This window comes from Bacillus rossius, chromosome 16, assembly GCF_032445375.1.
Source record: "Bacillus rossius redtenbacheri isolate Brsri chromosome 16, Brsri_v3, whole genome shotgun sequence".
Classification (NCBI taxonomy): domain Eukaryota; kingdom Metazoa; phylum Arthropoda; class Insecta; order Phasmatodea; family Bacillidae; genus Bacillus; species Bacillus rossius.
The window spans coordinates 37093946-37382303 of NC_086343.1; the positions used below are offsets into that span (position 1 = coordinate 37093946).

General features: G+C 39.0%; 1 protein-coding gene and 2 long non-coding RNA genes across 3 annotated transcripts; 1 reads left to right on the top strand and 2 right to left on the bottom strand.

The window, feature by feature from the left end:
• Positions 1–15231: 15231 nt before the first annotated feature.
• LOC134540132 (protein misato homolog 1) lies at positions 15232–154189 on the bottom strand. Its single transcript, XM_063382658.1, has 8 exons — positions 153925–154189; positions 108145–108225; positions 105670–105898; positions 104565–104791; positions 101526–101804; positions 98889–99205; positions 49936–50153; positions 15232–18266 (listed from the first exon to the last, which is right to left on the bottom strand). Exons 1-8 carry the CDS (start codon positions 154003–154005, stop codon positions 18058–18060), a joined length of 1641 nt encoding a protein of 546 aa, XP_063238728.1. The 5' UTR covers positions 154006–154189; the 3' UTR covers positions 15232–18057.
• A 10852-nt stretch (positions 154190–165041) lies between these two features.
• LOC134539905 (uncharacterized) lies at positions 165042–170480 on the top strand. Its single transcript, XR_010076361.1, has 2 exons — positions 165042–165505; positions 165598–170480. It is a non-coding gene; the product is annotated as an uncharacterized LOC134539905 (long non-coding RNA).
• A 112933-nt stretch (positions 170481–283413) lies between these two features.
• Positions 283414–285856, bottom strand: LOC134539985 (uncharacterized). Its single transcript, XR_010076378.1, has 2 exons — positions 285685–285856; positions 283414–285046 (listed from the first exon to the last, which is right to left on the bottom strand). It is a non-coding gene; the product is annotated as an uncharacterized LOC134539985 (long non-coding RNA).
• Positions 285857–288358: the final 2502 nt, after the last annotated feature.

The following is a 288358-nucleotide window of genomic DNA, read 5'->3' on the forward strand; positions in this document are numbered from 1 at the left end:
ACTTTGTGCAGATGAGTTTCAACAATCTCAGATGGAAAGAACCTTCCTAACACTACAACCTGCCTAGTGACTGTCAGTTAATTCATCAATCATCAGTGTGAAAAATTGTGTTTTCATTGCATAGGTAACATAATCTGCAGCTGATGTACCCAAAGATTGAATAATTATCTGGCTAGTTTTATTGCGAGAACAATGAAAGTTTCTTGCGATTTCACTATCTGGAAACATTTGCGGGACAAGTTTCGTGAAATTATCACTGAGTTTCACAGATAAATTGTTTTCACAAACGAAGTTCGCCCATAACAGTTCCGCATCAATTATTTTGTTTGGTTTGGTTACAAAACTCGTCAAAGAACAACTCTGATCAGCAGCTAATTGGTTTTTCGCATGAACGTACGTCTTCAAGCCGCCCTTTGTCACGTTCAGTTCCGAGTTGCAAGTCGAACAATCGGCGGAAAATTCCGTTTTGCCACGCCTAAACCATTTCAATTCTTGCTCCCATTTTTTACGATAACGCTGTTTATAAAGTGACCTGTCCGGCGAAGCCTTTCATTTTTTCTCCATCACAATCAGCTAAGACCAAAACTACTACTTAAATCACGTATGAAGTTTGTAAACAAATGCTGCACCTAATACATTGTAATGGCAAAAAAAAACAATGTTTACTGACGCCATGACACTTCTTAGCGTTCAACTCAACAAACAAAAAACATTTCCCCCGAAACCATAGATATTGTACTTCATGAAACGATATGTGGGAGTAAATGTTTTTGGTTTGTGGTTAAACGATTAGAAGTTTCATGGCGCTACACCTAATGTGAATGTTTGCTTTACTGTTGGATGCTTGTATGGCTTGAAAACTTCAAATAGGTAGTTGAATGTAAATATTTACACGAACGAAATTCAAATATGAAAATATCGGTGAAGTGTCGTAAATATCCGTGAATGTCGCCGTTTATCCGTTAGTCCGTTTTAAGCTTCAAATATCCGTGAAAACGGATAAAATCCGTGAAAACGGCAGGCCTGCCTTAAGGTTTAACCCGAAAAAACAAACAATGCAAGTCAAATAAGGCTCACTAAAACGGTTAACCTAACCTACAAAAGTACTGAAATGTGCATTATTTTCCGTTTTATAAAAATGATTAAAAACAACAGTAGGTACCTAATAAGAAACCTAGCAGATTTACAATGTGACGAAAATAAAGTAAAATTAGTAATCCGCAATTAGTTAGTTGTGTGGCATACCTAAACCAAACAAATAGATAATATTTATTTTACTTACCTACGTAGTATTTATATCTGGAGTAGTTATTTACTATAACTACCTTCGTTCACTAAGGAAATTTGCTTTTTGCTGACGAACTTTAAAAATTAAACCAAGTACTGTAGTAGGTAGGTACTCGTCACTCTCTCAAGGCCACGTTACAAATCCCTACCGTTCATTACATCGTCGACGCTACAAGTGACGATCGGCAACCCGCGCCGATAAAACAAAGAAAGAATGGAACGAAACCGCCACCCCCCGCCCTCTTGCACCGCATTTCGCCTTCGGACTCGTGCCACGCGCGGCTCGCGTTGTTTCGACTCTACTCATTACGTCACATATTATTAGGATGGCTTCGCGGACCACTTGGAATGCCTCCAGGGACCACCGGTGGTCCGCGGACCACCGGTTAAGAACCACTGATCTAGACGATGTCGTCGTATATTCAGAAACATTTGAAGAACACATAAAAATTTAGAGGAAGTCCTAAGTAGATTTCGTAAAGCAGGGTTGACAGTGAACACAAAAAAAGTTAAGTTTGCAGTCCAAGAACTGTCTTTTCTAGGACACCTGGTTTCTAGCAAGGGAGTCACCATTGATCCTTCACGTACACAAGCTATTCGTGATTTTCCGCCTCCCACGAACCCTAAGGGTATTTCATGTTTTATTGGTATGGCAAATTTTTACTCAAAATATATTCCCAATTTCGCTGGGCACGCAGCACCACTAAATACGTTGCGTAAGAAAAACACACCTTTCACATGGGGTCCGGAACAAGAAAAAGCTTTTAATTTCCTGAAACAGGCGATTCCTTCCCCGCCTGTACTCCGCATGGCAGACTTCACCAAACCTTTCATTTTACAGACTGATGCGTCCAGTGTGGCTATTGGCGCAGTACTGTCACAGGAAGTCGAAGGCTGCAGACAGCCCATTGCGTTTGCGTCCCGGACACTGACCCACGCCAAGAGGAAAGCCTCCTCGATCTACGAATTAGAATGCCTCGCGGTGGTATTTGGCATTGACAAATTCCGCCAATTTATAGAACACAGGGAATTCCTGTTAGAGACAGATAATCAGGCATTAGCCTGGCTTTTAGCACACCCGAAACAATTAGGGAAACTTGGGCGGTGGATTACAAAAATTTCCTCCTTGAAATTCAAAATCCAACACATTCGTGGTACACAGAACATAGTAGAGGACACACTGTCTCGCATGTTCGAAAACCCAACTCAGACTCCGCCCGAAGAAACACCACTCTTATGTCAAGCCCTATTGACAGATTTTCCGTTGGCATTTCAGGATTTACAGAGCCGGCAGGAAGCTGACCCCCACATTTCCAGCATTATTAACCTTTTTAGTTCAGGAAAAGGGCCAAAATATTTTAGGATGTCTAAGGGGCTGTTGCAAAAATGCACCCCCCAATCAAAAACATACAAAATTGTGCTCCCACAAAATCTGTGTAATATTATATTCCATTACTATCATACCTCGCCGGTGGGCGCACACCTTGGTATATATAAGACCATTCAGGCTATCCGAAGTCATTTCGTGTGGGACGGCATGCACAAGGACATCACCGAGCAGGTGAAACTATGCAAAATCTGTCCGCTGAGTAAGCCAGCGCAGAACACTCGTTTCGGTTATTTAACTTCAGATATGGCCGAGCGCCCCATGCAAAAGATGTTTATAGACTTTGTCGGGCCTTTCCCGCGCTCAAGGACAGGAAACACTATGCTGCTGGTGTGTATCGACGCCTTCACAAAATTTGTCTGGCTCATCCCGATGCGAAAAGCCACCGCAGAAAACACTGTATCTGCGCTACGTAATCAGATCTTCAAGACGTCGGGAGTCCCGTCGATAGTAGTTTCAGACAATGCAACCCAGTTCACGGCTAGGATTTTCAAGAACATGTGCTTCTCACATGGCATCCTGCACGTCACCTCGCCTTATTATCCACAGCCCTCGCATGCTGAGAGAATCAACCGCTATCTCCAGTCTGCTCTAATAGCTTACCATGCACAGGAGCAGGATAAATGGGATTCGAATTTGGTGTGGCTGCAAATGGCCTTTAATTATGCACATCACGAAGGACCCAAAAGTACTCCTTTAGAATTCATGTTCACTTACCGACCTAATACCCCTCTTTCAAATCTTTGGTCTTTGAATGACCTATTGCTCGATGATTCGAGAGACATCAGGGAGATTTGGAGAAGAGCTTGTAAAAATCTTAATCTGGCTCATGAGAGCAGAAAAAGAAAATACAACGAAAATCGATCTCCTAACCCTTACAGGGTAGGCGATTTTGTGCTTTGTAAGGCACACCCACTCAGCAAGGCAGTGGATAAGTTTTCCGCCAAGCTGGCGTACCGCTGGAGAGGTCCCTTTCAAATACAGCGATTTTTAACGCCAGTTACGGTTAGCCTAGCTGACCCCAGTTCGGGAGAATTTGTGACCAGAGCGCACATCTCCCATCTAAAGAAAACACAGGCTAACATGAAATAAATGTGTTTACTTTCCTTCCCCTAACATAGGGGACTCTCTAATATTAGGCATGCCAAAAACGTCGAGGTCTTAAAAATCCATGGTACTAGAAATAAGAATGCTAGTGTTAAGTTGTATTAGTTTTAAGTGGCCACTTAGTTAATAAGTTTGTTTAAGGTTTATCGATATGTTGTGCCTGAGAGGCGGACGCGTCTCAAAGGTGTTAGAATATAAGTAGTAGGATACAGGCGAACCTGGTACTAGTTTTACTGAGGAGTGTAAGTGTTGTTTTTTATTTTCCCTGTATGCTCCGCATTCAAGCGGGGGAGTATGTCCCGGAAATTAGGCATTTCGTCACTTATTTTTAATTTTTCTATAATTTTAAAAATTTTATTGGAAATCTTATTTTTTAATTTATATGGTTGTTAAGGGGCTGATTTACTCTTTGTTAGGCCGGTGTACGCCACGTGTTTAAACTTGGTGCCAGTGGACCGAAGCCCCTTTCTCAGGGGGCCAATCTGATATTTTGCTGTCTAATGTGAACGTGGGCAGCCCGGTTGAAATTTCTCTCGCCTGCAGTCACGTCCCGAGTTTGTAATTTTATTTCTCTCCATGACCAAAATTGCATAGAGCAGCTTCTGGGCTGCAAGCTGCTACTTCTGAGAGGCCTGCTGAGAATAGCAAGTCTCGTTACGAATGGGTTTCCAGTGGACATGCGTTCCCACCTTAGTGGCATTTTCTGCCCACCCTCCCCTCTCTCTTCACCCTACCTTAGTTCTGAGAATCAAGCCAGGAGCAGTGACCTGACGGGAACTTAGCCAAGACGATGGCCTAATTCAAGGACTTTCTCCCTGGCCTTACAGAGACGTCCACGACATCTAGCAGCAGAAAAAGTAACCGCAGACCTGATCGCCAGCGTGCAGAGTACACCCTCGTGACACCTGGTGGCAAGTCAGCTCACTGCCTCAGTTAGATCCCCTTTACGCCGCTAGAGAGCAGCGCCGCGGCGCATTATGGCCCTACGCTTTCTTCTCGCGGCCTGTAGAAGTTGATTGTTTGTTGCCTTCCTGTTACCGCCGGTAGAGAGTGCGCATGTCGTGTTGTTGTCACGCCCGCCTCGGGCACCTCCGCATGTTTTCGGCCCTGAGCCGAACCTTCCCCTCCTTTTTTCCTACGGCTGAGCGCCCGATTTAATTAGAAGCTTTGACCGCCATCGCCGGCACTTAGTTCTCCGACCTCGGCTACTGACCACGTCTACTCAGCGTCCTCTGTGCTAAGAGGCTATTTGTGGCAACGGCGAATTTGTGTGCACAAGAATGTAGTCAGCGTGCTTTGGGATGTGATCCCAGTGGTACAGTAGTCAGTCAGATGTAGTATTTAGAAAAAGTCATGTGTAGTTAAATTTTATTATTATTTTTATTTTCCTAAATATTTAGTTTCTTCCACGCATCCGCGAATTCTCGGTACGCGCCATCCTGATGTCGGCGCGAGACACCTCGCGAGCCCTGATTCCAGACCCTGTTTGGTGAGTAATCCAGCCTTTTTTTTTCCCCAAATTCACGTTTGTTGGCCTTTCGCGCCGACGGTGTATGACTGTCTGGACGCAGGTCTAATTCGTTTTGAATTTGACTGGTGTTTCAGACAGGGTCTGAGTTTCTGGGGAGAGAAATTGCTCCCCGCATTGATCTTCGGGACCTCCAGCTGATTTCCCCCTTTAGAAGAGTTTTCCTCTCGGTTCGACGTCATCCTGGGAAGACCCGGGTGATATGAGCTATATATTATTGCTTGCATAGAAGGAACTAAATTCATTAAAAAGATACCAGTGAGCAGTGCTTTAAGAACGTAATCCTCAAGAACATGTAAAATCAAGGAAACTAATATATACGTAATCGTTGGGAGAATCAAATTTTGGTGCAATACTTGAAATTTTTGGGTAATGTAATCATTTGTTTGTTAAGGTGTAATGTGTATTGTTTTAAATAATGTAGGGGCGCTCCCGTAACTTTGTTAATTACTAAGATCTTTATTATCATGTCGAAATAATGCTAAAACAAAACCTCTTAATAATAAACCAGGAAAACCTATAGACCAAATTATTTATACAGTGTATTTATTTATCATTCCTTCTTCTACATAATGATCCACGAACACCCAAGTTACTAGGGTGCAGGGAGTGTAAATTTTGTCTTGTTCACCTCCTCGTGTCCCCTTTGGAAATTAACTTTAATTTTCTTAATATTTTGGCCAGCAGTTTCCAAGGTGTTTTTAATTAATTAAAAATAATATAGTTTTTGGGCATGAGTGGCATTACACCGGCTGAGGAAATAACTTGTGCTTCGAAACATTTGATGGATATTTTGCCTTTAGAAATTCAATGTACTGGTGTTTGAGCTTTCTTGTGTTGAGGAAAGCATTTTTCACTTTCACCACAACATTATTAAGTTTCTCCATGTTAGTCTGTCACACAACTCCAACCAAATGCAGTTGGTGTGCCCAACACTGGACATGGAGTAAATGATCCCCAAAAGACCCTGCAGTGTTGCAGTGTTGTTGTACATTTTCTCATGTACCGTGCCGAATCAGATACAAATCGTACAACCTATTTATACTGCACCTCATACTTTTGAATAACATCAATAACTACCTGGGCACAAGATGATGAGTCTGCACAGTACAGCACAACAGATGCAGCGAGAAGTACTGTCTGTGCTGTGGATTGTTGAAGTGTTTTAAATATGATGTTGAACACAGAACGCCCCCCCCCCCCCCTCCATCTGTCAGTGGTCTCGTCACACAAAATTACAGTAGGTTTATCCTTTACTGCCGTTTTAATGTCTTCTTGTTTTCTATCTGCTTCTACTGGTATGTATCTTTTGCGAAGCCAGTCGGCGGTTGGGAGATCACCACTACCCTTCACAAACTCCTTGAACCACTCCCGTAGTTTTGGATGATCCAGCTTCTCCACTGGCACGTTGGCAGACACAAAAGCTTCTGTTGTTTTTAATAAAAACTCTTCTTTGTCATCCTTTACCTTTTTCGCTAAGTTTTTGCATTCTACCATGGCAACTTGTCGTTTAACAGATGAGTTTTGCCTCAAACGCTTATGTTTCTCACTCACGACATGTTTCACAAGTGTATCGCGTCTCTCGTAGTCTAGCCTGCAGTTACAGAATTTGCACATTAAAATTTTATCACTGACATAAAATCCTTCGCTGGAAAATTCTTTCGATTGGTCACTGGCAGAAACCTTCGTTTTAGGCATTATAAAAATTTTTTAATCACATAGGAAGAATTTAACCTCTTAATATGCAAAAACTTGCCGTGCTGGAAAGATAAAAACAATGAAGAATATATACGAATACAAACGCATACAGAATACCGACATACGTACGTGAAAATTAATACCAACATAAACATGTACTATTTAATATTTACAATCATTACGTTAAGCAGGGTTAATTTTATTTTCGTACCCTACGTACTTTATTTTAAATAAACAGTAAAAGCAATGCACTTTAGTGTGTAATATTTTAATGATTCAAAACGTAATCTTAGAAAAACATATTTTGGACATTTGTTATTTTTGTATTTACAGAAAGTGAACGGCGGCCATTGTATCATAGTTATCAACATCTTAAAATTATTACGGTACACAAGAATACAGTTTATTGAAAATATTATGTTAATTCCAAGACTTCATTTTAAAATCTTTAATGAATCACCGTCGCATATAATTAGGGAAGGGAATGTTTCGCGGTCGCGAATTATTCGCGAATTCCGAGGCAAAATGTGAATTATAGCTTAGTCACAAAATATAGCAAAACTTGCACATTATTGTTAATAAAAAAGTTTTAAACATAGTGGAACCTCGCTACTACGAGAGCTTACAATGGCGAGAAAAATCCTCGTAACGAGTACTCGTAATAACCGAACATAGAAAATTCAAGTCTAGTTTAAAATCCTGAACCTTACCAAAATGTCTAAAAGTCACTCCATAACTCCAAAACGGTGCACTGTAGTGAAAAAACGCATAGAATAAAAGTTGAAGATTAAATTTCGAATAGAAAAGGCCTGTATATTTTTTTGTATCTTCAACGGTTTTTGTTTTAATCGTGAATGAAATGGTCTGACTCCTGACCGAGCTACGCGACGCAAAGTAACCGCTGGCACCGTCGCCGCGCCGTGCTAGACGAAGGAAAGGTTTGTGGTGGGGAGGGGAGAGTAGATAAGTGGAGTGGAGAAAGGAAAATGTAGGAGGGAGGGAAGAGGGGAAGGACATCTGCCCTCCTCCCTCCTTTAGCTGTTGCCGTTTCTGATGGGAAATATCCGGTGTCGCATGCCGAATATAAGTTATTGTGAGGGGTTTATTAATTAAAGTGAATTCTTTGTGTGGCGCATTTCAACATAGCGCCGGTACCCCTGGTTCCACCACACTACAACAAGACACAGGAAATTTTGTGGGAAAGCTCAGACGCTATCGTAATATTGCATCATTAAATCCTGTAAAGCTAGACAGGAAGAGTGCTTTTTTTTTTTTTTTTTTTTGCTGCCGAGCCTCCATTAAAACGCTAACGTACGCAACGTGGTCTCTCGTATACACACATGCACACACGCACAGGGGACACGGCTCTAGTACACCGTACACAGGGGCTGGGTTATTTTTAGAATTACCCCTCTTCGAAAGCCAGCTTAGCGGCAGTAAATGAACAGGATGAAGGGGGAGGGGATGGGCTTCTTGAAACGGCCGAGCGAGAAAGAGACAGGGAGAAAGGGAGCATATTGTCCGCCACCAGACCCCCCCTCCCTCTCCCCCCTCATCCTGTCATTCTTTCTGGACAGCTATCTGTGAGTCATTGTTTGCCGGCGCCAGCGGCCAGCATAACGGCCCTCTCCCGCTTAGCAGCAGAGAGGGGGTGAAGAAGGAAGTGGAAAAGAGGGGGATGACGCAGACTGGCTTGGCGCGTGAAATTGTAGAGAAGAGGGCAGTAAATAGTGACAAAGAGAGAGGCGGGTGGTTGGAATGCACGCAGGAAGACGTCACTGTTGTTAGGCGACTATCTTTCGGGCTGCTCTACTCTAAAAATAGCTTTGCCTCCCTCGTCTTCAACACATTTTATTTTGAAAGTTAAACTTCGCTGTTTCCTCAGACATACACATTATGTTAAAAAGAAAATATTATTCTCCAAGTGTTTCAGTGTATTACATTGTTTTTACAAGTATTTTCTAAGGGTTGTCTGTGTATTTTTGAAACTTTTTTTTTAGTAATTATTTGCAATAAATTGTTACCGTATTTTGACGGTCTGTGTTGCGGTGTTGATGCTGATTGATCCCGTCTCCTCTCTTCTCTCACCGATGTCTCTCAGGTGAGAGCCAGGTATCGGGTGGAGAAGGTCCAAGCTGCTGGTCTTGCGGCAGGAGTCACAGTTGGCTGGTGAAGGCGAATAGCTAATGGGGTGAGGGATAGGGGGCTAAGCTATACATTGAAGAATACTGTCGGTATTTTTCACGGAACTTTTATTGACCTGAATTGTAGAAACAGTTCAATTTGTTGCCTGCATCGGCTTTTACAACATACACTGAATTGAAACACACGGTACACCCTATCGTCCAGAAAGGGGAGGGGGAAGGGAGACAAATTCCCTAGGCCGAGATAGGTCCTCGGCTGGCCTAACCGCGAAGGAGGGGTGCGAGCAGCAGAAAACGGATAGCCAGTAGTTCTGCTGCTCCCCCTATGATCGTCCTATGGTCAGTGGGCGGAATCCAGCCACACTGGCCGTCGGGCCGATCAACTGACTCTCAGGTGGATGACCTCGCCTTTATATAGGGAGAAATGCGCGGGAACGAAGAAATGAAGGGAGGGGCGAACTAACTCCTCTTTGGAAGGGATGAGATGCGTGCGCATGCATCTCGCCGAAATTTCCCTGCCCTGGTGGTGGAAGTATAAACTAGATATTAATAATTAAAAAGAAAAGATAAACTTGACATAAATAATTATATGTTCCTACATTAATATTCAATCCTATGTATTAAAAAGTATTTAAACTTTCTTTCACAACTTAATTAGTTAAATTTATACTATTATAAAATATAAATACAGTTGGTAGATCGCCGTTCACAAGATGGCGTCACAATGTACATGTTTAGCAGGAGAAAAAATATACATTTGTTTACACAACTTGTCCATATTTACTATTATATTCTGAAGTACATTAATATGTGTGGTTATAGTGACATGAAAAATAAAGGGCGAAGATGGTTCGTTGCTTTAATGAATTATTCTATTATTCGTCGCTTTGTTTATAACCTACGACGTTGCACAGATTCGTTGCCGCATATTACGTGAGTAGGCCTATTGCTGAAATACATTTTTCCCTGAATTGCTTCTGAACTTATTAAAACTATTTTTGGGTTTAATTATCACGTAAAGTAACGTGATATTTAATATAGGGAGGGCGGGCACGCGTCAATTTCCCCCCTAGTGGCGAGCGTTACTTTACGGGAGAAGAAACTGGGACATCTTGGAGGAACACTTTACACATAGATAACTGTCATTCTCTGTAATGTACGAGTCTCTGGGTTATCACTTCGGATATGGCTTCTTCAGCTTTCTGGAAGTCCTGATTGGGGACAGCTGCCGGTGGTCTCCTGGGAACGCCTATTGGGACAGCTGCCGGTGGTCTCCTGGGAACGCCTATTGGGACTGCTGCCGGTGGTTGTAGGATTCGGCCATTGATAAGGCCGTTGGTTTGGTGTCCGCCAAACCGTCTCTCGGTACCGTCCTGGTAGGTCCTTGGGGTCTCCTTTGCAGCTCCGCCACGGCATCTGGCGACGCTGTGGAGGCTGGTAGAGGCCTAGTTGGGGCCTGGTTGGGTCCTTCCCACTTTGGTGCGAATCCGGCGCAGAAGTGGTTAGGCTTATTGCTGAGTGGATGGGTCTTGACTAGTACCATTTTGTCCTTCAGCAATCTGGTGGTTGGGCGGATTCTTCGGTGTAGGATACTTGCGGGCTAGGTACCCTAGTTGAGCCTACTCTGATGGCAGCTCGTAGACAGATCTCTTCGCTGAAGGGCGGTATGTGGGGTTGGAACTCCACTTCATTCTCCAGGTTGCTGGATCTATCGTCTCAAGTTTAATTTGCTGGTGCTGGTTCCGATTGCTTCATTGTGCCTACGCCGCAGTGTGAAGAGGATTTCTCCCAGGTAGCGATCCCAGTGGCGATGATTGGCCGTGGTACGCATCCTGAGCCCTTTCTTCAGTTCCTGATTACTGCGCTCTGTAGGGGTTGCCTGGGGATGGTAAACTGGAGTGGCCCAGGTTTCTAGTTCCCATTTGGCGCAAGTGTCGGCCCATAATTTGCTAGTGAATTGCACCCCATTGTCCGTAAGTATGCTTTTGGGGTATCCCCATCGAGGGAACACTTCATCTTGGAGTTTCTTTAAGATAGAAGATGAATCAGCTTTAGCGAGGGGAAAGGCTTCGACCCATCGTGAGAAAAGGTCTGTGACGACGAGAAGGAAGCACTTACCAGTCGTGCTTCTGGGGTAAGGTCCCATCAGGTCTAGGGCTAATTGGTTCCATGGTGTTGTTGGGTGCCTCGGTGTTCCTGTAGGGTGTTGTGTAGCACTTGCTTTGGTTGCTGCACACATGTGGCATTGGCGGACATGTTCTCGTATGTCCCAGGTCATTCCTCTCCAGGAGTATCTTCTCTGGATTTCTCGAATTGTTTCTTGGGTGCCAGGGTGTCCTGCCAATGGGTGATCATGGAAGTGTTGGCAGATGGATACTCGTAGGGATTGTGGTACCCATATTTTCCATTCGGTGTTTTGGTTGGGGTGGTACCATTTTATCCCTTGGTCCTCTTTCCAGGTGGATGGACAAGTTTCTATTAATTGATGAACCTCGGGGTCCTTCTGTTGCTCAGCCATTAGTCTCTCCAAACTATTATCATGCTTGATAATTTGGAGATGGTGGTGAGGTGGTCGGCGCAGTGGTGAAGGTGATGGAGGCAAAGTCTCCTCCCAATTGTGCAGTGGGACTGTCTCTCATTTATGAGCGGGTTGTCGGGACAGTGCATCGGGTAGATCATTTTCTCGTCCCGGACAATGCTCTATAGTGAATTGGAACTCTTGCAGTAGTAGCGCCCATCGGGACAGTTTTGTTTTCTTGTCCTTGGCAGAGTTTAACCAGGTAAGGGCTTGGTTGTCTGTCCTCAGTACAAAAGGGCGGTCTTCCAAGTAGTACCTGTATTTGCGTACAGCCCAAACAATTCCCAAGCATTCTTGTTCATAGATGTTATATTTCTGTTCAGCTTTGGTCATCAAGGTACTGGAGTAACTGATGATTCTTTTTTGTTTCTGGGGTCCTTCTTGGTAAAGGACTGCTCCAAGTCCCCTCTGGCTGGCATCTGTTTGAAGTATTAGAGGTGTTTCCGGTGTTGGCCGGTGTAGCTGGGTTGGTTGCTTGAACTTTTCTTTCAGCTGCTGGAATGCCTCCTGGTGTTGGGGCGTCCACTTCCAGCGCTGGTTTTTGGAGAGCAGGGTGGTCAGAGTTCCCATGTTGGGAGCTACATTGGGGATGTATTCCCTCAACCAGTTGCATAGGCCTAGGAAGCGTCGAAGCTGCTTCCGGTTTCCAGGTACGGGTGCTTCTTGAATTGCCTGGATTTGTTCTGGTCGTGCTTGATTTCCCTGAGGTGTGATAAGGTGTCCCAGGTACTCGATAGTTTCTTGCCCAAAGCGACATTTCGGTAAGCGGGCGGTAAGTCTATGGATTGCCAGGCGTTCCAGTACCAGATGTAGGTGCCTTTGGTGTTCTTCCCAATCGCGAGAGTATATGATGATATCATCGAGGTAGGCTATGCAGAATTTACCTATGTATCCGGCAAGGATAGTGGTGTTCATCATTCTTTGGTAGGTTGCTGGTGCATTTTTCAACCCAAAGGGCATGACACGAAATTGCAACTGTTCTCCGTCAGGCGTGGTGAAGGCGGTGAGGTGCCTGGCGTCTTCATGAACTGGAATCTGCCAGTAACCGCTTTGCATGTCGAGGGTAGAGAAGATTTTTGCTGGTCCCAGATCTTTGAGGGTATGCTGGACATGAATGGTTGGAGGTGCGACCATCTGGGTAATTTTATTGAGGCGAGAGTAGTCTACACAAAATCGCAGTTCCCCACCTTTCTTAGGAACCAGCACGATTCGAGAGTTGTAGGCAGAGTTGGTGGGTTCTATTATTCCTTGCCTCTTCATCTCCTCGACTTGCTCTCGTATGATTTGCTGTTTCTGTACAGATGGTAGGCTTGGCCGATCATAAACTGGTGTTGGGCTGTTGAGGTGAATCTGATGTTCTGTTGAGGTTGTTTGCTGGAGCCGCTCTCTGACTTTGAATACCTTAATGTGAGTGTTGATGAGACTCAAGAGTTGAGGTACTTGGTCTGGTTTTAACTGGTGTGTTACTTCGCCCTCTGTCAGGGGTTGGAGGGGTGCTGGGTCTTGCGGTGTTTCCCAGTTGATGGCATATCTCTTTGTGTTCCCAAGGTAGATTCTCCTTTCAAGATAGTCCAGGATGCAATGTTGTTCCAGTAGCCAGGGTTGTCCTAGGATGATGGGTTCTTCAAGGTCTCTGGCTAGGAAGAATTTCACTTCACTGGTCCCAGCTGCTGTGGTTAGTGGTATCTGGACGACTCCTTGGATTGGTAGATATGTGCCTTTTCGTGCTAGGCCTACTTGTCCTTGTGGTGGTGAGTAGATCTGCTGAATATCAGGTGGTAGTAAGGTTGGGTTGATGAAATTTGCTGTCGCAGCTGTATCCAATGTGGCCATAGCTTCGTTGGTTCCTACTTGAACTAATATTCGTGGTGGATAGTAGGCTAGGTTTTCCACCTGTTCTTCCTTTAAACTGAGGGCCTGAGGTTTTGTGCCGGGGGTGGCGGCCCGTTGAACTTCCCGGCGGTCCTGTTTCCCTGTAGTTTAGCAAACTCGGTGGTTTCTGGTCGCTGCCATTGTTGTTGCGCTGTCTTGGCGTTGATTCTCTGGTGATAAATAGGGCAGTCTCGATGTAGATGGCGTTTGGGACAGTACCAGCATTGGGGGAGTTCCGTTTTATTGGGTGGAATTGCTGGCTTAGATTCCCTGGGTTTGCCTTCTGTTTAACAGGGTCCTCGATTGCCATGGTTGCGATGGGTCGCCTTGTGATCGTTTTCGATCTCCTTAGCTCTCTCGATGAGCTCTTCTAGGTTCTGTGCCTTGGGTATCCGAAGGAATGATCGTATTGGGGCATCCATAAGTCCTAGGATAGTGCTGATACAGGCTTCTTCCGTCCCATGTGGAAACACTCTTTTGTATATTTGAGCCTTCCTTCTGATGAATGTTTCGACATCTATGTCTGGGGTCTGGCGGATACTGTATAGGTCCTGGGTAAGCTGGGTTACCACATCAGGTCCAGAGAACTGCCTCTGAAGTCGTGTCCTGAATTGCTGCCAGGTAGTGATGAATTCTCCATACTTGTCCCACCATTGGCTGGCTGGTCCATGGAGTTGTCGCCGAGCTTTCTGTGTCCAGTGTCCTGGTGGTAAGTGATTTGCTTGAAATTCGTTCTCACATTCGGTCAGGAATATTTGTGGATCTTCATGTGGTTTTCCGTGAAACTCTGGAAGTGCGAGATGTTCAGGTCCACCCCATTGTGCTCGAGATGGTACCGGGGGTCTGTGATCCTGGCGAGAGGCTGCGTGGACCATTCGGCATGGAGGGCAGCGATAGGTCATACCTTCCAGGCTGTGGATGGTGTCTGGCCACCCCAAACATAAGTTGTGGAACAGCCGTTGGCAGTAGTCACACTGAATTCGGTAGCGGCCTTGCCCAGGGCATTGGTCCAGGCTGCAGCAGGATTGTCTCTGCTGGCATGCGGGGCATCGTTACTCTAGTCCGGCGTGATCTCGGGGCTCGTCTGGCCATCCAAGACAAGAGTGATGGAACAGGAGTCCACAGTGAGCACAGCAGATCTGGTGAATTCCGGTGTCAGGGCAGTCTTCTACAGCGCAGAGTCGATGAGCTGCGTCCGCCGTCGTTGGGTATGTACAGGTAGGTGAGTTGTTGGGCGCCAGGAGGGGAGGCTGTTCCCCTCCGCTGTCTGGGTCTGCTTCTCGAGGATCCATGGTGGTAGGAAGGTCAGTAGCACTTGACTGCTTGCTGCTGTTCCTGGTGTGGGCCATGGTGGTTGCTGACTAGTCCGTCTGGTAGAGCTTGCAATGGGTCTTCACGGGTATTGTAGAACAATCAACGGGCCCCACGTTGGGCGCCAACTTGACGGTGTTGATTGGTGTTGGTGTCTCCTCTCTTCTCTCACCGATGTCTCTCAGGTGAGAGCCAGGTATCGGGTGGAGAAGGTCCAAGCTGCTGGTCTTGCGGCAGGAGTCACAGTTGGCTGGTGAAGGCGAATAGCTAATGGGGTGAGGGATAGGGGGCTAAGCTATACATTGAAGAATACTGTCGGTATTTTTCACGGAACTTTTATTGACCTGAATTGTAGAAACAGTTCAATTTGTTGCCTGCATCGGCTTTTACAACATACACTGAATTGAAACACACGGTACACCCTATCGTCCAGAAAGGGGAGGGGGAAGGGAGACAAATTCCCTAGGCCGAGATAGGTCCTCGGCTGGCCTAACCGCGAAGGAGGGGTGCGAGCAGCAGAAAACGGATAGCCAGTAGTTCTGATCGTCCTATGGTCAGTGGGCGGAATCCAGCCACACTGGCCGTCGGGCCGATCAACTGACTCTCAGGTGGATGACCTCGCCTTTATATAGGGAGAAATGCGCGGGAACGAAGAAATGAAGGGAGGGGCGAACTAACTCCTCTTTGGAAGGGATGAGATGCGTGCGCATGCATCTCGCCGAAATTTCCCTGCCCTGGTGGTGGAAGTATAAACTAGATATTAATAATTAAAAAGAAAAGATAAACTTGACATAAATAATTATATGTTCCTACATTAATATTCAATCCTATGTATTAAAAAGTATTTAAACTTTCTTTCACAACTTAATTAGTTAAATTTATACTATTATAAAATATAAATACAGTTGGTAGATCGCCGTTCACAAGATGGCGTCACAATGTACATGTTTAGCAGGAGAAAAAATATACATTTGTTTACACAACTTGTCCATATTTACTATTATATTCTGAAGTACATTAATATGTGTGGTTATAGCGACATGAAAAATAAAGGGCGAAGATGGTTCGTTGCTTTAATGAATTATTCTATTATTCGTCGCTTTGTTTATAACCTACGACGTTGCACAGATTCGTTGCCGCATATTACGTGAGTAGGCCTATTGCTGAAATACATTTTTCCCTGAATTGCTTCTGAACTTATTAAAACTATTTTTGGGTTTAATTATCACGTAAAGTAACGTGATATTTAATATAGGGAGGGCGGGCACGCGTCAATTTGCTTTCTTTTCATATGTATTATGGCGTTTCCTCAGTTAAAAAACACTTCCCCATTTATTAATTCACAATTGGAAGCATCAGAAAGTTAAAATTGTTTATACATCATGAGAAAACTATTGCGGAATCATTAAAACACTTAATATGAAAACACCGATTTTCCCTTCCTGAAAGTACCGCTTTCTGGGTTTGAAAATACCGCTTTATGCCACTTGAAAGTACCGAAAAATTCCCTTCCCTACATATAATATATATGGCTCCTAGTTACTGTCAGAAATATTTGTTTGTGCTGAAGATAATGATTTGTCCTTACAGAATGGAAAAAAAAAGCGTAAATAATCAGGATAGACGAGATTTCGTGTTTTCAAGCGGTTTTCGGTGTTATTTCGTTTTATCGCGCATTACCATATAACCATGTCTCTACCTATCACTAATATACAAAAGACGAATAAATAATTTGAAGAATATACAACAAACTGCAATTACCTATAATTTGTAACACTGCACTAACTAAAGATTTCTGTACTTTTGGGGAATAACTTTATTTCATAAATACAACATTAATGTAACTTTTCTCTCCACTCGTAAACATAATATCTTTCACTTCCAACATCGATGTCGCCATGTTGAAGAAAATAATTTTAAGTAGGTTGGACAACTAATGTTGTTCATAAACTTTAGTCTTTCGTATTCAAAAGCTTATTCCTCGTTATATTTTTGATGCTTTTATGTAAGTATATTTTCTTCTTAAAAGAAATTATTTTAGAAATTGATTTATTTGTATATAGTCATTAAATTAAATTAAATGATTTATTGTTTGTGCATAACATGTTCCTGCTCGCGTGTTAACCAATTTTTGTACAAATGTTCAGGTTTACGTTTGTTCTGATGTTTCATTTGCCATGACAAAATTATCTTGCGTTATTAAATCTATTGTGAATTTGAATCATGATGAACAAAAAATATTTGAAGATCAGTTACCATTTTAATGTCAATATAAATGTTCACTGAAGTAAATCAAGTGCAACACAACAATCAGGACTGTTAAAGATCATGGCAAGGGAGAGGAATTTCACAAGAACACCAAATCATGGATTTTGATGAGTTTTAATTATGTATTTGCAAATATTTGTTGATGGTGAACCACGGTGGCTAAATAGACACTAAAATAATTTATCATTTGCACGCTAAACATGATTATTTAATTATTAGGCGCTGATATGTTGTTTTTTTTGGAGGGGATGGGGGGACAGAAATACTACAAACAATCAAGCTTTTAAAATGTAAAATCTTTTTGTTGAATTTACTGCTTGAAGACCAAATTCAAAGGAATGTACGTAAAGTGAGCAAGTAAAAAAATTGTTATATTTAGGGCTAATATTATTCATTTTGTCAGAAAATGTACGTATATTTAGACTTCTTTAGAGTTAATCTTTATTCTGCTTGAATTTCCCTGATTTCATTCCGAAAGAAAGTAAATTTGTGAATTGGAATCAGAATCGAACCTGAAATCACGGGTTATTAAGGAATCTAAATAGGAGAAAAGTGGAATCCACCCATCCCTATAAGAAATTCCACAGTTGATGGCAAACTAAGAAACATAGTCAACTTTTCACCCTCCCAAGAACATCGTATAGAAAAAAAATGTTGATCAAACAGTTTAAGGTTTACGATCACATAATAATGTCCACAGCGTTGGGCAGCAATGACACTGAATGTCAGGCAGCACGCATCATTGAATAACGAACTGCGAATGTCGCACGCTGTCACAAAGTCAAGCTACGTTCATCAGCGCATGTTGAGCACGCGAGTGGAACTGCGCGCACGGCTGCACGCTGAACGCCACACGCCCGGCAGCACACGCGCACGGCTACACGTCGAACTGCATGCAGTAGCACTCGCGCAGCTGCAACAGCTGCTCCAGCGCCTCGCCCAGCTCGTCGTCCTCGAGGCCGGCCGCGCGGAACCTGTGCAGCCGCGCCGGCCTCAGGCGCGCCGCCTCGCCGTGCAGCGCCTCCAGCGCGGCGCCCATGCTCTCGGTGGAGTGGAGGCCCGCCACCGCCGGCACCGAGTACACACCTGCGCCACACACCCACATACGCTGGAGGTTCCATCAACCAACACCTTTACATCATAATACAATTAAGCCCTTTTTCTTTTCAATTCGTAAGGCCTCAAGTAAACAAAAAAGACTCATACATAGTAAAAATAACGAAAACAGAAAAAAAGAGGTGTAAAATGGCGGAAATTGTATTAAGTGTGAAAAAAAAAGTTCAATAGCAATTTTATTTATGTATCAATATACATGCACGCATATCTAAAACATTCCAACTTAAAAAAACAGAACTAAATTTTTAAAAATACAGAATTGTATGGTTACTACTTCAGTTCCCTCAAAATATCTGAAAACTGCTAATGTGCCCACCCACAGAGCAGAACAGCACTCAAACTCACGACTGGTGCCCCAAGAGGTTGTTACGGCAGTAGTTATTGCTGCCCAAATTCCACCCTTTCTCTTTACCTTCTGATCAGACCAGCACTGCGTTGTAATTTCACAAACTGGTCCTACCATTCAGTAAGCCTGTGCGAACATTAAATTTATGATGCGAAGCAAATCTCAAATTTGGTGTTTAAAATAATTGCAAAGTAGAATCAGTAGGGGGAGCACGCCGGTTCTGGGACACTATAAACAAAGGGACAGGTGTTTGTCTGAGCACATGGGGGGCGTGGCACCACGTGGTCGGGGGGGCCTGGCACCACGTGGTCGGGTGGGCGTTGCCGGGCGCCACGTGGAGGGGTCCGCAGGGGGTTGTTGACGTCACGTGGAGGGGGAGGGGTGTAGTAGGTGAAAATAGTATGAATAGGGCCACCGGTTGCCGGTTCAAGATTGTGATTGACTTATCGATTGAGAGCCAACTTCGGTAGGATCGATATATCTCGTCGGGTAACTTCGGGCGTGTTCGTTGCGGAGGGGGAGGTATATGGTGAGGGTGTGTGTGTGTATGTTTGTAAATGAGGAAGGCAGGTAGCGCTAGTGTCGCGCGCCGGAATTATTTTTACAAGTATAAAAATGTGAGGGCGGGCGACGGTTGGATTCGAACCTTCGTTTCTGGATCGTTAGTCCGTCACGCTATGCTAACCACAGGACCACGAGACCATGTTGGAGAAAATAATTTCAGATGTTGTATATATGCTTATAAAATATTTTTTTTAAAGAGAAGGTATATATTTTTTATAGTGCTAAGCGTGAAATTTAAAAACGGGCGGCCGCCATGTTTATTTCAACATTGGAAAAAGAAAAATAATAATTTCGACTGCTAGGAAGTAACCAGAACAGCCAACTTTGAAAAAAAAAATTAAATAATATTATATATATGACAATCGATTGCTGAAAGTCGCCATCTTGTAGTACAGCATACCAGGCCGCCGTCTTGTAGCATAGCACACCAGGCCGCGATCTTGTAGCACAGCATACCAGGCCGCCATCTTTATTTTCTTCCCCATTTATAGTCATTGTTTTTTTCAATTCTAAGTTTGAATATAAAAAAAAGTATTATTTCGTCAGCCACTACTCTATGACTATAGTAGTAGTAGTAGTAGTAGTAGTAGTAGTAGTATTAGTAGATGCCAAATTTTGAAAAAACACACACTGAAGTGTAGCCATTTTTTCTTATAGTACTAGACCAGTATAGTCATAGTATGCTTAATTTGGTGTGTAGCATGTCTGTCTATAATAATAAATAAAAAAGCTATAGGCATTACTTATGCTTATAGCGTGATAATAAAAAAAATTATACTTTACGTATTTCAGCGAATTCAAACAACGTGTTTTTTTTATGTGTTAAAGACATAATGTTCTTTCGTAGTGTGTTTATTGTGGAAATGAAATATATACAGTAGTATTAATTACTTTAAAAAAAAATATTATTATTTATAATATATATCACCAAATTTTATTTAAAAAAAAAGTATGCTTATTACGTCACTTGTCATTTAAAAGAAAAAAAACTTTTGTGCATTTATAGGCATTGTATATATATATATATATATATATTTTAAAAAAATTAAAATATTTTTACCCAAGGGGGTTGGAGCCGCGCAGACGATGGCGCGTACTCCAACGCCCTTTCCTTCGTCCCCCCAGTGTCATTTTTTATTTAAATAATGACACACACACTGGCGCCTGCATAGGGAAGCCGCTCGCAGAGGGGTGGCGGCTGCAACCGAAGACGGCTTCGAACCCTTCGTCCCCCATTGTCATTTTTTTTAAATAATAAACACTGCCAGTTGTCCCCCCGCAAGGGTCTCCAGACAGTTGCGATTAGAGTCTGTTAAGGTCGGTTCACTCCATCTGTCTTCCAGATCGCTTCTAGAAATCCACGTTTTTACTGATTCTGGGAATCCCTTCCAGCTGACTAGAAGACGTGTAGGAAGTCGCTTGTGGATTTTATTAATTAAATAAGTTTCTATATACTTCGTTACTTGAATTTCTTGAAAATAAAAACCGCCCTTGATTTCATTTCCATCTAGATCAGACAAGTAGTATGTTCTAGGGTAACTTTTGCGTATTTTTATCACCTTAAAAATCTCGTGGGACCAATTTACGGAATAACCTTTTGCAAATAAATCCTTATTTCTTGAGATACGTACATGATCTCAGACACTAGCTATAAGTCGCCTGTGATCTATTTTTTTTACAACATTGTAAACCGTTTTAAGAAGAGAATTATCTTTCACCTCGTTGGGGCTCATACCGATAGTCCTATGAAATCTGCCGTTGTATATTTCCATAACTTTTGGTGAGAGCGGTAGCCATTTATAGTTTCCCTGAGCGCTCATTTCCGTAAACAAAAGCGATTTTAAACTTCTAATGAAGCGTTCAACTACCGAGGCCTTCAGCTCGCTGTGGTTGAATGATGGTTGATTCCGTGTTCTTTCATCAATGTCTGAAATCTTCTGTTATAAAATTCGGTACCGCGGTCTGAGTGCACGTGAGTGAAACGTCCAGAATCCTTTAGAATATGTTTCATAGCTAAAGCCACAAGCTCTGCAGTTTTTTTCTGTACCGGAATCACGTAAGCCCGCTTGGAGTAAACATCAATCGCAACCAATATACATCTGAATCCTTTATTCGCACGGTGATAAGGTTGCATTTCCACCATATCGATCTGTAAAAGATCGCCGAGACCATTAGTGATTACACGTCTCCGAGGAAAGACTTTGCGTGCGCTTTTGTGAAGTTCAAACGCAATACCGCGTCTGGCAGTCAATTTTTTTTTACTTAATTTTTTTTAATGTAGCCAGATTCAATGAGTTCTTCTAGTATGGCCAACACTTCATTTGAATGGCTCGTGTTCCCGGATTGTTACGATGCAAGTAATAATCTAAGCCGATCACATAATTCATTTACCGAGTTCCAGTAAACATAATCCTTTCGACGATTTAAATCTAGTTTTTCAACTAAACCACTGCCTTCATGGAAAGCAATGACAGGACAAAGATCCTTAATGAGCCCGAACTTTTCATGATCGGTGTTTTTATAACGTTTGGATGACGCATCATTCCTTTTATAACAGGCGCTAGTTGACCGCAGCAAGCAGAGTGTATTGACGCAATGCAGCTTCTGAATACACCTTAGGTTCTTTCGAAAACAATAGCTCATATAATCCCGGCGAAGGTTGTATTAGTTCATCATCTATGCGAAGTAAATTATTAGGTAGGAAAAAAACTTCCGTATTTCCCAAGAACCAGCGATTCTTGCGTTTGTAAATTCCGTAGGTCGTATAATTTATTTTAGAATTGAATGCGGTTAGGTAGGACCGGGCTTCCTCACCCAACGGCTCATGTGACGCAGCCGAGCGTTTACCGGAATGAACAATCAGTGGTAAATCATCATCATCATCATCATCTTCTTCACCTTCGCTAGAGAAAGTCTTAATCTCAGGTTTAGCGATAGGTGTAGCGGATTCTTTTTTCACCTCCGCCGATAAATTATCCGCGGCAGCAGAAGAACTCTCGAGACGCGATGTGATCGTTTTGAATACCTGTTCATTAACTGCATCCCGCGCCAAGCGCGCGCGTTTGGCCAGCAAATATTTTTCACAAACGTTTTGTATTGTGGGCTGTGCGCACGTTCCCGGTGACTTTAAGGTGTTATGAATGGGCGCCACCACGTGTAAGGGCACGTGGACCCGGCTGAGTCTCGCTCTCAGGGAGTGACGTAGCCCAGGTGGGGACGAGTTACCAGCCCTTTCTCCCCTATTTAGATCCAGACCTGGCCCGCTCTAGGCGTCGGGCACGCCACACTCCTAGGCTAAGTAGGCTCACTCACCACATGGTTAAATAAAGTACTCAGGTTTTACTTATACCCAGATTTAATTCCACGAACACGCCTCCCTCTACGCACGTTACACTTTAAACGGTTAAAAAGCCTGAGGCACGAACTGACTTAAGTGAATGCATGGTCCACCCACGTGGCCATGCGATAAAGTAGGCTTAGTACACAATGTATAAAAACTCGAATGAGATAATAATTTATTAATACAGTCCGCCGACCGAGAGTTGCCCCGAGGATTGACGGACGAAAAAATTTAAGAATAATTAAAGATGCAGAATTACTTGATCGGTGGTTTACAACGGTTGAGATCCCCGGGGTGCTGGCACGTCTGCTCTCGGTCGGTGATGAAGATGAACTGGCCGAGAGCTGGCTCGTCTCGACTAACATGGCGCCTCCGCGCCAACACAATTACCGTTATTACATTCTGCGATTCCGTGCCCCGGCGAAAGTTAAGTAAATCCTAGATTAACATTAAAAAATATATAAAAATTACTGGCAGTTTAAAGTACATTAATATTTACGTAGTTATTGAGAATTTATATAAAAACATTCCTACCCTCGTCCAAGTCCGTGCCTATTCGGGTCCGCCCGGGCAATGTCTGTAGTTTTTTAAGTAATGTAATATTTAAATTAAAGAAATACATGAATAAACTGCAACAAAACACTGGGGCAAAAAATGAATGAAAAAAGGGTTTACAATTCACATTAAAACTTAACACTTTAGGGGGTCGCCGCACTGCTTCTAAGCGCCCTCTTGCCGGGCTAAAAACACACGCACACACGCACGCACGAGCGGGAGGTTTGAAAAGAGACAGTGGTTTGGCGGTGTCATAAGGGCTCAAAGGGGCCGCAGGCCCGGACGACGTCAGTATGACGTGATGGAGCTTTCTTGCTTCTGAAGCCATGACTGACTCATGTGAGCGTAAATAGAGGCTTTTATACATTAAGTATGCCTTTGAAGCGCAGTAGCTGTAGTTGGTATAATGGGAAGCTCAACCGGTATGGTAATACGCGGAAGCGGAGTCGAAGATGGTCTTACACCAAACAAATTCAGCGACTGACCTCTTAAAACCAGAAGCGATACAGACGGTGACTGTGCCGGCTGGTTTTCAGGTCTGTCCGCTAGCTTTCTTCCCAATAGGTTATACAATAGGTCTAGACGATTTCTCATTGCATTCAAGCTTTGATTAACGATATGTGGAAACTGAGAACATGAATTAGCTCCACTAACGAGACTATCAACTTTATCCTCAATACTCGATAGACTCCTTAATAAATTTAGCATTATCTTCGCGTAGAGAACTCATCAAAGTATTAAATTGTAATTCCATACCGGACACTATTTCCTTACTTACAAGCTTCGGTTGCTCGCCCACGAGTGTTAAAAGCTCTGTAAACATCGCGCGATCCGTGGCATAAACCTACCTTAGGTACGCAGTCGTATCAGATTGTTTTTCGTTTGTAGACACCAAAGCATTTTTGATTGCTTCAAAGTGTTGTTTGAGTATATATAAACCCTCGTTGTGTTTAGTCAGAAAAATATTCTTTAGCTCGCTAAAGTTCCTATTGCAACCACCACTTGACAGAGCCTTCTACAGCTCTAGAATCTTAGCAAATGACTTGCGCGTATCGCTATCTGCCTGACGCAAGTAACTTCCCATTCCCCTTTGCAAGTCACGTGACGAACTAACGAGATCCTTCACATCCGTAAAAATAACTTTCAGCTCATCACTACTGACAGATACCAGATTTTTCAACTCGTGTAAAACTTCCTTCTCGGGTAAATTTCCTCGAATTTTATCTAAAACATCTGTACTCTTCTTTTCAAACTGATTTAGATACGTTAGCAAATTGTTATTAAGATCCTGTGCGTATGAGAGACTGTTTTTTAGTAGACCAAAGTCTTTCTAAATTATTCGCCATCGTACTAATTGCATGTGCGGTGGCACCGGAAGCTACATCTACGTAATTCTTTGTGGCAGCATCTGCCGCGTCACGTGGATCGCCTACACCGCGCAAACGTTTCCCGCCAACCTGACAGTGTCCATCTTCCGTAAGAGTCAGACATGACTGTCGCCGACGTTTATTCCCGCCGCTCCCAAATTTGGAGATGCCCAAGTTCATTCTTCACGAAGGTAACACTATGAAGTGATCGAAGCCACAGCGATAACGACCTTTTTGTAGAGGAAAATCCTTACCTATTACTAGGAAACCATAACCATCATTGCTATTCCAACAGCGAGCACAAACATCTTTAAATTTATCGAATGACATGTTGGTTGTGACGTGCTCGTGGTAAACATGTTGAAGATTTAGAAGATCCATTTTAAATAAAATTATCAAATTAGCATTATCCCGAACCAACTGTTTTCGGGTTTGGCTATACGTTTGAATTAAATAAAAACAATCGCACAATAAATGTCGCCCCATGGAAAAATACTGTTGAACTATTGCCTGTTTTTCACACCCGATGTCATCGAAAATTATAATGGAATTTGGTAGCACTTTGCTTGGCGGCACTACCTCTTCATTTTCACGAAATAGAAAAAATTTAATACCTTGAACATGAGACAATACCTGCGCCAAACGTTTATATTTTGGTTGTTCTATGCTCTTGCTATACAAATAAATATTCTCTAAACGCACTCCGTTAGGATGTTGTATAAGCGAAAGTAAAATACATTTTTTCCCGCTGTTTGAAGGTCTGGCAATTATACATCTTATGGTATTCGGCAACAGCGGTTTGTGGCGTTGTTCCCGTTTGCTTATAAAATCATCGTGAATGATTTCGATCGGAAGACTGTCATGTTGAGGGATTACTTCCATCGTTACAACTGAAGCGTAAAAAGTATAAAACCATCCTATATACCCCCCAAAGTCATTACGCTGATATGCGTCGTACTGGAAGGAGGGTGAAGGGTAAAGGTCTTATTAACTCTGCCATAAATAAATTACCTTTCGAGCTACATTTGCCAACTTATCAGTACTGTGGGCCCGGTACAAAACTTGAAAAACGTTTAGTACGCGGAGACCCAGGCAAAAATCAATTAGATAGAGCGTGCAAAGAACACGATATTTCATACGCAAAGAGTAACGATTTGGAGAACAGACATCAAGCGGACCGTATTTTAGCACTTAAAGCTAAACAAATTGCACAGAACCCTCAAACTAAGCTAGGTGAAAAGATCGCGGCCGGCATAAGATTCGCAAAGAAAAAAAATAAGAAAAATAAACGTGATAAAAAGGGCGGTGTTATACCATTTCTATTTCCAGCTCTGGCAGCGCTCGGTTCTTTGATCGGAGGCGCAGCCGGAATCGCAAAGAGCGTGAAAACTGCTAATAATCAGACTAAATTGTTGCAACAAAATGCACATCACAGACGTATTCAGGCCTTAACAAATCGAAGCAAAAATGGAGCAGGGCTTTTTTTACGACCATTCAAAGCCGTTGGAGGAGGCGTGGGAGGACGCAGCTGCCGCAGCCGCCGCAGTGCCGGAAGCGGAAGAGGGGACAGGGAAGGGTGGGACGCTATTAATCCTCCTGCCACACGACCTCACGCGGGGAAGGGTTGCTCTCGCCGCAGCAACTAAGAAAGCAGTAAAAAAAAATAAATGAGGAAAGGGTGATTTTAGCCTTGCCTCAAACCGCTAACTACGACGGATTTAGAAAATGCGGTATTCAAGTTGAAAATCAAAAATTTCCGAGGCGTTTTCATGAGAGATAACTAACCTTTAAAACCGAAACAGTACGAGTGCGGGATAATTAATCTAGACGTATCGACAGGAAAAGGAACTCACTGGGTTGCATATAAAAAGTCTGGCAGCACTGCGCTGTATTATGACAGCTATGGCGACCTCAGACCGCCTCCGGAAGTAAGAAAGTACCTGAAAGGCACGATGTTAAGTTACAATTACGATAGACAACAGACGATCAAATCGTGGAATTGCAGTCATTTATGTTTAAGATTTCTCGTGTCCGCGTATAAGCAAAATAAATAATTTCAAACAGCACAGATACACCAGCCATTGACGCGTCCAGTCTATACCAGAGTGCAACCTATCCTGGTGATCCATACTGTAGTGAAAGCTAACCTGTAATGTCAATTTCACTTATATTAACGGGAAAAAATTCTGAATTACGGTCCGTATATTTTCCACCCCTTGACCTTACGAATGGAGAGTGGCAGATTGAACTAATAGACTTTCAAACATACCATTCCATTCCGAACGTTGACGAAAAAAACAACAATACCGTTTTTCGAAAAACAATGGTCCTGTGTCTCAAATTATTCTTCCCGTCGGAAGTTATGAAATTTCAGATTTGGAAAGTTACATCGGAGATCTGATACCACACGATGCGACATTTATTTTGAGAGGCAACCCTAATACATTGCAATGTAAGATGCATTGTAATTACAATATAAATTTTACAGGAAGCGATAAATCGGAAAAATGATCGGTTTTGAACCTAAAATTTACGTGGCAGGGCGAATGCATGAGTCAACACAACCGGTCAATATTTACCTGTATCGGTCATACGTATAGATACAAATATCGTGGGCTCCAGCTATTTAAACGGACAACCTAGCTTGAGCATGCACGAGTTTTACCCCAGCGTCCCGCCTGGTTTAAGGTCATCGAAGTACCTAAATCTGTCATATACGTTCCGGTGATCGTTAAACGAATACACGAGTTGTCTGTGAGGATAGTCGACCAAAACGGGAAGCTCATCGATTTTAGAGGCGAAGAAATAACGTTACGTCTGCATTTAAAAAAAATATGGGAGTGAATTACTTTGGCATTCATAAAGGCTCCGGCGGTTTCGAAGGCAGACCCAGTAGTCAGCAAGACGCCAAGCGGTTAACACGTAAAAATATACGTTTTCTCAAGAAACTAGGATTCAAAGTATTCCAAAATGGATTCCAGCATTCTCCAAGTCGACCAGCCAATTCAATTTGAAAATGATATCACGAAAACGGAAATACATAGCTACCGGCCATTCATTTCGGGTCCTTATAATTTAAATTCCGAGATACGTATCGCAATCCAGAATTCTGATATTTATTGTCTGCCTTGCAAAAGTATGTTAAGAATCCGCGGAAAATTCGTCAAACCGGATGGCCAGGCCGCTACATACGCAAAAATTGTCAGAAATGGAATTTTACACATGTTTAACAGAATTGCGTACGAGGTAAATAATTTACAGATAAATGAATGTCGCGACGTTGGATTAATGACTACGATTAAAAACTATCTTTCGCTAACGCCCAGTGAAAAAGCAGTTTCCAAGATGGCCAGCTGGGGCTTGTCTGAAGACTATAGTGTACCCATTAATGCAAACGGCGATTTTGAAATATGCGTGCCTTTGAGTCATCTCATGGGATTTTTCAAAGATTATAAACACGTTTTAGTTAACGTTCGACAAGAATTAGTGTTACTGGTTTCAAACTCTCAGAACAACGCGGTGTTAGACACGGCAGCGCAACCGTTGCCTGTGAAACTAACACTCACGAGCATCGATTGGCTAATGCCTCATGTAACCATTTCTACCGCACAGAGGATTCGTTTGCTTAAAATGGTTGAAAAAGGAAAAAACATAGACATTGCATTCCAATCCTGGAGCCTCGAAACATATTCGGCCCAGCAGCAATCTCAATCGGTACATTGGTCCGTGAAAACATCATTTAATACGGAAAAGCCTAGATATATAATAGTCGCATTTCAAACGGGTAGGCAAAACAACGTCGCCGGTGATAAATCAAAGTTTGATCATGTTGACATTAAGAATGTGAAAGTTTTTTTGAATTCGGAATCCTATCCGTACACAAACCTGGATAGTAATTTTCCTAATGATAGCTATCTGCTGGTGTATAACATGTACGCGGAATTTCAAGACTTATATCACGGTCGTCAATCATCACCACTTCTCGACCCGGAGAAATTTAAAGATATGGCTCCTCTCTTTGTGTTTGATGTGTCTAAACAGAACGATAAGATGATTGGAGGAGTCGTGGATTGTAGAATAGAAATTACCACAACGAGAAATATTCCCGTCGGCACTCAAGCATTCGCACTAATTCTGCACGATCGATTGGTTTCGTTTAACCCGAGAGACAAATCTATTAAAATTATAATGTAATGTAAGTGATAACACAGTCTTCCCTGGGACGTCATGCTGTATGCCAACCTCCAGGGATGCTACTCTCAGCACGGTTTCGTCTTAAAAGAGATAAGCCTGGCTAATGACGAAGGGGAGATAATTACGAGAACATTTCAGCCGCCATACTCATGGAAGTACCTCCACAGAAATTACCAGAGAACAAATTCTTGGTTAACTAGACATTTCCACGGCATCCATTGGGATGACGGTCTGTTTCCGTATACTTCGTTGCAAAACATCCTGTCAGGACACATCAGCGGAACCGTAACGGTGGCAGGCGTAGAGCAAAAAAGGCGGCTTGCAAAGTTGTGTAAAAAACATGTTAATATTCAGGATGCTCAGACCGAGCTCGGATGTCCGTCACTGAAAGAACTGAATAAAATGTATACGCAAGATAATAGCCGTGCACGGCCAGTTACGTCACGACATAACGCCGCGCTGCTTAGGGCTTGGGCGTTGGAGCATTGCCAAGCGACGCCAGACCCTGCTTGCTTCCCCACCGATGCTATAAATTGAAAGCGTCGCTCGTAGGGAGGGGGAGCCCAGTGGGGTTGACACCCTCGGTGCTATAAATGGAACGCGTCGTTCGTAGGGGAGCCTAGTCACCCTCCAAGCCACTCTTCGTACCAAATGCAGTTTAATCCGGCCACGCTGTATCGGGATTTGTCGCTCGGCTGCGGTCGGGTGATCTTCGAGACGGCGGACGGTCGGCACTGGTTTCAAGTGTGCACAACGTTGGGACACCTGCTTCGCGACGATGCAGACGAGGAAGTGATAGAGCTGCCTTGCACTCAGCAAAACTGCAGCGTAAGACTCCTACGGCCGGACACACACCTCCCATGCTCTCCGGAAGCTCTGCTCGTCGAGGCCGCAGATGAGGTGGTGCAGGTGTGGCCCGGCCAGGAGCAAGGTTTGGTTGAGTTCGAGCTGCATCGTCCCAACGGCACGGTGGTTGCCTGGAGTGAATCGTGTGATTCGTTCACACATTCAACATTCCTCGACGGGGGCAACCACTCGTGGAGTGTGCCGTGCAACCCGGACGTCTGCAACCTTCCAACACCGGTCGGCTCCGACGACGAGGAGGAGGACGGCCGCCGTCGCGGTTAGACATCAGCCGCCAGCCGCCAGCTGCCACCCGCCCGTCTTTGCCAGTAACAGCTCCGGTGAGTGACGTCCGCCATGTTCCCACCCGTCTGGGGCCGAGACCCCATCAAGACCAAGAGGGAAAAGTCAAGACACATCCGCGGGCCGTATCCCACAGGCTTAAGACTAGCTTCCGGTGAACATCTGGACATTCCCATGCCGCTGTTCAAGGATGTTCGTTATTTAGATACGAACCCAGAACAATTGTCAGATGATGGTTTTAGTGATAATCAAAGTGACCGAAACTTCTATGACATTCCTATTTCTTTGGCTTCGCGCCGATGGCGAGAAAAAGCGAAGAAACACAGAATAGCGGATCCTAGGTTAACTGACACCTTACCGCAGATAATGTACGACTGTCAAGAAACTAGATATCTTTAGGTGCATTCTAGCCTGCACTGTGTCGAATACCGTGTTAGATATTACGACATTGAGAAGGATTGTGAACGTCTTCCTGTAAACTTTGAATCGTGTCGCGATATATCCATTATCGCATGTGTTGGGATAAATCATTCACATATACTACCATGAGACTGTTAACATCGTTTCACTGTGAAGATAAGAACTGTTACGTGCACTTATGCCATCCGCTGGCTAAACATCCAACAACCGTTGATGAACTCAGGACCTCTAGAGTTAAAAATGATGAAACTTTCATAGAGCGCTGTACCGGAACCGATCATTGTCGGAAGAAAACGTACGATGTTTTGTTGGGAGACGATGACGACCTGAACACACCGTGTGTAGGACACCTATGTCCTATTTACCGTGCAAAAGTAATAAAAGAGTCAAACTTTTCAGTGTCTAAATCATTACCTCTTGCGCCATATGTCGGATTCAAGCTATCGACGAAAGGTAAACTTTTCTAAAAAATAAAAATAATAAACCATGAACTGTTGTGAGTCGGCGTGTTGTAACACCCTGTGTGAATACATTGCAAGTGTATTTATGGAAGCCATACGTATAATTGCTAAAAGACAAACAGAGTCTCAGCTCAGTGTGGAGTGAGCCTCGGTCGAGTAAACATGTCGTTTAATCCGGGTAACCATTATGAAAACCTGTCTCGTGGTTTATCTATGGTGGAGTACTCAATCTGGAATAATGGCATCCTGAAGAACTATGTGGTAAGTTGTGACGGTCACTTTCACACTGTTCAGATTATAAACCCGGACACTAACGATTTACCCCTGGAAGTTAGACAGTGCAATTCGTACGGACGTTGTGCAGTTATTTACATGCGAAAAGACACGCCATTGCCTTGCAGTGTCAACGAAGTCTACAATCACGCCTTGCAAATGCCAGAACTGCATTCACCCTCCTTCCAGCACGACGCGTATCGGCGTAATGACTTTGGGGGGTATAAATAAGACGGTTTTATACTTTTTAACCTTCAGTTGTAACGATGGAAGTAATCCCTCAACATGACAGTCTTCCGATCAAAATCATTCACGATGATTTTATAAGCAAACGGGAACAACGCCACGGACCGCTGTTGCCGAATACCATAAGATGTATAATTGCCAGACCTTCAAACAGCGGGAAAACATGTATTTTACTTTCGCTTATACAACATCCTAACAGAGTGCGTTTCGAGAATATTTATTTGTATAGCAAGAGCATAGAACAACCAAAATATAAACGTTTGACGCAGGTATTGTCTCATGTTCAAGGTATTAAATTTTTTCTATTTCGTGAAAATGAAGAGGTAGTGCCGCCAAGCAAAGTGCTACCAAATTCGATTATAATTTTCGATGTCATCGGGTGTGAAAAACAGGCAATAGTTCAACAGTATTTTTCCATGGGGCGACATTTATTGTGCGATTGTTTTTATTTAATTCAAACGTATAGCCAAACCCGAAAACAATTGGTTCGGGATAATGCTAATTTGATAATTTTATTTAAAATGGATCTTCTAAATCTTCAACATGTTTACCACGAGCACGTCACAACCAACATGTCATTCGATAAATTTAAAGATGTTTGTGCTCGCTGTTGGAATAGCAATGATGGTTATGGTTTCCTAGTAATAGGTAAGGATTTTCCTCTACAAAAAGGTCGTTATCGCTGTGGCTTCGATCACTTCATAGTGTTACCTTCGTGAAGAATGAACTTGGGCATCTCCAAATTTGGGAGCGGCGGGAATAAACGTCGGCGACAGTCATGTCTGACTCTTACGGAAGATGGACACTGTCAGGTTGGCGGGAAACGTTTGCGCGGTGTAGGCGATCCACGTGACGCGGCAGATGCTGCCACAAAGAATTACGTAAATGTAGCTTCCGGTGCCACCGCACATGCAATTAGTACGATGGCGAATAATTTAGAAAAAGACTTTGGTCTACTAAAAAACAGTCTCTCATACGCACAGGATCTTAATAACAATTTGCTAACGTATCTAAATCAGTTTGAAAAGAAGAGTACAGATGTTTTAGATAAAATTCGAGGAAATTTACCCGAGAAGGAAGTTTTACACGAGTTGAAAAATCTGGTATCTGTCAGTAGTGATGAGCTGAAAGTTATTTTTACGGATGTGAAGGATCTCGTTAGTTCGTCACGTGACTTGCAAAGGGGAATGAGAAGTTACTTGCGTCAGGCAGATAGCGATACGCGCAAGTCATTTGCTAAGATTCTAGAGCTGTAGAAGGCTCTGTCAAGTGGTGGTTGCAATAGGAACTTTAGCGAGCTAAAGAATATTTTTCTGACTAAACACAACGAGGGTTTATATATACTCAAACAACACTTTGAAGCAATCAAAAATGCTTTGGTGTCTACAAACGAAAAAAAATCTGATACGACTGCGTACCTAAGGTAGGTTTATGCCACGGATCGCGCGATGTTTACAGAGCTTTTAACACTCGTGGGCGAGCAACCGAAGCTTGTAAGTAAGGAAATAGTGTCCGGTATGGAATTACAATTTAATACTTTGATGAGTTCTCTACGCGAAGATAATGCTAAATTTATTAAGGAGTCTCTATCGAGTATTGAGGATAAAGTTGATAGTCTCGTTAGTGGAGCTAATTCATGTTCTCAGTTTCCACATATCGTTAATCAAAGCTTGAATGCAATGAGAAATCGTCTAGACCTATTGTATAACCTATTGGGAAGGAAGCTAGCGGACAGACCTGAAAACCAGCCGGCACAGTCATCGTCTGTATCGCTTCTGGTTTTAAGAGGTCAGTCGCTGAATTTGTCTGGTGTAAGACCATCTTCGACTCCGCTTCCGCGTATTACCGTACCGGTTGAGCTTCCCATTATACCAACTACAGCTACTGCGCTTCAAAGGCATACTTAATGTATAAAAGCTTCTATTTACGCTCACATGAGTCAGTCATGGCTTCAGAAGCAAGAAAGCTCCATCACGTCATACAAAACGTTCGTGAAAAATATTTGCTGGCCAAACGCGCGCGGATGGCGCGGGATGCAGTTAATGAACAGGTATTCAAAACGATCACATCGCGTCTCGAGAGTTCTTCTGCTGCCGCGGATAATTTATCGGCGGAGGTGAAAAAAGAATCCGCTACACCTATCGCTAAACCTGAGATTAAGACTTTCTCTAGCGAAGGTGAAGAAGATGATGATGATGATGATGATGATTTACCACTGATTGTTCATTCCGGTAAACGCTCGGCTGCGTCACATGAGCCGTTGGGTGAGGAAGCCCGGTCCTACCTAACCGCATTCAATTCTAAAATAAATTATACGACCTACGGAATTTACAAACGCAAGAATCGCTGGTTCTTGGGAAATACAGAAGTTTTTTTCCTACCTAATAATTTACTTCGCATAGATGATGAACTAATACAACTTTCGCCGGGATTATATGAGCTATTGTTTTCAAAAGAACCTAAGGTGTATTCAGAAGCTGCATTGCGTCAATACACACGCTTGCTGCGGTCTACTAGCGCCTGTTATAAAAGGAATGATGCGTCATCCAAACGTTATAAAAACACCGATCATGAAAAGTTCGGGCTCATTAAGGATCTTTGTCCTGTCATTGCTTCCCATGAAGGCAGTGGTTTAGTTGAAAAACTAGATTTAAATCGTCGAAAGGAATATGTTTACTGGAACTTGGTAAATGAATTATGTGATCGGCTTAGATTATTACTTGCATCGCAACAATCCGGGAACACGAGCCATTCAAATGAAGTGTTGGCCATACTAGAAGAACTCATTGAATCTGGCTACATAAAAAAAAATTAAGTAAAAAAAAATTGACTGCCAGACGCGGTATTGCGTTTGAACTTCACAAAAGCGCACGCAAAGTCTTTCCTCGGAGACGTGTAATCACTAATGGTCTCGGAGATCTTTTACAGATCGATTTGGTGGAAATGCAACCTTATCACCGTGCGAATAAGGGATTCAGATATATATTGGTTGTGATTGATGTTTACTCCAAGCCGGCTTACGCGGTTCCGGTACTGAAAAAAACTGCGGAGCTTGTAGCTTTAGCTATGAAACGTATTCTAAAGGATTCTGGAGGTTTCACTCACGTGCACTCAGACCGCGGTACCGAATTTTATAACAGAAGATTTCAGACATTGATGAAAGAACACGGAATCAACCATTATTCAACCACAGCGAGCTGAAGGCCTCGGTAGTTGAACGCTTCATTAGAAGTTTAAAATCGCTTTTGTTTACGGAAATGAGCGCTTAGGGAAACTATAAATGGCTACCGCTCTTACCAAAAGTTATGGAAATATACAACGGCAGATTTCATAGGACTATCGGTATGAGCCCCAACGAGGTGAAAGATAATTCTCTTCTTAAAACGGTTTACAATGTTGTGAAAAAAATAGATCACAGGCAACTTAAAGCTAGTGTCGGAGATCATGTACGTATCTCTAGAAATAAGGATTTATTTGCAAAAGGTTATTCCGTAAATTGGTCCCACGAGATTTTTAAGGTGATAAAAATACGCAAAAGTTACCCTAGAACATACTACTTGTCTGATCTAGATGGAAATGAAATCAAGGGCGGTTTTTATTTTCAAGAAATTCAAGTGACGAAGTATATAGACACTTATTTAATTAATAAAATCCACAAGCGACTTCCTACACGTCTTCTAGTCAGCTGGAAGGGATTCCCAGAATCAGTAAAAACATGGATTTCTAGAAGCGATCTGGAAGACTGATGGAGTTAACCGACCTTAACAGACTCTAATCGCAACTGTCTGGAGACCCTTGCGGGCGGACAACTGGCAGTGTTTATTATTTTAAAAAAAATGACAATGGGCGACAAAGGGTTCGAAGCCGTAACGGTTGCAGCCGCCACCCCTCTGCGAACGGACAACTGGCAGTGTTTATTATTTAAAAAAAAATGACAATGGGGGACGAAGGGTTCGAAGCCGTCTTCGGTTGCAGCCGCCACCCCTCTGCGAGCGGCTTCCCTATGCAGGCGCCAGTGTGTGTGTCATTATTTAAATAAAAAATGACACTGGGGGGACGAAGGAAAGGGCGTGGGAGTACGCGCCATCGTCGTCTGCGCGGCTCCAACCCCCTTGGGTAAAAATATTTTAATTTTTTTTAAATATATATATATATATATATATGCCTATAAATGCACAATAGTTTTTTTTTCTTTTAAATGACAAGTGACGTAATAAGCATACTTTTTTTTTTAAATAAAATTTGGTGAGATATATTATCGTCCCCCATATGCCAGAACCACGAATGTGCATTTTACATGTTTTGAGATATTTAGATTTGTAACTTTAAACCCACTTTAAAATTAGGAAATATTAATCTGATGTAATGTGTTTATTCACGTGATACAGTGACAAACGAAACAAATAGAATAAGTATTTTGTTGAATGTTAATAATGTCCTCTACGCTGACATTTAAATTTATAAAAATTAAGTATAACACATTCGTGCTTTTGGCATATAAAATCCAATTAAAAGACTCAATTTTAATTTTAAATGTAAATATATTCATCAACTTTATTGGTTGGTTATCATTATCAGCTCTTTAAAATTTTTTATTCAGCACACAGTATGAAAACACTTGGAATAAAATAAATTTACAATGGAAAACAATGGGTTCAGGTATAAATTCTGTCGATATTCTTCAAAGCACTCTAAAAAAATCATTTCAGTACAACTTAACAATACAATCTGAAAACAAAAAAAACCATAGAGTTCTAGAATATTATGAAATATAAATTTCAATACTACTTAACAATACAAACTGAAAATGAAAAAAACACAACATTTAGTGCCGGTAGTAAATCACATCAACTCTTCATCTGGCTCATCATTGTCTGGTTCTGGAAGTGCATCACGTACACCTTCACTAGTTTTCAATGCTCTGTAATATGCATGATGTTCTCTTGGAATTATCAACTTGTCACACATTGTACATAGATCTTTGAACTTGGGCGCAGAGATTGAGAATGTCTCGTTGTGTGCCTTTGTGACTCCTTGTGTTTTTGAGGGCCGTCCTGCTGTCCTCTTTATTTGTATTGCCTGAAAAGGTTTGTTGAAATCAGTTTTAAAGAACAGCGATTGAGGTTTCTCTTTCTCGTAATGTAGCCAACATATGGATCTGGTGGGAATTTTCGGAACTCTTTTTGAGTCTGTTTTAAAGTCAAGAAAATCGTCGTGCAACATTGTGTTCACTACAAGTGGGCGAGGATTATTCCTGTTTGTTCGAATTATCTGTGCCCACCCTTCAGGAACATAAACAGGAAAATTCTTGGATTTCTTTTCTATCTTCGAATGTATTGAATCACACTCCATTTCAGTATGTCCTGTTTCGAAGAATTTATGATCAATGGTTTTGAGCACTGGATGAGTCTGACAAAGTGTCATGCACATTGATATAAAAATTACATTCTTTTGCTGTCCATCACAACTATCCGACATCATTCAAACTTCTTCAATGTTCTGTTGACTCATAAACGCAACTTTCTATTTCAATAGCTCCTCGCTTGCCTTCAAGTTCATTCCAAAAATAACATGTTCCATCTTGATATCCCAAGTTGTAAAATGTAACTGCTAACTTTCGTAAGTAAAATATTTGCCCACACAGTCCTTTGGGAGTATTTAAAAGAGCCTGCAAATCAAAGTTAAAGGCCAAAATATGTTGATCATCTTTTGCAGCTAATTTGTCTGTGTTACATTCTTGGCGGGCCAGTTTTACTTTTCTTTTATGTCTATCATGCTCTTCTGTTTCCTTTTGCTTATCTCCTTCTGTAAGTGAATCATAAGCCAGGCATTTGCAGCATTGGTCTTTCTTTGGGAAAAACCCAAATTATACTCATTAAAAATTGCTCTATACTTAGCAAGGGACACAGAAGGTAACTTATTATCTCTGCATTCTGCCTGGAATTCAGGGTGCATTATGAAAATATTCAAACTGGAATCTAAATACTTTTTTGTGCTCTTCTGTCTGCAGTAATGGGATTCAACACAAGGATAACACAAAATATGCTTTCGGATACGGTTCTCGTCTTCTTCCGAAAACTTATTATGAGGGGTATGTTTACATGTTGCATGTCCTTCGAAATGCCAAAATCGTGAATGTGCCACATTCGTGATTTTATCTAAAGAATAATTTTATATTTCAAGACAATTTCATGAATGTACCACATACACTATTTTGGCATAACAAAAAATGCAAATATTCCACTTTCGTGTAAAAATAACTTGCAATTATTGCTACAGGAATAGAGATACAACATTCGTGTTTATGGCAAAACATAGATATTTAAAAATACTTTCTACCTATGTACATATCAAAAAAAGTGATTTTTGCACATTCGTGGTTCTGGCATAAGGGGGACGATATGTTGTAAATAATATTATTATTTTTTAAGTAATTAATACTACTGTATATATTTCATTTCCACAATACACACACTACGAGAGAACATTATGTCTTTAACACATAAAAAAAAACACGGTGTTTGAATTCGCTGAAATACGTAAAGTATAATTTTTTTTATTATCACGCTATAAGCATAAGTAATGCCTATAGCTTTTTTATTTATTATTATAGACAGACATGCTACACACCAAATTAAGTATACTATGACTATACTGGTCTAGTACTATAAGAAAACATGGCTACACTTCAGTGTGTTTTTTCTAAATTTGGCATCTACTAATACTTCTACTACTACTACTATAGTCATAGAGTAGTGGCTTACGGAATAAAACTTTCTTTTATATTCAAACTTGAGAAATGAAAAAAACAATGACTATAAATGGGGAAGAAAAAAAAGATGGCGGCCTGGTATGCTGTGCTACAAGATGGCGGCCTGGTGTGCTATGCTACAAGACGGCGGCCTGGTATGCTGTACTACAAGATGGCGACTTTCAGCAATCGATTGTCATACATATAATATTATTTAATTTTTTTTTCAAAGTTGGCTATTCTGGTTACTTCCTAGCAGTCGAAATTATTATTTTTTTTTCCAATGTTGAAATAAACATGGCGGCCGGCCCGTTTTTTTAAATTTCCCGCTTAGCACTATAAAAAAAATAAAACATGGCGGCCGACTAGCAGCCGACACTATACATATTTTTTTTTAAATTTCCGGCCGTATAAATTTGCCGACTAGCACTATAAAAAAAATAAACATGGCGGCCGCATAGCAGCCGATGCGCCTCGTTTAAATTTACCGCTTACCACTATAAAAAAATAAACATGGCGGCCGCCCGTTTTTAAATTTCCCGCCGTTTAAATTTGCTGATTAGCACTATAAAAAAAATAAACATGGCGGCCGCATAGCAGCCGATGCGCCTTGTTTAAATTTACCGCTTACCACTGTAAAAAATTAAACATGGCGTCCGCCTGTTTTTAAATTTCACGTCTAGCACTATAAAAAATATATACCTTCTCTTTAAAAAATATATTTTATAAGCATATATACAACATCTGAAATTATTTTCTCCAACATGGTCTTGTGGTCCTGTGGTTAGCGTGACGGACTAACGATCCAGAAACAAAGGTTCGAATCCAACCGTCGCCCGCCCTCAAATTTTTATACATGTAAAAATAATTCCGGCGCGCGACACTAGCGCTACCTGCCTTCCTCATTTACAAACATACATACACACACACACCCTCACCATCTACCTCCCCCTCCGCAACGAACACGCCCGAAGTTACCCGGCGAGATATATCGATCCTACCGAAGTTGGTTCACAATCGATTAGTCAATCCCAATCTTGAACCGGCAACCGGTGGCGCCATACATACTATTTTCACTTACTACACCCCACCCCCCTCCACATGACGTCAACAACCCCCTGCGGACCCCTTCACGTGGCGCCCGGCAACGCCCACCCGACCACGTGGTGCCATGCCCCCCACGTGCTCAGACAAACACCTGTCCCTTTGTTTATAGTGTCCCAGAACCGGCGTGCTACCCCTACTAGAATCTAATTATGAACATTGTTTTCAGCAAAGCTGTAATGCACTTATTTCATAAAATACAGGATTTAAGTCAATAAAAATAACCTTTTTAACACTTTAATAATGTTATTATAACGTTTGTAATGTAATTATGAAATAATCATGCATAATATTAATACTGAGCATTCAGAAAAGCAAATCAAGTGCCACTTTTTTTTTTTTTTTTTTTAAAGAAACCAACTTTATTTAAGGAAAACATATACAAACACACAAAAAAAATTCATGAGTGAATCCTATGGTTCCAATGTTTTAAAGCTTTGCAACAAATGTGAAGCTTTGCATCACAAATGAAGCTTCAAATAAAACAAATAGCAAATTTCCTGGCAAAGTCAAATCAAGTATTAAAAAGAGCTTTGATTGATTCACTTAGTTGAAGTTTCGCACAGGCCTACCATTTTGCATCAAAAAAGGATGGGAAGATAATTTATACAAGTGCAAGTACAGTCAAACCATAATACAAACCTGAAGAGACTATAATATTGAGATGTTGCAATAACGAGATTTGTATTAACACAAATATTACAAAATTTAATCACAATTTTTATATAATTTATAAATAAAATTTTAAAAAAAAGTTAAAATATGTTTCTTATTTAGTACATGCATAACACACCTAAAAAATAGACTATGCTCTAAGAAAATTTGCAAAAAATTGATAAGCACCAAATGTACACTTCTTAGGGATTGTAGGATGGCTACTACACCTGTAGCTCAAAAAAATATTTTTTACTGTATCACACTTAAAAGAATTTAAGACAGAAGAATAAAGAAAAGGGTTAGACACAATCTACAAAATACATTTTATTTTTTAAGAATATGTAATTTCAAAGCTTATTTTGCCAATCTATACTAAAAACCAAAGCAATGGCATTAGTATTACCTATTTTATTTAAAACTTCACTTTGTTTGTTTAAATTATTCTGAGATATTTTTATCAACAATCATTTACTACATGCAATTTTTTACCCTTGGAATAAAAAGAATTTTGTATAACATAATAACCATACTTTTGTTATTAAACATATGCCTTATCACTGTATATATAAAGTGTATGTAATTTCTAGGGACTGTGAAAACCCATTGTATTCAGGGGCGAAGCCAGGGGAGGGGGGGGGGGGGTTAGGGGTTTTAGTGGTTCTAACCCCCCCCCCCCCAGCCTAATTTTTTTTTTCTTATCTGAAAGCAGGTTAGCTAAAAGCCTGGGTGCCTTACTGCTATCACCAGCCACTGCACTGGAGGGGAAGAGTAAGCGAGCCTTACCGATTCTCCTTCCCTTCCCCTACCCTTGTCGCGAGCAGAAGCTATAAGGTTGTGACGCCGTGACGGGTCCCAAGCTTTCAAATATCTTACACCTATTGCATTTTACCAGCGCGGTAATTAGAAGCAGGTGGTGACTGGGTAACTCGTCAATCTAAAGCTAATTGTTTACAGGAATAGGCCAGTTCTGCCGAAACCCAACCATTTTTATTCCTTTTTTTTTTTTTGTACTGTCGATCTTCGAGCATGATTTATTGGATTGATTAAAATATCTTTAATTAATTTTTTACTTCATCACTCAAAACAATTTTTTTTATTAAAAAATTAAGAATATTTTTATCATTACAATATTTAAAGTTAAGTACCGAAAAATGCTCAAATAGCACTCTTTTACACCTCAAAATCCAAATTTTTCCGGGGGAGGACCCCCGGACCCGCCGCTTCAATAGGGAGGGGGAGGGGGAGAACCATGCTTCTTAACCCCCCCCCCCTCCCACCATACACAAATCCTGACTACGCTACTGATTGTACTAATGAGAGTTTTTATTAATCAGGGTGACTACTCCAACCCTAGAATAAAATTCCTGGGTATTTCCAGGTTTTCCAGAAATTTATTTTAATTTTTCCAGAATATTTAACTCATTTTCTATACTAAGTCTATGTGTTCTTTGTAATACTAAATTATACTTAAAATATAAATTTACTTCCAAGCCTGCCTACGTAAACATATCCTAACAAAATGCCGAATTACGTTACTTTCCGTGCAAATGCACATTACAGATACAATGATATTGGTGCATTAGATGAAGTGTTGCCAACTATTGACAAGATAAAAGTTTACACCTAAAAAAGTATTAGCTGTTATAAAACCAAACAACAATTAGTTAAAAGATATACCGTATGAAAATTTAATAAACTGAATCCATAAATTATCAAACTTTTTTTTTTTTTTTTTTTTACATGCTTTATATTAGCTTCACCTGTATGTTTGTCTGTCCGTCTGTAACTCTTTCGACTAAGAGTGAGTGACTCATCACAGTAAAATGTCCCACCCATTTCATTACGTTCGTTAGCCGAGCGGTCTATACAAAAAATATGGCACAAAGCGCCTCAAGCTTTTTTCTCATTTATACTAGTATTGCTTATATACTATTGTCATAAATTTAATTTTAAAATTATTTTTTACTTGTTAGTTTGATAATCTTTAAAAGCATGTTTCTTTAGTTTTTTAAACTATATTTATTATTAAGAAAATTGGAATTACGCACGGTAAACAATCTTAATTCTGCTGCGCTCTGGCGTCAGGTTCTGAAAACGTTTCTCTGAGCGTCACAGTCACACACGTAAACATGAATGGCGTCAGGATTGCCGATCACGCTTTCGTCTGTGGATGCTGACTCTCCCATGTCATCTCTTATTCTAAAAATAAATATTTATTACACAATCCATTGCTATTTAATATATATATTCAATATTGATATTAATTGCAGATGTACATAATCAACAACTTTAACGTTAGACGATAATTACAGTATGGAAGAATAGCAAATCTCCCGAGGGGTGAATAAATTTCTGGGTATTTCCAGTATTTTTCCAGAGGCAAAATATTCCTGGGTAATTCATGGTTTTCCCGAATTTCCCGACCAATCGTCACCCTGTTAATGAAGTTTCACTGTATAGTGACAACACTGACCCAGTCCAGGATCAGCCAAGAATTACACTATTTTTTTGGAAATGTTTGTTACTTCCAAACATAAAATATGTGGTGCATTGTCATAATACCAAGCGAGAACCAAAAACTACTTGTTTACTGCTAAGGAGTTATTCTCCTATAAAAACCCCTAATAATTTGCACATTACCTACATAAACTAAGGATTTCTAGATATGATGGCCCTACAATACCATGTTTTAAACAAATCAACATGAGATAACATTACTAAACATAATAAAGAAATAAATATGCTCTTTGAGGTTGAATTTATTTTCCAAATAGAAAATTATACCGTAATTTATTTACAACAATCTGGGGAGAAAAGATTCATAGCATTTAAAAACCATCTTTCCCAAAACTACTATATTGCATGTAATAAATATTTTGGTGGTTTAAGAAAATTATTTAGCACAATATTGTTCTTTATATGAAGCATCAGAGATAATTTAAGAAATGTGTTTCGTGACCCACTTAAAACAATTGCTATTTTTAATCAACATTAAATGAAGTAAATTAACACAAAAAATATATATTTAAATCAGTATTTTCGAACCACTGTGCTTCTGACCATAATTAGGAATAACAAAATATGTAAAACCACAAAAAAAATGCTTTAAGTGTTTCTGTAAAACATGTATCTTAAAGCTAGAACGGAAACCGATTTTAACTGATACCAAACATTGCATAAACAACTTAGTATGTATTTCAATGAATCATGTTCCTTAGTCACACTGTTGCACAATCTTATGTTTTAGATGCTCTTATGTTAGTGGTAAGAATTATATATAAAATTGCCATAAAAACCAAAACAATGCCGAAAAGCATATAACATCGTAATTCAAATTAATACACCACAAAGCACCGAAATGCAATTAAAATTAATAAATAAATCAGTATTTTCAATCAAAACTTAACTCTTTTTGACAAATATGCAATCTTTTCAATATTAAATGAAAGTAATTTATTTAGCATGAAGTTTGTACCCCATTTTATGCAAACAAAAATTGGAAAAAATTTACTTCTTTTTAATCTTGCAAATGTTACTAATTACCGTAATCATTTTTACGTTATGACATTAGTAGATTTTTCAAGCACAAAAATACTTAACCATTTATTTTGTGTGTTCTGAATAGTTACATATGCTTATTACTAGGGGTGTGTGAAGCTTCGAGTATTCGAAGTCGAATCGAAGATATTTTTTTCCTTCGACTTTGGCTTCGACAAAAATAAACTTCGAGTGGAAAAGTCGAAGATTTTTGTCAGAAACGTTGGCCCACTATTTGGATCTATAAACTGCCAAAATATATTTGCGGCAGGTAATTTCCCGTTTATGTATATTAATTTGTTGTTTATTATACCCGCTGACATTTTTAAAACTAAAATTTACTGCGCAACAGCGATATATTTGTTTTATTTACATTTGCCGGCACAATTTACCACTAGGCCGAAGTAAACCAATAGGGATGTGCGAAAGTGACTTTATCCACACGAAATGAAAGTGAAAGAAAATTTATCAAGTTTCGCGAAAGTGAAACGAAAATGAATTTTTCTATGAGATAAATATATTCTTAACGAAAGTTAAGCGAAATTTTTTAATTAACAAAGAAAAAAAGTGCCCAAAATTTGCTCTTCAGTAATAAATTCTATTACATAAATCATTTTGGTACCTTTTGATGTATATATAAATATTTCTATTTAAAAAATCAACATCCGCCCTAGACCACACAACACAGCCCCATGTCACTCGTAAATTTCAAGAATCAATCCAGATCTTTCAGCGCACAGACTATTTCCTTTACAGTCGTAATGTCGCAGTCTATGATAATATATTTATCACGTGCATGGTACTGATGAAAAAATACGTGAATACTGCGGAACGGCCGCCATCTTGCACCACTGTCACACATGGCTAGCTCAGGAAGCTGTAAACCAGGCAAGGGACATGGTCAAACTCAAAACAAAACATAACAAATGGTTGCTGCCAAGTGGTCATTACATGCAGTGACTTGTTGACCTTTTTGTCTAATTGGCTGTATATTATGAGGATTTTATATGCCAGTCAGAGTATGTAAAATTTAAATAAAGCAGACGACAATGTTTTTGTTTGGCTGTGCGCGAATAAAAGTAGGTACGTTCTTTGTTTATGTGTATACGGTAAATACTAAATAGTGTACTAACAGTTCTGGAATGTATGTTTTACGAATATAGTACCTACACTACTGTTTGAAAGCAAATGAATCAGGTAATTTTTCAAATATTGCATGGTTTTGTTTTGATACCTAGGCCTACTGTAATCACGGTTGAATTTTGTTTACTTTATCTGCCATGTTTGTTCAAATTATGATTTTACCGTATTTTCATTAACGTGAGTTTTTTTCATCACCACGTAAATTAATCTTAATGGAAATCTTTTTTCTAATTAATGTCTTCATATGATTTGCATATGTTATTACATTATTAGTAATAACAAGCAAATCATATGAAGACATTACAGTAGAATCTCAGTGCTAAGTACTTACAGGTACCTCAAGTTTTTGTACTTAGCACTGAAACATGCATACATATCTTTACAAAGAGAAAAAAAATATATAAAAAAAATAGCTACAGGAGAGCCGCAATGCCATATGTATTCGCAACTGCGACTTGCTTTTTTCCCCGTGTCTAGTTCTCTGAGTATATCCACTTTTTCCTTAAGCGTGAATTGCTTTCGTTTCTTTTTATCTCCAGGATCATTCATATTCTAGCACAAATACAATGCGGTGTCTAAATAACGTAACCTGAAAATAAACTCAACAATAACAATAAACAATCCTGGCACAGACATCAAACAGTATTTTTAGCGTAGCATAACACTTTTGTCTAAATAATTAATACTTCTCTCAAACCTCCGTCTTTCGATGTATCGAATGGTGTTGTGTTGCTCACGTCGCATACTACGTACGGTATAATCTATGGTTGTGCGCTCAACTGTTTGTTAACTTTGTTTTGAGAATTTAGAGGTTAGAAAATACGTTGCGGTGGTATTTGTGTATCTTTGTTCTACTACATTAATCATTTAGCTGGAAATGTATTTACCAGTTTAAGTAAATTTTGGTGTAGTAATGCCACGCTACTAGTAGAATTTATACGTTATAGTGAAAATGATTCTTTAAACTGAAACCGTTTTGCATGGCGAAGATACGATTTTTGGCGGGGACTTAAAAAAAATTCGTTAAGTGAAATATACTTTATAATAAGGAACGTTATTGTACCGGTATTATACTGTACATTTTTATTAAATTACGATTTCTTTTTCAACTAGAACAAACGAACTTCCGTAAGCTATTGAACTTTCGTTTGGCTCGAAATATTTCGCTAAAAACGAACTTCGATAGATGAAATTCTTACCGAAATCGAAAATGAAAGTAGCAAAATTTCGATTTCGGTATCGGTATACCGAACATTCGCACAACCCTATAAACCAATATCGTAAAATAAAATCACGGAATTATTTATTTGGAGAAATAATAAGTTACTACTTGCCTTAATGTTAGCACCTTTCCCGTGAAGATAATATGTAGTTCAATTAACGTAGGTTATGTAGCAATTAGCGATGCTAGCTTGAGTGAACGACTCGTTTGCCGACCTTTCTAGTACATTCGTAATTTACAGAGATTACCACAAAATGGCAATCACCTTAATTTTGATAGAGCGCACAAAATAATTCATATGTTACGACGGTTAGAAACGTAACGAACCATTTAGGAATGCGGGAACGCCATGTTTGTTTACGTTCGTCGATCGTAAAGGTTCAGCCGCCACCCATAAGGCAAAGAGATTGCGACAAATGAAGCACGCGCTGCACACTGGGCATGCGCCCAGATAACTGTTTCTTTCTCATTCATTCTCACGTGGTCGTTCATGGGAGAGAGGGAAAAAAACCCCATCATCGATGAGCGCGTATTTTTCCGTTTAAATTGCAGCATGCCAAACATGAATGTTATATATAATTATTTTGAGAGAAGCAGTGATCACAATTCAAGCACATGCAAAGTGTGCAAGAAAGTGCTATCCACTCCAAGATGTAAGTATGGTAATAATTATAAAAATAATAACAATAATTCACATTTTAAGAATTTTAAAACATCGCTAAAGTTAATCGGTTATAAACACATTTAGTAATAATGCTTAAAATAATCACTGATTAAAATCAACAATCTGTTTGGGGGGGGGACATTTTATTTTCATACATTTGAGAAAAATTAATTGTTTTTCATTAGAGATTTAGTAATGTATTAAATTATTTAAATAATTTGATTTGAAAAATACATATATTGGTAGGAAAGTTAAGTAAAATGACATATTGTTGCAGCAACAACAACTACACTCATTTGTCATTTGAAGAAGCACGAACAAGAATGGAAAAGTTATGTGGAAGAAAAAAAAGTTTCTGAATTGAAGAACCCTGTTCCAAAAACAAGAGATATGAAACACAAACAACAGACACTTGAAAATGTTTTTTCAAAAAGAATGAAATTTTCTTCTAATGATCCGAGGGCCAAGTCAATAACAAAAAGTATTTGTTTAATGCTTTCAAGAGGACTTCTTCCGTACAGTTTTGTCGAAGAGAAGGGCTTTGCTGACCTTATGGCAAATCCTCATGTAGCACTAAATTACCAAATCCCCAGTCGGACCACATTCTCGAACAATTACGTTCCTGCTCTTTTTGAAGAAATGCAGGAAAAAATGAAGGTAATGCTGAAAACAGACTACCCATCACTACAGTCACTTAGCATTACCTCTGATGGTTGGACATCTTCAGCTGTTGACAAGTACGTGAGCATAACTTGCCACTACATCACCCCACAATTTGTCAGTAATTCCTTCACCATGGACATTATCCTCATGAATTAATCCAACACTAGTGTGAACATTAGCGCAGCTTTGTGTCAGACACAGGAAGACTGGGACATACCTGTGCAAAATTCAACCATTCCAATATATTGTGTAACAGACAATGGAGCCAATTTCAGAAGTGCCGCCACTCGTTTATTTTTGCCTGTACAGTGTTTTGCCCACACCTTGCAAATTGCCATCAATGATGCAAAAAAAGAAACAGTAGGAGTGGCAACGTTGCTAACAAAGTGCAAGGCGATAGTAGGCCATTACAGGCGGAGCAGTACAGCTAGACAGTCTCTCCATGCCATGCAGAAAAAATTTGATTTGCCTAAACTTGAAGTTATTCAATATGTTGACACGAGGTGGTCAAGTGAATATTTAATGTTAAAAAGGCTTCTGGAAATGCAAAGTGCACTGAATGCAGAAATGGCCAGTCCCCAAAACACCAGTGATGTGCATATGCTAACACCACAGGAATGGAGACATATGAGCGGACTTGTAGAGATTCTGCAACCTCTTGTAGAGGCAACAGAAGAGATAAGTGGGGAAAACTATCCCACTTCAAGCATGGTAATACTGCTTAGAGTCACATCTGACACGCTGCATTCGGTATAAAACTGAAGGAATCATGTTTGCAAGGAATTTGCTGAAAGCAGTAAAATCCAAATTCGGCATTTATAAGGAAGATTCAATTAACTTACCTGCAGTGATTGTGGACCCAAGATTCCGAGGTACTTTGGTTGGCAAAGTGGTTGCTGTAGCTACTTTAGAGAGTGAGTTAAATAAAATGAACATAGACATAAAGAGTTTGCAAGCTGTACAACAAACATATTCACCAAGCAGCAGCAGCTCCTCTTCTCTCTGGTCTGCGTTTGAAGAACTGACCAACAAACAGTCCAGTTGTGGTGACTGTGTGGATGAACTGACAAAATACTTAAATGACAAGTGCATCGATAGAAAGAGTAACTCACTGCTATGGTGGAATGAAAACAAAATGATATATCCGAATGTGTCAAAGGTGGCTTTAAAATACTTAGGGATACCTGCAACCCAAGTCAGCAGTGAAAGACTGTTTTCCACAGCTGGAAATATTGTTACTCAGAGGCGTCACAATCTGCTTCCTGAACATGTTCGACAACAAGTTTTCCTTCATGAAAATTTTAAGTACTTTTAATAGTGTAAATGAAAATGATATTTTTTACATACATTCACATATACTGTCATGTCCTTTGTGTTTAAGCAACTGTTTGTTTAAGCAATTCTTGTATTCCATGTTGATCTGTTGATTGTATAAGAATATGGTTTGTTGTCAAATTTAACTTAATAACTTAGTATATACTAGTACACTACCATTACTTGCTGTATGTTTAAATGTTAACTTTTCAACTTCTCAACATTGTTTTTATGCTCTCAAGTCCTATATAGTTTCATGGCAATACTTTCATTTTTTTAATTGTTTATTGGATGCTTAATTTTTCTCATTTCATGTGTTAGAACTTTTTTACTTTACTAATGAAAACCAGATAAATAAATTTTACAAATTTTAAAGAAATGAAAAGTTCTTATTTTTCCTGTGGATCAAGACATTTAACTGTACTTATGTAGTATACATACATTTTTTGAAGATGTTTGGTACAATGGAATTTGCTTTAGTCCATGTAATCATGATGAAACATATGTAACAATATTTTTTATATTTAAAATTATGTTATTTCAAATCCTTCGACTTCGATTTTCCTTCGACATTCCTTCGCACAAAATAAGCTTCGCTTCGACTTCGCTTCGCATTTAAAAAGAGACCTTCGCACATGCCTACTTATTACAAATCATTATATTGTAAAAGTGCATCATGTATCAGATAAATTACACTGTTGCGTTGTGGAGAAATTATCATCATGGAACATTTTAGTGTCATTATGATATTTTCTTTTTTAATAAACCCAATATATAAAAATATAAAACCAGTAACACCAAAATCTCCTGTTTTAAAAACACAATTGGCCTGAAAATAAAAAACATAAAATCTTGTTTCTAGTTAGTGGGCATTAGTAAGCATTATTTATTGACAGTTAAGTGGGCCAGTAAGTAGTCAAGAGTGGCGATCCAACTTCTTTGTCCTTTAAACCATACTGTCCCTTCGTGGTGAATTACTTAAACAACGTCCAAAAAAAAATGGCTGCAAGAGTTTTGCATAAATCTGTAAAAACCTTACCCGAATGGATCCTCAAACTTTCATGAAATACCCTGAGTAAAAGGTCTTTGATCCAGCAATCTATGATTCCGCACAGTCTGTAATCCAGCACTCATCAATGCATTGTTGAGCCTGGCTGCCACGCTGAATCATTAACTGCCAGCATTCTTAGTTCTCTCAGAGTTTTATCATTACTGTCTGTTTTCATTTTAGTAGTTTCCTGTTTGTAGGGGGATTACAGTTCACAGTTTTACATGTGGTATTCCCGTGAAAATTATACTGACGTTCGATGATACAGTATGGCCGTGGTGCAGAAAGTATTGGATTTATGACCTTTCACGGCGTATTTTTTTTTTTATTTATTAATTTTTCAAGGTGTTTTCACACTTTTCCTCTTAAAAGCTACTTGGAGCCACATCACTTGGCATCACAGTTCTCTATAAATACACAAGTAGAACAGTCCCCTTTAACCGAATATATTGCAAGAACGTTGTTTTATGTTTAAAGGTTTATGTGATAAGCTAGTTTCTTTACATGGTTTTCGAGCCTCAGTCTTAAATCACGACTGATGAAATAGCAACCCCCTCCTAAGCATGCAAATGTAAAGGTGAACTGTACCGAGAGTACGTCCACGTGACCCGGGGGAACACTCACTGGTGTCGGGGAAGCGAGCGGCGACGCCCACCGAGCCGTCCACCTGCACGCGGTCGGAGAAGAAGTGGGGGAAGGGAGCGGAGGCGCGGCATGCGGAGCTGGCGGCCGTGACGTGCGAGAGCGTGGCGTAGCTGCAGCACGAGAGGAAGAGTCGCAGCATCTCCTGGACCGTGGAGCAGGCGTGCGCCGGGTTGCCGCTCTGCAGGGGCGTCTCCGGCCTGAGACACACCGAGCCCCCGGCATCAGTCAGGCAAAGGTACTTCAGCTCATTTCCCTGTCTCATGCGTCTAGCTGGCAAAATAACAGCTATGCTAAAATATAAGTTACTATAAAAACACACTTTGACAAACTGTAGAGTAGGTACCGCTAATGCAAACTCGTTAATCCAAAAATCCCGCTTATCCAAAAGATTTTACGGTACAAATAAACAATAAAAATTAATGCTTTGTATTTCGAAAATTATTTTTGACGTCTTCACTCAATTATCAACAATCTATTGATTTAGTGCTTTTAAAAGTGTTTATAGGCTGTGTTAGGTGATAACTTAATGCTTACAGAGATGCATTTTACTACACACTTTTGTATTACGGCAATTATTCGGCTAATCCGAACAGGCCTCTACCCCGATTGGTTTGAATTAGCGAGAATTTACTGTACATACATGTTATGAATATTTGACTATAAATATTTTCGTGCACTGTTATCATTTTGATAATTACTACGTAACCATCACTAGCAGTCTGATAAAGATACCAAATACATTTGTTGGATAAAACTTTGAAAGTGGCAGACACATACATTATAAATTGACCAATTGTGATTAAACTGAAGACTAAAACCTATAGGTGTTTGATTTTGCTTAAAATTAACACACAGTTCTCCTAACGTGCGCTGCACATAGCAGTCATTAGAACTATCGCAAAACCAACCACTTCTTTTACTCTTGTAACACTTTGCAATTTTTTTTTTATTCATCCAAGCTATTTTCACAAATTTGTTCTTACAAGCTATGTACCCCATTTACCTCAATATAAGAAAATGATTTTTACCAAAACTGATGAAACTAAAAGTGGGGGTCGCAATTCATTCACAAAATTGTATTTTGTGATTTGGAACAGCTTAGTGGAAAAACTACACAAACCGCCTGTATACTGAGTTACTTATGCCACTTTGGTCCGGGGCTTCCTGACCCTCTGCACAGGCGCGAAAGACAAGAGAGGATAACAATGAGAGAGAGTGCAAATGGAGTTTTTTTCTTCCGCTTCTCTTCAGGGTGGCTGCTGGCGAAGGCAACCCTTCCCCCCCCCCCCCCCCCAAACACTCCTTTCAAAATCACTCTCCCAGGCGACCACGGCAATTTTTTTCTTTCTGAAGGACTGCTTTTGAACCACAGCCATAAAACACAATTTTTCTTTCTTCTAACTGCAGCCTGTGGTTCAAAAAAGGCCATGAAAATAACTCTAGTGACAAAAGTTTCACCAGAAAAGGTTTACTAAACATTTAATAAATTTACTAGTATCAATAAGGTAAATCTGTATTGTACGGATTAGCGCCAACAAAAATCGTACAAATATGAAATAACTTTCATTATATGCTATCTTACGTCCTCTTTTCAGAACCGCCTGCGGAGATTAAAAATTCCAATTACTTTTGGAGATATCGAATTTTTTAATATTCATTTTTCGGCGATTTTTTAAAAAAAAAATTTAAAAATCCGAAAATACCTTTATTCTGTGCTCTTTAACTTCCTCTTTTCATTAAACCCGGCGGAGATAAGAAATTCCAAATACTTTAGGAGATATGGAATTTTTTAATTTTCGTGATGTGCACTGATGCGTAGTTTGAGCGGGAAGCCTACGATTCACACATCCTTCTGGACATACCCGAATACTCACGTTGGCTAGCCTTCTTTTCTTAAAATTAGCAAGAAGTAATTAAAATTACTTTAAAACACTGTGGATGGTTGCTTATATTAGGTAAGTATAGCTACATTAAAAAAACTGTAAAATCATTTTATGGTTGCTTAGCAAATAACTTTTTAATATGTAGCTATCCAGCGCTAGGAAACCGTTCACATGATTTCACAGTATTTTTAATGTAGCTATCCTAACCAAATCAACCATCCACAATGTTTTGAAGTATTTATAATGTAGCTAACATAACCTAATTGACCATTAGTTTTCATGAGTTGCATATTTATTTACAATAAACAAAAAAAAAAAACAGAAGATGCACGATCGGGCGTTGGCCTCTCGTCTGTTGAAAGAAGGCTTGCCAACGTGAGTATTCGGGTATGTCCAGAAGGATGAGTGAATCGTAGGCTTCCCGCGTTTCCACCATTGTTGCTTGTTTACAAGTATGATTTTTTTTTTTTTTTCGCGACGTAGTTGAACGACTACATCACGTAAAAAGAAAATTACGTGAGTTCCTACTGTTCATCCTTTTTCCCGGTTTGTTAGGTCAGGTCAGCTACTTTATAAATACTTTAAAAGTAAACAACCATTAAAATTAATTTTATTATTTTTAATGTCCGTTCAGTTTCAAAGTATTTATACTGTAGCTGACCTGACCTAATCTACCTTTGTCCCGTTTTGTTAGATCAGGTCAGTTACATTATAAATACTTAAAACTATACAAGTAAAATTAATTAATATTATTTTTAATTTCCGTTTATTTTGAAGTATTTATCATGTAACTAACCTTACCTAATGGAAAATTTCTGTTATTTAGGCATTCACGCACACACGGCAAAATATAAAATGGCGTCTGTTGAATGATTACATAGGGCTTGTATTGCAAAATAAGAACGGCGATATCTCCAAAAGTAATTGGAATTTTTAATCTCCGCAGGCGGTTTTGAAAAGAGGACGTAAAATAGCATATAATGAAAGTTATTTCATATTTGTACGATTTTTTTTGGCGCTAATCCGTACAATACAGATTTAATAATTAGTATTACATTAACCTTGTTGCCAGCTTGAATTTATGAAATGTACTGGAATAAAATTGGTAAATATTTACTTGGGCGGTATTTCGAAAAAAAATGTTAAAAATCCGAAAATACCTTTATTATATGCTCTTCAACTTCCTCTTTTCATTAAAAGCGGCGGAGATTAGAAATTCCAAATACTTTAGGAGATATCGAATTTTTAAATTTCAGCACAAAACCAGCGCATTCCTGTGGCGTGCGTGCACCATTGTTTCTTGTTTACGTACGAGTATTTTTTTTTATTGGATAATGATGTCACGTGATTGTTCGTGATAGGCCAGAATTCAAATTAACTAATACGTGATTATTTAGTTCAATTATTGTTTAAAACGGTGTTTAATTACCGCCTCCAACTTAGGTGAGTTTTTAACGTTTCTAATTTTAAAGTCTTAAGGTGGGTCTACACTATATAACAAAAACATGTTATATTTGTAACATGTTATACAACAAGTTATACAACTTGTTTCATAACATGTTACATAACAAGTTATATAATAAGTTATATAACAAGTAATACAACTTGTTTCATAACATGTTACATGTTTTTAAATATGTATACCAGTGTGGACAAACGGCCAACATGTTATACAACAAGTTATTTAACTTCCTTTGATCTTTACCGACACTGCATGGGAAACATATAACTTGTTTTATAACACTTATTTTGTTATAAAACATGGTGTTATATAACATTTTTCTTCACGTTTTCATAACAAGTTATATAACTTTGTTGTGTAACTTGTAATATAATTTTCATTCTTTTCATTTTGTAACATGTTGTATAACTTTGTAATATAACATTTTATAACTTGTTTTGTTACACAGTGTAGACCCACCTTTATTTGTTATTTTGATATTGTTGCGCAAGTAATAAGTAACAAAAAAATTTACGTCAGTTGTTACTGTACATCCTTTGTTACGGGTTTGTAAGGTAAGGTCAGTTACATTATAAATAATTTAAAACTAAGGAATAATTAAAATTAATTCACATTATTTTTAATATCACCTTAGTTTGAAAGTATTTATAATGTAACTGACCTGACATAATCGACCATTTTAGTTTACTGTTCACCCTTTGTCCGGGTTTGTTTGGTCAGGTCAGTTACATTATAAATATTTTAAAACTAAACAGCCATTAAAATTAATTCACAAAATAATTTTTAATGTCGGCTTAGTTTGAAAGTTATAATAATGTAACTGACCTGACCTAATCAACCATTTTATTAATTACGCATTCACGATTCATGTATTCACGTCTCACGAACACACGGCAAAATAACAAAAATGGCGCCGCTGGAATGGTTCCACAGGTCTTGTATTGCAAAATTAAAAAATTCGATATCTCCTAAAGTATTTGGAATTTCTTATCTCCGCCGCTTTTAATGAAAAGAGGAAGTTGAAGAGCATATCATAAAGGTATTTTCGGATTTTTAACATTTTTTTGCAAATACCGCTCAACTACATATGATGAAATTTAAAAATTCGATATCTCCTAACGTATTTGGAATTTCTTACCTCCGCCACTTTTAATGAAAAGAGGAAGTTAAAGAGCATAAAATAAAGGTATTTTCGGATTTTTAACATTTTTTTTCGGAAATACCGCCCAGGTAAATATTTACCACGTTCTGCATCAACATTTGATTTTGGGAACCAGATTGCCCTTAAACTGGCTTGAGCAAATTCACTGTAGTCCCCTTTAAGGCAGCAAAGTACCTTTGCAACATCAATTTGGCTTGTTTCTGGCAATGAAAGTTCATCCTAAATAGTTTTTTGAAACCAACATAGCCATGTATGAATGTATCAATGGGAAGATGGGAAACAGAAGGCAAGTTATGCAGAGACTTCTGTAGGTTTGCAACTTCTATGCTAACCCTACTCACATTTCTTGGGTTGAACAGCAAATTAATGGCATTAAAGACTCTTAGACAAGGATGCCGTTTAACAGATGAGTTTTGCCTCAAACGCTTATGTTTCTCACTCGCGACATGTTTCACAAGCGTATCGCGTCTCTCGTAGTCTAGCCTGCAGTTACAGAATTTGCACGTTAAAATTTTATCACTGAAATAAAATCCTTTGCTGGAAAATTCTTTCGATCGGTCACTGGTAGAAAACTTCGTTTTAGGCATTATCAAAAATTTTTAATCACATAGGAAGAATTTAACCTCCTAATACCCAAAAACTTGCCGTGCTGGAAAGATCAAAACAATGGAGAATATATGTGAATACAAACGCATACCGAATACCAACATACGCACGTGAAAATTAATACCGACATAAACATGTACTATTTATTATTTACAATCGTTACGTTAAGCAGGGTTAATTTTATTTTCGTACCCTACGTACTTTATTTTAAATAAACAGTAAAAGCAATGAGCTTTAGTGTGTAATATTTTAATGATTCAAAACGTAATCATATTTGGGACGTTTGTTATTTCTGTATTTACAGAAAGTGAACGGCGGCCATTGTATCATAGTTATCAACATCTTAAATTATTATGGTACACAAGATTACCGTTTAAAGAAAATATTACGTTAATTCCGAGACTTCATTTTAAAATCTATAATGAATCACCGTCGCATTCGCATATAATATATATGGCTGCTAGTTACTGTCAGAAATATTTGATTGTGCTGAAGATAGTGAGTTGTCCTTACAGAATGGAAAAAAAAAAAAAAACGTAAGTAATCAGGATAGACGAAATTTCGTGACGTATCGTGGATTTCGCACAATTTAGTTTTATTTCGTGTTTTCAATAGACTTGTGTAGTTCGCGAACGAACTAGTTCGGAAGAGCGCTCCCACAGACGAACTACGCGAACTAGTTTCCAGATCCCTCGCTCCTCAGTTCATTAGTTCGTTCTTTTTCCGATCTCCTTCTTTTAGTTCTGTGCACATGATCTGGCTCTTATCAAAAGTCGTCACTCGTTCGCCCTTTCGGGTATTAATTACGGCTTTGTCGCTGGTCTTTTTGGCTGGCTATCGTTATCGCTCGGGTCGGATAGCTTAAATTTCAGACGTCTAATGGATACTGACTTTACAAAAATGTTGACTCTTGATCGCTGCAAATGTTTACTGCAATGAATCATTTTCAGATGATAGCTTTATACTCGTGACCGAGCACGGTACCTTCGCGGTGGGGAAACCGTGGTGTATACTGAGAACAAGTCAGACATAATTACATTAGGTAGTTATATCAGTGTTTACAAAATGATTTCAATATTCATAAAATAATTTTGACAGCTGATGACAACTTTAATATTAAAATTTTGACTTATATAAAACCATTGTTAAATAAACTTATTTTTGACGTGACAACGTCTAATAAATCGATGAACGCCAGATGCACGCACGAAAAAGTGTCCCGTTACGCACATTGTCACGTTACGCTGTGTACCGTTACGCTCATTGTACGCTTGCGCCGCATCTATCTCTCTTCCACTCGATTGGAACAACCATCGATTTGACTTTTTCGAGGCATATTAAACTTGAAACACTCCCATTTGTTTCCTACTTTTCCTATCATCGTCCTATCCTTAACAGAATAACACAGATTGGAAGAAGTTAAATAGCAAACATGTATAAAAGTTATAGTTAAAATAATATCTTCGTTAAAGTAATAAACATATTTGCATTAATGAGTGCAAATAAAAGTACATTTATCAATTAAATTGTAGATTTCATTTCACTCCTTCTTTGTATAAATACAAAATAGTGATAATTCAATAACAATGATTAAATTTTATTAATAGAAGTATGCTATCATTTCATCAATGTTTTGTTATGACGTCACGTTAAACTTTCGTCCGTAAACCGACTTTACAGACAAACATTTTTTTCTAAAACTTAAAAAAAATTAAAATTTGTATTTTTATAGGCATAAAACGGTACTTTATTCACTAAAATAAACACATTTCATAAATAATGTTTCTTAAACTAGCTAATAAATAAATTCTTTTAGAAATTAAAATTTTTCGATAATAGTGTATGTTAAGTGAAGAATAATAAATATAGTTTAAAAAACTAAAGAAACATGCTCTTAAAGATTATCAAACTAAAAAGGAAAAAATAATTTTAAAATTTAATTTATGACAATAGTATATAAGCAATACTAGTATAAATGAGAAAAAAGCTTGAGGCGCTTTGTGCCATATTTTTTGTATATTAAGCGCCCCATGCATTTTTCTCATTTATACTAGTATTGCTTATATACTATTGTCATAAATTAAATTTTAAAATTATTTTTTCCTTTTTAGTTTGATAATCTTTAAGAGCATGTTTCTTTAGTTTTTTTAAACTATATTTACTTTAACTTTTTAGTTTGATATTCTTTAAAAGCATGTTTTTTTAGTTTTTTAAACTATATTTATTTTTAACTTTTTAGTTTGATATTCTTTAAAAGCATGTTTTTTTTAGTTTTTTAAACTATATTTATGTATAATTATCATAGGGAAATGAGTTACCGACACTACCTATTACCATCTGAGATAACTATTTGGAGTTGCAACGTCACAAAGAAATAGTAAAGTCTCTCCGAAACATTTACAATTAGATGTATGGATATAATCTTAGAATTTACCGAAAAAAAAAAATATATTTTTTTTTTCGGCGTGGCCGGGAGTAGAGCCCACGATCACTGAATCCGAAAGCTGACTCCACAGAAATCGCGCGCCTTAGACCACTCGGCTAACGAACGTAATGAAATTGGTGGGACACTTTACAGTGATGGGCCACTCACTCTTAGTCGAAAGAGTTACAGACGGACAGACAAACAACATACAGGTGAAGCTAATATAAAGCATGTAACATGTAACATGTAATAATAGTTAAGCAAGCTGAAAGGCTAGCACAGAGGAAGGAACAATTGAAACTGGTAAAAGTATGTGCTTTGCAAGAAAACAAAACTTAGTCAAAAGAGTTACAGACGGACAGACAGAGTTACAGACGGACAGACAAACATACAGGTGAAGCTAATATAAAGCATGTAAAAACAGAACTGTTATATACACCATTTTACCCAATTATGTAAATTATTGTTTTATTTACTCATTTGATGTATAATAACCCAAAAAAAGGATAATAATCTAGGCGTTCACAACACTGATCATTATAAAAAATAACTATTATAACATACAAAGAAGATCGCCTGCAGTAGCGGTAGCAAAGCGAACGAACTATCTGTGACCTGTTCGAGATGGGAGCGGACGAACTAAAAGAGCGACCTAGTTCGCCAAGGAGCTGCGAACTAAAAGGAGCGCTCCCGGTCGCGAACTACAATGCGCAAGTCTAGTTTTCAAGCGGTTTTCGGTGTTATTTCGTTTTATCGCGCATTACCATATAATCGTGCCTCTACGCATGATGTTTTTGGTCCCGCTAGTAGATGCCGAGCGCTTTGTGTTGGTATCTTTTCCGTATAAAATGATGTATTTTAAGGCTGTTCAAGAGGTCCAAAAATCGTCCCTACTTCAGAATGACTTCAAACTGATACATCACTCACAATAGCATGAAAACTGATGGCCGAGCACCCTGACAGCGCCGTATAAGGGCCCACGCACACGAGCGACTGTGTGGCGCGACTGCGTGGCGCGACTGAGTGGCGAGGAGGTATACGCAGATAAGCCACCATTGAAAACGCGCGGAGCCTCGCACACGGGCGATAGTCGCGCGCCTCTGTGGCGGGCTGACGCGGGTCCCCGCGTCTCAGTCGCGCGACAGAGTGGCGCGTACGCATTCACACGGGCCACTTTCTGTGGCGCGACAGGCCCGCGCGGACTGTTTTCAAATGGCTTCTTACGATTCCGACCGTTTTATAATCGAGATAGAATCACGGCCAGAAATTTGGGATTCAGGAGTGATGCCTACAGCAACAAAATTGTGATGCCTACAGCAACAAAATTTTACGAGGAAAGGCTTGGGAAGAAATGTGTGCAATTTTTGTTGAAGATTTTGTTGACATGGATGCTGCAAGAAAGAACCAAGCAGTTATGTGTTGGTGCATTACAAAGTAAAATGTTTTTTGTTAATACCTAACTGCGTATTAAGTTGTATTTTAACATTCATAAATACCTTTTGATACAGCCTTCAAATATCAATATATCCGTTTAGGGATTTTTATAATCTTAACAAAGGTTTATAAAACTACCAAAATTATTTAAGAGTTATCTTGTATTTAATATTTGCGATGTTTTATATAAATTAGGATGGATTTAATAGTTTTCATAGTACTGTGTTGTAGGAATATAAGTTTATATTTAGCGTATGTAGGTGCATATAATACACACACAATAGAATAATAAAATATTAGGCTAGTCTGAAATATCCCTATGGGCTCCGGCTAAGTTCTGAATATTTTAATAACTGCGAAACAAAAGACAGTACCTACTACACATATATCACTAGGTTCCGGAAACACTGTTCAACCCTTGGGACGTAATTATAATGTAAGCAACAGCATAGGGAAGCCACCACCAACAATGAATACTCCGGAAAATTACCTTGTTTCAAATTTTTGTTTTTAGTTTTATTACTCATTATTACTCATCATGAAACACTCCAATCAACAACAATAAAATAACACATAGCATTGCATCACAAGTACGACGAGAGCTAAATATCTTTACAAAAATAGCACAAATCCATACTTGACTTGCTCAGATTTCTAATTGTATGCAACAATATTTGAAACTCGTAAATAAACAAATAATATTATTTGGAAAAATCGTCAGTGCCAACAATATGAAAGGTTCAATCTAGGATGTTATGTTCGGCGCTCGTTACAACAATAGTCAATTAACAATTGGTTCCAAGATGTTCAGTAACAATTCGGTCCACAACGCATGTTTTCATAAGGGGTTCAATAAATAATTTAAAATTAAATATACGAATATAAGCCTCAGCGGTAAGCACGGATCCTTTCACACAAGACCACTGGTTGGGCTAGATTGGCAACAATGGCTAATTTAAATGTCATGTAATTTTCTTATTTGTGACTTGATAAATTGTTTTTACTGGATTTAATCACATAAGAAACTGTGCCAGCGACGTAGTTCACATGTATGAAGCGGTAGGCATAGTAAATTTGAATCGGCGTCAGGTCGAACAATAGAGAAAATGACTATGGTAGCTTCTTTCTGCTATAGTAGAGACATAACTTATTTAGCCACACAATCTAAATAAATAATCAATAACTACATTAGTTTATCCTCCCTAGGACACTACCAACTGGACAATCAAAACAAAATATATATTATTTATAAAACTTTGATACAATGTGGATATCAAAAATGAACAAATACTATTAATACATTTCAAAAAGTTTCTTGAAATAATTAAACTGAGATATTTATTAAATAACTCGCATCATCATATTTTACCACATATTTTGACTTATTTATCAATGTAAAATAACGCCTTGTAGGCCTAGTTGTAGCTGAATTTAGTACTCATCATACCAAAAACTGTGCTGTTTCAGTAATAAAAAATCGAGAATACTGCAATAAAACTCAGATTGTGTTTTTGAAAGAAAAGTCAATCATGCATTCGATTCTGCCACGGCACAGATCCTTCTGTACTACAAAAGTAATCCGCGAACTTTTCTCTGATCGTTAAAGCCGATCGTGGACCACCTATTTGCACTACCTTAGTGTGATTGCAAGTCTCTCCTCGGCAGGTATACTTATTCTCATATTGGTGTCAGCCTTCTCGATATGAACTCTGAGCAATGCAAGAAGCTGTGCAAAAGATTCTTGTCTCATTCGAAAATAGTTGAAAAACTTCGAATTGTCTTCTTGAAGCGCACTCATAATAGTATAAAACTGCCCGTTAGTTAGCCGCTCCGATGTTATAGGGTGCATCCATAGTGATCGCTGTTGCCTACGACGCCGACGTCTCACGAGGAGAACAATGAGAAGAGCTTCCTCGTCGGAGTCCATGACCAGACTACATTTCTCTGTGGCGCTTCTCTGCAGCTTCGTCAATCACACGGGCCACCGTGTGGCGACACTCAGTGGCGCCACACGGTGGCTTGTTCACGCCACTCAGTCGCGCCACAGAGTCGCTCGTGTGCGTGGGCCCTAAGACTCAGGGTCGCGCCGCTGGGCATTCAGTGGCAAGACAGCCTTCAAAGGGGGAGGGTGTATCGCTCCGCTCCCGAACAATGGAAAAGCGACGCGCGTAAGAAAATTGACAGTGTCACTCCTAGCGGAGAGAAACCTAACTGCTTGAAGGCCGGAGCAGGTAGTCGCGCTGGCTTTGACTAGGGGAAGGGGGAGGATGTGACAGCTCGGGCTCGGACGGTCCTCGCTGCCCGGCTCGCAGGGCGCGGCGTCACATGTGTTCCTGCTCCGCAGACAATGGCATACTGCCACAGTTACCATTTCGCATATACTTCCTAGATTTTCTATAATGTTGCTTCATCCACATGCGCTCGGCCTGTGCAATAGATAAGCTTATGTAATTTATAGAGGCATAAATTTTTTATTTACTTATTGTCTACATCTAATAATACAGTAAATCAATATACATTTATATTGCAGAATGAGAGCCGTAACATTTCCCAATATGCATTATTGTATTTTATTGGCCAAGACAAAACCTGCTGCAATATTTTTTTTTAAATACTATCCTTGTCCAAGGGGGATTGGAAGATTGAACTGTTTCATTATATTTAAGAATAAACATTATTCAAGACTTAAATCACACGGCTAACGATGTGACTATTTTTGCATCAAATTACTTTATTAATACTTCCTTGATTTTCCCCACCAGTAAACTTTATTGCACTATTCACATGAAACACATTACGAAACCTGCAAGCTACAATGGCTATAAATCGATTCAGTATCTGTTGTTAGATCTTTATAAAACAAAAAGAGTTTTACTGTCATTTGCCTCATGTTCTGAAAACAAAAGAAGACTCATTTAAAATGCGGCGAGATGGCCGAAGCTGCGTTGTTTCGAAACTTATCTCCAGCAAGACTGAAATTATTCTGTCAAGTAGTTCACAGCCCACTAGACCCCTGTAGATGCCGTCGGATGTAGCCTAGGTGAGCAGGGTGATGCTAATACTTTTAATGACTTTTTTTAAAATCATGTTTTATTAACGTTACCCGATTTATGCAATAACTATTTTTAGAGGCCGGCGCACAAACTGACACGAAAGTACATTATATATTTAATTTAATAAAGTAATTATAGATATCATTTATGTGTCAGTCACTTGGTTACACATAGCACGCCAACATCTCTCCACGGCAATCCGGGTTTCCGGACAAATACCACTTGAGATGTTTGGTGATTGAGAGACGCGGTGAACGCTGTGAGTCTGAGCCAGTCTTTTTCAGTTATCCCTCACGTCAACGACGGTTTGAAAATATTAAAGTTCTTTGTATTCGTCACTACAGCACTGATAAAGAGTGGCATATGGACAAATTTTTTAAGTAAGAAAATATATTTTAAATAAAAAATAAATGCACCAGACAACTCAACATTTCCCCTCAGTGATAGGTGTGCTGCACGTGGAAAACGGTGATCATACTTGCAAATTGAGCTACTGAGTTGTTTCCTGCTTATTTTGGGATAACTGGTAAGATAAATATAGACTAAATGGTTGTTTTTTTCTGGGAAAAGTACAAAACCGTTTATACTAGAGGTGGGTCGAAAAGTATCAACCTGATACTTTGGCACTGATACGCGCCTGTATCAGGAACGGCAAACGAGTACACTTGAAAAGTATCAGAGACTTTAGTATCAGTTCAGAATTCAGCTGGAACAACACCACGGCCAATGAATACAGTACCCGATCGCAGATGACGGTCACTTGGGCGGAGCTTGTGAAAGGGGAGGGAGCAGGAACGACGAATAAGGGATAAAGAAGGGAAAGAATGTAGGGGAGGAAGCGCAGGGGAAGGCGTTGAAGCCTTGAAGGAGAGGCGCAAAGCGATATTGTTACAAGCAGGGCTGCCACTCATGGGTTTTTCCACCCAGATCTGGGTTTTCCAATGGTGTTTGGGTTTCTGGGTTTTTAAATAATTTATTCCAACAATTCTAGGTTTTTTATAATTTTAATTATTTTTATACCTAAAACAATAATAAAGGTAGTAGCTACTGTATCTGTTGCAATATCTGTTTGATAAATGCAAACAAGTCTATGTGTTTCACACACAAAAATACATATAAACACAAAACTAGTTTTCAAGAAGCTAAGTCGAATATTAAATTAGACACATTCTTCAAAGAGGCTTGCAGAACACAAAACCAATGCAACAATTAACCTTCAAACCAATCTTGTAGAATCAGACTCTGAATAAAGACTAACGTACATGATGCAGTTTTATAAAAACAATTACCGGTTTAATGGATGCAGTGATGGTGTTTGTTTTGTCATGTATATATTTGTAGGTTTTTTTATGATATGTACTGGTCCAAGAATTACTTATACAGCCATTTTGCTGCAGTGTAATTTTCTTGTATTGGTTGTATTTAACCGTTTTCAGTCTTGTAAGGTAATTAATTGTTTTATATTAAAACCAGTTATGTTTATATTTTTGAATTAGTACGCAAACATTTTCAACGATAGCATTTTAGACGCATCTGGGTTTTTTACCCATGTGTCTGGGTTTTTTTGTAGGTTATCTAGGTTTTTCATGAATATCAGAGTGGCAGCCCTGGTTACAAGTCGTTTTGTTTATTCTCCTACTTCAAAGTACGCTCAGTGCGCAGTGCGTGCACCGTCTCGTTCAATAATAAAACTAATGAAAATTTAATATTAAAAAGTACATTAATACAAGATATAATATTTATATTTGTGCACCTAACAGCTATGAAAATGCAAATAAATTCTCAGTTGACACTAATAACAGATGTAATCAACATATGGACTTTCTTTTTTCGAAAACAATTAGTAACTAGTGTTTTTATACATTAAAAATGCACGATTTTATCAAAAATAAAAAATAAAAAACAGATAGGTACATTAGTGAGCATACTATATCAATGTTTACGTTTCAAATGTTTCTTCAGATTAGTCGATGATTTATAACTCATTTTTTGTTTACACAAATTACAATTAGCAAACTCATTATTTTCCGTAAAAAAATTTCACACAAATGAAGTTTTTTTCGTGCACTTATCAATTCCTTATTTCACTATAATGATACTAACTACAAAGCATGACGGCCCGCAACATGGTGATACACGGCCAGGACGAACTGCAGAGAATGTTGTACTGATTGATACTGGTTGTATCAGGCGGGCATGAGAGTAACAGAGGTAGAGAATTACCAGGCGTGATAAATAATGTAACAGATTCTCCTTCCGGTCGCACGGTCTGCGTACGCGGAGCTTTGTTGCCTCCTGGGACCGTCTGATACAGAAGTATCAGAGACTTGTACCTAGGTACATTACTGTATCAGTATCAGGTTGGGACTGATACCGAAAATTGCTGTCCCAACCCACCTCTAGTTTATACAATTATACAACCAACAAAAATAAAACAACTATTTACAGTGTGTGAAAGTTTATGACACTGAGTAGAGAAAAACATTTTGTGTAGTAATAACTTTTATAATTTTTTTTTTTAACACTTCCACTCCCGCTAACGATATTATCATACATTCGAGTACATTTTATGGTAATAACTATTAAAATGTTAACCGGAGTATTTCCATAAAATTATCTTAACACCTATATATTTTATTTTGTATATCATGCTGATACAAATAATTTAGAATAAAATAAACGTCATCATGTAATATTTGTTATAAGTAGGGCTGATCGGTTGACCGAATTTTCGGTTCGGTTCGGTCATTTTAGTAAAAACCGAAGCCGAACCGAATTCCCAGAAAAAACCGATGATTCGGTTTTTATTAGGGCATTAAAAACTAACTTCAAGTACATATCTACCAAATAATGTATTTAACATTCATATTGGATAAGAAACGTACCGCTTGCATAATACATCAAAACACATTTAAGACGCATGCTAAGTTTTTCACTATAAAACGTTTAAATCATCTATTCTCTTAATGTTCGCCATTTTAACCATGGGATAGTAAAGTCTAAGCGTTTCTTACAGTTCACTATTTCCTATGTTTAACGTCGGAAGTTTCTGTCGGAATACTACTATTTTCTCTTAAATATATGGTTTTTTCTTATTTAAAGGATATATCACTTCCGTTACTAAAATAATATTTATTTAATTCCGGTTCGTAAGCTAAAACGGTAGAAGTTTCGTAGCATTGCTTAGTTCCGTTCGTATTCTGCAGGGCGCTCACGACGCATGGCGTCACTCAGTTCTATTTTCACATCACAGAATGCGCTATACGTGCGCTAGGATCGATTAGTTGCCTTCCAAGTTCCGTTCCAAATGGCAGTTGGAGAATGAATGTGCATGTCGTCAGTAGAGGTGTAAAAGTAACGAAAAAAAGTGTACCCGTATGTATTCGTTACTATAACAATCAGTACTCGTTACTATCGTATCGTTACTCGTTACTTCTGATACCGCATAACATGCAACGAATCGAGTCGTATTGCGTATGCGTACATTATGACGTCGCGTAAATAATAATAATTAGAATACATACAATTAACAATATTTGATAATTAACAGTTTTTGTTAACCAAGAAACAATTAAATCTCATTAGAGCGGCCTTATATTATCTCTTTTAAGATAATAAAAAAACGTGAAAATTCGCGATAATAAAAAACAAAAACATACATATTTCCAATTTGTAAAAAATACTTTCTTACGTTGTTTCTGTTCCAATCTCAAACGTTGTCTACACACACAATACCTTTAATAAACAGTAAAAAAACTTGGACGACGAATTTCCAAATTATACTTTACTTAATAAACAAACATCGTTCTTTGTAACATAAATTCATCGAATATGCGCGCGCATGCGTGAAACATACGAAACATGCGAGTAACGAAATATGCGAGTAACGAAATGCAGCCGTGTGTAACGTTTCGTTACTCGTATATAGACGGCGCACCCGTTACTCAGTAACGAATACATACGGTTTGCTACAGCTCTAGTCGTCAGACCCTTTAGATTAGGGATGCAAAATCGCTCTTAAAAACATCGATATCACGAACATCGATGTTCAAACGAAAAAGCATCGATGTCAAAAAACATCGTTCTGAAAACCGATACATCGATGTTTTAACCGATGTTTTTAAATATCAGGAAAAACATGCCAAAATGATTTAAATTATAGTATGTAGCCACAATATCTACAACCCATTTACAGTCGTGTCTCATGCAGAACAAAAACATGCATTAAAAGCAATTTTAAAAAAAAAGAAGGAAAAAGCATGAAGTGTATGTGCAGGTTTTAAATGTAACATTAATTTTCTCGATAGAGCTAGCGAGACCGTATCGGTACCAATCAAAAGCTTGTATGTACAACAAGCTATGAAATTGTCTATAAAGTCTCACTGCTTTTTCCCTATATTTATCAAAATTGAAAAGAAAATTCTTATGTAAACCAATTTTTTTAATGGTATTTATTTTTTCCAAATGATCAGGGCCGGCGCGTCCATATAGGCGCACTAGGCAACCGCCTAGGGCGCCAAGTAGCTGGGGGCGGCACAGCACGACACATAACAACTGATATAATATGTTTAACGATTATTGAAACTAGATGAAAATGGATTTTTGTAACAGTTTGGAAGGTTTATATTGATATAAGTAATTATTTAAAGTCCACGGTGACCTGCTTATGATTTGTAATAAGTAAAAAAGTAAAAAAAAAACACAAGCCTCCTTACATTTGATTGTTGACAAAATCTTAGGCTTACGTGATGTATTTTGAGGCAAGGAAAAAAAATTTTTGGGGAGATTGATGAGGGGGGAGAGGGAATTAAGGTTTTTCGCCTAGGGCGCTAATTTACCTTGCACCAGCCCTGCAAATGATTTTACACATTTTAAAGTACTGTAAAAAAAATTGATACTGAAATCAACCAAATAGTTCAGTATTTACAACATTTTTGATACCTACTTAAAAATGTAGGTTTTTATAGTAAGTATAGACAGTTAAAAAAATTGTATCTTAAAAACTAAATATCGTATCGTAATGTTTTTTTATATATTCAATAAATATTCATGAAATGATAGCCAAAATATTAATAAAAACTAGGGTAATTTTAATGATGAACGATGTCGATGTTTTTGGACTTTTTCATCGATGCATCGGCGATGTATCGCTCTTCAAAACATCGATGCTAACATCGATGTTTCATAAACGATACATCGATGTTTTGAAAACATCGATGTATCGTTTGCATCCCTACTTTAGATGTAGTTTGTTTACTACAGGGATGTTAGACGTACCAACTTGTTGGTACACATACCATTTTTCAGGGTCTTGTACCATGTACCAAGTAGAAATTGTGCTGGTATGCAGAAATACCAACTTTGAACATCGACCATGCGCGATGCGCCATGCATGAACAATTAACATTAGGCGTGGACGAATAATTCGAATAGTTGCGTTTTAATAATAAATTCCATCTGTATACTATTAATAAAACGGCATTTTAAGAGAAATTTTTAAGTGCTAATTTAATTGAAAGTATTCATACTAGGTGCTAAGGTTTTTATGGCCATCTTATAATTTCAGAAGCTAGTTCTCTAGAAATTCAACTGCAGATTGAGAAAGAGCTTTCAGCAAATACAATCTGGTAAAAACTAAAACCAGAAATAGACTTAATATCAAAAATATTGAAGGATCGATGTTGGCATCACAATGTGTCAAGTAAATTAAAAACTGCTGCACAAAATTTGAGCCTGATAAGGATATGCACAACAGAATGACTTCTGGATATTATATAATAATAATAACCCGAATGCTAGAGAAGACGATAGGAGTATTAATGACCTTGATTTTACTTTTGATGAAAACTAATCAAAAAATACAAGAATTGTATGTGATATTAATGACTAAGGATCTCCAGTGAGTGCAAAGTTGGTGTTTAATTATACATTTATATTTTTATTAACAATTTTATAACTTTACTTTAAATGAGATGGCCTCAATATTTATAAATATGTGTGTTTATTTTGTTGAATGATTAAAATTAGAATCACATTTATATAACTTCAATATATTATGTGATTGATACCTTGAGTTTCTTATGAATATTGGTATCGAAACTATTTCAGTTCAGATAGAAAATTTTGTGCCGATTGAATAAAAAATAAGTTACCAACCTTATCATACTTTATTTGTTGACAAGTGTGTAACTTTTTATGTTTCCATAGTATATATCGTATTAAAGCAGTTTATATAAATATAATTATATATATATATAAATCTATGAAACAAAATCTACAGGATCTTTGTCAGTGTAAAATCTTGGAGCGTACCAGTTTTTTTTTTCAGATACCAGCTTTTAGTGACATCTGTACCAGGTTCATTGAGCCACTGTCTAACATCCCTGGTTTACTATTCGCGCGTGATTATTGCGGCTTTGCGTCGTTATTAGGGGTGAGCCGATGCCGATTGCCGATTATTAAGATCGGCCGATTTTGGTTATTTTGGTCATTTGCATGATCGGCTTTATGCATGCCGATCCTTTTTGACGATTACCGCTTTCTGAAGACAAAAAAATCTCTACGTAATAAAAAACTGCCGACATATTTTTTGCTTCAGAACTGTTGCTTGACGTTTTAAAGTAACACTTACGTTACTTACGTGTTTTAATCTTTTCTGCAGAAAAAAAAATTAAGTAAAGTTATTCTTAAAAAATAAACATATTCATGAAAAGTACGTTTGTTAAAAAATATTAAACAAAAGCACACCAAATCGTTTAATAAGTCATGCATAGGGGCCTGTTCTTTTCGCGATCGCGATTAACGACGATAAACGCGAAATCGCCATAACACAGCGTTTTTACACGAGATTTAGTATTAAAACGCAAAATCGGAGTGTTTTTAAGCGAAATTTAAAAACTGGGTAAAATACTGTCTCGTCACTGGTAAACAAACACCGCAACATGGCCGCCACTGAACATTAGTCATAAATGCACTAAAGCAAACAAAAGCTTACACACGCTCACGTTATAATGTTAAACTCAAAAATATACTGTAAAAATACGTAAAACTACGGCGTTTATTTTCCTTTCCGGCATAATGTTTGGATAGATAAGACAAACAGGCGAAGTTTTAAGGCCTACGTACACCGCTCGGGGCACTGACGTCACCTTGGAACAGCGACACCGGATAAATACAAAAGCAAGCAGATGATTGGGCGAACGATGGCGGTTTTTGGAACAGCCTTACGTGAGTGGCCATACCACGTCAGCCGGGGGCGCTGGCATATAGTTGGAACAGCGTCTTAATATCAAGCAGAAAGCATTTTAAATCGCGCCAAAAAGCGGAAAAATGTAAACAAACATTCATTTTCGAATGGTGTGACGATGATGATTAGTTGGTTAACAGTGTGTTATAGATTTTGTTAAAGGGATTAATAGATTTCCAGATTAGTTTATGGGAACAACTAATAATCAGTGTCTAAATCAAAAGTTTGTCATATAAATATATGTAACCTATTTGTTTAGGGTATTCAGTAATGAGTAGTTTCAAGTAAAATTATTTAACTTAAGTAATTTGGAGCACATTCATTTTCGAATTGTGTGACGATGATTTTTTAGTTGGTCAACAGTGTGTTATAGACTTTGTTAAAGGGGTTAATAGATTTCCAGATTAGTTTATGGGAACAACTAAAAATCAGTGTCTAAATCAAAAGTTTGTCATATAAATATATGTAACCTATTTGTTTAGGGTATTCAGTAATGAGTAGTTTCAAGTAAAATTATTTAACTTAAGTAATTCGGAGCATATTTTACAACCAACTTAAAAAAGCACTAATCGGTCAAAAAAATCGGCATGATCGGTACCACATTTCTGGCATCGGCATGATCGGCAAATGTGGTGATCGGCTCACCCCTAGTCGTTATAGTCTAGAGTATTTGATTTCTCGTAAAATAAAAATTCTTTTTTGCCACTACGTCTTGGTAATTGGAGGCAACTATGAACATCTGTGACGAAGGAATTAAAAATAATACCGCCCGTGTTCCGCAAAGATGATGATGTTACGCACGTGACGGAAAAAAAATCCTAGTAAATACCGCATACTAAATATGAATACTTTACTTGTGTATTTTGAAAATATGGTCATTATGATTCATTCTGCCTTTAATGCACTGGTAGGTTAAGACGTTTTCTTGGTTAAGACGTTTGTTTATGTTGGCTTGTCCATTAACTCCCGGCATAGAGGCTACAGTAGGAAGTTTTTATTTGTATATTGATTTTAATCACATTATTGCTATTGAATTTTATTCCAGTACATTTCATAAATTCAAGCTGGCAACAAGGTTAATGTAATACTAATTATTAATGTTCTAAACTGTTTTGTTCTGTTCCTTTTTACACATATGGTTGTTTCAGTAGCATATAAACTTATTTATAAATACAAATAGTAGTTGAAAATAACTTTTATATTGCTGAGAAAGTGACTCCCCTAAGAAATTAAACTTTTGCAAGATATTGCAAGTAATCAAATACTATAGTGGAATTTTTTTTGGTATGACAGCTCAAAGAAAAATTGAAGTAGTGACCGAACCGAACCGAAAACCGACATTTTTAACAAAAAACCGAGCCGAGCCGAACCGAACTGAAAAAGTGGGAACCGATCAGCCCTAGTTATAAGTAATCTTTTTGTAAAAATAAAAACCTGACAGCTGGCAACTGAGACCATTAAAATATCACTAAGACAGATCCACAGAGTATACAGTCAAATTGTACACTATCTCCATCACGGGCGTCACTGGCCTGAAGTTGTATTATTTTTTTCATATTTATGAAATACCTGTAATTACAGTGATGTAATATAGTAGTTGATTACGTGTCAAATAAAAAACTACATAAAAAAGCATAGTATTGGGAAAAAGACACACTATATTAATAGTCAACATCCGTAGTGTTGTTAAATAAACTGGTGGAATTTTTTATGTTTCGCTAAATAAAACTTGCATTTTGTCACTAAATTGGAGAGTGATCATGCCCAGCATGTGTTTGTATGAGCTCACAGAAGAGTCCCAGAAAATTCATGTTCCTGGAACTTAGTGACAGCAGCTCCAAGACTAGCATTTAAATACATTTATTTGATGTCCCCACCAAATGTTATAGGTATGCCAGAGAGACCCATGATCTCCATTGCTCGTATGTATATTGTTGAGTATCATTTTGGTTGAAAAATAATTTGGATTATTGCCTGCATACATTAACGTTTCAAAACTGATATTAAAATTGTGACATTTAACTGATAACATAGTCACTGTGTAACATTTTAATTGCAGACATGGTAAAATACTACGTACTGCCATTGAATATAAATAATTCTTATAGAAGTCTCCAAGCCATAGTAGAATTCTTATGCAGTTTTAAAACTAGTAGGACTGCCCGACACGAGATGGCATTGTAATCGCCTCGTCAATCTGGTGGCGCCGTTGTGGGGTGAGCAGTCAAATAAGTTATTAATTTATAGTTACATCGTTTTACTTTTTGGTTTAGAAATAACTTTTGCTGGTTTCATGAATGGCCCTGGAGAACACAGACCACGGAACTAGGTGCCCGCTTTCTCCTTGGGATATCTGAGGGAGTGTCTACTGGCTTGAGTTTTGATCCTTTCTAGCTTGCAATTGATTTTATACTTACAATGGGAACGTGAATTTTTAATGCTGATGGTGTCCTGCTAGTTTACACGTGCTTTTTTTTTAATCCAAAAATATTTTTATCAGAATCAAAATAAATATTGAGGTTTGATTATCTCTACAAAACGTTCGACACATAACTCCAACGAAATATGAATATGCTGTGTGTATTATGAATAACAAACAAGGTATCTATTCAGGTGTGACATCGGCAGCAAACCTGCGCTGCAGTGTTTGACGTATCCTAAAAATATCCCGTAACACTTCCGAAAAAACCCTTCTGCTTGCGACAGGTTATCAGCTACTGGGTCCATTTCAACAACCAATGCTATGGCACTATGTACTGCTAGTTTAATAACACGTGCGTCTACAATAAATACCTTTGCGTTGTATTTACTACAAGTCTACGGAAAAGTAAATGTTTCGTTGATTCAATTGATTATGAAAACGTTCTTTTTGTATATATTTCACAAGATTTTCCGTTCACTACGAAAAAAAAAAACATTTCTTGGAAAAATTTTGACATAGATACCTATACTTTACCTACAAACATTTTTTCAGTGCAGCGTACAAAAACCTCGAAATTCATAGCACAAAAGAGGGCTTAAAAAACACGGATTGAGTTTTATTTGTTTCCTGGTTTATTGTTCTACGAAACAAAAAACAATAAAAAGGAACAGCATGACACAATAAATCTTATCCTGGCATAGTAGGCACAAACAAGAGATAAAAAATTACATATTTTATAACAAAACAAATAAGACAATTAATGTTATGTATATGTTGATTTTAGTTCGAATTCAAATGGAAAACCATTTATCAATATGTTATATATAGATCTATGATGTGTGTAGTATATATGCATGCATATTTACATATAGGTACATATATAGTAAATTTGTGAACATTAAATAAATTGAGAAACTGCTTTTGCTCGGAAAATATAATTTAATATTATAGCAATAATAATGAATTATACAGTAATTCCTAAAAATATTTTTTTCTGCCTGCGAAAAGAAGCATAATTATGTTTATTGTCACTACTCACGGTATGTTTCGCAGAATCGTGTAAATTGTTAAATATGTTAAACGTATCATTTATTGTTTGACTATGACTTGGAACTTCATGATATACGTTTCTATGATTACAATTTAGTCAAAGAAAAATATAATGGGTTTAATTAAAAATAAATTATCTAATGCGGATCGACCATGGTTTACTATACATTTTCACTGCTGACAAACTTACGAACATATACAAGATGTTAATTGTTTTAGAACTTGTATTTGAAGTAGAATTTATTTGTCATAACATCACTTTCATGCATAAACACTACTTGAAGGTACCAAAAAAAAATACAGATACTTAGTAGTTAGTTACTTTCTACTAATAGAGGAATTAATAGAGTAATTGGTGAAAAAAAATATGAACATAGTACACATACGACCATGCACACTATAAGAACAAAACTTCACCAACTATACAGATTAAAAATATACAAACACATAGTATATAAAATAACAATATAAAATGTTCACACCAGCAGTTAAAGTGTTGGCTTACAGGCACAAAGCTTTCAAAATAATATAAGAAAACAAAATCAGTCTAAAACGTTGTACCAAAAAATGTATAATAATCGTTACAGCTTTAATGTAAAAAAAAAAGAATGTAAAAAACCATTGTAACCAAAATGCATACAAATAAGTAGAGTTTCTTCCAAGTAGTTTATAATCTGTACTGCAAATATAGTAATTGAATCTTTAATGTTTAAAAGTAATTTTAAAAATTCTTGTAACAGGAATGGAATTTTGCAACAATGTATCTCGTTCACACAACACTGCAGCAGTGTCGCTTACAGAAAAAGAACTCAGAGAAGCAAAAAAAGTAACAGCCGAGTTTAGCACATTGTAGTGATTTGCAATGTATAAAATTTTGAAATCACCACAGAAAAATGTAAAGTATAATATATAAAGAATATATGTATAAATAAAAGTAAATGGCAGTCCAAAACGTGCGCATACCTACACATTATATTTCCAAATAATGACGTTCAGTAAAAATAAATTTCCATGGTAATTTACAACGATCTATTTTTAATACTCAATTTATCTGTAACAACAATGTTCGATAAAGTTTCATATTTTATATTAATACTGGATTTCGTGGTATGTACGCATGCCGGAATTGCATACTCTTGTCAACAAAAAAATATGTTTTGCCACTATACCTTTATCAATAACAATACCTCACCTATTTTGAAATTTTTATTTCAAATGAAGTATCAAAAATTTTAATATAAACATAGGTTAAAATCAAGCAAAATATTTTTGTGAACAAACGTTGCGTAATTTTGAAAATCGCTTACATAAATTTGTACATCATATGACTGCACAAATTCTCACATCTTTGACAAATGATTAAAAAAAATTAGTTTTGCACAAATGTATGTGTGTGTGTGTGTGTGTATGTATATATATATATATATATATATATATATATATACACATACATACATACATACATAACACCAAGGGTAACCTTTCTAAATGTGATCGGTATGACTTTCTATGAAAAACTACAGCGCCTTAATGACATAGTTTTTAATATCATATTTTCTTATTACTTCGATCTGAGGAAGGTGTATTGTCAGCATATAATTGGCACGTGTGTCCCTGTAACTGTACATAATATATATCATTATGCAGTGACCGTATGCTACACAAAAGATCTAATAGCATAATGGTTGCATTAAGTCCCGTGTGGTTTTCTAATCATGAGTTTCGGATAATTTATGTATAATAAATTTTAAACTTTACTATTGGGTTTTTCTTTCTTTTTTGAACTTTTCTCTGTGCTTCAAGTACATAAGGTGGATCTCTGACTTTCATTTTTCGTTTTATTCTGCTGTCTACCAGTTCTGGGAGCATGCAATGTAAATAAAATGTCTTTAGCTTTGGCAGCATGACGTTCTTCCAAACGAGTTCATCTTTCTCAATAGTTTGTATGTAAAAATCTTTTTCCGTGAGAATAATGAAATCGCAATAAAGTCTGCCAGTGATATTTAGCTGCCCTTGCACCTGGTAATAATATTTGTAGGTTTTCTTTAGTTGAAGTTTTCCGTTAATAATTTCTAAACAGAGTGACAATTTTTTCTCCTTAGCAACTTCCATTACGAGCTTATCTTTCACTGATGGTAAACATTTGACCTCAACCAACCCATCATCTTCTACCAGACCATCCGGTGTTGCAGCGAGAAAAGCTCATCGCACACTACAGCGCGCCGCGCCGCCCTGGAAAAATTCCGGCCGAACTCTTCGCATGTAAAGCAATGACGATGCGCACACTTGAGCGCGCCGCGCTGCCCTGTCCGCCGCGGAATTATTCCGGCGCCGGAACTCCCGGGAGAATCCGGAGCGGAATTGTTCCGCCAAGAAGGCGGGCGAGGCGAAGCGCCAAGCGGCGCGCTATCGTGTCTGGTGACAGACGGAAGACAATATGGGCTGAGATAACCTTCGGGTGCCGGTTTCTTCGATGCTTCTCGTTCATTATTCTTTTTTGAGTCTATTTTATAAGACCTGCACACGGGCTGTACGTATGTAGTGTACACAGAAGACTATTTTAGGTAAGTTAAAGCATAGATTACTTTATTGTACATCTTTGATTTAACTGTATAAATGGGCTAACCATTGATTCAATTTTCAAACTTAAATAAACAGGTCGGGAAACAAAAGTTCTTGAGATAACAGAAGTGTAGATTTTGTTTAACCTCAAACTAACGTATCAGTCAAAAAGCTATCCTTCTCCGTTTTGTGGCCTTTAATTTAATGTTGCCTAAGTTTCGAAAATTTAAATTAGTGATGGGTCACGTTGTATATGAAGAAGTTATATGAAACTAAAACATGCAAACCTCTCTACTCGTTAATCGGGTGAACCCACATCATCCTCTGTCTCTTCTCTTCCTCTTCCGATTCCAGTAAACAATATAGAAACATATCTTCCTCCTCAGAACTGCTCATGACTTTGAAATTAAATAGTAAACTAAACCTGAAAACCAACAACACAACTAAACGGAAGCAAAACTAGCCCCTCGGTACTCCTGTACTGTACGTCACAATTGAAGGAACTGAGCGCGCGGAATCAGAAAACGGCATCTGTAGTGTGCGACCCCCTCCAGAACCATCGTAAATTTCCGCAAGGCTGCGCGGCGCGCTATAGTGTGCGAGTGTTGAGCCGGAATTCTTTCAGGACTGCGCGGCGCGCTGTAGTGTGCGATGAGCTAAAGGGTTCCTCAGCACCAATACAAATGCCACACGGGTAAACTTTTATTCTTTCACATCGCTGTATCTAAGCAACGCATCCGGTTCTCGCACTCTCCCGTACATGATAGCTGGAGTATTCAGTTCCCTGGGAAAGAGTAATTTAAAAACTAATATTTGTTATATCTAATGCAAGAAACAAGTTCGCAGTCAAGAAATTGTGATGAAACAGAAACATCACTGCCACACATGATTATTTAAACACAAATGCATACAATTTCGCTTAGAAATACTGTTCTGCATCAATACAATTAATTTGTATGCAATATTTTAAGATGCATTATTATTACAAAAAATAATATATGAAAAAAAAAACTATTTCTGACGTACTCTTTAATTATTCACTTTGATTGTCCTACATTCGCTTTATTACAATTATTCGCTTTATTACAATGGTAATTACGTTTTTTTACTGCATGAAAATTTGAGACAATTCAAGAGCTCTATCACGTTGCATACCGATATACATATCTATCCAGAAATCCTATAAATGAGAATTCGGTTTCGTCCATGGTTTGTCATCGGCAGAATTATTCCTGCATCGCAATTCATATTAAATTTCATCCTAGCCTGTAACACTATAAAAAGTCTAGACTGTAACTATATAAACTATTTGTACCTGAAATAGGCAATTAAAAATGGTGAAATATTAAATTGTTAAAAATATTAATACAATAATAAATAACATCACTGTTGAAATGAGGCAACGAAAGAGTTTGAATCCAGATATCTTTATCAACATTGTAACTTCCGATTCAAGGAATAAATAGTATGTATTTAACCTTTGTTATCGTAGTAAAACCTTTATTGATAAATGCTCAGCTATAACCAGTACGTTGAAGACAATATTCACGTTAAATACACATTTTGTATATATAATGCAGTAATTTTTATGCCGATTGAAAGAAAAAAAATACTTACCTCGTAACTTCATTGTTTCTTGTTAATTGATTTTCGGCTAATTTCTTTTTCTTCCAGAGAGCTCGTTGGATTTTAGATTTTTTACTCCGTTTGTAAGGCCATGATTACTTCCGTCGTCGAGCCTTTGACATCGTTAAACACCTCGAGGACAACGAAAAGCCTAATTTTCTATACCGCTGTTTGCTACAACTGCAATCACAACACTACACCTCAAAAAGCCCGCGAAAAATAAATACAGCAAGCGAGCCCCCGACACCTCTCAAATACCCCACGCAGTTGCCAGAGGTGGCGCGAGGAGCGCCACCTCACTGGTAGGTAGCAACGGCGGAGAGGCCGCTCGCCATGGCAGCTTTCGCGTCGCAGAAGAGGATGTGCACGTGCTGCTTTGGGACAGCACCGGAATGAATAGAAAGCTCGCATTGCTATAAACTTGGTATCGTTGTAATCAGGAAGAATGCTGCTATGTGTTAAAAATGTAATATTCGATAGAGATAAAACTGATTTTGTTTTTAGAGTACTACTAATGTTGCTAATTTTTGATACAAAATTTTCCAACCACTATTTTTTTTTTCTTGAGAACGACTTCTCGAAACTACACAAAACTTTCTTGGCCTATTAGAAATACAATTTTTTCAATTATAAAAAAAATTCACCTTTAAAAACTAGACGGTATTGCCGTTTTGGAAAAATAATGTCAAAACGATTAAATATTTAAAAAAAAGTAATAAATATATTTTTAATTACTTTGTGTTATTTCAGATGTACTCTTTAATCAATGGTTTCCAGACAGGATAATGTAAATATTAAATTTCAGACTTTTTTTTACCCTTGAACAGCCTTAAAGTAGAAATCTAATATTTATTCGGTCATTACTAGGGACCCCAGAAAATGGTAAATAAAACTTGCTCATTTTGGTGTAAAAAAATTACAAAAGCAATGCAAAAAATCGGTGTAAAAATAAGCAATCGGTAGAGACCCCAAAAAATGGTGAAAAAATTATGCCATTGGCGGTGTAAAAAAAACCTCATAGCGGATAGGCACTACAAAGTAGCAAACTCTGCCTTACATCGGCCCACTTTGTCATTTCATCACACAAGAATACAATCTGTTTGTCTTCTACAGCGTGCCTTACTGCTTCCTTATTTGCCTGGCCAATTTTTGGGACATAAGTTTCTCCAAGAGTGTTGGCTGATGGCAAATCCCCTGCACCTTAAATGTTTACATAACTTACAATATACTTATAAATAGGTAGCATTTATAAGGTTATCGCTGTAAATATTAATGGGCTAATTTACTCAAAACAATTCTAAGCCTAACCTAACCTAACCTTTTCAAGATTACTGCTGGATTACAGAGTCAAACCATCAATCAGTCAAAAATATCTTGTGGTGTGCTCACCATTTCACAATGCAATCCACCCATTTAAGTGTTTGTTAATCTGAGGTACTTGCATATTTATTTGAAGTAAAGGTCAGTTGGGCCTAAAGGTAAGTTAATTGATAATATTGTAGGCCTACATATGCTTATGAACTTTTATTAGAGGGGGAAAACATTTCTAAATAAATAAGGCTAACCTTCAACATGGGTGTTAAACCATTCCCTCATAGCTGGATGATCAGCTTTTTCCAAAGGAATGTTAACCTACAGCATCATATTAACAAAATCAGAAACTAATTCTTGTTTTCTGCACTTTCAAGCTTGTTTGCTTTATTCACGCTGTCGCCTATCAAGATTTGTTTAGACACGGTAGAATTTTCTTGACAAAATAATTGTCTTTTCTGTTTTGTATTGTGTGTCATTTGCCACATGCTTTTTGCACGTGTCTTTGTGTGTCCAATCAACCCGCACGTTGCAGAACTTGCACATCATAATTTTGTCCCGCTGATCAAAAATATAAAATCCATCCGATTTCATCTCTCTTTCGCGATCAAACATTGTCGAAGTTTTCTGCATCTTAGCCATAAATTCAATTGTTTCACAAAACTTACAAAATGTGGACGGTATTTGTAAACACTCATAGATATGTGCACGCAAAAATGACTGCCATCTTAGCTCCATGCGATTAAATTAGGTTACAAAAATTGACACCAGTGCGCCTTGCGGCAGAAACGACCATTATTCAAAACACGAAAACTGTGGACAGTCAATTTTGTTATGTTGGTAGTGCGCACATATCGATTGTTGACATTTGTTACATTTTGTTTTCATTTGCGATGTCATTATTTACGGTTTGTAAACAGAGTAATAAAAATAAGTGGATTTCAGTAACGTGTGAAAACGAAGATAATGTCACGGCACTATACTTTCAGTCTATGTTTATTTCACGCCTATGTTTATTTTGGCATAAATAAATAGAACTTGCGACATAAGGACATTATTTTGTGCGAAAATGCGTGAATTTCGTGCGAAAATTCGTGAATTTCGCGACTATGTCGAAATCATAGGAAAGTCGCAAAATTCGTTTAAAGTATCAAATTTTCGCGTTATTTCGTGAATTTCGCTCTTCACCATTTTTCGGGGTCTCTAGTCATTACCACTTAATAAATTAACAGAAAAATACGAAGTTGTTTGACGTGTAAATTTTCTTATAAAGACGTTTTTAAACATTATTTCCTTTATCTGATCATCTGCATCGCCGCGGAGTAGGTATAATCTAAAATTTAATTTCTGTCATTACCACTTATTTATTTAATTAACGGAAATACAAAGTTGTCTCACGTGTAAATTTTCTTTTAAAGACGTTTTTAAACGGTATTTCCTTTATCCGATTGTCTGCGTTACAGCGGCGTACCGCTTATAAAAATGTAGCCAGCGCATCATTCATGTTTGGTTATGTTGCTTCCCGTATAGAATGCGCGCACGTAGTCAAATATCGATATCTCGCCGATTGGATGCAACGCGCGTGTTTTGTCTAGAGACGTACGAGACTGTAAAATCCATAAAAAAAACGAAACAATTAATAACGATTCACTCGCAAACAACTCGATTGGCAGCAAGCGTGCACGATAGCACAACTTACCGCCATGATGGTTCAACAACAACTGTTGCTTCGTTGCCGGAAGCTGCAGGGCTACCTGCCTTGGCAGGCACCCAACTTGAAAAACTTGGCGCTGCTAGGAAGCAGCGCGGGAAGTTCAAAATTCAAATGTTTCAAATACTATACACTAAATTACACACAATATTTACAAGTCCAAACATTACCGCCCGCCTTGAAATGTCCCATTTCAACAATCATATGGTAGCGGGCAGAGCTTCACCACAGGATGCTTTAAAGTTCCACTAGAAGTCCGGATAGTAGTCACTCTGACAACACCATCTTTCCCAGGATAGAGCTCCACGATGCGCCCCAAGCGCCACTGTAGAGGTGGGAGTCTGTCGTCTTTCAGGAGCACAAGTTGGTTGGCAGTGGGACTAACTCCCTGCTCGTTCCATTTCTGCCGCTGCTGGAGCGTGTGTAAATAATCCCTGTGCCAACGATGCCAAAAGTCCTGTTGGAGGCGTTCCACAAGTTGCCAACGTTGAAGGCGGTTCAGCCGTACATCCCTCAAGTTAGGCTCTGGTAATGTGACCAGTGGCTCCAGGGTTAAGAAATGGCCAGGGGTTAGAGCACTGATGTCATTGGGATCAGAGCTCAAAGGGCACAGGGGTCTCGAGTTTAACGTAGCTTCCACCTGCACTAGAAGGGTGTAAAGTTCTTCAAATGTGAGCACTTGTTCACCAATAAGTTTACTTAAGTGAGTCTTGAATGACTTTACCCCGGCCTCCCACAAACCACCAAAATGGGGAGCAGCAGGAGGGTTGAGTGCCACATGACACCGAGCTGGGACAACGCATCAGTGACAGCCTGCTGGTGTGGTGCCGACGACAGAAGTTGCTGAAGTTCCTTAAGACGATTGTGAGTTCCGACAAAGTTGGTCCCGCAATCACTGTAGATATCAGATGTTCTCCCACGCCTGGCAAGAAAACGTTTGTAGGCTCCAATAAATGTATCTGTGGACAGGTCTGAAGCTAGTTCTGCATGAACGGCCTTTGTCGCGCAGCAGACAAAAATACAAAGGTAAGCCTTCAAGACCTTTGCCCCACGGACCCGACCAAGCTTAACCATAAAAGGACCAGCATAGTCAACTCCTACTTTGGCAAATGGTTTAACCTGTTGCACTCTCATAGAGGGAAGATCGCCCATGAGAGGTGCACTTGCTACGGGTCTTTGCTTGAAACATGGAACACAGTGACGCAAGCAGCGAGATGGCATCCTTATCTGCAAGAATCCAGAATTGTTCTCTAATAATTCCTCTAAGAGTCTGAACTCCAGGATGATGATTCTTTTCATGATAATGGTTAATAATGAGATCAGTCAGATGGTGAGATTTTGGAAGCAGCACTGGGTGCTTCTGCTCAAACGGAACACTGGAGTGAGCTAAACGACCACCTACCCTTATCAGGCCACTGTCATCAAGAAAGGGTACTAGTTTGCGAATCTGAGGGGAAATGCACTGTCCCTTCTTCAGAGCACTTATATCATCTTTGAAATGATGTGATTGTACCCAGAAGAGCCAAAAATGTAAAGCCTTATTCAGCTCATCAGGAGACATATTGTCAGTCTTGCGCTCTTTCAGTGACACGCGACAATTGTGGGCAAACCGCAATAAACAGCATGTGACACGCAGAAGCCTGGTTAGTCGACTGAATCGCGTTGCCAACTGGCCAAGATCATCAGAGGACGTTACAGTGGTCAAGGTGACAGTCTTCTTCTCCATCACGGCAGGATCCACTTCCACTGCATCTGGTGACTGGGAAGGCCACTGTCCAGGTGACTCTATTAACCATGGTGGGCCAGTCCACCACAAGTGATGATCCAATAGTTGAAGAGGGAAGAGACCACGAGAGGCACAGTCAGCAGGATTGAACTCAGACGGTACGTGTTTCCACAAACTGGGACGGGTAAGCTCTTGGAGTTCGCTTACCCGGTTAGCTACAAAAGTCTTCAACTGATGAGGAGATGAGTTAATCCATGCTAAAACCACTTGTGAGTCTGTCCAGGCTGTGATGGAAGATACGGGAAAAACTTCTTGGTAAGTCTCAATCACATGATTGAGCACACGAGCCAACAGTAGTGCTCCACAAAGCTCCAGACGAGGTAAGGTTTGGCTTTTGACTGGTGCAACCTTGGACTTACTGATCAGCAGATGAATGATGGTTTGATCATCCGGGCACACTATGCGCAGGTACACCACGGCCGCGTAACCAACCTCATAACTATCACAGAAACCATGCAGTTGATAGGTAGAGCCTTCTGGACCTTTAATGAACCGAGCGACAGCAATAGAGGACAACCGAGGGAGCTCCCGGCTAAAATGATCCCACTGAGAAGCAAGATCAGGGGGGAGGTGATCATCCCAGTCAATGGACCGGACCCACATTAGTTGCAATAGATGCTTTGCAAACATTAACAGTGGAGTAAGCCATCCTAGAGGATCAAATATTCTGGCTACATTGGCAAGGATGCTCCTCTTCGTAACAAGACTTGAGTGGCCTCGGATTACATAGGAGAAGGTGTCAGAGACTGGGTTCCATTGAAGTCCTAAGACCTTGACCACAACTTGACTCTCAGGATACAGATCAAATGATTGGGGCATATCAACATCTTCAGGCGGAAGCCAGTCTATGAGAGCTGTATGGTTGCTCATGAACTTCCTCAACTTGAAGCCCCCTTTGGCAAGAAGAGCTCGAAGGTCCTTTTGGATGGCCAGAGCAGATTCAAGAGAGTCAGAACCGGTAACCACATCATCAACATACACATCGGATTGCAAAACTCTTGAGGCAACTGGATAGTGGTCTTTCTCATCAACCGCCAGTTGTTGAAGAGTTCGAAGGGCCAAGAACGGAGCTGAGGAGACGCCATACGTCACCGTCTTCAATCGATAATCCTGCACAGGTTCCGAATCACAAAAGCGCCAAACAATGCGTTGGTAGTCCATGTGCTGGGGCAGAACAGATATTTGACGGTACATTTGTTTAACATCTGCCGTAAACACAAAGGCATGTAGCCGAAAGTTCAACAGTAGATCAAAAATGTCTCTTTGCAACTTGGGGCCGGTTAGCAGTGTGTCATTCAATGAGACACCAGATGAGCTCTTAGCAGACCCATCAAACACTACCCGCAGCTTCGTGGTTGAACTCTCTGGCTTTACGACACAATGGTGGGGGATATAATAAGCTGGCGTCACATCAATCTGATCATCAGGAATCTTTTCCATGTGACCCATGGCAAGATAGTCTTCCATGAACTCTGAGTACATTATTTTGAGCTTTGAGTCACCTTTCAAGCATCTCTCTAGGCGCATCAACCTATTTATAGCTTGGGGTCTAGAGGTGCCCAACTCAGGTCTCGAGTGGCGAAATGGCAGGGACACACTTTATCGGCCTTCTTCATTTCGGACGTGAGTTTCGGCAAACATGGTTTCGCAAGAAACATCCTCAGGAGACTTGTGTTCTACACGTGGGAATTCTTCAATTTCCCAGAACTTTCGTACAACATCATCTAATGGAGGGTAAGAAGTGAACAGTGTGACACAATGCGATGCCAGGCAGGATGGTGGAAGTTTGGTGTCCACCCTTCCCATGAGAATCCATCCCAAAACAGAGTCGAGAGCCACTGGAGACCCTTCAATCTTGCCTCCAGTTACGAGAAGAGGAAATAGGTCAGCACCAATAAGCAGGTCAACAGGACCAGGGGTGTCGAAAGAAGGATCAGCAAGCTTCAGATGAGCCACTGATCGCCGCACATCCGATGAGAGTTTGGCACTCGGCAAGTTATTGGTAATGCGTGGTAACACAAATACATCCAGGGCAAACTGATTATCTGGATTGCCCACTGGGGAGATGACAACTGATGTGTAGGACTTAGCCACATTCACAGGTGTACTGGACAAACCATGTATCGGAAGATGAGCCTGTCTGCGAACCAGTCGGAGCTTTTGTAGGCACTGTTCGGTGATAAAGCTGGCTTGACTGGCAGTGTCTAGCAAAGCACGTACAACACAAGGCACACCAGAACGATCGAAAATCTGTACTTGAGCAGTTGACAACAATATTGTTGTTGTTGAGGTAGGTTTAGCAGCAGTTACTGCAACAGTGGCAGGATTAGAGTCAGATGATGGTGGTTCCTTGTCTGAGTTGGATGGGATGGAGTCTTCCTCTGATCGCTGACCCCCAAAATGCAGCATGGAATGGTGACGTGCCTTACAATGGTGACATGAGGACTTAGATGGACACCAATTTGATCGATGTGATGGGGAAAGACAATTCAGACACAACTTATGCTCCTTTACTATTGCATATCGTTCCTTGGGGCTACCCTGCGAGAAGATAGGGCATGACCTAAGCACATGAATGTCACTACACAAGAGACAACTTTGTGACTGTGGAGAACTTACTAATGTGTTTACAGACTGACCTCGAGACTGCCTCCAGCTGTTTTGGTGCCCTTGAGCCATCTGTTTGGGAACCTGATTTCCTGAACTCCTAGAACGGGAAGCTATCACAGCCTCATGCGCACGACAATGTTTTTCAAGAAACGAAGTGAAACTACTAAGAGTGGGAAACTCGTCTGTTAATGTCATTTCCCATTGTGTTTGTAAGGCAGCATCCAACCGTTTGCATAGAATGGGCAGCAGCATCAGATCCCACTGGTCTACAGGGACAGACGAGGCCTTAAGAGCAGACACATTCTCTGTAACAGTGTTCAACAGTTGGCGCAATGCCTTGGGAGAGTTAGCTGATGCAGAGGGTGCTTGAAGTAAATCCTCCACATACACAGACACAATGAGCCTCTTGTTCTCGTACCTACCAACAAGTAGTTTCCAAGCCACATCAAAGTTTACTTCAGACATGGGCAAGGCCTGAATCATGCTGAGGGGTTCACCACTGAGAGCAGTCTTCAGATAAGCCAGTTTCTCAACAGATGAAAGGTCACTATTGTTAGCAACGAGAGTGCAAAATAGGTTGGAGAAGTTAGGCCAATTTTTAATGCTACCCTCAAAACTTGGAAGCGTAATTTTTGGTAAAGCTACCCTAGAATTGCTCACCTTGGGCCTTGACGATGTTGAGCTCTCCATCGAACAACCCTCCAGGGCACTTACCGTCGCCATGACTTCAAAATATTTCTCTTCGAAATCGTCCATTCGTGCAGTCAGTTCTGAGAGATCGATGTCAGAATTTTGCGTTGCCCCAAGAACCACAAAATCCGCCTCGAACTTATCACGAACTTGGGGTAGATCACGAACTGTGGCACGAAACAATCCTTGCTTAGAAACATCGTCAACAACACTTTGAGACAGGTCGACAGCACGTTTGAGCCGAGCCTCTGCTAGTCGGATACGCACGAGTGCCGAGCCTATATCTGCCATGGTCACACACAGACGCAAAGGACGAAATAACCAAAAAGACACAACAAAGAAATAAACACAATGAAGACCAATATAACCAAGGTTAGACACAGCAAATCAAAATTTATATCCAGCAAAAACACCTAACGCAACGACAAACCTGAGCAGACGCCGATAAATAATACAACATAACCCCAACACGAAATATATTCCACGAAAAACAAAGAAGATATAACAGTTTCTTAGATCGCCAAATCTCTGCGAATTTCTTCTAAAACATGTTGCCGAAGAAATCTCGACCATGAAAATACTCTAATTAACGAGAGTATAGCGCACGAAATAACGTGAAAACGAAGTGTAATTGTTTACCACGTACACACGAATCACGTTTAAAACAACACCAGAAAAAACCGTAACTATCCGGCCCGGAGGACCAAATGTTTTGTCTAGAGACGTACGAGACTGTAAAATCCATAAAAAAAACGAAACAATTAATAACGATTCACTCGCAAACAACTCGATTGGCAGCAAGCGTGCACGATAGCACAACTTACCGCCATGATGGTTCAACAACAACTGTTGCTTCGTTGCCGGAAGCTGCAGGGCTACCTGCCTTGGCAGGCAGCCAACTTGAAAAACTTGGCGCTGCTAGCAAGCAGCGCGGGAAGTTCAAAATTCAAATGTTTCAAACACTATACACTAAATTACACACAATATTTACAAGTCCAAACAGCGCGCTCTCAGTCAGGTGCCGAGTTAACTACAATTGATAGCCCGCATTCTTTCGTGGCAAGTGTGTACTATGATATGTTCGTTCACGTCAGATTCAAGTGGCTTGCGTTCTCGTTAGAGTTTTGGGTTTTCTGTTTAAAGTTGAAGAAAGGTTTTTGTTTAAGGAATTATTAATATAGATTGTTTGGCGTGCTATTGTATACTCCACCTTTATTTAAATAAACGTACTTTCCATGAACGGGTTTTGTTTTTAAGAATAACTTTACCTAACAAAAATTTTTTTCCCCACATAATTGTCGCACCCCTAATTTTCGAACTTTATTTTAGAATAAAATGTGCGACGATTATACGAGAAAACACGGCATTAAGTTAGAAAGACTGTTCAACTCATGTAGGTATATCTAGAGAACTGTAATGCAATATGTCGTGGCTTCAAATACGGTATTTACCCGAAAATAACACGACTCTGAATATAATGCGACCCCAAACTTTTTGGTTATGAGTAGAGGCACGATTCTATGGTAATGCGCGATAAAACGAAACAACACCGAAAACCGCTTGAAAACACAAAATAAAACGAAATTGTGCGAAATCCACGATACGTCACGAAATTTCGTCTATCCTGATTACTTACGTTTTTTTTTTCCATTCTGTAAGGACAATTCACTATCTTCAGCACAATCAAATATTTCTGACAGTAACTAGCAGCCATATATATTATATGCGACGGTGATTCATTATAGATTTTAAAATGAAGTCTCGGAATTAACGTTATATTTTCTTTAAACGGTAATCTTGTGTACCATAATAATTTAAGATGTTGATAACTATGATACAATGGCCGCCGTTCACTTTCTGTAAATACAAAAATAACAAACGTCCCAAATATGATTACGTTTTGAATCATTAAAATATTACACACTAAAGCTCATTGCTTTTACTGTTTATTTAAAATAAAGTACGTAGGGTACGAAAATAAAATTAACCCTGCTTAACGTAACGATTGTAAATAATAAATAGTACATGTTTATGTCGGTATTAATTTTCACGTGCGTATGTTGGTATTCGGTATGCGTTTGTATTCGCATCTATTTTCCACTGTTTTGATCTTTCCAGCACTGCAAGTTTTTGGGTATTAGGAGGTTAAATTCTTCCTATGTGATTAAAAATTTTATTAATGCCTAAAACGAAGGTTTCTACCAGTGACCGATCGAAAGAATTTTCCAGCAAAGGATTTTATTTCAGTGATAAAATTTTAACGTGCAAATTCTGTAACTGCAGGCTAGACTACGAGAGACGCGATACGCTTGTGAAACATGTCGCGAGTGAGAAACATAAGCGTTTGAGGCAAAACTCATCTGTTAAACGGCATCCTTGTCTAAGAGTCTTTAATGCCATTAATTTGCTGTTAAACCCAAGAAATGTGAGTAGGGTTAGCATAGAAGTTGCAAACCTACAGAAGTCTCTGCATAACTTGCCTTCTGTTTCCCATCTTCCCATTGATACATTCATACATGGCTATGTTGGTTTCAAAAAAATATTTAGGATGAACTTTCATTGCCAGAAACAAGCCAAATTGATGTTGCAAAGGTACTTTGCTGCCTTAAAGGGGACTACAGTGAATTTGCTCAAGCCAGTTTAAGGGCAATCTGGTTCCCAAAATCAAATGTTGATGCAGAACGTTCATTTTCCAGGTACTCACTGGTAGTTAGTGACAGAAGACAACGTCTCACTCCAGAAAATGCGGAAAATTTAACTATGATAGCATTTCAATAAAACCATCTTAATAGTAACTTTGGAAGTGCTTAATTGTGTAATTTTGTAGTGTATGTGATTGTAATTAAGTCGTAAAATTTTTAGTAATTAAAAAGTTTGAATTTATGAATTTGCAAATCAACTTAATTACCTATGAATTGGCAAATGAACTTAATTGTAATTAGATCATGAGGTATTAGTGTTTATTAATATTTGTTTTAATAAATTTGCATGTCGTACAGAAAAGCAAGAAAATTTTGCCGTGGGTATTTTGAGCAAAAAAATAAAACCGTATAACACCGAAATCTTTATTTCTTTACACCGAAATTTGTCTTAAAATAACACCACAAAATCTTGACTCTAATCATGCGACGTTTACGCGAGAAGTTTTTTTATCCCAATTTTGATAGCATAAAATATGGTTGCGACGATTACGAAAGTGCGACAATTATGCGATAAAACACGGTAACTTGTAGCAACCCCAGCCCTCTTCTTTATTTACCACACTTTTATTAGCTTGACCTGTATAAAGTTGGTAACTACAAAATATTGTTCTGTCGGATGTTGAATTTCGTTTTCCGATTTCCGTGGATACATGAATTCTAGAAATCATGGTGTTTTTGTAGGAAAGGTGTGAGAAATTGCAAGAAATTTAATTTAAGAGATTTAGAGAAGGTCAAAATGTCGAGTGAAGTGTGGGAACACTTTTCAGTTTATGCTAATCCTAAATATGCCACCTGTAATCACTGTAAACAAAACATTTCTCATGGTGGCACGAGCCGAACAACAAGTGCAATGAAGAAACATTTAAAGCTACACCCAGTTCATGTTAGGGCCGCATCAAGTTCAGTTAGTAAGCCTAACGAAAATATTTGTGAGAATGTAGATGAACCAAATTTAGTTACAACTGAAACTGGTTCGCCTAATGCAGAAGATAAACCAAAATGTAGCAAAACCATTTTACATCACACTCAACCAACACTTAAGGGTTTCATTGAAAAAAAAAAGAGAAATGTTTAATTTTTTCTCTTAACTTATAAATTATTTTATAATTAACCCTTGAGATCTGGATTCGGATTTGAGGGGTGGATTCGAGGTACTGTTTGGGATTCGAATTCAAGATTCGGATTCGGGAAAAATGGGATTCGACCCATCACTAAAAATTAGTAATGGGGTACTTGATGACAGTTGTTTTAAATGTTATATATTATATAAAAAAATGAATGTTTGTGTATTTGTCTTCTATTGCTCACGCATCATTCATCCGATTGAATTGTAACTTTGCCCACTTAACCTTCGAAACAAGGGGAATGTCGCCGTCTAGGTGAGATGTCGATAAAACAAAACCTTAGCTTAAAGCAAAATTTAATTAATTTTGATGAAATCTCACCATTCCATCGCCATAGTACAGACTAACCTCGAAAGAATGTGGGCTATTAAAGGTAGTTAACTCTCTAAATGAGACAAGAGCGTGCCCGTTGCACGCAATCAGCAAGCTATCAATATCAATATTGGACTACGTGAGCGCACTATATACAGTAATCAAATTAACCAAAACATGAATGTATACAGATAATGACTATAAAATTGAAAATATCTTTGAAATAAACTTTACACATCACTAACTTCGTATTTCTGTTAGTAAACAGTAATAAACAAATAGTAATGGTTTTCAACTTTAAATTACATCTTTAATATGGGAAAAACGTTTATGGGCATCATCTTAAAATGATAAAAAATAAATAAAAATAACGTATATCTTATTATTGGCAGGAACGAAACATTTTACCGTAATGGACGGGAAATTGTTGTAATGGTAATTACCGTACTGTCTAGGTGGGATTCTGATAAAACCAACCCTTAAAGCAGAATTTACTTAAAATTTTGTTATTGTATTGATAATTCATCGTTCATCCTATCTCTATGAAATTTTGCACGCTTGACCTTTTAAACCATGGAGATATTAGTATATGGAATGATTGTCTATTCTGAAGTACCTGATATAGTAGCTGTGTAAAGGTTAATATTTGTTTAAAAGTTTGAAAAGAACTCGCTAGGAAGAATCGTAAATATGTCATTATGTAATGAATATTGCTAAAGAAACACAATACCAACACAAGAAATTAGGTTTGAACTTCATTTTAACCAAAAATTGTTTTATGCAGAAGCAAAAAAAAAGGGTTAGAGGTCGTTCTCATTTTGACTTCCAGTATTAAAATGGCAAAGATTGTATACACCAAATTACCTTAGGTACTTCTTAACTTCATGTTCAGGTGAGATTTTGATAATACTAACCCTTAATGCACAAATTAAGATGGCGTGCGATTAGTATCGGATAATTACCAGTAAGTACTTTAGGTCAGTTCCTCTTTTTTATGGTCTGAATAATAATGGTGGCATGCGAGTCAAAAGATAGATAAAGAGGTAAAGAGAGATAGAAAGAAAGGCAGAGAGTGACGGAGTGAAATGGAGAGGGATAGAGATAGAGTGATAGAGAAATACAGTGTTCTGGAAATATATAGAATACTGTACATATATAGGTATACAGAGAGATGTAGACAGATATGGCTAAAGAGATAGGGAAAAATGAATAAAAAGAGATATTAAGAGATATAGAGTTACAGCTAAACAGAGGGATAGAGAGAGATGCTTTGTATGTGTGTACAACGTTAAAAAAATTACAATGAGCCATTGCAATGCATGCAGGGTGTTGGCTAGTCAGTAATAACAATATGATTTGTTATTGATTTTCTATCGCTAATATTAGGATATAGACAATACAAAAAATTTTTTTTACATTCATTTCAAAAATTTTCCGTTATAGTCATTACAAAAATGAAAGAAGAGAGCACCCCACACTTTTAGTTATACAGAGTTGTGGTGATTTATTTGGCTGTAGGAAAAAAACTTTAATTTAAATTTTATTTTTTATATTATAAGTTTTTAAAACATTTTATTAAGGAATTATTATTTTTTAATCAGAAATGAAAAATGGTTAGGTTTTTTTGGTATCTTTTGAGAGATATTTGTGTGTTTGCAACAGGTTTTATGATCATAGTTTACATTGGTTCATTTTTTTTTTCATGTTTCTAATTTTTTGCTTTATGGTGAATAACCTACTTAGTTTTACCTGTTTTTTCCTTGTTTATTTATGTTTTTTGAGATGTCATGTATTTTTTTGGAATTTTTTTAATTCTATTTTGAGATTGGCCATTAAAATCTTCAAATACCATCAAATCCTTAGTATTTTAAATATTCAACATTAGACAAAAAAGATCCAAAGGAAAATATTTAAAAGAAATAAATTAAATTTAAAATTTCAACTCTGATAACCACTGCAGTTTACTAGGCCAATTTTTTTCTTCATAGCTATTCTGTTACCATTCCCCTAGATATTAAACTTTTAACAAATACACTAGAGTCCCGTTATAGCGAGGTGTCACGGTTCCGGGTTTGATCCTCGCTATAACCGTGTCCTCGCTATAACCGAATTGGGCCAATTTTGGCCCCCAACAAATAAAAATTAACCGAAAATAGCTTAAAAATTGTGTTTAAACCTGTATAATTGGAAAATAACAGGTTATATTAACGAAATCTTAATTTCTGTGAGCAGATGTGTGAATTCTCTTTAAAACGATACCCCATAAGTACGGATGCGATCACTGATTGCGTCAAAATAACCAGAATACCCTACCACGCAACATAAGTATAGCATCTCAGCCCGCGGCCAACCCAGCATTGTACTGCTATTTATTGTCGACGCGGGCTGTTTGCTGGCTGCCATGTTGGTTCGGGATGTTCCTAACAGGTGGTGCTAGTGAAGCGCGCCAATTAATTCCTTGCAAAAAAGCAGGAGTGCGGCAACGCACGTACGCCTCAAACGAAATAGTCGCTGGAAAACTACAGTAGAACCCGTTTATAGTGAACCCGCCTATAATGAATTCCCGTTTATTGTGAATTTCCGTCTCAGTCCCGGCAAAATAATGTGAGGTTATGTATTAATTTATTGGATATAGCGCACAACTTTTGTGAATGTTGATACGTTTTCCCGTGTACCACGAACAAATTTTGCAGACATAATGCACATTTATCTCAAATATTTTCATATAATTACAAGTTTTTTCACAAAACGTCTATTCTGGATCATATTGAAGTTTTTCTCCGCAATACGCTACTCGATTGTCCACTGTTCATATTATAAACAAGTCGTATTCGAGTGGCCTCGGTAGGCTACGTGTAGCCAAAAATGGTGATCAGTTTCGTGAAAATAAAAAATAGTTTTCCCTGCATAGTTAAAGAATGGGCGAACGCGTGTACATTTAATATGTTATCAAAATTAATCATAAATTACCACCACACAAATACGTAGGTACATTCTAGCAGCAAATTCAATATTTTTACGTCTCATTTTTATCGTTCACGTTTCCGACATTTTGATCGAGCATAGTTCATAAGACTACCACTAGATAGAACTCTGTGGACTCCATAGAAAGTGAGAAAATTTCGTTCCAGCTTTAGAAACTGCGATACTAAATGATACGTAGTGATCTTTGATGCGTCAGACTCGTTATTTTTCGTTTATTTACTTTTGACAGTAAAAAGAATTTCGTGTTATTAAGCTGCAAATGTGCTTCATAAAAAAATACGTACATAAAATGGGTGAAAAACGTGGTAAAAAACGTAAGGCATTATCTGTGCGAGATAAACTGGACATTATTGAAAAGGTAGACTCCAACCCCACTGTCCCGCACGTGTTAATAGCAAAGAAACTGGGAATCGCAACATCCACATTAAGTACAATGTTAAACAAGCTGAACAATCTTCTTTCTCAAGCTGCGAAAACGTCACAGAGTATTAAATGCCTGAAAAAAGGATAATACGCCGATGTCCACAAGAACCATTAGGTAATAGAAAGTTTGTACATGTGTAGTTTATTAAAAATAATATCTGCGTTTGCTCATAAAACTGTTGCTTTGAGTAGTTTCATTCGTTCTTTTCTTGGCTTAGGCCTATGTGTAGTTGAGATTTTGCTTTTGAGTAATTATTACCAATATAAAAGTTTTCCCAGATATAAAGTTTCCCCTCTATAGTGAACATATAAACTACTCCCTTCAGATTCGTTATAACAGGGTTCTACTGTATATTTTTTTTTATTTAAAGAAACCTGTCAACTTTTTTAGAAAATAAATTTGGGATTAAACTCAAACCATCACCACCCCTTTCCCAGACAGATACCCCAACAACTGACCGAAACAAAAGTTACAAGAAAACTGTCCTAGAGATTCGGAAATAAATACGGTAGTGCCTACTAGAGGTGTAAAAGTAACAAAAAAATGTGTACCCGTATGTATTCGTTACTATAACAATTAGTACTCGTTACTTCTGATACCGCATAACATGCTATGTTATGTTGCAGCAACGAATCCAGTCGTATTGTGTACGCGTACAGTATGACATCGCGTAAATAATAATAAATAGAATATAAACAATTAATATTTGATAATTAATAGTTTTTGTTAACCAAGAAACAATTAAATCTCATTAGAGCGGCTTTTTAATATTATCTCTTTTAAGATAACAACCAAAAAAAACGTGAAAATACGCGATAATAAAAAACAAAAACATACATATTTCTAATTTGTAAAAAATACTTTCTTATAAACAGTAAAAAAAACTTGGACGACGAATTTCCAAATTATACTTTACTTAATAAACAAACATTGTCCTTTGTAACGTAATGAAATCCAGCCGTGTGTAACGTTTCGTTACTCGTTACTAGATGTCGCACCCGTTACTCAGTACCAAATACATACGGTTTGCTACAGCTCTAGAGCCTACTATTTGTCAGATAGTAAAATAAATAACGTGACGTGTTTGTAAATGTGTCACAACTGAAATAATTCCAAACAAGTTTATAAATATTTGTGTATTATTAGGGCTGATCGGTTCCCACATTTTCAGTTCGGTTCGGCTCGGCTCGGTTTTTTGTTAAAAATGTCGGTTTTCGGTTCGGTTCGGTCACTACTTCAAAATTTTTCTTTGAGCTGTCATACCAAAAAAAATTCCACTATAGTATTTGATTACTTGCAATATCTTGCAAAAGTTTAATTTCTTAGGGGAGTCACTTTCTCAGCAATATAAAAGTTATTTTCAACTACTATTTGTATTTATAAATAAGTTTATATGCTACTGAAACAACCATATGTGTAAAAAGGAACAGAACAAAACAGTTTAGAACATTAATAATTAGTATTACATTAACCTTGTTGCCAGCTTGAATTTATGAAATGTACTGGAATAAAATTCAATAGCAATAATGTGATTAAAATCAATATACAAATAAAAACTTCCTACTGTAGCCTCTATGCCGGGAGTTAATGGACAAGCCAACATAAACAAACGTCTTAACCAAGAAAACGTCTTAACCTACCAGTGCATTAAAGGCAGAATGAATCATAATGACCATATTTTCAAAATACACAAGTAAAGTATTCATATTTAGTATGCGGTATTTACTAGGATTTTTTTTCCGTCACGTGCGTAACATCATCATCTTTGCGGAACACGGGCGGTATTATTTTTAATTCCTTCGTCACAGATGTTCATAGTTGCCTCCAATTACCAAGACGTAGTGGCAAAAAAGAATTTTTATTTTACGAGAAATCAAATACTCTAGACTATAACGACTAGGGGTGAGCCGATCACCACATTTGCCGATCATGCCGATGCCAGAAATGTGGTACCGATCATGCCGATTTTTTTGACCGATTAGTGCTTTTTTAAGTTGGTTGTAAAATATGCTCCGAATTACTTAAGTTAAATAATTTTACTTGAAACTACTCATTACTGAATACCCTAAACAAATAGGTTACATATATTTATATGACAAACTTTTGATTTAGACACTGATTTTTAGTTGTTCCCATAAACTAATCTGGAAATCTATTAACCCCTTTAACAAAGTCTATAACACACTGTTGACCAACTAAAAAATCATCGTCACACAATTCGAAAATGAATGTGCTCCAAATTACTTAAGTTAAATAATTGTACTTGAAACTACTCATTACTGAATACCCTAAACAAATAGGTTACATATATTTATATGACAAACTTTTGATTTAGACACTGATTATTAGTTGTTCCCATAAACTAATCTGGAAATCTATTAATCCCTTTAACAAAATCTATAACACACTGTTAACCAACTAATCATCATCGTCACACCATTCGAAAATGAATGTTTGTTTACATTTTTCCGCTTTTTGGCGCGATTTAAAATGCTTTCTGCTTGATATTAAGACGCTGTTCCAACTATATGCCAGCGCCCCCGGCTGACGTGGTATGGCCACTCACGTAAGGCTGTTCCAAACACCGCCATCGTTCGCCCAATCATCTGCTTGCTTTTGTATTTATCCGGTGTCGCTGTTCCAAGGTGACGTCAGTGCCCCGAGCGGTGTACGTAGGCCTTAAAACTTCGCCTGTTTGTCTTATCTATCCAAACATTATGCCGGAAAGGAAAATAAACGCCGTAGTTTTACGTATTTTTACAGTATATTTTTGAGTTTAACATTATAACGTGAGCGTGTGTAAGCTTTTGTTTGCTTTAGTGCATTTATGACTAATGTTCAGTGGCGGCCATGTTGCGGTGTTTGTTTACCAGTGACGAGACAGTATTTTACCCAGTTTTTAAATTTCGCTTAAAAACACTCCGATTTTGCGTTTTAATACTAAATCTCGTGTAAAAACGCTGTGTTATGGCGATTTCGCGTTTATCGTCGTTTAATCGCGATCGCGAAAAGAACAGGCCCCTATGCATGACTTATTAAACGATTTGGTGTGCTTTTGTTTACTATTTTTTAACAAATGTACTTTTCATGAATATGTTTATTTTTTAAGAATAACTTTACTTAATTTTTTTTTCTGCAGAAAAGATTAAAACACGTAAGTAACGTAAGTGTTACTTTAAAACGTCAAGCAACAGTTCTGAAGCAAAAAATATGTCGGCAGTTTTTTATTACGTAGAAATTTTTTGTCTTCAGAAAGCGGTAATCGGCAAAAAGGATCGGCATGCATAAAGCCGATCATGCAAATGACCAAAATAACCAAAATCGGCCGATCTTAATAATCGGCAATCGGCATCGGCTCACCCCTAATAACGACGCAAAGCCGCAATAATCACGCGCGAATAGTAAACAAACTACATCTAAAGGGTCTGACGACATGCACATTCATTCTCCAACTGCCATTTGGAACGGAACTTGGAAGGCAACTAATCGATCCTAGCGCACGTATAGCGCATTCTGTGATGTGAAAATAGAACTGAGTGACGCCATGCGTCGTGAGCGCCCTGCAGAATACGAACGGAACTAAGCAATGCTACGAAACTTCTACCGTTTTAGCTTACGAACCGGAATTAAATAAATATTATTTTAGTAACGGAAGTGATATATCCTTTAAATAAGAAAAAACCATATATTTAAGAGAAAATAGTAGTATTCCGACAGAAACTTCCGACGTTAAACATAGGAAATAGTGAACTGTAAGAAACGCTTAGACTTTACTATCCCATGGTTAAAATGGCGAACATTAAGAGAATAGATGATTTAAACGTTTTATAGTGAAAAACTTAGCATGCGTCTTAAATGTGTTTTGATGTATTATGCAAGCGGTACGTTTCTTATCCAATATGAATGTTAAATACATTATTTGGTAGATATGTACTTGAAGTTAGTTTTTAATGCCCTAATAAAAACCGAATCATCGGTTTTTTCTGGGAATTCGGTTCGGCTTCGGTTTTTACTAAAATGACCGAACCGAACCGAAAATTCGGTCAACCGATCAGCCCTATGTATTATAAACGTGATCAATTAGCAACAAGTATATAGACGGCTCTGACTTTTTTGGCCTAACATAGTTATAAACAATGTTATTATTCGTTAATTAAAATGTTGCAACAAATTAATCAAGAGCATTTATATTAAAAAAAAAGTGCACATTGTTATGTTTAATGGCGGGAAAAAATAGATGTTGTCTATTTTCTAAATAACAAGAAATGCGTACAAGTATATGTATATTCAAAGGCTTGGTTTATTCGACTCGATCATACCTTGGCCTTGAAGCCAGCCAGTGATGCTGTGACTGTGAAGTCGCAGGCACAGATAACTAATGGAAGTTTGATAAAAGAAAGAAAGGACGGGATTCTATTTTTAAAGCCACGCAATTAGGTGGCGACTGCAAGGCTGAAGAATGTGACAGGCGTCAACGGCAAGATGTCTAGTGGCGAGCGAGAGGGGTGGAGATAAAGCAGACAAATAACAAAAGCGCGCTTCAAGCGATCACGCCGTAAATTCCTCAAAAATACCTCGTTATAGCAGTGTTCTCGCTATTACCGTGCTCGCTATAACGAGATTCTCCTGTATATGTAAATAATATCAATAAAATTACAATATGTTTTGATTCTGGAAACTTAATTTGTGAAACAGTCTTTTGAACATAAGTTATATTTTTCATTTAGTGTACGTTATTCAATTTTTATCCTTGTTTTAAAAACTAAGTTTCCAGTATCAATACATTCGGTAATTTTGTTTATATATGTTAAAAGTACAATATCTTGGGGAATGGTAACTTGATAGTTATGAAGAAAAAATTTACCAAGAAAACTTCAGAGGTTATGTGTTGAATTTTCTGATTTACTCTATTTCCTCTAATATTTTTGTTGAATCTGTTTCCCTGAAAATTGGATCCTTTGAAAACTAAGGATTTGATGGTATTTGAGGATTTTATTGACCAATCTATAGTATTAAATCTTCATTTTGGTACTATTTTTAATCAAATGAAGATACCAAGGCTACATGCACTTTCTGCCATGTAAAAATATTACGAGGTGGGGCAATGCTTAAACATGTGGGCTGAAAAAAAAGTATTTGTGTGTGTTTTATTATTATTGTAAGATGCATGTTAGTAAGTGTTTTGACCGTTTTATGGTACTCTGTCATTATAATATGAAATTAAAAAATACTTTATAAGTAAAATATCCTTTCATAACAGAAAAATTTCTTTGGTTAGTATCGGCATCGAGTATCGGCAGTATCGGCCCATAAGAATCATCGGTGGAATCGGTGAAAAGTGGTATCGGCCCAGCCCTAGTTTTTAAATGTTATTTTCTTCATCTGATCGTCTGCGTCGCCGCGGTGTACCACTTATGAACATGTAGCCAACGCTAGTTGGAATCATTCGTGTTTGGTTATGTTGCTTCCCGTATAGAGCGCGTGCATGTAGTCGAATATCGATATCTCGCCGAGTGCATGCAACGCGCACTCTCTGTCAACTACCAAGTTAACTACATTTGATGGCCCGCATTCTTTTGAGGTAAATGTGTACTACGGCAATAGTTACGCGTTGGTTCATGTCACAGATTCAAGTGGCTTGCGTTCGCGTTAGAGTTTGTTTTTTCTATTTAAAGTTGAAGAATGGCTTTTGTTTAATGAATTATTAATATAAATTGTTTGGCGTGCCCTTGTATACTCCACCTTTTTTTAAATAAACGTACTTTCCATGAATGGGTTTTGTTTTCATGAATAACTTTACCTAATAAAAAAAATTTTTTCCGCATAATCGTCGCACCCTTACTTTTCAAACTTGATTTTAGAATAAAATGTGCGACGATTATGCGAGAAAATACGGTATCAGATAAATGTAACAAAACCCTTTTAGTAACTATAGTGAAGTCCCGGTAATTCGAACTAATTGGAGCACAGACCTGTTTGGATTACCATATTTTCAGATTGGCAGAAAAGTAGCCAAAATACAACGGCATGTAGTAATAAACATTTTTATAAGCATTTAGCTGTCATGTAACAAGCATGAAAACACTTAACAAGTCAAGAAATTAAGAATAATTTTTAAAATACAAAAAAATTGAAGTTTTTACTAAAATACTTTTCACCCTAAACTCACGACGATTAGCCAGATTTTCAGATTAACAGGGTTACGATTAGCATAACTTCACTGTAGTTCCCTTTTGAAAATTATTCTTGCCTAATAAGCTTAAATAAAATTGCAAGTGACCTGTAGCAAAAAGCAATGTTATCTAAAACCCTCTCAGCTACTCGTTGTCGTCGGGCCAGGGCCCACCTCCTGAGGCGGTTGGGCGCTACGCCGCGCAGCGCCACGGACTGCACCCAGATGCGGTCGTCGTCCAGGGAGCAGCCGGGCGACAGGCAGGTCCAGAGGGGGCCCTCCCAGGCCTCCAGCGCATCCAGCAGGCAGGCGTCCGGCCGCAGCGGGAAGGGCAGCCCCACGCTGGCCGCGGCCGCGCGGCGCCCCGCACGCCCCAGCTCCGCGCACATCTCGCCCAGGGAGGAGGGCGGGCCCGCACGCAGGCGGTACCGCAGGGTGAGCGTGTCCAGCGCGGCCGCCAGGATCGCCCCTGTGTGGTACGGCAGGTCCACCTGTGAACGCCGTGCACCCCGTGTACCCGCGTCCAAACACCCTGATCCACAACAGATATCAATAACCTATTTCTAGTGATGGGTCGAGACTCGAAAAATCGAGCGAGTCGAGTCGAGCTGGCCAAACTAAACTCGACTAGAAAACAGAGTTGATTAAGATAGTGTCCTGGAGTCTCGTCAAAGTTTAGTTTTTGGCTCGACCATAATGTTGCAAAATTTCCAATCGTGAAGGTACTTATCCGAAACCATGCACTTTAAAATAAAATAAAACTTATTATTTTGCCAAACCTAGTGGAAAACCTTTGATCCAACACTGAAAACCTTGAAAACGAAGTCGGAAGATTATTTATTTTTGATCATGTATAACCCCAAACAGTGCATCCCATCCTTCAATATGCACTTAATATTTCTAATTGCAACAAAATACCTTTATTTAACTATAACGGAATTAAAGAATGTTCTCTAGATTCAGTCATGAACAAGACCACGAACATCGTCAATATTTGGGCAGCTTTGCAAGTAAATAATATTTACTACTAAACACTAGATAGCCGCCATTTTAACTCCGAGCCAATGGCCTATGTATGCATCATACAGCCAGGGAATGTTGCCTCTTTGACAAATCGATATCAACAATAATTGAAATCTCCAACCAGTTTTTCATAGCCGAATGGAAAATTGAGGCTGTTGAAGTTTATGTTTACACTTGAAAGTAATGTTTGCGTCGCCGGCGTCGTATTTATCATAAACGGTTTAGTATTAGTGGAATGGATATGTTTGTACGGCCTGGAACATCACAAGGTGACGAACAGAAATCAAGAGAAGAGATTTGGGAATTTTTTGAAAAAAATTGATCAGACAGCTAGATGCAAGTGCTGCAAAAATTTTGACTCATCTCAACAAATTTCCATGAGTTCGACTCGAAGACAAAATTTCTATGAGATCGACTCGAGTCCACTCGAAGATAAATTTCTTTGTTTAACTCGAACTCGACTCGATGCTGAAATAGGGTGATTCGACCCCCCACCACCACCTATTTCCTCTGCCTGAAATTATTCATACCAATCAGCAACTATCAAAATAGCAATTAAAATAATCAATCAAATAACAACGAAACTAAAATAACAAAAAAAAAATTAGAACATTTTCATGGACATACACTATATTGCTCGAGGATTTTCAGAACTACGCATGTGTTCTTTCTCTGTGCGCTCAGGAGAAACTCAGAATCTTAGCCTTAACATCAGCTAATTTTGGCTTGCTTTCTGTGTGTTTGTGTATTCATTTTACTTGTTCATTCAAGTTTCAGTGGTTTTTCGGAAAACCTAATTTTTTTTTATTAAATGAACTATGTACAGAAAAATAAAGAGTTTCATGAAGGCTACATCCAAACTTTTAATCCAAAGCTGTATACCACATGATTTCAGGCTTTCATTACATACTACGATTTACATAAACATTTGCTTTCGTCCATAAAAAAACTATTAAATAATGACTTTTTTAGTAGAAAACTGCATTTATAAACAATTAAACACGGTTACATCTTTATATAAATATATATTTCTTGTGTGCGTGTGTATGTCACTGAACTCCTCCTAGACGGCTGGACCGATTTTGATGAAATTTTTTGTGTTAGTTCACGGGTATTCGAGGATGGTTTAGATTCACAATTGGATATTTTATCTCGATTCTGAGTAAAGAAAAAACTAAAAAAACACGCTTTAAAAGCAAAAAAACTAAGCATTGTTGATAATTAGCCTCCATGGCAACAGGCTTTTGCATTGTTGTTGCCTTCTGCGTAACCATGGGAAAGGTTTTTGGTAACGGCAGTGGCGTGCCCAAGAGGAGGGGTATGTATAATGAGAAGATACAAAATGTCCAGCGTAGAAATACTTACCGCCATATCCATATCTCACAAAAAGTACATTTGGGCAGGACAATGTCTGTCGGGTCCGCTAGAAAGATATATAGAGATATATATGCAGAAAGATATATAGAGAGATAGAGATATAAATAGAAAGATAGAGAGAGTTATAGAGATATACATAGAGAGATAGAGAATTAGAGAGATAAAGAGAGATGCTTAGTATACGTTTAAAAAATTACAAAAAAAAATTGATTGAGGCATTGCAACGCATGCCGGGCATTATCTAGTTATAAATATATATTTAAAATCATGTGCAAAAAAAATTAGAAGGAATATAATTCAGAATACTAACCCCTTTGAAATATGTATGTACTACAATCAAGCATGATAATTATAGTCAAATTGAACAGCTTCAGTTGCTTGAAAGCACGGACTAAGATCGGCGGGACTCACGTCGTACTGCACGTGCGGGAGGACGCGCGGCGGGCCGGGCCGGCCCCAGCCGGCGCGCCCCAGGCACAGCGGGGCGAACAAGGAGGCGTGCTCGGCCAGGTCGCGCACGCACAGCGCCGTGTTGAGGGCGTGCGCACCGTCGCGCGACCGCACGCCCGAGCCCGGCAGGCAGGGGAAGGCCAGCACGTCCTTGCGCGGGTACTCGTCGCGCAGGTGTGCCAGCAGGCCCGCGCCCAGCCCGCTGAAGCCGTCCGCAGCGTCCAGCAGCAGGTGGAAGCCCTGCGACCCGCGCGAGCTCCCCTCTAACCAGGCTCGTGCTGACATCAGTCATTACTTGCAACCAAATACAATTTCAATACCTCCAATACAAACATTTAATTTGAACATTAGAAGTGTAAATAACTTTTTCCTTCTAAAACTTTTTATAGTAGATTTTTTATAACAATTACTTGTACAATACGGTATTCCACGTTAATGGTTAAGACCACCCAAGTTGTAACCTTGATATGTAGAGTAAGGTAACATTTCCATACATTTCAGTTCTTTTCTTTGTTTTATTTCATTACAATTCATACATTTCTATAATTTATTTCGATTTAAATCATTTCAGTTTTTTTTTAATTTGGTTTCTATTGATTCTCTTTCATGTAATTTTACTTCATTTCATTTATTTTATTATATTTTGGTACATTTCATTTCATTTATATTGTATCAATTCATTTTCTTTGATACATTAAGTTTCAATGATTTTGTTTCATTTGGTTGTATTTCATTCCTATTTGCTTTGTTTTAGATTATTTCGATTGTTTCTTCGTGACCTGCTACTAATCTGTATGCTCACTCATCACCTAATTTTGAGCTAGCCGGAGTGGTGAGTGGTAACAAAGTCTTAAACACAATTATAAAAAAAAAAAAGTATTCTTTTCAATTTTTAGGCTTTTTTTTGTTCTCTTGCTCTGTTTCCAAAACATCAATAACCTTTCCAAGTGAGTGATTGTTCCCCAGTCTGAAATTTCACATTTCTGATGTACCCTGTGGTCATTTTGAAATAAGCTACGAGACGTTATACTGGACCCATTAATACTACGTATATTAAAACTGGGCTGTACACGTCTGTATAAAACAATGGCTAAAAATAAATTTTAATTGTTACACGAGGTAATGCGCAACAACTTTAATACACTTAAAATACATAAATATTTATTATTTAGAAGTGTAATAATATAACTGAATTAAATACAAATACAGTAGACTTCTGATAGTTCTGAATCCAAAGGCCCGAAAGCTAGGAATGTACTGACTTAAGCCAACAATGTGAACTTAAGCTTAAAAAACCCACAATTGTTTAGCTAAGGTTGAAAAACTCTTTAACAGCATGCACATTGGTGGCAGTCAGGAGCTCACAGCTCTGCACAGCCTGAAAATCGTATGGAGCATTCAGCACGGTTCCGGATTGCTCGAATTGATTGACGCGCTTCGAGTTTTTTCAGCAGAACTCAGCAGTCATTAGGGCTTATTACCTGTGTCTGGTGGGCATAGCCCATCTGGAAGTTCTCACCTCCAATTTTGGCCTGCGTTTGCATTGAAATGTTCATCCTTAAGTTCCTGCTCAACAGTATTTGTAGCCGAACATTATCTTGCAGATTTGTTTGCTCTATACCTTAGTGTTTATCAATAAAGGATTATACCATCTGTTGACCTAGCACTATTTGTAATCTGGTATCACCAAAGTCCTGAACTTGCCGGATTATTGGTAGTTTACTGAAATGAATTCATTGTTTTGATATTTCAAATTTTTCAATATTTGCACAGGTCTACCAATTGCTGAATACCTCTACGGACTTTCTAGTTTGGTCAGAAACAAAGATTATCTGTGCAAATTATCAATCATCAAATGCCAAAGCACATGAAACATGCTTAGCCAAACTAAAGGGCCAAAAATGTAACTCTTCTTACAGTACTTCCAATCTAGGCATGTTTACCATCAAATGCAAACACAATATTATATTCTAATTTACATTTTATTATCAAAATCTTTTAGGTTTAATGTAAGTTGTAGTTCACATTCATAATTTAAGTTGGTGGTATATTCAACAATAGAATATATTGGCCAGTTTGAATGCATCCACTTTCAAATTCAGCACTACTATTCAGTATGAATGGCACCCTCATATTCTCAGGTTCTTTGACCACTTACTTTATAGAAATTCTTGACCTTGTCCTTGATTGGCAATAGGTCATTACATCATAATAGAAACAGTATTTCAAGTTTAGCAAATCACAACATTAATGCGCAAACCTTCTTAGACTTTTATTAAAGTAGAGTAAAATAAAAATAAAATTATTCAAAAAATCATGATCACTTCTATTGTAAAATCCTTAATGATACAAATAAATTTTCAAACCTTATGTTTTCATATTGCACACAATAATATTATTTTCAGTTGAACAGTTTAACATATTATTTTGGATATATAAGCCACTGCTGTCCCTAATGTTATGTTCAATCAGTCTATCCATTAAATAAATGTTTAACTATAAATAAAAATTATGCTTTAATAAAGATAATATATTTTTCATCCACATCCGGAGAATTTTACTTTTTGATTTTGACTGGTCTAAATCTGTTTATTTCATCTATTCCTGTAGAGAATGATCGTATCATTAATCATTTGTTTATTGTGTCTGTGTCTATTGTTTATTTTGTACTTTGCATTTTGTCTTTGTTTGTATCTTTTTACATGTTATGCTCTTTTATTGTGATATGGTTTTTTTCATTGTTTTTGTTTCTTTTTTATATCCTCGTGCACACCCTAGTACCCTCTTTATGAGGTGTGGGTGTGCATGTCACAACTGTAATAAATAAATTAATAAAATTGTAAGAATCATTTAAAGAACATTTCAGTTGGACTGCTTTTTGTTGCATGCATGACATAATAAGCTGATATGCTTACTTCTGAGCTGGGACGACCGATAGAGCCAAGCACTGTAGTTTATCTGCCCACGAGTGTTGGTCCCCGCCGGGCGAGGGCCCACTACCTGCATGTTGTCGCACTCCTCCACGAAGCGCCGGGTGCGGTCGGCGAAGTCGTCCCGGAACTGGTCGGTGGCCCACAGCGCGGAGCCCAGCTGGTGCATGTCGAAGGGTCGCTCCGCGGAGCCGTGCTCGTAGCTGCTCACCACGGACACCGTGCTAGGGTGCAGGCGCGGCCGCAGGTAGTCCGTCCACCCCTCCACCTCCCCTTCCAGCCGGTACACCTTCAGCGCTGCCGACACGTGCCACGCCTCCGTCACGTACTCCTGTCCGGCACTTTCATCCCGTCGACAGCAACACACTAAGACACAGACTGAGGAATCCAACCATGGCCCAATGTAAGGAATGATTTTGGGCAACCATTTGAAAATGAAAATCAGGATCGTCCCACCAGGGTTTGAACTGGAATCCTCTGTTGTGAGAGCCTTGCGTCTCAACACTGCTATGCCTCACTCCATACCGAGCACGGTTCTATTAGTAGACATAAGGTACTACAAATTTAATCCAAACCAAGTTACGGATAATAACTATTACCGGATGCCTACACAGATCTGTAATAAAATTTCCCTGACTTTTCCTTAACTTACTTATATCAAAATTTATAATTTAATGTGACTTTTTTTTATCATTTACCTATTTTGTAATTTTCTAAGAGAAATAAACAATATCCAGTTTCACCATCCCCATAGCTGGTCTATTCCTCAATCCACTTTCTTTATTTCAAACAGAACACTTGGCTATGCAATTTAAGTCTGTTTGAAAATTGCAGTAAAACACAATCTGAAGGGGAAAAAAAAATGCTTTCACAGACTGGGCATGACATTTATCCCTTAAATAAATATCACTGGAGAATTTCCATGTTTTTTTTTTCTCGGTATTTAAAGCAAATTCCCTTACTTTTCCAGAATATGGAAACCCTGCACAAATCACAATGGAAAATTTCAGTGTTTTCTAAAAACCAAAGTGGCCACAAGTGGCAAAACAAAGGTACAATATTAGCATGACAAATGTAAAATAACATATTCATTGCTTTTTTTTCCAAAACATAGGGAACACAATGAACGCGTGTCCAGAGGCACGAGAAGAGCGAGCAAGAGAGAGAGGGCGCACCCGTGCTGGGGTCATCGAGCTGCATGGCGTGCCGCTGGTCCACATCCTGCAGGTAGGCGTTCTTCTCGCGGCGCGGCGCGGCACGCACCTCCACCCGGTCCTGGGGCCAGGGCACCGCGCCGAGCCCTGGCGCGGCCGGCCCCTCGTACAGCTCCCCGCGCTCCGGCAGGTGTCCCAGGCTGCCCTTCAGGTCCACCAGCAGCAGGCGAGGGGTGTACGTCACGTCCCCCTGACAGCCGACACTCCCAGTCTCGTGTCCGGGACTCGCACCACCGACATGGTAGTTCTATCACTACATAGTATAAAACAAAGTCGCTTCCCGCTGTCTGTCTGTCCCTATGTATGCTTAGATATTTAAAACTACGCAACGGATTTTGATGCGATTTTTTTTAATAGATAGAGTGATTCAAGAGGAAGGTTTATATTATAGTACCTACATGCATAATATAGTAGAGAAACACTGATAATTTTAGAGGTTTCTAATGTGATGTCGTAAATAAACACATTTTTTTGCGCTTACATTTCAATTGCTGGCTGAACCATACGAGATATCTTTTGCAATGACCATTAATAAATCGCAGGGTCAAACTTTCAACGTTGCAGGCTTAGATTTGAGCGTTGAGTGTTTTTCACATGTCCAACTAATCCAATTATATGTCGCTCTTTCAAGAGTAACCTCTAAAGAAAACATGTTTGTATTGTCTAACGACAAAAAAGCTGTGAACGTTGTATATAAAGACATTCTGTAGTATATTTAGTATCAGCATTGCACCCGTGTGAAGCCGGGGCGGGTCGCTAGTTACTTAAATGATTGAAAGTAGTGTCCCTACTCACCTAATACAAATTTATGTATCTAATTGTTAATACTCAACCCTAAGATGTAATTCTGTTGTAATGAGATTTGTTTAAAGAGAAAGGCAAGACGTAGGCAGCTGGCTTGACGTGTAGAAATTTACGTTATCGTCGTCACTGTTGTGTCAGCCAGCCGTGGATGAAAACAAGTTTGCTTTGCAAATCGCACTTTGGGCTTCTTGTACGAACTAAAGTATAAGTTTACATGTATCTCATGACGGTGGAAGCTTTGAGGCGCTGGAAGTGGCGCGTGACTGTAGCGTCACGATGCCAGTCACGAAGTTGGACTGCATAGCATAGCATGAGACACTTCGGGCTAGACTCTGGAAGGAGGCAGACAGGCAATTTGTTTGTAAGCAACGTACTAAGACGACATTGCGAAAAGTAAATGAGCAGCCTGCAACCTAAAGCTGGAGTTCTCTTTTTGGGGGCACCTTTCTCCAACCCACAACTGTCTGGCTGCATGGTTGCTCTGTCTTAGTAGCAGCCAGACACAACACCAAGGAATTTTAGTTTGTGGATATTTTCAGGACTGGATTCTATGCTGCCTTCACTAAAGGACTAACACACTTAGTATCTTCCTGCTTATTTGTCCCTCGTCACACATGACCTTCGCCCTATAGCGCTGACCGAGATCTCTACCTCCACGGCTTAGCCATTACCACAACACACAAAAAATACATTGGCAAAAAATACATACCTTATCAGTTTATCAATAGGAAAAAACTTAATTTTATTTTTTACCTTTTGCATTACATGAGAAATTTGTGTACAGTAAGTCTAATGATGTGATATTCACACCTGAGAGGAAATCAGAAATTGGGACTCTAACAAAACCTTCACATAATGCTGCACCACAGCACAATATTTAAAATATTGGTTGAATGCAAAGATAATTAACTGGAACACGCTTGCAGTATTCATAACACGTTATTGATTATTGTATATTCCTTCACAATAAGCATTTTTACTTTGATATTCTGAACTTTACAAAGTTTAGTTAAATTAAATTAATAAATATCGGCAGGATTTTTAATTGTTGTAGACTATTTAAATATTTAAATAGTAAATACTATAGTAAAAAAATAATAAACCTATAACGCTCCACTCTGAAACTCTTAGTGGTAATTTATTTTATTGATTTTGTGTACTGAGGAAAAAAAAAAGCTGCAAATTGTAAACACCTAAGGCAGAATGGCTAATTGACCTTTGGATACCTATAACAGAAACTTGCATTCAGCCATCTAAGCTGAAGGACATTTTACTTGGCTCACACAAGAACTAGTAAGAATAAATATGAACACTGGAACTTCCTAGTACTTGCAACATTACACATTTACTGAGAACAAAGTATGCACATAAAAATTGAAAATACCCTTAAAACGTTGTTAATCAGTTTTACTTCTGTTCTGAACAATTACAATCAAACATAATGTATCACAAAAATAGCTACAAATAATATAAAAAACAACAGAGACAGCACCGTGGAAAAATATTGAAAATAAATACCTCAGGGGGAAAATTATAGCCTTTGTTGAAATTAGCATTGCAAACAAAACTCCTTAAAGTAATTGTAACACTCAGAAGATAAAAAAGGATCTTGAAAAAAATATAATCACTTACATTTGGCGTCAACCCTTCTCGAAATAGAACATCATGGTTGATTTCGGAAGGCGTGTCGGACTTGTAGACAAAACTCAGCTCCTGAGGTGAATCAACACATCAGTGAACTTGTGTTGCAAAGCTCATAACACTGTCTTCAGATATGCATGAATATCAATAGAATTTTTTTTACTCATAGTTCACCATAAGGCAAACTATCAGAAAATTAAATTAATGAACATCCCCTGCTTGACCACTGACAAAAAAAGCTGGCACAAGAGTACATTAGGAGCTAAACTGCATTGTTACACACACAAAATGCTTGTGGAAAATATTGCTTTGCAGCCAGAGTTTAAAAAATTATCTAATTAAAAAACACATTCAGCACACAGTGTTTTTAATTTAAATGTGACTTGAATAACATGTTTATGAAGGAGTTTTATTGAATACATAGTTAAATTTAAGGACATTTAAGGACCCCTAAGCAATAAAAATCAGATTTAGAACATTTAAGAAAATAAAGGAGGCTGTGATCCTTAAAGACTAATCTGACAAAACCTTGAAGTCAGCGGTTCAGCCCAGCCCTGCCGGCTCTATGTGTAACGTCACAAACACACCACAGAAAAAAGTTCTGTATCACATATCCAAATTTATCCCTTGATCCTGATGACTAGGGACAGGAAAAATTCACGGGTTCAATGACCTGTAGGATGAACTCCATAGTTCTACGTACACTCAGTCAAATGTCACCCACTCATTGGCTGCTGTCTTGTGAGACGTCCCAGCGTAGCAGCCTGTGATTCGATAAAGCTATGGTTGGGTGTTTCTCATTGGCCCAGAGTCATCCAGGTGAGTTGTGAGCCAATAGCAGAGGCAGCACTGAGGTATAACTATTTGTATTTTAGCCTATCGCGAAATGAATTTGCGAATTTTTCCGGTCTCTACTGATGACATGATCCTATATATTTTGATCCTGTGATACATGATGCTTGCTGTTTTAATTTAGTGTGTGAAAATATACTGGACATAACAACGACTTGTGATAAAACAATGAATTATGATTGCAATTTGAGTAAACAAAAAAATATTTTCCTTTATGATGTGAAACATATTAGCAGTCTGTATATGGCATTTCTTGGGAGTAATTTCATGAATGTGACAGAAGTCAAGGGAAGGAAATGTGTAACAACCAATGCTGCCATCTGTGGTGGATGGATCGAACCAAAGTTTACTGGGACAAAGGGAAATGTTATAATATTAACTTTTTAGTGAATTTTAACAAGATCTACAGAATATTAATAAAATTACTAATCAACAAATCAGGTTCTAAGGCTGGGTTTAGTATTTTTTTCAAATCTTTTTCATTTTTATCGGAGCTGTTTAATTATATAGTTTAATATTTTAGTCTGCTAATATAATTATTCAATAGTCGATGTAGCTCTCCAGCAGCAAATTCTAGCAGCAGGTAAGGAAAGTACGAGTGATTTGCATCCAGAAATGCATTTGAAAACACAATTTCCATGTATTTATCACGCTCTGCATTATTTTAAATAATTTCATGTCTCAGTTACATTTATTATAAGTATTTTTGCAGCATGAGGACATGATTTTGCTCGTTACCAAGGTTAGATAAAACACATTACTGGTGAGTCCTTAAAGGTTGGCTCACATTTTTTCTAATAAACTTAAGATCATAATTCATTGTTACAAGATAATTTATTTTATGTGCAGAAACTTTTGATGAACTAAATTAAAACAGCAAGAATCATGTACCTTAGGATCAATGCATACAGCATAATGCCATTCGCATCAAGGGATACACTTGGATACATTTTATTTATTTATTTATTTGAATTTGTTACATGCGCACCAACAGTCCGGGGACTTTAGTGGTGGGCACGACGTATACAAAATATACACAAATACATAAAGAAACAAGAAACAAAGGACAAGACATCCATACAAACAGTGACACATGGACAAATACAAATATAATACTTAAAATAATAATTAGTACAAAGTAGTAAGGAAAGCAGCAAACATAAAATTTAATAGAGTACAATAATATAAACGTGAAAGAGAAAAAATACTAACTATAATTAGTATGAGGATATAAATTACATTAAATACTTTAAAACATAGCTCTGTTCACAATTAATTTGACTTGGTGTTGTGTCTATTATAGTTTGTAACGAGTCTATAAATAAGATCATTCTTGTTATAAATAGTACATAAACTAGAAAAGAGGTGAGAATTGAATTGGGGGATTCTCAATCCGGTGTTCTCAAGAATATAGCTACATTTAATTTTATAGTTATAAATGTTATGTACAAAAAGATAGTCCAAATAGGCTCTACGGTCTGCTAGAGGAATTAGATTGGGATGCGGAAAACCTCTATGAATTATTAGTTGAGACAATTTGTTTTGTAAATTTTCTATTTTCTCAATATCAGTTGACCCAATGTCATTCCAGATAGTTGAACAGTATTCTAATTTAGATTGAATTAATGCCAAGTAAAGAGAAATAATTGAATCGGAATTGGTAGCATAATGAGTGATATATTTTATAATAGCAAATGTTCTTTTTGAAATGGAGTTTAAGTAGTCGGTTTTTTATATGAAAAAATAGTTTTGAATCTAGAAAGACACCAAGGTCTTTTATAATGAATGTTTTTGAGATTGGGTTATTATTCAGAATGTAATTATAACTATAGGGTTATATTTCCTAGTAAAGGATATTACCTTAGTTTTATTATCATTAAGATTGACCAAGTTTAGAAGACACCAATTATTGATTTCATTAATGCCCCTTTGTAGAAGAGCGCAATCATTGACTGTAGATATTATTTTAGAGATTTTCAGATCGTCAGCAAAGAGTACATCAGTTGAGTAATTAAGTACCATGGTAATGTCATTTATAAATATATTGAAGAGGAGAGGTGAGAGAGTGGCACCTTGTGGTACTCCAGAACTAGCATGGTGTAAAGAGGATTTATGGTTGTTGACAGATACAAAAAAATATCTATTATTGAGATAGCTAGACAACCAGTTCAAGTATTTAGTACGAAAACCAAAGTCTGATAGTTTTTTTAAAAGTAGCGAATGGTTTACTGTATTGATTGCTTCGGCTAGATCAAAATAACAGGCATCCGCCTGTCCTCTGTTAGTAACTACATTATGGATTGGGTTAAGAAAAGTAATTAGGTTAGTAGTGGAGGACATTCCAGATCTGAAACCATGCTGACTGGCTGATAATTTATTTTGAAGTTGAAAATTTAAAACTTTGTGTATAATTTTTTCAAATATTTTTGCGAAGCCATTACGTAAAGATATTGGTCTATAGTTTGACACAATCAATTTAGAGCCATGTTTGTGTATCGGAATGACCTTTGCTATTTTCCATTTGTCAGGGAAAATTTGAAAATGCAAACTGGTGTTTTAATATCTTTTAAGATAAAATTAGGGATGCCATCTGGGCCGGTGGATTTGGATGACTTGAGAGCCTTGATGCCCCATAGAATAAGGGATTCAGAAATGTAGGACATAGGAACAGAATCCGAGGACATGTTTGAAGACGTCACATTATTGGTTGAAGTCTTGTAGACACTGGAAAAATATTGTGCAAAAACATTAGATAAAACAGTTGGATCATCACAAATATCATCATTGATTTTTAAAGAACATTGTTCATAGTAACCATCTTTCATTAATTTAACATACTTCCATTATTTATTTTTATTGTTGAAGTTGTTATTAGTAGAGCGGATCTAATTAATTTTATCACGTTTTATGTAAGATTTTGCCATTTTGTGAAAATGTGAAAACTGTAAATAATAATAAGGATTGTTAGATCATTTATAAAGTTTGTGAAAATTTTTTTTTTTATTTTAATGCTTGAATTAAGTCATTAAAAAACCATAATGGATATTTGGGTAATTTTTTAGAAATTAGTGGTATAAATGTGTTCATATTGTCAGTTATACAATTTGTTAAAACATCCACCTGATGATTAACATTGGTTGATTCATAGAAATGAGACCAGTCATAATTTTTTACGAAGTTATAAAGACCTAAATAATTACCGTCCTTGTAATTTCTGTAGGGAGGATTAACACTTCTTGAGCTAGAATAAATTTCAATGTTAATGTTTAGAGCTGGATGATACAGATCTTCTTTGGTAAGTATTTCAGAGGCTTGCGTTACTGTACACTGAGATAGATTTGTTAAGCATAAATCGAGACTTTTGCAAGGTTGGGTGTGATTATATTGGGTCAGACCCAATGTAGATACAAAATTGAGAAGGTAATTGGCTTTGGATTTGACATGTGAATGAGTAATGTTTGAAGAGTGCCGAGTGAGCCAATCAATACCTGGAACATTAAAATCACAATTAAAATATCTTCTTGAGTGGTAGATAGTTTTTCTTCCAAGTGTTCAAGGTACTCGAGATATTTATTCGGCGAGATGTCTGGGGCTAGGTAGATAGTTCCGATGATAAAAGTTGTTGCAGGAGATGTTTTTACCTTGATCCAGATAGCTTCAATACCGGGAAAGTCGTAAATGTAAACAGGTGGCACTGATAAAAATTTGGTTTTGTTAAAGGCTGAAAGCACCCCCCCCCCCCCCCCCTATTTTTCAGTGTAAGTTGAGGATTTCTAAAAACTATATACTGGTCTGTGAAATAGTGAGAATTTATGTTGTTATGGTTGAGCCAGGTTTCTGTTAAACAAATAATGTCGTAATGAGAGTTTAAAAGGTTTTCCAGAAATTCATTAGACTTAGTTCTTAATCCTCTCAAGTTTTGATATGCAATATCATAATTTATAAGGAACTGCTTCACTGTGGGAAATAGATTGCTCCTCCAGTATCAAATTAGATGTGGAAGTTGACGCCATTGGATTAGGAGGCATGATGGTCACTGCTGTACTGTCTTGATTGGTAACATTAGTGTAGACTTGATCCGGATGTAGTCTACCGTAAAACGGGCTAATTAAACAGCCACATGATACATAACAATTACCCACCACAGTTTTACATAAGCTTCTGAGTGATACTCCAGCATTTTGTATTCATCCAGTGTTGTTAATATAAAGGAGCACTCCAAAACTTCACTAACCACAAGATTCGACAAGGTAATCTCGACTTGCTTTCAACTGTATCAACCTGCTGCCGGCTGATTTTACTTCCAAACTATAGATCTTGTCTGAATGGTTCTTGAATCTAGCAATAAGCTGTGACAGGGCCAGGTACTCTGTCAGTAAGCTGTGACAGGGCCAGGTACTCTGTCAGTAAGCTGTGACAGGGCCAGGTAATCTGTCAATAAGCTGTGACAGGGCCAGGTACTCTGTCAGTAAGCTGTGACAGGGCCAGGTACTCTGTCAGTAAGCTGTGACAGGGCCAGGTACTCTGTCAATAAGCTGTGACAGGGCCAGGTACTCTGTCAGTAAGCTGTGACAGGGCCAGGTACTCTGTCAGTAAGCTGTGACAGGGCCAGGTACTCTGTCAATAAGCTGTGACAGGGCCAGGTACTCTGTCAGTAAGCTGTGACAGGGCCAGGTACTCTGTCAGTAAGCTGTGACAGGGCCAGGTACTCTGTCAATAAGCTGTGACAGGGCCAGGTACTCTGTCAGTAAGATGTGACAGGGCCAGGTACTCTGTCAATAAGTTGTGACAGGGCCAAGTAAGCTGTGACAGGAACAGGTATGCTGTCAGTAAGCTGTGATGGGGCCAGGTACTCTGTCAGTAAGATGTGACGGGGCCAGGTACTCTGTCAATAAGCTGTGACAGGGCCAGGTATTCAATAAGCTGTGACAGGGCCAGGTACTCTGTCAATAAGCTGTGACAGGGCCAGGTACTCTGTCAATAAGCTGTGACAGGGCCAGGTACTCTGTCAATAAGCTGTGAGACGGCCAGGTACTCTGTCAATAAGCTGTGACACGGCCAGGTACTCTGTCAATAAGCTGTGACAGGGCCAGGTACTCTGTCAATAAGCTGTGACAGGGCCAGGTACTCTGTCAATAAGCTGTGACAGGGCCAGGTACTCTGTCAGTAAGATGTGACAGGGCCAGGTACTCTGTCAATAAGCTGTGACAGGGCCAGGTACTCTGTCAATAAGCTGTGACATGGCCAGGTACTCTGTAAATAAGCTGTGACATGGCCAGGTACTCAGTCAATAAGCTGTGATGGGGTCAGGTACTCTGTCAATAAGATAAAATGGTACAGTGGGTATTGAGAGGGTAAGAAGCCACCTTACTTTGAAAATCCTATAAATGTTTTCAGAACACTTACATGTACAAAAACCAAAGTATAGCGAACCAGTCTATCAGTGGCTAATAACCGGATAACATTTGAATGAATTTTTTGCATCATATTATCCCCACATGTCAACTTATTTCACGGCCTGCAAACTAACTTTGACCTCTATTGAGAGTCAGCACACTGTAATTTACTGTCTAATTTATGCAGACACATGCCTGATCCCACCCTTTAACACAGAATGACCACCCTTCCAACTTTGGATGACACTCAAAATACAAAATAAATTTTTACATAAACTATATTATATATGAACCGAGGACCAGTCTGTTGCGTAGCAGCTATTAGCGTGAAATTATTTCCGCAGTATAGGCTACATAGTACACAAGTATGGTGGACATTCTAAGCATAGGTGAAAATTAAAATGGCTATACTATTTTGCCCCCCCCCCCTTTTTTTTTTTAAAAAAAAAACTTTTTTCTCACTAAACCCTATACCTAACTAAACAAATTTAAGGCAATTACAAAACCACTGACCATTTAAATAAATTTTGAATCTATTTTGTAAAAAAGTGAAACCGTACATTTATAAATGTTACTGTATTTCTTATTCACAATATTTTTTTAAATTTTCAGGGCTTTAGAAATGTGTAAAATTAGCCTTTAAATTGCTGATTTTGGATTTACTATTTTACTTAATCTCCGGCCATCCGTCCTTCCAACAATTCCAGGCTGGGTCTGCCACTGTTTTTATGTGTGTGTGTATGTAAAACCCCCAACCCCCAACACACACACACATACACACACACATGAACATGCATGCACACATGTGCACGCACACACACACATGTGCACACACACACACACATAAACACACATACATAAAAACAGTGGCACTTTGTATGAAGGCCAAATTAACTTATAAATATAATGAATAAATTGAACACATATCGAAAAAAAAAAAAAACACAAAATAACTTAATGAATTAGTTTTTTGCTATGATAAAATTATTTTCATAAAATAACATATAACATTCTTTGCAGACTAATACAAAAGTTTCAAACAAAAACAGAAATTTTGAAGTTATACTTTTTTATTCACATTATGAAAAATTTATGAGTGAATTTTTAAGATGTGCACACACCATGCAATAAAATTTTTACAGGATGAAAAAAGGCTACATACAAATAAAAATTATATTTATGCTTATTAAATCTAATACTTAATTGATTGATATTGAAAACTGTCTATATAATTAAAAACATTTATTTATTGTGAATTTTAGTGATTGATTTTGTCTCTATTAACTTTTTCAAGTGTATTTATGTGAGGTTATGTTCCCATATGTATAATTTATTTGCATTTTAAATTATTATTTAATAAATAATTAAAATTAATGAATTAGGATAAACATTCAACATATTAATTATTTTCATTACTAATTAAAAATTACTATTTACTAAATTAAATAATTTTATACCCACATTGATATTAATAATCAATACTTAACATTTATTTAAAGTTTTTAATTTGATTGTATTTATACTTTACCAACTGTATTTATAATATCACTCCAGTCCTTTTAATATTTTCTTTCTATAAATTATTTGCATGCAAAATTAAAGTTAGTTTTTATTACACCAAGTAAGTATAACTTCTAACGCTTTTTCATAAGTACACGCATCAATTTTTTTTTTTTAATGGATTGCTCACATATTAATATAGTGAACGGTCTTAAATCAGGCAAGCTCTACGCCACGGTCATGCTGGACTATTGAAAGTCAATATACTTTCAACAGGAATACCAAAGAAAATTTAATATACAGTCCAAAGGCAAAACAAGTCTAAATAAGCTGCGCTAAAGAAAGAAAAAAAAATGCAGATGAATGTTGGTACCTAGTCTTCATAGGCGGGATTTGGGGGTGGGGCACTTGCCACCCCAAAAATGTTAGTGAAAAAAAAAACTTTTTTGCAGGTGTTGATAGTTACCACTCTTTAGCGCTGGCGCACGGCGCACCTGTATCCTGGTAGGTGCTGCCATCTATCATAGTATTGTGGATTTGGTTCACACCATTAGATAGATAGCAGCACTGCAAAGCAGAGGTATTTTCAGGTTTTCACTGTCCAAGTTGTGTCAGAATCAGTCTATTATTTTGTCTAGTCAATGGAATCAGAAATCAGTGTAGGTATAATAAGTTAGTGAAGTGAGAAGTGAGTGATTCGATGTTTCGAAGTTGTCTTACATTACTTGTGTATGTTTGAGCTGGGATGGTAAATAACAGAGATTTATATTTTATGTGAGATTTAAGATTACTCACATTATGTGAGTAATTTTATATCTATATTGTATTTTTATTTTTATGCAGCATCACTGTGAGTGAATTACACTCGTTCCAAATTCGTTGTTAGTTCCAATGTCACCGATAGATAGCAACATAGCAGTAAAAATAATAAATTTTGTACACATAAAACAAAACTTCTTACATTTGTATTACGTCTCACGTAAAATTAATACTCAACGTAGTAAACCAACTGCTGTAAATGATTTTATGATCTACAATTTTAGTTTAACTTCTAAAAGATTATATAAAAATAAACAATAATTCACTTAATCATCGGTGGTACAAAGTTACCCACACAGAGAACCTTTCTGTGTATGTACGTACACATAAAGGTTCTCTGTCTATGGGTAATAATGGGATACGGGAACAGAATAACTAAAGCTAACAGAAGTGACATTAAAAAGATTTTTCATTGTTGTTTTTGTACCAGCTCTCGGGGCGTGCAGAAATTAAATGTAAACACGGCCGCCCACAAGTTCTGTAATATATCTATCCCGAAATAATTCATTTGAAAATTGTATGCATCATAATACTTACTTGGTAGATCTTTCCTCAAAAAACTTGAAATAAGTAAAAATTTTAGTATAACATAACATCCACATTCAGTGTAAACCATCTTTGGTGCCATGACAACCAAGAAATAAACGAGTTCGTTAAAAACCACACCATGTTGCTTCTGTTGCTTGTTTATTCTGTGACACGGGTCAAAACAGTGAAAGTGAATTGCCAAAAAAAAAAAAATTTTTGTGGTATGTGTCAATAGTAGGTACGTCATAACATTTTAGGGTCATTCCATGAGAAAGTGAGCCTGGCAAACATTTTTTGAAAATTATTACATGCAATCAATTTTTGTAGAAATTGCAAGCAAATATGTTGTATTTTTGTTTTCCATTAATAAATATGGTAATATAATCTCTGTATTATTGTTATTCAATCCAGGAAGTCAGGTTTGTAATTGTGTTCTTGCATGTGATATTTGTGTGCAAAGTTGGCATCACTACATATGCTCAGCTGTTTGTACTTTTATCTCCTAACATAACATAAATGTTCTTTTTATAATTCACCAAAGCAATTATTTGAAAAGGTAAGCATATTGAGGCCTTACTTAAGGCGCTCGAGTTTAAAGTCGGAGATCGCAGAAGGGAGTACCAACTAAATGCAGTGAGAAGTACGGTCCCTAGGCAAAAAAGAATGACCTGGATAATAATTGAAAACATCACTGCCTGTTTACTATTTAATATTTCCGCTTGGCATCGGCTTGGTACATTGAAATACAGAACCATTTACACAAATCTGCAGAAGATCTAGATCTCGCATTAAAGAAAAGGACATCTAAAGTAATCACATATTATAAACACTATATTACGGGTAATTATACAAATATTTAGAAAGCATTAGTTTTTCCCTAACAGGTCCGTTGATTACAATCCTGGATGACGTAATTGTCTATAACTGTTGTTTAGGCACAATTCCCAATGTTTTGGTCAAACCGGACTCTCGTTTCGACGTAATTATGCGAGTCTCACATCCCGCACCACAGCAATGTGTTAAGTCTGGCTTGCAGTTTACGTAAATTCTCACGTAGCGTAAAAAGGAGAAGTAGAGTTTATTGCGCCACATTACGATTCAAGAAACTAGCAAGATAATGAATTTGAGTTTATGATCAGTTAAGTCTCTCTGCTCATTGTTTTTCCTTGAAAAACCAACCCGGTGTCCGGCTGTTAATAGCGGTTGCGTCGAGGCTTACTTGTAGTTGCGCAGCATGGTGGACGATAACCCGGGCTGGGCACTCGTCGATGCGTAGGTGAATGGAACAGTCTTTCCATTTTAGCAGCGGCGCAACACGCCTGCACCCGCTAGCCGAAGTCCGACTCCCCCAGCCGCCAGCACCGTCCCTCTGCTCGCCAGCCGCAGACCGTCGCAGGTTAACGCGTCACCATGACGTCATAAGGCTCAGCGCGCCGCGCGGTGTTGGCTCGCGGAAACACACACAAGCGCAGCGCCGCGAATGTCCGTAATGCTTTTGTTTTAATCAATCTTCAGGACGAAAATGAACCAAGTGCCAAACAATCTATCATAACATATTATATAATTAATTACCAAATTAAAAGGACGTTAAAACAAACAAATAATAAAAGTAAAGTTAATGGAGGCGTGGCAAACGCCTCAATATCCCCCCCTTAAAAAAAAACTAATTTAACACCAAAAACAAAAAAAATTTAGGTAGCTACGAGCCACTATAATGGCGAGAAAACGGGGAAGCACTCAAAACACGCCATTCAAGCAACAGACCTCAAAGAAAAGCAAGAAGGAAAAAAGCACACAGTGAGAAAAAACACGCGAAGAAAAACACTTGAGAGAGACAAAAAAAAACAATAATTAAGACCAAACAATGCTTTGTGCCACTTTCCCGTTTACTCGTTAACAAACAAGCAACATAATTCCTTACTAGGGGGTAGTAACCGTAATCCACCTCTGAGACACGTAAGGCGCAATAAGAAACCTACTCAGCAGCATAAGCCCTATACTTAAGTCGAGCAGCCACCCAAAAGAAAACAAAAATTTAAAACCCCAAAAAAAAAAACTAACCAATACGACGATAAAAAAAACTTCTAAGACCTCGAGTCAAAACCGACAGTCACGAGCGAAATGCCCTAAACGCCCACACCGAAAACACGTACCTCCCTTCTTAACTTTATTTGGCCCTCGCGAACTTTCACTACTTTTGCCCACCGCGCCTTGCATTAATTGCTTTTTGAACTGGAAACTGGTAAAACAAACGTTTTCCACCGCCACTGCCCACTCTAATAAATCTAACAACTTATGTGGCTTGTTCACGTAACACGACTCATGACGCACCTGTGGACAAACATTTTCGAGAACAAGACTAACCCATTCCTCCTCAGTCTTACTCACTCCTAGTGCCTTCGCATAATCCAAAATCTCCTGCACAAAATGCAAGACGGTTTCATTTAGCTCCTGAAATTTATAAACTTTACTCATAATTAATTGCTCACGAACCCGCCGAGGACAAAGCTTATTCCACAACGCCTCCTTACAATCAACCCATGACATATGACTCTTATAACCCGCAATGACTATATCGTAAGCTAAGCCTGTGCAACGCGAAGCAACAGCCAAAATTAAATCACCCTCATTGGAAAAATAATTAGCGTTAGCTAGCTTGTCCACGGCCATGCAAATTTATTCTTGGGTGCCTCAAGACTAATTTTGACCTTTTTATCAAACGCGAAGCATAACCTCCTATTCTTACAATCCACTATAGCTCCCGTGCCCTTTAAGAAATCCCATCCTAAAATCAATTCTTCGAGTAGCCCAGGCATTACCCAAAAATCACGTGTCCAGGCAAAATTTCCTATTTTAAAGTGCAAACGTACTTTCAAGGAGATTTTCCGGCTTTTCCCGTCAGCCAAATGTACCTCAAACCCTGGCTCCGTTTTTAAATTTTTTTTTTGTTCGGGATGTCTCGTTATTAACCTACTCAAAAACGCCTGCTGTACAAATGAATTGCTAGCCCCAGTATCAATTAAACCCGAGACTATCTCCTCATAAAAACTTACCCTGACACACATATTACTTCTAGCTTTCAATACCGCCAGACGATGCTTATTTTCAAAACGAAACCCGCTAACCCTTTTTTTTTGTAAACAATTGCGAGACAAATGCCCCCACTTGCCACAAAACCCACACACTCGTCTAACGTTATTCCCCTGACCTTTACTCTGCTTCTTCTCTGCGCATTTAGCGATGAGATGCCTCTCACTGCCACATGCATAGCACTTCTTTCTAATTTTATATTTATTACTTTGATCATATGCTGAAATTTCGGACTTTACACCCACCTTATCAACTTCACTGCACCTATCCACTCTCGTGACATTCAAGTCCGCTTCCCCATTTATCCCCAGGCTACTTTCACCCTCTTTTAAAATGTTTGATTTTTCCTCCTCTTCGCATAAATCGGAAACCCAACACACATTATCCACCTCCACCGCCCAATTACTAATATCGAACAAGCTGGTGGGCCTCTCCACAAAGCTACACTCCCTCCTAATGTGGGGATGCAAGTTTTCTAAGACTAACCGTATCCACTCCATTTCCCTCATTTGGACATTAAGGGCCGAACCATGGTCCAAAATGTCATGTACATAACTCAAAGTTTTTTCCCCTTTTCTTTGAAAACGAAGGGTTTTCTCTATTATAAGTTCCTCTCTAACTCTACAAGGACATAAATTTTCCCATAACGCCTCCTTGCAATCAACCCAGGACATATGACTCTTATAACGCGCAATGAGTATATCGTAAGCTAAGCCTGTGCAACGCGAAGCAACAGCTAAAATTAAATCGCTCTCATTGGAAAAATAATTTGCGTTAGCTAGCTTGTCTACGGCCATGCAAAACTCTAATATATCCTCTACATTTGCTGACTGCAGTTTCGGAACATTTTCTAATGATCGCAAAGCAAACTTATTTTTTAGAAAATTTGTACTAAGCGAGCCAGACCCACTCGCTTCTGCCTGTTCCGTTTGCCACGAAACTCTTTCTCCTTTCAAATGCGCCACAAACTTCTGTCTTAAAACATCTATGCTTTCGCCCGCACTGTGCTCGACTGACGCAGCTCTTAAATTAGTCATTATCTCCTCTTTATGTAATTTATATATCCAAGCCAATGCCATACTGGTGATATAAAAAATCAATAAGTATCTTAAACACCGAAAACTACCGCGTCTGCGACTCTGACTAGCAGAGTGGCGCAGTTTTTGCTGACTGCAGTTTCGGAACATTTTCTAGTGATCGCAAAGCAAACTTATTTTTTAGGAAATTTGTACTAAACGAGCCAGACCCACTCGCTTCTGCCTGTTCCGTTTGCCACGAAACTCTTTCTCCTTTCAAATGCGCCACAAACTTCTGTCTTAAAACATCTATGCTTTCGTCCGCACTGTGCTCGACTGACGCAGCTCTTAAATTAGTCATTATCTCCTCTTTATGTAATTTATATATCCAAGCCAATGCCATACTGGTGATATAAAAAATCAATAAGTATCTTAAACACCGAAAACTACCGCGTCTGCGACTCTGACAAGCAGAGTGGCGCAGTTTTGAGGCCTTACTTAAGGCACTCGAGTTTAAAGTCGGAGATCGCAGAAGGGAGTACCAACTAAATGCAGTGAGAAGTACGGTCCCTAGGCAAAAAAGAATGACCTGGATAATAATTGAAAACATCACTGCCTGTTTACTATTTAATATTTCCGCTTGGCATCGGCTTGGTACATTGAAATACAGAACCATTTACACAAATCTGCAGAAGATCTAGAACTCGCATTAAAGAAAAGGACATCTAAAGTAATCACATATTATAAACACTATATTACGGGTAATTATACAAATATTTAGAAAGCATTAGTTTTTCCCTAACAGGTCCGTTGATTACAATCCTGGATGACGTAATTGTCTATAACTGTTGTTTAGGCACAATTCCCAATGTTTTGGTCAAACCGGACTCTCGTTTCGACGTAATTATGCGAGTCTCACATCCCGCACCACAGCAATGTGTTAAGTCTGGCTTGCAGTTTACGTAAATTCTCACGTAGCGTAAAAAGGAGAAGTAGAGTTTATTGCGCCACATTACGATTCAAGAAACTAGCAAGATAATGAATTTGAGTTTATGATCAGTTAAGTCTCTCTGCTCATTGTTTTTCCTTGAAAAACCAACCCGGTGTCCGGCTGTTAATAGCGGTTGCGTCGAGGCTTACTTGTAGTTGCGCAGCATGGTGGACGATAACCCGGGCTGGGCACTCGTCGATGCGTAGGTGAATGGAACAGTCTTTCCATTTTAGCAGCGGCGCAACACGCCTGCACCCGCTAGCCGAAGTCCGACTCCCCCAGCCGCCAGCACCGTCCCTCTGCTCGCCAGCCGCAGACCGTCGCAGGTTAACGCGTCACCATGACGTCATAAGGCTCAGCGCGCCGCGCGGTGTTGGCTCGCGGAAACACACACAAGCGCAGCGCCGCGAATGTCCGTAATGCTTTTGTTTTAATCAATCTTCAGGACGAAAATGAACCAAGTGCCAAACAATCTATCATAACATATTATATAATTAATTACCAAATTAAAAGGACGTTAAAACAAACAAATAATAAAAGTAAAGTTAATGGAGGCGTGGCAAACGCCTCAATATCAATGGTATTATTTAAAATTGCATGTACATGTTTTCAATGTCCCACCCGTGACAGAATACATGGAAAAGTTTGTATACTAAAAAACTGTTTTATAGGTTAGGACTAACAAAGGACATACAAAAACATTTACATGAGTTCTTTGTTATCTGACAATTTCATTTGTAATTGTTGATGCTAACAATAACATTTTCTTCATTTTTCATTTGTCCCACCCGTGACACATATGATAATATTTTCTATTAAATTAGAAGATTCTCATAACCTATTGATGTGATGAGTCTATGCTTCACTATGCTGTGTCCTCTCACTTCAATTGACATGCCTATTTAAACTTAAGTAGTATTGGTTACTAAATTTTGTGTTATTAGGAAATTTAAAAAAGAAGCACTCAGTCAAGTGAGACATTTTATACTATTCAGGGCTAGTTAAAAATAATATTTTAAAGTTGGAAAACTATTATGAATAACCTTTAATTTCAAAGAATTGTACATTTTTACAGCACAAGTTTCAAAGATACTTTTCTTTTCTAGAAATGGGAAAAACAACCTCAACTGAGTGAATGCGGAAGCATCGGCAAAAGTATAAAGACGACCAAGAACTTTGTGATAAACATTTGGAAAAAGAAAGGGAAAGAGACAAGAAGCGTAGAGAAAATGTGAAGGCTAAAGAGATGAAATCAGTTAAGTTGAAGGCAGCAAACAGACGTAAGGAAGCTGAAAGGAAAAGGAAAAATAGGCAAAAGATAAAGCAAGACTTGCGTGTTCCTATTGATACGACTGACCTGGGCTCTTATTTGTGTGTGCAATCTCTTGGCAAAGCTGTGAGAAAAGTTAAGAACTCACTTCCTAAAAGCCCAACTAAAAAATCTGTAGTAATAAAAAAATTAGTATGTGACAGTTTCCCTGAAACAGCTAAAAATATTTTTACTCACAATGAAAATAGAAACACATCAGCCAAACATGCTTTGCCACAACAGCAAATAGCTCAGATTCAATCCTTTTTCGAAAGAGATGATGTAAGTCACCAATCTCCAGGCATAAAGGATGTTAAGTCTGTAAAAAATTCACAGTCGGGAAAAAAGGAATTGTACCAGAAACGATTCATGAACATGACCGTGAAAGAAGCATATAGCTTATTTGTGTCTGAGAACCCTCACGTGAAAGTTAAACTCTCAAAATTTTATGAATTACGGCCAGCTCACGTTATTTTAACAAGTGAAATTCCCCATAACGTTTGCGTTTGTAAATATCATGCAAACTTCACGTACCTCGTGGAAGCTCTTAGTAAGCGAGGTAAAGACTTTCCGAAAAATTCATCGGAACTTCTAGAGTGTGTTTGCTGTGATGTAAAAAGTGAATCATGTATGACAGGTAAATGTAACGGTTGCAAAGCAGATTTCAGCTCACTGATTTATGATGTTAATCATACCAAGATTAGCTGGAAAGAATGGATTGAAATAAACAATAGACCTAAATTAGTGGAAATTGAAGGAACTATTGAAGCAGCTATTTCCAAGTTGAATTCACAGCTGGGCCACTTCAAGAATCATGTTTTTGTTAAGCGAACTCAGTCTCAAACATTTAATAAAATGAAGGAAACCCTTAAGGGGCCTCCCTAGTAGCATCAGAAGTTAGCGGAACACTATGTTTTTAAAATAATGATGGGACTTTATTAATCGACACTACGAATCTGAAAATTTTTCACCCACGAGAAGATAATACACGAATTGTCTGTATGATTTTACATTTTTGTTTTTTTCTATCAAAATATGAAATAAAAAATCACCAACTTGTCCAACTTTGGGGCCATTTTATACTGCTTAGGAGAATGACAGAAAAAAAGTACAAGTCTAGAAAAGAAGATAATTTTTTTCTGAAGAAATTCATTTATTTAAAACATATAGTCATCGCTTTGAATTCTGAGATATCTTTTCCACAATTTCCGCAAATCCTGAAAGTTTTCCACCGTCTCGTGCTGCCGCTCGGCGAAGCCAGCTCGCAGGCCACACAGCTCAGGTAGCCGGGTGGAGGAACACGTGGCCGGAGGAGAGGCAGGCTACCTGTGTGTGCGTGCGTGCGTGAGAGGGAGACAACCCACAACCGGCACCGGTAAAAGATAATCCCGTGACCGAAAGAAATTCTCAGAATTGCTTTTAGTGTGCCTCGCCACAGTACCATGTGCTCGACTTACTCTGTGACTATATTCGTGTATTCCTAAAACATTGCTTTTGTTTAAACTACAAATATCCTAAAGCTTACCATACTAGATCATGTATTACGAAATAAAGTATTGAAACTAATCAATCAACACATTGAAAGTTGTCCTACAAACTATTTATTGGTGGCTTTACAGTCTCGCTAGCTAATTCAACAAAATTTATATTTAATTTTTAACATGAAAATACACTTCATTGTTTTTCCTTTTATTTTTAATAAAAATTCAAGAAACAATTATTATACCACCCAATATTTTTTTAAAATTATTTTAGTTTTCCAAAATAATTTTACACATCTTACAATGCCGGGGAAAAATTTTATACTGGTATTAACCAAATTAATTATTTACAAAAGTTTTGATACTTAAAAATGTAGGTTTTATATAAAATGTATTTTAAATTAAAAGAAAAATCGTATTTTGAAAACTAAATGTCATTTTGCTATGCTTTATGGTTAGATAGATATCTGATTGCCTGCACTGTTTTAAAAATGTTCATGGGATGATATATAAAAAAATAAAAACTAGGGAAGTTCTATATTAAATAAGCTAGTCAGAATTATGTAAATGTTCCTCCTGGCGCAGGAATCACGAGGAGGATTGAAGATGAGGTCAGTGACCGATCGCTCACATATGTAGTTATGGATGGTACGTTATTAATTACAAAATTCAAAAACCATTTTGAAGTTAAAAAGTATAATTAGTGGCAATGTTTAATAAAGATGACGTAAATTTTCAGATAAACTTATTTCTACAGCTCAATTAATTAATAAGGGCAGGAAATAAATTTTTTACAGCAATTATACAAAATTATTAAAAAAATTTAAACCACAATTAATTTATCCAAAAACCAAAATTAAGTAAATATTGCCCACACATTACAACATCGACGAAAGAACCTTGCAAATTATTTTTGTTGTATGCATTATTTTGCATTCAAGTTCTTTATTTTTTTATACTTCACCTACTTATAATTGTTACATATTTGGCACATGGTCCGTCACGCCCAATTAAAGGGCCTGAATAAGTAGAACGCGTTTCTGATCAAATTGCACGCCTGTTACTTTACCTGCAACCCGGAGCGGTGTGAAATAAATTATTGTACATTCGTGACGTTGGCAATCAACTTAAATATTTATGAGTTAAAACCAAACATAACTATAACGGATAATCAAAAAAATTTTGAAATTTTGAAAGCTTGTTCTGATTTTATATAGTACACAAAGCTGTTAAACCATAAATTATTTGTTGTTGAAAAAAAATAATCCTTAACCTTTCATGCTTTTTTCATTTATTTTTATTACCAGATATTTCCGTTTAAGTAATACTTATATATATAACAATATAGCAATCTAGAAAAAAAATTAAGGTAGCCTTATTCCAAATATGTTATGATAGACGTTAGTTAACTAAGAATATAAATTCGCTTTACAACCACAGCTTGTACACAAGTAAAAAAAAACATGGTTCTACTTACAGGCCGTATTGAACGTAGGGTAGGTTTATGACAAATACAACAGCAATAAACATATGGCTGAGTCTGCTTTCATGTACACTTTTTTTTTAAGTTATCACTTTTAAAGCGGGTAAAGGGTACCTATCAAGTAGCTTAGCATTACCCATAGTGAATGTCGTGCTCCAGAAAATGTTCGAACTATGTAATATTTGTATCACTGTTGCGTTACAGACCTGCAACTTTTTTCAGTGCGCGATGTCACTCTCATGTAAAAATATGTCGTGTTTAGCGCAAACGTGTTCGAATGAATCCACATCGAGCTGCCAAAGAATACCTATCGATGTCGGCAACATACATAAGTATACAAACCAACGTTTACAAGTGTATTCATACGTAAGTATAAAACTGGCGGCGGGCCATGATGCAGTTGGTTCTTCGCGTACAGTCCACTGACGGGATAAGAAGCGTCAAAGATCTTATATGGCTATTCTGTAAACTTGTATGTCATTTCACTGCCTGCTTTAGACAAACAACATCCATTACTTTTAGCTTTGGCTTGAAAAGAATTACTCCGACCGGCTTTCTTATATGACTTATTTCAGCTCCTCGTGCAACCAGTGTGTATACCTAATTTGTCCGCGGCCTTATCTTTGGGTGAAAGTTATTTGTAAGGGAAGTTGTATCGGTAATGTTCATCATGTATTACATAACAATTCGACTTAGATACGCACATGTGTTTTTAAAATATATGTTTAATAACTTGCAATACAAAGTATGTGTTGAATTTCATGTATTGAATTTTTTTTTACATTATGTAAGAACATAATAATCACAATATTTCATGAGAAATTTTTAAAACATTTTACAAAGTAATCTCTAATTTCTTCCACACCTCATGGTTAACCTTACTATTTTATTTCATGTTTCAGTTGATTTAAACTGTTTGGAATCATAATATGACGGACAATGAAGAATATTAGTTTCAGTAAATTTTATGAGAGGATTTACTTATTACATTAAATATACCTCAATTTTTACCTCAAAGGAAAATAGTTGCATATAATTAAATGATAAATATTTGTTTCCCATTAATATAGTTTATGAACATAACTTATTGTTATAATACCTACATTAGTTAAATTGTGTTTTTGTAATGCTCTCCTATTTCAGTAAAATTTTTGGGCAAATTGAATAGCATATAGTCGATCTTTAACATAAGCTTTTGGAATACATAAATATAATAAATTATGTTCTCGTGATTTTAACAATTAAATATTTCTTCGCATGAAAAAATTAATTAACTAAAAAATATTTCAGTAATTTATACTTAAGGACTAAAAAATTTTATTTTTATAATATAATAATATTGTATGTATGTATACTTTTCTGAAAAAAGTAGATTCAAGAAAACAAATTTTCTTTTTTTAAATTTTGTTCTTGAACTTACTTGACAAGCGATATTGAACTTCAACTTTATACTTTCGGTATAGTACTTTTCGATTTATTTTCTCCAAATGGGAATTAAAAGTAAAGAATAAATAACATTTTCCTCTATAATTATTGCAGCCGTATACTGAAAAGTTTAACTTTCCTTTATTTGCATGACGCGGAGCTCCTAACTACACAAAATTTTTGTTATTTATTTTGAACGTTGTATTTATGTTTCCTTACAAACTTAAATGAACTTCTTAACATTTAATTTCATCAAAAGTTATACAATATAAGTATCAAGTTAAAATATTTTTAAGTGTAGTTGTGGCTATTTTGTTGTTGAAAATGACACTCTTAAGTTTGAATGAAAGTGAGATATGATAAAATTATATTTGTAGTTAAAAACAGATAATTCATTTCAAATTCAATCTTTTGTTACATGCATATTTCCAAATAAATTTGACAATATATTAAATTCTATGCATTTGAATCTATTCGTATATTCTGCAGCATTAATTCCTATAAGCAAATACTTATTACGTACAATGTACTTTTAGTCCTGTCGTATAGTTATGCAAAAAATTGTATCAAAAGTATTGTTTCTTCTATGCGGTTATGGTTTAAAAAGAAAAAAAAGTAATTTAATTTATTTTTAAATTCGGTTGTCAGTAAGAACACGTATTTAGTGTAATACGACATATATTATTCTGTTTATTAAAACATTACTATCGATAACTCCATTTTAGATTTATCTGTCTATGTTATATTTCAAATTGATTCTTTTTCTTCGGCTTATGACAGCAGCAATTTTTGTTTTATCGCATATGTAATGTTTTTATGTTTTGCATATTATAATTAATGAGTTAGTATTGTTGGCGGGTGAGGCTTTTTCACAAATGGACGCGTTCTTGGCGGCTAGCAGGTAGGACGCGTGTATTACGCAGGCTGGATAGGGAAGTACGACTGCGGGCGAGCTCCATGATAGAAGCAACGGGAGTAGTAGCACTCGGCTATTTGTATAGGTTGGGATAGCTGTGCGAATGGTAGAACAGACCACGGGACTATGGTGAGGAAAAAGGTCCCAAGCTCGACATCCCGACGATGAGACCGTTTACGAACTGTCGATGGATCATCAGGAAAGTTAACAACTTCTTCAGAAACTTGAGTCCCTCTTTCAAAATTCAGTTTAATACCTGGAGATGACTATATTCGGTGTTCTACCAAGCGAAGCATACTCTTAATTCATTACTAGTTGATGTTTAATATTTTGACGCAAAATAAAATTGTGAATCAGCTTACTTTGCTCATGCCAGGTTTTACAAGTTTTGTCAAAGTTAATTAAATGAATAAAAATTGTGTCCCTTTGTTACTGGCTACCCGCAAGAAATTATCATGGTGAATAATAATAATTTTAAGTCGACATGTAATATTTTGATTTTTATGGGATTGTGTTTTGGTAATGGTGTGTGTATTTTTAAGAAACTGTCTTGTGTATTTTATTACATTCACTTCACGTAACGAATTGTCTGAACGTAATGTTATTGTTTGTTTGTTTTAATATTTCGTTTTATTGAACAAAGATACATAGTTTGCCACTTCGAGCGACTACAGAAATGACAATACAATTAGTTTACAGTGTTCCAAACATTTTAGTTTCCTCTACTGTACATGGGGGGAGTATTTTTTATGTTATGTTTACTGAAACCATTTTACGCGCTAAGTGAGATGTTGCGATTGAGTAGAAGGGAAAATATGTCATAAAACCCTGCGTAATGTTATGAATTCCATTCATTCGTTTACTCTGTGATCCGGAGGGTCTAATGTTAAGACTGAATACATGTGCACTTCCTCTATGTAGAGTGGCTTCATTGAGATGAAAGCAAAGCTCACGTTGATGAAATACTTATTAATTAAAAAATTAAAATGTTGTTTTATGCTTCAATTTCTGTTAGTGTCGTACACAGATTAAAAATGTAATGCAGAGTTCCTCAGTTTTATGTATATTGAAATTTGCTCATGTGTAGAGTAGTTATTAAAAGCATAAAAAACATATATGACGAATTGTTGTGTATTATTTCCATTAGGCGTGACCATGAAAATAGATAAGATTTTATCATTATGTGAAATCTACATTTTAAATGTTGGCGTTTAAATATTTATGAAAGCGTGTGATCTTAAAGCACTATTTATCTATTAAGGAAGTAGGTAGTTTCTTTGATTTTAGAAGGGTTTTTTAAACAAACAACTAAATTAATTCAAAAATTTGAACTACTGCAAGCAAAAAATACTTTATTCCATTTTTATTTTAAAATTAGCCATTGTATTCTACCTTGCTTACACTCTATTATCGAAAAATATATTTTTTTGACAGAGATGAATACCGTAAATTAATACACAAAACATACATGTTTTCGTATGATACAATAATAGCTAGTGACAGTGACGAAACCAAAATTATTTTGATAGTTTGTATAGAAAATCCCCAACAGTAGTGGTGGTATATTTAGGGATTTATTTGTAGATGGGTAAGTACTATTCCACAATAAAAAGGAGTTATCGTCAATTATCAAAGCAGCCATATTTCGTATCTTCTTTGACAGCCTAAATACAGCACCAAATGACGTACTTGGCTAAAAATTAATTCCAGCTGCATGCGTAGATTCCGGGAGGAGGAGAGAATCTCAGGGTGGGCCGAACCTCCCTGAAATAAAAAAGTCCGTCTGAGGGGGCCCCGCTTGCATTTGCAAAATCTTCACGTTATCCCGCGGGCCTCATGGGAATCCTACAAATTTTCGCCCGTGATTCCAGCTATACATTTCACTGACACCTTGAGCACAACAGTCAGTGCACACTGAGTTCTTCCATACCACCCGCACTTGTCTTCGATAAAATATGAACTCAGGTGGATTCAGCGTGACTGACTAAGCCTGCAGTCTGAATCCACCTGTAGGCCGCTGTTGCAACAGCTAAGAAATTTACACTGCTCGTAGTGAACAGTCTGTATGTAACTCGAAACGTGATTCCAGTTCATTCGTGTATACTTATTCATCATATTATGCAACGTTAAAGTCATTAAAAAAATATGCAAAAATAAAATAAAATGCTAAACGTGTAATAAGAGCCAGAAAATAATAATATGCAGTAATATTTAGTGTAACTAAATACGACGTGAACCCTAGAATACAAAGTTGACGATGTGTCGTTGGTGGGAACACTTGTTTGTTCCTGACATTTTTTTTCTTTACAGAATTTAAAAGTAAGTTTGACATGCACTTTTTATTCAGGAAGTAAGTTAAAAATTTATTTGTCGTTATTGCGATTTAAAAAGTTGATTTGTGTCTAAGATTAAAAATAATTAATATTATTTTCATCATTTTATTCCCAGTTTTATTACTCAATTATTAGTAGGACGTGATTTCTCGTCGCGGTGCGGAATACTTTTATGAATGAAAGCATAACTGTTCGTGCAAAACCATTCATCACACAAATGTCAGTTCGAAAGTATAATGTTGGAAATTTTTTTAATGATATAATTTTTGCATTTTTCCCCCCCTGAAAACACAAGCTAACACATCGATTGTTGGTGACAGCATTTTTTGTAATGTATGTAAATCTCTTAATTATGTAGAACGTTAATTAAAATAAAAATACATGTTTTAAACAGAATTGACGATTGTTTGCATTTCATGGATATGGACTGGATCGCAACACTAATTTAATGTTTCAAGTTAATAAACACTGTCAGGAAGCAAGCAAGGCAATATGAGAACATTATCTTTTGGTTGAATGTAGCGAAAGGGAAAAACAGTCACCTTTCTTGCCACGATCTTGTTCGCAGATAACGCAGGTATAAGTAGCAAATGGACTCCACACAATGACAACCCTCCCATTATTCCGCCCCCCCTCGCTGAAACGCCCTCTCCCCCCTCCACCTCGGCGCAGGCGACAGTCTCAGGTAGTAGCACGTGGCCAGTGGCCCACCGCGCTAAACATTTTTACTAGGGAGGCCCCTTAAGGCAGGTGAGGCTGTTTTGCAAATAAATTTTGCCGAAAATTTTTCTGCAGTTCATCAAGACGAAATCCAGTCAGCACATTGGAGCCACAAGCAGATAACAATATTTACTGCTTGTGCATGGCTTTCAGATGGAGAAAAACGTACCTTCGCGCTAGTGAGTGACTCTCTGAATCACGACAAGTATGCTGTTTATGCGTACCTCAAACGAATTGTAAGTTTATTAAACCAGGAGTTTAATTTACATACCATCAAGATATTTTCTGATGGTGCAGCAGCCCAATTTAAGAATAAGTACACAATGTCAAACCTTACTCACACGAAAGAAGACTTTGGTGTCATTTGCCAGTGGTTTTTCTTTGCCACTTCCCATGGCAAAGGAGCTGTAGATGGAGTAGGGGCTGTGGTAAAAAGAGCTGTATGGAGCAGAGTGAAGCAGCGAAAATTACAAGTGCAAAATGCAGAAGATTTTGTAACAGCAGCAATATCCACAGTAAAAAATGTTAACATATTGCATGTCACTCAATCAGAGATTGAAGAACACGTAGAAAAGCTAAAAGCACGATGGAAAAATGTGATTGCAATACAGGGGCTACAGTCGCTTCATTTTTTAGAAGGTCATGATAATGGACATTTGATTGTTGGGCACACATTTCATTCTGAACATATCAAACGTCAAATCTTCAAACTAGAAGTCTCCAAAGTCTTCACTGATTCTGAACCAGACAGTCCAGAAGAAATTATGCAGTTGACTGCAGTTCAAGCTAAGCCACTGTAATACTACGGTATTATCAGACTAACTGAAACTGTTTATTATTGTTTTACGTTCGAGGTTAATACCGCTTCCCGGACTTTCGGCAGTGTTTTGTTTTGTTTCACGCATGGCGGCGCGCGCAGCTCGTGCTGCGTCGTCATGACAACTGCTAAAATAAATAATCGCGCGGCGTTTGGAACAGCTTTAACGAGCCTATGCTTGAGTAATATTGACATTTCATTGGCCTAATTAAAAAGGACGCTAACGTGTCGCGGTCGTGATTGGCCCTTTTCAATTAACAATTTAATTTCGGCAAGAGAGAAGCAAGAGAGAGTGGAAAATGACGCCATTTAGTGCGTGTGGTAGTGTATTCCCTCGGGGAATATTTTATTCGTGGCGATGCTAATTTCGGCGTTTTTGGATCGGAAATTACGTCAAAATACTGGGCAATATTAATTGACGCCCTGTAATTGAATGCAGAAGAATCGCATTCAATTCACGTGAGTGACAACGTATTTTACGAACGACCTTAATCATCCAGAGTTAAGGTATGGTCTGCATCATCGCTATATAGTAAAATTGACGTAAATTTTACCGTCAACGTATGCGAACTGTAATTGTATAAACTTTGAATTATCATCAAATTAGTTGAATACGGACTTTCGGCGATTATCGGCAAATTTACTAACATTAGCACAAAATATATGTACACGAGTCCAGAAGTCTTTAGGTTAGGCGTTTCATGCTCGAGCAAGCCGGAGCAAAACCCCAAAACTTTTTACTCAGTGAACAATTTCAGGAACTTTATTTATTTTATTTTATTTTATTTTATTTAAGAGTCAGGTTATCTACGACATCCCATAGACTTTATTTAATATTTGTTTGTTTGTTTATTACTTCCATGACTCGAGGTTTCTTATTATGGTTAAAACAATAAAAATAAGTCTTGATAGTGTTATTTTGTTGTTACTTCTTGATTACCTCTGGCGCCCTATTATTAATTCCTGGAATAACTTTCTGAGTAATTTAAAAATGGAAAATCTTATTTTCATCAAGTACACGTTTGTGTACAGAAGGGAGTAAGAAAAAGAAAACCATTTTTCTGGCGCATAAACTGTGGGGCCGATAGTGTGCATATTTGTATTGTGTTCTTATGTTGTAAATTATAACAGTAAATATGGAAACTAGGGGAAGGAGTAGACGTGTCAGTCAGGACAGCTCCAGGGACAGCAGTGTGGAGTCTACACACTCTGTAGATGTATCTGTTCCCACATCACCTAGCCAAGTACATAACACAGATTTTATTACCCCAGTAACACATGCTGGAGCGGCTAGAGTAGATGTGACACAACCCCAAGCTACCACCACACCACACACACATTTGCCCGTATTGCCAGCTGCAATAAGTAACGAAACAAGTGCTAGCTTGCTCATCATGCTGCAGAGCATGTGGCAGGAGGTGAAAGTTAACCACCAACAACAACGAGAACAGAGTGCTTAGTTAGAGGAGAGTCTCCAGGGCACTAGTGTTAGATTGGAGGAGAGTCTCAATAGCACTAAAGATAGCATTAAACAACAACTGGAAGTCATTAATAGCACACTTAAAAGTGAAATGGGTGAAGTCAAAAGTAGTGTTGCTGCTATTTCTGTGCAGTTGGCAGAACACGAAAGCTACACTGATACACAGTTGCAGCTAATACAACAGCAGTGTAGCAGTACTACAACTAGGTTAGCAACAGAGTTAACTACCCAGACCAGCCAGCTGAATGACAGGTTAAACCAATTAGCTGAGCAAGCTGCTCAGAACAGCTGTGGCCTGAATCAAATTCAATCTACATGCCAGACCATGATTGAAAATGTAGTAATCAATCACACCACAGACATGAGGGAGCAGGTGGACACACTAGTGAAAAGGCAGACAGAGTTTTCACTTGACATAGAGCAGCAGGTAGGCAAGCTACAAGAGAAGGTATTGCAGTTGAGGGTAGACAATCTTACTCACACCTCCAGTCACCATGTAGCATTGGCCCCAGCCCTGAACACCAATGCCAATGAAATCCTCAGTAGCTGTGATTCACCACAGGTTGAGCAACCTGAGCTCCCAATCACACGCTCCAACCCAGCTAACACACACACCACATTGGATCCCGTTGCAGTGATGCACCACCCGGCACGCCAATGGTCAGAGGCGATGCCTAGGTTCTCTGCTCATGAAGGAGAGAATCCAATGAGATTCCTTCGACGTTTCGAGGAATACGCTGACATGTTTAGGCTAAGTGATGCGGAACGCCTGAAATGCATGGCAACTGCACTAAGAGATCATGCGTATTACTGGTGGGAGGTATTACAAAGTACCATCACTTCCTACCAAGAATTCAAAAGCCATTTCAAACAGCAGTTTTGGAATGTGAAAATACAGGGAACACTGAGGGCACGTCTGCATACCGAACGGTATGATAGCAAGAAGAACCGAACTCTGGAGACACACTTGTCTCAAATGTTCGAGAGGACGCGCTACCTTGAACCAGAGATGGGTGATATTGAGTTCATGGCGATGGTGACCTCCCAGCTACCCATCAAGTACCAAGTACATTTGACAGGGCGTGGCTTCAACAATATCACAGAGTTCCGCGAACAGGTCCTCGCTTTCGACCGGCTGGAGCGGCTGTCCAGGAACAACAACAGTGAGGTAGAGAAGGACCTCAAGCCTGCGCATCCGAAGGCAGCACCACTCTACACACCCTGGCAGCGTGGTAACGATGGTGGCAAGGCCAACGTCCACTGCACGTCCTGGCAGCCTGCAAAACCGTATCGGACCGGAAAGTGGAAGAACAGGAGGGAATTCCAACCTCAACATCAAGGAAACCGCCAGCCGAAGAAACCCTACACACACAACCAAAACCAGTGGTGTGGAAAGCAGTACCGTCCTGAAGATCAAAATGGAAGGCCACCCAGGTGGGAGTACAGGAGTTACTCTAACCGTCAGCCGCCCAACAATATGCAACAGCATATGTTGCATCCCCCTGTAGCAGACACCGCTCCTGTGAATCAATCACCAGCGAGTTTCTCTACAATCAACCATCCTCCAACCACATCGTACCCCATGCAGCGTGGATACTTTGCTCGGCAGCAACCGATCCCGCCAAACTGCACAGTAACGCAGCCTCAGCAGACTGCGAATTGCAGCTACTCTCAAGCTGTAATTGAGGAGCATCAAAATAATTATGCCCAGTAAGGTTGGAGGTGTTACCACCGAAAATAATACCAGAATGCGACAAACCAGAACAAGACATGGAGAGGCCAACTCAGGAAGAAATCGAAGAACTGGTACGAGACAAATTAACAAGAGAAGCCGACCTTAGGAAGAAAAGGAAGCCAGCATCCAGGATCAGTAAATTCACTGTAGGAGACTTAGTTCTACGCCGTACAGCACCAACTAGTAACAAGTGGGCTCATCTAGCGAAGAAACTATTTTTATTGTACTCAGGTCCCTACAAAATAGTAGCTGTGGAGAAATGTAACTGCTACACTCTACAGGACCCTGATACAGGAAAATTTGTAGGAAATTTCAATTTGAATCAGCTTAGGCCTTACAAAACACCTGTGGTGAATTAGAACACCAAATATGTACCATTATTACTTGTGTTATGCTAAAACCCATTGTATTGTTTATGTTGCTAAGGAAATTTAAATATATATATATCCTCGTAAGTTGATAGAGGTAATTTAGGTGTATAGGCACCTCATTGCTTCGATATGGTAATTTATATTCGAAGAATTAGGGTGTTTGTCAGTTGATGATTTTATTCCAACTGATATTTGTGCTTGGAGCATATGTGTTGCCTGAGCGTTGGTTTGGTACATTGTCCTAGAGGGACTTACCAAATATTATGTACTGTGTGTACAGTTACTGTGTTGAGACACAGTTATTATCACCCTATTAGTCGAGTTCGACCATATTAGCAATGGATATACACGTGAGGTTTAAATAAAATTTGGCATAAGATGTGTACAAACACTATGTGACATATTACAATGTATAACTAAGGCAACACACAACTAAATACTACATATAATTAATGGCCTAAAGATTAGTTGACAAATATCCTACTAAATGAACACACTTGTTGGTATGAGTACTTACAGTATGATCCAGGCTACTGCCTTGCCCCTACCTATGCTTCTTCATCGTCTCGTAGTTAATAATGCACTTTAATTGGGTTCCCACAGGACACCCGAAACTATAAGTGGATATCAACTTCATCCACACTCTTATTAATAGGATGTAAAAACACTCCATTTTATATTGAGAAAAGAAGAAATGAAAGATAAAGAATTTTAAAGATTGTCTTTAATGAACAGCTTCAAAAACATAAACACTATACACTAGCACTCAATCAAGAATATTTATCTTGAAGTTATTGTCATTATTTCATAGCTGAGTAGCAAATAATGTCTCTTCTTGTAAATAAGTGTAGCTATTGTGTAACATGATGAAGGAAAATATTCACATATGATATGTGACAAGCATATGCTAATATGTTATTGAAAGTCCAATATTATTGGCAAGTATCAATTAAGAAATTGAATGCAATTATTTACTAGGTGAGGATATTATGTTGATAACATACATAAATATATTTTATTTATTCATCACCTACAACAAAGGTAAACAATAACCTGTTGTTGTTATTGCAAAGTACTATGCAATGTTATTGTTGCAAATACTGTTTATTTATGCATTACATTATTATTTAACAGGTTTATTATGTGTTCAATTAATGTTTATATTTATTACTAAGTTGTTATGAATTATTAAGTTTATGAGTTTGAGGAATCTCGAGTCATTTAATTTATGTTAGATTAGGGGAGCAAGAGAAGAAGAGGGGTTAGTGATAGCATGAGGCACGATCACAGGACGCTGTATATTCATATCGCGCGAGTGATAAGAACTGTTATAGGACGTGTGATTAACGTGTGTGTGTGTCTTCTGATTGCCGACGAACTGAACGAGTTTTGTTGCGGTCCCCTTCGACACCGTCTGCAGCAGTAGATGCAGCAGCAGCAGCAGCAGCAGCAGCAGCAGCAGCAGCAGCAGCAGTAGTCCAAGGCACATGTAAAGTCATGTGTTGGACATTTGACTCAGCAGCTCGTACCGGTTGGTACGACCCCAGCGAACACGCCGCAGACCCGGTGGGTCCGCATCAGCACGACAACACAGCATCCCTCGTGATGTCATTGGTGACATCAGGTGATGCAATCATCGATGAACAGCACACTGGTCCAGCAGTCTTCACGACGTTGATCGCCTACAACAGGGTATTGTTGGCTGAACCGCAATCCCAGCACTGTGGTTTACACCGCAGTCGACCTCTCTGCTCAGCTGTCACTTACCATGTATGGATATTGGTGAGCCTTCTTCTACATCCTTGCTTCGCCTAATCAGGTAACTGATACTCCACAACATGTAGACAGATCATGTTTACAAACAGTGTGACTGTCCAGCCTACGAAGAGTAGTGTCGGTTGGCAAGAGAATAACGTTTTTCAACTTTCATCGCAATGTTGCCAACTTGTGAAGTAACCAGTTCCAGTTATTTGTTTTAACGATCTAAATTGAATTTAACTTTTTGGACAGTGAAATATAATTTTATATCGGGAGCGGCACTGTAATATTACGGTATTATCAGACTAACTGAAACTGTTTATTATTGTTTTACGTTTGAGGTTAATACCGCTTCCCGGACTTTCGGCAGTGTTTTGTTTTGTTTCACACATGGCGGCGCGCGCAGCTCGTGCTGTGTCGTCATGACAACTGCTAAAATAAATAATCGCGCGGCGTTTGGAACAGCTTTAACGAGCCTATGCTTGAGTAATATTGACATTTCATTGGCCTAATTAAAAAGGACGCTAACGTGTCGCGGTCGTGATTGGCCCTATTCAATTAACAATTTAATTTCGGCAAGAGAGAAGCAAGAGAGAGTGGAAAATGACGCCATTTAGTGCGTGTGGTAGTGTATTCCCTCGGGGAATATTTTATTCGTGGCGATGCTAATTTCGGCGTTTTTGGATCGGAAATTACGTCAAAATACTGGGCAATATTAATTGACGCCCTGTAATTGAATGCAGAAGAATCGCATTCAATTCACGTGAGTGACAACGTATTTTACGAACGACCTTAATCATCCAGAGTTAAGGTATGGTCTGCATCATCGCTATATAGTAAAATTGACGTAAATTTTACCGTCAACGTATGCGAACTGTAATTGTATAAACTTTGAATTATCATCAAATTAGTTGAATACGGACTTTCGGCGATTATCGGCAAATTTACTAACATTAGCACAAAATATATGTACACGAGTCCAGAAGTCTTTAGGTTAGGCGTTTCATGCTCGAGCAAGCCGGAGCAAAACCCCAAAACTTTTTACTCAGTGAACAATTTCAGGAACTTTATTTATTTTATTTTATTTTATTTTATTTAAGAGTCAGGTTATCTACGACATCCCATAGACTTTATTTAATATTTGTTTGTTTGTTTATTACTTCCATGACTCGAGGTTTCTCATTATGGTTAAAACAATAAAAATAAGTCTTGATAGTGTTATTTTGTTGTTACTTCTTGATTACCTCTGGCGCCCTATTATTAATTCCTGGAATAACTTTCTGAGTAATTTAAAAATGGAAAATCTTATTTTCATCAAGTACACGTTTGTGTACACCACCTTCTTCTATTTCTGAAATAGGAATTGGGACCTTTTTACTTGTTAAATTCACAGCCACTTCAAGAAAGACTAATAATCAAGACTACAGATATGCTGGTATAGCACAGACTTCCATTGAAAATGACTGCTCGGTAAAAGTAATGTTTTTGAGACTCGTTGACAACAGCAAGAAACTGTTTAAAAATAATGAAAATGATATTTCTTTTGTTTACTATGATGACATTATTTCAGTGCTACCTACACCAGTACTGAAGAAAGTTAGAAACAGTGTTTTCTACGAATTTCCTGCAGTTGTTGATGTATGTGAAAAAGCATAATGTGTGAAGTACAACAAAGAAAAAAAAAGAATTTTTCAAAAATATAATATGTGAGCAAGAATAATATGTTGCTAATGTGTTTTTTTTGTTTGACATTAAGTGTATGAATTTACTGTGCATTATGTAGTCAGGTGTCGCCCATTTCACAAAAATGTCCCACCCGTGACCAGTGGCGAGGCGTGAGGTTTACATGAGGGAAAGCAACAACTCCGTTCACCCCAAAACACGGTGGAGGGGAGGGGGGGGGGGGGGTCCGGGGGCCCTCCCCCGGGAAAATATGGATGTAAAGGTACAAAAGGGTGCTATTTAAGTAGTTTTCTTAACTGAACATTGACTATTCCACAGGTAGAAAAATTGACATTTTTTTTAAATAATAAACTATTTTTAAAAAATAATAATGTTTGGCATACATTATTCTGATAATAAAATACCTACTCTACATTATTTATATACTAAGTGGGAGTGTAGTATCATCGATATCTGGTACAAAATATATAAACAGACAACACATGGCAAAGTAAGTACTTAAAATAAAGAGAAGAAGCTCATAAAAATGTACTAGAATAGTAAAAATTAAATGTTGGTATTTTTGTACGAACACAAAAGAAACTATCTTCATACGTGATCAGAAACTCTGTTAACTGGTACGTGGTTATTCACAGTCACTCCAGCGAGATTGCAACTCTCGAGCTGGGATCCCATATCCGCCACCCGCGGGACGCGGTCGGTAGCAGTTGGCACTGCTAGGCCGCCTCCTGTACGCCCACAAATCCCCCACGCACTGCCAGCCTTTGGTTACCCAATAGGGCGCAGGGAACTCCCAGCCTACAGCCCGCGAGAGAGATGCGCGCTCCCCGAGAGACGACCGCCGACTGAAACGCGACCTCGCCACCTGCCCTGCCGAACTTTAGCGGACCTAGCCGAAGCAGTCGGCGGAAGAATTCCACCGTCTGCTTCGGCCATGTTCGCTTGAGTTCGGCAAGAAAGCGCTACCTTCGTAGCTTCTACCACGTGTTTTTACAGCCAATCCCCTCCCTGAACCTTTGTACCATGCCACCCCCCTTCCGAAAGGAAACTATTGCGGCAGCCTTCCTGCTGAAAGCGGTCCTACCAGCGCTTCTAAACCTAGCAACGCTTCTAAAACAGCATGTTTTGTGTGTCGACGAGTTCTTTTCTTATAGTGCACAGCGCACAGTATTGGGTCCCAAGAAGATAATGTAAAAAATATGTACACCTAACTGCACGAGCCAAAGTAAAATACTATTCTGAATAAAATATTTATTTAAAAAATACATTGTCTGCAAACTGCCTGGGCAAGCACTGCTTGCCTTGCTTGCCCTGACGAGACGCCACTGCCCGTGACACAACTATGTCCCACCCGTGACATTAAAAATCTTAAGTATTTGGTTTAATGTTAATGATGATATTCCTTGTTTCTTTTTGTAGCAGTGTATGTGGAAAACTTTTCCCTTTGCAGAATTCTATATATAAATCATATACTCCTCTAATATTCACAGGATTTATAATAAACATCCCAACATGTGGGAAGGTATGTCTTTTTTTTGTCCCACCCGTGACGCAAGCTTTAATATTTAATAACTAAGTATGAATGAATGTCATTTGTAAATTAAACCAGGCATATTGCTGTACTATGTTTATAGTTTTATGTAATATGCTTGAAGAGTAAATAAACCTCACAGGATGATAGTTTTACACACTTTTAACTATAAAATTGTACTGCAAGTGTCCCACCCGTGACAATGGAATTCCCCTTTAATGTAATACACATCAAAATTATTTCGGACCGGCGGGGAGGGGGGGAGAGAACAAAGTGCACTATTTATCACTTTCCTTCGTTTTTCCCATGTCTCATTACTACCCCTCCTGACCCTATACTTAATTTTTTTTTGGTTTGTACTTTCATACTGCCATAATAACCAAAAGTTATTGACAGAATCACAAAACCACTGAATTTATGCTTGTACTAAATTGTCATATATAATAGTTTAATGTAATTTTTTTATGTTATGTTAAGTCGGTGTGTTTATATTTCAAGGCTCAACTAAAAGGACAGAGTTCACAACTGTCTTTTTTTGGACCACCCAGTAAGAAGAAGCGAAATGAGAGCTGTCAGCAAGAAGAGGATGAGGCATCTGATTCGTCTTCTCATCAACTACCTGCTCCTTGCTCTCACTTGAGTGACCGTGCTTCTTCGTCTAGGGCTGAATCTGTTTTCAAACGAGATGTTTCCGCTTTTTGTACTAAAGACGACTCTTGTGTGCCTGACCTATTACTCAGAAACGAACGTGATCCCTGTCATCATCCATCTCTAGCTATGAAATACTTCAAAGAGGGTCTATTTCAGCCGGACAAGTTAAAATTTCCTGTTACGGTTGGTTGGAAATTTAGGGCTGAGTGGTACAAAACATATACTTGGCTGGAGTATAGCCCACTGAACGACAAAGTCTACTGTTTCATATGCCGATTATTTCACCAATCAGAAATGGTAACAATAGCTGAAGATGCTTTTACAGTCACCGGATTTTGCAAGTGGAAGAAGGCTACTACAGCTTTCTAGAACCATCAGAAGAGTAACACACATATCAGAAACAAAGTGAAATTTGCTTCACGTCAGCAGGCTGAAAAAGATGGAAGCATTGTCGAAAGGGTGATTGATAAATATTCCAAAGAGGTTCAAGAAAACAGACTGTAGCTACAAGTAGTGTGCGAAACCTTGATATTTTGTGGAAGACAGGCAATTGCATTAAGAGGTCATGATGAGACCACTGCTTCAAAAAATAAAGGGAATTTTTTGGAGTTGATGGAGCTTCACAGCAAAGACAGCACATTAATAAAACAATTCTTCGCTGATCGACACAAAAACTTCCAGTACACAGATGGAAAATTTCAGAATGAACTGTTAACCCTTATGGGAGAGCAAATAAAGACTCAAATCACTGATAAAATAAGACAGGCAAAAATATTTGCCTTGATTGCTGATGAAACACAAGATATTTCCAGACTGCAGGAAGTAGCTGTTGTGATAAGATATGTGAACGACAATCTAGAGGTTCATGAATCGTTTGTAGGATTTTACTATACAGAAAAAACTGATGGTGAATCGTTAGCAAATATATTTAAGGATGTTTTAACTTCATTAAATTTGGAAGAATACCGCGAAAAATAGATGGTGGTAGTAAAACTCCTTTTGATACTATGGAACAGTTTTACAAAATTACGATACATTTCCCTTTTCTTGACATTCTTGTCCAAGAAATACGAGACCGGCTGGATGAAAACAATTTAGCTGTCCTAAATCACCTGAGTAACATTCTAGGTGAAAATAAAATGAACGCCTCTAGTGCAAATGTTGTTTGCAACTACTAAAACCTAGACAAGGAATGCCTCATGGCAGAACTGCAGTGTTTTTATAAAATGGAAATTATTAAGAACAAGTGCATAGAAGAAAGAGTGGTTGCATCTGCATGTGTAGGAAATAATGTGAAACATATTTTTCCATTAATTTTCGAGTTGTTTCGTTTCTATCTTACCATACCTATGAACTCGGCTTCTTGTGAACGATCCTTTTCATGTTTGAGACGGTTAAAAACATATTGCAGGAATTCTTTAGGACAAGAAAGGCTCTCTTCTTTGGCTCTGTTAGCCATTGAAAGAGACATAAAAATTGACATATCGGATGTGATTACTGCTTTTAATTCAAGTCGAAAGCGAAGATTACATTTTCAGTGAATGAGAAAAAGTAGAAAAACTTAACTGAAATTGTGTGTTATTTACAGTAAAATGACTACTTTTTTTGTTACTTATGTCACTATACTATATCTTCTGTAAGAAAAAACCTTCGCATTAATAAGGCTACATATATTATAATGGGAGTCAATGTTAAAATCATGTTTTTTTTTTATTGAGATTAAATCTCTCTCTTTTCCCCCACAGTAACTTCTACATCAACACTGCCAAAAACTGCTTAAATGGCACCATTTTGCACCTCGAATCAATATTTATCTGCTGGGTTGGTGTTACTTCATTTCCCCGTTGCCCCCCCAACAAGAATGCTGAAATCCCGCCCCTGCTAGTCTTAAAATACGGTATCATTGCGGCTATGAACTAATGAAATGTAAAATGTAACCCTCTAGAATACAGGAAAAACAGCATTGAAATAAAAAAAAAAGACAGTAACAATAAACTCTAAGTGAACTAATAATGTCTGCAACGCAGTGATGTTATCTGGCAGCTAAGGTCAACATCTAGAATACATCCGGAAAAATCTGAATGTGAACAACTTGTTGGAACTGTATTACAGTATGTACCAAACCACAGAATGGCCGATTCAAGAACTGTCACTGTATTCTAAATTTGATATCAGAGCATCGAACAAAAAATAAATGAACTGAGTTATTTTATTTTTGTAGGTGGCTCACATGTATACAGACTGTTAAAAATAACTGATTGAAGATTCCCTCAAAGATTTATTCAAATGATTACGCTCCGCATCATAAATAATCACTAGCCAAACTTTAGGTGCAGATAATACTTAGGCCCCAATAGATTTTTCATGCAAATGTAATGACATTTAAGCATAATTCATCAAAACACTTATTTTGCACTGCCTAACAGATAGGAAACAATCATGGAAAAAATGTTCATGAAATGTGCTATGACAAAATAATCCTTGTTTTTAACACTATTCCGGGTATAAGTTTGAGATGTAAAATACATTTTTGTTTGAACAAAATTAACTGATGATTACTCATAACTAAATATACTTATGCAGGAATCTCTGGACGACCCCGTTAACTACAATACAAATTACTTTTATCAACTAATTGCAATTATTTAATTTCACTAAGTACATACAGAAATATTTTTTTGCTGTTTTATACATTACGGAGTTTATTTATTATATATTCAACAAGTCACTTTAACATTGAAACTCTTTGAATTTATAAATTAATATTTTAGTAATAACTGCATAGGAAATATCTCAAGAATATTTAAAATACTAACTTCAACACTAGCTCCTGTAATGTTTCAGTTGGCAGAGAACATGCTCTTTCACAGTCTTGCTTCACTTTCATGACAGTGTGTACAACAGAAAGGGCACCTCTGGTTGTCTCAAGCTGCCAGAGATATGTAAAAGAATGAGCACAAAATTGTATGTTTGCTGGTGCTCTCAGAATGGCACCATGTTTCTTTACAGATGAATGTGTGAAATGTTGCAAAGCAATTAAAAAAATATTTGTCCAGCTGTAACAGCATCACAAGTTATGTTTGCTAACCAAAGAATAATTGTCCTAACTGGAAGGAGCAAGAATACAAGAATGTAATTACAAGAAAATACGTTAGTAATTTTCTAGAATAAGGTGTTCTTATGTGGAAATAAAATATTCACCTGTACATATTTTTGAGTTCCTCTTATTACTTTTTATGATTCTGTAAATCATCATTGTGTGCCAATCATGTGCATTATATGCACTCTTTTTTTAATTTTAAAATAATTGAGTTTTTTTTTTTAAATTATTTTTACTTAAATTCTTTGCTCCCTGCCATTTTATTCAGCCCAGTGTACAGCCAGGTCAATTCTTTTTCAGCGTGTTTTTCTCTCTCTCTCTCCCCCCCCCCCCCCCCCCCCCCAACCCTTCGTTTCACAGCTTCGCCAATGCTACGTTGCGACTTGGAGTGCTGCTTGAAGCGCCCCGGTCCCATAACCCCCGCTTGCTGTCATGTACTAAGTCTCATCACACGAAGCCATTTTGTGACCAGACTTGCAGGGGCAAGCAGACATTCAGCCCCTGGTGACTTCCTCGAAGTCTCGCAATCAGCAAGCTTGGACAACCAGCCTGGTCAAATTCTCAGTGCGGCAGACACGTCACGGTGTTTCGTCGCCTCGGTTCTCACGAACCTTGCAGAATTTCCCCCGCACTCGCCAGTCCCCTTGTCCAGAATCCAGGCCAGGTCAGTCACTGGTCATAACCTCAACCCCCTCCTCTCTGGTCCATGGAGGTCATAACCCATAGCCGCACTCACTCTCGTCCGCACACCCTGCCGGCGACGAGAGGAATTAAGATGCGCCGGACTGCTAAAAAACGTATCCGCGATCCATCTAGCGGAAGCGAGAGACACTAACCCCTCCCTACCATCCTGGCTGTCCACCTGAGGGCAGCACTGTCGTGCCCATAAGAACAATGTTCAAGTTGAATCGACCCTCAACCTGACCGCTCACCGGGCAAGTTGAGTTCCCCACTTCTCCGTCTAGAGCTCACTGGCCAAGGATGCCAACTTTGAGTGTCTATGGCGACGAGCACCGATGAATACCGAAGGCTGCCCCCCACCCTCTTTCAAGGGAGACTTGGCCTTTTAATTTAATGCCCCAACCGCACCCCGAGGTCACTTTTCTTAGGGCAGCCAACCGCGAACGTCTCCAGTCAGCGACTCTCCTGACTTATGCGAGAATTAGAAGACCGCCGATCAATCAATTGGAATATAGTCTACTACAGTTAAGGCCTCAAGGGCCGATTTACTATTTTTAGCTTTTGGTCTGCCCTAAGTAGTTGCAAGTTAAATTTTTTTTTTCTGCTTTTAACTTTCTTCGTATCCATTATGGTTTCCAAAGCCAACCATGTGCTACTGCGTCGGTCTACGAGGCGGCAGCCAGGCAGCTGAATTCTCCCCATAGTGGTGAGTTTGTTAAATATGTAGTTGGGCGGTATTTGCGAAAAAAAATGTTAAAAATCCGAAAATACCTTTATTGTATGCTCTTCAACTTCCTCTTTTCACTAAAAGCGGCGGAGATAAGAAATTCCAAATACTTTAGGAGATATAGAATTTTTAAATTTCATCATATGTAAGTACTTAGTTCAGCGGTATTTGCGAAAAAAATTTTAAAAATCCGAAAATACCTTTATTATATGCTCTTCAACTTCCTCTTTTCATTAAAAGCGGCGGAGATAAGAAATTACAATTACTTTAGGAGATATTGCCGTTCTTATTTTGCTATACAAGACTTGTGTAATCCTTCGACCGTCGCAATTTTTTTTATTGTCATGTGTTTGTGATTGCCTAATTAATGAAAATGGTCGATTAGGTCAAGTCAGTTACATTATAAATACTTTGAAACAAAGCGTACATTAAAAATAATATGAATTAATTTCAATGGTTCTTTAGTTTTAAAGTATTTATAATGTAACTGACCTTACCTAACAAACCCGTAACAAAGAATGAACACTAACCACTCACGTACAATTTTTTTGTTACTTATTACTTGCGCAACAATATACAAATAACAAATAAGACTTTAAAATTAGAAACGTTAAAAACTCACCTAAGTTAGAGGCGGTAATTAAATACCGTTTTAAACAATAAAAGAAATAAATAATCACGTATTGGTTCATTTGAATTCTGGCCTATCACGAACAATCATGTGACATCATTATCCAATAAAAAAAATAGATACTCGTAAACAATAAACAATAGTGAACACCACATCAATGCACTGGTATTGTGATGAAATTTAAAAATTTGATATCTCCTAAAGTATTTGGAATTTTTTATCTTCGCCGCTTTTAATGAAAATCGGAAGTTGAAGAGCATATAATAAAGGTATTTTCGGATTTTTAACTTTTTTTTCGCAAATACTGCTGAACTACATATGATGAAATTTAAAAATTTGATATCTCGTAAAGTATTTTGAATTTCTTACCTCCGCCGCTTTAAATGAAAAGAGGAAGTTGAAGAGCATACAATAAAAGTATTTTCATATTTTAACTTTTTTTTTTCGCAAATACCGCTCAAATACATATATACCATGAGTTTTTTTTATGTTTTTACCCCATTTCCACCAATCCCGGTGGCGAATTCCGCCACCCTACCTAACGCCTGCATCCAAGGTAATTCGTACCGAATGGCCTTTGTTGCAGTGCGGGTTCGAGAACACCCCTGGAACCCAGTTCATCCTAGAACATCCTGCATCAAAATTTTGGCCCAGCAGTTTCACAACACTCGGTAAAATGCCTTCGTCATTTTGCTATCTCTCTCTTCTCATTGTCTGCGGCTCACTATGATTGACCGCCAACATATATTAAGTCTACCTACCACCCGTGCCAGTTTATAGACTTTTTTATTATTTTTATTTTATTGTTTTATTTCATATTTCAGAACTGTAAATTTATAATTTCAAGTGTTAGCCAATGCAACGAAACAATTTTGTGTAATTATATATTAACCTTCATAAGTAACCCTGTTGAGGCCCGGGCCGGTTATCAATTGTTTTTCACCTTTTTTTTAATAATTTGGTCTTAAATTTGTATTATGCAAACCATATAAAAATTATGAAAGCACAGTAAAATAAAATAGAAAATCAATTTTTATTCAGAATAAATCGAATAGCTCGCCAACCAAACCTCAACTTCTCATTTATAAGTCTTACGATCCTCTTCACCATCAGTAAGCTCATAGGGGCGGTAATACATTCTTGTTCACCCTCCTTAGTGCTCCTCTGAAGTATTATTGAAATATCTTTTTATTATAAGTTTAACTTTCCAGTACGTTTCCAAATTTTTGTAATTTAGAAGTTTCTCTAAAGGCCCCCACACACGATCAGTCGGAACTGACAGTTCGGACTGATCAGTCGGAACTGAACAGTCGGAACTGCCGTGTGTGCGCAAGGACGGTGGACTGATCAGTCGGAACTGATGGACTGACGAACTGATGACTTTCCATCAAATCGGACTGTGGGCTCAAGAGTTCTCAGTCCAAACTGCCGTGTGTGGGAACAACTGGTCGCAGTCCGAACTGTCAGTCCAAACAATCAGTCCATCAATCCATGGAATTTAGGATATAGTAAACAAAGTTAAAAATAAAAAAATTATTGAAAAGTGCGTGAATAAGATTTGTGAAACCGGGTGATAGACTTTAATTGTCGATCCCATTCTAAGGTTTGATTTTTTAATATGACCTGGGCCATGGCCATAGTGGTTGATGTAAGAATATTACTCCAAAAAGTTGTGAGAAGAGAGTTAAATATACACATGGCTAATTGCATGCATAATAAATTTCACAACACATGGCTAGAGAAATGCAATGTAGGTAGTATGTACCTCAATTTTGCAAGCTGTTTTCATATATATAATAAAAGTGAGGTTATGGGTTACAAACTGTATTTTTATTAATTGAAATTGTACATGCCTTTGAAAAGGTCGGTACAATGCACGCATTTGTATTACAAATAAATAATTAATGTTTCTATATATATTATTAAATACTTAAAGAAAAAATGCCAGTTTTTTTTTTTTTTTTTTTTTTTTTTTTTTTAGTAATGAAGTGGTAATCAGTTGTTATATCATCATGGTGTTGCCACTATTTACATTCCTTGCTTTGTATTTGTGCTGGTGTGAAATAGTGTGCACTGTGTTGACATGGCTTCCTGGTCGAAAGATTTCCTAGTGAATTTTATAGAATTATGGCGGGAGCATAATGTTTGTGGAACGTTAAAAGTAATTCTTACCACAACAACACAAAAAAGAACTCTGCCTGTGAAATCTTAGTTGAGCAGGTAAAAACCATTGAGCCCGATGCAAACAAAGACACAGTAAAGAAAAAAATAAACTGTTTGAGGAGCGCATTTCGCAAAACACATAAAAAAGTAGTACAATCCAAAAGAAGTGGTTCAGGAAGTGACGATGTTTTTGTACCAAAGTTATGGTACTATGATCATTTGATCTTTTTGACCGACCAAGAAATCCCATTGGACGCATCCTCAAACTTAAACGACAGTGACTGTGAGGTAAGCAAACTTGTGTATTTTGTAATTTACTTTTACCGCATAGTTTGTAAATTATGGTTGCGGAATCATGGGCGAAAATCTGTATGAATCCCAGGGGGCTCCACGGGATTAACTTTTATCATTCCCATTTCACAGTTACCATTTTGCAAATGCAAGCGAGCCCCCTCAGAGAGGGCCTATTTGATTCCTTGATGAGGGAGGGGGGGGCCTCGGGATCTACGCCCATGTCCGGAAGTATCATTTTACATTTTCCTAGTGTAGGTTTGCAAAATAATCAATGAAAGCCCTGTACTTTTCACAAGCGATGTAGTCCTTAATGAACGTTATATCAAAGTCTGTTAGTGCAAGATGGAGATAGCTATTTAATTTCATAAACAGTCTACCTACAATCATGTTATTGCTATCCTAGTCAACAGTGGTGTTACGTGGGTGGCACATAAATATCATATATCTGTATTAAGTTTATTTACAAAAAACAATCTGCTGTCAATAATTTTGTTCTTGAACCCTTGGTTAGTATATTTTACAAATCATTCATGAAATGAATCAGAAAATAATAAACTATTGATAATGTCATCAGAAAATGTAAGTACATAGCACACACAATTACAATTACAATAAATCCCTATTAAAATACATCACAAATTTAAAAATCATATTATAACCTTATTTGCTGGGCCAGTCCCATGCACATAGAAATTTCAAGACGCAAATTTTTCCTGCCATGGGACTCGACCACTACCATTAAAGTAGTCAAGAAATAAATTTCTTATTTGTGTAGCAGCAGTACTTGCAGCTCCAGTCTTGTTGACATGAAGTTTTTCACATTGGTTTCGATGTAATCCAAGGATGATGGTGTCAGTTTCTTCAAACTCGGTATCAAAACATTCAGGAGGGGTGTAGGTAGATGATGATTTGGTACGTAAATAATTGTGCAGTGCACAACATGCAAAAACAACAGCCTTAATCCTATGCAAGCCTAAGTGAATAGGCTTCTGGAAAACACCAAACCTTGCAGTCATAATGCCAAAAACATTTTCTATTATTCTTCGCCCCCGTGAAAATCTGTAGTTGCATTCTCTCCTTTCTTGAGTGAGTTGCTTTGCTGAAAATGGTTTCATCAATTCCTCCCTAAGAGGGAAAGCTTCATCTCCTATGAGAACATAGGGTAGATTGTAACTGTCTACTAAGGAAGGCTCTGGCAGATGTAAATTCCCACTTGTCAGTTTCTCGTAAAAGTCACTATAGGAGAGAACACCCCCATCAGAAACTCTGCCATTCGTTCCAAAGGCAAAGTATATCAACTTGTAATCCGAGTCAGCAATCCCCAGAAGAACTTGGCTGTTAAACCCCTTGTAGTTATAGAAATATGATCCAGAACTAGGTGGCGGGACAATGGCAACATGCTTGCCATCTATTGCCCCAATGCAATGGGGGAAGTTCCATCTGTTTTGGAAGCCCTTTGCGATATCTTTCCAATCTTCTTCACACGAAGGAAACTGGAAACATAAAACAGGCACAATTCACGTACATATATTTCAGAGTATGCCTTCTTTAGAAAACTAGGTTTTATATAATGAAATATACATTGAAAATACTTTATATTTTGTTTTTATAGGATGAAGTTTTGGACGATCCTTCACAACATGCATGTTCGTTCGAATCAACTCCTACTGCCTCAGGTGTGCGACAACATATTACACCTCCAGAATGCACATCTGCCAGTAGTGACGAGCAAGTGAGACCAACCCCTCGATTAAAACGCCCGAAAAAGCAGGACGAATCCGACAGGATCCTAACATTGGTGGGGGAACGTCTTGAAAATGCCAAACATGAGGATCAACATGATATTTTTGGCAAACATATTGCTGCGAAACTTCGTGAGCTGCAACCTTCCCAAAGAATTTTCGCAGAGAAGATAATGAATGATGCCATTTTCGAAGCTCAGATGGGAAATTTGAACAGAGGGAGCCAAATTGTTTCGTTGCAGAATCCTAACACCACCTTCCAGATGTTTCACTCGCAGTTTACGCCACCTGATCTTGTTCTTGAAGGTCCCCAGATTGAAATTGTGGAATCACAAGAAAGCTCTGAAACATTTCCATCATGAGCATTTCATAAAAATTGAAGATGTATTGGAATTGAAGTATGTTTTTTATCACATTTATTACATTTTTTTTTGGTGAAATATTTGTTAGTGTGTTTCCATGTCATTGTAGCGTAACAAACAAATAAATGTGATAATGCAACACTCGTTTAGTTATTTAGTGTTTGCATGTTTATTCTTTAAGCTATTTTATAACTAATTACAACACACTATACAAATATAGATATACATTGACTAATTACTTACTTACATTTTAATCTGTACAAGGATGAAAGTATAGTGGTATTTAAATAACTAATCTACAGTACATTACTACACTAAAATTTTTATTATGAACTAGAGTGTGCATTTGCTTTCGTGCATGTTGCTGTCGAGTCTGGGTAAAAATAAAAATAAATAACAAAACAGCATATCCTAGTGTTTCTGAAAATAATTGGTCAAAACGAAGTCACATAAATTATAAAAAGGCATTTACAATGGTAACGAATGTGTTAGTTAGTTGTTGGCTTCCTTATATGGACTCTAGCATAACGAATCACTGTGCAAAAATAATTATAAATACTGGTATACAGCCACAAAGGCTGTGGTCACATCAGAAATCAAATCCTAATTACGGGATCATGAATAAATTAAAGTCTATCGCGCGGTTTTACGCAGTCTAAAATGCTTCGATCGAGGCCAGTTCTCGTTCCACCTGTAAACAAGCGTGCGAAGCGGCATTTCGGCTGTTACCTTCGCAAAAACTAAAATTTTCAACATGTAAATATTTAATTGTTTTATAATTAATGGTGACTGCTATTAGATAACAGATGTACACTTGCTCAGTAAAATACTATCTACAACTCATTAGTTTGATGACAGTCGACACACTCTAAACAACTGCTGTGTAATCACGCACTTTAGCATTTTTCATTGGTTTTCTAAACGTGTTTAGTTTATCCATGATCCTGTGCGGAGGTTTGATTTCTGATGTTACCATGGTCAATGTATAATTTACCTTGCAATATTCCTTCTTCAGAACTTTGAAGATAGCAATGCAGGTCTCCTCAATAATTCCTCCCAAGGCTTGAGGGGATATTACAGTAGAGAACTTCAAGTCTTCAAGAGATCTGCCTGTTGCTAGGAATCTTAACGTAGCAGTTAGTCGTTCATGAGGCAATATGGCATCTCTCATATTCGTATTTGTCTTTTGAATGAATGGAGACACCATATGCAAAAGTTCAAGATATATTTCTTCATTCATACGCAAATAGTTTTGCCAGTCCTTTGGATTAAATTTCAACTCTTGCAGTATATTTACATGGGAATACTGACCTCGCTTTGATAACCAATCCTTCACCCAACACTTCCTTTTCGTTTTGCTATTTTTTCTTTTTTTTCTAGCTTTAAGTGCAACTACAACTGCAACATCCAAAGTTTCTTCCATATTCTATGTCTAAACGATACAATAACAACCACAGGACTGATCGTGTGTAGGTTAGGTTACCTTCACATAAGTCCAAACTGTCAGTTCGGACTGACAGTCCGAACTGAAGGCCTGGACTGATCGTGTGTGGGGAAGGCTTCAGTTCAGTCCGAACTGACAGTTCAGACTGTTCAGTCCGAACTGCGAGCTGGACTGATCGTGTGTGGGGCCCTTAAGAAATTACTTAATAAAATTATTTGCGCACTAAGGAGAGGCATAACAATTGCCATATTTAAGTGCCTAGTAGTGGACCATTTAAACAGTTGGATGGATTGGTTGGATTTACAATTATGTCAAGTCGTGTGAATGGTTGGTCAGGTTAATTTGGCGACCTTAAAAACATTTAACTGCTTTTTTGAACTAATAGCATTTTAAAAAATCATTCTCGGAAATTTATTTTTCAAATTTCAAAGAAAAGTCACTACGTTACGATTTCCAAAAAATACAAGAGTAAGTAAGAGCGCAAGTAAATACATTATGACTTAACGACACATGAAGGTCTATAAAAACGATGGTTGAAATGATTTATTAATGGCGCAGCTTCGGAATGATTTGTACAGCAAACCAAGATACCTGAGAAAACCCACCCACCGACTTACTACAACGTCCCCCACATACAAGAGAACTCACCTGAGAAAGTGTTTGATACGTCCTCAAAATACAAGCAAAACAACATACCATAACCTAAATTAGCAAGCCAAGTATAACTAACTTAACCACTTACTTGAAGATTCCACCAATGTGCACCGATATGATTAGCATAGTTACCGAGTTGTAGAGAAACAACTTCACTACAACTACCCATTTCATACAAGTAAAATTATTAATCACAAAACTTATTTTTTTCGAGAACACCATTTGTTTACATACTTCCCATGTAAATAAAACAGATTAATCAGTGCTACCATCATGATGAAGTACAACCAAATATTCAGTTTGTTTTACTCGAAGCCTCTGGTTGATCTTTTAACTCCCGGGGGCCCTTACGCGGTTTACTTGCTTGAAACAGTATTGTGGATGCTCGTTTCATTCAACAGAGCGAGATGCTCTCAAGTCACACAAATTATGCCCTAAATTTTCCCCCTCTTTAAGAAGAGTTCTATGTTATTCGTAAAGTTCAGTGGACAATGTTTCTCAATGAAAGTGATGAACGCATATTTATATATAATGATATTTTAAATAAAGTAATTTGTTATCATGTATTTATTTAATACTACATATTATGTCAAATATATTTGTATTGACGATCTTATATTAAAAAAAGTTTCAACATTATTTGATCAAGCTTTCATCATCTGTGGCATGATATTAGGTATTGCCTAAGCAGTTTCACCTCCAGATAAATCTTAGTTTGCAATAGTGTTTTTCAATATGTGTGTTTTTGTGCCATGTACAATATGTAAAAACTAAATAAATAAACCTCAAGTCGTTCTCTTCGCTCATGTAAGAGTTATCAACTCTTGTTGACCTAGGTTCATTTGATTCAAAATCTTACAAATTCTGGGGAGTAAAAAAGTCTGCGAGTAAAACAAACCTATTGTAATTGAACAAAATAGGTACAGTAGGGGCGACTGAATTGTTTCGACCCGGCATAGTGACTATTCCGAAATTACTACGGATTTCCATCGAACGGAATAGTGACTATTCCGTTTACGAAATAAATTCTGAAAGGTGGCCCGGATTTGTACCGACACGGAATAGTGTATATTCCGCACAATCGTAGGAATGACGGAATTGTGTCGAAACGGCGTAGTGACTATACTGTTTGTTGTTAGCATCTACAAATAGCCCACGGAAAAGTGTCGAAATATTTTAGGTGAAATTCCAGTGACTAACCTGTAAGCCAGAACCATACCGATCCGGAATTCTGTCGAATCTGATATTTTAAAACTAGTTCATATAAAATGACGGTAGATTGCAGGCTTATCCATTTTGAGCAATGCTGCCACCTGGCAGCGAAGCTAAAAGCTGAGTTTGACTTGAAGTTGAAATACTATAATACATCAGCAAATCTGGATATAAATTTGAACTATTATTAAATCCAAAAAGTAAACATACAGCAACGAAATTGGGCTTAAATATTGACGGTAGTTTATTTGAATTATTGTTCTGTACATGTTGTATACAAAAATCTAAAATACCTAGATTTTAAAACATATAGGCCTATATATATTTTTTTAGTTAATTTCATATCTTTTAATTTTGAAATTAACTCTCATTGGTTGCCATTTGTAACGTTTCCGTGCATTGTGGAAGCAGCAGATGCGACAGTGAAATGTCAGGGAGATCCTTCTCCGTTTACGTTTTCGGTGTCTCCGTTTCCGTGCCATTGTAGAATGGGCCTGAGAGTGCATTTCAAGATTAAAAATATTTTTTTTAATTAAAAAAAAATTATTATTATTATTATTAATTTAAATCTAAGTACGGGCAGAATTTGCAAATATATATAAAATTAACGACAAATTAATAAAGAAAACTAAAAGTAGTATATAATAGCCGGAGCTGGGACTGGCGCTGGCGCGTGGAGCCGGAGCCGGTGTCCGCCATCTTGGATTGTGACGTCACGGCGGCCATCTTGGATGGTTGTGACCTTGACCTTTGACCTTGACCTTGAATTTGACCTGCAAAATGTGTCAAAATTCTCCAAAATTGGGCAAAATGTGCCCAAAATTCCTCAAAATTTCCATTTTTGTGGAAAAACATTCCACCAAAAAATCTGAAAAAATAAAAAAAATAAAAAAATTCCCTTTTCGAGGGAAAAATTCCCATTTCGAGGGAAAATTTCCCGTTTTTAGTCCTTAAAAATCCCAGTGGCTAGAAATGTCCATATAGCGGCTTAAGCATCCATGTCTACAGCCGCAGATAAGCCTCTGACGTCATATTGGATGATGACGTCACCGTTGCAATTTCCGTTACGCCCGCCATCTTTAACTTTTTTATTTATTATCCGATTTAAATGTATTTTTTTTAAAAATTTATAAAAAAATTCAAATAATAAAATTTTAATAAAATATTTATAAAAATCATACATTAACTACACGGAGTTTGGAGTCCTCGGTTCGAACCCGACGAGGTCAAAAAAAAAAATGGCGACCGGCTCCTTCCTCAATGGTGGGTGCTGGCAGACTGACCCCCACCACTTTCACCAATGCACATATACCATCAGATAGTATGACGTCATGTCCACCATCTTGAAAATCCGTAATTTTAATGCTAGAGATTCGGGAAAAATTTTAAAAATCATTAAAAAAATTAAATAATAGAATTAAATAATAGAAATTTAATAAAATATTACTTATAAACCACTGTAGCACGTATCGTTATGGTCGCCATCTTGGATTATATAATTGTAGCATGTTTCGTTACGCCCGCCATCTTGTCTTCGTCTGCTGGAGACCTCCATCTTGTTATCATTGGCTAGAGTGCGCTGACACCATGTTAGTTTAATTCTTACCCGCTAGAGTGCAGTAATCATTTATTATTACTGTGACACCCGCCATCTTGTCATTTGGCCGCCATCTTGAAAATCCGTAATTATTTAGCTAGAGATGCGGGAAAAAGTTCAAAATTCATTAAATAAATCACCCATTAATTTAAATATTGATTCGATCGCTTCCTGTCCTTGGTTCGATACCCGACCGATGCAATAATGTTTAATTTTATGTAAAATAATAATAATTTCAATAAACCATGTTCAACATTCTTAAAGAGACTTTAAAACCTCTACTACCATCATCCTAAAAGCCATCAACACCACCACCTTGGAAAATTCGTAATTATATTGCTAGAGATTCGGGAAAAAGTTACAAACTCATTACATAAATTTGCAAACAATTAAATGATTAATTAGGTCGACTTAGGCCCTTGGCACGATTCGGAATGAAGATGAAAAATAATTAACATAATATACTTAATAGTGGCAGGTTCGACAAAGAAAACAACACAAGTTCTTTCACAAAATAAACTTTATTACATAATTTCTACTTTACTACACGAACACTTGCGAAAGTTAACATTATAATAATCATTTAGGTCCGCATACGCGTGAAATGACTAATTCTTAGCTCCAATCGGTTTATACTAGAAAGAGTCCAACCAGAACCTTTACAGACATAGTCCTCCTCTTCTTGACAGAGTTTCCGGATACCATTTTTAACAGTATGCTTCACATCGTCAGAACTGTAAATTACTGCAGCCAATGTCTTGAATGCGCACTTCTTCACTTCGTCTTCGAATGGATACGGCTTTCCATATATACAGTCCAACCACAAGTTGTATTTTAATGGACCGTTTGTTGCAACGTCATCAGTAAGTTGACTGATTATGTTCTCTCTGATATCATCAAGAAAATTACAAATGTCTTTCGACTCACCTAACGTATTTAGATAATAGTAGTCTTTCAATGTCCCACGAAAAGCAGACTGCGACAAGTAGAACCCATTATCATTCACTTGTAATGTGCCGAACACAGTCTTAGGTTTATTTTCTTGTCCAGACGTTATAGCAATCGGTTGCTGCACATCGGTTTTCTTGCTTGTTCTCTTACGAGTCTCCAATCTAAAGCGAGGAGTCGAAATTTCTACAGGTAATTCTTCAGCAGACACACGGACCTTACCGTTGCAATTTTTCACATGCCGCCGCAAACTATCAATACGTGTAAACCATTCATGACACCCATCACAGCGAAACTTTATACGGGATGGATTCCTCTTGCATTTACTCCGTTCATGTCTTCGTGCATCATGAGAAAATGCGAACGACATATCACAGTAGCTGCAAGGATACCGGGGTGATGAAGACGAGCCTTTCAGGCCCGATCCAGATACGTTGTATGAGTAGCTCGGCAATGCTAAGCTCTTCCGTTTACGTTGCTCCTTGAGACCAGTAGACGCCGAGTATTTGGATGTGGTGGTAGCCATTTTTGTTTATGTTCTAAATACGTTAACATTTGTTTGAAAAACTAACACTTTTAGTAGTAGTATATAATAGCCGGAGCTGGGACTGGCGCTGGCGCGTGGAGCCGGAGCCGGTGTCCGCCATCTTGGATTGTGACGTCACGGCGGCCATATTGGATGGTTGTGACCTTGACCTTTGACCTTGACCTTGAATTTGACCTGCAAAATGTGTCAAAATTCTCCAAAATTGGGCAAAATGTGCCCAAAATTCCTCAAAATTTCCATTTTTGTGGAAAAACATTCCACCAAAAAATCTGAAAAAATAAAAAAAATAAAAAAATTCCCTTTTCGAGGGAAAAATTCCCATTTCGAGGGAAAATTTCCCGTTTTTAGTCCTTAAAAATCCCAGTGGCTAGAAATGTCCATATAGCGGCTTAAGCATCCATGTCTACAGCCGCAGATAAGCCTCTGACGTCATATTGGATGATGACGTCACCGTTGCAATTTCCGTTACGCCCGCCATCTTTAACTTTTTTATTTATTATCCGATTTAAACGAATTTTTTTTAAAAATTTATAAAAAAATTCAAATAATAAAATTTTAATAAAATATTTATAAAAATCATACATTAACGACACGGAGTTTGGAGTCCTCGGTTCGAACCCGACGAGGTCAAAAAAAAAAAAAAAATGGTGACTGGCTCCTTCCTCAATGGTGGGTGCTGGCAGACTGACCCCCAACACTTTCACCAATGCACATATACCATCAGATAGTATGACGTCATGTCCACCATCTTGAAAATCCGTAATTTTAATGCTAGAGATTCGGGAAAAATTTTAAAAATCATTAAATAAATTAAATAATAGAATTAAATAATAGAAATTTAATAAAATATTACTTATAAACCACTGTAGCACGTATCGTTATGGTCGCCATCTTGGATTATATAATTGTAGCATGTTTCGTTACGCCCGCCATCTTGTCTTCGTCTGCTGGAGACCTCCATCTTGTTATCATTGGCTAGAGTGCGCTGACACCATGTTAGTTTAATTCTTACCCGCTAGAGTGCAGTAATCATTTATTATTACTGTGACACCCGCCATCTTGTCATTTGGCCGCCATCTTGAAAATCCGTAATTATTTAGCTAGAGATGCGGGAAAAAGTTCAAAATTCATTAAATAAATCACCCATTAATTTAAATATTGATTCGATCGCTTCCTGTCCTTGGTTCGATACCCGACCGATGCAATAATGTTTAATTTTATGTAAAATAATAATAATTTCAATAAACCATGTTCAACATTCTTAAAGAGACTTTAAAACCTCTACTACCATCATCCTAAAAGCCATCAACACCACCACCTTGGAAAATTCGTAATTATATTGCTAGAGATTCGGGAAAAAGTTACAAACTCATTAAATAAATTTGCAAACAATTAAATGATTAATTAGGTCGACTTAGGCCCTTGGCACGATTCGGAATGAAGATGAAAAATAATAAACATAATATACTTAATAGTGGCAGGTTCGACAAAGAAAACAACACAAGTTCTTTCACAAAATAAACTTTATTACATAATTTCTACTTTACTACACGAACACTTGCGAAAGTTAACATTATAATAATCATTTAGGTCCGCATACGCGTGAAATGACTAATTCTTAGCTCCAATCGGTTTATACTAGAAAGAGTCCAACCAGAACCTTTACAGACATAGTCCTCCTCTTCTTGACAGAGTTTCCGGATACCATTTTTAACAGTATGCTTCACATCGTCAGAACTGTAAATTACTGCAGCCGATGTCTTGAATGCGCACTTCTTCACTTCGTCTTCGAATGGATACGGCTTTCCATATATACAGTCCAACCACAAGTTGTATTTTAATGGACCGTTTGTTGCAACGTCATCAGTAAGTTGACTGATTATGTTCTCTCTGATATCATCAAGAAAATTACAAATGTCTTTCGACTCACCTAACGTATTTAGATAATAGTAGTCTTTCAATGTCCCACGAAATGCAGACTGCGACAAGTAGAACCCATTATCATTCACTTGTAATGTGCCGAACACAGTCTTAGGTTTATTTTCTTGTCCAGACGTTATAGCAATCGGTTGCTGCACATCGGTTTTCTTGCTTGTTCTCTTACGAGTCTCCAATCTAAAGCGAGGAGTCGAAATTTCTACAGGTAATTCTTCAGCAGACACACGGACCTTACCGTTGCAATTTTTCACATGCCGCCGCAAACTATCAATACGTGTAAACCATTCATGACACCCATCACAGCGAAACTTTATACGGGATGGATTCCTCTTGCATTTACTCCGTTCATGTCTTCGTGCATCATGAGAAAATGCGAACGACATATCACAGTAGCTGCAAGGATACCGGGGTGATGAAGACGAGCCTTTCAGGCCCGATCCAGATACTAACGTTGCCGCAGTTGCGTCATCTCTAGGCATACTCTTATGCACATCGATGCATCGTTGTTGCACCGATACCTTTACTTTCTGCCGCTCTGCAGGACCTTTACATGTCTCCAAGTGATGCTTCAAATTAGCATTTCTTGTAAATTGCTTGCGACATTTGTTACAGCCAAACATTTTACGATAAGGGTTCTTAGCGCATTCTCTCCTCTCGTGTCGTCGAGCATTGCTGTTGTTTGAGAAAATCTTGTCACAGTAACAGCACTCATGTTCGTTAGTTGTTGTTGAATCACCATCCATTGAAGTTTCCATCGAGGGCGAAACGAAGTTCGACGAGTTTTCCTGCGTAGTCAGCACCACCGGCATTAAAGTCTCTCCTGCTGACGGTATCGCGACTGTTGAAATCTCCTCTTTTGATGACGGGATCTGCACCTTCTCCGCCGTAGCTGACGTCAGGGTTCCCGTAGACGATGGTGCGTCGTCCATCAAGTTCAGCGTTTTAGATGGTAAAGATGCCATCGAAGTCTCAAGAACAAGCAATTACACGACTTATGCACCAGAAGAAACAAACTAGGTGATCCGTACACCGTCGACGTCAGTAACAACTGAGCGTCCTGCTGTCTAGGACTCGCTTATATACATGCACCGGTTGGAATAATATGCTAGTCAAATCAAGAACCAATTACTATAATACTCGAGTCAAAACATCATTTAAAAAAGAAGCACACCAAAATAAGGTAACACATTTGGAAGCAAATTCGACAAATGAAATGGTCACACAATACACGCACGTGCAGCTTTCATCACAAAGTTAACATTTACATTCCATTCAAGCGAAGTATCAAGCCAATGCCACATCATCATATTAACATCCTATTGGTCATACTATCCTCAAAATTTCACAGTCTTATAAATCACACTAGTTATAGAAGGACTTATAGTTTATAACACACATCATTTCAGACATTGATCGTTAACAAATTCGAATTTAAAAATGTAAAATGTAAGTACTTGTTAAATTGAAGAACCAGGTACGTAAATATTTTATATACTTTATGTACACTGTAGGCGTCAAGAGCTTGAAAGTACTTACGTAAGAATGATATTTAATAAAACTCATATTAAATTGTATATTTATTTCCAATAATATACATCTGATCAAAAAAAGCGGGTTTTATTCTATAAACCCTGCATATCGTAGTTCATGTTTCTTTGAGGATGTACAAATTTTGAACATATCGCGAACCAAGTAGAAGTTTTAGCCTATTCACCAATCATTTGGATTGACTCTCGATGAGCAATTTGGTCTCGCGTGCTACGGCTTCCATCATCTTTACATATATGTTATTAATAGTCTTAAAATCTTCACTATCACAGACGTAAAGACATCATCACCGTAGCTACCAGTTATAATACCAGGAGCCGCATCAATATCACTCATTTTATGATATCGTCTCCGCATTTCTGTTGTCAGAGACGTACCACAATCTACGATCGTGTAAGCTTTACAATAGTCTCTATTGTTTTCTAGAAATGGTTAGCTCCATTCCCATTTTCTGTAAAAGCTAGTGTGTCCAGTTATACTATTTAAACCTTCAACCCATCATCCCAAACAAAATTAAATCATCGTAGTATATAGAAAAAAAAATCAACAAAGTTCCTTTCATTTAATCTTAGGAACCGCTTCATCCTTTACACCTTTAGTATAGTTTCTTGAGCCCAAGTGTCTTTCATTATATACCATGCAGTGTTTTTCAAGAGATGTGGTATACTACCAGTTCTACATACAAATCCATCCTATCATTGATTTGTTTACACATTAGAAAAAAAACCACGTTATTTTTACGTGTTTTATTAAATTACCACTTCGACTAAAATAATTAACACACATAGTAATTTCTACAAAGGACACTTTACCCAAGATATTTTAACCATCATCTCTGAAAACAACCATGTCCCATCTATATTACGTAGTAAACGAGGGTTAGAGGAGATGGGACAAACAAGTGCTAGTCACTCATAGGGTAAGAACCATGTGTGTTCAATACCTATCACAGTCAATGAAGCATATATGTATTTCTCTTACCTCATGTAGAAAAATATCTTCCAATGCATACGAATTTAAACTTATTCACGTACGACTAGTCAAAAGTACATAAATTCAAGCATGTCAACCGAAAAAAAAAATCTCAAGGATAGAGGCAGAGACTTCTCGATCGAGACACGCCTACCATCACCTGCAAATGAACATTGACCCCTCGCGCGGGAGTTGCAAGCTTGCAGAATGCTGCGACACTCATATGTTTTGCTCGAGACATGCATACATCACGTCGCTAGCCTTCCAACTCATTACACGTAAAACTCCAGTGAAATCGTAATCAAGCACATGTAAAGTACTTGACGGAACCACTTCAAAGTATACATCACCGAACCAGAGAGAAAATCAGCCTACGAATGTATATCTTGCTACCTACAAAAATAAATGTGTAGCACATATACGAGAGGAGTCGATTCCTACATACCATACTCAAAACTCTGATAATTATAAGCAGCAAAATATTTTAAATCAAGACCTTAGCCAGTATACATTTAATTTCCCATGTTGTAAAAATTCATGTTAGTAATCAGCTACGAAGGAGTGAGTAACTTGGATGAAGAACCGCTTTCCAAGTATCCAGAATCTTACTGTTACAGCCAGTGCACCAGCTTACTCCAAAGTGTGGTCAATTGATAAACATTCTTTAATTTTTTAATATCACCCCCGTAGTGTCCACCAATATATGACAGGTTACGATTTAAGACCATAAATTTCCCACAAGTCTGTTAGTTTTATTTCGGGAAGTAATAAATTATTTCTCAGAAATAATAAATCAAGTTCCTAGTCAGATTTGCTCTAATGTTACGGCATTACCTGTACCTGCACTTTACCAAAATATCTCCCATAAATAATCTTAAGAATGCAGATGGCATACTCAGTCAAAAATAATTTTAGCAAAAAAAAAACTGTCTTCATCATCATTGGTAAAACAAAATAATACACTCAAACAAGACAAAACGAACATTACAAACCTAACCAAGATTACGTGTCACATGTAGTTTATTACATTAAGTTATAACGATGTAGGTTAGAGAAGAATGAATAAAAAAATTCTTTAATTCTATAATTTATTTAAAATTGTACATTTATACACAATAAAATCTGACACTATATATATTTTTTACATTTCTCAGTCCACACGACATTCATTTTTATTAAAATAAATTATTAAAGTTCGTATTAAGAGTGACAAAATACAAATAATTCATACAGATCACGATACATCAGTTCAGGAGTGTAACACCTTAGAGGGCCAGAAATTATGCTAGAAACCCGCCTTTACAAAATTTATAATGTTTTTTCAAGTAAAATTTTCGTGTAACCTGTACACCGCACTTCTCACACAGAAATTTTACACGGTCAAGATTTCTTCTGCAGCTATGCTTTTCATGGATGCGTGTACTTCGTAGTCGTTCAAATCGTTTACCACAGTAGCAGCACTGATACAGATATTCATCACAATTACCATCGCTGCCCCGCTGTACAACTTGCAAATGAACTTTGCTTTTACAATGCCTAATAAAATTACTTTTGTTTGTGAAATGTACACCACATGGGTCACACGGAAATGTCACACGATTAACGTTTCTTCTACAGACATGATTTTCATGTCTTCTTGCATGTTGACGGTATTTAAAACTTTTGCCACAGTAACAGCACCGATGTTCGTTAGTCGTTCTTGAATCACCAGTCATTGAAGTTTCCATCGAGGACGAAACGAAGTTCGTAGAGTTTTCCTGTGTAGCCAGCACCTCCGGCATTAAAGTCTCTTCTGCTGACGATATCGCGACTGTTGAAGTCTCCTCTTGCGATGACGTCGTCGTTGCCGACGGGATCTACACCTTCTCCACCGTAGCTGACGTCAGGGTCCCCGTAGACGATGGTACATCATCCAGCAAGTTCGTCGTTTTAGATGGTAAAGATGCCATCGAGTTCACAAGAACAGGTAATTACGCGTCTTTTGCACCAGAAGAATCAAACTAGGTGATCCTTACACCGTCGTCGCCAGTAACAAACTGAGCGACCTGCTGTCTAAGACTCGCTTAAATATCAGCGTCCGCTTGTATAATACGCAAGTCAATACATCACCCAATGCTATTACTAAAAAAAAATTAGGAATTTCAAGGAATAAAAGTTTAAATTATATATTGAAACAACTAATCACACATCCTACATACACGGTTCATTTAGACTTAATAGAGGAGCAAGAGTCTGTAATCAATGGAACTCTCACAACCCAAAAAAAATTTAAAGTAGGTACCCGAATTTAAATATTATTATGTAGAGCTACACATAACATCCAACTGACTCCAAATGACTACAACACATGACTAAAATAATTTATACGATACCAGGTTAGGTCCAAAGTCAATTTTTTTTGTACCTCTCATCTACAGTTCAGAGGACCTTCAGTGTTGTGCCGTTTCTAGGTATGGCACTCGTGATTTTATGAGTAGGTAATTAATTTATTCACATTTCTTTTTTTTAATCTTTCATGTTAAATAAATTTTAATATTTTTATGCAAAGATTGTATTTAATATTTATTTATCTTTACATATTTCATTGTTTTAATGTTATCTTTACATATTTCATTGTTTTAATGTTAAAGTTTTGTGTAGCTATTTAATTAATAATGTCTTAAATGTGTTTGTTTCTATTATAATCAAATGTGTAAGGGAAACACTACTACAATACTGGTTCTATGAATATTTTGTTTTGTTTGTATAATTCTACTTATTGTAAACTCTATGATTTCTGTCGTGTCTAACGAAAAAGACTTACCTTGCCCTTTTCAATTTCTTTTCGGCCATTTGGCATGTAATTTTTTGGTGCGGATGTAAAAACCACCACAAAATGTAATAACTTATCTGTTACCGCCGTTTTGGGTGAGTAAATGTTTCGTCTGTGGGAAAAGTGTATCCCATGATAATTATTTGTTATGTTTGGAGGTTAATATTTTTGTGGTTTCATTCCATAGCGGTTCGAGTCATGGGCCTCATCCTGGCTTTGGTGTTCCAGGAACCTAAATTCATTTTTGGGAATTAACCTCTTCAAAACAAAGGCCAGAAATTTCATTATTATCATTATTATTATATTAAGGTTATGTAACTGTTTTAAACTTCTACGTGATCATCATGCAAGTTTCTACTATTGAACTTGAATCAACGAAATAATATTGATTTCTACACTTTGGAACATTTCCGGCAATTAATTTTCATTATGAAGAAATAATTATAAGAAGACTTCAATAATTTAATATTTGTTTGATGAATTATTTTTTTTAATAATATTTGTTGATAAACTTAACCTGTTTTTACTTAAATCAAATATAAATACTTGGTACGTACCTAGTTGTTCACGAGCTCGTTACTTAATATATAATACTCAGTAATATTTTGTTAATATGTTAATTGTTTTATTGATGTTTGTTTACATTGTTGTTTTTTACAAAGGCCTATAATTACAACCAGCACCAATCTGATATTTGTGTTATTTGTTCCCAGTGGTTTATTCCAATAAGTTTTAATTCCTTTTAACATGTTATGTTTGGTTATAAAGGGCAATATATTCTCATGTCTCTATAGTAATTTATACTAATCCTTTCGTTAATACATAATAACATAGTACAGCAAATGTAAACGATCCGACATATCTGAAACTTTCATGTGTTATAGTGTCCTTGGGTAACTTCCAATGCCACACATTGAGGTTATGTAGGATGCTATAGCAGATGAATACCTTTCAGTCAAAACAATATGTCACAAAAATGGTAGCAGAGCTTGGGTTTGCTGTTTACTATGTTATTATTTTGTTTTATATATAATTGTGAAGAAACTAAATCATAATTTTAATTTTAAGATTTTATAACCTTAATTATTTTGTTGTGTAAAATAACTCATAAACATTCTCTTTTGTGTGATATCTCTTACCTTTTGCAATCTTAAAGACCTAATTCTTTTTATGAATTTTAATAGTATTTTTAATATTGGTAAACTATTTTTTTTGTAATCTCTTAGCTAATATTTTAAAGTACAAAACTGTAATTGTTTTAATGATAGATAATATTATTTGCATATTCTTTATTAACATAATTCTAAATGGTATTTCAGTTTAAATATTGATGCAAGTTTTGTTTGTTCAGAGAATTTTTTGAATATTATTTCCCGTTTTCATGATACTTTAATTTTTTTAAATCTTATTTTGCAGATTTTCATGTGTTGAGTGGTCTGTGGTTTACTGTTGTTACTTCAGGGAATTTTTTTTAATTGAGGTTGTTTTGTTTACTTTTCGTGTATCACCATTTGGGGCACGTTTTTCGTTACCTAACCATGATAGGTATTTTTAGTTTTTGTTGCCATCATTTAATAAGTTCTTTTTATAGCAGGTTGTTTTAATAATCTCTTATGTTGTTTCTTCTGCCCATGTTTTGTTATAGGTCATCTTGGGTATGTATTTTAGATATTGATTTCTTTTCAGAGACATTTTGCCGTTTCCCTATTATGTTCATTTAATGTGTGTTCTAGTGCTTTTCATTGCACAGTTTAATAATTGAGGTTATGGTATTGTTTTATAAGTATCTAATTTGCAGTATATTTACTTTTGAATCAAGTATTTGGGTAATATATTCTTTTTGTCTTAAATTGTGTTGGATCATCATTTAAATTTTTTCTCTTGAGCCTATTAATTTTTTTCATTTAAATTTCACTATTTTGCTTTGTTTTGTTTTAATTATTTTGTTTCAGTAAGATGCAGTAAAAGGTCAGTGGTTTTCTTGTTAGAATTTTGTCGTTTTCTCTTTTGAATCTTTTCTTTAAGCACTATTAAAAAGTTTTATAGTTTTAATGTATTGTATGTATGTAATTTTCTATTCTGGGAGTAAGTGACTTCCAGACGATATTTGGGTTGTGTTTTAATTGTGTTGTCGACTTTGGTCAACTTTTTATTTTAGGCAGGTCCTCTGAGCCAGAGCCAGTGAGCCAGTGCCAAGTCCTGTTGAGAAGTGTTTAGGCTTCACCAGCACTTTTCATTTTTTTTTTGCAGGCCTCAGTCTTTTTTTTTATCAAACCATATATCTGCCATGGAAGATCCAATCACTCATTTTTAATAATAGTTTAAATTTAGATTAATATGTTTTGTGAGTTTATTTGTTTTTAAATAATAATTAATATTTTTTTTTTGAGTGCTAGCTTTGATTCATTGCTTTTCTATTTTGTTTGTCTTGCTAGGGTCATCTTTTAAAATAACATTTTAATATATCCGTTTTATTTCTAGTCTGGTCATCGAAAACATATACTTTTTTTGAAATTTCTGTTTTATAGGTTATGTGTTGTTAGTTCATGTAGGTGTTGTGTGTCTTGTACATCTCTCCACACGATACAGCTGTTTCACATGTGTTCCACACATTACACAGTGTAGTGTCATCAACTTAATTATTTTTTCAATTATTTTGTTTTGCAAGTTTTTGGTTTTGAATTTAGATGTTCCTTTTGTTTTAATTTTGTGTACTAGGTTGTTGCTGTATGACATCTTTCCGGTGGGGTGTCTGCTGCATGGAGTTCGCTAGGGTGGTTGCGGCTTCGGCTCGGTGTTGCTGCGACTCACCGTTTCAGCCATCTCTGGTGAATTTCGTGTAGTGGAGCTCTGCTTGGTGGGATTGTCTTATAGTGACACATTCTTCATTGTAAGGTATGGTTTCAACTTTGATTTCTTCTCAAAAATTTTCCTTTCAATAAATTTCAGGCAGTCTTTTTTTATTATTATTATTCACTTCACCTTTGCTGAATCGTAACTTTATTCATTATATATTTTGTGTTAGGGGTCAAGCTTGCTTTTGCAGGTGCTAAATTATTTTTGAGTGTCTAGGGTATGGGACTTAGTCATTCATCTTTGGACGGCCATTTTCTTAATTTTTTTTAATTTTCAATTTTGTGTTGTCGTTTTGAATAAGCATTTTAGAATTTTGTTTTCTTTTTTTTGTGGCTCAAATTTCTTTCGTATTTGATCGGTATTGTCAATTAAGTTTTGTTAAACTTTGATTAGGTATTCTTCTATTTTGAAACTTTTTTAAATTTTATCATGAGGTGTTGTATGAACTGCAGTGTTCAGAGCGGTATCGTATGATCAGGATCTTAGTGACCAGGATTTATGCAGGGGTGTATAGTCCCCATTTTTCTTTATAAGCCGACGGGCATTTTATACGAGGTTTTGTCCTCTTTTGTTGTAGTATGTAACTGGCTGTCCTGGGTACTTGTACCACCATTCTGTCCTGTTTGTTCTACAATCACACATTAAAAATATTTTGTATTTCGGTAGTCTGATCTTCGATTAATTTACACTTTAGCTTTGAGATTTTTCTCTCGCAGGTATGTGAGCATCCTACGTTCAGCTAATTGATGTTGATGTCGAGACCAAGTGTTCTATAATTTTATTGAGCGAGCATTTAAATAATTTTTTTTTAATATGAAGGGGTGAGTAGTCCCCATTTTGTTTTAATTATTGTATGAAGAGGTGTATATTCCTCATTGAGTATGGAGTTTATAAGGAGAATATTTTGTTGTTTCTCAGTAAATATATAGGGGTTTTATGCTCGTGTCTGTGCTGTTTGTTTCTTCAGCAGTATAATGATTTATTTTTGATTTCTATATTTAATATAGTCTTTCCTTTTTAACATCATTAATTCTTATGTCTCTTTTTTTTTTTTTTTTTTTTGGGTAAATTGAATTGTTTTTGATGGCAACTTTAAAAAAAAAAAATTTTTTTTAGATGGTAGCGTCTGTTTTGAGGGGAGGAGTGTGTGCCGTTTCTAGGTATGGCACTCGTGATTTTATGAGTAGGTAATTAATTTATTCACATTTCTTTTTTTTAATCTTTCATGTTAAATAAATTTTAATATTTTTATGCAAAGATTGTATTTAATATTTATTTATCTTTACATATTTCATTGTTTTAATGTTATCTTTACATATTTCATTGTTTTAATGTTAAAGTTTTGTGTAGCTATTTAATTAATAATGTCTTAAATGTGTTTGTTTCTATTATAATCAAATGTGTAAGGGAAACACTACTACAATACTGGTTCTATGAATATTTTGTTTTGTTTGTATAATTCTACTTATTGTAAACTCTATGATTTCTGTCGTGTCTAACGAAAAAGACTTACCTTGCCCTTTTCAATTTCTTTTCGGCCATTTGGCATGTAATTTTTTGGTGCGGATGTAAAAACCACCACAAAATGTAATAACTTATCTGTTACCCGCCGTTTTGGGTGAGTAAATGTTTCGTCTGTGGGAAAAGTGTATCCCATGATAATTATTTGTTATGTTTGGAGGTTAATATTTTTGTGGTTTCATTCCATAGCGGTTCGAGTCATGGGCCTCATCCTGGCTTTGGTGTTCCAGGAACCTAAATTCATTTTTGGGAATTAACCTCTTCAAAACAAAGGCCAGAAATTTCATTATTATCATTATTATTATATTAAGGTTATGTAACTGTTTTAAACTTCTACGTGATCATCATGCAAGTTTCTACTATTGAACTTGAATCAACGAAATAATATTGATTTCTACACTTTGGAACATTTCCGGCAATTAATTTTCATTATGAAGAAATAATTATAAGAAGACTTCAATAATTTAATATTTGTTTGATGAATTATTTTTTTTAATAATATTTGTTGATAAACTTAACCTGTTTTTACTTAAATCAAATATAAATACTTGGTACGTACCTAGTTGTTCACGAGCTCGTTACTTAATATATAATACTCAGTAATATTTTGTTAATATGTTAATTGTTTTATTGATGTTTGTTTACATTGTTGTTTTTTACAAAGGCCTATAATTACAACCAGCACCAATCTGATATTTGTGTTATTTGTTCCCAGTGGTTTATTCCAATAAGTTTTAATTCCTTTTAACATATTATGTTTGGTTATAAAGGGCAATATATTCTCATGTCTCTATAGTAATTTATACTAATCCTTTCGTTAATACATAATAACATAGTACAGCAAATGTAAACGATCCGACATATCTGAAACTTTCATGTGTTATAGTGTCCTTGGGTAACTTCCAATGCCACACATTGAGGTTATGTAGGATGCTATAGCAGATGAATACCTTTCAGTCAAAACAATATGTCACAGTGTTGATATAGCTACAGCCAAGACATGTCCAGTACCATACATCTTCAAAGCCTTCAAAGTCGATCCTTGTTAAGCCTTACGACAAAAGTCTCCGAAACAAGAGTCCTACTCTACAAGTTTACTATACAATTTTATGCCTTTTCATAGCACACATCGATAAATATCTTCATAAATAACCCAAAATATTATCAGACCACTAGCATTCGATTTATGCACCAACATATCCATCAACACAAGTCCATTCTACATTAAGCTCCTCACTTATTTTCATCAGTCTACTCGGCTACACTCAGCACACAAAAACCAAAAGAAGTCAATTAACAACCTAGTATTTATGTACATTCGGTCATTTAACATGAGGTGCCCACCATATTGAAATTTAAGCACCATCTTAGATATTTGTATTTATTGACTTATTAGTTCGGGAAAAATTCCAAAATTCACCGAAAAAATCACACATTATTTTACATATTGAATCGAAAATTGCTTCGATCTATGGACGAAGCTGAAAATAAATTTTAATTTAAATATCAGAAAAGTGTCAGGTTCGAGAAATAAAACACCTCAAGTTCTTTTACAAACATAATATTTATTACACTGACGTCGTCTGGCCGACGACCACCCCAGAGCCCGACCTGCACCCGCCAGTATACGCTCCCGCTAACGGAACACACCCCTGGCCATGGCCCACCCGAGTCAGGCGACCCGAACAGCAATTAAAGACAAAGCCGCGGAAACCTGAGTAGACAAGAGAAGAACCGTACCCATTCCTCCTGAAACATTAAATGAGGATTTTAGCGACAATAAAATCTCTTCCAGACACACCCGTTTGGAGTCTAGCGTAATGAGGTCACGCCTGGCGCGAGAGAGGCCATGCCAGTTCGGCAGTTCAGCGCAGCTCATGGACCGGGGCGGACCTACGTCCCACGGAGAGGCAACATCCTTTGTCTACATTGAAAGTAACGTCCGGTAAATATAGTCACTAATTAACCAAACCCCTTTTATTACTTAACCTCTCCGTGAGTACCCGGTCCCTTTTTTCGGTCCCGGACCTAATCCGGCCGCATCAACTTAAGGACACCCCGCACCACACTTGGTCAGCGGGGCTACTCTTCAGCATACGGCACGGGCCGTCTCCCGCAACGTACAGAACTTTGTTTAAGGTCACGCGCACGGCGCTGACCACAAACCCGCAAGGGAACTTGGACAAACTTAATTACGGTGCGTGTTTCACCACAGTGGGCACAACACCCGCGCCGAGACATTTGCATACGGGATTGGCCGTCTCCAATCGCCCGCCCCTTAATTCAGTGTATTTTTGTATCCCGTATTTTGTACTGCTAACTTACGTTACCCGAGTAACGAGTGCCACGTAACTTGTGCGCGCCCCCTTAATCCAGTGTATTTTTGTATCCCGTGTTTTGTATTGCTAACTTACGTTACCCGAGTAACGAGTGCCACTTAACTTGTGCGCACCCCCTTAATTCAGTGTAATTTTGTATCCCGTATTTTGTATTGCTAACTTACGTTACCCGAGTAACGAGTGCCACGTAACCTGTACGCGCCCCCTTAATTCAGTGTATTTTGTGTCCCGCCTTTGTGTTACGAAATTACGTTACCTGCGTACCCAGTGAGACGTCTGAGACATAACAGCATCCGAGGCCACGTAACGCGGAACACAAACAATACGGCGCCACGGAATAACAAGTAAAACCCCCCGGGGACCTCTGTAGAGTGTTGTATTGTGTACGACTCGCTCCTCTGAATAAAAGGTACGACACCGCCACCTCAACTCCACGTCTCTTATTTAAAATCATCTCACGCAACACCGCCGCCGGCCCTAGTGGGCCACGCAGGGGCACATACATCCACGACCCCAAATTCACGACTAGAAACGAGCTAGTCTGGCGCCCACCCGGACAACACAGATCAAGAACCGCCTTTTCCCACTAGGAGCCACACCGGGACTCGAGCCCGAGACCCCGGACGACGGCATTTGGCGCCCGCTGCGTGGGGCAGAAAATAACGTGAAAAATTTTTTTTTTTACTTCTGGACATTTTCGAAATAAATTCACCAACAGGCGACAGCGGAGACACGAAACGGCCATTTTGGACACAGGAAGGGTCGAAGGCCAGACAGACCGGCGCGACGAGGCGAGCGGACAAAGGACACTCCAACCACCCCCACCCCGCACGTCATCACGGCGAGGCGAGCAACGGAGCGACGTCACCACCCCCACTCCGCACGGACCGTTTTCGCCTCCTCTTTGTGCGGCTGTCCGGGCACCTACCCCCACCTCGTCACCCCGCTTCACGCTCTCCGCTTCGGGCAACCATCCTGATACCCGCACTCCGCGCGGACCGTTTTCGCCTCCTCTTTGTGCGGCTGTCCGGGCACCTGCCCGCCGCCGATCTCAAACCCGCGCGCTACAACACGCGCCCAGACTACAAACAGCCCGTCACAGACGGCGAACTTGAACGTACAACATACAACTCAACATGCAGGCACCACCTACAGACCTCGTGTGCACGCGTTGCCTATTACCAAGGGAAATAGAATTATTGACGGGATCACTGCCGTGGTACAGGAAATGCCAATGCGCGAACACCCGGGACAACGTCACTGAGCAGACCTGGGGCAAGCCCTGGAGCGAGACATTACTCGGCGAGCCGCACACCCAATTACCGTGGTCATGGGCACCGCTTAAGACGGAGGCACAAGCTAACGTCACACTGGGAGGCATACTACCGACTATGGGCCTCACGAGTGCGCGGACCAATCCGGCACCCAAATACATCCCACCACCAAGCGCAATCACCGGACCAAACACGGGGATGCATACACGCAACCCGTGCTACACAGGGAAGTTAGCACTACCCGAGTTCAGCGGAATAGGGCACGAAGTACCCAGAGACTTCCTAACACACTGCGAGGTCAGACTGGCACGGTCCGGAATACCGACCGATGAGTGGTCGGGGCGAGCGAGCGAACAGCTGAAGGGGACCGCCCGCCAATGGTGGAACACCTAGGGACGCTTCGGCATGCCCTGGGAGGAGTTTGCCATGTCGTTCAACCGCCGATTTGACACGGAACACGCACTTGTCCAATGCATGACACAGTTCTATGGCGAACGCCAACGCGACGGCGAACCCGTCGAGCAGTTTCTGGCCAAGAAAATGCAACTGTTCAATCGAGTAGCACCCGGCGCCGCGCCAGCCACCGCGCTCGCAACCATTACCACCCTCCTACACAATGAACTGCAACCGTTCATGCGGTGTTACCGCGCAGAGGAAGTTGAGGACTACGTCCGACAAGCCATAGACACGGAACGGAACATCCGGGGACTGCGACACTACGACCCCCCGAACACCGACCGGGACCTGGCCAGACGCCCATTGGGTCAGAGAATAGCCAGCGTCCAGAACCGGGAAGCAGGGGGCTACCCACCCGACCGCCCGCGACGAGCCATCGAGGACGCACCACCACCTGGTAGGCCCGATGGGTCATCGACACAGCAGGAACCCCCACTACCGCGATGCCAGTTGGGCTGCCCCGCAGGTACCCGCCACTGGCATGTCTACTGCCCACGCCGGCAAACACCACACGTCACCAACACGTCGGGAAACGCCCACCCGGGGGCACGGCGGTAAAACCCGCGCCTCCGAGCAAACCGAGCCAACCCACACCCACCGCGGAAATAGCCACACCGCAACTAAACCAGCTAGTCCGTCCCCGCGACGGCCTACTCCGCATCCCCGTGGAAGTCAACGGACAACCCACGGCGGCCCTGGTAGACACGGGCGCGAGCCACGTGTTTGTGGCCCCCCACCTGGTACCCCCCGGCGCGCTGCAGCCCCACCAAGCCGAGTTACGGTTAGCAACCAGCACGCAACCGGGAAGGACAGTGGGGCAAGCCGAACTCGAGGTACGCATTCGGGACGACGTCACCACGGTAACCGCCCTAGTGGTAGAGGACTTACACGAAGGGATAGTACTAGGCCAACCATGGTTAGCGAGACAAGATGCGGTGATCGAAATGAAACCCAGACGAGTTTACATTGGCACCCGCGAGCGGCTCACGGTGTACGCCATAGGCACTACCCCCGAGAGTCAGGGGGAGAAAGTAACCTTAGACCAGTTCCGCCACAACGTCCCCCACGAGTACCGAGCAGCAGTGGAACGCGTGTTGGCAGAAAGGCAGGACGTCTTCGCGGTAGCCGACCCACTGAAGCGCACCACCATCACCGAACACCACATCCCGACCACCCACGACAACCCAGTACACGAGGCCCCGAGAGGCTACGGGTTCCGGGAGCAAGTGGCGGACATGCTTCGCGACGGGGTAGTCGAACCGTCCAACAGTCATTACAATGCTTGCGTATATTAGCCCCAAAGAAAGACGGTTCGCTACGCTTCTGCGTCGACTTTCGGCCGCTAAACGCGATCACGATTAGCTCACCCCCACCTCAAATCAGCGTCGACGCCGCCGTAGCCGGACTCGGCCGCGCGAAAGTCTTCAGTACGCTCGACCTGAAGGCTGGGTATTGGCAAGTGCCCATACGGGCGGAAGACAGGGGGAAAACCGCGTTCACGATAACCAGACGGGCGGAAGTTTCAATTTCGCGCCATGCCTTTTGGGCTAAAGTGCGCACCGGCCACGTTCCAGGGAATGATGACCCGAGTGTTGGAGGGGTACCTGGGCCGGTTTGCGATCGCGTACCTCGACGACGTGATCGTCTTCTCCGAGACATGGGAGGACCACGCCAGACACCTGGCGCTGGTCCTAGAACGCTTAGCCACACACCATCTCACGGCCGCACACCACAAGTGTCATATAGGGACCCAGGAGGTCGAATTCCTGGGCCACCTAGTAAGTGCGGCTGGCAACCGACCCCAACCCGTTCACTAGCGCAAGATCGCTGAGGCGGCACCACCGCGGACGAGGAAGCAACTCCAACGGTTTATCGGCCTAGTGAACTGGCTCAGGGGGTACATTCCCGACTTCTCCCGTACCATCGCACCGCTGACCGACCTCCTGTCACCACGGGCACGGTACCATTGGGGCGAACCCGCGCAACGCGCCTTTGAAGAAATAAAAGCCGCCTTCACTCGCTGTCACACCCTCACACGAGTAGACCCCGGACGCCGCCTCTACCTCCAGACCGACGCCAGCGCACTCGGTGTGGGCGCGGTGCTCTTCCACACGGACCCGAACGGGGTCCGCGAGGTCATCGACTACGCTAGCGCAAAGCTCGGACCGGCCGAACGCCGGTACCACAGCAACGAGCAAGAGTGCCTAGCCGTAGTCTGGGCCATGAAGAAGTACCGGCCCCACCTGGAGGGGAAGTGCTTCACACTGAGGACGGACAACAGCTGCCTCACCTGGCTGCGTACGATGCAGGGGCGGAAAGGCAAACTCATACGATGGGCGCTATTCCTCCAGTCGTTCGACTTCGACGTCGAGCACGTTCCCGGCACGGAGAACCAACTCCCCTACTTACTGTCGCGGGAACCCGACGACCGAACAGAGCTGACGGACGAGGACGACTGGGAGGAGATTCTACCCCCGGACACACCACACGGACACGCATCGCACGACTCGGCATGCGCGCGCATCACGGCCGACGCGGACGGGGACGAAGACCCACCCAACACCGTGGCCGACGTCCAAGACCGGGTACGTCGAGCACAGGAAACGTCAATAGACGCGGCAAGACGCCGCCAGCAAGCGACCGCCGGACATGAGGCGTGGCGCGTGCAAGACAGCCTGATTCAGACTCACACACCCGGACACCAGGAAGACTGGAGGACCTACGTCCCGACGGAAGCCCGAGAAGCGGTCCTTCGGTTCTTCCACGACCACGACCTCGCTGGACACCCGGGGACCGATCAGACACGACGAGAAGTCACCCGGCACTACCACTGGCCCCGCGTCACGTACTATGTACGTACGTGCGCGAATGCGAGGTCTGTCAGGCGAGGAAAGCGAGGCGGCGTGACGGCGAGGAGCAACAACGACCCAGGGAACCCACCACCGCCTTCCAAACGATAGCCTTAGACGTAATGGGCCCCTACCCCCGCACGCCGCGCGGCAAACGCTTCCTCCTCGTCGTGACAGACCTCTTCACGCGGTGGACGGAGGCGTATCCATGCGGGAACGTGCGCACACCTACCATCATCAGCCTGCTGACCAGGGAATTCCTGTCACGTTGGGGATACCCCCAGTCGGTGTTGACGGACAACGCCAGTCAGTTCCTGGGGCGACATTGGAAGGGCTGGTGCGACGAACACCAGATCGAGCACCACACGACGCCCGCCTACCACCCGAGAGCGAACCCGACAGAGCGCCGGAACCAGGAACTGAAGGCACAGCTCCGGATCCGGCTGGGGGCGGACCACACGCAGTGGGACCTGCACGTGGCTGACGCCCTCTTCTGTGTACGACGCCGCACCAACGCCGCAACTGGCCGCACACCGGCCGAAATGATACAGGGCCACAACCTGCCCTTACCGGGAGAATGGGCCACACACGGCACTCCACACCCCGACGAGACGACGGAGGAACGTGACCAACGACGGGTGACTGCACGACGAGGCAAGACGTAGACAGGAGAGGTACGCCAACCGGATCACCCCAACCACAGATCATCCTCCACCCGCCGTGCAGGTCGGCGATCAGGTGTTCGCGCGACTACACCCACTTTCAGCCGCACCCCGCAACTATTGCGCGGGACTGGCCCCGCGCTGGGGTGGGCCATACACGGTACGGCGACGACTAGGCAGGACGACGTACTTAGTCCGCACGGAGGGACGGCGCCTGAAGAAGGTGCACAGGGACGACATCCGGCTCACCGCCCTACCTGGGGAGAGGAACCCAGACGGAGACGCAGGACCCCCCACTCCGGACGAAAACGGACGCCGTACGCCGGAGAGCGACGTAGTCGAGGAAGAGGACGACTCGCCAGAAGCGACCCCCACTAGGAGCCGACCCGAACCGCGCCCATACCGCACCCTGGTGTTCACGAACACCACGTCCAACAGGCCCCGCGTTGAACCCGCGGACACGCCCGTGACATCACCCGCAGAGGCCGCGTCAGACGACGAGGCAAGGCCACAACCACGGCGGTGGCGGCGCCCGCCCACGTACCTCGACGATTACGCACTTAGCACGGCCATGGGGGACACCGGGGGCGACCCCGCCCACGACGTGCCAGACGAGCCGGAAGAGGTCCACGAGGACGCATCGGAGACAGCAGTGGTACCTTGGGAGGGGAGCGTGGTGTACGAGAGCCCCCCACCGCAATACTACCCACGGGGCAAGGACGAAGAGGCCGTGGAGATCGCCGAGCTGTCGCACAGCATAGGTCAATCCGATGCATGCAACGATGACGGGCCAACGCCGATCGTCACGCAACCCGGAGAGACCGACTCGGAGATCGCCGCCTCAGCATCAGCCGCCATACCCGAACGGGAACGGACCCCGTACCAGTCCACGAACTGTCAACCGCCGCCGAAGGAGGACCTCCGCGGACCGGGACATCGACTGGGGACAAGCGAACCCGCCAGCGAGCCCGCGGAACGACCCCGACGGGCCCACAGACCTCCAGTTCGCCTGGCCGACTATGACCTGGGAACAGGGCGCGGAGCCTGTCAGCCGCAAGGCCACCTCGACGAGTCGACCCCCAGATGTTCGGCGTGGGACGACCCGGGACAGGTGCTCGGGCCCTACCAACTGCGGCCGCCGCGAGCACCACCCGGGTGGAGCTGTTGCCGGAGCTAGGAGGCGCCACGACGCCGCCCCCGGCACGCCTGCCACGACTGCAACCGGGGCGGCGCGCACGTTGGCCCAGTCGGCCACGATCACCAGGTCCAGTGCGCTGGCCCTACCAGCCGCTGACCACACACCGGCACCACGACGCCGCCCCCGGCACGCCTGCCACGACGGCAACCGGGGCGGCGCGCACGCTGGCCCAGTCGGCCACGATCACCAGGTCCAGTGCGCTGACCCTATCAGCCGCTGAACCCGCCCAGGCGCCAAGACGCCGCCCCCGGCACGTCTGCCACGACGGCAACCGGGGCGGCGCGCACGCTGGCCCAGTCGGCCACGATCACCAGGTCCAGTGCGCTGGCCCTACCAGCCGCTGACCACACACCGGCACCACGACGCCGCCCCCGGCACGTCTGCCACGACGGCTTGTACTAGAACTCTATCTTTGCTCAACAATGAGAAGTTCACAAGCTAGCAGAATATATTTATGCATTTTTTGTTTTTATTTTAAATTTTTTATTAATTTATTTTTATTTTTAAATTTTATTTTCCTTTAATTTTATGATATCAAAGAAAACGTGTGGTTGTTTTCTCCGTGTGCTTCTGATTATTCTTGTGAATATTATGGAGGTTTTCTCCGTGTGCTTCTGATTATTCTTGTCAATATTATGGTGGTTTTCTCCGTGTGCTTCTGATGATCCTTGTCAATATGATGGAGGTTTTCTCCGAATGCTCCTGCTTATTTGTGAGAAATCGATCTCTTCATGAAGGAATTTTTACCTAATGAGTCATGTCATTTTATTCAGAGTTACATTTAATTAGTAAAATTCTGCTAATAAATTGACACTTACAATATTTTTATCAGGTGGATTAGAAAAATAACCTTACTCAGACAAATAATGTGCTTTGAGACAGCTAAGAAGCATTAACATGTAAGACAAGCTGCATTGTCCTTGATGTCTAAGACAGGTAATTTTATTCAGAGTTTCGTATAAATTTCCGAATTCATATTATCAAATCATCACTTAATTATTTTTATCAGGTGGACATCAGACAAAAAAATTCATTAATCAGACGATTACTACGCCATGAAACAACTGGGAAACGCTATCATACACGATGATTTCCCTTCCCCTTGAGTTGTAGCGAAGCCCTCCTTCTGTTGCGATCGTTAGGGAGCATCCCGCATCCCACACAAAACAATGACTGCTTATACAGACAACAGAGACTGCTTATACAGACAACTGATACATGATGGTTACTAATATGTGAATAGGTTATCTTGTGATTCTCGCTAGGCCATGATGTTATTCACTAATTTTTAAATAAGGTCGATGTTCTTCCTCTTGAGATCTAGGGAAGCACACCTTTTTCAACAGATCGTTAGTGAGCATCCCGCATCCCGCATAAAAGAAATAAATATTATTTACCAGCTAGCAACATGTGGAGTCATCTGTTGATGAAAAGTAGAACTACTTACAACCAGTACTTTTGTATGAGATAACTTAACTCTCGCTGACGAAATAATTTAAAAAATTCTATTTAAGTAATGGTTTAATTTACAACTCTTAGTTTTCATCTGCCATTAGTTGCAGAAGCTAACATGTACCCTGATTCGTTGCCTGTAGCTGTATCAAACCGGCATCACTGTAGATACTGCAGCAAGGTGTTTACCTTGAGAAAGAATGCTAAACGTCACGAGAGAAGCGAGTGTAGTTTGGGTCCTTGTCAAAAATCATTTAATTGCAGTCAGTGTCATAAATCCTTTGGTAGAAGATATTACTTGGATAGACATTGCAAGAACTGTACAACTAAAATGAATAAAGATAACGAATACTGTATTCCAACATCGTGGAAGAGGAACGAAGGCAGAATATTAGACGACAATAATGATTATGAAGAATGTAAAAAAGCTAATGCTAAAAATATTGATATAGATCAAAACAATAATTTAAAATTAAAAACAAACGAAGAAAGTAGCAACCTCATTAGAAATGAAAAGATATTTACACCAATATCTAGTCGTCTCCATGAAAATGTGAAAGATGGAGAACCACCTGAAGTTGACAAGACCGAAGACTGTGATGAAACATCTGAAGCTGACATGATTGAAGATTGTGGTGACACATCTGAGGTTGACATGATCGATGACTGTGCTGTCACAATTAAGGCTGACATGATTGAGTACTGTGCTGAAGCACCTAAAGCGGTCAAGATCGAAGACTGTGATGGCGGCCTAAGACCAAAATGGTGGAAGCGTCGAAATAAAATAAATTATCTTTATCAATCTTCTGATGCTGATATGAATGAGTACTGTGCTGAAGCACTTAAATCATACAAGAGCGAAGACTGTGATGGTGTCTTGAGACCAAAACGATGGAAACGACGTAATAAAATGAATTATTCTGATCAAGCTTGTGATGCTGACATGATTGAGTACTGTGCTGAAGCACCTAAAGCGGTCAAGAGCAAATACAGTGATGGTGGCCTGGGATCACAACAATGGAAACGACATAATAAAATAAATTATCCTAATCAAGTTTGTGATAATCACTGGCTTGATGTCGAAAGTGACCTTGTAGTTGGTGTTGAAACAGAAGACACCAGGGATAATAATATTTATTATAAACATAATAGGAAGATGAACGTAGCAGAAGAGATTGATTGTAGCTCATGGAAAGATCCCAACATATTGGTTGACGGGCTAAGACTTCTACATGGCTCGCTTTGTGCAGGAAAATATTCGTGCATCGATGAAATATCCGTCATACTCAAAGAACTGAGGAAAGCTTGCTACATACACTAATGGCTTCTTTTACTTGTATTTGTGTAATGTTGAGAAATAAATTAAATATTGAAACTAAAAAAAATTTAATGTTTTTATTTCTTGTATTCTGATTTCCAACTAAGCCTGTGTTTCCGCTACTGTATGTGTACGTTTTGTTTCCTGTGTGTACTGTGTATACGTTCCGTTTCCTGTGTGTACTGTGTGTACGTTCCGTTTTCATGTGTGTGTGTGTGTGTACTGTGTGTATGTTCCGTTTCCTGTGTGTACTGTGTATACGTTCAGTTTCCTGTGTGTACTGTGTGTACATTGCGTGTTGGAGCCGAGTAGACTTGTATCCAGGTAGCTTCATAGACATGTAGTTTCGTAGCCATGCGGTCTTTTAGTCATGCAGTCTCGCAGCTATGTATAACTCGGAACCATCTAGATCCTTTTAGACTCGTAGCCTTGTATCCTCGTAGCCTTGTATCCTCGTAGTCTCTTAGACTCGTCGCATTGTAGCCCAATATCATTGGAGCTGTTGAAAGAAAAGGCAGTTGGAGCATTTGGAGCTGTTGGAGCTGTTGGAGCATTTGGAGCTGTTGGAGCATTTAGAGCTGTTGGAGCTAAGAAGTAGTCGTTGCACGTCTATGCAGGGCTAAATGTTTATAAGATTGCTGGCTTTCGCAAGTGATTCTGTAGTAGGATAGAAATTGTGTAATAAATATTATGTTTGTAAAAGAACTTGAGGTGTTTTATTTCTCGAACCTGACACTTTTCTGATATTTAAATTAAAATTTATTTTCAGCTTCGTCCATAGATCGAAGCAATTTTCGATTCAATATGTAAAATAATGTGTGATTTTTTCGGTGAATTTTGGAATTTTTCCCGAACTAATAAGTCAATAAATACAAATATCTAAGATGGTGCTTAAATTTCAATATGGTGGGCACCTCATGTTAAATGACCGAATGTACATAAATACTAGGTTGTTAATTGACTTCTTTTGGTTTTTGTGTGCTGAGTGTAGCCGAGTAGACTGATGAAAATAAGTGAGGAGCTTAATGTAGAATGGACTTGTGTTGATGGATATGTTGGTGCATAAATCGAATGCTAGTGGTCTGATAATATTTTGGGTTATTTATGAAGATATTTATCGATGTGTGCTATGAAAAGGCATAAAATTGTATAGTAAACTTGTAGAGTAGGACTCTTGTTTCGGAGACTTTTGTCGTAAGGCTTAACAAGGATCGACTTTGAAGGCTTTGAAGATGTATGGTACTGGACATGTCTTGGCTGTAGCTATATCAACACTGAAGGTCCTCTGAACTGTAGATGAGAGGTACAAAAAAAATTGACTTTGGACCTAACTTGGTATCGTATAAATTATTTTAGTCATGTGTTGTAGTCATTTGGAGTCAGTTGGATGTTATGTGTAGCTCTACATAATAATATTTAAATTCGGGTACCTACTTTAAATTTTTTTTGGGTTGTGAGAGTTCCATTGATTACAGACTCTTGCTCCTCTATTAAGTCTAAATGAACCGTGTATGTAGGATGTGTGATTAGTTGTTTCAATATATAATTTAAACTTTTATTCCTTGAAATTCCTAATTTTTTTTGGTAATAGCATTGGGTGATGTATTGACTTGCGTATTATACAAGCGGACGCTGATATTTAAGCGAGTCTTAGACAGCAGGTCGCTCAGTTTGTTACTGGCGACGACGGTGTAAGGATCACCTAGTTTGATTCTTCTGGTGCAAAAGACGCGTAATTACCTGTTCTTGTGAACTCGATGGCATCTTTACCATCTAAAACGACGAACTTGCTGGATGATGTACCATCGTCTACGGGGACCCTGACGTCAGCTACGGTGGAGAAGGTGCAGATCCCGTCGGCAACGACGACGTCATCGCAAGAGGAGACTTCAACAGTCGCGATATCGTCAGCAGAAGAGACTTTAATGCCGGAGGTGCTGGCTACACAGGAAAACTCTACGAACTTCGTTTCGTCCTCGATGGAAACTTCAATGACTGGTGATTCAAGAACGACTAACGAACATCGGTGCTGTTACTGTGGCAAAAGTTTTAAATACCGTCAACATGCAAGAAGACATGAAAATCATGTCTGTAGAAGAAACGTTAATCGTGTGACATTTCCGTGTGACCCATGTGGTGTACATTTCACAAACAAAAGTAATTTTATTAGGCATTGTAAAAGCAAAGTTCATTTGCAAGTTGTACAGCGGGGCAGCGATGGTAATTGTGATGAATATCTGTATCAGTGCTGCTACTGTGGTAAACGATTTGAACGACTACGAAGTACACGCATCCATGAAAAGCATAGCTGCAGAAGAAATCTTGACCGTGTAAAATTTCTGTGTGAGAAGTGCGGTGTACAGGTTACACGAAAATTTTACTTGAAAAAACATTATAAATTTTGTAAAGGCGGGTTTCTAGCATAATTTCTGGCCCTCTAAGGTGTTACACTCCTGAACTGATGTATCGTGATCTGTATGAATTATTTGTATTTTGTCACTCTTAATACGAACTTTAATAATTTATTTTAATAAAAATGAATGTCGTGTGGACTGAGAAATGTAAAAAATATATATAGTGTCAGATTTTATTGTGTATAAATGTACAATTTTAAATAAATTATAGAATTAAAGAATTTTTTTATTCATTCTTCTCTAACCTACATCGTTATAACTTAATGTAATAAACTACATGTGACACGTAATCTTGGTTAGGTTTGTAATGTTCGTTTTGTCTTGTTTGAGTGTATTATTTTGTTTTACCAATGATGATGAAGACAGTTTTTTTTTTGCTAAAATTATTTTTGACTGAGTATGCCATCTGCATTCTTAAGATTATTTATGGGAGATATTTTGGTAAAGTGCAGGTACAGGTAATGCCGTAACATTAGAGCAAATCTGACTAGGAACTTGATTTATTATTTCTGAGAAATAATTTATTACTTCCCGAAATAAAACTAACAGACTTGTGGGAAATTTATGGTCTTAAATCGTAACCTGTCATATATTGGTGGACACTACGGGGGTGATATTAAAAAATTAAAGAATGTTTATCAATTGACCACACTTTGGAGTAAGCTGGTGCACTGGCTGTAACAGTAAGATTCTGGATACTTGGAAAGCGGTTCTTCATCCAAGTTACTCACTCCTTCGTAGCTGATTACTAACATGAATTTTTACAACATGGGAAATTAAATGTATACTGGCTAAGGTCTTGATTTAAAATATTTTGCTGCTTATAATTATCAGAGTTTTGAGTATGGTATGTAGGAATCGACTCCTCTCGTATATGTGCTACACATTTATTTTTGTAGGTAGCAAGATATACATTCGTAGGCTGATTTTCTCTCTGGTTCGGTGATGTATACTTTGAAGTGGTTCCGTCAAGTACTTTACATGTGCTTGATTACGATTTCACTGGAGTTTTACGTGCACTGAGTTGGAAGGCTAGCGACGTGATGTATGCATGTCTCGAGCAAAACATATGAGTGTCGCAGCATTCTGCAAGCTTGCAACTCCCGCGCGAGGGGTCAATGTTCATTTGCAGGTGATGGTAGGCGTGTCTCGATCGAGAAGTCTCTGCCTCTATCCTTGAGATTTTTTTTTTCGGTTGACATGCTTGAATTTATGTACTTTTGACTAGTCGTACGTGAATAAGTTTAAATTCGTATGCATTGGAAGATATTTTTCTACATGAGGTAAGAGAAATACATATATGCTTCATTGACTGTGATAGGTATTGAACACACATGGTTCTTACCCTATGAGTGACTAGCACTTGTTTGTCCCATCTCCTCTAACCCTCGTTTACTACGTAATATAGATGGGACATGGTTGTTTTCAGAGATGATGGTTAAAATATCTTGGGTAAAGTGTCCTTTGTAGAAATTACTATGTGTGTTAATTATTTTAGTCGAAGTGGTAATTTAATAAAACACGTAAAAATAACGTGGTTTTTTTTCTAATGTGTAAACAAATCAATGATAGGATGGATTTGTATGTAGAACTGGTAGTATACCACATCTCTTGAAAAACACTGCATGGTATATAATGAAAGACACTTGGGCTCAAGAAACTATACTAAAGGTGTAAAGGATGAAGCGGTTCCTAAGATTAAATGAAAGGAACTTTGTTGATTTTTTTTTCTATATACTACGATGATTTAATTTTGTTTGGGATGATGGGTTGAAGGTTTAAATAGTAAAACTGGACACACTAGCTTTTACAGAAAATGGGAATGGAGCTAACCATGTCTAGAAAACAATAGAGACTATTGTAAAGCTTACACGATCGTAGATTGTGGTACGTCTCTGACAACAGAAATGCGGAGACGATATCATAAAATGAGTGATATTGATGCGGCTCCTGGTATTATAACTGGTAGCTACGGTGATGATGTCTTATACGTCTGTGATAGTGAAGATTTTAAGACTATTAATAACATAAATGTAAAGATGATGGAAGCCGTAGCACGCGAGACCAAATTGCTCATCGAGAGTCAATCCAAATGATTGGTGAATAGGCTAAAACTTCTACTTGGTTCGCGATATGTTCAAAATTTGTACATCCTCAAAGAAACATGAACTACGATATGCAGGGTTTATAGAATAAAACCCGCTTTTTTTGATCAGATGTATATTATTGGAAATAAATATACAATTTAATATGAGTTTTATTAAATATCATTCTTACGTAAGTACTTTCAAGCTCTTGACGCCTACAGTGTACATAAAGTATATAAAATATTTACGTACCTGGTTCTTCAATTTAACAAGTACTTACATTTTACATTTTTAAATTTGAATTTGTTAACGATCAATGTCTGAAATGATGTGTGTTATAAACTATAAGTCCTTCTATAACTAGTGTGATTTATAAGACTGTGAAATTTTGAGGATAGTATGACCAATAGGATGTTAATATGATGATGTGGCGTTGGCTTGATACTTCGCTTGAATGGAATGTAAATGTTAACTTTGTGATGAAAGCTGCACGTGCGTGTATTGTGTGACCATTTCATTTGTCGAATTTGCTTCCAAATGTGTTACCTTATTTTGGTGTGCTTCTTTTTTAAATGATGTTTTGACTCGAGTATTATAGTAATTGGTTCTTGATTTGACTAGCATATTATTCCAACCGGTGCATGTATATAAGCGAGTCCTAGACAGCAGGACGCTCAGTTGTTACTGACGTCGACGGTGTACGGATCACCTAGTTTGTTTCTTCTGGTGCATAAGTCGTGTAATTGCTTGTTCTTGAGACTTCGATGGCATCTTTACCATCTAAAACGCTGAACTTGATGGACGACGCACCATCGTCTACGGGAACCCTGACGTCAGCTACGGCGGAGAAGGTGCAGATCCCGTCATCAAAAGAGGAGATTTCAACAGTCGCGATACCGTCAGCAGGAGAGACTTTAATGCCGGTGGTGCTGACTACGCAGGAAAACTCGTTGAACTTCGTTTCGCCCTCGATGGAAACTTCAATGGATGGTGATTCAACAACAACTAACGAACATGAGTGCTGTTACTGTGACAAGATTTTCTCAAACAACAGCAATGCTCGACGACACGAGAGGAGAGAATGCGCTAAGAACCCTTATCGTAAAATGTTTGGCTGTAACAAATGTCGCAAGCAATTTACAAGAAATGCTAATTTGAAGCATCACTTGGAGACATGTAAAGGTCCTGCAGAGCGGCAGAAAGTAAAGGTATCGGTGCAACAACGATGCATCGATGTGCATAAGAGTATGCCTAGAGATGACGCAACTGCGGCAACGTTAGTATCTGGATCGGGCCTGAAAGGCTCGTCTTCATCACCCCGGTATCCTTGCAGCTACTGTGATATGTCGTTCGCATTTTCTCATGATGCACGAAGACATGAACGGAGTAAATGCAAGAGGAATCCATCCCGTATAAAGTTTCGCTGTGATGGGTGTCATGAATGGTTTACACGTATTGATAGTTTGCGGCGGCATGTGAAAAATTGCAACGGTAAGGTCCGTGTGTCTGCTGAAGAATTACCTGTAGAAATTTCGACTCCTCGCTTTAGATTGGAGACTCGTAAGAGAACAAGCAAGAAAACCGATGTGCAGCAACCGATTGCTATAACGTCTGGACAAGAAAATAAACCTAAGACTGTGTTCGGCACATTACAAGTGAATGATAATGGGTTCTACTTGTCGCAGTCTGCATTTCGTGGGACATTGAAAGACTACTATTATCTAAATACGTTAGGTGAGTCGAAAGACATTTGTAATTTTCTTGATGATATCAGAGAGAACATAATCAGTCAACTTACTGATGACGTTGCAACAAACGGTCCATTAAAATACAACTTGTGGTTGGACTGTATATATGGAAAGCCGTATCCATTCGAAGACGAAGTGAAGAAGTGCGCATTCAAGACATCGGCTGCAGTAATTTACAGTTCTGACGATGTGAAGCATACTGTTAAAAATGGTATCCGGAAACTCTGTCAAGAAGAGGAGGACTATGTCTGTAAAGGTTCTGGTTGGACTCTTTCTAGTATAAACCGATTGGAGCTAAGAATTAGTCATTTCACGCGTATGCGGACCTAAATGATTATTATAATGTTAACTTTCGCAAGTGTTCGTGTAGTAAAGTAGAAATTATGTAATAAAGTTTATTTTGTGAAAGAACTTGTGTTGTTTTCTTTGTCGAACCTGCCACTATTAAGTATATTATGTTTATTATTTTTCATCTTCATTCCGAATCGTGCCAAGGGCCTAAGTCGACCTAATTAATCATTTAATTGTTTGCAAATTTATTTAATGAGTTTGTAACTTTTTCCCGAATCTCTAGCAATATAATTACGAATTTTCCAAGGTGGTGGTGTTGATGGCTTTTAGGATGATGGTAGTAGAGGTTTTAAAGTCTCTTTAAGAATGTTGAACATGGTTTATTGAAATTATTATTATTTTACATAAAATTAAACATTATTGCATCGGTCGGGTATCGAACCAAGGACAGGAAGCGATCGAATCAATATTTAAATTAATGGGTGATTTATTTAATGAATTTTGAACTTTTTCCCGCATCTCTAGCTAAATAATTACGGATTTTCAAGATGGCGGCCAAATGACAAGATGGCGGGTGTCACAGTAATAATAAATGATTACTGCACTCTAGCAGGTAAGAATTAAACTAACATGGTGTCAGCGCACTCTAGCCAATGATAACAAGATGGAGGTCTCCAGCAGACGAAGACAAGATGGCGGGCGTAACGAAACATGCTACAATTATATAATCCAAGATGGCGACCATAACGATACGTGCTACAGTGGTTTATAAGTAATATTTTATTAAATTTCTATTATTTAATTCTATTATTTAATTTTTTTAATGATTTTTAAAATTTTTCCCGAATCTCTAGCATTAAAATTACGGATTTTCAAGATGGTGGACATGACGTCATACTATCTGATGGTATATGTGCATTGGTGAAAGTGGTGGGGGTCAGTCTGCCAGCACCCACCATTGAGGAAGGAGCCGGTCGCCATTTTTATTTTTTTTTTGACCTCGTCGGGTTCGAACCGAGGACTCCAAACTCCGTGTCGTTAATGTATGATTTTTATAAATATTTTATTAAAATTTTATTATTTGAATTTTTTTATAAATTTAAAAAAAAATTCGTTTAAATCGGATAATAAATAAAAAAGTTAAAGATGGCGGGCGTAACGGAAATTGCAACGGTGACGTCATCATCCAATATGACGTCAGAGGCTTATCTGCGGCTGTAGACATGGATGCTTAAGCCGCTATATGGACATTTCTAGCCACTGGGATTTTTAAGGACTAAAAACGGGAAATTTTCCCTCGAAATGGGAATTTTTCCCTCGAAAAGGGAATTTTTTTATTTTTTTTATTTTTTCAGATTTTTTGGTGGAATGTTTTTCCACAAAAATGGAAATTTTGAGGAATTTTGGGCACATTTTGCCCAATTTTGGAGAATTTTGACACATTTTGCAGGTCAAATTCAAGGTCAAAGGTCAAGGTCACAACCATCCAATATGGCCGCCGTGACGTCACAATCCAAGATGGCGGACACCGGCTCCGGCTCCACGCGCCAGCGCCAGTCCCAGCTCCGGCTATTATATACTACTACTAAAAGTGTTAGTTTTTCAAACAAATGTTCGTATTTAGAACATAAACAAAAATGGCTACCACCACATCCAAATACTCAGCGTCTACTGGTCTCAAGGAGCAACGTAAACGGAAGAGCTTAGCATTGCCGAGCTACTCATACAGACGCAAACGAAACTAGTACGATGTCAGGCCTTGGGGAACTCGCGGAAATTCTTCACTTATGCGATTATTGGAACCTTGTTCAGGCCCTTGAGCCATTTTACGTCCGCATCCGCGCCGCGCCGACTAAAAAAACAGCGCCAGACCATTTTGCTGGAAGCCCTTGCGAAAGTGCTCCAATAAATGGCTGTAGACATGGGGAAAACACTGCAAATTCTAAATTTTAATGCAAATGGCGTTCGTTCAAAATCCTACGAGTTAGAACAATGTTTATTCGTGTACGGGATAGATGTGGCATTAATTTCGGAAACAAAATTAAGGCCTCACCATCGTTTTAATATAAGTGGTTATACAACCTTTGAACCGACCGCGACACTATAGGGGGCGGAGGAGGCACAGCCATCCTCATTAAACATGGAATAAATCATCATCCTATAGAAATAACTGGCTTAGAGCATATTGAGGCCACCAGCATAACATAAATATTCGTAACAAAAATACGCACATCTGTATGTTGGCAGTCTATAAACCACCGAACAAGCCTCTATTGTTTAGGGATTTAAATTAATTAATTAATCCAATGCAACATTTTTTTCATAGCAGGTGATCTAAATAGTAAAAACGAAGACTGGGGTTGCAGGAATACCAACCCAGCAGGGAGAATATTAACTGAACATGCGGCTAGAAATAACTACGAAATTTTTGCTCGGAATTCGCCGACTATCTACCCAACTAATGGGGGCATGACGGAAATTTTAGATATAGCTATTACCAACATCCCGGGAGCACAGGTTACTTCCGAAAAATTAGATGAGTTAGACTCCAATAATTTTCCTGTGTTAATACAATTAACTTTTGATGCCCAGTTTTGCGTGGCAATTTTTAGCCGAACTTTCGGAGTTACCGACTGGGACAAATTTCGCGACGATTTAGAAACAATTTTTATAGAACCACCGCCGATAAATACTCCAGAAGAGCTAGACACACGGGTTAAGCTGTTTACTGACACGGTTACAGATGTGCGCAAAAAACACACGAAATTAGTATACAAAAGAGAATTTACACGAATTCATTATCCAGATGTTGATATTTTAATCATTTTAAAACGTCAGGCGCGAAATTATTATCAGTGAACACGAACACCGCAGGCTAGGACTGAATAAAATCGCCTTAAAGCTCAAGTTACTCGGAAAATTAAACAATTAAAAATAGATAAATTCGGGAATATAGTCACAGAAGTCGCAACACAACCTCGACAAATGTGGCGCCTTACGCGCACACTAAGAGGCAATAATAAATTTATTTCTACTTCCGCAATAATTACAGACACGGGCATAAAATATGACGCAGCTGACAAAGCAAATGCGATAGCAGATATTTTTGAGAAACAATTTTCACCAAATGACGATGTAAATGACCCTCAGTTTACTAGAACCACTACAGTAGCAGTAAATAATTATTTACAAATAGCCACACAAATAGAGCCGGAACTTATAACAATTCATGAGCTACTAAGAGTAATTCAATCGCGACCTCAAAACAAAGCAGGCGGACCTGATGGAATAAATTTCGAATCACTTAAAAAATTACCTCTTCCAGCAATCGAATATCTATTAAAAATTTTGAATGCTATATTTATTTTAAAAACCTATCCTTCCGAGTGGAAACTCGCGAAAGTAATAACGATTCCGAAGCCAGGGAAAAATGCGGCTTTACCGCAAAATAGTACTAGCAAAATTTTCGAAAAAATACTATTAAAACGACTTAAAGAGCACTCCGACCAACACAACATTATCCCAGATAACCAATTCGGTTTTTGGAGTGGCCACTCAATATCTCATCCATTAATCAAGCTTATTGAGGATGCCACTGATGGATTTAATTCATGAGCTTTACAGTAGCAACCATGTTAGATGAGGAAAAAGCTTACGACAAAGTCTGGATTCCTGGCCTAATTCATAAATTGGTTTCTTTTAATTTTCCAGACACATATATTTATCTGGTGGCCCATTATTTATGGCGCAGAAACTTTTTTGTCGCGATAGATGGGGCGAAGTATTCTACTCGGGAACTCACAGCTGGGGTGCCGCAGGGCTCACCCCTCTCTCCCTTCTTTTATAATGTGTATACAGCCGATATACCACGTGAACATGCCCATGTACAGCTCTATGCGGATGACACTGTGGTAGTTTATCAATCCTCCAATTTAAATTTTGCCCTAACTATTGTCCAAAGACAGCTCACATCACTAGAACAGTGGTACACTCGCTGGCGCATTAAAATTAATGGAGCCGAGTCAACCACTATAATTTTAACTAAAAAACGTACAGCTCCTGATCGCGAACTTAAAATATTTAATCAAGAAATTCCGTACGAAAAATCTGTAAGATATTTAGGCCTAACTCTCGACTCAAGTCTCACCTGGAAACATCAGGTTAATAAAGTTCCAAGGATTGCTCTAGGCACTTTAAGAACCCTATACCCAATGTTTAAGGCCCCTCAATTCCCTAGAAGGAAAAAACTTCAACTATATCTACAAATAGTTCGCCCTCAACTTCTCTATGCTTGCGAGATATATGGCTATGCAGCCAAGTCGCACATAAAGAATCTTCAAATAACCCAAAATAGATTCCTGCGGGTAATATCCGATTGCGACTGGTATAATAGCAATTTAGAAGTACACCAGCTCCTTAAAGTAGAATATGTCTCGGAATTTATAAAACGCCAAAATAGGTCTTTTTATGGCCAACTCCCGGCACATCCTAATGTTTTTATAAATACTATCTCCGACTACGACCCAGCTGTCCAGCGGCAATTTAAAAAACCGCGACTTGCCTAAGCCAAGGCCACATACATCCCAGTGCACACAGCACCGAAACGAGTATACGCAGCCGTAATTTGGCCTAGCGGGGCTCTGACTTGTTTTGATATAGTTAGCGGTGTTGCCTGGCCAAGTATTGTCCATGCCTTTGGTGAAAGTACACACCGTTGAAGCTGCCCTAGCCAACGAGTGGCATGCCTGGGCTGGCGGTGCCGAGTGATGGGCACACGATTGCGATTACTTCTGGCCCATGCGGGGCTCTATATTAGCATGTAAAATCATTATTAGTGTTGCCCGGCCAAGTACTGTCTTTGCCAATGGGGAAAGTTAATAGCCGTACACCACCATTAGAATTTAAGCGTAGGAGTTGTGGCCAGGGACTCGTGATGAAGGATTGGGCAATTTCTCTAACTGCCGACTGCCTTTTGCTGGCGACAGGCGACATGAAGCTATGTCCTCTCCTGAGTGCGTCCCAAAGCAGCAACTCACGGGAAATTAAATTACATTTAATATTTCACGATTTAAATTTTAAATTTAAATGAATAACTCATTTCTCTATAGCACCGATGCTGCGGCAAAAGTTTTTCAGATGACAGAATAGGATTTTGGCTGGCGGTGCCGAGTGCTGGGTACACACTCGCGGCTCCTTTTGGCCCACGCGGGGCGCTAAATTTTATTTTCAGGCCTTTATTAGCCCAGGTGGGGCTATAGTTCATGCTAGTTGTTTTCCCCAGATACTTTTTAATAAAATTACAGGTATCATCGCAGTGTTTATTAATACTATGCGCTCTTTCCATCATCGGACTAACTGTACACGATTATATACCTCCTTGGTCAGCCGGGTATGTGCGGCCTTGGAGCTTTACAGTACACTCAAACAACGAGATTAATTAGGCCATTTTTGCGCACACTCCACACACCTCTAAATACAGACATCACGACACTTTCATGCATCAGTTACCTAACTAACTGAGGGGAAAGGGTGACCTCCCCCCGCCTGACATCTACACTATTAAAAATAGAGCCAAGCAACATGCGACAGCTATTTTACAACTTGCAGGACCGTGAGCCACCATTAATCTTAAAATCGCACACTTCACGCCCCGCCGTCGTTTCCAATGATTCGAACAAAGTGACGGGGTCGCAATATTTATATTGGCAACCATATAGCGAGTTATGGGAAAATAATAGTTCCTGGTATCGCTGTCACACGCTCTCGGCCGAGCATATGAGGAAACGGCGGCGTGCCGAGCTAATCCGTACGGGTCCGTCTACGTCTGCGTGCTACCATAGAAGTTCTGTTCCGTGAGATCCGTCTCTGATTACGTGATCCGTCTCCGTTTCCGTGAGTGCCATTGTAGAAAGGGCCTTAAAAAGAACCGTATCATTATGTTTTTTACAACTGACTTTCTGAATTATGAAAATGACTTTTGTTGCCTTATTTTGGATGTCAGGAGCCACAGGAATGAAATTTATTCGAAGTTGGAGCTTTGTTTGCAATAACATTATTTCTTAAATCACGCCTTGTTTGAGCCGTGAGCCGGCTCGTGTAAGCAATTTAGCCTTGCGTACATCTTGGATACAACTGTTTCTTAGAACACGCTAGGATTCAAAAACTGTATTTGACACTTCATCGTCGCATTTAATAGCTCTCTTATAATTTCTGAAAGCAGTTTCCCCTCGAGCCATCAATAACAAGATGCCGGTGTTATCTGTGCAGACGGAGGACGCGCCACACGACGGGTTTATAAGAATAACTAGACCACTTTGTTAAGCAAATCAGTTTTATCAAAAATTTTGATATTTCTGTAGCTAGAAACTTAGGTGAGCCAATGGAAAAGCATGGTAAATAAGATTGTGGTGCGATTGACCCGGTGCAGGGAGATGCCCATGGCACACAACTTTGTTAGAATTAGAGGTGATGATTAGGTCAAGCCACTAACTACCTAGATAGTAAAATAGACTTGAATCGAGCTTGAATCAAGCTTGCCATGACAAGCCTACAAGCTTGAATCAAGCTTGTCATGGCAAGTGTGTTAGCTTGAATCAAGCTTGATTCAAGCTAACTAGTTTACACTCGACAAGCTTGCAGCAACAAGCCTGCCATGACAAGCTTGCAGTAAGCATGCCATAATGTGATTGAATCAAGCTTACAGCAGGCTTGCCGCGACAAGCTTGCAGCTGGTTGCCATGACAAGCTTGCAGCAGGCTTGCCTTGACAAAATTGCAGCTGGATTATCGTGACAAGCTTGCAGCAAGCTTGCCGCTACAAGCTTGCAGCTGGTTTGCCATGACATGTTTGCTGCTGGTTTGCCATGACAAGCTTGCAGCAGGCTTGCCGCGACAAGCTTGCAGCTAGTTAGCCATGGCATGTTTGCTGCTGGTTTGCCATGACAAGCTTGCAGTTGGTTTGCCGTGACAAGCTTGCAGTTGGTTTGCCGTGACAAGCTTGCAGCTGGTTTGCCGTGACAAGCTTGCAGCAGGCTTGCCTTGACAAGCTTGCAGCAGGCTTGCCATAAGCTTGCAACAGGCTTGCCATGACAAGCTGTAAATGGCTTGACACTAGATGTCATGAGATGCTTGCTATGCAGCAAGCTAGTAGTGATGTGCTTGAAACAAGCTTATAACAAGTGTGCTTTCATATGCTTGTAGTAAGTCTGACTCAAATTATTATACTATCAAATTGTTTTTGCTGCAAATTTGCAGAAAATTTCAAGACTGCTATTAGTTGTCTGAAGAGTAAAATAAATTTTGTACAATCAGTGAAACACTGCTGCTGATACAGGCGTAAGAACACATAATGCTTATATTGTTCTGTCAATAATCATTATTGTACATTATTCTACAAAAAGCCAGCTGCAAGTAAAACAATTACAAATTGTCGATGTAGGACGACAAGCTGCATTAACTCTCTTTCTACTTTCAAGAAAAAAAGAACATCAACTATCGAATAAATCTATTTGCAGATTAATGCTCCGATTAAAGCAAAAAAGACCTGGAAAAATAGTAAACCCGGTTTTGGACCTGTTTTCGACAAGGAATTAAATAAAATACTGCCCATCTTGTTATAATACACTAAAAAGTTAGTACCTACTCTTATCAAAATCCGTATACCAAGAGCTAAGATGTTATACATCAAAAGGTAATCAAGAATAAAATTAAATTTTTAAAAACTAAAAACACACGCTTTAATTGTATGAACTAAAAAGGAAAAAAAAAATCTTTAATTATATTACTTTGTTCAACAGCGACATAATTACAGCAGCTCTGTACAACGTCGGCGCTACAGGTCGTCAACCTGTGTGCGTAGTTGGCCCCCCAAGTATGAATTGACATACTTTATAAATAGAATTGTTTTATCATCATTTGATGACATACAATTATCATTTGATCAAATTAATTTAAACAGATCCAGCCCGTCAAAAAAAGTGCGAAGTTAGTCATCCCCCCCCCCCCCCCCCCCCCAAATTTCAAAATCATTTGATCAATTTTTATCAACCAAAAGTACCATTTGATCAATAATAGTTTCATAAATATATGGAATTAAAAATAACAACAGAAAACGCGAAGTCCCCCCCCTCCCCTTACACATTTCAAAATCTCAACTTTTATTATTGAATCTGAAAGAAGATCATGTGATCAAGTTTGATCAACCAAAAGACCATTTTATCAATCATAGCTTGAAAAATATATCGAAAAATAAAACTCGAAGTAAGGCCATCCTCACATTTCAAAATCGCAACTTATATTAATGAATCTGAAAGAGGATCATTTGTAAAGTTTGTTTAACCATAATTACCATTTGATCAAACATTTTTTAATAAATCTATCTAATTAAAAAAAAAGAAAACGCGAAGGTGACAACACCCCCCCCCCCCCCCTTCCCCCAACATTTAAAAATCGCAACTTTTATTATTGAATCTGAAAGAGGATAATTTGTTCAAGTTTGATCAACGAAAATTACCATTTGATCAATCATAGATTCATAAATATATCAAATTAAAAAAAAAATCAAAACTGGATGTTAGCCCCAGACGCCCCCCGCCCCCCACATTTCAAAATCACAACTTTTTTAATATTTAATCTGAAATAGTATAATTTTTTTAAGTTTGATCAACCAAAAGTACCATTTAATCAATAATGGTTTCATAAATACATAGTTTTGAAAAATTCAAATGATAGTATAGCCCTCCACATTTTTAGAAATTTTACTTTTGTTGATATTGTATATGAAAGAGTATCAATTGGTAAAGTTTTACAAAAGAAATTCCTTTTTTTAGATTTTTTTTTTTTCAATTTAAATGCCTAGTTATCTCCCTTACATACACTGTAGAAGCTAACTAGTGTACCCAATAAACGTTATTAATTTGAGTTTAATAACTTTCTACACACTAGTTTTAATCTCACAGTGTTTGTGAATGAATAGTGTTGACAGATTTAGTCTTAAGTTAAACTAGTATGTTCATGCTTTATAGTGATAATTATACCCTGAAATGACTTAAATTTCCATGCAATAGTTCGTGTATTTTCAGGTTTAGTTTTGTATGTACCTTGATCAAGTACAATTGAACAATATATTCTGTTAAACAAATAATGTTAACTTGCTTTAACTAGTTTAAATCATTACTTAATAACTAAACCAGATGGAATTCGTTTAGTTTTTTGTCACTTAACCATTCAATCTTTTTTTACGTTTAGTTTGATCTTTAAGATTGATATCATTTTTCTCAATATTCTATTTAATAAGAAATATTATGTATCAATTAATGACAAATAAGTTAAAATATTTATGGGTTCAAGAAAATACTAAATTGCCAGCTAAGCTCATGGTCGGAAAGTTTGGACCTCTGAGTTTGTGAAACAAGAAATACACAGATAAAATACTAATGAAGGTTATTAAATAATGATCTGATTTTAATATTGTGTTACCAAAACAATTCCACCTGTAGTAACTACTAAATTTTACAGGGATTAATATTCCAATAACGTAATTTAACAGTTAGAGTTAACTGTTGAAAACAAGATAAGAATTTACAGTCCTTATACAAACATTTAAAGTGTGTGATGATTTAAGAAAATTCACTTTTTATAAATATGTTCCAAATGTTGGTTGTTGTTTAAAACAGGGTTAAAATCATTGAAACAGGGATGGCGTTAACCAACCTCGGCAGCTGTATACGAACGTTCATGAAGGTCTAGAATGATGTCTTGGATTAATCCCTGGAAACTGATGTTGTAAGTTCTTCAAACTCTTATAGCCTGCTGGACTACAACTGAAACACTACTCGTATGATTTTAATTGTGTAATGAGTTTTAGATGAGATTAGCCAGTATTTTTTTTCAACCACAGATATCTGCTTAAAATTACTTCGTTAATTAAAAAAATACCAATTTAGTTACGTACCTTCAAAATTCAAAACGTTTAAAAATCTAATGCTATTTAATCAGATTTAATAAAATTTTAAGTTTCATTGTATCAGCAACATAAATAGTAATAGTTCTATCAGAACCTAAAATATTTTGTAAAAATCTATTTAAACGCATTTGTGACGTATTGAAAAATTGAAAAGCAAGTATCAGTATTATGATGGTATCTGATTTTTTAGTTTAGGTACTACACACAGTACAGATAAATAAAATAAAAATGCTTTCAAAGGAAAATACTTCAACATGATAGTCCAGGAAACCAAGACTTAAAAAGGCACAAACCTGTAAAAAATTTGTCCAAAGCTGAATTTTTGCACAGTGGTAGAGTTGACTATGCTTAATAACATACCAAAAGTTTACCGCTGTTGATCTTGTGCGTATCACCGAATAATTGCATTTAATCCTAGATGAGAGTGACTTACATCAGTCCATTAAAATGCTACTCATTTGTACAGTTTTTAATTTAGACTGTCCATAAAATTACCAAAATAATCTTGAGACTCTAATACAGCCACTAATGTTGTAAAAAGCATAAATTGTTAATATTAAAGATATGATATTAAGCGATTAATTCATGAGATTTTTTTTATCTTTGCCACCCAGTTAAAAATACGATTTACATCAATTTGAAGAGCCCAATGCGAAAAATGTCCAAATAAATGTTTTTGGTTATACCTTTAGCTTTAAGACAGTATATTTATAAAGAGTCTAACGTAATTAGTTGGCTCATTAAAGCGGCCCGAGCGTTGCAGTGTACTGCGGCCGTACTGATCTCTCACGGCCACCGCCGGCGCGGCATTGCGACACACTGCGTACTGCGACACTCATTCAACTTGGTCTTATTTAGGGATTACTTAAAACATAGCTAATTCATATGATAGGGTGTATTTATATTACATGTATTGAGATTATGCATTTTTTTCTTATATGAATGTTTTTTGATACAATAAAATTAACAATAAACGATTTCTGCTTAGAACTTGTAAATGAAAAACTCTAGAGGACCTCTGGTTTTATATATGCATGGATTTATTCTGTTACAACAATTTTATTATTAAAAATTATTTTTGTAGCAACTAAATTTTTTTATTTATTTCTGATATATCGTTTTATTATTGATCAGAACAATGCAAACTTTTAATGTAGCCTGTATTCGAAAATATTAAAAATTATATATTTACTTCTTTAAAATCAGTTTACTACATAAAAATAGAATAAACCGATACATCGTAAATGTACTCTGAGTTTTTTTTTCACTTTTATAACATAATTCCTATAATAATAGGTATTTTTTTTTACAGAAAATAAATAAAACACAAGTTGTGTTGTAAAATGTATAGGTAGCATTACATATTTAGTTTTTTTTATAAGTTAATGTATTTGAGTGCTGCGCCTAGCTGACGTCGTTGGATTGATAGTGGCAAAGAGCGGTGGTGGATGTTTTTGCAAGAGTTTGACCGTATTTTATGACCCTAGCTTTGAGAGGGTGTTCGTCCCAGAAATCCTAACGGTTAAGGAAACTAGCCATTCTCTGTAGTCACGTACGGGTGTGCTACTCGCGCAATATCGTCAAATATCACAACTTTCCGGGACGCTCGGTCATTTCTCGGTTAGCTCTGGTTTCACCATAGTAAACGGAACAAAATCTTGTCTGTAGTAATTTCATATTCCTATTACCGTAGCAGTATGGCGTTTGAAGAAAAACCAAGTTTGCTGTTATCTGAGAGCCTACTTAAAAAAAGTATTTATGGAGTTATTAAATTATTTACGAAACACATTTTTGTGGATCGTTTGGGAAATTATAATTTAGGACTTAAATGCTCGTTATTGGTGTGATCACAAGGGTTACATCGGTAACCTTTTGACATGTTACTAAGAAACGTTCATTCTACAACTGTACAAAGTTTCTTCTTTGGGATAATTTTCCATGTATTAAAAACCTTGTTTCTTAACAGCGAAATTCGTCCCGACCCGAGCCAACTTCGGCAACCTCGCAGTAGTGCACACTACGCGGCTCGGATCGCTTCGGCGGTCAGACAAATTGTACCAGACTCTCAACAAATAAACTAATGTAAAGTTTAAGATCTTTGCAACTACTTTTATTTAATGTTTTCACATCGGGCTTTTCATGCGTATTTCCATTTGTGCCATTGTTTTTTTCATAACACCTCTCTCCTAATATTGAATACATATCATATTTAGTCAAACGTAGTGAAAGGTTTTTAAATTTAATCATAGAGATTAATGTTTTGAGTTAGTTTTGGTTTGCTATTATGAAGGTCTACTATAGTAATTACGTTCAAGGAGTGCCATATTGTTAAATTGCCAATAAAGTATTATTTAGTACTTAACTATATGTTTTCGGTGTTACGCGCAAGGTTTGGGGAGGTAAACATTTCACATGTTGCTAGAAAACGTGTATGTTACTACTGTTTCAAATTTAAGTTTTGAGCAAATTTTACAAAGATTAAAACTCTTCGATTTCGTGGGTGTGGAAGTGGCCCCAGCGCTTGCGGCTGTGGCTCTGTCGCAGTGCGTAGACGACATTGATGCGCTCGGAAGGCTCTAGTGATCCAATAAATTAAGCTAGACCTTTAAGAGATATGTCGCTGTAAAGCTTAAGAATTATACAACTTTTGTTTAAGAAATATTTTCGGAAAACCCTTTATTTTTAAGTGAATAATATTTTTATTTCCTTGACTGATGTAAAAAACTTATTTCATTAATGAAACAATTTTTTTCTTACCTTTTATATTAACACTTATAACTTTATTCATTATAAATGTGTGTGGTAGTGCTTTGAGATTATTTTCATAAAGCTATCGAGAGTCTACGGTAAAGAGTGCGTAAATGGAAAGCATTTTAATGAACTGCTGTCAGTCACTGTCATCTAGGGCTTACTGCAAATTTTCGGTGATACGCACAAGGTCTACAGCGGCAAAATTTCGGTATGTTATTAAGCATAGTCGACTCTACCACTGTGCTATCATATTATTTATCTTGTTTGGTATCCTTCCGCCCAGCGGTCAAATTAACGTTGTCAGGGGCCTAAAACTCGTGTCCAAGCGTCTATTACGGGAAATGTGAACATATTACAACTTTTAAAAATTAACTACACACCAATTCTTACGCTAACTTCACTGTACGCAGTCACATACACCTTTACGCTTTACATGTAACTATTTTTAAATGTAGTTTAAATATAATATAATTAATGTCCATATGGTTTATATATAATACTAGCTGCAGTACCCAACGTTTGCCAGGCTGAACCCAGGGTGATATATTGTACGCGAGTAAGGCCGGGCTTCAACCAAATTCACTCCGGCCGCGGGATAGGCATTTACATGCAAAACAAATTATTGCGCGATTTCCACAATTTTTGTGATAATAGCGTCAAACAAAAACAATGTTGTAGATTTTGAAGACCTTTAACAGTGCTATGGCTTCAAAAGTTTTAATTTTTTTATTTCAAGATGGTGATATCATGTGATATAATATTCAAAGTATCATAGTTTTCAGGCTATTAATTTAATCGCTTAAACAACTGTACTGCACCCTTGACTGAGTTAAATTCTTTAAAAAAGTCAGCGGGGCTGATACTATACTCTATCTCTAAAAACAAAGACACAGCATCAGCACGGTTATTTGTATCTAATGGAAACATTGAGGCCGCTAGGCTCCAGCACATGGTTGTTGATGAGGGTTGGGAGGGGGGTGAGGATGACGCGCGGGTTGGCGGAGACAGGCTGCCGTGTTGCCAGCTCCTTCCTGGAAGGTCGCTCACCCCTCGCGACTGTGAGCCAGGGAGACGGACACGCCTTGCGCGCGGGGTAGTGACAGTTCTGCATTTACAACTTCAGTGGTTAGTGTTCAACTCTTTACAGGACAGCAAATAAAAAACAAAAACTGATAGCATGATGGTCATGCATTAAAAATAATAAAAATTGTGCTTGCGCAGTTCGTCTTTACAAATTAAATTTGTACATTACTTTAAATAGTTTCTTCTGTGGTCGTTTTTTCATATATAATTTAGGAGGATTTTATGTCACACTGTTATGCACAACGAGGCTTCTTCGAAACAATCCTGTCAAAACCAAATGCTTATTATTTTTTTTAACTTCACATTTATTGTGGCAAGAGATCTCAAATTCCTATCTGAATATCTACACACACTTGATAAAATTTTATTTTAATAGCGAGTTTTAAAAATAACGCAGAATAGTTTTTGCTATCTTTAGATTTAGGCTGCTCCTGAAAATTCAAATGTTTCTGAAGACGCACAAACGATCACATTTGTTTCAAACTTTGATATTTTTGGTAGAGCCGTGTAGATAAAAAAATCTAGCGACACTCACATTCTGTCAATTAGACTTTTTTTTAAGAAAAAGATTTGATGTCGTCGAGGTCCGTGGCTAGCTGCGCCCTCGGCTACCGAGCATGATGGGAAGGATGGGGAAAGGTGTGTGACGCCAGCGTCTCACCGAGGTCACTCATTCTCTCTTGTGTAGTATTAGTGTTCGGAACGCTCGACTACGTGTGACTCCTTACTCTATGGTGTGACTTATTCAACGAAGTTTTATCAAGTCTTGGTACGCAGTGTGCGATTATGGGCAGCACATAATTCCTCAAGAAATCCGCAAAAAAGAAAATGCTTCTGGCACGTATGCTAAAAATAAAAAAGGTACCTATGTACATTGAGTGTTATAATTATTATTATGCATACACGGATATGAGACATTTATATGTGACCTACTGTAAAACTTTTAAAATAAGGTTGAAAACTGACTGTCCTGGAAATTCATTTTTAACATTATTAACAGTTGAAAAAAAAATATGCTCTAAACACATTTCAAACGGATTTAAGGTTTCCATTTATGCTTAAAAATAATTTCTATATGCCTATAGATTGAAAATTTATTAATGATACATTACACTTATGTGCTTGTGAAAATGTTAACCGTAAAAGTGCGGATGCATACGGGACAATTTTGATTTTTATATGCAGCTACAAATACCATTTTTATTAGGATGCAATTTTATGTCTATAAAATTTTTTGTAATCTTTACTGTCAATTTCACGCGCTGGCACTTATTGCCAGCGACAATAGGTTATTAAACAGAAACTGAAAAAAACAATCCAGAAATATTTCTGTAAACTATTCTTTATGTTATTCCATTTTAAAATTTTACCATGTGTATATTTTTTAGACGTATACGTAAAACAAACTTTTTATTAAAATTTCACTTAATGTAAGAATATATTTACGTTAAAAGTAGTACTAAATTAGATTTTCTGAGTTTTGGTGACGCCTTTGCCCACTCACCGATGGACTGCCATTGTGATTATACACAAGTCTTATATTTGCTACAATGTGACTGAAAAACGTTATATAATTAACGTTTATATAGTTTTATTTAACAGTAATGAATAGTATCAAAATGTATATTATTAATGTCATGTTATAATTGCATGTCTAACATCTAACAGGTGCACAATGTTAGTATATTTAGGAGTATCATTTCTGTGACAAAACAACTTATGTAATTAATGTTGATTGCATCCCATCACTGCAAGTCACTTTGGAAGAAAGAAATAATATCGTAGAACGAACAAAAATGCAAGCTGATTGTGAGCTATGGCACAAAATGAGACGTGTGCCAGTCATTTCGGCGTTGTTTGTCGCCGGAAAGAATCTACGTCATGTTCAAATCTTGTTAAAAAGTTACTCTACAAGCCCCCGTTTTCGACACTGGCAATGTAATACGGTCGTCGCAATGAGCATATTGCCATTCAGAGGTTTCAAGCACAAACCGGATTAGTTGTACAGAACTGTGATTTATTTTTGGATATATAATACGGATATTTGAGTGCTAGCCCCGACGGACTCGTGTTCGAAGAAAATGCGATTGTTGAAATCAAGTGTGTGCCTTCTGTAGTTGACCAAGGGCTCCAAGAATCTGCAATAAGAAAAAGAAAGTTTTTTCTACGTGTGAATGACGATGGAAGTTTAATTCTTAAACGTTCACACCTTTATTTTTATCAGCTGCAAAGGACATTAACAAAGCGCGAATATTGTTACTTCATAGTAATGTCTGGCGTTCGTCAGAATTTACACGTAGAAAGAGCAGAAAGAGATAAGCTCATGTGGAAAACAGAAATGTTGCCGAAACTGACTAGATTTTATCGTAGGTGTTTACTGCCTGAGGTACGAGGTAGTGGTGCCAAATCAAAGCATAGGCAGAGCCATTAGAGAACCAGACTACATTTTGGAAGCTGAAAGAAGCTTGGTAGAGAAACAGCAATCAAGACGTTAAAAACTGAGCTGGAAACAGCAAGGGATAAATGAATGTAAATATAATTGAAGTAAGATATTTTTGTTCTTTGAAACTCTGGACGATTAGCCATAAAATGTTCTGTTGTGTGTGTTCAAATTTGTTCTAACATCGAAAACATTAAGTTAAACGAGAGAGAAAAAAATATTTTTGGAAGTAACTGTTCATGAGTTTCATATAAGGTTCTAATTTTATCTGAAGTTTATATTTTATGTTCTGTGGAGACATACCTTTTAAAATATTGTTTACAATGAATTTCGAAGAACTGTTATATGTAGTTGTTTATTTTGTGTATACTATGGGGTCGTCCATTAATCACGTGATGTTTTTTTTAGCAAATTTTTAACCCCCCCTCCCCCCTAGTGATTTGTGGTGAGGTTTCAGACTCCCCCCCCCCCCCCCCAATAAATCACGTGTATTTTATTTTGGTACAAAATATTTTTAAAAATTTCAGAATATTATCTTTAAATATAGGTATAACTAATTTAATTCTGGAAAATTAAGCACAGTGATAAAAATGTCCAGACACACATTAAGGTTGCATGTTTATTCTCACTGGCATAAAAATAATAAAGGAAAGGCTTATAATATGTGATATACGCATGTATTCGGCGCCAAAATCACAGTCTTACTGGCGACTGGCAAGCCGAGCCGGGTGGTTCATGTTGCGGCGGGCGGGGATATTGTTGCCTGGCTAAGGCGAGTCAAGGTCACGCGGCCCTTTTCGGTTTAGTAGAAATCGCGCGAAAAAATAAATACACGTGATATCTCTCTACACCCCCCCTCCCCCCTTGTGATATATCGTGATTTTTCCTGACACCCCCCCCCCCCCCTCCCTTTCGAGCCTCACGTGATTAATGGACGATCCCTATGATGTAAAAAAAAACGAAAATTTATTTATTTATTGAAATGGATGTTCTAGTAATATAGGTACATGTCTTTTGGTCTCTATGTTGATGTAAACTGCGTTTCTACTAACAGTGATATGGTTTTTCTTTTCAATATTAGTAATTTCTTATTTTTCAGCTTTTTTTCTATAGTGCTTTATAGAGTCTAGATTACATACAGACCACCAATTTTGAGATATATACAGGTAAATAACTATGCACTTGCAAAACGTCTGTCGGGATCTGAAAGTGATATAAATTATTTTGCACACTTGACATTCAAATCAAGAAGACAATTACTATCTACATCTGATTTCGAAAAAGGTCCCATTCACCCTGTGTTCAGCCCGGGCAACGCCGGGTACTGCAGCTTGTATATATCTGTCTGTGTGTGTGTGTGTGTGTGTGTGTGTGTGTGTGTGTGTGTGTGTGTGTGTGTGTGTGTGTGTGTGTGTGTGTGTGTGTGTGTGTGTGTGTGTGTGTGTGTGTGTGTGTGTGTGTGTGTGTGTGTGTGTGTGTGTGTGTGTGTGTGTGTGTGTGTGTGTGTGTGTGTGTGTGTGTGTGTGTGTGTGTGTGTGTGTGTGTGTGTGTGTGTGTGTGTGTGTGTGTGTGTGTGTGTGTGTGTGTGTGTGTGTGTGTGTGTGTGTGTGTGTGTGTGTGTGTGTGTGTGTGTGTGTGTGTGTGTGTGTGTGTGTGTGTGTGTGTGTGTGTGTGTGTGTGTGTGTGTGTGTGTGTGTGTGTGTGTGTGTGTGTGTGTGTGTGTGTGTGTGTGTGTGTGTGTGTGTGTGTGTGTGTGTGTGTGTGTGTGTGTGTGTGTGTGTGTGTGTGTGTGTGTGTGTGTGTGTAAAATTATTTTTCATGCATTAAGCACAATTTTTACTCTACTGAAAATCTCTGTATGTATAAATAAATGCTGATATATATCATTATTTCCTTGGTAATGGGAAACAAAAAGGAAATATATATAGGCTATATAATATGCATATATATTACTTCAGTTTATAAGTTTGCAAGTTAAGAACAAATATCCATGAACGATACGGGGCTCTTGGTTTGCCTATTGTACTTGCACTTGGCAATTGTTTTATAAACTTAAGTTTTCATACGTCAATGTATTAGGTCCTCATTTTTTACATTTCGTTAAATTGTCAATGTGTAGCAAGTATATGTATGTACATCGTGTTTTATTTCTTACGAAATATTTGTGTCTTGACCCATCTCGACTACTGTTAAATTATTCAGTATTTTACAAATTGTTTAATATTTCAAAAATAGTCCTGCCCTATAACTCGAATCTTTATATATATATAACATAATTCAAACATTTGGTCACAAGCGTAATATTCGCATACATTATGTAAAGAAGTTAAAATATTCTAAATTAAAAAAAAATATAGGTTTGCTCATAAAATTAAATGTGTGTTTGTAGGAAAACCCACCAGAGTGTCGGGTGTTACGGGACGTGTAAGTGCACGTAATCCTTGAACATGACATGCGATAGAGTCCAGTTTAACTGACCATTGGTTGTAGAATTATAACTAAAAAAATATATTAAAAAATACGTTATCAATTTAGTATCTTAATTCATCTCCAAAAAACCCTGCTCTATAGGATGCCCAATGAAGATTCCTGCTGTCCCGGGCTTCTAGTGCTGAAACACTGCTGAGTGGGTGTGCCTCGCCTAACGGTCCGCCCCTAGCTAGGCACGCGGCTGTTCTCAGTGGGACACAGAACTGGCAACACCGGATGAACACGTGATCCCGCCGGCGCCCCACTTCCACCCCTCAACCAACTCGCTGCCACGGTCATATCTCTGTCTGCGATCTCTCGCTCTCATCTCCACCCCAGCACTACCTGGTGACCATGATTCACAAATCATAACCGCGACCTTGAAGCTTGCACTTAAAACGAAATGTATAGCACTATATGAGAGTGTGGTGGACATAGAGAAATAACACACAATTGCTGTTTGTATGTCTATGAGCCTTTGTCCTATAAAAAAACTTTTCTTTAGAAAAAACAAATATTTAGGTCATTAATTGAGATAAAAACTATCCTACCCCTCAAGTTGGACTAAGTTACGTATATGTGCAAAATTTCATTAAAATCGGTTAAGTAGTTTCGGAGATTAGCGTGGACGAACATCGTGACACGGGATTTTTATGTATAAAGATATATCAATAAAAATATACAGCATTTCAGCTACCTATATATTTATATTCAAAATCACAACGACTAAAATTATGTTATTTAAAAAATTCTTCTGTCTGAATATGCTTACTCATATCAGCCTCAAGGGCAATATAATATTTTATAGTTATTAAAAATCAAAATAACTATATAATTATGTGACTAAAGACCAGAATTTTCAAACAGCTTTCAATCTATCTTAAAAGTTCTATTTTAAATGTAGTGCAATAAAATGTCTCACAGAAAACTCATTTATTAAATTAACAAGTTATTGTCATTTTATTTTTCTGAGACATTTGCCCAAAATGGCAGACCACGGCCATCGCTGTTTTCAATCACGTTATTGCGCACTGCTTCACAAGAAAAAGGCAGCTAGAACTCTGCGCCAGTGGCGTAGCGTGGGTGGGGCGGAGGGGGCGGCCCGCCCCAGGCGGCTGCTCAGGGGGGCGGGTCGCCGGTGAAGCGGGTTGAGATCTGATCTATGATTCATTCATTACATGTGTCAGACACACTATAATGTTCCATTTTTATCTACAATTTTGCGCACCAACTATTTTTTAATATTTATTTAAAAGAAAAACTGCGAAATCACTGACAGAGCTCTTTATAACGTTTGTTTGTTTACATAGGAACGGCAACACCGCATCACGGTGCCCCGCCCGGCGCGCGCGAGCCGAGTTGAGCGGCACTCCTTATTATGTTAATTACTCATACAAAATCTTTTGTTTCACGCGTCGGCCCGTGTCGATGCCTCTCTTTCGCACTCATTGAATTTAGTACTACGCATTGTACTGTAAAGTTTGACCTTAACCCAGGGCAAACCAAACAACTTCCGCAAACCGGGACACAGTAAACTCCTATATAGCCCCGTACCGCGAGCGCAGGTAAACCCAAAAAAATATTAAAACCCAAACTAATAGCAGGCTTAAAAAATACTAATAAGGTTGCGAACATTGAGAGGAGGCAGCAAGTTAAAAAGACGCAAAATTTATATGACAACATTTAATATATATATATATATATATATATATATATATATATATATATATATATATATATATATATATATATATATATATATATATATATATATATATATATATATATATATATATCATAAAATCGTTTCATCACAAATCGGCGCATCCATCATAAAATACATACCCTATTACTACTTATAAAAAAATAGCTATATAATAATACTAAAAAAATACTTTAACAACTCCCCGAAAAAATTATAATTTGATCATATACTTCGGAGCTCCGAAAATTAAATATAATTACCAAAAAGGCATTAAAAATATATAAGAACATATTAATACAAATACAAATACAAATATAGATACGCACCGGGCGTATCACCGCTTTAAATACCAATTAACATAGGCAAAATCTAGCAAAAAATCGACACACCTTAACATGCAAATAAATATACCAAAAATTTAGCATATTACAAATTATGGGTTTACAAGCCCTTCTCAGTTAAATCATTTTCTAACGGTCGACGCCTTTTTTCTTCTAGGTCTGGCAGCGATTGGGTGAAACACGCTAAACGTAAAATCCCAGTTTCAGTTTTATTAGTCCGTTAATTTAAATCCCAAAAATCCACAAATTATAGTTTCGCACCAGGGGTCAAAGGGGTCAACGGGGCAGTGGCACAATTACCTCAGATCTACTATGAGCTCCGCTAGACTATAAACTTGGCTATATTGTCGATTGAACAAGAATTGGCTGCTAATATTGATTTTGATAAAGTTATTTCTGACTTCGCTGCTCATAAGGCCCGTAGAATCCGCTTGTAAAAACGCTCATCCTATTTTAACTTCAATAAAAGGTACCTCATTGCATGTGAAATTTAATTTTAACTAAGCACCTATAGAATGGGGGCGGCAAAATGGGTCTCCCGCCCCAGGCGCCGAGATGGCACGCTACGCCACTGCTCTGCGCCTCTGGAAGTGTGACCCCACCCAATCAATATTTACAAGAACAATATAATATTAAGAAATAAACTCTTAAGTAGGTTTTTTTTTACGAATATGAACTGATTTATTTTTATTTATGGAAGGGCCACGGGGTGTTGCGCTTCGTCTCGGAAGCAATAGCCTGGCTTTAGCAGAGGTTTAAGGTGAATTTTTGAATTCGTAGGCATTGTCTGCAGTTTGAAGTGCATTTCGGTTTGGAATCGCTGTAGACAGATAATTTTAAATAAAATTTTTTATTCTTGGTAAAATATATATGCACCTATTTGAGATACCAGACGTTTGGGATAAGTTACAATTGAACCTTAAATGTGCAACTATGCAGCTCGTAAACTATAATTCGTACTCAAATCAGAAACGAAGACATCTAACTTAAATATAAAAGATAAACTAGTTTTGAAATAATATCATCTAATCCAGGCCAACATAAAATGGCTTTACAATTAAAATTATATATAAAATTATATTTATGAAAGCATGAAAGACAAACGAACTTAATCAGAAACACATAAGAATAATCAATATCCAAAATTTAAAACAAAATATTTTTCCAAAAAATTGGTTGTTGGTTGTAAAGTCGGTTTACGGACGATAGTTTAACGTGACAACGTCATAACAAAACATTGATGAAATGATTGCATACTTTTATGAATAAATTTATTTGAACTCATTAATTCAAATAAATGTTTATTACTTTAACGAAGATATTATTTTAACTATAACTTTTATACATGTTTGCTATTTAACTTCTTCCAATCTGTGCGTGCAGCCGGCGTTCATCGATTTATTAGACGTCACGTCAAAAGTGTCCCATAACGCGCGTTGACCCGTTACGCTGTGTCCCGTTACGTTCATTATACGCTTCCACTCGACTGGAACAACCATCGATTTGACTTTTTCGAGGCACATTAAACTTGAAACACTCCCATTCGTTTCCTACTTTTCCTATCACCGTCCTATCCTTAACAGAATAACACAGATTGGAAGACGTTTAATAGAAAACATGTATAAAAGTTATATTTAAAATAATCTCTTCGCTAAAGTAATAAACATATTTGGATTAATGAGTGCAAATAAAAGAAAATTTATCAATTAAATTGTAGATTTCATTTCACTCCTTCTTTTTATCCATACAAAATAGTGATAATTCAATAAAAATGATTGAATTTTATTAATAACAGTATGCAATCATTTCATCAATGTTTTATTATGACGTTTTGACGTTAAACTATCGTCCATAAACCGACTTTACAGACAACCAATTTTTTTTCTGAGATGGTGTATTTGTATTTGTTTTAGCTTAAGAATTTACGAAATTATTAAAGTTTTTAATTTTTTTTTTGCAAATAACTTTAGATAAAGGCAGTTAACACACATTGAGCCTACCCCACAAAAAACCATCAAATAGGCCTATACATCAGGAGAAATCTGAATGTTAGACACTGCAACTGAAACAAATGTTTTCATCATATTAACATAGTAAGCTATTTGTTTGTACTATTTTCGAGTTCCCCAAAATTGAGAAAATCTTCTCTTCCAACGATGGTCTTTGAAAAAAATAACTTTATATATATAAAAACTTTATTTATAAAAAAGCTTTATATATTACACAGAAAATAAATAAATATAAACACACATATACCTAACTATAATTTTATCGTATTGCAAAAATAATGTTTTGAATTAATAGTAATTAAGTAAGCATCAAACAAATAACAATAAAAATATCTCCTAAAAAACCGACTTTCCGCCTCATTTTCAACTCATTAAAACACCAAGAAACGAACGAAAAAGATGAACAAAACGGGGCGACTGAAAAGTATCCAATCGGAATGGTTACCATTCCGGAAAATATACATCCTCATGTGCCCAGAGAAATCCAGAATGGTTACCATTCAGGATTTACTGGCAAACATCGTATAATTGAATATCCTGAAAAGTATCCACTGTATGAATGGTTACCATTCCGGCTTTTACTGCAAATGTGCTGCTAGAAAAAATCCGGAAAAGTGTCCGCAGCGGAATGGTTACCATTCCGGATTGGATAGTTTTCCGTGTTCGTTCTGCGATGTACAGAAAAGTATCCGCTGCCGGAATGGTAACCATTCCAGTCTTGTGCGCGCAAATATAAAAGTAGCTCCTAAAATCCTGAAAGGTTACCATTCCAGTTTTCCTTGCTGGTGTTCTTAATTTAAAAATACTGAAAAATGCCCGCAGTGTGAATGGTTACCATTCCGGGTATATCTGGCAATGCACTTACTTTAAAAATTCCGGAAAAGTGCCCGCAGCCTGAATGGTTACCATTCCGGTTTTCGCCGCTGGTGCACATCTCTTTAATAATCCGGAAAACTATCCATTCGGAAAAGTATCCGCTGAAGGCGTGCAGTTGACTCATTAACCCGTCGCTAGATGGCAGCTGAAGATGACGTCCTCGCAAATAGTGTTAAATGTACACGAGAGATGGTGTGCGCAAATCATTTGCATGTAAATTTATAAACAAATATAATTTATTTGCTTTTAGAATGATTTACGAACCATATATGTGTTGCGTATAACTGGATAATGTTAATTGAACAGAAATAATTAGTTTGAACAATATATTTGTAAAATATCTCTAAAAATGTATTTTGATTTACGGGACTGAACTTTTCTCTATAAACTTAATACCTGATATTTAAAAATGTGCAATTAATTTTAATTTTTTATTTATCAGAAAAAAAGCATACTGCCACATTATACTTTAATGTTCGTGAACACAAAATTATGGACTATTACACTCTCATGGAATTCTTAAAATCAATTTTGCTTGGACGGAGGGGAAAACGTTGATAATATGGGTCATCAATGTAATAACAGTGTTAGCACATACAAATCTGAACATGTAAACTATTGTTTACATATCCAAGACTTTTAAAAATATACTGTGAAGCCTAGGTTACAAAAATAATTCAATAACTTACTCATCAACACTGTTTTTTTTGTTCAGAGTTTCATATAGCGTAAGAAAAAAAATTCAAAAGGACTACATATTTTAATGTGCTTTTGACATTAGCACTGTTTCCAAATTTACTTATGTCATAAGTTTTCTGTGTGTTAAATCTTGCAAAGTAGCGTTAGTTACTAATACTTATTGCTTGATATTGGTATGTCAAACAAGTTTTCAGGATTAGTTAAAAAAAATTATTATTATTTAATTTTCGACATACCCGCGCCCAACTTTCACCTCCTCTGGGGTTTGTTTTCGTAAATATGTTTTCGGAAAACTACAACAATATAATTTTACATCTTTTTACCCTTCTCGTGTATGTATTCCTTTGCAAACTTTTAAAATGTACCGTTTTGTTTATATGATTAATTGCACATATAATTATCATTAAAATTTTAAAAAAAATTATTACTTCTACAAATGATCACAACGAAATTGGTAACTTAACTGAAGTTTCGCCTAACTTATGTTTGCTTTAATAAGTGAACAAGTTTAATATTGTTATTAGATAATCTTTGTCTAAATTTCATTTTCAAGAAGTAATGTGAAAATAAAACAATATAGATTAATATCAATGGGTTATTTTATCTTTAATTTATCTTATAGGTAACACTAATTTCTTAGCGTTTAGTAAAATATTCTCAAACCTTTGGCGGATGTCCTCTAATTTCGTTCTTTTATATTTCAGAGGGTTTTTACAATCATTCCACTTGCTTTTATTTATTTAATTTTTTACATATGTATTTATTTATTGTTTACCGTTAAGTTACTAAATAGAGTTCAAAGTTTGTGGCACACAACAAGATAGTTAAAACTCTTTCACGAAAGTTGAATATAATAATGCCACGAAAACGATAAAACATTAACGCGTATTGAAAACTGGCTTAGCTTCCGCTAGTTCATAATATTTTTGGCGTATGGTAAATCAATGTAGACAATTCGTTGGTGCGTTCGCTTAAAAACATGACATGTTTCCTTTCGTCAATATGTTCACCCAGGAATTGTGGCAACGTTGCTGCTAGTTACCTATACCACCCGTACTATAATACCGGTTTCTAAAGTGCGACTAGGAGCCTAGACCCCACCTTGCGAATTGTCAATTCCGGCTCTTGGAAGGAGGTGCCAGCGACGCACAGTGGGGCAAAACCTAAAAATTAAAATTAAATTTTTAATTTAATTTCTATTTTTTGGTGTTAAGTAATGTCCAGAGCATCTAAAACCATCGGAAATGGAGCATATTTTCAAACAGTTTTCTTGTGAGAAGCCTGCAAAGTGGCTGGTTATGGGGATTCCGTTTTTTAGCTTTCATAACGTCACGAAAGTACGATAATCCCATGCTCGTTAGCAGCACAAAAATATTATGAATTAGTTTGGGCATTAAACAGCAATCTATCCCGATGTAGGTGAGACAGTTAAACACTATAAATTTTTACATTAATATATATTTTTTTATTTATAGTGTGAGAGGTTGCGATCGCAATAGATTCTCGTACGTTCTTAGACTTACAAAAATTTTCCCCACTAGTCCCCACTTTATTTTTGCTTTTAAAATATTCAGAAAACATTTCTTATAACATACAAAAAAATTACGTGCTACCTCGTGCTACCTTGGCAGAAAAACGCGAATGGGTGATGACGCGTGCGTGCTTGAGCGCGGCCACAGGCAGGGAAGCCAGTGGCCGCGCGGACTGAAAGTGCTGACCAAGGACTGGGGGAGATTGAACCAGTATGGATATGATTCTAGATAAAGCAGTGCTGTTGCCAGTAGTAAGTGGAAGTTGGTCAACGCAGTGTCTCTTGCATGCAATGATGTTACAGGGTTTTGTCAGGAAGGGGGGGGGGGGGTTAGGCATATCCTGGGAAATTCACTTTGGGATGAGTCTAGAAATAAAGTATTTCGCAGGTTTAGAGAGAGAAGATGTCGGTAAATAAGTAGAGTTGACTAAACAAGATCTACTCAATATAATGCTTATATCATCTGACCCCGTGATATCCTCTATTCGAACACTTTCACCAAGAAAACTAATTTCTTTACTTGAAGCTCCTCTATATAAATTGTCCGTTTTTAGCAGCAGTGACGATTAATATTATTATTATCATAATTATTTTAATATAATTATCATAAGAAAAATATTATTTGAAGACTAAGAATATGTAATAACAGTGAATGTATTTATGATTCAGTTTTTTAGTGTTTTAGTGTTTTGCTAATCAGAGTTATCCTCACATTTTTAACTGATTACCTACACCTGTTATCGAAACGAATTTCAATCATTAAAATAGGAACTTCATCATACTGAATGCTGATTGTGGCTTTTCTTTGCTTATTTAGTGACAGGGATGTGGTAACAGTATTGATAAATCGCATTATACACGCGAAACACGGCTCTCTGCCCCACTATGCGACGTTTGACCATACGAATTTAAACACCGCCTCAGTTATTTGTAGCAGCCAACCGAAGGCAAATTGCACCGTCCCTTCAATAACCACCTCAACCACCAATAAACTTTTTATTTAATGGCATTTGTACTTGCAAAATGCAGAAATGCCATCGGTTCTCGCTTATTGCGATCAATGTAATTTCCAGGGGGACCCAAGTGGCCGAGAGTTTTGCATGTAAGGTTTACAGACACACAATCCCTGCATACGGTGCTTGGTTGTATACTGTCCATGTTTTGGCCTATGTGCATTCTATAAGCATAAAACTTTAAAATAAACAGAGTTATTCATAAGATATAGTTTTAACATCTAACCCATTTCAGTCATACTTTCACAAGAGCAGGCAGGAGGGCGGGCCACTTCCTCCACCCCCACCCCGGGATCAATGCCTATGTCAGAAAGTATTTACTTTTTCTAAGTTAGTAACACAAAATAGTTTTTTAAACAGTAAATACATATAACTACTTTTACCCCTTTAATTTGGTAATTTCACAATATGAACTTCCAGAGCGTGTAATTGTTTGTAATTGTGTTATACAAGCTACCGTAGTTTTTCGGTTTTTATTCGAGCACAGTTATAAGAGTCGTCAGTTTAAGGGGAAGGTTCACTCACTGAAAACGTCACTGAGCAGAATCCTAATTTTCTTGGTATATTATTGTAGAGGATGTCGAATCCTACCACTGACCAGGTCTGTATATACATATCATATAGACTGGGTTGGCCGCAGGAAGCGGTCAGTCGCGAGTTATTCTTCAGGGGTGTAGTGTGTATCGCTCCTCTCAATTGGGATAATCGCGTGTTTAAAAGCCTCCCCCTTCCTCAGCTCACCCCCAGCTGGGCGAAAGCAAGCTCGGGCCTCAGCGTTGCCAATTGTACTAGCTTACCTTCCCCCCCTTCTATCACGGCCTCCTCAGAGACCTGGTCGGACACTCGAGCGCCACTCCGACCGCCGAAAGCACTTTCTCATACTGCCATTATGTGTATACGTTCAAAACAAACTCTTGATGATGAGTTTTTATTTTATAAAATTGTCTCATTAAAATGTGATAGAAATTAGGTCGTAATTTCTTTAATGTTGCCGCTATTATTTGTTGACTATGTGCAAGGTTTTTTGACTTTTCCAACATTAGTGATGTATGTTTAAGATGTTGGTGAACAATGGGAGAAATGAACAAAATTCACGACCGATTACTAGTAGTATTGAATTTCATTTAAACATAATCATGTTTTAATAAAAACCCAATCAGGTGTTAAATGAAGTTTCAGTTAATTTATATTGCCAAGTTAAAAATCCATATACAAACATTGAAACGAATTCGTGTCTGTTTTCCTTATGTTAGAACGTAAGTTATATTTATTGCTGGGTGAGTCACTGCATTGTATTAGAAAAGTTAGAACATAACATTAGTCAAAAATACGTTTGTCCAGTGTTAATTATAGCTACTAAGATTTTCAATGCGATGGCAAACAAGCACTGCGCTGATAGCAACAGTTAGTAGATTTTACTAACGAAACATTAGTTCAGCATTATTCTTTTGACAATATATAATAAAATAAAGGTTGTTACAGCCAATCTTTGGCTACACTATCTAAGAATTGAAAGAAGTAGAATGAAGAGATATTTTCAAGCAATGAAAGTAAAATGACTTTTATACTTCGAGTTTCGTAACCAGCTATTTGGAGCTATAATTAGTGTATTTTTTTCCAATTTATCTGTCGATAAACCAAGAGAAATAAATCAAGTGAGCTCTGCCGAAGATAAAAAGCTTGTACACGAAAATAATTTATATAGTTGGTAATCTCAGGAAAATCTATATCTCTTTAAGGCATTCGTTTCTATAAAAATGGGATACTAGTTTGATTTAAGTAAAGTGTAAAAAATGATGGGAAGGAAGGAGGGATGATTTTTACTGTTGTAAGAGTAAGTTTGAAGTAAAGTTTATGAAAACTGGGATGATTTTTACTGCTGTTAGAGTAGGTCTGAAGTAAAGTTTATGAAAAACTAAAGTAATTACAAAGTTTAGGAATTAGTTTTTACATTCTAAACTTTGAAGAAACAATTTTTCTTACATAAGTAAACACAATTTGGGAGAATTTTACACCGCACGACACTAAACTTTCAAGAAGAGAAAATATAACGCAGTATTGGAATCTGTGTTACTAAATAAATTGCATTATATTTTTAAGTACGTATGCATGTATGTATTAAATCATATTAATGTAATGCGTGGCTCTGCTTGTTCCAGAAATATTTACACGACAGTAGTAGCTCTACAGTAGTTATACTTTTAATATTTTGCATGTTTTAAGTAAATAATTATGACCTTCAGGTACACAGGGGCCTACGATAAAGTTGTGATTCATCAAACAAGCTCAATATCAATTTATTTATTTGAACAGTTAAAGAAGCACATAGAAACAGGAAGCTACAATTTACAAGGAATCACTTCTTTGGGGTAAGCTGAGGTAACACAACTGAAATATGAAACATTCACGCAGGTTTAAAATGATTTCTTCCGTATAGGCATTGTTACCACTTGTTAGGAATTTGATTCCTCAACGTGTTACAATGTAGAAGGCGAAAGCAAAGGAGTGAATAACCTGTTTATCTTTGTTTTATTTATCTATAGTTTACTCATAACCACCTTGAAGCTATACATGTTAGGTATATAAATAAATAGGCAGGATTGTTATTATGACAGAAATAATACATGCAATCAATTAAAACTTTAAACCCACAAGGCATAAATTACCATCATAATATTTATTCAGGATTTACCTGAAAACGTTTAAAATTAAGTTTTTAAAAATAGGTAAATTGACGATGGTAAAAAAAAAGTTGTTCACGCTCTGGTAGGCCTATACACGCATATCGGTTAGTAGTTAGTATACGAATAAAATAATTTTATCTACTTGACATTTTTCGGAAAGTATTATTAGAAACTAGTTTCTGTTAAATTTTTTATCAGCTATGCTAAGATTTAAAGTAATTATTAATACATTTTTATATCTCTCAACAGTTTAAAGTTTCGCCTTACTAGACGCATGTCTATAGTTCACTAGGTCCATAGCTGTGCGATTTTAAATTGTGGAGAAAGAATATTGAAACTACTTAGATCTTAACCGCGGTTCCAAAAAAGGTTTATTTGGGATGAACCAGCTGTACTAAAATTACTTGATAGGCCACCTTAAATTGCATTCTTATTCAAAATTGCAGTTGCCAAAAGTTTGAGTCACGACAGTAGAACGATAGATATGCAGAAATACAGTCGCACAGTTCGCTGATAGAATAACACTATAAACTGCTTCACTGCCACCAAAATGTCTCAAATGACTGAATGGAGCGACTCGCACTTCTATCGAATAGAATATTGCTCTGCACTTCACTCGTATTACCTTTTCTTAGTGACAAGGATATTTGAGATATATAGCTGAAAACATTCGGTTAGAAAAATTTGTCTCCACATTTCTGTCTAGTAAGTGCTTGCCAGTAACATTTTTAGCGTTTTATTTGTTTGTGAGCCAGTAGCGGCCCTGGACTTTGCGGGGCCCTGATCTGTTTATTTTTTTTGTAGGCCCTCCACCGGATTATCCGAAAAACACTGTCTTTGAAACAACATTGCTAACCCAACTAAACTGAAACGTAATTTCGAATATGGTTTAGCTGAATTATTTTAGGTTATTTTGATTTTCTTTACTGAATAATCATCCTCAAGGCAGTTCAATAAATGCTAAAGATAAAATTTACAGTATAATCGCGTCATTAAACGTGGAAATAAAATTTTTTTGAAAGTTTTCTTGTACGAAATCATGAACTGAAATAGGTATTGACCAGCAATTTATGGCCAAACGTAGTAAAAACTTAATTTTCCGTTCCCATTTATATACATATTTTTAACAAAACACCTGACAAATAACAATAAATCAAAATCAACACGTGTGGAGTGGGGCCCTGATAGCAGCGGGGCCCCGGGTGGCTGCCCACCTCACCATACCGTGGAGCCGCCCCTGTGTGAGCGGTAAAAAATAAACCCACACTAATTCAAACTACAGTTCTAATTAGGTACATACGTGTAACAGTTTCGTGTAGTGAAATTAATTCAACCTAATATTGCTTGAAAAATATTTTATATGCATTATACACATAAATATATAACAATTAGATATTTGTTCACATGTCATTTCTGTACTCTGGGGAGTTCGGAAGTAAGTACGGAGAGTGTGAAGACCCAGCGAGTGCTACGAGAGGGCGAGACAGGCGGTGCGACGCGGGACTGTGCGAGTGAGCCATCGGGCAAGGACTGTGTGTAAGGAGTGAGTACAGTGAACTGTGATAAAAGAGACATTATGAAGAGCGTTGGATAGAGAGTGAGATGCTTCTTATAGGACATTTAGTGTGGTTATGTAAATATAAGTACTATATATATTAGAAGTAAATAAAAACTGTATAAATCTTAATTATTGGGCTATCCTTAACGAACCCTTTACTCACACTCGTAACAGTATTGAGCTCGAATCTTTACCGTTGTTTCTCACCACGTTCATCAGAGGAGACAGTCCTCAGCTCGCGCCTAGCATATGCGTTTGTGTGTGTGTGTATGTGTGTGTGTGTGTGTGTATGTGCGTGTGTGTGTGTGCGGGAGCGCGAAGAGAGTAAATGGAAAAGATAAAATTATATTGGTCACCGCTCTCGCACCGTTTTCTCCTCGCCATTCGCGAGATATCTTTTGTCCCTCTACATTGCACTTGTCAGGCTAAACCTTTCCTAATGCCACAGTCTTCTCGATAAGGTGTGCGAGCCACGGCGCCACGCAGAGCCTACATCGCAGCGATTCACACATCCATTTAGTCTTGTTTCATACAAGCAGTATACTTAGTAACAATGGTGGTCTAATATATATATATACCGCACTTCGCGAAGGAATAGTTGACATAAACTATTCGGCGACCTGATACAGTGAATACTGAGCTTGATACCATTAATTTTTGTTCCAAAGAGGGCAACATTTCATTGGCTGTCGCTTCTGTATCTTCGCAATGTGATTCATGTTCGTTGTTTTCAGTATTCCCAAAGCAGATATCGAGGGTTTTAAGCTGTTTAATATTTTTATAATGTTTTTAGTAGCAGTTACGTAATGTTCTTTAATAGACGTTAAAGGAGAATACATAAAACTATATTATAGGTATATAATTTTTTTTTATGTCTGACACTTTGGTGTTATTCATTAGAATAAACAAAAAAAGAATTAGCACTTATAAAGTAAACGTGTGTGAGTGCATACAGTCACTTTAAACTACGTACGGTATTTACACTAACGTAAACCTTTTTAAAAATTGTAACAATTGACAAATAAATAAAAACAACTCAATTAATCTTACATTAGTTTTTAAATTATCAATTTTTAAAAGAGTAAACTTACTTAGATATTATTGAAATCTCTTCAGTTAAATTATCAAGTCAAAGATTGTCACTTTTTATTTGAAAATTATTCTTTGTTTTCATATGATCAGGAAGTATAACTATTATAATTCTAAATATATTCTAAAGATCTCTGTGAAATTGTTTTTAAATTAGAGGAATAGGTAAACTTATGCTCTGTCTATGCCATGTAGGATAATTATGAGCTAAATAATTTAACGGATTTTCCCTTTGATACATACTCGTTATTTCAGTTCGAAAGCTCTAATATGCGATCTTTTGCTACCATATACTCTCTATAGTTTCAAAATATCCTTGGCTGGGTATATATGGTGTTTTATTAATGACTCTTAAAATTTGTGGTTTAAATGACGTTTAGCTCGTTTCTCCCCAGGCCACAATGCTAGTATATTGCGAAACATAGCAAAATAAACCATTTTAATTCCTTGAAGTGATATTATATATGTTAGTTCAACAAATGTATATCTACACCATTATTCGAATTTTGTTTGTAAGGTACGGTACATGTTTGTCCCATTTAAGATAATTCTAGAACACTATACTTAAGTATTTTACATTCTGTATTGTTTCTATTGCCTTTAATGTTTCTCAATTAACGATTATTTCATTACACGCATGGCATGCTAGTTCATGTGTGATAGTTGACCAGAAATTCTGGCAGAGAAAAAATATGTTTGATTTTGTTTACAATGGAGAAAGAATTGTTAATTGTTTAAGATAAGTACTAACCGTTTCAAATACAGGATAATTTTTTAAAGATAATTTAATTGCACTATCATCTGCAAACGAAACTACTAGCTCACCTAAGTCAGTGTCACATAAAATAATTTTTGTATATCAGAAAATATTAGATCACGACTACTGCCTTGTCGGACCGCTATATTTATGTTAAGGGAGTGTCCTAATTCAAATACGTGAGGAGATTTGAGCGATTTTTCGATATCCCTCCCCCATTGGTGAGATGCCGCGAGATTTGACTCGACAACTCTCCACCCTCCGCTTATAAAACATGACATTTTTCAGAATGCGTTATTTATCATGTAAATATGTTAATCTGTGCTTCATTGCGTTGGATTAAAAAAATGTATTTGCTTCATAGCTGTTATTTACGACTAGTTAAGACAAGTATTTAAGAAAGGACGTAGTCTAGAATCACAGTAAGAAAACCGAACAATAAAATACCTAGATATGAGTTACTAAAATTCGTCAAAGAATATTCATAATAATTTAGTCGGTGGGGCCTTACATATGGTCTCAAAAGTAACTGCTGTAACAAACATGGCCATGTGATTTTCAGTAAAATCATCTGCTCCTTGAACCTCACCGCAGAGTTCGTAGAGTCGCGCGTTTTGCTGGCCGGTGGTTGGCTGCAATAGAGACTACTTTGTGGCTTGAGGTTTCGATCCCGGGATCTCGAGACTCGGGATCCCGGGATTCTGGCCGTTTTTCTGTCCCGAAACTCTCTAGATTAGATCATACGAATCCTGGAATTTTTGGGATAACATATTTTTTTCTATTTTTTTAATATTGCATAAAACGAAACATTAATTTCAGTATCAAAAACGAAACGCCAATCGCCAATGGCGCACGAGATATTTAGAGTGTTATCGCATCGAGTCCGAGCGGGCTTTTTCACCTTCAGCATGCATGTGCAACAAACTTAAGAAGCAGGCTTGGAGACGAAACATTATATGCGTTATTATTTCTCAATAGATCTCGGATGTAAACCATCAGGTCATCTGGGACCTTTTATTTGAATTTTATTAGATTTTTTAAGGTGTTAATTTTAAGTATTATAAACAGTGACTCTAGTCGAAATACTTAAATTCAAGCAATTAAGTTTATTTTTTTTCAAGTTTATATTGTTATGTTAAAACTGGAAGTTGCCAGTTTATCTTAAGCGATGTACCTTGTAAGTGGGATGTTGTTGAAGTATAACGTCGCATTATTTTTGACTGATTTATTAATTTACAAACCTTTAAGAATCTCGTCACGAGTTAATTTAATTTTAGCAAAGAGTCAATAGTTGAAGAGTATTGTAACATTCTAACTTGTAACATTGTAAGGGAAACTTGAAGTGTATTTTTGTTCAGCTGGTCATTATGTTTCTTTGATCTGTCAAGTAGAATAACGTTTATTTCAGGAATTTATTTATAAGTTGTGAGTTCATGTTTGTTTCGAAAGTTTATAATGTTTGGTTGGAGACCTATGTTGTTTGCTTATTTTAAAGTACTTTAGAAGATTTTTCAGTTTTTCAGTTGGAGTTTAACTAAGTCCTTTTTTGAATGATTATTTTATAAACATTTAATTATTTTGACGAAAAAAATTAACAAAAAGCTAGTTTTTGTGATTTTTCATTACCTGCCTGTAATCCCGGGACTATATCGGGATCCCGGGATTATCTCTTCACAATCCCGAAATTCCGGCATCACAAATAAGTACCATAATCAAAACGTCTTTGTGTGGCTAACACATAACCGAGATAAATATTATTGTGAAGAATTTAGTTTCATTTTAGTGGAGAAACATGTTTTCCTTAATTTAACCCAGTCTTCTCGAAATTTTGCAATTTTACACTGTTTCTTTGACGGCCCGGGGGGGGGGGGGGGGAATTATTACATGAGTATTGCCGAGAACACTTCGACCCCCCCCCCCCCCCCCCCACCCACCAAGTTTCTAAACTACTCAAGTAATTAATGGACGCCAGTTTATTAAATCTTATTCTCCGAGATCTACCCTCCAAACAACTTATAAAACAATTGTTTGCCAAACCTCTTACTTAATCCTATTTATCTACAAGTATTATATACGAGACCGAATCGAAGCATTAGCAAGATCCAACATTACACTCACATTTAGAATTGTGCGAAATAATTTGTTAGGTACCTTGTGTAGAGCATCATCTGTTACTTGAACATTTTCTAAGCCCATATCTATTTACATAAAATATTTTTCATTGTCTAAACATTACATTATTTTTTAATATATTATTCTAAATATGAGATGTAATTTTATATCGATATACGATTTGTATTTGTATTCTTTTAATATGTTTACACTTATATTATCAGGACCCAACACTCTGGTGGTTGTTTATTTCAGAAATAGTAGGTTGTACGTCATATTCTATTAAATTAAGACTTATGATAAATTTTAGTGTTAACTAAATCATATTTGGAGATAACTAAACTTATTTTTAAGGATTTATAAAGCCATAACATTTCCAATATTAAAAAAAAAATTATTTTGGGTAGTGTTTACAGCTTCTTCGGGATTTTAATTGAAATATATTATTTAGTAATCGTTTGATACAGTTTTAATATCAACTTTTTCATTTTTTAAGCCAGTGATCTCCTTTTAATATTCCCTAATATTTCTACTAATTTTGTGCTCAGCAATTTCAGTTTTATCGTAAATGTTTTTAGTTATTCGTGTAACAGACCTAATCCTGTTTCTGTAGTTGAAATGCGTATTTATGTCTTAGCTGCATATAAAATGGTTGTTATTTAATTTTGGCTTAATTTTGTCTTTTGTTCAAATAGGTTACACCAAACCGATTATAATCCATGGTTTTAACCTTTTTTTAATGTCTTACATATACCAACTGTAAGCGAAAGCGAACTAGCTTTTTTTATGCAATTGTCTAGTAAATTGACGAAATCATCTGCTGCAACCAACATTTTGGTAATTGATTACATAATTTCTAAATTCTAATTCAAGAAAATCTAGTAAAATATTTTAACGAAATTTGTACGTATCATGTTTTTTGTGAGGGACATTTGACACATATTGTAGTTAATAATGGTAGCAATATCATATCTAATATTAGTGTGTAACACTGCAGCATAAACATAATGTTACTCCCGCGCGATACACTTGGCTCGTGGAAGGACCCGCCGGCCAGGCCAAGCGGTGTCGCGCCGTCCGCTGACGTCACGCATACCAGGCATTAGCGGGCCTGCTTGTTCGGCTCCCCCTCCCCCCACCGCTCCCCGCGCTCCGCTCTAGCTGCGGTCATTGTTACCCGTCCCCGAGTGGCCTTGGAAATTCCACGAAGCTGCCGCGAGTGTTTGAGAGAACGAGCTTCCTACTTCTGGACGTTTCGGGTGTCGGGTCGGCCCTAGGGTGACGCGTCCCGTCACCTCGGCTCCCGTGGCTTCTCGAAGGGTGGCCCGGGGCTATATAAGGACGCCTCGGCCCCTCCGCGGCAGCGCAGGCGATACCGGCGAATGGAGAGTTCTGGCGATAGAGGCGAGTCCTTTGAGTTGGAGTTCCGAGTGCGACGAGGAGGCGATATCAGCGAACAGGGAGAGCTGCGCGACGCGACTAGACTGCGAGCGAGCCATTGTGGCGAAGACATTGTGAGTGTGAGTGAGTACAGCGAACTGGGACTGGAGGAACATTAATTGGAGAATAGCGGACATACAGAAACTTTTAATAGAGAATATAGAATAGTTGTTTGATAAGTGATTATGTAAATATTAGAGAAAATAAAACTGTATAAAAACTTAATTGTTGGGCTATCCTTCACGAACCTTTTACTCCCACTCGTAACAATAATTTATTTGAGGGAAAAGTGGTATGCTAGTGGGCCTATATTTGTTTATACAAGATGTCAAGCTATGTTAAGCAAGAATATCCTATCAAGTGTTCATGGTCAGCTATTGGCACATCAGTGTTGGTTGGTATCCTCTAACTTTTCATTCGCCGTCCTAAAAGCAAGAAAACTCGTAATATTAACGTAGGTTAGCTTTCATTCGTTTAGGGAAACAGTCACACAAACACAATTATTTCTGTAATTACTTGTCATACATTCGTTATTCAAAAGACGTCGGCAATATCACAGGTTATTCCGCTATGCCTACTAATTATTTATATTTATATCCCGCAATCCACCACCCAAATTAACAATTTAATTAATATTTATAAATTGTTCGGTTTTTTAAAATTAATGTGTAAATGCATATGAAATTGTATCCTGTTGAAAATAAATTGCGTCCTAAATTGAAAGAATTTGAATATTTGGTACTCAAAGTGCCCTAATGCAAAAATATGATTCCTAAACAACACATTCAAAACTCACCTACAACACAAGCTTTTGCAACATTAACTTATACATTGCGTAATTACGAATGATTTTACCAACTTTGTTCTAACCATACGCCCATGTAGTTCATATATATCTTGTCTGTTAATTAGATCACGGACGATAAATGCACGAATTTCTGTGTTACTAAAAAATTGTCATTTATATTGTAATGTTCTAGTACAAAGTACAACTATTATTTTAATACTTCGAAAGAAAATGAAATGTATGCTTTTTCCTAGCTCGCTACAATCTATTAAGTTTTATAGTTAAGTATGTTAAATTATTTCGTAATAAATTTTTTTTGCTATTAGGAAACCCTTCAGATGCCCATATTTATTTCTGTGTGCAGTTAATACAACCTTGCCTTGCCTGACTTCCGCTAGACCTGTGACATGATGCTAAAGAATCGTAGAGCAAAACTGGAATCTTTAGCGAGTCAGATGAAAACCATTTACGAGGGTTGCAAGACTGCCAAGACTGCCTCGGTATCTCTCGTCTATCGCGACGGCGCCGATGCAGGTAGCGGAATTCTCTCTGTCTCCTCTTTGGCGCTTCTTCGCGCTCCAAGCTTGTTCCCGCGAGTCTCTCTTTGGCTCGTCCTCACACAGAAACGAAAGCCCCGCGCGCCGAACAGTATGCTATAAACGCGCTCGGTGCTTTCGCTTTAGCATGAATTCTCAAAATTTGCCGCTGTGACAATGGGGGACAAAGCGGCAAAGTGTACCATAATTAACTATACTATGTTCCTATAAAAATAATGGATGTTTGCTTAGAGCTCTTGTCCACACAGCCGTTAAAAAAAGTACTTAGACCCATTTTACAATGGCACGGAAAAGGAAACATATCACGGAAAAGGAAACGGATCACGGAAACGGAGACGGATCAAGAAACTAAGACGGAACTCAAGGATCAGAGCTTTTATACAATAACATGCAGACGGATAAGGACCCATACGGACCACTTGGCAATGCTGAGTTCTTCCGTTCATGTTGCTCCGTTCGACCAATAGGAGCACGTTATGTCTGCGTTTTCCTTCTACTAAAGATATTTGTTTTGCTTTATTTTTGTTATAGTTTTTATTTTATTTTACAGAAGCAAAATGTAAACAAGTGTTGTGTTTGAATTGTACACCTGTTTTTCGTCCTGACAAATTTTAACGAACTGCTGATTTTCATGTTAAAATATAGACTAGCTAACTTATGACTAGATGGAGAAAGACTTTAAAAATGAAAGTTTCGAACGAGAGTCGAGGAGAGTTGTTTCTTCCATTATTTCGGAAGTCCTATATAGACACATCTTCTTACTATGTTACCAGGTAGACCACCGTTACAACGATTTAAAAAGTTGTTAATTTGATACTGTTAGTTTTATGTGAAGCCACGCTTGCTCCTTACTGAGCAAGTTTCCTTACGGGTCCGTGCAATAGATTTAGAAAGAGAAAAATACGGACGGAAAGGAACAATCATACGTTTCTAATTTCGTTTACGTCTGTTCCGTTACCGTTTTATTGTAGAGCGGGCCTTACTGTGATGAATGTCCTGTAGTTCAGTTTCGTGTGCATTTGGGTTGTTTTATTATATATATATATATATATATATATATATATATATATATATATATATATATATATATATACTTGCAGAAAGACAAAGCTTTTTTATTTCGCTTACAATTGCGGTACGACCCTTTCATCTTGCCCAATTGCGAAAAATCCTACGAATTGCGATAAGTGTGTCATCACTCAAAGCGATTTAAACGGCAAAATATTGACATTTGAACGGATTTGGCAGCGTTTCTACTAAGGGAGTTATCAATCTTTTTATAATTCACACTTAATTTTTAACCCCTTTCATAAACAGTATACTCAAAAAAGGTTTAAGTCAAAAGTTTTGTATAAAAATTATAATAATAATACAAAATTCATATGGATCCCAAGTTTTGCCTACAGTGGGAGGTATGCATTTTTTTCGTCATCCAACCCTTGTTTTTTCAACCACTAGCAATATTGGCTCGTCTCATCAACAATTGTGCTAGACAAAAGTTTTATATAAAAATTATAAGTTTTGCAAAAAACCCAAACGGATTTGATTGTTTTCCTACTAAAGGAGCCAAGATTTTTTTTAATAGTTTGCCCCTAATTTTAACACCTTTCATAAACAGTTCGTATAATCAAAAAAATGTTTTGGAAAAAACGTTTTAGAGAAATATTATTAAAATAACACAAATTTTCATGGATCCGAAGACGTGCATACAATAAGAGATAAAATTTTATTTTGTCCTCAAATGTGTTTTTTAACCTCATCAAGCTATGTTTGGTCGTATAAAATAATTGCTAAGACCAAATCTCATCGCATTACTTGTACAAATTTAACTACATTCAAACGGATGTGATATTTCTCATTTTATGGGAGTTATAGCGTATTTCTGTTTTTCGACAAAACCTTCCACATTTCTACCCCTTTGGTTAGATATTGCCCAATAACGAACTCGACTGATACTTTCCACGTATTATGTATCAGTTTAGAAGTTATTGGCAAAAAATTGCGGAAGTTATCGTGTTCAAAAAATGTGAAATATATATATATATATATATAAATAAACTTTTAAGTTGACGGTGGATTTCAGGTCTATAGATCATGAAAGGATTAACTGTAATATAAAAATTTATAGTAATTCGCACCATGGGTATGGCTACAATAGGTAGTATTTCTTGAAATATATGTATACTACTATAAAATGGTTCAAGGCAAAAAATCTGTACATTCGTTGAAAAGTTGAAAAAGCTATTGCAAGTGGCTATTTACATTATGGAGAACTCAAAATCATACTTTAAAAATTTGTTGTCTGTTTGTCTATGTTTGAGCATCAATGGAAAACTACTGAACGGATTTCGATGAAACTTTTTTTATTGGAAAGCTCTTTCGCTAACTTAGCAACTAGGCTATGTCTAAATAAACCATCTATCACTAAAGGGGTGAAAAAGGGGTAAATATGGTTTTAAGATAATTAATTTATTCTGCCAAACTAATCAAGCATAGGAAAATATATTAAGTAAAAATAATAAACATATCAAGAATGTCAACCAAAATTTTTATATTTTTCGAAGTTCAACCCCTAATGGGGTGAAAAGGAGGTAAGTATGTGTTAAAAACAAATAATTTAATCTACGAATTAAATTAAGTGTTTCGAATGATTTTGGGTGTAACAATAATATTCATATTACAGCTAACCACATCTATTTTTAATTTTTGGGAATTTCATCCCCTAAGGGGTTCTAAAAAATAATATTTAAATCTCTAATTTTTATTAAGCGCAATGAATAAATTTGGCCACTAATAATAAACACATGGAAAAGAACAACAAAGATTTATATATATTTTTTTCGAAGTACAACCTCTAAGGGGTGAAAAGGGGGTAAGTATGTTTGTAATACAAATAATTATATCTCCGAATTAAATTGTTTTGAATTATTTTGGGTGACAATGATGTACACAATTAAACAAAATACAAATTTTCTTATTTTTTCCAAATTTCATTTCCAAAGGGGTAAGAAAAGGGTAAGTATGTTCTAAATATTAATAATTATATATCTGAATTTTATTAATCTCAATGAATGAACATGGGTAAAAAATAATAAGCATATGAAACGAACAACATAATTTTTTATTTATTTATTTCTAAGTTCAACCCCTAAGAGCCGATAGGGGGTAAGTATTTTTAAAAAGAAATAATTATATCTCCGAATTAAATTAAGCGTTTTGAATGATTTCGGGCAACAATAATGTACATATTAAACCTAAAAGCAAAAATTGTTAATTTTCGCCAATTTGATCCCCTAAGGGGTGGGAAAGGGGTAATTATGTTCAAAATAATAATAGTTATATCTCTGAATTTTATTAAGCTCAACGACATATGGAAACGAACAAAATCAATTTTTATTTTTTTCCTAGGTTCAACCCCTTAGGGTCGATAAGAGACTAAGTATGTTTTAAAAACAAATAATTATATCTCCGAATTAAAATAAGCATTTTGAATGATTTCGGGCAACAATAATGTACATATTTAAGCTAACGGCAACAATTTTTATTTTTGGGTATTTCGTCCCCTAAGGGGTAATAAAGGGGTAGGTATGTTCTAAATAATAATAATTATATCTCTGATTTTTATTATGTGCAATGAATAAATTTTGGTACCAATAATTTACATATGGAAACGAAAAACAAAAAAATTTATTTTTTGAAGTTGAACCCCTAAGAGGTGAAAAGGGTGGAAGTACATTTTAAAAACAAATAATTCTATCTCCGAATTAAATGAAGTGTTTTGAATTATTTATGGAAACAACGAAGTATACATTAAAACTAACAACAACAAATTTTATCTTTGCTGAATTTAGATTCCTAAGGGGTGAGAAAGTGGTAAGTATTTTCTAAAACTTACTTATTATATCTCTGAATTTTATGTAGTGCAATGAAAGAATTTTGGTACCAATAATAAACATATGGATACGAATAACATCCATTTTAATTTTTGTGTTGAATTATTTTGGATAAGAGTGATGTGGAAATAAAATTAACAACATTAATTTTTTTGCAAGTTTCAGCCTCTAAGGGGTGAGAAAAGGGTAAGTAAGTTCTTATTATTAATATAATGTCTTAAACTTTTATAAAATGCAATGAATCAATTTGAGTTACAATAATAAACATATGGAAATGAACAACAATTTTTATGTTTTGCGAAATTCAACCCCTAAGAAGTGATAAAAGGTTAAGTATAATTTAAAGACATATGATTCAATCTTCGAATTAAATTATGCTTTTTGTATAATTTTGGGTGAAAATATTACACATATTATAAGTTATATAAACATTTGTTCCCTTTTTTTAAATTTTTTTTTAAATATTTTTTAAATAGTGATTATTATTTAGAAGTGAATTAAGCGTAATAAATGAATTTTGGTACCAATTAAAAAACTTAAAAAAACCTAACATGCTCAATTTTTATATTAGCATTATTTAACCCCTTAGGGGTAAAAATGGGTATGTAGTTTTTGAAAACAAATGATTTTAAAACGAATTGAATTAAGATTTTTGGATGATTTTCGGTAATAATATACACGCACGTGAAACTAACAAGATTTTTTAAACTAAGTATTTCAAATGATTTTAGGTAACATTAACAAACATACAAAAACAAACTACAGTATGTTTTTTTTTTGCATATTTCAACCCCTAAGTCGTGAAAAGGAAAATATGTATTTAAAAACCTGTTGTAACTCCGGAATAAAATAAAAGTTTTGAATGATTTTGTTAATCTTAGTAAACATATAAACATACAAATTTATATATATAATGCAAAATTGAACCTCTAAATTGTAAATAACAGCTTAGTATATATCTAGAAATTTAATTTGGTTACCAGTATTAACAATTGGAAATCTTACAACTGTTATTTATATTTAGCCTAATTCACCCCTTAGGGTGAATGAGGGGCGTGTATGTTTAAAAGTTTTATTATTTCAGAATTCATATAAGTCGAATAAAAGTTTTGGAGCACGAATAATGACCATACTACAACTTCCAAAAACAATTGCATTTCGAGAAATTTAACCTCTCAGGGGTAAAAAAGTGGGAATGAATGCTTTAAGTAGTATAATTATTTCTGCGAACTTAATCATGTGTAATTAATGATTTTTGGTACAAAAATTAACATACAAAATTTTTTAACGCCATCTTTGTTTTAATTTCGTGCAGTTTTAACCCTAAAGAATGTAAAATGGAAGAGTACATTAAAAAAAATTATAATATTTTTTTCCGAAATTTTTATATCTTAATACATGTTTTTGGCTATTAATAATAAACATACGAAAACTTCCACGCACAAATAATGTGTTTTGGAAATTCAAACACTAACGGGCAAATAGGAGCAAGATTATTTATAAGAATATTATTTTATTTTTAAACTTTTAATTAAGCATAGAGAATAATTCTTGTTGTCAATAAAAAACAAACAAACTCTTATATCAAACATAAATCGTTTGTGAAACTTTATCTCTAAGGTTGAATAAGGATTGTTTGTTTTAAATATTAATATAGATAACATCTCCTAATGTAATTAAACATTATGATATTTGTTTGTAGCTGAAATAAAATACAAAACTAACAACAAAAATATTTATTTTTTTTAGTTTATGTTTTATTTAAAAAAATGTATCTGAAACTACTAAAATAAAATTTCGATTTATGATAAAAATACAAATTAAAAATTTTTTCAGTTTATTTTGAAATTCCACCCCTAAAGAACGTTAGGCCTAAGGTTTTTTTTTAAAAAATAGGCATAATTCATAATCTTCTGGATCCATGAATAAACATAAGAATGAAAACAAGCACATTGAATAACAATTTTTTATTAAATTTCTGATTTCGTCTTTTAAGCATGTAAAAAATGAAAAAGTTATTTTTTTCATAAAAATTTATTTTTCTACAGCAAAGAATGCTGGATGTAGGCTTTTTAAAGGTATGATTTTATCAATACTCCAGAAAATGCGCGAACGAAGTCGCGGGTTATTAGCTAGTCTAAAATAAATATATTATTTGGTTGCTGCTGACAGTCACATATTAGGCAAGCGTAACACATCTCAAACACTGTAAGTTCAGAGCCTTGCGTGTTGAGGCGAAGGAATATAGGCCTAGATTTCTAAAAGCAAATAAATTATAATTGTTTTAAATTCATATGAAACTGATTTGCGCACGCCATCTCTCGTGTACAGTTAACACTATTTGCGAGGACGTCATCTTCAGCTGCCATCTAGCGACGGGTTAATGAGTCAACTGCACGCCTTCAGCGGATACTTTTCCGAATGGATAGTTTTCCGGATTATTAAAGAGATGTGCACCAGCGGCGAAAACCGGAATGGTAACCATTCAGGCTGCGGGCACTTTTCCGGAATTTTTAAAGTAAGTGCATTGCCAGATATACCCGGAATGGTAACCATTCACACTGCGGGCATTTTTCAGTATTTTTAAATTAAGAACACCAGCAAGGAAAACCGGAATGGTAACCTTTCAGGATTTTAGGAGCTACTTTTATATTTGCGCGCACAAGACTGGAATGGTTACCATTCCGGCAGCGGATACTCTTCCGTACATCGCAGAACGAACACGGAAAACTATCCAATCCGGAATGGTAACCATTCAGCTGCGGACACTTTTCCGGATTTTTTCTAGCAGCACATTTGCAATAAAAGCCGGAATGGTAACCATTCATACAGTGGATACTTTTCAGGATTTTCAGTTATACGATGTTTGCCAGTAAATCCTGAATGGTAACCATTCCGGATTTCTCTGGGCACATGAGGATGTATATTTTCCGGAATGGTAACCATTCCGATTGGATACTTTTCAGCCTCCCCCAACAAAACTTGCTGCCTACTCCTGCAGATTTGTTTTAAAATCTGCGTTTTTCAACCAAAAAGTATATAATGGCAACTTCAAAATCCCACAATTATTTTAAAATCGTACTTAAAAAATGAATTTAATAAATGTGTGGCATCATCAAAATTGCATACATTTAAATTTATTTCTTAAAATTGTTTAAAAAGAAGTTGAATTATAAAATATTGATGCTATATAAGATGCAAGAGAATCGGCAAATTAATTTAAATTTTAAATTTAAATCTGTCAACATAAATTTCACATAAGTTAGCTAACTTTTGAATTCATTAAAATTTCAGTAATGATGTGGTAACACGTTTTATATTTTTTTTTGCAGAATTCAAAAAAGCTGAACCTGCAATCGGCTTAATGTTACAATAATAGCGTTACCGTATGAATTCTACTCATCTTGTTAGTAAATATAATACAATATATATAATGAAACAGGGCTCGCGCGTCTACCACTAAGTCAGTTTTATAATTATCACATCACCATGTGCAGAAAACTACAAATATGTGCAACATATTATTATACAACATAATACATGCCGTACGTGATCTAGAACTCCTGTCGAGCTGTGTCAACCGATTATAATTCAAGTTTTTGGTCTAGTATTGTGGATTGGCAGTTTTGATGTTTCAGAGACATTTATTTTTTTATATTTAAAAGTAAAAATTTATTCTGTATTGCATAGAAAATAAAGAAACATAGTCAGTGTATGAATTGACAACTTATGCACTTAAAAAGTACAGGCATAAAATAAATCATGTGTGCAAATAGAAACCGAGATACACAATAAATTATAAAATTATAAATTGAAAAGGGTATACTGGCGCACCCTGCTCAGTGATAATTCGCAATGAGCTTCAACAATTAGTTATGAGTAACATAACAGATGGCGTTGCTAAACCACGCAAACACTGCACTCTAACGTCGTTATGTAGGTACTACTTGAAAAATTCATATTCGAATAAAATCCGGATCGGACCATGTTTGACCAAACTACATGAATTCCATCGAAAAAAATTCGACACTTTTCCGCATACAACTAACCCCACTTCCACCATACCCGGAATCTTTACTACACGGAAATGTGTCGAACCGGAATAGTGACTATTCCGGGTCGGCACAAGTCCGTGCCAACTTGTGAGATTTAAATCTTGTATGGAATAGTGACTATTCCGATTCGACACAAATCCGTTTTTTGCCATTTTTAGGCGGAATAGTCACTATTCTTTTCGACACAAATCCGCGTCCCCGGTACGGTATGTGCTACACTGATGAGCATGGTAACTAAATGCAGGACGAGAGCAATTGATACACTGCAATTCGCCAGCCTTCAGGGGAAATAGTCATAATCATATACAATATGGATGGTTATAAAAAGCGAAAAGGTAACATAAATTTACTGTATGGTTGGGTGCAGTAATTCTTACAGAAATACACAACCAGTGTCGTCCCTCCGGCCGTAAGTCTCCCGGTCCCCGACGAAGCTCGCCCTATGAATGTCGTTTTGCCCGTGTAGCTCCAGCTGGAGAGTGGCGAGTCCAAGCCTAACGTGGCCGGGACCGGAATATGCGGGTTCAGGGGAATGAATTAAGGAGAGATTGGGGACGTTGACGAAGGCCGTGGAAAAAGACGTCTCGCTCAGATCTGAAGGCGATATTTATTAATAGCAAGCTTTCCTCGCAAACCTAATCGCGGCCTGGTCTACCACGACAAGAGACGGACGTTTCTTCCATGCTGCTATCCGGACTCCCTGATTATAAACAGAAAACAATCGCGGTGCAGTAGGTTAGCCGATGACTACCTCGTGGTAATGCCGTCGTCCGGGTTCTCGTGTTCGAGACCGGGCATGGATCCTAGTGGAGGAACTGGCTCTTAATGAAAATGTGTCCGGGAGGGCGCCAGGCTAGCTCTGTGTCTAACCAAAAGTTGGGTCGGTGGGTGCAAATGCCCCTGCGTGGCCCGCTAGGACCGTTGGCCATGGTTGCGGTTGGGGGGATCCCTGGCTATTAACAGTACATTACAGGCCCTGTGCAGCATAACACACTGATTCCTGGCTGGGTTGGAGTGACTCACACAATAACACATACGAATTAGGTTTTGTACTGTGTCGTCGCCTGGCCGACTAGCCCCTGAATGATAGTATTTAGCCGGCTACTCAGTGTTCGGTAGAGAGGGTTCGGGCCGCTTGGCCAAGGGACTAAGTCACCAGGATAGCAATTAATACACTCAAAGACGGTTTCCAGGTTCTTTATGTACGGAAAATCAAACCCTTTACAAGGGGCTGCCGCGTTCCCGCCTGTGACCGATCCTGTAGGGCGGAGCCCGGTTCCACGCACTGTTACTGTATGGAAAAATACGTGATGTCCCGTTCTTGAGGAGCAAGACCCGAAAATTACCATGCAAACGAAGGCGAAAATCCAGCCCGCAAAAGAACTCCGCGACTCGTAAACTGCCGGAGAAAACACGCACGCGAGAGAAGTGACTGACTGCACGACACGATGACACACCTAAATGACCACACGACTGTGACAGAGGAATCACTTCCTCTCTGCAATGCATGAACTGCAGCGAGACACCGCGCCCGTTCTCACCGTCTCGGAGAGCTCTCGTAGACACATCTGTCGCCTTCTGAGTCCAGCTGCCGACTGACTACCTCCCCGCCTCGCGCGACCCAGCGCCCGCGTCCCACCCCTCCTCGCGAGCCCACGGAACACACTGATTGGTCACAGGCGGAAGCCACGGCCTTGGCGCCCGGTGAACACGTGAGAACTAATTCTACATAACATTTCATACAATATAATAAACCATTTATAATAAAGAAAACACGACCCTTCAAATAATAATATAAACAATTTACAAATAAGAATGTTTCTTATGTATTTTACATTAAACTTCCCCTAGCGTGCGAATCTCCCCCCCTGCCCTAGCCGCACTGCACATTGGCGCACACGCAACACAAGGCAGGAGAAGGCGTTGGTGTGGCATAGCGGGCTGTGCGAGCTGGTTCGACACTTGGGTAGACGTCAAATGTCCCCCCCTCCCACGAGACCACTATGTCCGCCAACGTCTCTCATTTACTCACACGTCACTGCACTGGGGGGTAAGGGAAATACATGCGCATCCTGATTAGGGAGTGGTGTAGTGTGTCGGTCCCACACGTAGAAAGGTAACCAATGCTGTATACTAAACCGGGGTGCCGCGTCCCTTTGCTGTGCCACAGCCATTTGATAACACTCGTAATCCCCCAAGTACGCGGGGGCCCTCCGTGCCCGTGTGGGGCGAGAGTCTGTCATCGGCTCTGCTCCAGCTGGTGGGGAAGGGGTAGCCTTAGGGGTGGATGTGACGATTTTGTCAGTCCCCTGACTCGGGGAGGTAGGAACCTCTCGCTGTATGGGGGTTGCCGTCTCCTCCCCCTCAGAGTCAGGCTCCGTCACCGTCATAATGAATGTTGAATTCGTCAGACTAATGTCTAGTGGCCAGCGTGGGGCCCATGTCCCCTCTGTCATCTTTTCTCCCTCAGAGTCCGGTTCTGTAACGATCATAGTGAATGTTGAGTCTGTTAGGTTCATGTCCAAGGGCCAGAGTGGGGCCCGTATCTCCCCCTCTGTGTCCGACTCCGCGCATGCCGCCTTCATCGTCTGTCCCCTTGTCGCGTCTGTCCTGCTCGCGGCCTGTGGTGCCAGGGCCTGGAGTGACTCTCCCCCCTTTTTGGCCGTAGGAGCTTGCCCCCCCACGTCAGCGTTTTGTCCGCGTTTCCTGTCCTGGTCTGGGGGCGTGTCTCCCTGTGCCACCTTGGTACGTTCGGACTGCGCACGTGTCGGCGTGATTGCACCACGCCCATTCCCCGCAGTCTGCTGGTGCCTGCGTGGAGTGGTAGGAGAGTTGGTCTGTTCTGTCCCTGCGTTTGGTGTTTGGAACAGTGGTGCCTCCCCGGCGACCATACGCAGATCGTCTCTGTGTATTTTCGCCGGTCGCCAACTTTGTGTTTGAACCAGGTAGGACGTGGGCCCCGCCTGGCGGATGACCCGTCGAGGTCCTTGACATTTGGGGGCCAGTCCGGCATGAAATTTCTTGGCCTTGGAGGACAGTGGGTGTTGGCGAACGTACACCAGGTCCCCTGGACACAGCATGTTTGGGGGCCTGCTAGACTGCGGTGTGTGGTGCTGCAGATACCTCTCCTGGTTTGCCCTGGCCTGCTCCCTGATAACTTTCAGCTTTTCCACAAGCTCCTCCCCCCACTCCCCTTCTGTTGCTGCTGAGGCCACCCGGCACTCTCCCGGGAGGGCCAGGTTCTGCCCCTGCACCAGCTCCGCGGGAGAGTACCCCGTGACAGCACTGTTACATCGTCGTAGGCAGTAGAGGAGGTTGGGGATGTGAATGTCCCATTTGGTGTGGTCGTCTACCAACCGAAGGCGAAGCTGTGCTTTGATTTCCTGATTTCGCCTCTCGGTCGGGTTCGCCCTGGGGTGATATGTGGGTGTGGTGTGGTGCTGCACACCCCACCTCCCACATGCCTCCTTCCATCTGTGACCTCGAAACTGACATCCGTTGTCACTGAGCAGTACCTCCAGATACCCAAACCGAGGAAACACTTCCCCTTCCAGCAAGGACACTAAGGTGCCGGACCTCACATTTGAGGTGGGGTAAGCCTCCACCCACCTCGTAAACAAGTCTGTCACTACTACCAAAAAACGTTTCCCTCTGGCGGTCCTGGGGTAAGGGCCCATTATATCAAGTGCAATGGTCTGGAAAGCCTTTTGGGGCCGACGGGGGCGCTGAGGCTCCTCCCTCTCCGTCCTCCTCACCTTCCGCTGTTGACATGTGTGACACTGCCTGACGTATTTCCTGACGTCGCTTGTCACCTCGGGCCAATAGAATGATTGCCTCAAGGCCTCCAGGGTCTGCTCGGCCCCGGGATGTCCTGTGAGTGTGTGGTCATGGAAAAAACGTACCACCTCAGCCCGCGCCCCTGCTGGTACCTGGGTACACCACCTTTCCATGTTGCCTGGTACCCGGGTCTGTAACACCCCTTCCCGACAGCGCTGGAACGGCATGACGCGCTCGCTGCACTCCGCCACTGCTGCCTGCGTATCTGCGTCACCCAGCTGAGCCTGATGCACTGCCTGAAAGAGGGCGTCCAGCATGTTCGCGGAGCTCGGGTCGGGCAAGGGCTCTGGCTGTATCACTGTCACTAGGGTAGCTGGCTCGGGAACCACCTCGTCTGCCCGCCGGCGGCCCTGTGGGGGCACCAGGTCCTCCCAGCTCCCCTCGTCCTCGTACTCCGTGTGTGGGTCGGGATGCCGGGACAGCTCGTCAGCTAACTGGTTGGCTTTCCCCAGCACGTGCTCTACATGAAAGTCATAGTTTTGCAACGCCATGGCCCACCTGGTGAACTTAGACTTCCTTCCCTGCATTGTGTCAAGCCACTTTAAGCACTGACTGTCTGTGTGCAATGTGAATGATCTCCCCTCTAGATGGTGCCGGTAGCGGCCTACCGCCCACACCACGCCCAAGCACTCTTGTTCATTCACGTCATACCTGCGTGCTGCTGGGCCGAACTTCGCGCTCGCATACTCAATTACCCGTCGCTCGCCATCGGGTCCCAGCTGATAAAGGACGGCCCCCATACCGACCTGACTTGCGTCCGTCTGCAAGTACAGGGGCTCGTCCGGTCGCAAACGTGCCAGGGTATGACTCTCCCTGAACAGGCGCTTGACCATGTTCAGGGCATGGTCGGCCTCCGCCGTCCAGCGATACTTAGTCTTGGGCGATAACAAGTCTGTCATAGGGGCTGTGACTGAGGCAAAATCCGGAATGAAAGTCCTTAACCAGTTAAGCAGACCTAGCAGCCGCTGCAGCTGCTTCCTCGTTCGGGGGGGCTTGTTTCGCGGCGATCAGGTCAAGATGCTCTGGGAGAGGCCTGCACCCCTCCGCGTTGACCAGGTGTCCCAAAAACTGAAGCTCCCTCGCCCCCAGACGGCACTTGTGCGGTGCGCAGGTCAGCCCATGCCTCGCCAGCCGCTCGAGGACCATGGCCAAATGACGTGCATGGTCCTCCCACGTTCGTGACCAGATGATCACGTCGTCCAGGTAGGCCGTGACAAACTTGCCAACGAACCCGTCCAGGACGCGGACCATCATGGCCTGGAACGTCGCGGGGGCATCCATCAACCCGAACGGCATGACGCAGAACTGGAACCTGCGGCCGTCGGGAGCAGTGAAGGCTGTCTTTGGGCGGTCTGCTGGGCGGAGAGGCACTTGCCAATATCCCGACTTCAAAACGAGGGATGAAAAGATGGTGGCATCACCAAGACCCGCCAGAGCGTCTGTGATATTTATTAACGGAGGTGGGGCCGGAATGGTGACAGAATTTATGGCTTTAAAATTAACACAAAACCTCAATGTCCCATCCTTTTTCCGTGCCATGACTACCCGGCTGTTATAGGGCCCCTCGCTAGGCTCGATAATGCCGTTCTGGAGCATTTCATCAATCTGCTCCTGAATGACCTGTCGTTCCTTAGTTCCAAAGCCGTGAGGTTTGACAAAAATCGGGGTGTGTGGTTTGGTTGGAATACTATGTTCCGCTACCGTGGTCCGCCTCAGCAAATCAGTGGTGGCGAATACCCCCGGCTGCTGGGCCAGCACGTCCTCGAACAGCTCCTGGTACTCCTGTGGAACCTCATTGCGGATTTCCGCGAGTCTGATAGGTGTGTGGGAAACTGGGGTTTGTGGGTGGCCTAAGCCGTACACCGTTCTGCGGCCCTGCTTTCCCACATGCAGCTTACCCTCACTGACGTCGATGCTCGCCTCCTCCTGGATCAGCCACGGGAGGCCTAAGATCAGGTCCTCCCGTAAGTTCCGCATCACTAGACAGGTGGTCCGACTGCACTGGTCACGTATCTCGATGTTTACCTGGGCGCGCCCAGACGTGGGCGCGCTGGCTCCCTCCGTTGCTAGCAGGACTTCCTCCCGCTCCGGCTGACAGCTCCCCTCCTCCACCAGGTGAGCCGCGACATAGGAATGGGTAGCTGCCGTGTCCACCAAGGCGTGGATGGGTCGCCCATTCAGGCGAACAGGCACTCGCAGAAGTGCAGCCCCATCGCTGCCCAGCCTGCCCAGGCTGGCTAGCTCCGCCTCGCGCGCCGCTGGCGCTGCCGCCGCCCCTGATAGGGCCTGGCCATCGCCAGGTGACGTGGCTTGTGGGGCAGTGACCCTTGCTGCGTTGCTGCCGCTGCGCGGGGTGTCTGCCACAGCCATCCGCGCCAAGTTGGTTGGCGGGGACAGTGGTGCTGTCAGTAGTGTCTTGGCCAGTGGTACTGTTGTCCGCACGCCGCTCCTCGTCGGGGACCTGGGGCGTGTTAGGGGCGGGTCGCCCAGGCCCCGATCACATCCGGTCGGCGCCGTGTTGTCTCTCTGTTGATCCGCCGGGCGGGAGTCCCGGGGACAGTGGCCGGCTGTGTCACTGCCCCCTACTGGGAGTTTCCCAGACTGCGTCTCTCCTGCTCCATCTTGGCCCACACCGCTGCACGAGTGGGGCACTCCCCATGCCAATGGTATTCTGTGCTGCGGCAGTACTGGCAGCGAAGTGGTCGACCTCCTCGTTGTTCCCTGTTCGCCCGTGGTTCGTCCCACCTGGCTGCTATCCCTGGTCTAGGTGCCGTCGGCGTCCGCGCACCATGGCTGCTGGTCGGTGTCTGGTACGGGACCACTGCCAAAGGGTCCTCCAGTGTTACTACGTTCGCCGCTCGTGGTTCGCGGCGGGTCCTCTGATGTCCACTTCCGAGTCTACTCGTCTGTACATCTGCTTCCACCTCACGCGCCCTTTCCACGAATTCCGACAAGTCCAGTCCCGTGGCACCTCGCATAAATGGCCTCAAGTCCGCCAATAAGAGTTCGCAAATCACTGGCATAATTACACTAGTAGAGCCCTCTGGATCCAGGCAGCGGTACAGGCACACCTTCTTATGAATGAAAGCTTCGACGCCCTCGCCCTCGGCCTGCCTCTCACTGTACAACATCTGTTGACAACTGACTCGTGCTGACTGCCCGTCAAAACGTCTCTCAAACAGTTTTACGAACTCCTCCCAATCTACCACATAGCTTCCCGTGTCCGTCCACCACGTCCGTGCCCCGCCTCGTAGCTGTCCACACACTTTGTTAACCCAGTTGTCCTTTGACACATGTCGTAGACTGGCTTTGCACACCCTGACGAATGCCCTAGGATTCTCATGTGGTTCTCCGGCAAACTCTGGTAACAATGTCGAGTCCGGTACAAGGCGCATGGCAACTGGCAGTTGTCCGTAGTTGTCCACACACGTCACACTGTCCCTGGCGCTGCCCGCGAACTATCCGTCACTCGCCTCGGGAGCCTCCCCCTTCACCGCCGTGCCCCATGGACACCGACACGTCTCCTCTGTCTCCCCTCTCATGTCACTCGTCACTGGATACGTTAAGTCACACCACGCACACGTGTTTCCCGTGTTCCCTGCCGCCGATAACATGTTATCCTTTTCGCGGTTGTTATCTCCGCGTTCCAGGCTCGCCTGACACTTTCCCTCCCGGCTAAAGTTACGCGGTATCTCCGCCGCCTTAACGCTCAACCGATCCCGGCGTTAGACGCGCCGTAATTCAAACCAATTCGTTATCTTGCGCTCCGCACCGCTCTGTCGCGCCGCTCCGTCGCGCCGACTTCCTCTACACCTGCGCGCCTTCCTTCCCGTCCCGTGGCGTACGTGACCTGCACTTTCACTGTCTTTACCAGATTTTCCCAAATTTGAAAAAATTTGAAACTTTGAAAAATTGGAACATTTGAAATTTAAAAAGTTTGAAAATTTTAAAATGTTTGATAGGTTGGGCGACACTTGTCGTCGCCTGGCCGACTAGCCCCTGAATGATAGTATTTAGCCGGCTACTCAGTGTTCGGTAGAGAGGGTTCGGGCCGCGTGGCCAAGGGACTAAGTCACCAGGATAGCAATTAATACACTCAAAGACGGTTTCCAGGTTCTTTATGTACGGAAAATCAAACCCTTTACAAGGGGCTGCCGCGTTTCCGCCTGTGACCGATCCTGTAGGGCGGAGCCCGGTTCCACGCACTGTTACTGTATGGGAAAATACGTGATGTCCCGTTCGTGAGGAGCAAGACCCGAAAATTACCGTGCAAACGAAGGCGAAAATCCAGCCCGCAAAAGAACTCCACGACTCGTAAACTGCCGGAGAAAACACGCACGCGAGAGAAGTGACTGACTGCACGACACGATGACACACCTAAATGACCACACGACTGTGACAGAGGAATCACTTCCTCTCGGCAATGCATGAACTGCAGCGAGACACCGCGCCCGTTCTCACCATCTCGGAGAGCTCTCGTAGACACGTCTGTCGCCTTCTGAGTCCAGCTGCCGACTGACTACCTCCCCGCCTCGCGCGACCCAGCGCCCGCGTCCCACCCCTCCTCGCGAGCCCACGGAACACACTGATTGGTCACAGGCGGAAGCCACGGCCTTGGCGCCCGGTGAACACGTGAGAACTAATTCTACATAACATTTCATACAATATAATAAACCATTTATAATAAAGAAAACACGACCCTTCAAATAATAATATAAACAATTTACAAATAAGAATGTTTCTTATGTATTTTACATTAAACTTCCCCTAGCGTGCGAATCTCCCCCCCTGCCCTAGCCGCACTGCACATCGGCGCACACGCAACACAAGGCAGGAGAAGGCGTTGGTGTGGCATAGCGGGCTGTGCGAGCTGGTTCGACACTTGGGTCGACGTCAACTGTTGGTGACACATGGCGCACGGAGTGTGCGGAGTGGACGTTTAATTGGTTCGAACGGGTACAATTACAGTTTACACTTACACGACGCACATTGAATTATCCTACGAAATTACATTAAATTAACACTGGGCGCTCTGACGCACTGTCACTAATCTTAAACCCTCACGCCAGTCGTGGTTAAGGGGGGAGGTCGATTGGAGGCGGCCAATCCCGAAAATTGCTAAAGCGGCGTTACCTGGGTCCACCTGTGTGGATCGCGGCTCACAGTTAAATTAGTTGCAAGTCCTATGCGTCGTTGTTGCCAGTGCCTGTGCACTCGACGATTATAAAAAAAGTCATTGGTGGCGTTAGTCGGCACGTGCTGTATGCTGAACTGCCCCGCATAATGTTTCGTGCAGGGAGTTTATACGCCTTCTGCCTTCTGCCGAGGTGATGTTAAGGCTGTGGAGTTGCTTTTGGGAACCAACTAGCAATATTAACTATGTGCTAGTGCGTAGCCGAGACTCTTGACTCAGGGCGTGACGTCGCAACGTGGCCGGCAGGCAGTAAGGGTCGTTCCGTCAGAGTTACCCCCGGCTGTTTTAGCCACCAGGTACGCTATGCTACAGGTGTTGTAACAGATACGTGGAGGCTCAATTTAAAGTGTTTTATTATAAGGCACGCTATACATGCACTGCGTCGTGCATGGCCCGCATACTGGGAACCGCGCTCTACAGGCCACGTTTCTGATGGGCTTGTGCTGCGCTACCCTAATGTTCCATGCACACTTCACACTCCACGAACCTTAAACAGTATTTAAGTAACACTGGGGGTTCCGGTGATGAGCACGAATTAAGTAAGGGGTGAACTCAGGTCGACTAGCCGGACTGTCCGTGAGGCTTGGGGCTGATAGGTTTAAAATACACGCAATTCCAGTAGAGATGGCAAGGGCGGAGATCGAGAGGCTCCGTGGGCGACTCGCGACTAGTCTCCTTGGAAGGCGGTGATCAACTGGCGATGGCTGTGGCGTCCGCACGACTCCCCAGCCTCGCTCCCGCGAAAAGGTGTTGTGTGCAAAAGTAATCCCGGGCCATGCACGCCGCCTGATCGCGCTAACGTCCAGAATTACATATAATATTTAAACATAGCCATTACTCAATTAAGATTGTTTTTAAGAGTGCTGAAAGTTAATTACAAAGTCCAGATAATCAGGTCACCTCACAGTACCCCCGTGGTAGACTATCGCGCGGGCGACAGTCGATAGGCGGGGCAGCTTATGTTCGAGGCTTTGCACCACCCTGCACCCAGGTGCGTTCACGTCGCACATGCTCGGGGCGAGGTGGCGACGCGCCATAGCGGTCTGTGCGGATTCGAGGAGCACTAACGGTTGGCATCAACTTAAGCGACTGGGTTAGGCCCTACACCATAAAAAGGACCTGGTACGCACGGGGAGTTTAAGCAACTAAAAGGATTTGAATTAATGACTATAGTTACCAGTAGTGAATTTCAGTGGAGACAAAGAATGAAGACTCCCCATGGGACGCACGTTCGCCCCGGTCCGCGAGTCGCTCGGTACTGGCGTTTGCCCTTGGCGCGAGGGAAGGCCTCAGCGTTCTCTTGCACCAAAGTTTTTAAACTTCCGTTATTCGGAAATTATTTTAATAACAATAGATTGAAAGTGGCTCTAAATTCGTACATTAAATAATAAGGAGTAACCTAATTTGCAGATACTCTCTAAGAATTAGATTTAACATGTTTACATAAATTAATAAGTTTAAATAATAAGAGTCACACCAGAGACTGTTCGTCACTTGTTGGCTGCTCCAGTGGCGAGAAATACACAAAAAACGGGGTCATAATTACGTTACACAATACTCTAATTAATTTAGGCTGAAGGCTGCAAGGGAGACACTAACAAATGTATTAACATAATTTCACACGTGCATGACCCGGGCACTCCTACGTCGCACTTTCCTTGGACGGGTTTTTAATAAAAAGTGGCACTACTATTAAATAAACTGGGGTCGAGGTGGCTGATTAATTAAGACATGGCCCTTGATTATACCTGGTCCTTAGGGGCTCGCCTGACACGGGTGGGCCATTGCTAGGGGTGCGTTCCGTTAGCGAGGTCGGTTTCTGGCGGTTGCAGGTCGGGCTTTGGGGTGGCCTTCAGCCGGACGTCAGTACAAGAAGCTAATCGCGGTAGCATCGCGGTAGCTCGACGGTGCGTGTACGTGCTCGAGACGAGTGTTTGCTTAAGGAGCGGAGTGACACAGGTCTGTTCCACGCGACAGCTAGACAGCGACTGCGCTCTCCGTCCGGCCGCCGCTACGCATTTCGGTGGGGGGGGGGGAGGAAGCCTTCAGGTAAGACAATGTGTTTGCGGCAGGCCAGGCGGTGGGTCTTACAAACTAATTACACAAACCTAAAAAACAATATAAGATTAATTACAAAATACAAATACAATGTTAATTATGAAATAAGCATACATGAGTTACATAGATACGATATTTACAATAAAACGTGGCCGTCCGTGAGCGGTCTTCATAATCATGACATAGGGTGCATGCGGGTGCATCCCTGACCTTTTCACTGCACTGCACTGCACTGCACCAGTGGGGAAGCCAGTGGGGAAGGTGTCTCCCTTAGGGCGCTTGCACACGCTCCGGCACAACCGGAGCCAGAGTTGGCACCGGCACCGGAGGACTCACAAGACAACAGTTCCTTATGGAGTGCCGCACACGCAGTCCGGGCCGGCAGGGAAACGGGTCCGGCTGCCGGCATGCCCGAGTGCAGCCGGAGATGACCTCGATAATCCGGAATACCTGCCCGGCGCGTAGCTGGGCAGGGGAGTGGGCTGCCGTCACAGCAGGTACCTCAGTCGCTCGCACAATACAAAACACTGGCACAGTGCAGCAAAGACTTGTGAGATTGCAGGGTTCAGGTACGATGCTGTGACGCTGATTGAATTTGTAGAAACCAGACCGTGTTATTGGACAAAACCAGCGATAGTTTTAAAGATCACACAGAGAAGCAGAACGCATGGCTGGAAGTGTGCGCATTTTTGGAACCTAAATTTCATGACATGGACAGAAAACAGCAAATAAAAATAGGTATGTTTGAGTGATTCAAATTGTTTTATTAGATTTAAATTATATTTACACATGATTGTTTCGTTCTTTTCTGAAAATGTTATTTCCGATCCATACAAAATGATAATAAAAAAATACTGAAATGTTTAAATATAGTTAACATGAAAAATATTTATACCAATCTTGTTCGTAGGAACTAAGAAATATCTCGTATGATTGCGATTGTGTATTTCCCATTTATTATGAATAACATCATGACTCTTCCTGACTATGCAATAAATTAGAATATATTATGGCGACTTGAACAAGCAACGCAAACTTAATGTGTGTTTACCAATGAGAGGCGATCAGAGTACCTTTCTTTCTTTAAGCTGGGTTTACGATTGATTTCCTTAAGAATTATAACTTAACATCGAGCACACGATTAAGTCAAAACTACATTTTCCAGTTTATGATTGACATGGAAGTCTCTAATTCTGACCAATCACAGCACAAAACACATGGTCGGCCATTGTTCGAAACGGAGAAGCAGGTTTGAAATAGGTTATTGACAAATGGGATATCTATTTTTCGAAATGGATGATGATTACAAATGACAAATATACGAATTCTAACCCCAAAATACTACCTCGCTCGGTCCAATAATATAACATAAACTTCCGGTTGAAAGGTTCCGGTTTGTTGTGATTGGTCGCTTCCCTTAAGTCTTAACGAAAAATATAAAATATAACCATTTCTGTTAAGTCTTAAGTCATCATATGGTTCGCACACGACCCGTCAAAATTCACACACGACAATCATAAACCATTCCACTAGTTTACATAGAGTCATATGGTAAGTACACGACTAAGTCTTAAGTCTTAATTCTTAATTTTCAATCGTAAACCCACCTTTAGATAGTCAAATTGTTAAATTTATCTATGCTATGACTTGTAGGTACCACAAAGTTGTCATATTTTGATGTTTATATAAACTGAGAACGAACACACAGATTTCAAAGCACTAAAATTTTTACATATGTTTTAATTACTTTAATTATAAGTTGCTGTAGTGAAAAATAGTGTACACAAAAAAATTAAACGTAAGTCTAACAATATTATTCATCTTCGATTCTGTTTATCCACTGACAAAACCACTATGAAGTCTATTTTTATATTTTGTTTTTCTGCCATGGTAATGATCCTTGGGGACTGACAAAATAATCTGCAAATCGGTCTCTTATGGTCTCAGTATGTCTTTCTGCTCGTATAGGTCGAGCTACTATCATATCCACTAGTCGTCTCGTAGTAAAGAGATCGTCATTCTGCGAGCCGTCTCTTTCACGCACAAAGTTGTGTAAAATTACACTTGCCTTCACTATATCTTAAGCAAATTATTTGAATACATTTAGTGGCCTATGGAAAATTCTCCATTTATTACTGAGTATGCCAAAGGCACACTCTACATACCTGCGAGCCCTGCACAGACGGTAATTAAACACCCTTTTCTTTTCACTTATATTTCTTCCACCATATGGTCGCATCATATTCTCCGAAAGAGAAAATTCTTCATCCCCTACAAGCACAAATGGTATTGCTTCATTGCTACTCTCAGTTAATGGACATGACGCAGGTAAATCTAATTGTCCTGAAGTAAGCAAGTTGCAAAACACAGTATTTTTATAAACAGAAGAGTCACAGTCTTTTTCATACGCACCAATATCTACATATACAAACCGATAATTGGAATCAAGCACCACCATTAAAACTATGGAGGAGAAATGTTTGTAGTTCATGTTCATTGATCCACTGCCAGGGAACTTATACACATGCACATTGTTATGACTCGCTCTGAGCACTCTGGCAAGCGGCTTCGAGGCTCGCCCTGAGTCAAACACGAGGTGTCAGCAATTTCAACACCGCCAGCGAAACAGCGACGCGGGTCGCCGAAGGCCGACTGCCGCTGTGAGAGAAAAGGGGACAACACGGAACATCAACACGGACGCGGACAGAAGGATAAAAACGACAGCCACCGTCGAGAAGGGGCTTCTTCTGGTCACCAGCGATTGGACGGCTGAAGTCGGGACATCGGAACCACGGAGCGCCGTGGTCCTCGCGAGCGCGACCCAGCACAGCGTGGGTAAGGAACCTGCCGAGGTGTGGTAGCGAGGCTCCCCGATCATTGTCGGAAGTATATGACAGCTAACACTGTAATGGTACTTGACAGTAAATCAAGTCTCTATATTGAATTGTCTTTCATTGTTAGTCTTGAGCCGCTATCAACCTGTCTTGGAATAGTCAAGAAATGAGATCATCTTAAAGTTGAATCATAACAATGGTGGAGGCGCCTTAAGTTTCTCACCTCTTGCTGCGAGCTACGAGTTTATCACCCCACCACCCACCCTTTTCCGTAATATTTTGTTTTACGGGTGTAGCCAGACCTATCACACCTATTAAATAGACATAGTGCTTATATAAAATTGCATGCAAACTAACCATTTTTAATGCTGCCTTGCTTATACTAACTCTAGTATTAAGTGTAATTTGTTAGTAATGTTAATATATGGCGAATGACGAGGGACCACGACCTATTAAAAGTGCAGCCAAGCGATTGTTTGAAACACTGTCAGCAAGCCCCGGCTCCAAGGCTAGCGCCTCGCAAGTACGGCTGAGTCAGGATACAAACACAAATGCCACACAGGATTTTAACTCGTTAGTTGCACGAGCACAGCAGCTTGTTACCACTAATCCAGAGGTGGTAAAACAGTTGGATCACACAGGGAGATGTATTACTCGAGCATTCCTCAGTAAACTTGTTTCACAAGGAGTAGAACCAACACAGAACACTGACATAGAGTATGACGACGTTCTTAACCAGATAGATTCAGGAAAGTCAACTGGAGAAGACAACGGTAGGATCGCTGTAGACATAAAGGATAAACACATGGAAACACACACATACGATAATAACATGGCACAGCAACCAATTAAAGTTTTCCTAGAGTCTCAAATACCTATAGGTACATTCGAAGGCAAAGCGTTCGAAGATATAGAAGAGTTCCTACACAATTACAATACAATTGGAGAAATCAACAGATGGACAGACCAGGACCGACTGCAGCCTAGTGCAGTTTCTGATGCAACTGGGAAACGCTTTTGTGAAAGAAGGAAACAAGGAACAACAAATCAGCTGTCAGCCAGGTCCCAGCACAAACAGACTGAACGGAAGACTCATTCCAGGAAAGATTGCTGCTATAAAATTAATTTTATTTTCAGATATTTCCCTGGCTCTGGAGACATTCCAAAGGCAGCCACTCGTTCGGAACTTCGCTCGGAACTCCGCCGCAACCGCGACACTATCGCCCAGAACTGAACTCTTTGCCCTGGAACTTTTGTCCAGGGACTTCGCTGCTCTATCGCCCGGAAACTCTGCCGCGGGAAAGCTACCGACTTTACTCTGAACTCCCTGAGGCCGGCGTCCCCTTGCTTTTATATCAGCCCAGACACCTTCCAGAACTCCCGAGCGTGGCTGGGGCCAGTCGCGTCATTCCATGCCGACCCGACGGCAGAAATCTCTCGAAACACGTGTCTACGGCTCGCGTAACTCCGCAGCTGTCAGGTTTCGGATGTCAAACTCACAGCGCCGAGCGGGGAGCTGAGGGCTGGAGGGAGGGGAAGCGGCGACCCAGGTGCGCACGGCACATCTCATGTTACAGCAGCATGTGATATCAGCCCAGCTAGCTCTGCACCTGCGCGTGATGCAACCTTGCTCATGTTCGTAACATTGCCCCCTCCTTAAACCTGTTCGTCCCGAACAGGTAATGCATACCTTCCAGCATATTCCCTCAAGCGGTCCAAATGTACCACTTTCATATGTCCCCTCTTTCCTCTCTGGATCCTGTAAACCACATCATTTAGGTGTTTTAAGACCTTCCCTTTCTTCGTTGCGGGTTATACAACCACACTAAATCACCCTTCTGGAATCCGGATGAATTGGCTTTCAGGTCATACCTAGTCTTCATTCTATTCGTCGCTAATCGAAGATTCCTGCGGGCCTCCTCGTGTACAAGTGACATTTGCTCCTCTAGATTATTTACATATTCAGTGATGCTGGTCGGCTCCTTGCGCGGACGACCGAACTTGACATCACTGGGCAGCCTCAACTCCTGTCCAAACACAATACTCGCAGGGGTCTGCTCAGTGGAGTCATGGATGGAATATCTATATGCCATTAGGAACTGGATGTGTTTATCCCAATCCTGTTGATGCTTGGCCACAACTTTGGCAAGGTGTTCCTCCAGAGTTCTGTTGAACCTCTCCACCATGCCATCGGACTGAGGATGTAGGGCTGTAGTCCTGGTTTTATTTATTCCCAGTAACCGACACACCTCCTGAAATATTGTTGACTCGAAATTGCGGCCTTGGTCTGAGTGGAGCTCCATTGGTACTCCAAATCTGCAAATGAAGTTGTTGATTATTGCATCTGCAACAGTGGAGGCTTCTTGATTAGAAAGTGCATAAGCCTCTGGCCACTTGCTGAAGTAATCAATTGCTACCAGAATATACAGGTTACCATCTTTAGTCTTGGGAAATGGTCCAGCGATGTCGATGGCTATCCTCTCAAAGGGGACTCCTAAATTGTATGCCCTCATTTTTCCATGACTCCGGTGTTGTGGCCCCTTTTTAGCTGAGCATGCTTCGCATTGTCTACACCAAGCCTCCACATCCTGGCGACACCTCAACCAATAAAAGCGTTGATGGGTCTTAGCTAGAGTTTTGTTCACCCCTAGATGACCACCAGAGGTAACATCATGAATTTCCTTCAACACCTCTGCCACTAGACTCTTTGGAAGGAGTAGTTGCATGGTAACTACTTTTCCATTCGGACTCTCCCATGCCCTCATTAGTAGCCCATCCACAATTCTCAAGGAATCCCACTGTGCCCAGTAAACTTTCACCGCCCTTCAGTCACTGGAGATTTCATGCCATTTTGGACATCCAGCACCACTCTCTAACCAGCTTATGATAGGTGCCAGGTCAGGATTTTGCCACTGTGCTGCCCTCAAGCTGGCACTATCCCATTTTTCTTCCCCGTTAGTTATCGTTGTTCGCCGAATATCTTCGATCCCCTCATTTTTCTCTGCCCTGTTGTAATGGCTACAGTCTACCTTGCAAGGCCTTCGGGGGAGGGCATCGGCATTGCTGTGAATTCGGCTTTTATTGTGTTCTATACGACAATTATATTGCTGTATCTGTTCAATCCACCCAGCAAATTGTCCCTCTGGATTCTTGAACTGTAGTAGCCACTTAAGTGCGGCATGGTCAGTGCGTAAAAGAAATTCTCTCCCATATAAATATTTGTACAAATGTTGCAAACACTTTACTACAGCCAAGAGTTCTCGTCTTGTGACACAATAGTTGCGTTCAGGCTGAGAAAAAACTTAGCTGTAGTATGCTATAACTTGTTCATTTCCACCCTGAACCTGGGACAGGACAGCGCACAAACCATCTCCGCTTGCATCTGTGTCGAGGATGTACTCTCCATGTAGATGGTGGTAGGCAAGTATAGGGCTAGAACACAGGGATTTCTTTGAGGTGTTGAAATGCAGTTTTGCATACTGGGGTCCAGATAAATTGTCTCTTGTCCTCGGTCAGCTGATGCAGTGTTTATGCGATTTTTTGTTTTTGTATTTCTTTATGTAAGATTACAAGGCACTTAATCGGAAAGGCGTAACAGTAATCTGGCAAGGCGGAAAGGCGCCATGTAGCTCCGAGGGAGCCCTTCACTTGGGCAGTTCCACGCCGCCAACGACCGACGTAAGACGCTTCCTTCTGCACCCGGGGACTTCACTCTGTGTTCGCTGACCATTAATTCCGTTTTTGCTTAATTACTTCACATCTCTTTCACGTATCCCCGGAGCTTGCCTTGGTCGGGGGACTGTTTAACTTAATCATTTTTTAACTCTTAATGAGACTTTTAAGGTTCTAAGTGATCGCTTGTGCAGGCCACGTTGGTGGGCCTTATTTTTAAGCTCCGATTAGGTTCCTGGGATCTTGGAGATGCACCTCATGACACTGTGTATGCAGGGGCGTAACCAGGGGGGGGGGTTAGGGGTTCTAACCCCCCCCCCCTTAGCCGCTATTTTTTTCTTATCTGAAAGCAGGTTAGCTAAAAGCCTAGGCGTCTTACTGCTATCACCGGCCACTGCAATGGAGGCGAAGAGTAAGCGAGCCCTACCGATTCTCCCTTCACCTACCACTATCACAAGCAGAAGCTATAAGGTTGTGACGCCGTGACGAGTCCCAAGTTTTCAAATATCTTACACTTATTGTATTTAACCAGCACGGTAATTATAAGCAGGTGGTGACTGGGTAACTCTTCAAGCTAAAGCTTATTGTTTCCAGGAATAGGCCAGTTCTGCCGAAACCCAACCATTTTTATTCTTTTTTTTTGTATTGTCGAGCTTCTAGCATTATTTATGATTTTGAGTGGACGTGGACAAGGCACTTGGATTGTTTAAATTTCTTTAATTAATTTCTTACTTCATCACTCAAAACAATTTTTTTATTAAAAAGTTAATATTATTTTTATCATTACAATTGACGCCAACCATTAGTGCTCCTCGAATCCGCACAGACCGCTATGGCGCATCGCTGCCTCGCCCCGAGCGTGTGCGACGTGAACGCACCTGGGTGCAGGGTGCTGCAACGCCTCGAACATAAGCTGTCCCGCCTAATCGACTGTCGCCCGCGCGAAAGTCGACCACGGGGGTACTGTGAGGTGACCTGATTATCTGGACTTTGAAATTAACTTTCAGCACTCTTAAAAACAATATTAATTGAGTAATGGCTATGTTTAAATATTATTTGTAATTCTGGACTTTAGCGCGATCAGGCGGCGTGCATGGCCCAGGATTACTTTTGCACACGACACGTTTTCGTGGGAGCGAGGCTGGGGAGTCGTGCGGACGTCACAGCCATCGCCAGTTAATCACCGCCCTCCAAGGAGACTAGTCGCGAGTCGCCCGCGGAGCCTCTCGACCTCCGCCCTTGCCATCTCTACCGGAATTGCGTGAGTTTTCAGCCCATCAGAAACGTATCCTGTAGAGCGCGGCTCCCAGTAAGCGGGTCATGCACGACGCAGCGCATGTATAGCGTGCCTGACAATAAATCACTTTAAATTGAGTCTGCGTATTTGTTACAACGCCCGTAGCATAGCGTCCCTGGTGGCTAAAACAGCCGGGGGTAACTCTGACGGAATGACCCTTACTGCCTGCCGGCCACATGGCAACATCACGCCCTGAGGCAAGAGTTATTATTGCTAGTTGGCGCCCAAAAGCAACTCCACACCCTCCACATCACCTCGGCGGAAGGCAGAAGGCATCAAATGGCGCCCACATAGTGTGGCAACATAACGCCATAAACGCCATCCGAATCGCAGAAAATCCATCAGAGTTACGCATAGGGACAGCACAAAGGGGAGAGAAAGCGCGCGCAGACGTGTAGGTGCCGCGAAACGGGACGCGCCGGGGTAATCAGGCCACACAACCCCCCTACCGCCCGCTGATAATTCGCTCACTCCCTCCCGCATTCCACGGTTACACACCACCCCCCTCCCGCGAGCAGATCGTTCGCTCACCCCTTCCCACCAAACCCCTTGCGGGAGAGTGGACTGCCCCGACCGATCGCGCGCCGAGGACAAACGAGCGCGCCCGAAGATCACCGAGACGCCAGAGTACGTCACCAGCCGTGGCCGCGTAAACAACCGCGAGGCGCGTGCATGCGGGCAAGACCGCTAGGTCGTAAGCGCAAGGGGGCGCACCCCCGGATCTGCCCGCGCCCACCACATACGCTTCAACCCGACGCTCGGGTCGGACAGCCGCGGATCGGGCATGGACAAGACGCTGGACATAGCCATCACCATGGAGAGCTATTGCGCAGGGTGCGGCAAGCCGCACACCACCAGCCACAGCACCGGTGAGTACCCCCACCTGTACTGCACCTGCGAAACGGTACGCATCAAGATGGGGGGGTAGCCCAGAACCCAAGCGGGTCCCCAGTGCGCCACTGTCCACTGTCCCGGTTACCGAGGTGAGGTAGCGAAATGCCAGCAGTGCGGAACAATTAAACACCGCGCATGCGCAGACGCGCTGGAATTCGTAAATTTCCGGGACGGACTTTTTCTGTGTGGGGGGTGCGAGCGACGCGCACGAGGGTAACCAGGGGGTCAGCTAGCTACCATGTTCCGCCCCCCCACCGGGCCTATTACCCTCCTGGAGTTCGCAGGCCTCAACCACGAGGATCCGCGCGTGTTTTTGCGAGCATGCGAGGCGAGGCTCGTGCGGCAACAGATACCGCGGGAAGAGCGGGTGGAACGCGTGAGCGCGCAGCTGCGCAGGGAGGCGCGCGAGTGGTGGGCCCAGGCGGGCAGCTACGACGTAGACTGGGAGGACTTCACCCGCCAGCTGGAGGCGCGCTTCAATGACACCCGAGCCCTGAACACATGTCGGAGTGAGATGTTCAGCCGTTGCCAAGGGGACGGGGAGGCAGTGGAGACGTTTGTATATAACAAGCTCAGACTATACCGCCGCCTAACACCCAGGGGTCAAACTAGCGACATACTTCCCTTCATAGTGGAGCTAGTGTCCCCTGAAATTCGCCCATTCTTGCACGTAGCAGTGACTCGCGGGCTGGACGTTTTTCTCGCACGAGCACGAGCCGTAGAGCATTACCTCAGATCAGCTCGCAGCGCCAAGGGAGTCGCGACGCCCAGGTCAGCCCCGTCCACCAAGGGGGCGGCGCGTGTAGAGGACGAACGCGCGGTAGTGCCGTACACGGGCCCGCCGCCGCCGAGGGGCAACTACCGGCCCACCGACTCGTCCACGATGGGGGAGGGGATGCCCCTACCGGGCCCTCCTCACAATGGCGCGGTACCGACGCGTCGCGACGACCACCGAGGGGGAACACAGGGCGCCCAGGACAGCCGGCCACCCCGCTGCTGCTACTGCGCAACAGAGCAGTACCACTGGCACACGGTGTGCCCGACCCACGAGGCAGTCTGGCGAACGCGAGGGGGCGAGGTGAAGCTCCCGGGAAACTCCGTCTAGGGGGCGGTGATGCAGCTGGCCACCACCCCCCAATCAGCCGCCCAGCTCCACCGATAGACGCACACCGGCACCGCGGAACCACCCAGCCGCCTCCCCGCCCACCTATCACAGCTGGGGGGGGGGGCATGCCTCACCTGTTCGCGATGTTCGCGGCCAGCCCCAAGTCGCCGGCGAATGATGCCGTCCACCTGGCATCGGCGCCGTCCCCGCATGCTACTGCAGGGGCCACCCAGCCGTCGACCTACCCACTTGGTGCTGGTGGGGGCGGCTCGCCTCACCCGTTCGCGGCCTGGCCCAGGTCGCCGGCGAGCGACGCTGCCTACCTAGCGTCGGCGCCGCCCCCGCACGCTGATGTGGGGGCCACGCAGCTGCCATCTCACCCACCTGGCGCGGATGGGGGTGGCCCGCCTCACCCGTTCGCGGCATGCCCCAGGTCGCCGGCGAGCGACGCCGCCCACCTGGCCTCAGCGCCGCCCCCGCAAGAGCTGAGGGGGCCACTCAGCTGCCGTCTCACCCATCTGGCGTGGGTGGGGGCGGTCGAGTTCGTTAATGGTCAATATCCGACCAAATGGGTAGAGATGGCTAAGGTTTTAAGAAAAACAAAAAATCGAAATAACTCCAAAAATATTATTAGTATCACATCCGTTTGAACGTTTAATAAATGTTATGAGTAATACCAAAAAACTTTATCTTAGATAATTTTTTGTACAACCAATCATAACTGCAAAAGGTGAAAAAATCTGGGTTCTCAAAAAAAACACCATAACTCCCACAGTAGGAATAATATCAATTCCAATCAAATTGTGTATAAATCCTTTCATTTTTATATAAAACTTTTGTCAAAAACAATTTTTGATGAGACGAACCATTGGTGAAAGGTGTGGAAAAAACAGGGTTTGAATATTTGAAGATAATAATAATTTCTGTACTATGTGCGTTATTGAGTCCTAATCTTTTTTATTGAAAGCGTATTAATTTTATCTACAATTTTTGTCTGAAGTAATTCTTTATACGACCAACCTTTATTGCAAGGGGTGGAAAAAATTGGGGGGTTGAAAAACCAATAATTCCATATCTTCCTCAGTAGTCACACTATCAATTCCGTTAGAATTGTGTATAAATCCTTATATTTTATCTAAAATCTTTGGTCAAAAATAACATTTTTATAAGATGAACTCGGCGCAAGGGGATAAAAAATGCTGTGTGATTAAAAACAAATTTATAATTTCTGTACTATGATCACTATTCAATCTGTTCATATTCATTTAAGGGCGTATGTCCCGTTCCAGGTCATGATTTTAGATTTATATGAATCACTGATCAACTTTTAGACATTTTCAATCGTTTAACTTTCATGAAATGAAAAATATATATAGTTGCATACTTTTTGCATAATTAGCTGCCAAAGTTACATTTTTAACCTTTTTGGGTTGTACAAATAAGGAGAATTTAATTTATTGCAGAACTGAAACTTTTTAGGATTAACTGCTATGCCACTGGCTACTTCAAGAAATGGTTTGCATTTCTTTCAGAAAATATTAATTAATTTTACCTGACATTTCAAAATTCTCAAAATTTGTATGATCTTGACAGCCAAGAAACATAAAATGAGTTTTTGTGATAGAAATGCAAACCATTTCTTGAAGTAGCCAGTGGCATTGCAGTTAATCCTAAAAAGTTTCAGTTCTGCAATAAATTAAATTCTCGTTATTTGTACAACCCAAAAAGGTTAAAAATGTATCTTTGGCAGCTAATTATGCAAAAAGTATGCAACTATATATATTTTTCATTTCGCGAAAGTTGAACGATTTAAAATGTCTAAAAGTTGATCAGTGATTAATATAAATATAAAATCATGACCTGGAACGGGTCATACACCCTTAAATATAGTAAATATTAGATACAAGATACCTAAAAAAAATTTTAATTAAGAAACCATTGTTAATATTTAAAATTTCTCTAAGCGGATATTGATGATTTTTCTGGTAATGTTGTTAAAATGAATATAAGTCACTTTTGTTCCACCATAAAGAAATATAAAGGTCGAAATCTACCTGCTCCTGTAGGCTGCGCCGAAAGGGATTTTTTTCATGTGTTATAGTGTCAACCTTGTTCAAACACATTCCTGCCCTAGCATTTGGAGCGAGCGGACCTGTCCCTCTGTTACCATGCCTCGACGAACAAGTTTCCAGGATCGCTACGAGAGCGGAATCAGCACCGACTTCAAGGGCCCAGTTTTCGCCGCGGAATTGTACGCACCAAGCGGACTCCCGGCAGACCTAGGCACGCAGCTCGCGCAGCATTCACAACTGTGCAAGGCCCACTTCTCACCCTACCTGGAGGACAGCAATAGGGCGAAAATCTACATGTGGCGCTCGAATCACATGTATTTGCTGCAGAGTTTTGTGCTGCAAGTGAACCCACCACTACAAATCGAGGAGCAAGCTGTGCGCATTCGCTCAACTCCCACTAAGTATGTCTCGTGGGACACCTACCAGGCGATGCTGGTGGTCGAGCTGGACACGGCACCACGCGACCAGTTCTCCCCCCTGCGCATAATACCTCGAATGCGGAAGGACTGCGGGACGCAGTGCTCGCTAGCCCCGCCTGCCCCAGAACAGCGAAACATCAGCTGCCAGACGGACCCAGCTGCGCGGAGTCGGCACCAGTGGTGCCAGACGCCCGCCCCAGAAAAATGCCAGGAAACTGGCACTCAAGTAGCAGTTGCAACAGCTCAGAAGAGCACCACTGCAGCTCTTCACGTGGCACCAGAGTTCTCTCCGCTGCTGCCACCGCCGGTAGCTTCTGCGGCTACACAGACCGCCCCCAAGGCGGCCTCAGCTGCGGGGAAATCGGCGCGGCAGCCTGCAAAGGAGCAGCCCAGCCAGCGCCCACAAGAACACCGCGCGCCCTGGCACTTTGTCGTCCTCAGGGGCGGCAGAGGGGCTGGGGTGCCTGCAGCAGAAATAGAAGCAGCCTTGCGCTCGGCCGACCACATGCCGACCAGGTGCTGGAGAATCTGCAGCAGAGCAACAGGGCGCCTCACCGGCCTCTACAGAGTGGCCTTCGCCACTGTCCAGGAGGCCACTCGCCTGCTAGAGGCCGGCCTCACCATCAGAGGCGCCCACTATGCAGCAGAGGCTGCACATACCAAGCAGCAGCTCCCCAGGGCCTGGGGCCAAGACGAGCTGCAACCAACCCCTCGCGGTGCAGTGCTGCAGTTGGCAGAAATGCTAGCTGCGGTGCTGAGCCGTCACAGGTACACCACGAGCCAGCCGTGGGCAGAGGGGACTCGTCCCCTCCGCCGGCCTAGCCCTTTCTCCCGTTAAAGGGAGGGGGTCAGCAGCCCACGGTCTAGGAATCTCGCCACACAGACAACACACTTAGCTAACACAGTAAATTAGTCCATCCTTTGCCCACACGCAATAAATAATTCAACACGTTTTAAATAACAAAATAATAATCAAAACAAACTGAGCAGCCAAGGCCAACTGCTCAGCTTAAATGAATACCCCCCCCCCTTCCACCCCTTTGAATTTAAATATTAAACTAAAAGGGAGGGCTGGACAACACACGAGTTTAAAGTAGAATCAACACACGAAATTAAAGTAGATTATTACAGGCCATTTACAATATAACACAGCTTCGCAGCTTAGCAAAAATCAGTAACAGAAAAGTCAAAACCGAACTCACAGTAGACAAAACAGGAGGTTAGGGGTGGCAGTAAGCGACCTGGTACTCCTAAAGGGTCTCAGGGTTCGATGCCAAGTTGCGGCATTTGGGCCCTGCGGCCCTCACTGGCGATGATGATATCCCCTTATCAGTCAGACGAGAATCTGCTGGGGGGGTGCTTCATTAAGCACTGATTCTGAGCCTTGTTCAAACAACTAGGCTGTGATATATATATATATATATATATATATATATATCACAGCCAATGAAGCAAATTGACGCAGTTTTAAAAATTTGGATAGTTTTATGTCACTATAGGAAAAAAAAATTGTAGTTTTCACTTGCAGGTCATGACATTTTTTAACACACCTGATTGTTATTGATGAGTTTTTCCATCTCGTATGACCTCATTTCGACGAAACGTTACCCACCCAGATTAAAAATGTAGTTGGCCTATATAAAATTAGAAGTTCAACGAAATTTGTTTTTAGTAAATGGAATATTAATTTTATTAAAACTGTAATCGGTAAGTCACAATATTCTCATTTTAAGACATATATAAAGAGAATATGGATATAAAAAGGGATTAAATATAGAAACGGTAAAAAAAACAATTAAATGTGATGGGTGTGAAAGAGGTCTGAAAGGATAATCCAATTAATGAATATAGTATTAGGTAGATATTGAATAAAGACTAGCTATTGTAGCCGTTACCACTGTACTTCTTTCGGAAAATGTTTATGTAGTTTTTCTTTTATTTGTTCGTAGACTGTTGTTGCCACCATATAAATTAAATATTTACCCAAGTCATTGCTTATAATTTACTCACATACAATAACATATTTAAAACCCCATATAGGTACTTTCACAACGAGCCTTCGGCTACCTTTTCACAGAAAGTATTAATGAATATAAAATTTCATTCGAAACGACGTCACTTTTATTAGCGAAATGTACTGCAAACTTAGTTTTTTTTTTGTTCTTCAAACGTCATACTGCTACAGCAAAAATAAAATAAAATCACTACCTACAATATTGATACGAACTAATGTGGGGAGAATCTTCTGGATCTCAGAGGAAAATAAATAATGAAAACAGGCAAATTTGAATTACAAATTTTATTATTTAATTTTGTTTTCTTATTTCGTCTTTTAAGCGTGGGGAAAAGGGTTCAGTTATGTTTAATCATAAAACATTATATCTATATAAAAATAATGCTGGATATAAGCTTTTTAATAGTATGATTTTATTAATACTCAGAAAATGTGCTATCGAAGACGCGGGTTATTAGCTAGTCCCTGAATAATACCAAGAATAATAATGAGTCTCGCCATGTCGCGCTGGCCGTGAGAGCTTAGAACCGTTGCAGTGTAAACCCCCTGCGAAACTCGGTCCACTCTAGTGAACCAACCTGTTTAGATAGACTCTCAATCAATACACTGTCTTAGAGCTTAAAGAATACGCAAAAAATATTTAAACCAAAATTTTTCACATTGGGATCTTCAGTTCGTTGCAGATCTTATTTTTAGCTGTTAGGGTGGCAGAGATTAAATATAAAACTTCCTTTATAAATAATTTGAATTAAATCTCATCCTTAATCTAAACACACGAAATATTTTTAACATCAATATGTTAAATAACGTTTATACATTATTCCGATTGGTTATTGGAAAAATTCTTTTAAAACTGCATAAATGGGAAGAATTTTAAGGGACTTCTTTAAGTCGCTGTTATATAGAACTTAATAGCATGTTTTCGGTGATACGCTCAAGGTCTATAACAGTAACTAACGGTATGTTATTAAGCATAGTCAACTGTACCAATGTGCAATATTTCATATTTGCACAAATTTTTCACAGGTATGTCTTTTTTATTTCTTTGTTTCCTGGGCTAATAGCTGTTTTGAGCGGCAGGAAATAGGCGCGGCGCTGGATGGTTTATTTATTGGATTCCCTGTAAATCTTAACTTGACATTAACAGTGACCGTGACCTGTCCGTGTATTTTTGTTCAGATATTAGTTCCCTTGCCGAGAGTTAGGCTAATCCCACCCTTGCCTTCATTGTTCGGCTACTTGGGGATGCCACTGTCGATTTCTACCTCACCTCGCAGAGCAAAATTTTTTCTCTCTTCAATGACTCATTTGCATTAATTGAAGTTGGATGTTCTGATGTGTAGCATGTTAGCTCTTAGTATAAGTTACGGCTGTGTTGGCCTGTGGAATGTTTAGAGGCAGGTCATTTATATAGACCAAAATGTTAAAAACTTTACTAGTGAAATTGTGTATATCATTTAATGTTGATTTATGTTATTGAAAACCATATTGATTATTGTTCAAAATATTGCAGTCTCTGAAGAAAAGTACTTTTTAAAAGATTTTGGCAAAAATGGGTAGTAAACTAATAGGTCTAGAGTTTTCTGCATCTGTTGTAATTCCTTTTTTATAGACAGGGAGTATTTTTTTTTCAAACAGTATGGTACAATACCTTCCAGAAAAACTTCATTCATTAGTTTCGATAGTGGCTTAGCAATGTGATGTCCAGCAACTTTATCATTTTTTTTATATGCCATAGATATCTGAAGAATTTGAGTTTTTTTATTGTTTTATAAATTTTATTATTTCTTTTGCTGATGTTGGGTATAAGTAAATGGTCTTATTTTTAGAGGGACAATGATGTTTCAGACTTTGAATAGCTTCTGTTATTTGTCTGTTTTGTGTTGAATTTAGTGTATCAGCAATATTAGTGAAAACATATTGAATTCTGAAACAATCTGCTCACTGCCCTGTATTACTTTGCCATTTATTTCTAGTTTATTCATTTATTTTGCCAGTTTAGTGTCTCCCTACCCAGTTCAGAATTGATTATTTTCCATGTTGTGGTCATTTTATTTTCACTTAGATTTATCCTGTTCTGTAAATACATCCTCTTGCCCTGTCGTATGACACTCCTATAATTTTTTTGTAGTTATTGTAATACTGCTGAAAATGTGTGATGTGACTATAGGTTTTACTTAATAAATGTAAGCTCTTTAGCTTTTTACTGGATGTAATTATTTCCTTGGTTAGCCATGATTTGGGTTTTTGGTCAGTTGTAACGTGTTTTAACGGAAATGTTACATTTATGATGATTGCCAATTTTTCTGTTATGAATTTATATGTTTGTCCAATGGTTGTCATTTCACCTATATCCATCCGAGTTTTCTTATCCAAAATATTTATGAACAATGTTTTATTGTGCCTGTTAATGCGCCTATATTTTATTTTAGTTTTCCTATCAGGTAGATGTCATTGATGCACTTTAACTATCTGAGCCATATGATCTGAGAGTCCATAGTCAACTACATTATTTGTAAGGTATTTTGGGTCAAGGTTGGTAATGAAATAGTCTATTGCAGAACTGGGTTGTTTAGTGATTATGGTGTGCTTATTAATTATGTTATGTAAGTTATATGAATTAAGGATGTTCACTAGTTTTCTTTTTGCATGTCTTTTTTAAGAAGTCAATGTTTAGGTCACCACAGAGTATTAATGTGTTTTCCATGCTTTGTTTATTATTTTATCCAGTTGTTTAAAAAATGAATCAATGTCTCCGTCAGGTGGTCTATAAATACATAATAAAATACATCTGTCATATGCAAGTTTTATTTCAATATAGATACAACTACCTCCATTTATATGTTTAGTTCGACAATAATTGGAAATCATGGTGTAATTTGGTATTGGGTAAAACGTTATTTCTTAATTATTTAACCAATGTTTAATAAAGCATGTAATATTTGGAGTAGTTGCTTCACTTTTTAACAGTGTAGTATTAGATAACAAATCGAGATCAGTGAGTTTGTTTCTCAGTGACTGAATATTCTGGTGCAAGATGAGAAGCATAGGTTTGTTAGAAGCATGGTGTTTGTCTTGTTTATTGAGAATATTATCTTTAGTTTGTGTACCATATGTATTGCTATTCCTAGATATTTAATTCCGGGACTTTACATTAATACTTCTGTTATTCGGAAAAACATTATTACCATTGTCAGGTAGTGTGAATACATTCTCACCAAAATCAACTTTATAAATACTTGTGTTTGAGTTAGAGAACCGAGCTTTACTGTATTTATTATTTATTAGTTCGGTTCCATTCTCTAGTTCCCTGTACAGTAAAGCCTAAAGGAATAATCTCGGATATGCACTCCCCACCTGATATTGTCTTGGTAGAGCTATGGATTTAGAGTAGTCAGTTTCTGTTTACCTTCGCGGTTCAAGTGCAATCCATGCCTGGTAAATAATTTCCTAGCTAACGTACTAGTTTCTATAACTTGAACATTTTTAAACAAATTACAAACATTGTTGATACTCCTATTTGTGTCTTTTACTGCTACATTAACACACGACCAAGTTGGTTGATCTTGACCGGGGGGGGGGGGGGGGGTGTTCTGTAACAATCACATTTGTTTCACTTAAAAGTTTTTGTTTTTGTTTCAGCACATTAATCACTTTGTCACCTTCAATTTCGAAACATCATTGGATACACCAATGATTACAGCTGAATCGTTATAACCAAGTTTTTTTACTAACGTTTTCACTTTTTTCCAGGACGGTTTGTATACTTGCACCTGGTTTAATCATACAAAATACACATTTTTCATGCATTACATTACTCAACACACCAGCTATGCCTCTGCCATGACTGGCAGCAAGGATAACTATGTTACCTGACTTTTTGTGTTTCTCTGAATCGCGTTTGATTGTGTGGTCTTGTTTGGTAGCCTCTTCTACCCTGTTGTTCAGAGCATCAAACTTATTTGATACACGATTGGAAAAATCACACGGTAAAGTTGTCTTGCTGAACTTCCGCTTACGCACCACTTGCAACGACAAGCACGGAGAAGGAAGACTCACTGCAGTTTCTTTACCTTTGTCAGACAGATTTAAGCTCAATTTGCAGTACATTTATGACTTCTCGTAGTGAATTAACCTCTTCCAGAAGTTGGATGACAAGGACCACCTGCGTTTTCGTAGCACTATCGTCTAAGACAGTTGCAAAAATTTGATGCGTTGTGTTGTTCTCCCGCGACAGTGATGCCATGCAGTTTTCTTCATCATCCATTTGTATTACACAAGTGCACACGTGGCACAGACCCACTCATTTTCTGGAATATTTCTTTCCTCTATATTGCTACACTTATTGAAGTAATACCATTTGTCACAGTTTTCACATAGAATACCATTTCTTACTACTTTAGTATATTTCCGCATTTGTTATCTCTTAAAACACAGTTTTTTTGGCGGTATTAACGAACAACACTTCCGAGTCGGATGCAGTGACATCATGTTTGGATTGACCCCTAAGGAAGTGAGACAACTTGCGTACCTTTGTGCTAAAAAAATATGGACTAAAAATGCCCCCATCTCGGACAGATAAAGAAACAGCAGGAGTGGACTGGTTGTGTGGATTTTTGAAAAGACATCCAGAGCTATCAATAAGACAACCGGAAGAAACTACCTAAGCCAGGATGACAAGTTTTAACAAGCATAATATGAATGAATTTTACAAGAAACTCTCTGATGTTTACTCACGTCACCCATCAGGGCTACTTCCTTCAAAAATTTGGAACTGTTATGAAACTGGAGCTGAAACCAAATAAAATTGTCGCAGGAAAAGGAGTCAAACAAGTGGGAACAGTCACATCAGTAGAACGTGGTGAACTCGTAACTGTCGCTGCAGCGGTGATTGCACAGGGAACCTTTATTCCTCCTATGATTATCTTCCTAAGAAATAAATTCAAAGACAACTTCATACGAGATGGACCAGCTGGTTGCATTGGTGCTGCTACAGGATCCGGATGGATGACAGAGGACAGTTTTGTGCAATTTATGAAAAATTTTATTGCCTAAACCAAACCGAACAAAGATGATCCACTTATATTGTTGTTACTAGACAACCATTCCTCTCACCTTAGTGTTGCAGTTTTGGATTTGTGTAAAGATAATGGTGTAGTACTCTTGTCATTTACACCACACTGTTCACACCGGCTCCAGCCCCTTGACATTCGTGTTTGCAGACCATTAAAGAAACTCTGTAGCAGGGGAGTCGATTCCTGGATAAAAATAAATCCAGGAAAAACTCTTAATATCTACGACTTGCCAAGTATGATTAAAGAATCATTCATGACATCATTCACACCTTGTAATATTACTTCAGGATTTTCAGCTGCAGGGATTTTCCCACTGAATGTTGATAAGTTTCAAGTCAGTGATTTTGCAGCTTCTTTTGTAACAGATCGTACTCTGCCTGAGGAAGGCGTACAAAAAAATATAAGTCAAATAAAGAAAGTGAATGAAGTGTTTTCGGGCAGTGATCTCCAACTAGATATCGTCCCTGGGCCCAGCGGTGTCCAAATATCAGACCCTGGACATTTAACGCAAACATTTTCACCTCAAGCTGTTCGCCCGTATCCTAAAGCAGGGCCACGGCAAGAATGCAGTCGAAATAGGAAAAAAAGGAAATGTGCAATTCTCACAGATACACCAGAGAAAACATTGCTGGAAATGGAAAAAGCCGCAAGAGAGAGTAAGAAGAAAAACAAACAAAGTAAAACCTGCCCATCAAAAGCATTCCGGCGAATATCTAAGAAGAAAACAAGAATCAAATGGAAACTTGAATTCAGTGATGATTCTTCGGAGAATCATCACAACACACTCACTGTCTGAACAGTGGAGAAATATATAAGAAGAATGAGTACAATGTTTAAGGCGCAAAATGTGGTCACATTGGTACTGTGCTAAAAACAATCATTTTTATGTGTGTATTGACTGTGCAGATAATGACACAGACGATTTAGAATCTGGAAATTCCGAATTAGATAATGTTTCAATGTGGGCCTTCAATGGTGCAATATGCCCCGCATGTGGAGCAAATTGAAACATGTGCAAGTGCTTTTTTTAATAGATTATGTCAATGATAAATATTTTTTGACGTGACAACGTCTAATAAATCGATTTTACACATGCGTGGCATATCTCTGGTATGTTGCGGACGGTACAGAGAACTCGGCCGGCACGTGGCGGCGTACTGCTCAGGTTTCACCCCGCCATGCTGCAGGGATAGGCGGGTCGCGCCGGTTGGATCACGCCTGCGCATGTCGCCACACACGGCTTGGGGCAGACGACAACATAGCGGGGTTCGAGGTTATTGTTGTGCACCGCGCCACGGGAGTATATTCGCAAGGAAATGGCGTTCTTACAAGTACGTATTATTTTAATTACTAGTGTGAATCAGTATATTTAAACAGTGTTGTATGAGTATTGCTTTAGCTGTGTAACTAAATATTTATTGCTGGTATGATACTTTTCACGCTTTAGTTTGAAATTGGTAATTATTTGTCATGAGTTTTTATTTGATCAACTAAATCACACACCGTATTATAGTTATAAGCCCACGAGCGTGTAAATATTTCGAGTCCAACAGAGAATATGCTAGTTAAAAGAAATTCAAACAAATATCGTGCGTGGAATATTATTAATGTATAACATCTGAAATAATTGTTTCCAATATGGCCTCGTGGCTGTGCGGATAGCATCGCTGACTACCAATCGATAGGTTGACGGATAAAATCCCGGCGGCTGAAAATTTTTTTTGTACTTGTAAAAATAAATACGGCGCGCACGATACTTCAAAAGTAATAAATATATTTGAATTAATGAATACAAATAAAAGTAAATTTATTAATTAAATTGTAGATTTCATTTCACTCCTTCCTTGTATCCATACAAAATAGTGATAATTCAATAAAAATGATTCAATTTTATTCATAAAAGTATGCAGAGGTACATTTTATCATACAAAAGATAGAAAAATTTTTAAAAAATTTATTCCTCAAAGAATATAATATTTTTAATGCCTAAATGATTTGGTTGCAAAAACCTATTACGGCTCAGTCTCAGGCCGAATATGATATTTCATTTTCTTCTGGATAAAACATTTAATCAATGTTTTGTTATGACGTCACGTTAAACTATCGTCCGTAAACCGACTTTACATACAACCAATTTTTGCAATCATTATATTATATTGAATACTGTGGGTAAAATATCATAGTATTCATAGGATGTTAGATTTTTTAAATATTCATAATACAAAACCAGAAAAAAAAATTATAACTAATTTTTGTTGCAATGTGCCCCGGCTTTCTCTATGTATTCAGGTATAGTTTTTGTTCTGAACGCTTTCCAAATGAAAAAAATATTCATGATATAAATTTGTTTTTTTACTTATTATATAGTTTTTGTAATTTGGTTTCTAGTAGAATTATTACTTGGTACCTAAAACCGCAGTTTCACTCCGCAACGTCCCGCCGACACTTTATTTTCAGTGTTGCGCAAGTCTTCGGCTGCTGTTATTTCTTAGGATAATACTTTATGGTTATTGCTGAACATTAAACTGAAACTTAGTTTAAGAAACTCACGATCGCAACAGATTTTATTTTGTACAAATACGTTAATTTCAGCTATGTTTCTTTCAAACATTAGACTCAGCCAGCGTAGCAAAATGCAGTGCAGCTCCACTGGCAACACCGGCCGGTGTATGTACACTAGCATGTTCGAATGAAATGTGTAGCTTGGCTTAGATTCAGTGCAAAACTATTAATGAGATCCACAAAGAACTGTTGTATTAAGATTGTGTACCATAGAAACGTACAAAGCATGTCATAATTTAATTAATACGGTATGACTACAATGTTTGCACTTATAGAAAATACCTCTAAATTACTGTAGATTACTGTCGTTATAAAAAGCAATATTCGTGATAACCGTAGGATATTTAAAAAAAAAATAGATAATTTTTGTAAAAATGCCTTTTCTACATTTTCACTATCCAAAATATATACTAGTTTATTTATTATTTTCACCTTAAATTTTTAATTTAAGTAACAAATTAGTTTATAGTTTTTATTTGGAAAGATTATGATTAATTGTATATTGAGGTCATACAACACACAAAAAAGATGGTGAGTTAGCTTTTCAAAATAACTTTTTCTCTTCATTATATTAAACGCAACATGTTGCAATAGAAGCTGCATGTTATATTAAAAATGTTTTTCTATTAAAATAAATATTATTTCGATGTTTCTCTGGTGCTCAGCCACACTTACATTGTTGTGTTTTTAAATATTTTGGTAGAGAGCTGCGTGAGCTACCCTATAACCGTGTTTGTAATTAGTGTTAATTTCCGTATACAATTAAAAATAATAATAAATAATATAGGTTTAAGTAAAACCACTTTATATTGCGATTTTACCACGAAAATCGAATACCATACCATATCATAACTTAAAACATAAAAGTCCCGTTTTTCTCTTACAAAATATTATAGTTATTAGTCATTTAATGTCCTTTGTAATCGCCTTAAACCCTCTTGGAAGATTTTGGGCGACGTTATAAAAGCGACTAGGCTATAAGGTTATACTTTGCTATAAAATTACAACTATGAGAAGGAACCGTTCACTTCAACTTTTGGCATACAGTACTATTTTTTGTGGGCGTTTTGCATCGATATGTATATGCGCTATCAAAATATTGGCTACATACAAACTAGAAAAAATCAATCCAAGCCCAAATTGATGTTGAATTATTGTTATATTGTTCGTCTGCTGTTATATGAACACTTCAAATTTACAAGAAATTTATTTATTTAATAAAAAAATGTTTATAGTACTCATAGTGATATTTGCAGATATTCAGTTAAAATTGGTCATTATTAAAAGTAGTTAATTATATTTTCAGCCAGTTGCATGTCTTATTAGGAGAAAAATAAGAATAAATTGATCATATTTATAGTTCTAACAGTTCTACGTGACTTTATTCAATCTTTCATACTAGAAAATAATATTTACATACGCCAGTGAAAAAAGGCACTGTAATATGGCCATCTATGTAAATTGATATCGCGATTTTACGAGCTAATATAGTTTTATACCACCAACGAACGCCACCTCCCGTCTCTAAAATAATCTTTAAAAAATACTTCATATTTATGTCATGTTTATCAAGATACGGAGATATAAAGTAGATGATATTTTATTAAAAAGTATTAAATTTACTAACGAGCCATAAAAGATACCCGAATAATTCTAAATACTCTAGATCCTGATATCGTTCCAGACAAAACAACATTTCTTTGTTTTTACGCTGTGTGGTTGGTAGTGTGAGGATCATTGGTGACCGATTTCAGGAAAAGAGAAGAAATTATAAGTAGGTATATATAGTTCATCCTGGCGCACCGGTGGGTGGTGGGGGATCGGGGATCCGATCCAGCCACCTTAAGGCTTCGCTTCATCAGCCATGTTGGATTATGTCACTTCCTTCGACCATACACACATGAAAAAGTGTCCCGTTACGTTCATCAGCCATGTACGCACGACAAAATGTCCCGTTACAGTAATTGGAAATAGGGTGTTCAAGCACAGGCGGAGGATCGAGGATCCGGCGGCCATCTTGGACATTGACCTTGAACCTTGACCTTGACCTTTGAACTTGACCTTGACATTTAACCTTGACCTTGACCTTTAACTTTGACCTTGACCTTGAAATTTGACCTTGAACATTGACCTTGAACATTGACTTTGACCTTGACCTTTAATTATGACCTGATCTACGCCATCTTGAAAATCCTTATTTATTATTCGATTTTAATTTAAAAAAATAAAAATTAATAATTTAATTTTAATTAAATGTTACAATTATCTAGCACCACACTCCTATACATTACGTTTACATCATCGAGCGCCCCACTCTTCTACATTACGATTACATCATCGAACACCCCACTCATCCCTGTCGCAATTTTTCGTAACACCACCATCTTTAAAATAAATTTATTATAAAAACAATAATCTAAACCATTATCGTCTGCTGGAGGAAGCCATCCCGGATTCCGCCATATTGATTTCATCCGATGATGTCATCACCATCCTAAAGCACCTTAGTGTATGTAAGGCCGACTTTCTATCCCGTACCAATGTTGTTATGATCCTTATAGGCCATAAAATCCTCAGTCATTTTGTTGTTGTGACAACCATTTATTCTTAAAGGCATAATCATTTACAGGTTTTAACTAACATATATGTTATTATTTCATTGCTGCGGATGCGATAGTTAAAGTAATTATAATTTTAAAAAATATAAATTTATTACTCCATCTTAGCGGACCAGAAATTTTTCAGAGTCCGTGTTTGCGTACTCGTGTTTAAAAGCTGCATGGAAGCAGATATTTTAATGTTTATGTATAATTACATGATCATTTTACGCTATCAAATTAAGTATAAGTACCTTGAGGAATAAAGGTTCTATATTTAAAATAATAAGCTGTATGTAGGTATTATCATATTTATTTAAATAACCTCGAACGCTACAAAACAAATTCTGGATTAAAGAATAATACATACACATCAAACGAATCTATACAACAAAAAATGAAACCATATAGCAAAAATGGAAACCATACAACGAAAATGGAAACTATAAAACAAAAAACGGAAACTATAAAACAAAAAAACGGAAACTATAAAAAAAAACGGAAACTATACAACAGAAATGGGAACAATACAACAAAAATTGAGACTATACAAAAAATTGAAATTACAACAACAAAAAAAACTGAAACTATACAACAAATTGAAACAGCAACACTCAAACTATTCGCAGAAAAATATTTACATGTCATCACCGACATACCCGTGGGGGACCGTGCAGATACCGTCTTCACATATTCGACGCTTATCGTCCTCCCATGTTATGGCCAGCTTATTACTGTATTCACTGTACAGCACATGCTGCCTTGATCGTATGGCCCTAACGCCTGCCCTCCTAGTGCGCTGGTCTTGCAGGGCATCCAGGTAGTCACCGAATGTGATGCGGTTTTTGACCACACAACGCTGGATGCCCTTGGCCTTTTTCTCGACCATGCCACCGCACTTGTAGGCATAGAGTTTGGCCCGCAGACTGACAAACTCGCTCATTACTTCGCCCCCACACTCGTCCTTGAATTTACCAACAACCTTTTTGTTGACTGGGGAGAAGCAAGGGTGGTCGGGCGGGTAGCAGCTTGTGTCGAACTTCGCCATTAATGTGAAGTCGGCTTTGAGGTCATGGTAGAAGTCCTGTGTATGGATCTCGTAGACAAAACTATCAGTGTCCATGTATGCTAGATGAATATTATCATTGTATCGGGGTTTCATAGTATTGTAGTGGAAGTCGTACATGAGTGTTTTGGAAAGGTCGAGTACTGCTAGTCCGGCATAGATCGGTTTGTCAAAAATGATGGTCTCATGGTTCAGGTGGACAAGCGTTAAATTCGGTTCGTACATCGTACGGTCCTTGAAGAATGGGCGACACACCAGTTTCTTAAATCTCTTCTCGGAGCACACCAGCTCCATTTTGAGCCTCCGCCTCTTGTTCTCCATAAGTTTCCCGAACGTGGAGTTCACAGCCAACTTAAAGAACTCCTTCTCGAACTCGTTGGCTGCTGCTTTACGCTTGTTGGTGTTGAGATGAATATACGGCTCCAACCATGCCGACTGCTCAAACTGAAGGACTCTGTGTATCTTAGTCACTCTCAGCCCATGCGATACTGCTTGCTGGAGGTTTCTGTAGTGTACAATGTAATGTTCCTTATTTTCCAGCGTTGTCATGAGTTTCGATTGCTTTGAGCCAGGCAGACATTGATTCACGGGGAGAAACGGAAGGTCTTTGTGACTTTCGTGGAGATCGTGAGGGTACCCCACGTCACACTCGATAATGTACCCAGTAGGTGAATTTTCCGGAATAGACATAACTTCAATGGACGTATCCGACCATTTGAAATGACGAATGGGGAGCGGCAGAGACATTGCCCACCCATACAAATTATTGGCATCAATGTACTCCAGATAGGTGGATGGCTTGGATGCATCATATGTCTCAGGCACGTATGTGTTATTAGCCACACAATGACGTTTGATGCTTTGTGCTACGCCTCCACGAATACCGGCTTCCACAAACATGTACATATCATAATCAGTAAGAAGCTCTAGCTGTACACCTGTGGTTCGAAGCATCGCGTCGAAAGCGAATCCTGGACAAGAAATGTAGTGCGAGTGTAGTGCGAATGTAGTGTAGTGTGTTCTTAGAGTTTGAGTAAGTTAGTTCGTGTGTGAGTTTCGCTGCTACCACGATTCCTACCGCCAACGCTACATCATCTTCTGCAGCTCCACTTCATCGTTTTTGAGGTATGCTACATGTTTCGTTAATATTTTTATGTTTCTCAGCTTTTTTGTAGGTTATAAGATAGCTAGTTTTTTCTCTGTACACTTATGTGTGGGTAAACAGGAATTGTTTAGCTTAAACTTTTAACAGTACTTTAAATATTCTAGCATTTTTGGGGTGTGCATTAGAGTAGTTTTGAGGTTATGTAATCAATCATTTTTAGTTAACATTGAATACTTTTTCAGCTTTAACTTTTACCAGTACTGTCATGTCCACCATTTTGGCCTCGGCTGGTATGATAGCACAAGCCCCAAATGCGCCACCCCTCCTACACAATCTATGGTGGCGAACGTTAGTTCGCCACCCGCCCCTAGATGGCAGACAAAGGGGAATGTGAATTAAGGTAACTTTGTCTATCTGCCCAGCCTAATTCAGGACAAATATGTAAATATATAGTGTTGTGACAAGAAACCTGTTAATGATACAAGTGAATGTAAAGAGTATTGTAATTCGAATATGTATGCACAGGAAGGGTACAGATGTGCCCTCCCTACTGAATATGTACATACATTGTATATTTACCCTGGCTGAGCTAAGCCAGGCAGAAAGCTCTTCCCAGTAATTCTGGGCCAATAAAAGTGACCGAATACTTGAGCAGTATTGTTTTAGGCAGCGACCTCTCTGAAGGACCGCTCCTCCCCCTTCCCTCCTCTGGCAGGCAGCGACCTCTCTGCAGGACCGCTCCTCCTCCTTCCCTCCTCCTCTGGTAGGCAGCGACCTCTCTGGGGGACCGCTCCTACCTCTCCCTGCGCTTGGGCAGCTACCCCAACTTGGGGACCGCTCCCGCTCCTCACCTCTGCCCGATCTTCCCCTGCTCTTGGGCAGCGACCCCTGCTCGGGGACCGCTCCCGCTCCTCCCTGTGCCCCTCCCAGCAGCCCGGGACAAGTCAATTTGGCGCCCAACGTGGGGCCAGTCAGCTTGGATAACCTGAGGACCACGCCCTGCCTCTACAAGAGCTATCAGCACAGCCAGAGCTACATCCACTTCCAGGAGTGCAGAAAACACCTGGTGGCGCCCAACCCAACTGAAGGATGTCTTCTGGATCCTGTGCCGCACCTCGCTGCAGTGCACCGGATGGACCCAGCATTCCCTGTGTATGCTGCAATGCCCAGTTTCACCTACAATGCCTTAGCATCGTGGAACAAGTCAGTGAGCAGGCATATATCCACATATGCCAGCCCTGCAGACAACTTCTGGTAGAGAAGAAGCCAACAGTTCCAGCTCCCCGGCGCTGCTTCGCGCCGAACTGCCCGACGACAGCCCTAGTCCTCGTCACCTGCCAGGCCTGCCATCGCGACTACCATCTCGCCTGTCTAGGCTGGGAAGATACACCACTGGACCTTGCTGGGATGTCGTTTACCTGCGCCCAGTGTAGAGTGAATCCCACTTTACCTTCAAGTACAGGATCTGCAAGTGTACCTCGGCCCTTTAGAGGGCAGGATCATGAGGACCCTGTGCAATCTGTCCTCCAATGGGAGCAAGCCCTACGGGCACATGCAATCCACCCCACCGAATGGGTGGACCAGATAGGTCCATTACTACTTGGGGAAGCCTCTAGATGGTGGAATAACCATGAAGGGCTGTATGACACCTGGGAAGAGTTCACAGGGGGCTTCCTGAACCATTTTGGAAACCAATCAAGACTGGCAAAGCTTACTGCCCAATTATATGGTACCAAACAAAAGGAAGGAGAGGATGTCGAAAGTTTCTTACTACAGAAAAGGAAACTTTATAAGAGGCTACACCCAGGGAGAGACCCAAATGAATTTATTCCTACCTTGTTGGAGCTGGTGCGGCCCAACCTACGGCCATTTCTACGGCATCCGCCTCCCGAGAATTTATCCAAACTTATGGTTCGAGCCACTGCCGTGCAGCGAGACTGTCTCGAAACTAGGGGCACTGTAACAAGTAAACCTTGTTCACCACCAACCCTGGTACAAGAATATGCTACCCCCAACAAAAGGTTGCCGAAGTGTTGGCACTGCCCTGAACAACACTTTCACCAAGACTGCCCAGTGCTCCGCTGCAAACAGTCTGAAAGGAACAGCCTCAACACAGTAGACCCCTGGAGGGAAAGAGTGGTGCCAACGAGCCCTACCCCTACACCGAAGGTAGAAGACCTCAACTCCCAAGCTCGGCTCGAAGGTAGACCGACCCCGAGCCTTATGTGCGTACAGCATCACCCACAACAAGAACTGCCAAGAGTCAAGGTGCAACTGGACTCACAGCCCATTCAGGCTCTTATCGACTCAGCCGCCACCACTAATTATGTGCGCGAGAGTGTTGTGCAGATAATAGGGACCCCTATTAATTCCCAACCCCAAATGGCACAGCTTGCCACCCAGGGATCCACCATGACCTTACTGGGCAATGCTGTGGTACAATGCTGCATAGCCGATGTGGAGATGGAGATCCCATGTCTAGTCGCAAAGGACCTTCGAGAAGAACTTGTGCTGGGCCAAGATTGGCTCACGCAGCAGCAGGCGATATTGGACTTTGAAGATCAAACTATACACTTCGGACGAACGTCCCGCCGGACGCTTGACTGGGGCACCAAAGAAATGGGTGACCTGAATGCCCCTAATCAAAGTGGTGTTAACCCTAATCCTGGAATATGCACTGAACAACACAGAGACCAACCTATGGTTGTGTTGACGCAAGGGGACCAGAGACCTCAAGAAATTCCTTCCCTTCGCTCTGCCACAACCAAGCTAAGCCAAAATAACTTTGGCAGTGGTTTTCAGTGGTGCCAGAAAGGAGGAACCCCAAAGGGGAAATCGACCATGCAGTCATGGAGACAGCCGCTGAGCGGCGCCCTCTCAAAGACAAGATGCCACTGGAAGAAAGAGCCTTTTCCAGACCGAGGAATATGGTTTCCCCAGAACAGGATTCACCTGCAGCCATGGAGACGGAAAACAGATCTGTCCAAAAACCCCGAACCCCAGGAACCTACTAGCCCCTCTTCACCAGGACAACTACCTCCAGGACCCTACGACCATGGGAACGGCTGGGCAGCCCAGCCCGCTACCGACTAACCTTCGCGAAGTGTAGTGGCCAGTGTAGAGGAGCCAGCCCTGGGACTGAAGCCCAGCGTGCTGACTCCTGGCATGTGCAACGATCCCAGCCAAGGCCACAGAGGGAGGGGGGCGAATTGTCATGTCCACCATTTTGGCCTCGGCTGGTATGATAGCACAAGCCCCAAATGCGCCACCCCTCCTACACAATCTATGGTGGCGAACGTTAGTTCGCCACCCGCCCCTAGATGGCAGACAAAGGGGAATGTGAATTAAGGTAACTTTGTCTATCTGCCCAGCCTAATTCAGGACAAATATGTAAATATATAGTGTTGTGACAAGAAACCTGTTAATGATACAAGTGAATGTAAAGAGTATTGTAATTCGAATATGTATGCACAGGAAGGGTACAGATGTGCCCTCCCTACTGAATATGTACATACATTGTATATTTACCCTGGCTGAGCTAAGCCAGGCAGAAAGCTCTTCCCAGTAATTCTGGGCCAATAAAAGTGACCGAATACTTGAGCAGTATTGTTTTAGGCAGCGACCTCTCTGGAGGACCGCTCCTCCCCCTTCCCTCCTCTGGCAGGCAGCGACCTCTCTGCAGGACCGCTCCTCCTCCTTCCCTCCTCCTCTGGTAGGCAGCGACCTCTCTGGGGGACCGCTCCTACCTCTCCCTGCGCTTGGGCAGCGACCTCTACTCGGGGACCGCTCCCACTCTCTCCCCCCCCCTCTGCCTGATCTCTCCCTGCTCTTGGGCAGCGACCCCAACTTGGGGACCGCTCCCGCTCCTCACCTCTGCCCGATCTTCCCCTGCTCTTGGGCAGCGACCCCTGTTCGGGGACCGCTCCCGCTCCTCCTCTCTGCCTGGGACAAGTCAGTACTTTAAATATTATACCATTTTTTGGATTGTACATGTAGGAGCAGCTATGAGGTTATGTTTGCAACTTTTTTATTTAGTTACATTGCTAACAGTTTAGGTTAGTAAGCTTGAGGGCTAGAGTTTTGAGGTTATGTTTGCAAATTTTTTATTTAGTAACATTGCTAACAGTTTGGGTTAATAAGATTGAGGGTTAGAGTTTTGAGGTTATGTTGCAACTTTTTCGTGTAACATCTAGCTACATTGTTTTCTTTATTCGTTTGTTACAGTTCTCCGTACGTCGAGCTTCCTTCGCGTGTTCCGTACGTCGAGACCGGACTACAGATAGCTGTGATGGCATCAACCATGCAGAAATGCCGTTTCTGTCCTGCTACCTTCACGGCAGGCAACAACCGCTACCGGCACGAGCGTCAGTGTGCTGAGAATCAGCTTCGTAACTTCCAGCAGTGCCACCTGTGTGGGAAGATGGTCGCACGCAGCGACAAGATGCAGCAGCACCTTTCAACATGTACTGGTGCTGTCGCCACGACATCAGGCACCCGGTGTAGCTTCTGCCATAAGGCCTTCGCCCGTGCTGATGTCGCCAGACTACATGAGAAGTCGGCTTGCGGTCTTAACCCTAACCGCATAGCACATTCCTGCACGAACTGTGTTAAAGAGTTCGTCAGGGCTGACACTCTTCGCAACCACATTAAGGTGTGCAAGGGGGCTGCTCCGCCTCCAACAAAGAAGCAGAGGATGGCAGCAGTTAAGCCAGCAGTACTGCCTAAACCATCGACCAGCCGAACAAAGGTGGTGACCGGCGCGGGTTTGGTCAATACCCATGGCTTCATCACCGCCGAAGTGGGATTCAAGGGCAACTTGAAGACTTACGTTGCTGTAAATACGTCAAGTTCTGCCAAGGACATTTGTACATACCTGGACTCCATCAAGGCAAAAATAATAAGCCAACTTGAGGAGGAGATTGAAGAGAATGGACCGCTGAAGTTTAATGTCGTTCTTGAGTGCGACTACGAAAAATCAGTAGATGCCTGTGAAGACAAGAGGGCCTTCAAAACCATGAATGTTCCCCTCTACGCAGTTCATGAGGTGGAGGAAGCAGTTACTGAATCCATCTCTAAGATCTGCAAGGAGGAGGAAGACTACATGGGAAAGGGATCCGGATGGACTTTGTCAGCAGTCAAGCGCCTACAGCTTCGCATAAATAAGCTTGATCCACTCCGTGCCAGTTCCTACATAGAATTACCTACTTCCATCGAGGCGAAACATGCAATGATAAATCCACAAAACCTCGAAGATCACATGTGCTTTAAGTGGGCGATCCTTGTGAAGTATGTGGAAGGACGGGATCCAGAACGCGTTAACCAGCGCTACCGTGACCTGGAGGGGAAGTTCAACTTCAGCAACATTGACTTCCCTACTCCAATCAAGCAAATACCGCTGTTTGAAAAACAGATCCCCGGAGTCTCCATCAACATTTACAGTATCGACGAGAACCTGAATGTTGTTCCTGCACGAGTCGCTCCTGAAGAGAAAGAACATCATTTCGATCTGCTGCTCTTGGTCCATGACAATTCGTCCCATTTCACCTACATTAAAAATTTTTCTGCCCTGGTTCGGTCCCAACTAACTACACATCATGATGCTATCCACGTTTGCAAAAGATGCTTCAAGCATTATGATGATCAGGATAGGGTTAGCGGGCTCACTGGTCTTCAGTGTTTGGCAAAACACAGTGAGCTCTGCAAACAGCATGCTGCTGTTAGGATGGAAATGCCACAGCTTGATGAGAACGGTCAGCCTCCTGTTCTGAAGTTCAAAAACTTCCATCACAGTGATAAGATGCCCATCGTGGTATATTGTGACTTTGAAGCTATTCTGGAGAAAATCCATACATGTCACCCGAATCCTGATGAGTCATACACGCTGCAGTACCAAAAGCATAAAGCGTACAGCTACTGCATTTACGTGAAAGCAGATAACTCCGTCATTCCAGCACACCTCACTTCTTCACTTCCTTCACAGCCTGAAGTGTATCGTGGTTGTGATGCAGAGGATAAGTTCATTTCTCGCATTGTGGAGATTGGACATGATGTCCAGAAAATATTTTCTACGTCTGTTCCTATGACTCCGCTCACACATGCACAGAACACTGCTTTTCTGCAAGCAAGTGTGTGTTGCTACTGTGGAGGAAAGTTCGGGGGAAATTCAAAGAAAGTCCGTGACCATAATCACTTCACCGGCGAATTTATTGGGCCTGCATGTAATGACTGCAACCTTCTCAGGCGCAGACCAAAAAAGTTGATTGTGTTCTTCCACAACCTGGCCTACGACCAGAACTTCATTATCAGGAAGTTAGGGTACGACACTAAAGACATTTTCATAATTCCGAATTCAGAGGAGAAGCTGATAACTTTTTCTAAGAAGTTACATGATAAGTTCAGCATTCAGTTTGTAGATACGTTCCGCTTCATGAGTCGTGGTCTCGCTTCGCTCGCTGAGTTCTTGCCTGCAGACAAGTTTGTCAGTACTGCTGAGTTTTTCGCTCCTGATGAACTGGAATTGGTTACCTGCAAAGGAGTATTCCCATACGATTTTGTAGATTCTTTTGCTCGTTTGGATGATACTTGTCTTCCACCTATCGATGATTTCTACAATAGTCTGACTGATTCAGGGATTTCAGAGATGGAGTATGCTCATGCAGGGAAAGTCTGGGACAAGTTTCAGTGTGCTACCTTAGGAGAGTACGCTGACTTGTACCTGAAGACGGATGTCCTGATCCTGGCGGATGTGTTCGAGAATTTCCGTTCAATATGTTTGGAGACATATAGTTTAGACCCCTCGCACTACATTTCTTGTCCAGGATTCGCTTTCGACGCGATGCTTCGAACCACAGGTGTACAGCTAGAGCTTCTTACTGATTATGATATGTACATGTTTGTGGAAGCCGGTATTCGTGGAGGCGTAGCACAAAGCATCAAACGTCATTGTGTGGCTAATAACACCTACGTGCCTGAGACATATGATGCATCCAAGCCATCCACCTATCTGGAGTACATTGATGCCAATAATTTGTATGGGTGGGCAATGTCTCTGCCGCTCCCCATTCGTCATTTCAAATGGTCGGATACGTCCATTGAAGTTATGTCTATTCCGGAAAATTCACCTACTGGGTACATTATCGAGTGTGACGTGGGGTACCCTCACGATCTCCACGAAAGTCACAAAGACCTTCCGTTTCTCCCCGTGAATCAATGTCTGCCTGGCTCAAAGCAATCGAAACTCATGATAACGCTGGAAAATAAGGAACATTACATTGTACACTACAGAAACCTCCAGCAAGCAGTATCGCATGGGCTGAGAGTGACTAAGATACACAGAGTCCTTCAGTTTGAGCAGTCGGCATGGTTGGAGCCGTATATTCAGCTCAACACCAACAAGCGTAAAGCAGCAGCCAACGAGTTCGAGAAGGAGTTCTTTAAGTTGGCTGTGAACTCCACGTTCGGGAAACTTATGGAGAACAAGAGGCGGAGGCTCAAAATGGAGCTGGTGTGCTCCGAGAAGAGATTTAAGAAACTGGTGTGTCGCCCATCCTTCAAGGACCGTACGATGTACGAACCGAATTTAACGCTTGTCCACCTGAACCATGAGACCATCATTTTTGACAAACCGATCTATGCCGGACTAGCAGTACTCGACCTTTCCAAAACACTCATGTACGACTTCCACTACAATACTATGAAACCCCGATACAATGATAATATTCATCTAGCATACATGGACACTGATAGTTTTGTCTACGAGATCCATACACAGGACTTCTACCATGACCTCAAAGCCGACTTCACATTAATGGCGAAGTTCGACACAAGCTGCTACCCGCCCGACCACCCTTGCTTCTCCCCAGTCAACAAAAAGGTTGTTGGTAAATTCAAGGACGAGTGTGGGGGCGAAGTAATGAGCGAGTTTGTCAGTCTGCGGGCCAAACTCTATGCCTACAAGTGCGGTGGCATGGTCGAGAAAAAGGCCAAGGGCATCCAGCGTTGTGTGGTCAAAAACCGCATCACATTCGGTGACTACCTGGATGCCCTGCAAGACCAGCGCACTAGGAGGGCAGGCGTTAGGGCCATACGATCAAGGCAGCATGTGCTGTACAGTGAATACAGTAATAAGCTGGCCATAACATGGGAGGACGATAAGCGTCGAATATGTGAAGACGGTATCTGCACGGTCCCCCACGGGTATGTCGGTGATGACATATAAATATTTTTCTGCGAATAGTTTGGGTGTTGCTGTTTCAATTTGTTGTATAGTTTCAGTTTTTTTTGTTGTATAGTTTCAATTTTTTGTATAGTCTCAATTTTTGTTGTATTGTTCCCATTTCTGTTGTATAGTTTCCGTTTTTTTTATAGTTTCCGTTTTTTTGTTTTATAGTTTCCGTTTTTTGTTTTATAGTTTCCATTTTCGTTGTATGGTTTCCATTTTTGCTATATGGTTTCATTTTTTGTTGTATAGATTCGTTTGATGTGTATGTATTATTCTTTAATCCAGAATTTGTTTTGTAGCGTTCGAGGTTATTTAAATAAATATGATAATACCTACATACTGCTTATTATTTTAAATATAGAACCTTTATTCCTCAAGGTACTTATACTTAATTTGATAGCGTAAAATGATCATGTAATTATACATAAACATTAAAATATCTGCTTCCATGCAGCTTTTAAACACGAGTACGCAAACACGGACTCTGAAAAATTTCTGGTCCGCTAAGATGGAGTAATAAATTTATATTTTTTAAAATTATAATTACTTTAACTATCGCATCCGCAGCAATGAAATAATAACATATATGTTAGTTAAAACCTGTAAATGATTATGCCTTTAAGAATAAATGGTTGTCACAACCAACGACCATATATCATAAAGACCGGAAACTCAACGCTGTTTTTCTGTACCTACAAACAATCGCCGATTACGCTGCCATCTATGAATCTACAAATGAAATACCGTGATCGAAAGTGCGTTAACGATATAAATCGATATGTATAATACAAATCGATTAGCAACGTGTTTCGAGCTATCGAACTGGCTATTTTCCGTCGTATAATAATAATATTAATAATAATAATAGCCTTTTGAATTTGTTTCATAATCTTATTTGCAGGATGCTCGATACAATTTCAATGTGCTGAAAGTGATCCTGTGTTAAAAAAACTGTTCATTTTTTTTTTTAAATTTAAACTTTGGACTAAATGAGATCTGCTAATTAAAATTCTCCTTAGTTATCACAGACACGATCAGGTGGTAACTCAATTCTTTCAAGTCACGTTTGGGCACTACATTTTTCTTTTTCAAATGGAAAATCATTAAAAACCCATTTAACCTAGCGGGATGAATAAACAAAAAGAGTCAAAGTTACAAACATAACCCAAGAAAAAAAAAAGGAACATGAATATAACATTTGATGATTTCACAATTTAAATAAACTAAAAAACTAAGTTTTGTGTACATAGTGCATCTCACACAACTATGTAAACCATAATATGGCAAGGTTGAAACAACACTAAAAAGGCTATTTTTAAAGTTCAATACATCCATCCTTCACTGTCCACAGAATTTTGTTCTTTCGACTCAAGTAGCGACTTGAGTGGTGCAGTCCGCTGGGGAATCGGTGGCGGGAGAATGGGGAGGAGATACCTAGGCATGCACAAGTGTTCCATTGGGCCATAAGTTTTGAAAGTGGGAAATCGATGCCACATATTGCATCCGGCAACCAGCATCAATGAAGGCAATATTCAGGCTGTATGTTTGGTCCACTGAAAGAGGCATTAGGAGGGTAATGATTTGAAGACAATGCTGCAGTCAAACAGTACATGTGCAGTTGGCTGCTGGAGCACCAGTCTTCTTTTCATGAAGGGATCAAAAATGGGAGGGGGGGGGGAAGTATATATGCTTAAGGAAACTATGTAGAAAAAAAAGGCATTCCACTTGTAGTTTTCGTATATCACCAATAAATCTGTATAAAAATATTCCGGTTTATATTTGAATGACCCTATTATCTAATTCACTTTTAAGAATAATATTGTATATTGTTGCATTCAAAATTTACATTAAAAAAATGACATTGTGACTTACAAAAAGTCAACAGTAAATACAATATTAAAGTTTACTAGTCAAGCCTTGAAATTTTGAGTTAAAATTCAGCATGAATTATTTTTGTGTTAAGTCTAAACCTTTAGACCTCATAAATCATAAATATTTTCTTCAAAAGTTGTTATTTCAAGATCAAAAGTAAAGTAAAAGACCTAGTAATTGTATCTCACTTACACAACTTTAAAGTGTACAAATAAAATCATATATAGTTCTCAGAATGAGTTTCCTTGGCCCACTCGTGTTTCAAGTATACCAGCTTTCTCACATTACACAAGGTAGCACACCACACTTTTCTGATGGTTCATAAATTTTTGTGAAGGAAAATAGTATAAATAATGCTGTAAAGACCTAATATAATTTCTGGTTTGAAGCTAACTACTGCTAAATAAATCTAAAACCAACTGTATAGCTCTTAGAAACATATGTACTATGGAGTAGATGAAAGAATTGGACTGAGGATACCTTCTTTCTCTTCACCCACAAGATGAAACAATTTATATTTAAACACAATGTGGGTAAATGTTCCGCACAGCGTATCCAAGCCTATCCCTTGATCCTAATGGCATGATCCTGAATATATTGATCCTGTGGTACATGATGCTTGCTGTTTTAATTTAGTACATAGAAAGATCCTGGATACAATAATGGGGTGATGTAACAATGAATTCTGATGGTATTATCACATCAAATAAAAATCTGAAAGTAATTTTTTTTTTACTTCCTAAAATTATTTTTATTGTAATATTTTTGTTATGTCCAGGATCTTTGATGTACTAAATTAAGACAGCAAGCATCATGTACCACAGGATCAATCATACAGGATCAAGGCTTAAACTTGAGTACGTGATAAGGAACAATTACCCACGTATAACAAGAAGATACCAAAATTTAATTATAACTGAACAAAAAAATAAGATGCAGTAAAGGAATGCTAAGGGTAATGGAAAGTCCTAAATAGGTAATTTCATTTTCTGGTTTATAAAATAGCCTATTTGAAGCATAATATAGATTTTCATGTACACAGGTGAGATTGGCACAATTTTAATTGTTTCGCTATCAACATTTTGCAGAATACTTTATTTTATTAATTTAATTGGAGGTCTATGTGCATTTTAGCAATGCAGTCAGCATACAGAGAGCAAGTGCAATAATTAAAGTTATCATTTTTTGTCTCTGAATATATTATTTTCACTCATTGCAGTAATGTTTGGTTACATTAAAGTTTCAAAAGATATTTAGAAAGTTTTAAATAAATAAGAATGGATGCGATAGTGTACACTGTACAGAAGTTTTATTATTATTTTTTTAAATTTCCACCCACTGGTATTTTCAACTTCTTGCAGCACTGGTTAATCCTAAAAAAATTGTTTCAGATCAAAGTTTTATACAAGTTTTAGAAGAATTGCAATAATTGTTATAGATTTTATAGTTAACTTAATAGAGTAATTAAGAATATTTGTTTGTCCATTAACCCCTAATTATTTTACCCACAGCACCCTTGGTGGTTATCAGGTGGTTATAAAATTTTTTAAAATTGACAACAAATTTGAACAGATTCTATGGTGTGCCTACTAAGATAGTTAGGAGTTTTTTGTCCTCAAACCCTTGTTTTTTCCCACCCCTTAACAGTTATGGCTGGTCATATTCAAGTATGTAGACAAAATTTTTGGTAATACTCCTTTAAGTTATAATATGTTCAAACAGATGTGATATGTTTCATGTTATGGGAGTTGAAGTGATTTAAATGTTTTTCAAAAAATCTTCCCCATTTATACCCCTTTTGTTGGCCTATATCCATTAACAAACTCAACTGAGAATTTCCATAACCATATTTTATGTATTAAGTGATTTATTTGTACAAAATTATGGCAGTTATAATGACAATAAAAATGTGGTACATACACATGGTAACGACTGCAACAGGTAGTCTTTCTTCGAAACATACCTAACAGTACAATTTATTCTAGTCATGAGTTTGCTTTTTTCAGCTAATTTATAATACCTGAACAATTTTAACTTACAAGAAATGTAACACATATTTAGTACTTACAGTTAAATTGATCAATACTACTTTTCACACTTTATTCTACAAATGATATTTAATCCCTACAGTCAAATAAATTAACCAAAAACAATTCATTTGAAATCAAATAACAAAATACTACTAGTTTATAAGATGGTAAGAATTCATTTAAAAGCATGTGTTATTTTTTAGTATGCAGACTTTTTTGGGAGCTGCATGTATATAAAAGCTTGTAACCTTTTAATTTTATTTTAGATATTTCAATTTTCTCATGTTACTCAATACATGTATGTGTCCACTGGCTTACGTAAAACACTTTTACATACATAAAAAACTTTTGTATAATTGTGCGCTGTGAATACAGGTAATCCTGAATGTTCTTATGAAGTGACATCCAATTTTAAATATCATTTAATTTAACACAATAAATCAAATGAGTGGTTGTAACTTATAATGAACACAAAAGTAAGAAAAAAAAGGCCACACGGCAGAAATGGTAGTTAAAAAAAAGGTAGAGGGCTCAGTGGAATTTCATTACATTTACAAATCGGAATACTTTTGTAGTTTATAATGTAAAAAAAAACCTTTATACTGAATAGTTATTGAACATAAAACATCAAGTAAAATAAGTTTTTAAGTGTGGATGTAGAACTTATTGAAGGTTCAATTGCATACTATACTACAACTTACTTTCTAACTAGCTGTATATACATCACATGAGCATAGGTTATAAATATGTTGAAGATCAACATTTTAAATTTTCCTCTACAATTTATGGTCAGCCTTGCTATGTTTAAACTCGAATTACAATTCTTTGAAGAGAGTGGCCCAATCCCATGTATTGTGACTTTTTTTGCAATGTGATTCAAGGAATTGGACTGATCGGAAAAAAATGTTAAGGCAACAGATAAGGGAAACAGTAGAGAACTGTGTAGGAGGTTTAATAAAAAAAAGTATCCCGGTCACCATACCAATCTTTAACATCAAATAAAAAGTGTGAAATACCCCACACATATATGTTTGTATGCGCCTGTACAAAGGTTGTAATGATGGACTGCATGTTGACCAATAATGTTAAATACTGCTTCATCACATGTAAATGCTACCTGTGAATAACAAAGGACCTTAGAGGCAGGTGAAAATATATATCTGCACAAGTAGATCTTACAAGTTATGTTATGTAACATAAACATTTCACCTATATTTGGCAGCATTCTAGACATAATAAATTATAACAATAGATCCATACTTCACTGTCCACAGAATTAAAATATGTTGTAGCAGCACCACGATTCAATTTGATGCAGTCACATGTAGTGAAAGCTCCAATATCAAAATGTTCGGAACATACATATTTAGTTTTAAATGTTTCAGCATTACTGGCATCAAGGTCATAGCCAATTGCAGCAATCCACTTCAATAACCTGGAAACAAAACAAAAAAATTTTATAGTGTGAGCTAGTACATACTTAAATCAGTATTTCCAGATTATTAGCTAGCATGTAGCATACTATAAATATAAGGTATAAACATACATGTATTTAATTATGTGTATTTAGTTTAGCATTACCACTCAATGAACGTATATATTTCAGAGGTAATGTTTTATTATTAAAGTGCTGTAGAGTGTAATAAATTTGGTGGGTTTCTCTTAATTACGATATATTAATTTTCATTGAATCACATATTGTATAAATAATATAAATTCAGTAACACAAAACGATTTTTAGGGTTCATATCACAAATCATTACATTTAAATTACTGATTTATGGTAATTTTACTAAGCCCATACTATCCCCAAATGGGTATATGTATATATATGTGTATACATATGTGTGTGTATGTATATATATATGTATGTGTATATATATGTGTGTGTGTGGGTTATTAAAAATAAATAAATGATTATACTACGTAATTACAAAATTATTATGTGCGCAAATTCAGGTCTCGATAATATCGCTCTATAAATCCTGTATAATAAGCCTTAACATAAATGCCTAACCCTTAACATGTTAAACCACTTATTGTAATTTTTTTAATATAAACATCAGTACTCACTTGCTTCGGCTTCATGGAAATCTGAATGTTGTCACATCAGGATTAACAGTAATACTGTTCCTGCACGAAGACACAAAACATTGATGTGTATTCACAGGCATCTTCATCGGCTTCTTAATTCACAATCATATAGGAAAATAATTCAAAATGATAAATCAAACTCCATTGTAAAATCCATATTTCACTCGACCAAAATCTACTACAAACCGAAAAAAAAAGAGCGACTATAATGCTCAAATCAATCTGTAAACGAATATTACTGCAAAAAAAAAACAATTTTTACAAATCAACTGTTTTTGAAATCAAAATAAATTAATATTACACTATATTTATTGCATTATTAGTATTTATTGCATAAATTTAGTTTCTTATAAACATTCAATTGACATTTGATTATGAACACTAACGCTACCTATGAATTTACAAAAGAACTAGGTCAATCTACTAGCGCTATCTGTTGTGCAGATTAAAAATAGTATCTGGGTACATAATGGCCTATTAGAGTTGCCACCCCCTGGTCACAACAACAAAATGACTGAGGATTTTATGGCCTATAAGGATCATAACAACATTGGTACGGGATAGAAAGTCGGCCTTACATAAACTAAGGTGCTTTAGGATGGTGATGACATCATCGGATGAAATCAATATGGCGGAATCCGGGATGGCTTCCTCCAGCAGACGATAATGGTTTAGATTATTGTTTTTATAATAAATTTATTTTAAAGATGGTGGTGTTACGAAAAATTGCGACAGGGATGAGTGGGGTGTTCGATGATGTAATCGTAATGTAGAAGAGTGGGGCGCTCGATGATGTAAACGTAATGTATAGGATTGTGGTGCTAGATAATTGTAACATTTAATTAAAATTAAATTATTAATTTTTATTTTTTTAAATTAAAATCGAATAATAAATAAGGATTTTCAAGATGGCGTAGATCAGGTCATAATTAAAGGTCAAGGTCAAAGTCAATGTTCAAGGTCAAATTTCAAGGTAAAGGTCAAAGTTAAAGGTCAAGGTCAAGGTTAAATGTCAAGGTCAAGGTCAAAGGTCAAGGTCAAGGTTCAAGGTCAATGTCCAAGATGGCCGCCGGATCCTCGATCCTCCGCCTGTGCTTGAACACCCTATTTCCAACTACTGTAACGGGACATTTTGTCGTGCGTACATGGCTGATGAACGTAACGGGACACTTTTTCATGTGTGTATGGTCGAAGGAAGTGACATAATCCAACATGGCTGATGAAGCGAAGCCTTAAGGTGGCTGGATCGGATCCCCGATCCCCCACCACCCACCGGTGCGCCAGGATGAACTATATATACCTACTATTATATTTAGCCTGGGAGTGAAATCTCTGATAACTTCTATACTCCAGACAGCATTGTTGTAGCTTCCAGTCAGACAGGATTATTTGCTGCCGCTATGTCTTGTGTGTAAGAAGTTGAGCCAGAAGCAGCTTGTCGCAGAAGACAAAAACCTCAGCCAGATGCAGGTGAGCCTTCAATCCGTTATCGTTGCTAAGTACCCTGCCGGGACAAGACGATGCCTTTCACCCCATCCCCATTCCTTACATATTTTGACCTGCTTTGTTGGGAATGGGAAAGATACCTGGTTGTTCCAACATTACTGAGAGTGCAAAGCTCCTCCAACCACAAACCCCGACTAAATGCACGTGTCTGGTAAACCTATCTGACGTTCCTAAACAACCAAATGTATGTGGCTGGCCACCGACTGCTTGTGCTTGGCCACTGATTGTACGTTGCTTCTTAATCGACTGTCATGTAGAACTGCCTTGAACATACATGTCAGTGCATGCAAAGAACTCGACCCGCCTTCCAAGAAGACTGGAGAGTTTGAAAAATGCTAGTAATCCTTGTTTGTACTTGTGGAAATTATGTAATAAATTTTCTTATTTGTAATTTTGTTGCATTTTCGCTTGAACATTGTAATTCAATATTAAGTTTAAATAGATAAATATATTTTAACCTAAAATTATCTGCGCCTTACTGGTGGTTGGTGTATGATTAATATACCTGTATACCTTAGGTTTTTTTTGTATTTTATTAGATCTTTTTTTCCTGATATTACCATTTGCGAATAAGGCAAGGATCGAATACGTGCAGGAATCACTCGAATTAATCAGTAAAATAACAAGCGAATTTTTTAATGAATTTTGGTCTTTTCCCCGAAGTTTTTGGACAAAATTAAAGAATGTCAATCTTACAGTCCATGTCGAGGCAGCTCAGAGTGGCTTGCTTTCAGGAGTCTTAAGCCATGTTTAGGACATAAGGTTTTTTCAAATAGAAAAACCTTTTTGGTTTTTACATTTTAGAATTTTTAGTTTTTTTTATTAATAAACAGGAAATTTTCTCTTCAAACGGAAATTTTTCCCTCGAAATATGGAAATTGTTAGGAATTTTGAGTCATTTATAAAGAATTCCGATAGCGCACACGCCCAAACATAGCTGAACTCGTACTATCGCTGAAATGGTTTTACTTGTGATGAAAGTTTATTCAAGCAATAATATGGGTAAAATTTTAATTTATATGGTGGCTGCAACCTCTTGCAGACGAAAACAAGTTGTTAGATTCAAGATGGCTGCCATGAAATCATACTGGCTGACCAATCTGTTCTGGCATTAGAAGTGGAATGTCTATCTGCTGGATAAAAATGA

Bases quoted from the DNA above. Each gene is read 5' to 3' on its own strand.
- LOC134540132 (XM_063382658.1), bottom strand. From the start codon at position 154,005: ATGGGTAGTTGTAGTGAAGTTGTTTCTCTACAACTCGGTAACTATGCT. The intron at 105,899-108,144 runs GTAAGTGATTAT...GTCGGCTGTCAG, and splicing joins GAGAAGGGTTGACGCCAAAT to GGGGACGTGACGTACACCCC. The intron at 104,792-105,669 runs GTGCGCCCTCTC...ACGTGTCGGCAG, and splicing joins GCTCGATGACCCCAGCACGG to CGCTGAAGGTGTACCGGCTG.